Source organism: Barbatula barbatula (assembly GCF_947034865.1).
Source record: "Barbatula barbatula genome assembly, chromosome: 8".
NCBI lineage: Eukaryota > Metazoa > Chordata > Actinopteri > Cypriniformes > Nemacheilidae > Barbatula > Barbatula barbatula.
In genome coordinates, this window is record NC_136771.1 from 5,058,467 (window position 1) to 5,345,072 (window position 286,606).

Sequence of the window (286,606 nt, forward strand, 5' to 3'; positions counted from 1 at the left end):
TCATTTGGAAACAAACTCTTCATTTGTTTTTAGGTTTACATACTTTTTTATTATGTTTTTCTTCCTTATTTGGAGTTAATTTGAGTATTGTGTTGAGCATTTGTTGTCAGTTTATTGTATGTTGACTATTTATGCCATTTGATGTGTTCATATTTGCACTTCTAATAGTTAAAATGTGAGCATTTATATACAATATATCACACTATATACAAGAATGCATCATGACACCCACTCTTGTGTAGATCGGGGAATATTTAGGAATCACCAATGAACTAATTCAGAAAATTAATAAAGGAAATTATGAATCATAATACTATGAAGGAATGAATTAAAATGAAAACAATCGTTTATTTATGATATTACAACAGTAAACAATTATTTTTTCATATCGGTCAAATAAACGTGCATTACACAACAGTAAACATGTAAAAAAATCCTTGATTTACGCCTCACAGCTTAGTCATGGACGATTGTTGTGTTATCAATAATGTCAAATAAATGCATACGGTTACATAATCAACACACTTTAATTATCTGTACATAGGAACTCATTGTGACTACTCGTTTCCAGCCGGACGTTTTTCCGCCTCGCGCCACTGCTGTGTTTTCCGTTCTCTGTCCGACCGCGGGCCGTTTTCGGCGGGTTCCGTTAAAATGGCGCTTCGGTTGCCAGGAGCTCAAACCCATCGGAGAAAAGGCGACAGCGGATAAAAGCACATCTCCGACACGGGAGTGGACAAGGGCGCAATGGCGTCTCTTGATCAGAAATCACCCAACGTGCTTCTGCAGAGTCTGTGTTGTAAGATCACGGGCAAGAGTGAAGGTAATAAAACACAGCACATAACATTACATTACATTGCTGATCATCACTGACAGACAGAGGGTGAAACGTGGTTGTTTTGTGTAGTGAGGGACTGGTCGTGGGATATATTTCATTGGAAACTTACAGTTTGATGTGATGCTGCGTAATGGAGAATAAAATCTTCACTTGATGAATGAAATGTCAGAGGGCCCCTTGTTTCTGCTGGTGTACATTCATGTCAACAAGAGACTAGTGGTGTTATCGGCCCCCTTGCGACTATCTTTTGTCAGGTTTATGCATGCGTGCATTATAAAATTAGACAAATACAGAATAGACATTTCTCTTTTTACTTGCACGATAATAAGCAATGTAGACTAGAGATAGCATACCTGGAAGAATATGATCTCTACTTTCAATTTAAACAAGCAGTATTGTCTCTTATATAAAGAGATTTTACATTTAGTTCTAGATATATATCTTGCTTTAGAAATACGACTTGGTACCAGAATATTTCTAATGCTTTGAATTTATCTCTCAAAAGTTTGGACATGGCATGACATTTTATGTTTCTTCTTCTTATAAATCTTTGTGATATTTGTTTGTGAATGTTATGTAAGCTTGTGCTTAAATAAGTGAGCTTTGCTCTAATATTAAACTAACTTGCCCATGGATTCATTTATTTACAAATCAATTTTGCATCTAAAAACAACACATCATACATTAGTATTCATTCATTACATTTTACAAAGCATCTTATGAAGAATGCCCAGTGTCACCGCAGAACTGCAGGCAAAAAAATACGATTATTTGATCTGATTTTCTAGGTCACCACATAATCCCTTCACTTGCATTTGTGTTTTTTTGTTTTATAATTCTTGTATAGTTCTGTTCATTCTTGTGAATGCATCTGTTATCTGTAAATCCTCCTGCTATTTGTAAATCCTTCTGCTTTTGTTCTCAGCTGATGTGGCTCATCAGTTCCAGTACGCTGTGCGAGTCATTGGAAGTAATTATGCACCCACCATTGAACGGGATGAGTTTCTAGTGTCCGAGAAAATAAAAAAAGAATGTGAGTCATCTGAATCCCTTGTGTTATTCAAGAGCTATTGTGAATTCAGAGAGCTGTCATAGAACATGCTTTATAACACTGTGAAAACTAATCTAATCTAGTCTAATCTAATAGTGCATCGTATTGTTTCCTAGCGGCAGCGGATGAAGCATTTTTTCTTTTGTTAACAGTAATGCAAAAACAGGAACAAAAGACACTTTTTAAAGCATTAATTATTGTTAGATTTTAATAATCAAAGTATTTAATAATATAAAGTATTCCTTTTAGAGCATTTAAGGTATATGACCCTTGAGCTCCAGGAACTTTATATTCTAATATTGAAATATATATATATATATATATTTACATATATATGTATTTGGCAGACACTTTTATCCAAAGCGACTTGCGTTGTATTATACTATACATTGTATCTCTGAGTATGTTCAATCCACTGGGATCGAACCCACTACCCATTGATTTATGATTCATTCTTTTGTGTTTTAAAACGTTTTTTTGTTTGTTTGTCTTTCGTTCTAGTGTTGAAACAACGAAGAGAGGGAGATGCTGCTCTTTTCTCTGAATTGCACAGAAAGCTTCAGACTCAGGTGAGTGTCACTAATCATCCAGTTAACATATACATAACTAGATAAGATATATAAAAAGCATGTTGAAGCACAAATCAAAGATGTTAATTACTTCATTGTTTGTTGTTGAACAGGGCGTGTTGAAACACAGATGGTCCATCTTGTATCTCCTGCTCAGCCTCTGTGAGGACCCGAAGAAACCGTCCAGCCGGGTGCCTGTATGGAATTTTCACTAGCCATTTCCCAGATTAAAGAATAACCAAATAATTTTTATTTTACATTTGGAATGAAAGGAAAAGATCAGAATAGAATAGATCAGACTTCAAATCGTTGTTTATCCCTACAGGTGTGTAGTTATGGATCTCTGTTCGCTCAGGCTTTGCCTCGCGATGTCCACTCCACCCCGTTCTACTACGCCCGTCCTCAGAGTCTCCCTCTCAGTTACCCAGAGCGCTCTGCGGCGGCCCATAATTCTAGCATGGCCACCAGTGGGATCAGCAGTATGGGGGTGTTCTCCATCAACGGCCCGGGCCCGACACCTCCATCTCTGCTGACAGGGTGAGTGACAGTGGTTGGTCAATTAAATGTGTGTTAAAGATAATAGAGAGAAATGTTTTCTTTTTTCATGTGTACTTCTTTAATGATATGCCGCTGTATTTGCAGTTGACTTAATTGGACTGCTGCACATCTATTATTAATGCAGTTATCTAGCACCTGCAGCACTTAAGATATGTTAAACATGGCCATGTACTCAAAGCCTTGAATTAATTGATTGCTGGATCCATTTCACAGTAAATCTGTTGTGCCAACAACGTCATTAAAGTGTCTCGACCTCAATGTCATTTTGCCCAAAGCTCACCATTACGAGGTCATTAGTGAACTCCCACAGGTATTGATAATGGGCTTTCGTCTCAAGAACATAGCTTTAATCCTGGAAATATATACTGTATGTAGTATAATACATAACAAAAGCAAACAAACTACTTCATACTTTAACAAATCACTCATATTGATTTGATTTTTAACAAATTTGTTTGTGTTTCAGACCTGGTCCACAGGCAGTCGGTGAGTCCATGAGAGGGTCTCGTCTAGCCTGGACTGTCCCAGTCTCAGGTTCCCCCTCCGGTGCAGCTGCAGCCCCTCGGCCCCCTAGTGGACCCTCCGCCAGCCCGGCTACCAAAGCCCCAAATAGGCCGAGACGGGATGGAGACGGCAGCGGTGAGTTTCCATAGCAACAGGGTTGGACATACTGAGCTGTATCGATGGCAGAAATTAGTGATAAGAAAAAACATTTTAATCAGTCTTTACATAGTTTACACAAAACCAAAATCCTAAAAACTCTGGTTTTTAATTTCCTTGATTTACAGAACAAGGTTCAGGTCAAAACTGTATTTAAACTAAGCACCAAGTTTTTACAATAGATTTTATAACGTAGTTTATTTTGATTCGACTTTTGTTTTTCGTAGTTGTAAAGATTGTCTCGTCCTGATGAGAAGGATGTTGAATAAGCAGACATTTCACAGCCTGAAAGGGCTTTTAGATGCAGTCGCGGACGCTGCACCTTATCCTTCACTCTCGCGACAGATATACGAGTCTGACCTTTACTGCACATTCTTTAAATTCTCGTTTTTTGCACACTTTTTTGTCTCCTGGGCAGCTGAGATCGGAGAAGCCGCTCTGGTGCGAGACCTTCTTTATGTTTTCCAGGGGATTGATGGAAAGTTCATCAAGATGTCCAGCCCAGAGAACAGCTACAAAATTGATCCAAAGGTGAAGTTTTATTACCTCTGTCGGTCATTCTTTCTTTCCTCATTTTTGAACTGGTCTTTTTTTATGTTTCTTCCTGTCTTGTTATTATTAGGGCTGAACCAGGTCTTTGATTTACTGGAGCAACTTGATTAAACGTTCTTTAAATGTTATCAAATGTTCTTATCTCAAGATCAATGCAATATTGTACTATAAAGGGGGAGATGGACAAATGATACAGTAATAAAGACAGTTGAGTAGGCAACTTGATGGACACACATTCTGAATCTCTACTCTCAAATAACCTTTGAATAAAGCAGAATAGGAATCAGAAAGACACATTTTCAGATCCTAAACAATGTGCAATAATAAAATATCTATATACTTTACCAATATCATTAGACAAAATGTAAGAAATATACGCATGTCATTCATTATAAATAAATCAAGATTTTATATTTAAAATGTAACTTTTTCTTAAAATAATCACATGCTTTAGTTGGATTTTTAGATATTTTTGTGGTAAGTTTCTACCATCTGTCACTTATAAAGGCCTGGTAAGTTTTCTTTTGGTCGTAATGAATACCAAATCTCTCCATCAATAATGTCTTCATAATGCTTTGTGCAGTCTCTTTGTGACATATTAAATCAGAGTTATTGCCGTATAAAGCTTTTATATGGCTTTCCACTTCAGTTACGCACACACATCAAAATTATAGAAAGAAATGAAAACACTTTGAAGTTATTAAGAACAGAATATTCTAGTACTGCTTCTCTCATAAAATTTCTAATAATTTTTATAAGTCTGTAACGGTGAGTTCTCATTAAACAAGCGCGTGTTAAGCAAAGACCACCTGTAGTCACTGCACTAATGGCTTTATGGGAAACGTAAAAGCATTGAGTTCGCAAAGCACACCAGCTCGCAAAGCCTCATGAATCCATTTGATCTTCACGGCTCTCAGGCCTTTATTTCCTTTTTCTCTATTCCCGGATGATGTTAACTGTGAATCAGATATCATCGATCAGGTCCTTTTAAGTGACACCGTTCAAGTCCTTAAGAGCCATTTGTTTGGGAAAGGACGACGTGCCTCTTGTGGAGTGAGATGTGCTGGGTAAATAGTACATTTAGTTTCCTGGGTAACGGTTTAGACCAGTTCATTTCGGTTCTGGATGTCATACAACAGACAGCGAAATATAGATGAATAAAGATGAAAATGGGATTAAAAATAAAGTTTTCTGAAAAGGATAATTCACCTAAAAAGAACGATTTGCTAAGAATTTATTCAATGTATATATAAAGTATACAGACATTTTTTTTAATTTTCGTGTGAACTATCCCTTTTTTATTTATTTAATGCTGGTTTTCATTAAAAAAATCTCTATTGAGATTTATTCAGACGACTGATTAACTAACAGTTGTTTTACTTATCTTATAAACTGGTTGTCTGTTTTGTAATGGTTTGCTTTGAAGGAATCTTGTGACATTTACCAGTGATCACTTTATTAAATCGCTTCAATGGGCATTTGTTCAACATTTATAAAAGAGTTTTAGTGTTAAAGGGGCCAAATGCGGACTGTAAAGAGCAAAAAGTAGTAACACTTCAAGATTATCTTCAAGATGTTTCACATGATTCCAAGGACACATGTCCACTTTACACATACTTTAATTTCACGTCTGTGCATTCTTAAAGCATTTTATTTAAGCATATCATTATATACAGCCACAGAAAAAATAAAGCGAGCATTTCAAAATAATTTTCAGTTTTTTCTGAATATTCTGTTGAATGACTTTGTTGCTTCTATGGTTTGATTTTGTTGCAATTCAGCTCTGGTCTGGAATGGCCACAGTACATCTAGAAATGCTGATTAAATGAACATTTGGACTGGGCTCTACTTCATTTTTGGGTGAATCAATGCAATGATGTTCTGGAAGTGAAAATTACTAACATTCTACCAAATGTCTTTCTCTGTGTTTATCAGAGCAAAGTAATTTAAACAGGTGTGAAATGACATGAGGATGAATAAATGATGATAGTTCATTTTTGAGTGAACTATCCCTTTAAATGTATTCCTGTAGCTCCCTGCTTCTGTCTCGGTGAAAACAAATACTAATGAAAATGTATGGCATGCACGGCAAGTCACTTGGATAAATGCAAAACGGCTGATTTTGACATTGTTGTATATTATACAACAACGCTTTGAATTTGTTTTACAATATTCAACATTTAAATAAGCAATGTATGTTTTGTTTTGAAGGTTCCCCTGTGTAAGTCTCTTAGAGACACCAGTAGCAGACTGGCCGAGCTCGGCTGGCTTCATAATAAAATCAGAAAATACACAGATTCTCACAGTCTGGACCGAGCCTTTGGACTTGTGGGACAGGTGAGGAACAACCATGAACACCTCGCATCCAACCAGTAGTCCACAAATTTTAATCTGATGCATTTCAGAATAAGTTTTGATTCTCTCCATCCTTTCTTTGGTCTTAAGAGTTTTTGTGCTGCCTTGCATCAAGAGCTAAAGGAATATTACAGACTGCTGTCTGTACTTCATGCACAGGTGAGCGTGCCTCAGACACCGAGGATGTACGTATTTGATCCTCAGGGATTATTCACTGTCATTTGTGTACTGTGTATGTATGTTTAGATTCAGGTGGAGGATGATCATGGTGTAAATGACAGCATGGATAGCAGTCTGACTCTGAGGAGGCTGCTGGTGTGGACCTACGACCCCAAGGTTCGGCTAAAAACGCTGGCGGCCCTCGTGGACTACTGCCAAGGTTAGAGCTAATGCAATCTGAAACTGAATGTTAAAAAATCACATGTGAAAAGTCATTTGGCTCCTAAAAGCTTGATTTTACATGCTTTTAGATTCTTTTAAGTCCTAAATCCTGATCAGAATCCACTGGCAAAATGCTGCATTTGGCTTGATGACTTCACTGTCTCTCTCAGGTCGTAAAGGAGGGGAGTTGGCCACAGCCGTGCACGCATACGGCAAGACGGGTGACCCCCACATGAGGGCGTTGATCCAGCACATCCTCAGTCTTGTGTCCCACCCCATTCTCAACTTCCTGTATCGCTGGATATATGACGGAGAGCTGGAGGATACGTACCATGAGGTCAGCGCTCACATGCAGGCTACTGTCTTTGCAAAGTCATTCTAGGATACCCTTGTTAGGACATTTGTTGTCAAGAATGATTTAAACATCCCTACTGATGCTGTTACTCAAGAGACTACACTTAAAAACTAAATTCTGCAGTCTTTATATTTATTTCTGTGTCTATTAAACAGGCCGGTGTGGTGAATTGATCACTCCTGATAGATTTACAAATGTTGAGGAATAGTCAAGGATCTAAAATTATTAAATGCAAATAAATAAAAGCTGAATGAAAAACTACAAATTAAGCCAATTGAACTAAATGAAAAAAACTAATAAAATGACTAAAGCACATAACAAAATTGCTCAAAAGAATTCAACTGAACTCAAAATATTAATACAAATATATTTTTATTCAAATTAAAAAAATAATAATTCTGGTTACTAACAACTACACAAAATGTTTTATTGTAAAATTGGTTTGATTTTAGACGCTGAAGGTTTGATTTTGTTTGTTGAAGCCAGTCAAAATTTCAGATATCTTTTTTATATCTATTTAAAACAATGAGGGCTGTTCAACGATAAATCGCAGCCAGAATAAAGTTTGTGCCTGTGCATATTTATTTCGTATTTATAAACATACGTTACATAAAAGTAAATATGTGTGCATCTGCATATCAACCATAGCTGTTTGGTAAAATATCGGTTCGTCTGAAGAAAAAATTGCTTTGAAACCATTTCAGGACAAAAGCATAAATATCAAGAGATGTATTGAATATCATCAAAAGGCAAAAAAATTCAAGGTATAATTGAATTAGCTAAAATTGCTCCACCACACTTTCATATAATGGAGGCAGATCTCGGCACAGTGTTCTCATATAGACTCCTGTTGACTAAGCGCTGTTGCGTCTCTGAGAAATATAGCTACACTTGAGTGTGATTTAGTCTTCCAGACGCACAATGAACCACAGTCTCCTGCACACCGACACCCAGATGAGGACAAATGAGGATGTGCTAATGGACCCTTCCACTTTTTCTTTGTCTTTCTCTTCCACCACCACGCCATCCACTCTCCTTGTCCTTCTACTGCATTACCAAATAGAGTCAATGAATCTTTCTTTAGTTAGTCTGAAGTCGTTGGGCATGCAAGAGTTATCGTCCAATCGCATGGGCACCAGGCGAACGTTCCTCCTTCTATAATCGCAGGTTTTAATCTTCCGGTTGTTGAAGTGTAACAGGCTATTTCCTAGCGTAAGCATAGATGAGGGTGGAGGTGACGGAGAGAGCTAATGTAACCATTTTCAGGGCCAGAGGTTTACGAGCCTCTCGTTTAGCTTGGTGCCGTTATTCTCGCCAGTTGTCGTTTTAATAGATGCTTTTCGACTTTACCACTCCGCATTATTTCTTCTCCAGCTGTGTAATTACGGCAGAAGGTCATTTGGTGTTTTAGAGTGAAGGTTGACTAGTTAGACGAGAGGCTTTGTTTGTCTTTGTGTTTCAAAAATGTTTGTCGGATTTACAGATAACTGTGATATTAATAGCTGTGAATATAGACGTTGTGTTAATGCAACACATATGATCAAAGCAGCAACAGGATCTTCAGTATTCTTCTGCAGAACACAAAAGAAGAGATTTTGAAGAATGTGGTCAACCGAACAACATTGCACTCCATTGACATTCGTTGCATGAACACAAACATTTACATTAAGCAGATGCTTTTATCCAAAGCCACTTACAAATGAGCAAAACAATAGAAGCAATTGGAACAAAAGGACAGCAAAAGGCATAAGTGCATTTTTTGTTAGTAAAGAAATAGAAGTCAGTACTCATCGGTCAGGTGTTGACGGAAGAGATGTGTTTTCAGCTGATTCTTAAAGATCTTAAAGATTCTTAAACAGAATCTGCTGATCTTGTAGCAGCGGACAGATCATTCCACAAATGTGGAACCGATCCAGAAAAGCTATGTGAGAGAGGTTTTTTTTTACCTTTTTGGGATGGCACTACAAGACGTTGTTCGCTTGCAGAGCGCAGGTATCAGGCGGGTATCTTCTTTTGTGTTCCACAGATGGAAGAGTCATATACAGGTTTGGAACAACATTTGACAGTGATTAAATGATAAAATAAAGCCTTTTTATTTTTGGGTGAACTATCCCATTAAGAACCAAAATGGCCTCTCTCTCATCTCCCTGCACTTATATTTTAAGCGTAGTTCATTAGCCAAACCAAAACACAAAATAAACCAAATAGAAGATTAGTTTACTGATAGCATATTAATATTCCTGTATACATTTCTTTGTTCTGCTAAATACAAAGGAAGACAGATCTCATCCCCCATAGACTCCCATAGTCTTTATTCTCTCTACTATGGCAGTCAATGGGGGATGAGATCTGTTTGGTTACTGATATTCTTCCAAATATCTTCCTTTGTGTTCAGCACAACAAATACATTTGTTCAGGTTCCGAACAACCTGAGGCCGAGTAAATGATGACAGAATTTGCACTTCTGGGTGAACTATCCTTTAAAGGTGAAATTGTTTACAACAGGGCTAGTCAACTGGCGTCAAGAGGATGGGATTACTTTTCTGCTGTATGTATAAGCGTTTTTGACTTATTAATTTTACATTCATTAATTCAACCAAATATCTTCATAAATATCTTCTTGAAAAAACAATGCCACCCACATCTTGGAAGTACTGGGGGACTGTGGGTAAGTAAATTAACAGCAATTTAAAGTTTGGGTTAGCTTTAATGCATTAAGCAATATAAAACTCAATAAAAAATACATTATCGCTTTTAATTAAATATCATGAAAAGGCAAAATACTGGATGCTATATTTGTGTGCATGGTTTAATATTTGACCTATAAGTAACAACAACAAAAACAGTATAAAATGAACAAAATGCAATAAATAACAGAAGAAATTATGATACGGAAAAAAAACTTGCCCACATCCTATTTATACTTTTGGCCCTCAAAGAAAAGTAGTTGGAAGACCCCTGTCTTACAATGATAAATACACGTATCTATTAAAATTGCAGATACAACGAAGACGTTTATAGGTTTAGTAACTGAAACAGTTTGAACACCGATCAAATAATTCTTCTAACTTGTTTGTTTGAGCCACCCAATCTGCCTTTTTTGCTTAACCAATAGAGTAAGTTGGGGGAGGGATTATCTCTTTATCTAGCAAAGTGCATTAGTAGGATTTGTTATATTTCATCATAATACAGAAATTAAACAACTTGGTTATTTATAACACTCTGACTAACAAAATGTGTGATTTTAGTTCTTCGTTGCGTCAGATCCAACAGTGAAGACAGACAGACTGTGGCATGATAAATACTCTCTGAGGAAGAGTATGATGCCGTCCTTCATCACCATGGATCAGGCCAGGAAGGTATGGCTTTCATATCATTACAATAGATCAAACAATTCAACAATGACAGACCAACTGATCTCCAGAAACACTTTTTGGTTGACTATTCATGTTTATTATATGTACACATGTCAGCTTTTGTTTTGCTCATTTCTCTCATTTATGTTTTCTCATTGTTTCAGGTGCTGCTTATTGGTAAATCCATCAACTTCCTGCATCAGGTGTGCCACGACAGGACGCCGCCGGGAAAGATCATGCCCTCCTCTAAATCCAGCGACTCGCCCAAAGACGGTAAGCTCTCACGCTAATGCATTTGCTTAAAATAGGCAAGGTTTATGCTGTCTAATGCGATATTTGTGGCCGTAATGGCTGCTAATAGTTAAATAAACTGCTGAAAGTAGAGAGAGGGATTGATTTGTTGTGAGGGAAAGTGCTGTTTTTGAGCACCCGTCTCTGGTGTAGTTGTTCGTATCGACGCAGGCTGTATTTAGCGTCTTTCTAAGCGGGTTGATCAATGCTCTTAGCCTCAAATATACATCGCTGTCCTTCAGTGTCTTTCTAGAGGGCCCTTTCATTTTTGCTTTTCACTCCGACTGCTTTTTATTTACTTTTGCTTTTCCATTTGTCATTTTGCTTAACCTTACAATTGTTTTCTTGTTTCATTTTTGAAGTCAATGTGCAGCAAAAACTCTGTGTAGTTGTGCAGTCGCTCTGTTTAATTTTTTAATAATTTATATTTTTACAAACTTTATATATTATATTATATCAAATATTATATATTTTCTGCTTAAGTTTTTTTGTGTGCGTGTTGAACACCCACTGTCACTGATGTGTGTGCTTTTGTTCTGTTGTTTGTACATTATACATAAACCAGGAAACATACGGTAGCATAAAAACAAACAATAAGGTGAAATTTTATTTAAGGTGCTAAGGAAAAAGATAAAATAGTAAAATAGTAAAATATGTAAATTGAATGAAATATAGCGTCCTCCTCACTCTTTATCTATATTTTCTCTATGCTTTCTTAACAACTTTCTTTCTTTTCATTTTCTATCTTTGCTTCTTTCTTTCTGTCAATGTCTCTCTATTATTGCTGCCAAAGCATTACACATAAAACAAGTAATGACACAAAATGTACAACCTCACAATATACCTTTTTCACGTTGGTACCAGCGGAAGTTGCCATAGTAGGGTCAACTTCCATAGCGGTAAATGGGAGACTACCACCAATAAAGTTTTTATATTCTCATTTGCTCCAATGGCAAAAAACAATCTCAAAGATTGTGTTTTCACTACTTTCAACCAAAAAAAATAGAATCTGATAAAGGCAGTCAAAAGAGAGAACGATGTCCAATTCTTCGTGACTTCCATAGACACTGTGTAAAAAACACCCTTGCATTAGCGTTTAAAATTTTTTTGTAATTTGATGCAAAGGTAATGTAATACAAAGTATAGTGTTATAAACCAACATACATTTTCTTATGAAAATATAAAAAACTTTGGAGGATTTACTCTCTGATTCTCTCTCTCTCTCAGCGACAGAGTTGTTCACTGATCTTGAAGGGGCTTTTCAGAGTAAGATAGACGACGCTTATTTCGAGACCAGTAAGTATCTTTTGGACGTGTTAAATAAGAACTATCAGCTGCTGGAGCATCTTCAGGCCATGAGAAGATACTTGCTGCTCGGTCAGGGAGATTTCATCCGACACCTCATGGACCTCCTCAAGTGAGTCTGTGCCTTTTAAATGAGAGACCTTGTCTTTTTGAGCTGTCATACTGAATATCCTCTATTTTCTAACCATCAATCTCTTCTTTTCTTCAATTTCTCAGGCCAGAGTTGGTGAGGGCCGCCACTACCCTTTACCAACACAATCTAACAGGTATCCTTGAGACGGCTGTCAGGGCGACCAATGCCCAGTTTGACAGTCCAGAGATCCTGAAAAGACTCGATGTCCGGCTGCTGGAGGTACTTTGGAAGCCTTTAAAACAAACAATGATTTTTCAACAAATATTTTTATATTATATTGAGTCTTACTGAATGTGTTGTATTGTTTTGTCCAGGTGTCTCCTGGGGACACCGGTTGGGACGTCTTCAGTCTGGACTATCATGTGGATGGACCCATTGCCACGGTAAACGAAAACAGTCTTCCATCCTATAGAACTGACAGAGAAACACATACAGCAGCCGTTGCATACATCTGTCCTTTTCTGTGCCTGTTGTGAAAAGTCATAAATGAGAAACATTGTGTTTGTCATGCCTGCGTCAGGTGTTCACCCGCGAGTGTATGAGTCATAACCTGCGAGTGTTTAACTTTCTGTGGAGGGCGAAAAGAATGGAGTACATCCTCACGGACATCTGGAAGGGTCAGATGTGCAACGCCAAGCTGCTGAAGAGCATGCCGGGTAAGTGCAGTACCTTACAACAGCAGAAAGAGGAAACGGCAACATGAAAAAAATTCACTTGTACCACATAAGCAGTCATACATTTTACGTTGTGTATACTTGTATATTATAATTGACAATATGTATAAAATTAAATATATTTGTGTATTTGTCAGAGGCTTAAATCCAATGTGTTCTCAGGGTTTTTGTATCCATGCAATGTCTTCTTCCTTTTTACACTTTGTTCAAATCTTTGTAAACAATCATATGTAATGTGTGTTCATGTAGAGCTCTCCGGCGTGCTGCACCAGTGTCACGTTCTCGCCTCCGAGATGGTTCACTTCATCCATCAAATGCAGTACTACATCACTTTTGAGGTGCGCGTTTCCATCTGTCCTGCGGATATAGAGTGTGGAATAATCCGTGTTGCATAGTGAATTTGTGTTTGTACAGGTTTAGCCAAATGTCCTCACCAACATGAAATGTCATGACAGCCAGCTTGGACTATTTTTCTGTCTAATGATGTACATGTTTCCGTGAGGGTTAGGTTTAGAAAATCATAAGCCTGATCTAAAATCAGTGAAAGTCTATGAAACGAGCTTACTAATATTATCAAACAAACATGTTTGGGTGTGTGTAGGTGTTGGAATGTTCGTGGGATGAGTTGTGGAATAAGGTTCAACAGGCTCGGGATTTGGATCACATCATAGCAGCTCATGAAGTTTTCCTGGACACCATCATCTCTCGCTGCCTGCTGGACGTTAACAACAGGGTATGATTTAATTGTACTAACGTTTTCATTTATTCCTCCCCAAATTTTCATTGAAATTGATGACTTGGACCAAATGATTCAGGAAAAAACAGCCCAGCACTGTTTAAACAGCATCTTAAGGTGGAACCTCAAGAATCTGTCTCAGAAGATGCAAAAATGTATCATTTAATTTGTTAATTATTTAAAATAAAATAAAATTATTTGAATTTGTTTTCATTTATTTTGGAAAGTTTTAGTCACAGCATATCTCCCATTTGCATTATACCATAGTTTTGATGATCAATCTGCTTAAAGTTTGTCAAAAAACATATTGATCTATTTATTATAGTGTATATATATACACACACACACACACACACACACACATATTCAGCGACGAGAAAAAGTTAATAGACTATTTCAAAGGCCAATTTCTGAATTTACTTTTTATAGATGTTTGTTTGGGTAAAATTATTATAATTTTTTGTTTCATTTTGTGAAATATTTCGACCAAATTTCAAATAAAAGATTGTTTATATTTGCATTTATTAGCAGAAAATGAAAATTGTAGAAACAGGAGAATTTTATTTTTAGACCACGAAAGCTGCAAAGAAAACAAGTTCATATTCACTTTTAAACAACACAGCATTAATATTATTGTATGTATTTAGGAACAGTTCAATAATGATTTTTTATATGATAACCTTGATTTATCACAGTTTTCATTGTCTTTCACAATGCTGTTGGAAGACTTCGTCACTCCTGTGATTTGATTTTGTTGAAATTCAACAGACACTGGACTGACCAGAATACATACAAATAGTCTCCTATTTTGACTTCCGTGCAGTATACACTGTAATATACAAATATATTCCCACACATACTGTATGTAGATGTATAATCCGTCATACATCTCTTTTGTCCCCTCTGTGTCTGCAGTCTCTGTTGAATCAGTTGCGTGCGGTGTTCGATCAGATCATTGAGTTCCAGAGCGCTCAGGACACACTGTACCGCTCCGCTCTAGAAGAACTGCAGCTGCGCGTCCAGTACGAGGACAAGAAGAGACAAAGAGTGGCGATGGTGCGTACACGGGGGATAAATTGAATCCACTACATTTTTACGTATATTTGCAGCTTCCTTTTGTGCACTGCACGTATGGGAGTATTATACGTAACCGTAAAGTTCATATTATAAGATGTATTTATGGGCCTTATGCCTCTGAATTTAACTTAGTTTTCTGAACACGCAGTCAGAGGAGAAGCACACAGTGAATGTTTGTCCCCATAAACCTGTCTAAATGTCATGCTCTAAGATTTACTATCCCCTCCTTTATTTGGATCCCTGGAGAGGGTCCATTAGCGACTGTTTGGGCGCATTAGCGTGAATTCTGCTTTTACCAGTGTGGTGTTGGGTCGCTGACTGTTTGTCTCGGGTAAAGTGCTGTAAGAGATTTTCACAGTTCGTGTTTGTTTATAGCTGTGTGCGTTTGTGTTTCAGGGAGAGTGGGGCGTAACTGCAGAGCAAGAGGCGGCGGAGAACAAGCGTGTGCAGGAGTATAAGGACACCATACCAAAAATGTGCTCCCAGCTCAGATTACTTACACACTTCTACCAGGTACACGACACACCCGCGTACACACCCTCCATTTCTTACACTTGCTTTTATCCATTCAGCCAGTAAACCAATTATATTAAATGCATGTAGCCAGTTTAGTTTTAATGCTCCTACTTGGTATGTGTAAGCCGCTTAATGCCAGATGCATGTAACAGTTTCGATTCATTTTTTACATTTAATGCATTTGGAATTTTAAGATCTACATTTTATCAAGCATTTTTCCTGGAAATCGAACCCATGATCTTTGCATGACTTTTTTTGTATATGCATGTTTCTCTTTTGTAGGAAAGCTTCTCTTCTACTTGAGTATTAAATAACTATTAGATATTTTTGTGATGTAGAGTAATTACCGAAACATTCTGTTTTATGACTGCATAAGTGGGTTTTTTTTGGCTCTGGATGTAATGCAGAGATGAAAGTTTCTTATGTTTCTCTCCGGTCCTCCAGGGCATCGTGCAGGAGTTTCTACGGCTGCTAATGACCAGCTCTGATGAGAGTCTTCAGTTTCTCAGTTTCCGTCTGGACTTCAACGAACATTACAAAACCCGCGATCCGAGTCTGCGACCCTCGCTTGGAGCCACCAGAGGGCGACGAAGCTCCAACATCTGATTATTGACTCTTTTGCAGAGAACGTTAACATTGTGTGCTTGTTGTGTCAAAAGACTTCATTGATAGGGCTAATGGGAACTGTTCAACCGCTCAATTTGTTTATCGTTTATTTTATTTCCTTGTCATGGCAAAATGATTTCAGTCATACATTCAACAGCTTGTGCTGGTTTTAAAGAAAATAACAATTAGTGGGATGAGGTCACAGTTCTTTTGCGAATCATTTTCAGTTTCGTCATTAATGTGTGAATATACCTTTTTGTTTGTGTTTACGTTTGTTGATATTTAAGTTTAACCTGTTCTTTTTTGCTCTGTGTGTTCATTTTGTTTTTATACAGCCGGTGTACTACGTGTGTTTAAAAAATGAGAATCCTTCAGTCAACCAGTTCTTTGTTAATATAAATGGGATGTAATGTGTAAATTACAGTACATGCACTTAAATGAACTACGTGACCTCTGCAAGATCCTATAAACACACCTCATTTCTCTGGTCATATAAAATCAAATACCCACAATGCTGTGTGACCTGATCAGGCATCTGGTTTATACTGTGAGGACAAAAGTATTGCAACATTATAGGCAAGATTATAGATTGCAAAAGTAGCTTTTATCCCTCATCTCACGCATTCATGAAGCGTATGGAAAAATGGTACACGCTTGTTTAGAGGACGAAGAGGAAAATTGACTGAAGAATGAACGGATTGTCCTTTGATTCAATGAAAAGATAATTTTGTGACTTTATTTTGATGTCGGATGTGTAGAGGATGAAGCAGAAAATGACTTTAAAATTACTGAAGTGTTATAAAGTCTGTGCTGTAAAGCAAACATTTACAAATGCAGAATTCAACGAACAAACGTCCTGTCATTCTTTTCTGGAATAAATAAACCTTTTTTATATATTACATTGACGTCTGCACACTTTTAATTTGAAAAGCAAAGTACATAAGAGTTTCAAAATGCCTTATTAACAATGTCTTTCTCGGTTTGCTTGTACAGAATAGGTTTTTAACACTACACAAACATTTGCACCAAATGCAACCAACCATTGATATCTGCATCAAAATGTTAAACTAATATTTATAATATTTAATTATATATGTAAGATTTAAAATTTGAAACCGGAAGTGCCGCTTGACCACTGCTTAGATCTTGCGAAGTGGTCTATAGCTGCGATTTAGGATATTTCCCGCCTCAAACCTGTAAATAACCTTTTACATTTACATATACAAAAATATCAGCTCGCAAGTGAATACAAATATTATTTTATTTAATAATTGATTATTGCTAATTGTCAACCATCGGCATGTTAGCTTCGCATAGGCTACTGTTCATATTAGCCTACATGTGATTCATTTGTTAAGCTTTTGCGATCATTTTAGCCTATTTTATTTTTAACTTGCACACATGAGAATCTCCGTTGAAAAAAACCATTACAGAATATGCAATGAATTTAAATGTTTTAATGGAAAATTTTGGCTAATGTGTCTGGCGGCTTAAGGCGCCCAAACACACACTTCATAATCGGGTAATGGTTTTACTGGTAAACATCTGATGATTCATAATGGTACATGTAGGGGAAAGATATAACTTCTTCAGCAGATCTGATTTTATTAAATTTACCTCATGCGTGGTGTTCAGTTTTAAACAACTTTTACAGTGTCATTTTGGCGCTTACCAAAACGTCATCGTCATGACATCTTGTAATTCTGCTTCTCGTCCACAAGGTGTCCCTCAAGTTTCATAAACCTAGAGGATATCTGGACGTCTGTCCAGGTGCGGACTAAACAGGTAATGAGTGATGCGTCACTTCATAAATCTACAAATCTTTTCGCTGTGTCTTTCACTTGCTTTAATAGTGCTGTGATGTATTATATATTTTCGTATAAAATCCAAGAATCAAACCCAAACGTCCTTTCCTGACCTTGATAATGAAAAAAAGGAAACCCAGAGGATGTGGTTATTTGCACAGACTCTGTCCTAGTTTATAGACACAAGATCTGAATGGATATGACATATCACACGCATACAATTGCACTGACACACTGCTGCAGGCTCACGTGTGTGTGTGTGTGTGCGTGTGTGCGTGTGTGTGTGCGTGTGTGTCTGCGTGTGTATGCACTGACTGCAGAGCATGCGTGTGTGCATGTGTGTCAGTGGGTTGCTGTATCATCTCTGCTCCTTTGCTGAGGCACCTCTCGTGTCTGTCCCCCTCCCTCTCTTTCTCCTGCATCACATCTCTTGCAGCGCAGCAGCATTGGTTTGAGCAGCGAGACGGCTTCCTCTCCTCCCCCAGAATCCTCCTCTCCTGGGCAGCAGTGCGGCAGTTCTCTGCCGCTGCTGGTTCTCTGTGTCCTGCTCATCATGATCCTGTGGGTGAAGATGGGAGAAGACTCCTTGGAGGAGCTTATCAGGCGACTCGACTTCATCATACGGAAAATCGGTAGGAGGAGCTGTGAGCGCTTGTGTGTGTGCATGTGTGTGAGAGAATCGAGAGAAATGTAAGGTTACAGTAACTCGAGGTTGTTTTGACGCTTCTGTTTATCTTTGCTTTTGTAAATATTTGCTGGGACTGGTTTTGGATGGTTCTGCGTGTGAGTGATTGAAAAAAACAGGTTACATTAAATATATTTGATTGTTTTTTTTGTTTCGATTGAGTTTTATTAAGAAAGCTATATGAACAATTTATGATTTTTTTTGTTTTATTTTATGTGAATATCCCATTCCGCCTTTATTCTCAGTATTTCATCTTCATGTCTTCGCCAAGGTAACCTTAGCCATGTCTTCATCCTCTTTTTCTTTACAGTGGTTCTGATATGTTTGCCAGTGGCTAAACTCACACACACCAGCACAATGAAACAGCAAACACGCACATCTTCTCTCGGAGTTGTTGTCTTTAAAAGTATTATGTGTCTACAAGTGGGTCATCTTTTAGTGGAGATGTTTTGGCCCTCAGCGTTCTGGAGTATAAAGATACATGTTACTGTTTACGCCGTGGTGAAGTTAGTGTTTAACCTTCTTGACTGCATATTTTCCCACACACACACTTTTACCGTCAGCTGTAAAATTAGATTTTTTGTTTTCTGTCTTAATGCTATAACCAATTTTCTTTGTGAAGGGATGACCCCTGGTCTAGGCAACAACGGCCTAGACCAGGGGTTTGTTATCGCTAAAGAAGCTTATTTCTCCAGCAGTCTGTACATTATCCCTTACACAGACACCTGTGTGTGGTACGGTATCTGTGATGTTGTTGCAAAACTTTGCGGTGCACCATTGTGGCGCTAATAGGGTGGTTGCCAGGGGTGTTGCTAGGGTGTTCTGGGTAGTAACCCATCACAAAGACAAACATGCTTTCGATGTGCTATAATGGTGGAGACTTCTTGGTTTTATAGGGGTGCCTTTCCACATAGATTTACTGAAAGTTTTTTTTATATTTTTGTTTTACAGTTCATTTTACCACAGATGAACTGGGGCTGTCACACAATCCGGGTTTCACTTCACGGTAATCGTAACCTAAACGAATTTGCTGTGTCGATATTATCATGGTATCTGCCCTTGGTGAACTGAGGCTGTCGTGGGGGGATCGCCTGAGGGTTATCGCGGCCTTAACAAACCGCAGTGATGTTATCGCGATATCTGTTCCTGCTTAGCCTGTCATGGTATTCGTTTTTTACCTACCTGTTATCACGACTATAAGGATTTGTGGGAGTATTATTGCTGTGATATATTTTCGCGGCTATCGTTCTTTATCTATCACAATATTTTTCCTATCAGTCAAAGTCATCTTTAATTAGGTTTATTTTATGTACGACTTTTAGGTCGAACACATTTTTAAAGAAAATATCAAAAATGTGAGTGTAGGGATGAGAGAGAGAGTTTAAAACCATTGTGACACTTAAGGCAAAACTGAATTGTTTGTGCTGAATTATTTGCGATATTATCATGTGTAGAATAAACACTGTATTGATCATCATGGTATTTGATATCACGGTTATTGACTCTGGTATATCGTGACACAAAAATCATTTTGTAGAACTCTCAGCAGGACAAGTTGAAATGAATGTTAATGTTAAATAAACAGAACTCTTTCTGTTCTCTGTTTACAGAAAGTTAGTCAGTTTGACCTGTAAGTGGCGCACAAGTATGCCAAAGATTAGTGTCTTTGTGTGTGTGTGTGTGTGTGTGTGTGTAATTAGCAGAGCAGAAGGGGATTTGTTGTAAAACTCACCCTTCCCTCTCCTCCACTCTTCCTCTCTCCTCTGCAAGAATATGCATACGTTTGTTGCAACTGCTAGCGTGAACGCCGGGACTATTCCTCTACAAACAGAAGACACGAGATGGCTCTGCATTTAGCGTTGCGTCTGCTGTATCTCTGACACTGGAAGCCCTCTGAGACCAGAGCCGGACCGCCGTTAGCCTTCCCAGCGTTTGCTTAGATCAGATCATCCTGCCTTTGGATTTTATGGGTCTCGCTTAGTTCAGGTCAGAATCGATTCAGAATTTGTTTTGGAACGAATGCAGGTCAATCCAGACCGGTTCCGAGAGGTCGGCCCGAGCTGCGACTGGTTGGGACTGGTTTGGATGAATAAAGGGTCGGTCTTAAATGTCCCTGCACGAGTTTCTTCGGGAGGGCCAGGATGCCCCGCAGCGGATCCTGTCTCGACTGACCCAGCTTCTCTACAATCTATCAGCTACTGTCTTACAGGGGGTCCCATTCTCTCCTTTCACAAGTTTCAGCCGCAAGAGCTCGTGGAAGGACTGGAACGGTGAGAGAATGAAGATCAGCTTATGTTTTTGATATGGAGAGTTAGAATAGAGGGGGCTAGTTGGTTTTCAAGTGAAGTTTTACTGAAGAATAGATGTTGTTCATCGTTATTGTGTTGGAGAGTGCAAGTCATTTGTTTTCTAGTAACATTTATTGGCAGCAAAAAGCCATAAAAATGTATGAATGTGTCCTGCATTCGACACTCTAATATCAAAACAAACGATAATTTTTGTTTCCAGATTTTTTTTAGGCCACTGTATTTAAAGAATTTTATTTTGTGTTTCCTAACCCATGTAAAATATTTTTTTCATTTTTACAGTAGTACGGTTTATGCTTACAAAAATAAATACAATTGAATATGTTAATGTACGAATCCGCAATTGAAAATGTTTGAATATTTTGCCAGATAAAGCCAGAAACACTGATATGAAGATGTGTTTTTTTGCGAGTGTGTTAGTGAGGTTCAGAGGTGGTTTCCTCATGGGATCTCTCCCATCATTAAGATGCATGTGGATGGCCCAATGCCCAGATCACAGCGACACACATCCTCTCTCTCTCTCTCTCTCTCGCTCTCTCTCTCTCTCAAACACTTCGTGCTTAAATTTTTGCTTTCGTTGGTTCACTTAACCATCGCGTTTCAGACTTCGACTGGTGTATTTACGAAACACACATGGCATGGTTATGTCACACACACACACTGGTAACAAGTTGAAGTGCATTCGCACACAAGTGTTAGCACACAGTGAAGAGAAAAGAGAATAGACACACAGAGGATACGCACAACTTGCGACAGTATCTACAGCGGAGAGCAGATGTCTGTAGTAGGAAAATGTGAGTAAATCTCTGATGTTAAGCCTCTCTATCCCTCTCTTTCTCGCTGTGAACGGATCGGTGCTTAAATCTCTTTGAGTTTGTGTGTGTATTTGGACTTTGATGTTTGACTTGCTGTGTTTAACGAAGTCAAGCTCAGCATCACTGTCGTGTTACTCTCTCTCTCTCTTGATTCACATCAAGTTTATTTTGGCATATTCAGATTTGTGATATTTTAAGATTTTTAACTTGTCTGTGGTTTATTTTCATTCTTAACACCATAGCAGCATCTCTGGCTATATTCATGGCGAGTCTGTTCTATGCAAAAGTCGATCCAATTGGGTTTTTAGATTTTTGTTAGGGCATTACTGGTCATTTTTAAGCTGAATTTCTTTTTTCATATATAAAACAATATATTGGGAAATCTTACATTTTAATGCCACATCTTGTGCTGTGCATTTAATAGATGATACAATGAACAAAAATTGTCCTTGATTTATACAGAAAAACTCAAACTTGGAATTGGCAAATTCAGCAAATTTTATGATAAATGCTGCCTCTATTTTAAATAAAATTAATTTTGACAAATGTATTTAATGTTTTATATATTTTTTTAATTGTAGCAAAGCAGTTTTATTTACTGATATTTTGGGTTTCGTCTAATTAGTATTATTGTCTCAAATGATATTTTCAGATCCTTTATCAGACAAATTATTTTGTCCATTATAAATTAGTTTATACTGATATTGTGAAAAATGTATCTTTACGTTGCACTATAAATCATGGCCATGTTGATGTCTCCAGTCGGTTGTGTGGCTTTATTATAATGGAGTCTGGTAATGGTTAACTTCACCTGAGTGGTCACATGAGGTCAAAGTATAAATGACTGCGGCAGGGAGCTTACGAAGCTCTGCTGGATCTGTTTTTGTGTTATGTTTGCTGTGTGAAGAAAATCCTGATAGTCAGAAATGGAAATGTGCTGTTTCCTCTCCAGACCTGGGAGGAACCAAAGGGGATACATGCAGACCCCACGATCAGGTAAATGACCTTTGAGACCTCGAAATGACCCTGAAATATCATGATCTTCTGCAATTGGATTGAATCACTTTGGTTGTCAATACTAATAATTATATTAAATTGAACCAGATGATTTATTCTCCTCTGTATTTGTCTTTTCTAAACAACAAGATTAAATAGAGCGAAATGGAGATTCCGGTTGCATGAACTCAGTAATCTCACTCTTGAATTCACACAATTCCAGAGATTTATTCACTGTGCACCAGCTGAATGTTTTGTTTTGTTTTCTTGTAAATAAAACAAAATTTCAACACAGAATTGTAAAAGAGCAGCCTGTGAGCTATACCTATTCTTTTTGAACAGATGTTGGTTGTTCTAAATCTAAATACATCTGTAAATCTTCTGATAAATCTAGCGGTCCTGATATTGCCTTGTGCCGACAGATATAAGGTCTGACAGAAGACAGATGACGTTTTGTGAGTGAACTGCGAATGTGTGTGTGCTGAGCGGCTTTGTTGTGGGGCGTCACCTGCGTTAGTGATGGGCGTGACCGAAAGCAACGTCATGACAGCAACACTCACACCTGAGAGAGAGAGAGAGTAAGAGATTGTTAGTGATAAAGTCAGAGTGTAAAATGCACGAGGGAGTGAACGAGGATGTAACCGTAAACGAGAGAATGAATAAAGAAGGTGAAAACATCTGGGCATTTGGAGACGCACCTGTGCAGGGGAAGCTGTGAGTCAGGGAAGATGCTGACGGAGGAACGAGGGGATAACATCTGGCCCCTGGAGGACCGCAGAAACTTGGTGAAGATCCCTTTAGAGGAAGTAGAGAGTTTCTACAGGTTCACTGTGTCCTGCGATGAGCTCAAATGTAAGTTCCTCAATGCAAACCAGCTAGTGTTTTGTCTAGTTTGCCAGTACAATTATTTCCCTTAAATTCGTCCAGAAACTAAATTCTGTCATTGTTTATTCACCCTCATGTGGTTTAAAACCTGTACATGAATCTCCTCTGGGGAACACAAAAGAAGATATTTTGAGAAATGCCTCAGTGGTTTTGTGTCCATAAAATGGAAGTCAAATGGGGTCCGTGTTGTTTTACCAACGTTCCTTAAAAATCTTCTTTTGTGTTCTTAACGAGACAGAAAATCATTCAGGTCTGACATGAAGATGAGTAAATGATTAAAGATGTTTCATTTATGGTTGAACCGTCACTTGAAGATCTTTTTTATTCCTTTGTTTGTTTTGCCACATGGTAAGACGATCCACCCCTTGAAACAAATGTGTGTTTAAAGACACAATTTTGTAACTATGTTTTCAAAGTAACGTTGCAGTTATTTATTTGTAAGATGTCTTGCGCATTACAGAGTGCCCAATTTCAAGTGAAGCATCAGCCCAAAACTTTCAACCTAATTAAACACACCTGTCTCCATGTTCCTCCGTGGGTGTGGTCCTCCCAGCATGTGCTCCTTGCCGTTTCTTGTTGCTCGAGTGTTTTGCATACGTTTTGCAGTGTCACATCGCACCCAAAACCAAACCAGGAAAGACGCTTCCGTACCACCCATGTGTCAGTGAAACGGTAGGAGGATACGAGAACACGTCTTTATTTGCTTATGGAGTTGGTGAGGTTTGTTTGGATGTTAGGAAGATACGGTGCACTAGCTAGGGTTGATCTTAAACTGATCTCAATTGTATGCTTAGTTTATGATTCATTTATTTAGGATCAACTCTCCTGGTTATATGAAGACCGACCTTCGGTCTGTTAACAATTGTTAAACAGAATTAGCCATTTTGCCTCTGGGGTCCTGTAGCATGTTGCTGTGGAGTGCCGTTGTTTCTGGCACATGTGTGTGTGTTTACTCACACCAGTGGTGATAAGAGACTGAACCTATGGTTTCATCCCTCATGGGGGGAAAAGGATGTAAACTGACTGCCAATAAACAACATCCTTGGTAGAGAGTTGCAACTTAAAAAAAAGAATACTGACCGTATAGGAACTTGATTCTAGACTTCAGTTAACAGGCAGACATTTGATTAATCTGCCACATTGAAAGATTTGTTTATCCAAAAATGATAGTTCTTTTTTCCAGACAAAAGTTTTAAAGGGATGCTTCACCCAAAGATGAAAATTCTGTCTTCATTTACTCACCTTAAAGTTGTTCCATATCTGAATAAATGTCTTTGTTGTGATGAACACAGAAAAATATATTTGAAAGAATTCACATGACAGTCAGTGGTTGATAAAAGCACAAATGTAAGATTTTGAGTATAGTTCTGGTCATTTTTAATGCATTTTACACTTTTTTTAATGCAGTTACACTTAATACGGCCACTCCTATTATCACGGCCAAACAACTTTTCGGTGCTGATATTATCATGGTATTTATTGGATTCGTTTTTTTTATAAACGATGCTATCAGTAAAATTGAGTGAGGGTTTCATCTGTTATTTGGTCAACAAAGAGAGAGTTTGTAACCGCTGTAATACTTAAAGCAACATTTTGAATGGATGCCGAATAGGTTACGATATGTGTACAATAAACATAATATCTATAATCTTGGATTTTAATATCTTGCTTATTGTCAATACTGGTTTTCACAAGTATTGTTAATTCGGTCACAAATCAGATACTCACAACTCTTGTGAACAATTTTTTTTAAGTAACTTAAATTGAAAGATGTCAGAATATAATTGATTTGGATGCATTTTATGATACCTAGGTGCCTTTGCATTCATTCTGAAGCTCTGAAATGTTCAAAATCTAAATGTGATTCAGTCTGTAAAAAACAGTCTAAAAGGTCATTCTCAGCAATGCTTTTTTTATGCTGAGTTTAGAGTTTACTCAGGCCAATCTCTCATGATGGCAGAATTCTACTCGGATAGCAGCGTTGACATAACATAACATAACACAACTCAACATTTTATCATAGAGCATTCAGAGATTATAGCATTCGCAGTTGCGGTTTTGTGTTCATTCATTTTGAACCCTTTAAATATGATAATGTCTCGTGAATGTTTACCCTTCACTCCACATGATTGAATCCATTTTTGCAACCTAAGGAAAATCGAAAATACAGACTTCTTTTGTGAACTTTCTGCGGTTGCTTTTTAATCATATTATACTACTGGATACTACTGTTAGTATAGAACACTATCACTCTTAAACGGCATAAGATCTCTCATCCCAGTCTGAACTCCTATTATAACCTTTCACCAATTTCTCTGTTGTATTCACTGTCTGTATGTACTCAAGCCATCAGCTTGTAGTTTCTCCTCCGGGTTGTTTGCTATGAGTAAATATCTGCCCTTCAACCACACAGCATACTTAGTTCTGTAGAAACAGTCCATGCTGTAGTGTACAGTAATAGTACTCAAGCAAATCTCTATTTTTATTTTGATTGGTCATCACTTTGTCACAATGATCACTTCCGCATTTGTGTCTCTTCCTCTTGTGTTATGTGTGTGATATGTTGACAATGACCTTCCGGTTTTACAGTTCCTTTTACCATGGGCTGTGTTTGGTTTGAACAATATTAAACTTTATTGCTTTTCTCGATGGCTATTTGTTTTACTTTGTGAATTTGTGTTTGCGCCCAATATTTTCAAAGCAATATTAAACCTGCCACAGTTGAATTAAAGTGATAGTTCACCCAAAAAAGAAAATTCTGTCATCATTAACTCACCCCCAGATTGTCCCAAACTTGTATAAATGTCTTTGTTTTGCTAAACAGAAAGGAAGATATTCTGAAGAATGTCAGTAATCACACAGATCTCATCTCCCATTGACTCCTATAGAATACATTTTCCCGAAAATGGCAGTAAATGGGGGATGAGATCTGTCTGGTTACTGACATTGTTCCAAATATCTTCCTTTTGTGTTCAGAAGAACAAAGAAATGTATAATTGTTTGGAATAACTGGGTAAGAAAATGTTGACAATTTTTAAATCTGTCCTTCCTGTTTTCTTCCCACTTCTGAAAATTTCGATTTCAACATGGCGGCGCCATACATCGTCCCAGGCCTAAAATAAATATATACATACAAATAGTTCCTATGTGTATGTGTTTATATTATGTAAACGAAATGTTTTATTCTGGATGCGATCAATCGTTTAACAGCCTGACACCATAAAAGACATTAAAGTGCATTAGCATCCATTATAATAAATTGTCCACACTGGATGCAGCGCGACACGACAATCCCATTAAGAACTCGCCACCAGCATCAGGTTTTATGATCACTGAGGTCTTCATGTTTGTTAACATTGCAATATTATTGCTTTTTTAAGCTGTCAGCATGTATGGATAAGCGAGTGATGGAACAGGAGGATGAACTTGCTGCCCAGACGCTGTAGTTTAGTGTTTGGCTGCAGTGTTGATTAAATCTGGGTGATAAAGGGGGTGTGGTGAGTAAAATGTCCCCAGAGCACAGCTGACCGCTTCGGCTAACTGCCGTCCAGACATCCCCCCCACAAACACACAGAGCTGAGACGTGACAGTTTGGACTCAATGTAGGTTAATGACCGAGGATTGTCCGACTGGCATGACAGAATGTCCATAGAGAGAAAAGAGCAAGGGTTAACTACCAAACCGTTCAGTGTGTTATTCAAATGAAACCCCTCGTCTTGTGACTGACTGTTTTATTACATTTCTTCTCATCTTTGGGATTTTATATCTTTATTTTATGTTTATATTTATAATATAAATACAAACCACCCCCCCTTATTTTAGCTACAGACCGCAGGGGATGTCCATGTACCGTTGTTGTTGTTTTTGCAATAAACCAGACAATATCCTGTGGGGCTGTAGACGGGGTGCTATTCATGTCTACCTGTGTTCCTGGGACTTCATCCGCTGTTGTATTTGTCGAAAAACCACCTTTTGTCTTTCAGTCCTTATTCAACCCCGTATCCTGTACACACATTATATGATAAACACCACAACATGCTGTTTGTCAGTGCATGAAAAATCTAACACGGTGTCAACGAATGTTATCTTTTGTTTTGTTTGCTTTGCACCTTTTATTTATAATCCCTGAAGTTTGACAAAAAACATGCATGCACGTCAAAAGGCTGTTTGTGATTTGAGACGGCTGTTGCGTTTATCCTCTGAAACAGATCGCTGTTGTTTTCTCTGAGGACTGAGGGTTTGATTGGTTGGTGAATATCTTCAGATGCGCTGCGCTGCACTGACCAAACCCATGCAAATACCCACCACAGAGTTAATGATGCTGATCACATGACCCACGCTGTGTGTGTTTGTATGGTACAATATTTGACATTCTTCTCCAGAATCACTTGACTGAACATGTTGATGGGTCAGATGACCAATAGGAGGATAGCGTTTCAAAATCACACAGTAATTCTCAAGTGGTTGATATTTCATCCTCGTGCAATCATAGTCATATGGTCACACAAACTGTTTCGTTCCTCTGTATTCCTCAAAACGTCAGTTCTACCGTATATGTCTTGTGTGCATGAGGAAAGACAGAAACGTCTTTTGCATACTGATCTCAGGCCAGACCAGCCCTTCTCCTTCAACCCTTCTGCTTTTGATGCGAGTTGTGGAGTTTATCGCTGGGGCAACATTTCAAATTTTTGTCAAGTTTGCGGTTTTTAAATCATATTTAGGCCTGTTTCATTTCAATAATGTTTAGCTTTAGACAGCATCCGTATGTATTAAACAGAGATGGCGAAATTGAGACAAAATGAAATATAATGTCGCGCCGTGTTACCAACTCCTACGGGCAGCTATTTACATCATAGCGACCACAGTCCTGCCTACTTAAATGGGGGAAGGCATATATTTCTAAAATCACATTAAATAGCTTGTTTCCGATCAATTACTATACATGACATGAACTGTACCATAACCTTTGTTTACTATACATGACATCAACTGTACCATAACCTTTGTTTAAGCTTAAACTGCGCTAAAAATACCTTGCGCTAAAACTGCGCTAAAAAAACGGTCACTTTTGGTCCTTGATTCTGATTGACTGAGCGGAGTTCTAAGCCGTTATATAATTCCACGATTTACAACGGCTGGCCGCACCACATATAAAAATGTTCTTTATATTATGAAACCTTGCAACGCATATGGGGCTTATTGCTTTAGATTATAAAAATGTAGGAAAGGAGTGGTTCTTTAAAGAACATTTTGACTAAATGGTTCTTTGTGCAACTGAAAATGGTTCTTCTAGGGCATCGCTGGAAAGAAACTTCTAAGCACCTTTATTTTTAAGAGTGTAGCTGCAGCTACTGCGCATGCATACAAGCTGCCAAGTGTCTCACAAGAGCCCCGCCCCAAAGAATCGCGTGTCTAGACAATTGGCTCTTTTAACTGGAAGGCGGGACTTAATTTGATAGAGTGGCCATATTGAGCGTTGCATTCCCCGTTATTCTTTGTAATGGCAGTAGTGCATCTTGTTAATATCTATTATTTTAGACATAACTAACTAATCCCAATTTATAATCAAGCAACAACTTTAGTACAAATTTACAAAATTCACATCAAACTGAATGAGCGACTTGTGGAAAATGTAATATGTATAATTTCCAACATCACATTGGCAAAAGGAATTATAATGATTTTCAAACAGGTCTCCTAAACATGTCCCATCTGTCATTGGTCAAAACATGGATAGCTCCGTCACCACACTCATGATATTGGTTGAGCCAGTGGCCATGTTTGAATTAATTTAGGATCCTCGAATAAATAGAGCTGGGTTGTTTCTGTTTTCTAATGATATAGGATTTATGTTTATTTAATGGGTTTGTCATCATTACCAGGACAAACGGAGTTTATTACCACATCCTGTGTTGATCTTCTGATCTCCTTGTATGTTACATCATTTATACAAAGTGCTGTTGCATTAGTGCATGAATCATGAGTTTCATGTTCTGCTGAAAGAGGAAGTCTGACCCAAGTTACAGAAATGGATTTGCTTTTGAATTACTGTATGCCGGCCTCATGCATCCTGTCCAACAGGACAGCACATTTATCCCAATGAATAGACATTGAGTCTATTTTTACTCTCGTCCAGCTGAGCAGATGGTCCTGATGTGTGACCGGATTTTTGATTTCATTTATTCTCATTGTATGGACCAGTTGTGTATTATTTCTGAATAGAAAGAAGACCTGCTGATATATCAATGCAATATCGCTCTAGTAGGAGTGTGATATGTGTGGCATGACTACTCGAGTGATATTGCATGTAAACAACAGTTCAATGCAATAATAAATTATACAATGACAAAAGCAAATACCACAATTGCTAAAACCTCAAGTAAAATAAACATATAAACTAAAAAGCTAATTACAAATATTTATAAAACAAAGTAAAAATAAAATCAAAACCTATATAATAACTCTGATCAGAAATAATACTATTATTTTATTCTCGCTCACAAAATTTCAATTCAGCCTATCATCGTATTATTCTAGTTCATCTATCTGTACTCTCTCTGACTAGCTCAAAGGACCATCCTCACTGGCTTAATGTTACTAATGGGCACAGAAAGGGTTCATTGTGCATGTCTTTTCTAAAAGTGAAGCCCAGCCTCTCTTAAATAATCTCTAGTGTGTGAATGTCTCAGAGAGGGTATATATAGACAGACACAAGATCTTAGATGAGAGGGCCCGGGGATTTCCAGCAATGCGTGTCTCTAGATCTTGACCTGCATTTTAAAGTGCTCCTGTTGTGTAGTGAACTTCAGGCTATGAAAGAGCCTCGAGGTGACGATCGCATATCACACACACGTCACAGTAAAAATGTCGCTTCCCAGACAGACCGTAAACCTATCTGTGATATTATTTAAAAAATCGCGTAACGCAAGAGTTCAGATGACATGCGATGCGTCACATCAGAAAGTAAATACCGTTTTTAAAATAGCAAAGATATTTTTAGGAAACCTTTATACTGTAAAGTCGGTCTTTGGGATTTTTTTTTATTTGATATCATTATCAACATCTAATATTGATGTTTATCTCTCTCTCTCTCTCTCTCGAAGGCTTTTAAGTTCCATCAAAGTCTTTTAAGAACTGAAGACCTGCAAAATTTATTCCTGCAGACTCTCACCGTACAAACTCAAGCCACAAACAGGTGGTCCTGTGTGTGTGCGTGCAGCGTGCATGCATGTGTGTTCTTTTCCCAGACTCTTTGTGAATGCAGAATACAGGCGTATAGCTCCATTCACAGTGTTCCTATGGAATGCCTGCAGATCTCCTTGACGCTAGAAAAGTTTCTCTGTTATGAAAATGACTGTGTTTGTTTTGATGTGTGTGGCATCCCTGCAGCTTCTGGCTGAAAATTTCTTGAAAGTAGAAAAATACCAGGATAAAAATACGAAGAACTGTTGTGTTCATTATACAAAAAACTCTTACTTAGTATTTTTGTCCTGTTTTCCAGTTCAAATATCTTAAAATTCTTAAATCAAGGTGACCAAGATATTAAGTGCTATGTTCTTAAAAAAGAGAGCAACTTTAAAGCTTACCAAAACCGATTTAATTTTGATTAATTTTTTATAATTTCTACTATTTATTTCTATTATTTATTTGGTAACACTTTATTTAAAGCCTCTATGTAGAAGTCATTAAATAATATGATGCATTATAATTGCTTATAATGCGTGTTGTGATACATTTAATGTTGTTGAATTAACTTAAAGAACAACCAAACAGAAACTGCAAAGTGTTACAATGAATTGATAAGTGTTATAGTGTATCAACTGTAGTTACAATTAATTATGGGACATTACAATACATTATAAGGTGCATTAAAATGCATAAATAATACGTTAAAACTACGTTTTTAATGCATTATAAATTTGCTTTAAGTAAAATGTGAGCATTTATTTATTTTTCTTCAGAAAACAAGATGTAATGTCTTTGTTTTAAGTAAATTCATCTAATGTCCTAAATGCACTTTTCACAACATTGCTTCCCTGTGTTTACTATATAGCTGCTTTGATACAATGATAAAAATGCAAGAATTATACAGACATGATCAAATTTGTTATTACCCCTCCACAAAAAAACGAAGAATGCACAATTTTCTCTGAAATGACTTAAAACTGACAAAAGTAATTTGCATCCAGCATCCTTTATTACATATTTAATAGAAATCAGACTTTGCTTTTGATTTTTTTATTCGACATAATATTGTAAATAATAAAACAACTGAAAATGTCACGGACAAAAATGATGGCATGCAAGTATACATGATTCAATAGCTTATATAAACGATTTCATCACTTTTCAGGAGGAATGAAGCATTATTTCAATACGCTGTAAGGGTACCAACAAATTTGAGCACCTCCGTATATGATATATGGTGGGGCTAAACAAAATATGTGCCCTGGATTAACCAACAGCAAAAAAATTCATTTAAACAATATAAAATGTAAAGAAACATGACTAAAATACCAAGAGGCTTTGCCAAAGCAGTGACAATAATTTTCATCCTAGATGTTCATAGAATAATGTGGACGACTGTGTTTCTATGCTCCGCCTCTCAGTCCAACCTTGTATTTTCATTGGCTGTCTATTATTAATCCTGGAAGAGAGAATTGGTCCCGTGTCACACACTCTCTCTCTCTCCTCAAACCTGTAAGAGGCAGGACGATTAGAGAGCGTGTGTGCGTATGCAAGAGCTTATCCTCGACCCACCCCCCCGCCACACACACACACAGCTACAAAATTGCATTCCGGTGTGAGCAGCTGCCTCAGGGCTTTACCTCTCTCCAACTCTACCGTCTGTTACCTGCACACGTGTGTGTGTGTTAGCGCAGCGAGGGGTGTAACCTGATACTGGGAGACTTTGTGTGTCCGCCTGCCCGTGTGGATATGTGAAACACGCTGACGGACGGTTTAGGCTGTGTAATGCACGCCGGCTTGAGGGAGTCCTGCCGGAGGATGAAGAGACCTCCGAGATAAGTGCACCTGAGACAGGAGAGTGCCAACGGTGAGCGGGATGGAGCTCAACAGAATGTCACTGCTCTGCCACGAGATCACCAGACTGTGGCTACAACTTAAAGTGATGACAGGTAGGAGACACGTCTGGGTGGAGAGAGGCACATCTGTTGAATTGGTTCAAAAGGGATGTGTCTAAAGTGCTCTTTTATTTGATATGCACTTGGTGGATGCTTTGTCCACGTATAATTTATTAAACATGTCTGTGTACAGAAAGCTGTACATCGTTTTTTATTTATTGTTAATGCCAGCATTTGTGAAGTGCGCACAATCTCTTGCGGTTTTGTACTGCATGATGATATTGGGTGACTTGGGTCGACATTCCTTACCCAGCTTAAAGCTAAATTTGAATGAAAACACGCTCATTTTGTTTCTGTGCGAGCGTGAGAGGCATATCAGTTGCTGGGTCAACGGCTGGTAACTCTTTCATCCGTGTTCACTGGTTGACTTGGTTTGAGTCCAAGCCAAATTCTAAAACCCACTTGGACTGGCCCCAAATGTGTAGTTTTCCATTCAAGGCTTTGCTTCAGTCAACTCAATGGGGTTCAATTCGGTCTAAAGTCCAGATCAGAAAGTTGACTTCACTGGTCTTGCAAGCGGCCGCACATCAGAAAATATTTGCTCATTGAGTTTCGATTGTGGCATTTTGAACGGGAGGGTGACCTCGGGCTTTATTTGAAACACTGTCAAGATTTCAGTTTAGACTAGTGTCAATGGAGATGTCTTGACATGCTGTTGTTATGTTGGGTGCAGATGAGCGCCAGGTTTGATATTTGTTTTAGATCACTTTTGGCTGAGCGAACTGAGATCAGCGCTAATGAAGGCAATGTCAAACCGGCACAGACAGATACCTGATCTCCGTAGGGTGTATTTTTCACCGTTTGTAGGGTGGCGTCCAGGAACACGCTGTCTGTCTGTCTGTATGTGAGGTGTGACTGAATGAGAAGTGTGTCTGCGATTGTGTTTTTGTTTTCTATTTGACAGCAGGTTTAGAGAAAGTTGTTATGATGTAGCCATATTTTATATTCTCTGTATCTGGTTGTGTATGCATGGCATAGTAATGTGATAGCTCAGTTGGCAGAGCATTTGTGTTAGCAACGCAAAGTTGTGAGTTCGATTCCGAAGCAACGTACATACACATGATGAAACAAGTTTACCTTACATATACTGCCTTTTCAGATTAAAGTGCCTGCAAAATGCAAAAATGTAAATGTTTTAAAACAAAATGTGAGCCTGTGTGTGCAAAACTAGCTGTTATGATGGATGGGGTGTTGTAGGTGGTTTCTATGTAGTTACAAGTGTGTTCTGGGGGATTGTTGGGTTTTGCTGTTGTAAATGGTTTTTAGTTGGTTTCTTAGTGCCTCTAGTCAGAAATGCTAGCCGCTTATTCTCTATGATGATTATCTGACTACTACACATGGTTTGGGATACCCATCCTGTGTTTTTTTAACCTCAGACATTTATGTATCCAAGGTAAAAAAAAAAACTTTTTTATTCTTTTGAGACGAAAACAATACATACATCAAGCTCAACAGTAAAATAATTTGGTCATAGTAAATAACACACATTTTTATTAGAGATGCACAGATGAATCGGCCAATAATCGGTATTGATGGTTTAAACACAGACTCGGCTCGTTGGAATGCTTGATTCTGATTGGCCAGTCGCGACATTTGCAGGTTCGTTATTCCCAGATAACCTCTAAAAACTAATAACACACTGTAACCCGTATGCAACAAATGAAATATGTTTTTTTAAAATGACATTGTATTTACAAATGATTTAACTAAATTGTCTTTTCCTGACTTTGAACATCGCTTCTTACATTAAAACCAAACAGCTTTTCCTCACGGAAGGTCTGCAGTCGGTAAAATTAGCTAATAGTATATTACAAATTCACATTTCATGTCCAGTTTTTTTCTCATGTGCCAAGTAGCCGTGTAATAAGCGGGATAATGTACAAGAAGCCGGCTGTTATCGCAAAATAAACCCTGACTCTGTGATCAGTGTCAGTGTATCACACTAAAGGGGCCCTTACAAAACTTTTATCCTTTACATAAACACCATACAACGGTTAAAGAGATCTGTACAATAATTTTGTACGTTAATAGCAGACATTTCTTCTGTAAACCGCTCTATTTATACTATCATTGATATGTATATGTTGCAGGATGATTTCGATGCCCATCTTTATTATACTGTATAAAATAAAGGGTTTCAGTTTGACTTCACAATTTCACTTGCTGTGATTCTTTACCAACTACAGTAGCTATGTCTAAAAGAAGTCATCTTGTGATCTCGCTTCACTTTTGATCATGTAGTTGTGTAGTGTGGTCATCGTCTCATGTGGCCCACAGCTGTGGTTTAACTTGGCATCAGGACCAGAAACCTTTTACACACAAATATCACCATGGAGAGTGAAAATAGAAAATGTAAAATTATACCCGGTAATCATACTCCCATCTGTAAGCTCGCTGCATTGAAGACTGTCATTCGCAACGTAATGTTCTGGAGAGTATTTAAAGACGTCTGTGGTCTCCAACGTTTCTGTAAATTCACTTCGATGCACACGGTGATCTGATATACAACAATGACTGTTAAAGGGACTGACACTGTAATGTCAAGGACTCGTTTGTTACTGGTACTGTATTTTTCAGTACTTACAGGACGGTACTGTATTTTTCAGTACTGTCCTGTGTGTTTTTGGAGTGTTTTTACAGCTTAGCAGATCGAGATTCTGTAATGTACAGATATAAATGTTATTATGTTATTCTCTGCTAGCGCAAACACAACGGCCCATTTTGTCAGCAGTTGGTGTGATTGTATAATTGATATGATACTTCGTCCACACACACACAGAATGAGAGCATCCTCTTGACACTCAACCATGTGCACTGGTAATGAACCATTTGGGACAACACCTGTTAAGTTGTTTGTGCGTTATGAGTGTGGAAATGATGAGCGGTTTGCTGTTTTGTTTGATGATAATCAGAAATCCAACCCTTTTGCGTGCTTGTGTGTGTGTATGAGTGTATGAATGTATGTAATGGTACTGTAGTTGCCTAATAATTGTAATCTAGTGCTTCTGTTTGATCTAAATGCTGCTTTACAACTATTGCAACCTTGTTATCCAGCACACGTGCCCTGTATTTAAAGTCGTCATGAAACGGAAGTAGCGATTGTCTATTTGTTCCGTATCGTGACGCATACCCAAGTGAAACGACTTCTGAAATGAGAAAAAAATGTGGGGCGGGACTTGATTTCATCCACCGACAACTGATTGGATTGCTAAAAGTTTAAGGATTTGAACACCAGTTTGCAATCTGTCAGTCATTTCAGCCCCGCCCTCGCACCAATCCTCGTGGCCAGAAGTGAAGAGAGGTCGTTTCGAGAGGGGGAGGAGGTTAACGTTTTTGATAAAAGATTACAAGTGCAAATTAATTTTAGAAATATAATGATGTGCACGAATAAATTATTTATAATAAATACTTCCCCCACTTTGTAAAACAATTAGAAGCATCATTTTCCATTTCATGCCGCCTTAATTTTTTTTATGACTTTTTGAGTCCGAACAATAAACTGGTATGACTTTATTCGCATTGTTTTCTGTCTATATAATGAAAGCTATATGTTTTACAGACATTTCCATAAATCCTAAAACACAATGCAATACCTTGCAAAATTCTTAGTCTTCAGAGGTGTTTAAAGACATAATGAAGCATTATGTTTTTATTTCCTTAGAATGAGCTATCTACGTACACCGCAGATCCCCTTACATTGATTTCCTCATGTTGTTTCTACAGTAGCCCAAACGGACAAAATGCTCTACAGAGCGCGTTTTGTTATACGTTATCTCCTTTAGCAAGGAAACGAAAGCGTGACATCTTAGTTCTTTGTCAGCCACTGTAGTGCTTCGAAAGGGAGCGATAGAGTGACCCGTTGGTATCAATTCGCAACCTCACCGCTAAATGCCAAACTCAGGTAATCTGAAAAACATGTTAAACCATTCTACTTCAACATTCATATAATGTTAATAAAACAACTACACTGTATTCTTCGAACAATAAAGCATTTAGACATCATGACAATCACAATGAGATGTACCTTTGATTCTCATGACCAGAAAGATGTCATGCCAGTTGCTTGTGTGTGACTCACGCAATTTAATGTGTTGCTGGAATGGCCTGCACCTCGCTGGCGTGTGTTTAACCCGGGCTGGTCTCTTTGTAGTTCAGACAGGCCTGGACAAGACACAACCAAAGAGGTCTTTAACAAAAACTCCAGCGTGTGTTTAACATGAGTTGCCTGCACAGACATGAACAATACGGAGCATGTTTTCCTTGTGTGTTAATATTGTGTGCGTGTGTTCTGGTTGCTGTTATGCTTATGTTTTTAAGCACTGTACCCAACACTCCTGTAAATAAAACATTGGACACATGCTTTGAGACAAAGAAAACATGCTATCCTTGTTCTCCTGCACCAGGAAACAGACATCCAGGAGAGGTGAGATATCATGTAGGCTCACAATTGTTTAAAAATACTGTATGCATTGCAGTCTAAAACTGTGTTTTATGTCAGATTTTGTTTAAACGTATTTTAGGGGCTAGTAAGAGACAGGAAAGCATTGAATAGGGACAGATGAGTGGGACCGGCAAAGAACTCCGGTCGGGCCGCACTTACCACATGGTTATTACATAGTTATGACATGTCAGATATTTTTGTTTATTTACCAAGTTAGTTTGGAATAAGCATAAAAAATTAATTGAAAGAAAACATTTATTGCAATAAAGACAACTAAATCTTTGTAGGAATTTGTGACGACTTTATTCTAATTTCATCTATAGGGTAACTCAGTCTTACTACTGATAAAGTTATTGATAAACTTATATTTAATTAAATATGTTTAATCCTTTTTTTTCAAAAAAAAAATTTTATCTGCTGAGGTTGACAATAACATATGTTGTCGTGTTATTTTACGAAAATGTAGTGGGATTGTTTGTTGCAGAAAGTCTCAAATCGTTACATCTTAGTTGTCACAAAAATACATTCAACTTGTGGCCTTAATGCTTTTTAAAAAGCTAAACAAAAATAGTATTGTTAATGAGACGTTACTTTAGCAGTTTGTCTTCTGCAAGAGGGCATTTGCCAGCCAACATTTACAAAGACGTTTCCTGAAAGGAAGATGAATCTTGCTTTGCTGGCAACTTTCAGGCTGCAATCCAAACCGCGCGAGCTTGAATCACATTGAGGAATCCGGTCACGGCTCAACCCATCCGAGTGCCATTAAAAATGGAAAGCCCTGTAAAGAATACTTGTCTATCCGTTGAGCGGCATTAAAATGAGAGCGTTCGTCCCTCCCCCGTTCTTTCTGAATACCAGCACCCTGTTTCTCCGACGCTGGGCTGCTTTGTGAATGCACGGTTGCTGTTCTTGGCGACGGCGTGGGGCCCGGGGCACTTTCTATAGCTTTGCTATTGGTGCTTTGGTTTTGCGGATGTGTGCAAGAGTGTTTTGTATTGAACGGGGGCTCTGTGATTCAGCTTTGTTGATTAAACATCAAGAGATGCCGTGGTGAATGAAACCCTGGAAAGCTGGAGGGATCGTTTCTCACGAGCCCATCCGAGGTGACAGTGACAGGACTCAACGTGTCTCCCGTCAACGCTCTGTTATTATGTGGAATAAAGCGTTAGGGTACATGCAAATGAGAAACCACATCTGGTGATGTGTTATAATGAAATCATTCCTTTATTATGATTGTTTCGACTTATTTGATTGATAAACTAAATGCTTAGTGCATGTATGTATTATGACTGCTTTACATGCTTTCAAAGTCCTGGAGTCCGATTGGTTGATTTGGTATTCGGGCTGTGCTATACACAATAAAGAAACAAGATGTAAATAGATGTTTCACACCATATTTTGTTACAACTTTTATTGATATGTCAGTGACATACAAGGAATAGTTACACAAAAATTAGTTAATTTACTTCATTTACTCACCATCAAGTTGTCCCAACCTGTATAAATGTCTTTGTTCTGATGAACACAAAGAAAGATATTTGGAAAAAAGTTAGCAGATTTCTGTGACATCATTGACTAGCACAGTAGAAATTATAGTTTTTTTTGTTTGTTTTGTTGGTCACAAAAATCTAGGAAAAGTTTAGGAAAGCAAAAATTTCTACGGCATATTTGTCTACCATTTGAATTTTCCGTTACATTACGCAAACTGCTGTGGTCCTCCCACCCCTTTACCAAATCAGTAGCCTTCATTCATTTAAAAAGAATGCTTAACTTACCAGTACTATGCCAGTTACTGGACCCTATTTTTTGTGTCAAAACAATTGGCCTACTGACACAGCCTTGTGAAGTGCGGTTATAGTACTTACAGAGTGCCTATGAAACTTAAATCATTTGAAAAAAAGATTTTAAGTTCATTCAAAATCAGCAACGCCACTAGGTACATCGCCTTTGAAAAAAGCTTCAATGCAGCACAAAACTATCTGAGAAAGCAATGGCTGATGAGATGGCATTTCAGCCTTCAAATACCGTGCAGAGTTCCATGCGTGAGAGTGCAGGGGCCTGACCAACACACGCAATGCATACTTTTAGTAAATGTTTGAATCACTATCTTGTGTCATTATTTCATTGACAAATTACTGTATATACAGTGGGGGTTGGTTGTCTTGGCAATATGTTTTGGGTCTTTGTCATGTTAAAGGCACATCCACGATCCATCTTCAGTGATCTAGTTAAGTGGAGGAGGTTCTTGCCCAATATTGCTCAATTTACGGTATATGGGCCCGTCCCTCAGCCCCACAAATGAGGTGAAGTCATCCTGTACCCGGGCAGAGGAAAAAAGTGTAATGTTTCCATTTCTGTGTTTCTCTGTAGGGATGGTGCTCTTGAGGTCATAGTCAGCATTTCTCTCCCTCCAAAAACAGTAGTTCATTTTGGTCTCATAGCAATTTCCCCAAAGCCTTTACTGAATAATTTTGTCACTTCAGACGAGCCAGGCGGGGCTTCTTGGGCAGGAGGACCTTGCGGATGATCTGTGACACGACTAATCTGTGGTCCATATAGGTACATAACCAATCTGTGGAGCCAGAATTCCTGCTGTTTGGTAGGGGTTCAAATACTTATTTAACTGACTGAAATGCAAATCAATTTATAACCTTCATACAAGTAAATTTCCCTGATTTGTTTGGTTGATATTCGGTTTCTATAAATACAAATACATTTATACAGATTTTTAAACAACTCAAAGGGGAGTAAATGATGACAGAATTTTCATTTCTGGGTGAAGTATCCCTTTAACAGCAATAATTTCACAATTGTCCGATCAACAAAACAAATGATAAACGTCAGAAGTGAGAATTATAAGAACACAGTGTGTCTATTTGTTGGCTTAACCAGCATCCCGGTATCTGTCTCTGAGGTCACGTGTTAGCCGCTGATCTGGGACCAATGATCCTGACGACACCTTAATCTTAAACCTGAATAAGTGTGTGTTTGCTCTGGAATCAGTCCAGCAAGACCTTTACCACCAGAACGCACAACAGCTGTCTGTGTTATAAGGGTAGATATAGGATTAACAGATTTCTCTACACCTGCGCTGAGGTGTTGAAAACAGTGTTAAAACAGGTTCTTCTGATCACTGATGTCAGGGTATAGGCACACCAGAATGTGTGATTTCACATTTAAAGTTGTTTTTGTTAGTCTTGTTGAACTGTATTTAATAGTCTAGATCTAATGATTTTGAGGAATGTTTGAGCTTTATTTACGGAGCACATACAATGTCAGTGAACTCCACATAAATTAAACGTAATAACAGGGTGATAGGCCATAATGTTTTTTTTTTTAACACTGCCGTGTGTTGTTTATACATAACAAAAAAGCGTTTGTCTTTTCAAAAGTTTCATGAAGTTCATTGAGTTGGCTCCAACAATTTCGGTTTGAACGTCTTTAAACTTTGTCATGTGATTTCCGGGTAAAGGAATATAGGAAGTATGATTTTCTCTTCACACCATGTACGCAAAAGCAAGGTAATAGCTGTAGTTAAAAGAACAATCGCTAGTAAACAACCTCCAAAGATGGCGGCGCCACCCCAGCATGCAACACGCTGTGACGTTGATTGACAAGCTCTATTGGCGGACCACGGGCAAGATCTGAACTGTGTCTTTGTCCATCCGGACCGCGAGACATAGCCTAATTTTGGTTGTTTAAATTGAGTCGCGCGTCTACACATCGAAAAATCACATCACATGCACTCTCAGCAACATTTATGTAATTGATCTTTTGCCGCTATATCCTCTAATATCTTTATTTAAGATAGTGTGGGTGTGTTTTTAAATTCTGTCCTGTGAGTTCAGTATTAGCTGCCAGCTTGTTTTTTAAAAAATAAACTCAAAAATGTATTTTAGCGTTGTTACATTTTAATTGAAAGTATGTGAAATTTCAAGTAACACATTATGTGTCAATTTAACACGCTGTTATATCCTGTTGATTGTGTGTTAAATAAATTAAAGGGACAAAACAAGGTTAAAAGTAACACAAAAAGACACGTTAGGAACAGAATGTGTTGGTTTCAACACAACCGTTTTGAAGTGTTGTGTTGTTTTATCTTCCAGAGCACAGAAGAAGTTAAGTAAATAAAATCTATACAAAATATACAATTCTCAAAAACTTATTTGCACAATAGATAAAAAATATGTATTTACAAGTACAGCAATATCAATATCACCGTTCACTACCAACAGACAAAATAATACAGAATACATTTTTCATGTAACAAAACAGATTTGTTTTTGAAGAAAATGTGACTTGAATTTATTATGTGCTTATTTCATCAAGTAATTTGAGGTTGGACTGTATTATAAATAGTCACAGCTAAGGGGGGTAGCATGCTCTCGCTGCACCTACTGTAACAAGGACAAAACCATCTGTACTGTAATCCAGAAACCAAACCGGATTAACAACGTGATGTGGGATTTTGGCATCTGACTGTGTGTGTATGAAACTCTGTGATTGTGGAGATATATATCAGTACACATTTTTCTTCCATGTTCTTAGGAAATATATTGTGCTAAATACTTACTCGGTCTCTCGTGTGTGTGTGTGTCTGTGTGCAGATGAGATTATGCAGCAGGAGAGTAGTCCTCTGTGCGCTGCAGACATCAGCCCTGATCTCAGGAAACAGTTTGCCTTCCTGTCAGGTGAGTCTGCTTTACTGTCAATCCCACAATCCTTTGCCACTAAAGACCCTCACGAACCCGCTTCATAAATATTGCCTCTCCCCTCCTTACACAGTCTACCGTCTAGATGTCTGTTACGGTTTCACATTTACTCATAAATTCAGAATGTATGTTTCTTCAAGCACAAGGTCTAGTGTATGAAACAAATTATAGCCTACATTTAGCAGAGTGTATAACAATATAATGAGTTTAACGTGTTTGGGGTGCTGTGTGGCATGTGAGACGACAGTCAAACACCCAGCTGCGATTATTATTTATAAATGTCTGCTTTCACTACGTCAATGACCGATGGAACAACAGTCATTCACGTCCACAGATACGCAAGCTTGCCTACTACACAAACTCTCTCCGGTCCCCGTAAATAACCCAGTTAGGACCTGGCTCAGGTTGCCCGGGATGATGCCAGACTGGAGTAAGGCCTGTTAATTATTCAGTGTTGCCATGACGCTGCGCTTGACAGCAGTTACTGGATGATGTGCTTTACGCAGATGTTTGATTGACAGGCCGTATGTGGGTTAAATAGAGGTTAAGAGGCTTAGATGGAGGCTCAGATTTTCAACGAGGCTCTCACGCTTTCTTGTTTCAAGTCTACGAGAGAGATAATCTCTGAATATTCTCAAACCTGATTCGAAACTTGTGCATTATTCATGCAATGAAACGTTCACAACAACATTGAAGGAAGAGCACGCAAATATACTTTTTCTTTGTGCATTTGGATTACTTCGCATATTAAAATAATGCATAAGTGATTTTTTTTATAATGCTAAACAAAGTTGTGTGAACTGTTTTACTGTACAGAGATTGAGAGGTTTTGAATGTTTTTGGTCTTGGTGGATGCGGGTTCGGTTGTGCTGTTTCATTTTTAATGTGCTGTAAATAACAGTACTATATTTAAAGGCTGTGGTTATGGTCAACACGGTTCCTATAGCTGCCCGTATGATTACCATGCACTTCACTTTCTTTTAAAGGGATACATCACCCAAAAATAAAAATTCTGTGATAATTTATTCACCTTCGACTTGTTCCAAATCTGTATACATTTCTTTGTTTTGATGAACACTGAGAAAGATATTTAGAAGAATGCAATAAACCAAACATATCTCAACACCCATAGACTGCCATAGTAGATGATGACAGAATTTTCTTTTTGGGTGAAGTATCAATTTAACTGCTGCCGTTCTTAAAATACATGTGCAGAAGTTCTCATGGTAAAAATATTCATCTGGTGTCCTGCCTCAGTTAAATGAGATTTCCAGAACTAGACGCGTCCTTCTGTTTGTTTCCTCTTTATTTCCTCTTTGCCTCTTTTATGTTTGTTCCCCTTCCAGACGGCTGCAGAAGTCTCCCTCTGATGTTATCATCGTCATATACTTTAGGGTGTGTTTGTGTATCTGATGTAATCATCCAAAACCGAAGTCGCATGTGTGTAAAGTTCTTTGGAAACTCAGTTTCAGGTCATGTCCGTTTCGTTTTTTTATAAGTTTCTTTTTTCATGTTTAGGTTTTTGACATTGCATTAGATAACAACTGATATTTAAAATGATACTTCACCCAAAAATGAACGTTCTGTCTCATTTACGCACCCTCAGATTGTTCCAAACCTTTATGCATTTGTTTGTTCTGCTAAACACACAGGAAGATATCTTGAAGATTGTTAATTCTCACCCCCCATTGAGTCCCATAGTATTTATTTTCCCTACCACTGGGTGAGATCTGACATTCTTCCAAATTTCTTACTGTGTTCAGCAAAACAAAGAAATTTGTAAATGATGACAGAATTTTCATTTTTGGATGAAGTATCACTTTAATCAAGTGTCACGTGTGTTAAAAAGAGAGAATCATTTCCAAGTTAATTTATAGGTTGATAACTCCTAAAAAGTATGCATACTTATGGCTTTGTTGCCGCTTTAAAAATGTTCCTCTGTTTGATAAAGCATCCTAGCACAATGGCGTTGCCTCGACCAATGGCGTGAGCTTGAGGCGGGACAATCTGTTTGGTCGACCAATGGCAGATGATAAGAGTGTTTTTAGAAAACCTGAGATGTACAGTTGTCAGCACGATAACACACAAAATAAAACAAAACATTTGCACAGCTTGCCCCTCTTCTGTTGCTCTATTCAATTTGATTCTGTTCTTTTAATTGTTGGGTTTGTGTTTTTTAGTCTGTAAGTGTTAATATTTGCCGGGTCTCATTCTTATGGGCAAATAAGCATTTTGGTTTTGCTCTTCTTATAAAAAAATGTGACAGCTGTGTCCTTCACCTTGTGTGTGTTTGTGTGCACATGTACTGTATGTGTCGGATCTAGGTGTTAATAATATAAATTGTCCTCCTCAGCTGATCCATTCTGCTCTATTAATCAGAAAGTGTAACGGCTGAAAGCCCACCGATGATCACATGACCTCTGGCCAAAACACACACACTGCACCGAACACACTTAGATAACCAATAAAGCTTTTATTTGTCATTCTAATGCAATGGTAACATGTATATTTGTTTGGCAAAGGTTGGTGATAAGGAATGAGGTTTAGATGTTTTGTGGTTGAATTAACATTGCATCTTCTATGTTGGATTTGTCCTTGTGTAATTCAGCAAATCGAACATTCTCTGTGTGCCATGAACACGTTGAGGTGACATCAGTTTGGCAGTATATCAGTGCTGCTTATGGTTGTGGAAAATGTGCCCTCTTATTTCTGAGGGGTTTGATACAAATATATAAACATTTCATATTATATATTGTCCATTGCATTTGTAAAGAATTTAGCATGATAGTTAAAAGATGTGGCGGAATAAAACACCGTACGCTGTATGTGTAACAGGATTGCCAACAGCTGCTTGTTAAAAAAACATGCATGTGTCCAGGTGGTCGAGGACAGAATGGCAGTCCCATCATCACCTTCCCAGAGTACCCGGCGTTTGGTGAGCTAGAGGAGGAAGAGTTCCACAACGTGCTGACCTACCTTACCAGCGTTCCCAGGTGAGGAAATGGGGTGCATGGATTGTTCTCATAGATTTTTGGGAATGTCAGAGTGAAATTCGTCCAGTTATCATAAATGACTGTAAGGTTGTAAAAATGTGTATTAAAACCGAGAACTCTGAAAAATTCATCAAATGCTGGCACTGTTTGGTTACCACCAGGACTTGGTTATTTTATCTATTTTTCAATATATAAAATGACCTTCATTTAAAAATGCATTCTGTGAATCGTAGAAAAAATATACAGACACAATTGAGATTTTTCAAGATTAAAATAATAAATACTAACATTATTATAACTGTTAACGTGTAATTCTCGAACTGACCCGTAGAGGCCACTCTAACATAATCCTGTTGTAATGCAGCATCCCCTTTGCAATTCAATGAGATGAGATGACTGCATGCTGCTAGCTCATTAATATTCATTATGCAAATAAAATTAAAATGCCTAATTATTACTTGTACACGGTTAACAAGGTGATCTGGTGATCTTAATACCCCTTATTTTACATATGCAAGTTTGTGGTTCATTTGAATACACAATATTCTGTGGAAAATAGTGTTGACCTCATATCACGTTTAACACACATGTCGAAAACATTTGCATATCTCTTCTGGAATAATAATACTCTAAAAATTCACTGGTGCGTTTGCCCATTTCCTTATCTGGTGAAATCACATGTAATTTAACATGGCGTGTTAATATTTTAATGAAAGGGGGATTCTGATTCTCTCTCCCCCACTTTTCCATTATTCCCATGAGAGACAAAGAGAGAGACGGAGGTTTAGTAATTGGAAGGATGTGTGTATGCTGAAATGGATGATGGGGTTTTAATTTGGATCTGGTTTGAGTCCTCGAGTGTAAACCAGACCGGTTTAGAGGTCATTTCTGCAGCTCTGTGTGTAAAGTGCAAATGTTAGGAAACCTTTCAATTTCATCCCTATTATAAAGACAAAATGTTTACTTGCAACATATCAGTTTTTTATTACATGATGATTTATAATAATATTTACTACTTGTGATGTGTGCAGGTTTATATTAAAGTCAAATAAATTTTCTTACATTAAAAAAGGTTCAGAATAAAAACTAAGGTTGTGAAATGTTAAAGAAACATTAGTCATGTCTCAATATAAATACAAGTATCCTGGGGTTATATTTTTATCATGAAAATGCCAGGACCCTGTATAAATGATGCACCTCATTGTTCCCACAAAGCTAATACCACACGGCTATCTAAAATAAAAAACGTCAAAGAAAAAATGGCACACAACACTGTTGTCACAAAACCAGACAACACAGAACGTTTATCAAAACCGTAATAGCCAATGTGAAAATAAATCATTGAGCCAACAAGACGTCAGATCGCCCCAGTCTGTGAATGGAGGGTTATAATTACAGCCATGATTTTAATCGGGTTTATGATCTTTATTACTGGCGCACGCTCAAGGTCATCAGTCATTGTGTCGCAACAGAACTGCACCGGGGCTCCACCGTCAGATAAGACCCCCGACATCTCTCCCCTTCCTTTTCACCACCTTTTTATTGTGAGAAAATAAAAAACGCTCCAGAAAAAAACAGCTTGAGGCAGAGAGGAGACACAGGGAGGGGGCAGAGAAGAGAGAGATGTGTGAATATTTTACTGGAGAGAACCAGCAAGGGTGGGTGAAAAGAGGAGAAAGAAACGCACAATCTGTGTGTGACTGTAATGGCGCCACATTTGCTTCTTCGCTATCTGCAGTGCCAGTCTTTGGTGGGCGGAGCTTTCACGATCAATCAGCACCTATCTCCCGCCCACATTCCACAATATGTGAGGGTTCTCTGCTCTTATTGGCTGAGGGGGAGCACCTGATGGTGCTTGATTGGAGGCTTTTCTAGGGGAGGTGGATTGAAGCTGCTTTCACGGTCTGTACTCACGGTGTGGCACTCATTCAAATGGAACCATAAACAGAGAGATTGGAAGCGAAGGTACGCTGAAGGGGATATCAAATCAGGGAAACTATCTGTGGGTGCGCCGAAAAAAAGGAGTAGGGGTGGATTATAAAGGTCTGGGTTTCTATCCAATGGATTTCCAGCTGCCGTGGTAACCAGAAAGGAGCCTTCGGATACTGCTGCTGTGGAGAGCAGTCCTTCTCCATGGTGATGGACGTAACCACCAGCTCAGCATCTCTGCGCCACGTTGCCACGGTCGCGTCCTGGGCTTGTGCTCTCCAATGTATGTGTTTCCGTTTGAAGATGCATTTTAAGCTGTTGGAATGCCTTTCTGAGGATTGCATGTTCTCTTTTTCTGTGACATCTCTGAATGATGCAGATGTTTGATGGAGAACTGATGATGCGGGGGAGCTTTTGAGAGCTCGCAGTGATTCCATCTCAGTGTTTATCGTTTTTGGAGGTATGCGTGTGATACCATGATGATGATGTCTCTGATTTTCAGTCTCAGCTCGACGGGGGTCGGCTTCATCCTGGTCATTGACCGCCGGCAAGACAGATGGGCGTCAGTGAAGGGGACGCTGCTGCGGATTGCGGTAAGTCTGTGTGTGTGTTGGAGGGAAGAATGAATAAAAAAATGCTGGTTGTGCATGCACTGTAAATGTGTGTGGATTGTGATGCATAACATTGTATTCATTACAAGCAAGCAATGCAAGGTTAAATCAATTTTTGTTTCTGCAAATATTCACTGACAGCGTGTGTGTGTGTGCGTGTGCACGAGTGTGTGTTCTAAGGGTGTGTGTACCCATGTGTGTTATTAGAACAGGAGCTGACAGGCATGTGCCCTAGGCTACAATGCAAAAAATCATTTTCTTGGTCAGTGTTTCTGTCTTGGGATAAACGCATCTCTTAAACGTTATACAGTAAAGCACTTGAAAAGCAAAGTTGCATATTAAGTTAGTTTTTTTTACTGAAAATATCTTCAATAGTTTGTTTACCAGTTATGGTTGGAACATTAGCTCAATTTCTATATTAGCTTAAGTCTATATTACACAATTATGCATTGCAGAAATTTGACTTTACATTTTTTGTTTCATGCATTTTGAAAATGGTTTTAGAAGTTGTTTACAGACAAAAATGAAACTGGAGTTAGACGGCATCTAAACAAGTTCTTGCTTCTTTTAATAGAAACTCTAAATATAAACATTTTTAAATTCTGTCATACTTTATTCACTCTGAGGTTATTCCAAACCTGTATACATTTCTTTGTTCTGCTGAACAGAAAGGAAGATATTTGGAAGAATGTCAGTAACCCAACAGATCTCATCCCATGAGTGCTAATGATGATGTCCCCATGTTATCAGTGCTTCTGTACTGTAGTCATTGCTATTATGATGCCATGAATGCTAACGATGATGTCGTCAGGCTACTATAGTGTAAGCAATGTTATTATATGAAGACATCAATGGAAATAATGTTATCAGAGCTTATATGATGTCAGTTGTTATTATTATGTCATCACCCAGTAAACAAAATAAGCTTGTTCGACTTGATGCGGCGCCGTAAGAGTCGACAGACGGATGACATCAAAGAACCGCGAGATGGATTCGAAAGCATACTTAAAAAAAATGTTCAACACGTTCTTGCTGTATTTTGATGTCGGATGTTGCGTCGCTGCATCAAGTCGATGTGATGAGCACAGGTGGTATGTCGAGGCTGTGCGTGATGGTCAGTAGGGGAGAGGTTACTAGGCTAATCCGATTAACAATCTGTAATTGGGTTCAGCACTCGCATGCATTATGACAGACAGTGAGATCGATCAAATGTCCTGGTAGATGGCAGGAATAATATGCGTTTTATATATTGTTTTTTAGAGCTGTACCTGTATCTAGTGCAGATGTCGTATAGCAAGGAAACATATCGAATTGTGTTATTTTATTTATTTAATGATAAAGAATTATTTCAACTTCACTATAGGCCACTTTGGGTTCACCTGCAGAAATGTCTTTGGTGAGAAACTGGAAGTTTACACCGGGAAGATGGTTTCGTTTCTGCTATTTTATCAGTTTTAGTAGGCTTTTTGATAGCCTGTTATGTAGACGATGAGTGTGATCAAATCCAATGTTTGTTTACTTGGCTTTTTGCTTAATCCCCCCCGAAATGGCATTGATGCAACCAATAGCATATTTTGTTTTCATTTTATTTTATTGTTTTAATTGAATTTGTTTTATGGGGGTTAACAGTGTGATTGCAGTATATGAGTTATTGTAATGCGCAACATGCATTTAATATTTAATACGGTTGTCGAACAGTCTTTAGTGTAGGCGGTCACTGTGACATGGACGGTGTTAATATGAATATGTGGCCACAAAGAGTTACCATTAAAAACTTATTTCAGCTCTTCAGAACCATTAGCATTATCTGTACAGTGCTTCTCTTTACATTTTCTGTCTGTTTGTGTTTTGATGAGTGAGTGTTTTTCAGCATAGCCCACAAACCTGCTTAAGCTTGAAAAAAAAAAGAAAAAAGTTCACAGCAATTCTGTCTGTCACACACACACAAGCGTGTAAATCATTCTTTCCCCCCTCTCCGTCACACTACATATGGCTGATTGGTAATGCTTATCAGCGATGCAGCTGGTGTGCGACGGCCTGAGGAAATTTTCCAACACGTGCCTGAAATCTATACAAAACAAATACAAAGCAGATACTTATGAATTAAGGTTGCTGTGGAAAATGTCATTAGTTTCCTGAGGTTTCAACAAAGATGTTTTAGTATATTTTTATAAGAGAAAGTGGTGATGGATAGAATTGTTTGTTCATGCACAATATTAGGATGGTTAATGATATCCTTAATTAGTTTCATTTGTCCTAATGGCGTTCCATTAAATTTTATCTTGACTATCTTTAACATGCGACACAGTCCCACGTGTGCCCTCATATTATTGTTTTTGTTATTAAAGATGGCGGTATTAATTGCATGTAGATCGTACCGACTTTGTGCTTTCGCCAATGAACAAAGAAACCCTCAGAAGAAAGTCTGGCGGAGCAGGTCCCTGAACGGCCCAATCTAATTCAATTTAGGAAATTGTAATGTATGTAAATATATGCTAATTTATGCTAAGTAGACACTGTTAAACATCACCGGTGTTGCTGAATTGCACTGTCACTGTTATATATGTAATGGGTGACCAATGATCTCTCTCATGCCACACAAACAAACATAATTTCTGTTTATTTTGATGCATATTAATATCACATGATTGTTTGCCACATTTTTATTGCGCATCAATATTGCACGAATGGTCTGGTTAAGGGCTTGAAGTGCACCACAATGACACATAAATAAATTCTGAAGAGACCGTCTGCAGGCCCGCCAGCTGTGGTTGACGTTTCTGTCTGCTTTAACTGGCACTAAACATTTTATTTCTTTGTCACTTGAAATAGGGGACGGCCTTCTTTCGTCAGGGCTCTTCTGTGTCTCAGGGGAGATTGTTAAGAGACTTGTGTGTTGAAAGGCAGGAGAGTGTCCGCTCAATGACATCCACATTAACATACATTTTAGGCCTGTGGTTTAAATCACCATGAGACGGAAGTTGCGATTCACTTTTCTGTATCGGGACGTATATCCAAGTGAAACATAATCTGAAATTTAAAAAAAATGTTGGGCGGGCTTTATCTTGCCTTTCCCTTTTGTGATTGGTTTGTTGTAAGTTGGGCCTGGAGCGGAGGGCTAAAAATACCTGGCCATTGGACAGTCAGTATAGTCCTACATCTTTTTTGATGAAAGATTACAATTGCCAATTCATTTTGAAACAATAATGGTATGCACAAATAAATCATTTATAATAATCGCTGAAACTCTGTGTAAAACACTGTTTGATTTAATGGTGATTATTCATATGCTTTAAATAAGAAAGTTATTTTGAATCAGGCCGTGTTTGTTGTCATACAAGGGTATGTAAGAGAAATGCTTTGGCGTCACACCAGACACAATATGTGTGGTTGTGTTTAAGTCTCAAATGTTTGGATTTGCTATGCTATTATCCACTTTCTGGAATAAGAGGGGGTGAAGGATTTTGGCTATAAAAATACTTTGTATTATAACCGATTATATTATCTCAAATTAGTCTGTCTAAATTGTAATCTAAATATAATAATTTCACCCGTGATGCTGATCTGCACATTAAGGTGATGTTTGTGAAGGGCTCGAGGGCTGTCTGAGGTAAGAGGTCACACAGATGACCTTTCGCTTACTCCTCGACACATTTATGGCAGTACGTCTGGTTTTATAAAAAGGATTAAATGATGTGCTGCTCCATTTATCATCCAATTTAACAAACAATAAAGGTATTCCATTTCAATTGTGTTTATTGAATTAGGAAATTGTGTGGATGTGCGTTATTTGAATTCCATGTGGCGTGTGTATGTGTGATTAGTGTGTCGTTTATCTGTGTGGTGGCAGGTAATCCCGCGAGATGCCGTTTATCCACCACACACGCTACATGTCTGGTTTTCCCAGGATAGTTCTACATCTAGATATAACCCCTTTAAACACAGACAGGAACTCCATCTCACATCTTTTCCTTGCTCTCTCATGTTAATTCTGTGTTTTATCTTTGTGTAGTGTTTGTGTGTAAGCGAATCCAATGTATTGATTACAGTACGTAATGAAGTTTAACATGCTGAACACAATTTGTTTTCACCATCGACAGTACTCTAAAAATTAAACACATTTATACATTTCAGTATTATTACGCGTTTGCAGAAATGACAAGCTACTGGCATAACACTGAGCTCAAAACAACAGTTTAACATAACAGTTACTAAAAATGAGTCGTCCAAAACTTTAGAAGTGTACATTCGATTGTTTTCGTCTTTCTATGACCAATGCTATGTCACGAATAAAGTTCCAGACGTAGTCGCCCAAATTTCTAGAATTGTCTGAAAATCGTTTTTAAAATGTCAACATTTTTACAGTTGTTTATTTGCAATAAACCAATACACATAAAAAAACATTGATGCTTCATGAAAACATTACCACAAAATAAGCATCACAGAATCATACAAGAACTATAAAAGGTTTGGGCGAAACTGTGTAATGAATATGTTTATATTTGGCCCCTTTATAAGATGATGTTGGTGTAAGAGGATAGCATTGCTTATTAAATATATATTCATAGTGAGTGAGAGAGCGAGCGAGGCAGTGAGAGAGAAAGAGAGGGAGCGAACGAGTGAGGGAGAGAGAGATAGAGAAGGGGGGAAGGGTAAATTAGAACATTTTTGAGACCATTTTTATCCCAACATGGAACAACCTTTATCATATTAATCAATAATAGACGGACTTTGTTTGTGTGTTTTGAAATGCATGTCGTCCATCTACATCAAAATGATAAGTGTTGTTTCTGTTATTTCTTGAGTGAAAGAACACTGCCGGTATTTGATGGTTTAATTGTGGTCCATGGGAGAGGGACGAGGCCTCTTTTACCAACCCTTTCTAAAACAGGAGTTGTGTTGTTCAGATTTGCTTGAATGAGCTTTAATAGAGGAGTCAATATTGGGGCGGGTTTCTCTGGATTCCTACTGTGCTCACAGCCGACCCCTGTGACTCTACACTTATTGCTGGATTGTTGAGGACAACATGGCCAATCCGCACAGAGGAATAGAGGATATTGTCATGGTAATGTAAAGGCGGGGTTCAATCTGAGGTCCCTCCTTTGTCAGTAATCAAACATGAGTGTCTCTGTATTACCGATATGAATGTTCAAGCATTTTCTCATTCAACATTTGTATAAATTGCGATGATGTTTTAAAGGGTACTGAAGAAAATGTGGATGGTGCCCGTCCATGCAAAACACGCCACCGGGCATGTTGTGGGTGGATTCTATCGTGTTCTGGGTGGTTGCTTTACTGGGCCAAGTCAAAAGAGCCCACCCTTTAGTTGCTATTATAATCTGGTCTCTCTTTCTCCCTCAATGTAAGGGATTAGATCATCCTTATGTCATTCAGGTAGGCTATATGACTTCACGTCTTCAGTTGAACAAAAGCATGTAAACATGTTATCTTAAAGTATGGGACACATGCATGTGCATCCTTGCAGTTCCAATGTGTTAATACGTGTATTTTGAAGCTGATTTTATTTCAAGCTTATCTAACATTAGTGAAACTAAAACATGCACATTCAAAGGCTAAATTAAAATAACTTTCAAATCTATAAAATGTAATGAATTTAAAATAATGAGCTTTTGTTTCAAATTTATGAACATTTTTAATTCCCAAAACATTGTGTCAGGTTAAGGGTTCTGTGTGTAGATTCTAGCGACATCTAGCGGTGAGGTGGGGAATTGCAACCAACGGTCCACCTCTCTCTTTCGAAGTGCTACTGTGGCTGACAGTCATCATCAGTCACAGGACTTCAATGTCGTCTCGTTTTTGCTTCTTTGCCGAAGGAGATAACATATTTACGAAATGCGCTCCGTAGAGCAGTCCGTTTAGGTCTACTTTAAAAACAATACAGTGAATTCCCTCCAAGGGGACCCACCCTATGTAGATAGAAAAAGCCCATTGTAAGGTAATAGAAAACATAACGCTTCATTATGTAAGGTCTTTACACACCTCTGAAAGCATAGCTATGTAAGTATATTGCATTTCTGACACACTTTGAAACCAATCCATCAAATTGCCACACCAATTGGTCTCGTCGACCCATGAATCACACATCATCCTATTTGTCAAATAAAAGAAAACAAACAACGACACGGTCCAAGGATAAAAGGGGGGCGGGGTAAATAAATTACCCTCGAAACACAGAGCTGGAGGCATTTCAGCATGACAGACTGGGATTATCTCATGTTGGCAGACTCTGAGCACGTGACTGGGAATCTTGGGGCGGCACAAGTGTTTGTTACAAATTCACATTGTGATAATGTGCCATGTTTAAATCTGGTCTGTGGTCAAATTGACTGGGCATTTGGATCAATAAAAAAATAATACAGTTTATATGCAAAAAAATAGCTAAATTATGTTCACGTGTCGGATCTTAAAAATGTGATATTTCTGCAGCAAAAACTGAGTGTCAAAATCAAATCCCCTTTCCGTTGTGCTTACCGGCCGACACACAGTCAGTTACTATGAGAGACCCACGCCGACATCACCCACCCGTATTGATCCGATGTCAAATATGTTTGATATGACACACTGCCCAGTGGGAGGGATTTTAATGAAGAGACTATAAACACTTGACGAGGGGCGTGTGTGTGTGTTCATATATACATTCATACAGAGAGAGAGGGAGACCTGGGAGAGAGAAAAATGTGTGTATGCGAGACCATTGTTACCCTTTCTAGTCTCTTAAGGAGTTGTCATGGCAACAGGATGTAGATGTGTGTGGCCTGAGACGAGAAGGGAGAGGGGTGGTGGTGCCATGCAGTGGCCCACTAAACATGAATGTTATTTATTTTTATTTAGCTGTGGATGCTTTATCTCATGATGTGTGCGTCTGTGTGTCCGCAGGGCTCTTTCCCAGGCAACCTGCAGCTGGTGCTGGTACTGAGACCCACAACACTTTTCCAGCGGACGATATCAGACATTTTGTTTAAACTAAACAAGGATGAGTTTAAAATGAAGGTGCCGGTAAGTGTGAGCGCTCATGTGGTTAATGAAGAGTGTAATGAAATGAATGGAGTTTATAATGAAGCGTGTGTATGTGTGTGTTTGTGTGTAGGTGATTATGCTCAGCTCTGTGACTGAGCTCCACAGCTACATCGACCGCACACAGCTCACTCAGGAACTGGGCGGCACGCAGGAGTACTGCCACGAGAAATGGATTTCACATCGTACCGTGAGTACAGCATGTTCTGACACAGACAGACAGATTGCCGAAACAATGATTAATAATGCGGAATGTAAACAAATGCCTTTGTATTTAAAGAGACAGTTTACAGCAACTCAACAGTATGTCCCACAAATTGCATTTCAATTTAAAATATGAACCTTCTGAATACTGCACATGAAATAATATAACCTATGAGCTATTTTTATTTTTGTATATATATACAGTAGTTGACAAAAGTGTTGTCCGGGGTACACATTTGCTCTTAAAGGTGCTGTGTGTAATTTTTTGGAGGATCTATTGGCAGAAAAACATATCCTATACATAACTATGTCTTCAGAGGTGTACATAGACCTTAAATAATGAAGCGTTATGTTTTTATTCCCTTAGAATGAGCTATTTCTACCAACACAAACCGCCGGTCCACTACATGGAGTTCACTATGTTGTTTCTACAGTATCCCTAAACAAACTGCTCTACAGAGTGTGTTTCGGAAATGCGTTATCTCCTTTGGCAAAGAGGCAATAACGTGATGACATATTAGTCCTGTTTTAGCCACCGTAGGGCTTCGAAAGGGAGGGGTGAGCGGTGGACTGCGCCGTTGGTTGCAATTTGCAACCTCACCACTTGATGCCGCCAACATGTCCACATTGCTTCTTTACGTGGATTTTTAAAAGTCATATGATTTCGTTCTGGTTTATTTGCCCTATTCAAAGTAAAATCAAGCAGATTGCATTGTGGGATAGTTTTTTATACAATAGACAATCGTGCGTAAGACATTGCAAACTTGTGTTAATGTGGTTGTACGCTATTTCAAACATAAACTGAGTCCTGATCCTTAAACAATAAAACTGTGACGAAGCATCACTCCTCCATCTTCAAAACAAGCAGGAGAATGTTTGTTCAATCACTTACCTTCCTCTTTAATTTGTGCACTTGTTTTTAAGTAATCACCAATTGATTTTCTACATGTCTGTATCGATCCGTCGTCGCAGTGTTTTAAGTACCTTGAGTTTGTTTGCAGTAGATGTACAGTACGCATTTGTTAAGTGAACCCATTAGTGTGATTTGAGTTCTGTTGGTTTGACTTCAATCTAATCTGTGAGTTTTGTACCCACAGGCCATCGAAGGTTTCGCTCTGATGGTGAAGAAAACTGCACAGACTCTGCAGTCATTCGGGACAGAGCTGGCCGAGACAGAACTGCCCAATGATGTGGAGGCCACGTCTAACCTTCTGACCATCCACACCGAGAAGAAAGACGAGATGAAGGTCAGATAAGAACACTGACAACAGTAAAAATGCCTTGCGCTGTAGCACTGTGGGGGTTTTAGCATGACTGGATGAGTGTACTGTATATTTTTAGGGCTGCAACAACTAATCGATAATGAAAATAGTTGCCCACGAATTTCATTATCGATCAGTTGTTCTGTGACGTCACTTATGAAACTAAATCAAGCGTGTGTTCTTCCCTTTTATAATGACTGAAAATTTGTGAAAAACTATAAAATTACAAAAACTAAAATAGACCTACTTTAAACTAACCATGGTTAATAACACAATGCATTATAAAACATTATTACATGGCTTGTTGAAATGGTTGACTCTGATTAGCCAGTCGTGGCATTTGCAGGTTCGTAGATAACAGATAACAACCTCTCAAAACAAGTAACACACAGTAACAGGGATGCTGCAAATCATTTAGACAGGTATAGTTTAATATTACACAAAAACTATTCTAAATAAGTATTTTAACACGTCTACATATTTACAAATGATCAAACCAAATTGCCTGTGCGTGACATTTTTGTGTCGTTTCTGATTTCAAAACAGGAAGTAAATGACTTTTACTCGCGGAAGGTCAGCATTCGGTAAAAATTAGCAAATAAAATATTTCAAATTCATATTCCATGTAATTTTGTTCTCATTTGGCAAGTAGCCTTGTAATAAGCGGGATACTGTACAAAGCAGCCAGCTGTTATCGCGAAATAAGCCCCTTCAGGATGAATCACATGGCCGTGAGCTATAAAGAAACGTTAAATAGGCTTGGATAAATAATTCATGCTCATCATTCAGTGATGTCGGCCTGAGTTGCATGTTTATTTCATTGCCTGTGTGTGTGTGTGTGTGTGTGTGTGTGAATACGCAGGAGGACTTGAGGGTTGCTCTCTGTCAAGGCGGACGATTGTTGGAGAGCATCAATGAGCCTTTGGTGAAAGATCCAGGCTACACAATGAACCAGGATGAACAGGAGAACTTGTCTACTGTTCAGAGGTGTGTGGGGAGGGTTGTGACATCAGTTACTGCGGGAGAATGCAGAAAATGAGAAACCAGATGGTTATGATATAACGGTGAACCTCTGTTTAACTGAGGGGGATTTCTGTCCCGGTTAAGATCTGGTCAGGTGTGTTTTTACACGCTCAACCAGCTGGTGTGTATTACACAGCAAAACGACAGACATATGTGCGAAGCGGTGTGAGGTGACAGTAATATAATGAGGTCGTGGCCTTTGAGAAATGGAGCGTTCTGGGGTGTATGTGCTGGTCTGTGTTTAATATTCACATGCTTTTCCTGTCAGCTTTCATTATTACGTGGATAGGTTATGTATTTAAGGATGAAAGCGTGTTTTATTTGATCGTGCATATTTTATCACCTCAAATAAAAGCTTAATATATTCTGAAAATAATGTAAAAATAAGACGCAACCTGTATTACAGTACGAAAGAAAAGTTCATCCTTTGCATTTTTGAAAAGTTTCACGTACACACGATAGCGTTTTCAAAACTTTCTGCATTAACATGGATCCGGGAAAATAAATCATAATTCAATTACTATGGAGTTGAATCAGGATTCATTTAATTTTTATTTAATTAAATGACACCAAAGAACATGATTAAATGAACAGAGTTGTTTAAAAACATGAATTAATAAGTATTAGTTGAACTGATCACACGTGATCGTCGTCATGCGGTGTATCTTGCCAATCACGAATAGCTGTGTCGTCATCACAGCCTGGCGCAGCCACTCCTGATGCTCTCGTTCAGAGCCGGCGACACGAGCGATTGTGACCATTGAAGTGGGCGTGTCCAGCAACGCAACAAAGTTGAGATTTGCTCAACTTTATGCAAATGAAGAGCGATTTTCGGGGGGCGACTACCAATATGAGTTTGTTCATAAATGTTAATAGAGCAACAAAGCTAGGAACTCAAAAGACCTCGTAGCAAGAGAATAGCGACACAGTCGCTGACAGTCAAAGTTTACATGGAGACGAAAACACTGTCTTTTTCAAAAACTTGCCCTTTGAGACCCATTTTCAAACTTTGCGTTTTCTGTCCCCCCAAAACTCTGTTGTCGTGTAAATGAACAGCCAAAAAGATTTCCGTCTTCAGTTGAAAATTGTATGTTTGGGAAAAAGTTGAATGAATGTCTCTTTCTATAGGCTGCTCGGTCAGTTGGATGAGACTGAAACGGCGTTTGATGATTTTTGGGACAAACATCAAACCAAGCTGGAGCAATGTTTGCAATTGCGGCACTTTGAGCATAACTTTAGAGAGGTGAGATTTGGCTAGTTGTATCTGAGATCAAGGTTTGTGTGTGTTTATGTGTGTGCGAATGGTCATTGTCATGCAAGTGTTTTTGTGTTGTAGGTCAGAGCTCAATTAGATCTGGTCTATGACAGACTAACGGGTTTCTCAGAAGTAGGAATAAGCCCCGCCCACGCTGAACATATCCTGAAAGATCTGACCACTCATGAAGAGAGAACATGTGTGAGTACTAAACAGTTGTCATGTGAAGGGCATTCTTTTTTTTTGAAGGATCTTTATATTTCTTTATATTGTATTTTAATATTTACTATAATAAATTTAAAGTCCCCCTGTGGTGTTTTTATATGCTTTTAGATAAACCATGTGCAAATTCATCATTTTAAACCATTGCGGATGATTCTCTCCATAAAACTGCAGTTTACCAAAGACGCAGTTTGACACTGCCTCTGTTTATGGCATCGTAACCCTGTAACCAATCACGTTAACTGATTTGATCCATAGATATGTAAGACTGAGTTAAATCACCTGATAAAATGGAGATTGCTGTGCGGGTACAGTAACCAACATATTTATTCAAATGTTTGCATGTAGGCGGTGTTGGACCGGGCGCTTTCCCTGGCGTGTGATGCGGACCGGCTCATTGAAACGTCTCATTACGCCGTGGACTCCATCCTGCCCAAATGTTATGACCTGCGAGCTCTGTGTGAGGAGATCAGTGTTGTCCTGAAGGCCAAGAAAGCACATCTGCTTAAAGCCATGGAGCTTCATCAGTGTCTGGAGAAGGTAGACGCATGCACAGTTTGCTTTACAGATGGGGTCTTACTATATTCCTTTGAAACAGGAAGTTGGGGCCGGACAAGTAAATGTGTAAAGCTAATACTCGCACTCCTCTCTCCGTTGTGACAGGCTTCTAAGTGGTGTGAAGATGGCATCTACCTGCTGGCATCTCAGCCTGTGGATAAGTGTCAATCACAGGATGGGGCGGAGTCAGCTCTGCAGGAGATTGAGCGTTACTTGGATACAGCTATTCAGAACAAGCTGACCGATTTGAGTGGAATTTGGAGGGAATACGAATCAGTGCTCACACAAGATTTCAGGGTAAATATTGAATAACAAGCTTCTTTGTTAAAAAAGAATGGAGTGATCGAACATGTTCAATTTAAAGGGAAAGTTCACCCCAAAATTAAAATTCATCATATATTTACCCTCAACTTATTTCAGTGAAAACCTGTATGTGACTCATTCTTCGGTGAAGCACAAAAGAAGATATTATAAGAAATGTGACCAATGTCTCCGTGGTTTTGTGTTCATATAATAGAAGTCAATGTGGTCGGAGACCAACGTTCTTCAAAATATCTTCTTTTGTGTTCTGCAGAAGAAAGTCATACAGGTTGAGAGACACGAGAGTGAGTAAAGGATGATAGAAATTTCATTTTGGGGTGAACTATCCCTTTAAGACAATAGTGGAATAGGGAACATACACGGATATGGAGTGGCAGTGTTTTTGATTGTTTTATAGAGTATATTGAATGTATACTCCGTAATGTAAACAGGATCAGGTGGACCGAGTTTTTCAGAAGCAGACGTCCATGCAGGAGATGTTTGAAAAGAGGAGAGTCAGCTTGAAAAAGTTAGCGGCCAAACAAACGCGTCCCGTACAGCCGGTCGCCCCGCGTCCAGAGGCCATCATCAAATCCCCCCTGTCCTCTCCAGGTAAACTATTAAATCACGTTACTGATCATCACGGTTGTGAATGTCACGATTATCGACCATATTTGTTATCTTGTTATACCACTAATGTACTTTTTTCAGTGTCAATTTGAGAGCCAAGTATTACATACCAGTACATAAATATATTAGCAGTACATTACAGAGCAATTCTTTTCTGCAGTGCGGTGTCTCTGTGTCCCTCCAATGTCCCCTAACCCCCTCCAAACAGACACACACACAGTCATGGTTAGCTGCTTATGGACACACATGCGCAATAGTCGCGGCAGGCGCGTGTAGTTTTATGGTACTGCTGACATCTAGTGTTCATGATGTAGAGAACCTAACACACCTATATGTTTTTATCCAGTTCATAGGGAGAAGACAATCGAGGGTGACATCATCAATGGAAACTGCAGAAAGGTAGGCATGTCTTCAATGGAAAATGCTTCGCCGCACGTGTATATTTTATATTATAAACACACACACGCATGCGTTAAAGTGCAGTGATTGATGCTTCGTGTTGCATTTACAGGGAGACGCTAACTTGCAGAAAGACGGCAGTAGACACCCGTCTGTCTCTGATGCAGAGGAGAGCTTCGCTGTGCTCAGACGGTCAGTGAGAAGATTAATACAAATAGTCAAGTCAATTTGATTTATTTAGTGCTTATTTTTACATTGTTTCATAGCTCTGCATTAACCAGTTTCATTTCAAGCTTAATATATCGTTTTATGCTATTAATATGACTGCATGATATTTGTAGGCACGTGATGAATGAGCTGTTGGAGACAGAGAGAGCTTATGTAGAGGAACTGCTCTGTGTGCTAGAGGTGAGCTTATTTAAATAAATAATAACATGTATTTAGGCTACTTTTATGTTTACCAATAATTTAAATTATATATAACTGTTTAATCGTTTTAATATTTTTCTTATATGCATTTATGTGTTTGTTTTATACATAAAAAATGAATGTGCAATTTGTGGTTAATTTATCTGCTTTCGACGCTAAAAGAAAAACACCTACATCTTCGCCAGCCTGAGACTAAACTACATCAGATTTTCGTTGTGGGGTAAACTGTCCTTTAAACTTGATAAATCAATTGTGTTTCAGGGCTATGCAGCAGAGATGGATAACCCATCCATGGCTTATCTCATCCCAAACACGTTACTTCATAAGAAGGACGTCCTCTTCGGCAACATGCCCGAGATATACCAGTTTCACAAAAAGTGAGTTCGGCTCTTTGCACGGTCGGTCTGTGTTAGCTTTGACTTGTGCAGTAAACTACAGTTGCATCCATGCAGAAGATGCTTTGATCTGAAGTGCACAACCTTTGTCAGATGGCTCAAACTGTGTTTCTCATGTTGTAGAACGTTTCTTCGTGAGCTGGAGGCATACACGGACAACCCTGAGCTGGTGGGCCGGTGTTTCCTGGAGAGGGTGAGTGTGATGTCACTTCCTATGGTTCAATATATCATTGATATGATTGGGGACTCAAGTTGTTTTCCATGTTTCTCAGATGACGGATCTGCAGATCTATGAGAAGTACTGTCAGAACAAACCTCGCTCCGAGTCTCTTTGGAGACAGTGCTCGGACTGCGCTTTCTTTCAGGTCCTCTCACTTACAAGATGCTAAAACATTGTTAGAAGATTAAGGACACATGAGTTTTTTTTTGTAATTTAATATACGACATCATAAACTGATATTTTTGTATGGCCTTTCTTTTTTCTTTTTTTGAAATGCATAAAGGATGATATATATACGATATATATTCTACTGTATATTCTATTCTACGGTATACAAATGAGGAAACCTAAAATGCCCTTTTTAACTTGAATAGTCATATAAATTTTAACATAAAATGAAAATGTGAAAAAGATTTGTTATTATTTAAATGTACAATTGAATACAACAGTTATTATTATACGTTTATCATCATTTCGCTCTGATCTTCATAAAGAATGTGTAATGATGTTATCAGGAGTGTCAAAAGAAACTGGAACACAAGCTTGGTTTGGACTCGTACCTGCTCAAACCCGTTCAGAGAATAACCAAATATCAGCTTTTACTGAAGGTAAACTATATTCCCAATTTAAATGGTTAGTATTCGCTGGTAGAGTTGCAGTAACCTCTGCTTTGACTTGTATCAGGAACTACTGAAGTACAGTAAAGGCTGCGAGGGTGAAGACGACCTGCAGGAGGCGCTCTCCTCTATATTAGGAATCCTTAAGGCTGTCAATGACTCCATGCATCTTATCGCCATCACTGGATATGAAGTAGGCAAACTCTGGGGATTTGTAGCTAATTGAGAAAAATGTATTATGAAGATGTTTTGTGAAGTAGGTGTATCAAGGAATCTGGTTTTGACCTCTTACCTTTGTTTCCAGGGTAACCTGAGTGATCTGGGCCGTTTGATGATGCAGGGGTCGTTCAGCATGTGGACGGAACATAAGAAGGGTCACGCAAAGGTCAAAGACCTGGCACGGTTCAAGCCCATGCAGAGACACCTGTTCCTCCACCAGAAAGCTCTGCTGTTCTGTAAGAAGAGAGATGAGAATGGGGAGGGTTATGAGAAAGCACCTTCATACAGCTTCAAACACTCACTCAACGTAAGAATATACAACTTCATCATTTTCATCAACTACTCCAAGTCACTTACATACACACTTCAGTCATTTCATGGTTCAAGACACGCGTTTAAAGTTTCTTTCTTTTTCATGCTAATTTTATTGTTATTATTTTCAATAATGTAATTTATGCTAAATTAATTTGGATTTATTTATTGTCAGATACTAATTGTGCCTCAAACATTTTTACAAAGGCTTAAATTCAGATTTTTGTTTAGTTCAAGTTATTCAAACAATATTCATGTCTATATTTAGCTTAATCTTAATTTACAGAAACGATTCTTACTGTGCTGCAGATCTCTTTAGATAAAAATGTGTGATTAATGACCAATTCTAACCTAATCTATGACTCATCTATTGTCTTCACAATCTTAAATAACATTTGGTGTTATGAAAATGTAAAACTATATGGATGATTTAAAAGTGCAGTACATCTCAGGATATAAACAGTTTGTTTTTGTTCTCTGATAGATGAGTGCCGTTGGTATTACAGAAAACGCAAAAGGAGACAACAAAAAGTTTGAGATCTGGTGTAACTCACGGGAGGAGGTGTATATTGTACAGGTAAACGGGGCCTTAGAAAAATAGCCTTGCCCTCTGTACATATGATCGAATATACCTGTAACAGACCTTTTAAGTCATTTTTTGATATTTATTTACAGGCACCGACAACCGAGATCAAAACAGCATGGGTGAATGAGATCCGGAAGGTCCTGACTGGCCAGCTGAAAGCCTGCAGGGGTGAGAATATAAGGATATGTTTAACAGTTGAACCAAATCGAAACTAAAAGCACTTTCTGAATCTAAAGATTAGTGTTCAAGTTGTTTATGGGAATTCTGAACCTGAATACTTGCTTCTATAAAACCTTGCTGCAGTAAATCATTTGTCAGCATGAAGAATGCTTTAGATCTTGTTTCAAATTCAAGATGTTATCTAATGATTTTTGGTGTTTGACAGAAGCAAGCCAGCAGAAGAGTTCAGACCAGTTAACTCCCACCAGCACCACCCTCATCATGAGCCCTTTTAAGACCACCCAAAAGACCCTCAAGAAGGGAGACGAGAAGAAAGCTGATCCAACAGTAGCGGATCCCAGCACAACATCGTTACCCAAAAACAATGACAAGGTCAAAGGTCAGTCAGCTTTCCATAACTTGCGGGACAAATTACTCTTAAATGGAACTTTCACAAAAAACAGTATGGAAATCACATGATCAGATTTTTAACCAATCAAGACGTTTTCTTTCTAAAGTTTAGACGTTATGTCTGATCTCACCAACCTATAAATATAACAATCCAATGTTAATGTTTCGCTTATCCTATCCCACGATTCAGAATTCAGTTGCTCTCTTTGCTTTTCCTCCACTTGAGACCATGAATTTCTGTGATGTTCTCTGCAACCCGCTGTTATTTTTCTCTGTTACTGTTTTCCTTGTTCTAGCTAATCCTGTAATCTTTCTTTCTTTTTGGGGGAGAATAGAAGAGACTGTCACCAGTCCCAACACTGAGAGAGCTGCAGTGGCTAAAAAGCGTTTTACACTGCAGGGCTTCAGTAACCTCAAGAGCCAAAAAGGTACAGCAGTGGGAAAGACTAGAAAAACACTGTTAGCCGGGTCATACACTGTTACATTAAATAAATGTTTGAGACTCTTTGCATTAACAGTTTAACGGTCATGGGTTCAGTTACCAGGGAAGAAATTAGATCTACCAAATGCATAAATGTTTGATAATTTGAGATTTGGTTTAAATGTACTGCAGAGCTCGTATGGCCCTCTGGTGGTAAAAGTCTAACACTACCCATGGTCACTCTCTGCCCCCCAGGTATACTACAGTCTTTTACACTAGACTAGACAAGTTTGTAGATTAGAATCAGTGTAGCACAGTCGTAATGGTAGAATTGTATACTCGTCCATCCACGTTAAATGCAGAAATGCTGTGCGTTCAGAGACGATCACCATATTTGGTGTTAAAATGATATTTTAATTCAATAAGATGATATTTGTTAATTTAATACAATGAGATTAGGGCGGAGTTACGCTGCATGACATAAGAGTGATAGAAATCAAGTAACAGTATCGATGCTTGACATAGTCGCAACTGGTTAGGACAAAATCTTTGTTTTGTTCTGTTACTGTTACTTAAATAGCCTCAAATTGCGAACTGTTGTTGAAAACAACTTCCGATTGTCGCAAACATTTTACGATTTAACAGATGTGCTCTTGTAGATACTTTTAGAAGAACCAAAAATGTCCATGTAACAGTTGGGGATGTGTCCCTGTCAACCCTGTTACATTCAGCTTTTCCTTCTACTTTCCTGATTTTGTCTTTTCTTTTACTTTTCTTCCTGCTTTCTTTCTTCCTCCTCGCTTCGGCTGCCAGGATGCCCCCCTAGTCCCGACCACAAAACTAAAAGACACGAGATTAAGAGCGATCCCACGCCATTTGGCTTCAGAGGTACACCGTCCCCTCGGCATCCCCTTTCGCAAAATCAACCCCGAAACATTTACCACATTACATGGACGTCCATTTTATTTGACCTCCGTGTGTTGTTTCCCCCTTCCTGCATTTATCCATATTTTACATCAGTACTTTGAATTAAAATCCCTACTGTATGTGCTCACAAGGAAAGCCATCTAAATATAGTCTACCGTGCTAAAAGTGATCCGTGGGGGTGGTTGCCAAATCAGTGAAAGGTTTGAAATCTTATTGGCTGCCTCTCTCGCAGACACAGGTCCTCATGTAACTCTTACCCGAGTGAGGTGGCTGAGCACATCTAGTCTGTTACAGGCTAAACGGAGAGGTAACTGAATGACTGGTGTGAGAATGAACTTTAACTTTCAACTACTAAGGCGGCTTTATCGCTCTTATCACGGCAAACTTCCAAACACAGACTGACCCAGCGCTAACGTTGTGTTATTTCAGCGTCAGTGGTAGTTTACAGGATAAATACTCTATTTATTACAATTATGTCTTTTTAGTATGGGTGTATGTGTAACCGATCTCAAGCACTTACACAATTGTTTATAAGAGTGATGGATGACATCAACTCTCCTCATTTAACAGCTATAATTTGCGATAATCATGTTATAATCAATCAAAACATGTCAGTCTGTGCAAGAAAGTCCACAAGAGAAAATACAACCCTTAGGGTGGAAACACTTTAAGGGTGCTTGAATATCTGGTTTGGGTTCTGTCAGCTGGTTTGTGGTGCTAAATTCACTTTTACTGTCCTGTAACCACAGATTGATTTCTCACGAGCACTTGGTTGCGTTGATCTGAAATGATTAACTTGAATGCACGGATTCAGATCTAAGGATGTTTATGTGTCTCGCATAAACATGTTTTGTGTGTGGGGTTTTTTTTGTGTATGTATACCTTCTTCACAATCATCTTCAAATCATGGTCGTCTTATAGCGAAACAGAAATGGCTCGCTCTTCAAGCACAATTCCTGGAGCTGTTGTTCATTTCTCATTCCAAAGGAACTTAAAAAGAGACACTTGATTCCAAAAACTAGTAAGCTGCCTTTATAGACAACATAACTATGCTGCCTTCTAAAATACCTTCTTTTATTATCTATTTATCCTAAAGTCTAAAATAAGTTAGTTTTGAAAAGATAGTTGCCAATATGCACATTGTAATTGTTAACACATCAAATTTTATTTTATTTAGTTAATCTAAACTCATTTCTCTTGCATGAATTTTGAGTGAATATCAGACGTTGTAGCATGTTTGGATCTGCACTTTGTATACCTTCACTGGAAACAATAGACCATTCGGGTATTTAAACATACTTATTTAAATATACAACGATTTGGGACGTATTTCATTAATTAAAATTGTAAATGCTATTTAGGGCAGATTATATGTATTTAAAAACGTTGAACATACTTAAAAATCTGGTTGTATTGCATTTTATAATTTACAGTAAACACAACTAGATTTTTAAGATGCGCTTCATTCGAGGAACACCACCAGAGAGTTGAAGTTTCCACCTTTGTAGTGTCAGTGGTGCTTAGGGTGCATGATGTTAAGGTTGCATGTAGCGTAGACAGCAAGGCAGCTTACTAGGTTTTAAATTAAGCCAGTGTTGCGACTTCACCTTTCTTCCATCATCTTTACTGTAGGCTACGCCTCTCACCATTATCTTGTGGCGGTCTTCACCTTGTACCAAACGTTTGTTCACCTGTGCTTTTCTCCTCAAGGGTTCACCAAGGCGTCGCTGTCTATGGACGCGTCTGAGGAGAACGACGGCTACTCGAGCACAGAGGAACCCATGAACTCTGATCCCGAGGAGGAGGGAGGGAAGAAACTGGTGAGTCATCATGGCCGAACGACTGCAGTTGCACATCATTCTTTGTCGCGATCTTGTTCCAATTACGATGTCCTTGTGTAGTCTCCAGGCAGGTATGTGGTAGTTGCTGACTATGACAAAAGCGGAGCGCAGGAGCTGACGGTAAAGAGTGGAGACACAGTGCAGCTGGTGAGGGAGGGAGATGATGGACGCTGGTAAGACTCGGTGTTAATTGTAAAATTCAATAAACAAATAGCAAATTGAGTTTCTGTCAGCTGATTCCCCGCTTGTCATTCAGGTTTGTTCGTAATATGAGGACTAATAAAGAGGGCTGGGTTTCCGCTGCAAACCTGCTAACACTTATCGGAGAATCCAGATCGTCTCAATCTCTCTCCAGCTCAGGTAACAGGTCTCTCACCCTCCAAATAAAAATCAGCACCATGAATCTGTGCTTCTACATGACAACCTCTCAGAAAGGTTTTAGCTAATGTAATGTGTACGTGATTTTCCGCAGAAGGCAGTGGATCTGGACACCTCAGCACATCCTCCAGCTGCAGTGAGACCTACACGAGCTTCTCGGACATCAAGGCCTGAAGCCGGTGTCTCGACGCCGCACCCTTGTGGCAGCTCCTCACAGTGCACTTTTCTACTGAAGCTACTCAAGTCTTCGTACTGTATGTAACCTCCTTAGCTGAGGGGGGAAAACAGACATTCAGGATATTTAAGCGTCAATCCTTCTCAGCATTTACCTCTTTATAAGGGGAGATATACAGTTTTGCTATCCTTCATTTTTTTCAAAATGATGCTGTTACCTTCATTCACGTTTGCTTTTGCAAAAGAAAGTGATTGATGTAACTGATGACTCCACCCAGAGTAGCCCGCAGTTTTTCCCACTTCAACATAATGGGGTCTCTCCAAGCCCCCATCAGTTCGATCGTATCAGTGTCTTTTTGAAATGTCATTTCTTACCGTCATAAGCTCCTGTGTGATTTGCTGTAGCAGCAAGACGATGATATATTGGGTTTTTACGATAAAGATTCCTTAGGGTCATGCCTGGCTGAAATGACTGTGAAAAGTCCTGTCATTCACTGTATGTATTAATCAAAATCTGTATAGTTTAAATTATTTCCTGTAAAAGATTTGTACAGATATTAACTTTTATCTCATGTTTTTCATTAAAACAGTATATATAAATATACATATTGTATATGATGACCACTATTGTCGTGTGTCAATGAATTGTATTTTGTTGTATGTGTCACTTTGCCGGTCGTTCACACACGGTATTACGTTTTTTCTGTAACAGCATACCGACTGTATTCACATTTTGTTCATGTGTCGTCATCCTCTGTCATTAAATTGGTTAAAAATTGGTAGGACTTCATTTAAAAAAAACATGTATTTATTAACGTTCAAATGAAACTATTATTCTTTTCTGTATTTTGATTCAAGGTCACAACCCCAAATGTGTCTTTTATTCTGCAATACAAAGTCACCTTCAACTTTTACATTTTATGTGGCACATTGCTGCTTGTTAGTTTTAATTTGGCATTAACTCTGTATTAGACTTGTGTACCTGTATATGTGTAAATATGTATTTAAGAGATTGTATGAGATGAATACATTTAAAATGCTTGGGCTTAAATAAACTTCACTGAAACATTTGCTATACAATGTTTCTATGCATCTGCTGCTTTTTTGTAGATTCACCAATTCATTTATGTTTTAAAGATGAGCTTAAATATAAAATCCTGTCTATATTCAAAACGAGCCTTCATTAACATAATAATCATTTTAATAATGATATGAATTAAGCATAACATTGCATACTTTAGAAGAAGATGCGCTCACTGGCTGTTTTTAAATGACTGACAGTGACCCGTCCGTCTCTGTGGTTCAATGTCACTTCAGCTGTGACGATCTTATAGTTCACAAAAGTATATGACGTTACACTTTTGAAGCATCGTGATTCATAACCGTGAGTCATGCGCCCTTTTTTAGCCCTCGTTTATTCACAAAATAGGCAGGATCGACTTCAGCGCAGACCCATCGCCCTGTGACGTCAAAGTCCCGCGAGATCGATTCAACAGCAACGCTACCCGCTCGCTCTTGCGACACCCTTACGTCACGAACCAATCAACCTGCGCAACACCACGCGAGATCGAACGCATCCACATCCGGGTGCCGAGAAGCCTCGCCTCGACGACGGAGGAAGCGCCGACGCGCTCGCTGCCACGCTGACCCGAGATCAGTCCGAGCGTTTTCACCGTCTCAGACAAACGCGCTACGTACGTGCGGAGCGGCGATCCCGGATCGTTTTCAGACCGCGGAAAGGGAACCGAGAGTGAATTTGTCACACAAACCCATCATGTCTTCTGCAGATATGCGCGTTTAAGTCGGCCACTGTTTCACTCGCTCATACGCACGTTCCGCTGACGTTTACCGCACACACGCAAACACCGCTGGCGTGAGCAGAAAGGTTGCTCGCTAACACGCAACCGCAGCAGCAGAAGACACATTTACATCGCAGCACAGTAAGTATACAACCTTCGCTTAACATTCATGGCACCAAGACAACCGAGAAAGAAACGTTATCTGTTATCTGGAATTTAGACAAAACGTCGAACTGGCGCAAACCCTCCGTGACGCTCACAGACTAGTGCTGTGTCTTTTATTTTGGTGTCGCAAGAGAATAAGCTGTACGAACGCCCAGTTTCCCGCACGCTTAGTTAAATGTCTCGATTGCGTCTTTGTTACATTGGTCGTTGTGTTTGCTCGTTACACTGTAACCGCTCGGGCCGATCTGCGATCAGTGTCACGCTGTTATCCCGCTGATGTTTATTTTGAATTGAGCGAACAGGCCTCACAGATCACGCTGTTGCAAGGCCCGTGCGCTCAATTCAACATTTACAGCACCGCATTACACCAAAACAGCCATTACACCATTGCTCCTGTTGCCTTGTCTGAAGTTGACCTGACGTGTTTGGTTTTTTTGTGAAGGCGTTAGTCTTCCTAATATGTCAAGCTTATAAGTCGTGCCGCAAATATTGGAAAATACATGACACACGATTGCTTTATTGTTGCAGTGAGAATTAATAGGTGAAAAGCATGTGCTTTTAGAAAAAATGCCCTTTCTTGAGCTTTTCTGCCACCTGGCACCAGACTTGTTAATAATTCAATAATGTGCATATAACATAAGAATGTGATTGCTTATCAAACTGATTAAACATATTTTTTGCTACATATATTACGTTTAGCTGTGTGACACACTTAATGTTCAACCCTGTTACCGCATGATATTTTGACCCGATCACAAAAACATTAAACAGTAGCAAGTAAAGCCTTATTAAGCCGATCTTTTCGACCCTGTTATTACCAAAGTTATTATAAGGTTATTACTAATGTTTTATTCTCTTTAACTTGTGGAAATGCTCATCAAAAACCAAAACCATCAAACGTTTGGTGTTGCCCACAAGCAAATGTGATAATGTAGATTCGTTTAGGCTAAATGTGCAACTCCGTTACTTTTGATTGTAGGCCTATTGTATTTAAATTTGTTAAACGCATTACATTTTCTTGTCTCATCCGTTTATTTGTAAAAGATTTCACTTGGTTTGTCAATTTCATTTTATATTCGTTTAGTATGTTTGGAGAACAACAGTCACTGGATCGAGTTGAGTTGAATTTGGTAACAGGGTTGAAAAAAAATCCAATTTTATATGAAGTAATGTTAATTGAACAACTTTATTTATTGTACAACATTTATTTGCTCATCTTGAATTGACAACCCACATCTTCTGAAGGTTGCTGGCAGCCTATGTTATAGCATAGCTTATGTCTTGAAAGTTTTCAAATGACTCTTTAACACACATTTTCGTCAGCAGTTTAAATGTGTGAATGGATTTGTGTTTTGTCGCATTCACCATGAGAGACGCGTGTTCAAATAAACAGTGTTCTTTTGGTGTAATTCTGGTGTACTGGTTTCTCAAGTTTTTATCTTTCTCGCCCTCTCACTCACCCCTTTGTGTCAGAGTTAGTTTCACTGGAGTAGAAATTGTTTGTGTGTCCAGGGCTGATGAACAAGTCCTTCCGTTTTATTGCTATTATTCTATCATCTAGTTTCACAGCACTGTAAATGTAGAATTTCAGAAACAAGCGGAGTCTTTCTTTTTTGGCACAGTGTATGAAATGCCTTACCCTGGGATACAGAAATGCAGACGTGTTCTCTGGATGCTTTGATAGTTAAAGCTGAAGTTTGTAATTCTAGTACAACTGGTGTCACCGGATGGTTGTGCAAAATACTGACAAGGAAAGGTTTCCAGAGCACTGCCATTGGTTGAAAGGATGTCGATGGAATGCTTAAATATACAGAGGAATGTGTTGATACCGCCACACTTTGTATGCTTTTGGGAGAGACCATGTTACAAATGGCTTACAGATATGCTATTTGTCGTAGACCGTTGTGATCATATTTTTATGTACAATTAAGTGATATCAGAAGTGATTTTAATGTTGAATATTGCAATGTAAAAACATTTAAAGATGACATGAAGCATACTGGGTATGAAATAATCGTCATTGCTTTGAGGCGGTTATGGTGATGTCCTCACTGCTGATACAAATGCAACATGATGAAAGAGACCAGCTGCTGTCAGGTGGAAGGAAATTTCCTACAGGAACACTACACACACACACACACACACACACACACTTACTCATTCATTGGGTTTTTATTTCACAGGATTATTAGTCACAAGTTACACTTGGTCCTCTTATGGAAGTAGAGAATATTTCCCTCATTACACTTTGGCTTGGTTTTGGTTGCTGTAAAAAGTGATTATGACATCCCATTCTGGTTTGAATTGGTTTTGTTTTTAGAGGGCTGTTCAAAGATTAATCGCATCCAGAACAAAAGTTTGTGTTTATATAATATATATCTGTGGACTGTGCATATTTATTTTGTTTTAATGAACACATACATTTTTAGGTGTACATTTCACATATCTGACGTGAAGCGTTAAAACTAACCTGTTTTTCTTAACAATGGCCTTCTACAATGGCTCTGATGGAATATTTTAAAGGAAATTTTCTCTGTATTCAAATTTTTTGCACCCTCAGACAAATATTGTCCTATCATAACCAACCATACATCAATGGAAGCGTATCTATTCAGACGAAGACATCTCCATTTTGAAAAATGTACCAGGGTCACATATGTTATGTAAACACACACTTTTATTCTGGATACGATTAATCGTTGAATAATTATTTAATCACTTCATTGGTTTATTTTGTAACACTAAATGCTGAGAGTTTTCAAGTTAAATGTTACAAAAACGTAAATTGGTGTAAGTGACCCTGTAATAACTCGAGTTTTGGGTGTGTATCTTTTGGAGCATGTCTTTAATCCACAGTTTACAAAACAGCTAAGGCCACAATCAATGTCAGTTATTTAAGGTCAAAAGGTTTTAAGGATCACGAGAGACATCAACTCAGTAATATCCAAACTTTTAACGTTTAGTCCTTAAGCGTTTGAACTCTTTGTCCTGAAGAACATTAGAACATTTAGTTCCCTTTTGAATGCCAAAACGTCCCTTGACTTGAGAAAAACAAATCGTACATCATTATATCATAATATGTTATAAACGGGAGTTTGAATGGTATGTGTTTTTTTTTATAAAGTATGAGGGACAAAAGTTAGACTGTGTTTTCTGTGTTAGGCTTATGTTGACATGACAACTGTTGGAAATGCCATTAGCCGTGGTTGTCTGACAGGGCTGGTTTATACCATGGGTGAATCAACAACGTTGACTCGTGTCTTTGTGCTCTTTCTTCAGGTTCTGAGGTGAGAATCTACAGCCTCCATCATGCCACTCTTTGGTAAATCTCACAAGAACCCCACAGATATCGTGAAAACCCTAAAGGACAATATGTCCATTTTGGTCAAGCAAGACAAGAAGACAGAAAAGGTCAGAAACGTTGTCTTTATTTCACTGTTTTACAAAAACACATTCTACATGCAGTCTGTTTAAAGGGATTTCTTGTTCAGCTCTCGATTAACAGAACTGTGATGGACCACCACGATATTGGCCTTTCATCGTTTTTAAAAGGCTTTATTGGTTTGGATCAATGCCTCAAACAATCTCATCTCATTATAGTTTCACCATTTATTTTACAACATCAAACGCAACAGTAATGCATTACTCTTTGTTTTTACGTTTTTGTAAGTTATCTTAAAAAAGGCGCTTGCTACATGGACCACAGATGTTGTCTTGGACATTAAACATCATCACTCAACCCCTAAACTTAATCAGTTTCGGCAAAATAGCTTTATATTTCTGGTAATTAAAAAATCCATAAGCATTGTGTTTATTTGCGAAGATTATATGGATGGACAAAACACGAATATCATAAACCTTTGTTAGTCACACAACTATTTTTTTGATATTTCAAGAGCCGATTGGAAAAAATCGTGTAGTCTTTTTGTCAAGGGAACGACAAGAAACTACAACTAACTAAAATACATCATCACCGCAGCACTCTAATGACACATTAGACTAGAATTTGTTGGGAACATTTTTGACTACATTTATAAAAACAGACCACCATTAAAAAAGAGCAATTCCATGTTCATGCATTTTTTTTAATTAAGATAGCCGAACAGCAATTTTATCAAAGTAATTTTATTCCATTTTTTTTAACAATAATTCTTTTTTATAAGATAAAATTAAATGTCTAGTCTTGTTACTCAAGGTATCTTCTGAATCAGGGGTGTTTCCACCGCTTTTTTCCATTATGCAGTGTCTTTTGTTTTTTTGCATCTTGCATTTGCTTTGTCTGAACGTCATGGGCCGGCCCAGGCAAATAAGCAAACATTTGAAGGGAATCACCCACTTTTGAGTTTAAGACTAAGCACAGTGTTTGCATGGCACCCAATGCCCAGATGATGATCTGCCAAAGCCATTTTATTTCATCGGAGCCCAACCGAGGAATGATGAGTGATGAAACCTTTGTATAAGGGATCCAAAATGCTTTCGATTGCTCTTCTTCATTACGTAACAAAAAGAGTCTGTTTCAGAAACATATTCATATTTGTACTGAGAACCTAAAAATCTCAGAGACGTGGGAATATCGCTCTTCTGCCTGATCTCGGTCTCATTTTCACCAGCCTGCTAAGGCTCTTTTCAGCAGGTCGGTGCTAAAGTCGGAAGCATTTGAAGTGCTGGGAACCTGCCGATGTGTTATGTTGAGAGCAGGAGGAAAATCTATGTGCTTCATGATTCTTCCACACGTTCCAACCAAACTGTTTCAGCAGCGGATAAATGTCTAATAATGTTTTTATATTGAGTGTACGTGGGAAGGTGTCCAGAACCTGCCATATGCTGCATACACACACACACACACACACACACATATAGTATGTTTCCTGTACACATGGTTAATGCTTGGGTGTATTGAATCACCATTGTATTATATGTGGGTCTATGTTTGTCAGGCTTCAGAAGAGGTGTCCAAATGTCTGGTGGCGATGAAAGAGATCCTGTATGGCACAAACGAAAAGGAGCCGCACACAGAAACTGTGGCCCAGTTGGCCCAGGAGCTCTACAACAGCGGCCTGCTCATCTCGCTGGTGGAAAACCTGCAGGTCATCGACTTTGAGGTGAATCAAATCAGACTTGTTAAAAAACCAACTCGATTAAAATATGTAATACCTGTACTATGACTCACATGATTTGCAAAGTCTTTGCGTGAATGAAAGTATTGAAATGATAAACTTGCTTTATATGTGTGCGTTCAGGGTAAGAAGGACGTGTGTCAGATCTTCAACAACATCCTTCGCCGGCAGATCGGGACCCGCAGCCCAACGGTGGAATATTTCTGTTCTCATCAGGAAGTTCTCTTCATCTTGCTGAAAGGGTGAGAGACCACTCCTTACTATTCAGCCCTTGAACATTTCTGTTAACTTAACTATTCAACATAATTTGCATAGTATATTTATTTACATTTTTTACATTTATTTTCTCGCTTTAGTATTATTTAAGCGAATTTTTTCGACAAAATATCAAGCCACATTTACTTAAAAATCTAACCGTCAAGATTCAGTATGTGCATTGCGAAGAAATGACTCACGAGCGTAACATTTCTTCTTTGGTGCTGCGGCAGGTATGAGACGCCTCAGGTGGCATTGAATTGTGGAATCATGCTGCGCGAGTGCATCCGGCACGAGCCTCTCGCCAAAATCATCCTCCACTCCGAGCATTTCAAAGATTTCTTCAGCTATGTGGAGATGTCCACGTTTGACATCGCTTCTGACGCCTTCGCCACCTTCAAGGTGGGTTTTACCTACACATCTTTTGGAAGAAAGCACATTATGTTTAGTTGTCAAATAACTTACAAAATCAAATTGCACTCGTTTTCTTTCTCAGGACCTGCTCACAAGACACAAAGTTCTGGTGGCAGAGTTTTTAGAACAGAACTATGATGCGGTAATTCATTTTTTTTGTGAAATTTTGAAAACGTAATTCAACGGTAGAATGCTGCACAAGCTGATATTGTAAAATGTTTCCAATCTTACAGGTTTTCGATAACTACGAGAAACTGCTTCACTCTGAGAACTATGTGACCAAGAGACAGTCATTGAAGGTGCGTTTTCTTGACCGGCGAAACGAACGATCTTGGCCCCGTCCTGTCGTTCACATCATAATTGTGTTTGTCGTTGTGACAGCTGCTGGGTGAACTGCTTCTGGACAGACACAACTTCACAGTCATGACCCGGTACATCAGTAAACCAGAGAACCTGAAGCTCATGATGAACCTTCTGAGAGATAAGAGTCCAAACATTCAGTTTGAGGCTTTTCATGTCTTTAAGGTAACCCAACATTACGAGAAACTTAGTAGGGAAAGTTCAAGAAGTAATTTGTGAAATAACATGTAAGGGATAATGTACAGGCAGCCTGTTGTTATATCGCAGAAATAAGCCCCGACATTGTGATCTTGTATCACACTTAAGGGGCTTATGTAGCAATAACAGTCGGCGGCTTGTACATTATCCCGCTTATTACACGGCTACTTGCCACTAGAGAAAAAACTGGACATGAAATGTGAATTTAAAACATTGTAGCACGTTTTTACCGAATGCGACCTTGCGAGAGGAAAAGCCGTTTACTTTCATTCAAATGTCACGAACAGGAAATTTGATTTAATCATTTGTAAATATAATGTCATATATGTCATTAAAATATATATTTATATTTAAATAAATAAAAAACCTGTCAAAATGATTTGATGCATCCGGGTTACCATGTGTTTTAAGAGGTTGTTAATTTGGAATAACGAACCAGCAAATGTCGCGACTGGCCAATCAGAATCAAGCATTCAAACGAGCCGTGTAATAATGCGAAGTAACGATAATGATGTTACTTTAACGCAATATGCGTTTTTTTCACCAAAAGTAAAAGAATTGTTCCTTTTGAAACATTTGTATAAAAAGGTTGTTTTGTTTGTCGTTTTCTCAGGTGTTCGTGGCCAACCCCAACAAAACGCAGCCCATCGTAGACATTCTTTTGAAGAACCAGACGAAACTCATCGATTTCCTTAGCAACTTTCAGAAGGATCGCACAGACGACGAGCAGTTCAATGACGAGAAGACGTATCTCGTCAAACAGATACGAGACCTAAAGAAGCCAGCCTCCTAAACTTTAGCTATTGCAGTATTAGGGATCAAAACTACAAAAACACAAAAAATATATTAACAATAATAACTCTATTTAAAATCTTGAAAAATCGTCACTTCTTAGTTTCGAGGCTTACAAAAGATGGTTCCCGATCATCACTGATGTTGTCTGTTCCTTTTTACTCTCCTTTTTTTTAAACGCAATCTTTTCTGCCAGAATAGAATGTTTTAAAGTAGGAATCAGCCAGTTTCTATTACAGGAAGAACCGCCTAATGACAGCAAGACATGTTGCGGATTAGGAAGTACAGATAAACGTTCATTTTATTCTGGATCCTTACGTCGACCTCAACGGCTCCACATTTTCGCTACGCTGATGGAAGATTGCTGGAAGAGAGGGACATTTCGGAAATATTCCCCAATTATTTATGAGCTGTTGATTTTTCTCCCTGAGGACTTTTAACTGCACTAACCTTCACACTTTCATTCCTTCTGTCATCTTTCATTGCTTTCCTCGGGCATCGAAACACTACACGCCTGATCGTTTCTATTCTGTTTGGTTTTGTGTTATTATTTAGAAGGAAGATTTCATTTATCAGTATTTTAAATCATTGTTTATCAGAGCTCAAACAGGTTTGTGCGGAGGAACGGGATTGTGCTTTAAAAAAGTCTTCATGTACATTGAGTCGCCAGGTCATTGTTTGATCAGCTAGCATCACTTTTGTTTTATCTATATTATTTGATTACTTGTGTTTAAAACGAGACAGAATACTGATGATCCTCTGTTATGGTGGTTGACATATTCTAAAGAAGCTAGAAACATTGTCACTGTTTATAACTGGTGTATATTCCAACTCGTATGTAGGTCTATAAAAATATCTACACTAGTTCTCTGGTGTTACCTTAGTTCTATAGTATGTTTTACTTTAGTACCTCAGTAATGCTAAAGTATTTTAATACTGTAGTGCAGCCGTAGTACAATAGTCCTTTCTATACTATAGTAGTCATGTTACTGTAGTGTTTTTTCCAATAACTCATAATGATAAGTAGATTGTTGCATATAGCTGAAACATGAAATAAGGACACAAATGTACAAAACAGGTGCCTTTTGTTTTTTTGGAGTTATTTTACTTTTTTATTTCAGTGGAAATGTTGGAAGGGGGAGCTTAATTTCTTTGTGTTATTTCAAATATGTTCTGAAGGAGCATATTTAGCTCGGTTAAGCAATGAACCTCTTTAACTCGCTATATTTGAGTTATGATGTTGAAGAAAATTCATTAAATCCCATTGTTTCGCCTGTTCGATTGAGTGATCAGTTTGTCTTCATTTTATGGAATGAAATACACTTTAGTGGTCTGGATTCATCGCTTTTGTTTCTTTGCAAAGAACATTCTCATTGGTCATTTAACTTTTTCATTCCATTTGGAATTCCTGTGACCTGAAATAAGGAGTCTTTGTAAGAGTCATGGTTGGCGTTAGTTGCCAAACAATGTCAGATCTTTTATAGATTGCTTGGAATTGCAGTGAGAAAAAGTGTTTTATTTTAAAGCAACGATTTGAAATGTATGCATCTGAGCCAAACTTATGGAAATTTGTTAGCAGGTACAAAAAAAACCACATTTATTAATTTCAGCATTGGATTAAAATTTTTCATACTACACGTACAGTTGCAGTTTTCTTCTGAAATGCTAGTAGTACCATGTCATCAATAAAGAAAACCTGAAGCATTAGTGATTTCGTCTCTTTTTGAAAATAAATAATATATTTTGCCGTTTGCATGCAGTGTTGCATACACTGTGTCTCTTTACTTTCACTTACAAGTTCTTACACACCAACAATTAAATGAACACAAAAGTGAGTCCTTGGGTTAATGACACCTAATATTTTGAGCTATTTCACAAAATCCCTTTAATATTGACAAATAAAACCGTACGTGCTATTGCAATAAGAAAAATCTAAAATGCATCAAATTAAACACTACAATTCAAATTTAAAAATAACAGAATCAATTATATTACACTTTATAATTTGTATAAACGAAAATAAAACATCTGCACCATTTAGCATTATATATTGCAGCACATGATGTATTCATGATCCTAGTAACGCCAAGGCCATGGGTTTAAACCTATGCGCACAAATAAAATGTATAAACGTGTCGGCCAAATATGTGTAGTTTTCATTAAAAACGTTGTTCATTTCAGATGTTGATGGCGATCTGACATTTGTAGATTTTCGTAGTAATAAAGCAGCTTCGTAAAAAACACTACGATCGCAGTCGTTTATTTACATTATTGCACTGTAATGCGGCGTCTTCATCTCTTCGTTTCAAGCAGCCATCTGTAATTTAAGACATTCATTTGACATCATGAGGGCGGACAGACACAACACAAATCTACAGCAAAACTCAAATGATCAGTTGTCTAGAAACTTGTCTAAACAAACTGCACAGACTGACATGAATAGTTGCCATGTTAATGAGATGCTTTGATAATTGTAAGCAATTCAGTGTTGCCAGATCTTGCTGAAGCAATCCTCATTAAGTGAAATCAATAAACAACAACACACCTAAGGGGAACAAACACACCTAAGGGGAAAATCAAAGGCATACATTTACATTAACAGGTGTATAATGTTGAAGAAAATTATCAGTTGGAAATTAACAATAATTGGAAATTAACAATCTTTAGGTCTCGTATCTGATCCAACACACGACTATATTCACAAAAATACAGAAAAATGTGGTAAACAAAAGACTATGTACAGACGGTACATTCTATTGAATATTAATTGTGTCAAATTGAATTTAAACTACTCAACAGTTATTGATTCTTTGCAGACGTCTACCAGTTGTTACGTTTGGTCCAAATAACGTTTATACAGTCTATACTGGTGAGTATGTTGCTTAGAATGAATGCCATAATCTGTGATGTAATAAGTGTCTTACTTGACATGGGCGGAGCAGTCTGTTCTACAGAATCAGTACATTTCTGTTGCCACTGAGGAAGAAAAATATTACTGCTACATAAGAAAGCATTACCGTTGTATCAATTGAATCTGAAATTACAAATCTTGAAAAATTCAGTTAAATATCTCCTCAACGAGTAAACTGCAGTTTTACATTATGATAAATCATCACTGTTCATCCGTTTACGCAGCACTTACAATAAACTTTTGGACTCCAGAGAGGTCGTCGAACTTGAGGTAGGAGATATCGTGCTTCTCTTTTCCACTGCCCAGATCTGTGGTGTAGATCTGCTTTATTCCAGCACAGCTGATCAGAGGAATGCACTCGTCGCACGGACATTTGGTCACGAACATCATCGTGTTGTCTTCATCTTTGATCTCTGTGCTCCTGCAGGACACAGAAACAATCAAAAATTTAAACATTATTACTCGCATTATATTTATTTTGTGGGCAAAATTATAATGTTTGTAATGGTGTTAACAATCTTTGAAGAGATGTTTACATTTACTCAAATTTTGCAATTCTATTTGGAGTCGCTAGATGCAGAAACTACAATTGCATTTCTGTAATCCATAACTTTTGCCTCTCTATCGCCATCTCTGTTTGAAATATAATATTGCAGGATTTGTGTTGGACCTAAGGCTTACCCAGTGAATCAGGGCGAGGTAAGGACACAGTTTTCAAAACTCTAAATTAGTTGTTAAACACATACATAAAAATATCAACAAAAAATCTGTTAAAACTAAATTACAGCTTTAAAGGAATAGGTCTGGGTCAGGTATCCTCAGGTTTGTCCTTTGGTCTCAGGCTTCTCACCTAAATGTAAGTGCGTTCTGTTCGGCGTGAAGGATGTATCTGTACTTTCTCTTCTGTCGCTCCTCCTGGCTGTGATCCATCTGAGGGTACTCCGCGTACCCTGAACCCACTGGATAGGCGTTGTAGCCACAGCCCACTAAGTAGAGACTGCCCGTGCCATCACATTGCGACTGGAAAAAAGAAATTAAGAAATGTTTTTTAATACATAAAATCAGAATTCGAAGGTTTCCAATCCAAATTTTAAGCTCACCTGTTTCCCAGCGGCCCAAATCACAGCACCGACTCCTAATTTAGGATCCTCTAAAACAGCACAAAAAAAGTCATAAAAATACTTCCAAGTAGGCCTACTGGCGAACACTATTTTGTCCGATAAGACCTTTGTCTTATTTTTAAGGAACAGAGCAAAAATGTTTGATTCATATTGGCATAATCTGTCACATGCATATGCTTGCTTACCAAGTGTTAAAATAAACACGACTCACCTGTTCTGCAGGCCAATAAGCGGGCTTGTATGATACAGTGTCGTACGACATCCTGGGGCAGCGCTGAGGAACCCAAGACTTGGAGATCTCTTGTAAAGAACCCATATCCCCCCTGTAGAACCGGAACGCCGGCGGCCACAGAGGCTAAAATCTTGATTAGATCCTTCATGTGTTGCCTCAAGTTACTAAAATTAGGTTCCACAGAAAAGTTCTCAAGTCCCATCATTTTCAGAACAGACCTGTGCTGTTTCTCATCGTCTAAAAAGAACCTTCCCAACAAATCACTCAAATTTTTCCACCGTTCCTCCCTGAATACAGCAGCGACATCTAGAGCCGGATTGTCAGCAGCGATCTTTCCAAGGAAGTCACAGTTCTGAGATGTTTCGTCTATGAACTGCAGCATGTTGCTGCCCAGAGATTGTAGGTGGACGCAGATGTGAATCCTGCTGTTGGACTTCAGTCTTTCTGCAGCTGTGTCTTCTTGGAGACTGGAATCCGTATTGGCAGTTGATAGCAAGATCTCAGGATCACTGGGCCAGTAGGATATCCTGTTCACACCAGCTGAATCCACAAGCGATGAAATTTTATTTTCAGAGAAAATGTGTATTGTTTTTCGATACTCAAAATATTTTTTTCGAATATCAGTGAAAAGTCGCCTACGATTTTACCATTGATAAGCATCTTGAGGCAGGTTGAACACGGTTTTCTGGAGAAGTAAAGATCACATCCTTTCAGTCTGGGGCCATGTTTGACCACAGCCACCTGCCCTGCATGTAACTGTACACTGGAGCAATGTAGACCCAGAACTCTGGACTCCTGGACCACCACAAGACCTGTAGTCTGGATGCAAATATATATATATGCATGTATGCATCTTGAGACAAAACAACGGCTGTTATTTCATGATATGTCAGGGCAATTTATTTTCAGTTATGACGGCTCAAACTTTCATTTTAGTCTAGGACTAATCCAACGCCTTGTCTGTGAAACCGAGCAAAAGAGAGATAAAGGTCCTTGCATTGGTTGTTTAAAATAAACAAAATTATCCATTTAAAAAGTACACTATATTGATATGTTTCTTAAGAGAAGACGTTATGGATATAACATGTTATTAGTAAGTACCCATTCCCCTTGCTGAATCTCTTCACAGAAACCAAGTTGATCCCCAGGGAGGTTATAAGTGCTGCTATCTTCTTAAAGTTCACCCAAAAACAAATCTGTCATCATTTTCTCACCCTGTTTAAAACCTGTATGACTTTCTTTTGAAGAATTTGAAGAATGCTGTTAACTAGCAGCACCCATACACTTGAATTGGTTTTGTGTCCATACCGTAGAAGAAAAACCAACTTGCTTAAAAGTATCTTTTGTGTCTTGCGAAAGAAAGAAAGTCATACAGGTTTGAAATGACAAGAGGGTGAGTAAATGATGACAGTATTTCTGGTTTTGCATCAACAATTCCTTTAAGGCGGTTCATTAACATCTTTAATGGTGCTTCACGCGTGATCTCATGAGTGAAACAGCTTTCTAACAGTAAGGTTATAAAGTCAATAAACTTGCATTCATTTCTGAGAATAAAACATTCTTAGTTAAACCATTATTCACATTAAGCTTAAGAAACCTAATTTACAGTACAGAAAATGTCAGGGCTATTTGTTGGTGGGAAATATGTTGTTTTATTGTGAGTTTAGCCAGTGTTTTAAGAGATTGGTCCATTTAAATTAGATGGGACTTGGGTGTTGAAAACATGACCGCAGAGTGTAATGATATACATACAGCATCATCTCCTCCGTGCTCTTGTTGTTTTTTAGGGAAAAGTTCCATCCATAAACTTAACAATGTGAAGAGGTTGACTTTGGATAGTCTAGGAGCCAGACCTGAAACATAAATACGATTGTAAAAAGATGGACAATACATGACATAGAAATAGATTGAAACAGATGAGCGAGATAGAGAGAGAGCTAGAGAGAGAGAGAGAGAGAGAGAGAGAGAGAGAGAGAGAGAGATTTGCTCCTAAAGGCAATATGATTTTATCATCAGGTCTGATCAAGGACTAATGGTCAATGTCTCAAATAGAACAACTTTTCAACATCTCAACAGACGATAGCTTTGGCAACACCAACGCATTATAGTAAAAAGTTCAGGACCATAAGGAGACATTGAAAGTCTCAATATCAGTCTGACCCCGGATCAGACTCTAACCTTCTACTCTGGCGTCCGTCTGTACGCCAACATCCGTGACATCGCGCGATTCGTCGCTGTTTGGGACAGATCCGTTTCCATCAAAAGACCGACGACTTCCGGATGCTGCCATTCATTAACACTGAGCTGTCATTGCAAAACGATCCAAAACAACAGAGCGTCCGTCTCTACGCCGTCCGAAACCTATTTGCGCTGACGTCACCGCTGGGCGGGGAAACGTCTTTTAAAGGGACAGCACTGCTGAGGAGACCGAGCGCAACGCGTCATAATCGGAAATTCAGGCCCAACAAAGCAGCTCTCCGTTGACTTTCTATTGCGGGAAGCTGACTCCTTGTCATTCATGACTTATAGCAGTTTTTAAACAGCGTTCTGTTTTTTGTACTATGACAAGGTCAACAGTAAACAATCTTAAAACCCCAGAACTACATTTAAGATGTCGAGCCCCGCGTTCAAGGACACAAATGTGGAGCGCAGCGTGTCGTCGTTATTGTAACTAAAACTATGGTGGGACAAGCTGTTAGCTATTTTAGCTCATATTTGCACTCGCAAACATAACGTTACTGCATAGCTTTCTGCTGTATTGTCAACATGCAACAGCTAAGAGCTTAGCTTACAGAAATGTAATACACACTAACTGCTAATATTACCCACAACACTCAGCGAGAGGGCGGAGCTTAGTGACGCTCAACCGCGTTATAAAATAAAATAGCAGATGCTTCGCTGAATGAACAAATGTAAGTATACAGTAAACATTACATACAAATAATGAATTAATAAATACTTAAATGCAGAAGAATAGTTGTATGTTGATGTTTGCGACTGTTAATAATCACAGTGTCGTCTAGGCAACAACGGCCACGTGTATTTCATTTTAGATAACAAAAACAGTACATACTTTTAGTGCACAGTATAAGTAGGCGAATTTGGGACGCAGCATGGCTTTTACGGTTCAGCCGCTTCTAAAAACGAAGTTCTGTTAGCTTGTTTACTTTACGCTTTGTCATACAGCAGCTTTTAGAAATTGTTCTGTTTTTAAAACAGGTCAGAAACCGAAGAAGGCTTCTTCTCGCAATAGAAAGTCAGTGGAGTGTGTTGGGTTGTTCCCCGGTGTGGGCTTAAATGCGCTCTGTCTCTATCCGACTGTGGCTGTGGGCTTGGCTTGTTGATTTTGACTAAATTCTTGCTTACTTAACTATCTAAACCACCCATGATTCTAAAACTTTACAAAAAACTTGACAGCGCGATGACGTCAGACTCGAAAAACCAAGTAAATAGAAAGTAGATATTTTATATATATCGTACATGTTCATATCTACTAAAACGTGAAAGTACATCTCTGGATCAAATTGAGACATTTCGAAACTTATCTTCGAAACTTATCTTCAAAATGGGAGTCTCCTCCCATTTACTGTAGTATATCTTTGTTCTTAGTATGTCCTTTATAATATATATGATTGCTTTTCTACCCCATCTGCAAAATATCATTTCAGCTACCTGTATGTATGAAAATAAAGATCTTGAATCTGATGAGGGTGATGTATAAATTAGCAACCTAATTAACATTCTTATTTAGCCGAAGCAAGTTTACTGATAATAATGATCGATATTAAATAACAGAACATCTACATTTAGTCATTAAGCAGACGCTTTTATCCAAAGCGGCTTACAGAGAGTTCAGGGAGCAATAAGCGATATGTCATGCAGGAGCAATAATACAATAGGTGTTAATAGCAATTTACAGGTACAAATACTTACTTTACAAGTTCACAAATTAAAATCTACAAACCAGAGTTTGGTTCCAAAATGAGATAACTCAAAAAAAAATTTTTATTATGTTAACATGTTTTTATTGAGTGTTATTGTGTTAGTTAGCTGTAACAAACTTCAGTTTGATTGATTTTCTCATCTTGGAACCAAACTCATACATATGTCTATGGCCAAAACTGTATGAAGGTAAATCAGTAATAGTGTTGATTATCATAATATTATGAATTTGCCACAACAAACATCATACTTGTGTTGCTCTACCATTTCCGCATTGAGTCGTAACCAAGTCACATGTTTATTAACATATTTTTAATAACGTATTTTATTAGGTTTATGGGTTGGGTTAACAATTGTTTAACTGTGATCATTATTTTCAGGCGTACACTAAATGATAGCATTGATAAGGGCAAACTTTGTTGACCGCCGATTATATAAAGTGGGAGTAGTTGGGTCTGGATCAAACCTCGACCCCTGGATCTTGTGTTCTGGCAGTGAGGACCATCTCAAATCTTCTTTTGTTCTTTTTTCAGAAAATGAAACGAGACACTGGTCAGAATTACAAAAATTATGCAATGTTTTCAGACCTCAGATACAGCAATGGAAATAAGTTTTAGATTTAATATTTCATTAAGTAACACATATTTGTATTGCTTTAAAATTCTAATTGGGAAATGGTCTCCTCGTTTTTCTTTCTTTGTACAGTTTGTCAAGTATTAATTATAAAATTAATTTAAAAAAGTGCTACATGTATTAACACATTTTTTTAAATACACTCAAAAATACACTAAATGTACAATTTAAATATGATATCACTAACAAATAAACCATTTACTAGCATACATCCAAAAAGAATACTAAAAAAGTACTGAAGCAACATATGAGAAAAGTTTTATTTATCTTTAAGCAAACATGCTTTTTGTTACATACAAGAGAAACTGTGGCACACGCTGTGTGCAGGTTGTCTTACAAAACTAATGCAAAAACTGTACAATATGTACATGACAAATTAAATATAGCTGGTTAATATGTAACAGAAAAGCAAACTACAGGCATTTATATGATGGGATTACATTTCACACCCATCAAAACGTTGCCATCTAAGCATAGAGATCCTATATGAACAACCCCTTCAAAACAATTACAGCTTTATAAGTGCAACTACAAATAATACTCTTATGTTAGAAAACTTTAAACATTAGACTGCTTGTGTTTAATAAGTTGTACATAACTGTTCTACACGCTGTTTTAATACTCCAAAGCCAAGTCAGCTGTGTTCCTAAACCAAGCAATAGCAAACAGTCCAAAGGTTAAAACCTGCAATGCCCAGACCAACGTTAAGCAAGTAAACTTATATTTTTTATTTATTAACATAACATCAGCATATTTAATATAAAGAAAACACTATATTTGATGCACTGCATCATATCAAGAAAAATATAAATTTAATTTATAACTTACAACACCCCTCAATAAATGTAAAAGATAAAAAAATGTATGTGTTTCAGTGGTGTATGTCTAAGTAATACAAGTTATAAACTCCCTCCATACTTGTAGTGTTTTATACAAATACTACAACCATCAGCAGCGACTTCGCCTTTAGCGAAACATTTTAACTTTAACAGTAACATTCTGTTTCTATCTCTACTCACAGATCATATTAAAATGAAACCCATTGCAGGAAGGTGCCCTGATTTGTCAGAGAGATGTGGTTTTAACCCTAACCCTACTAAACCTTGTAAGGCCAATCGGTCTGTGAGTCACAAAGCGTTGCACTTTCCTCCACCATACTGTGATTAACACAAACATTGATCCATCTTAAAAGGCTATTGTAACGGACCTTGAAAGGAAATCTTTTGTAACAGTGCCCTCTGTCTGTCAAGATGGGTAACAGAAGGATTAATGCTAGGTGTCAGTTTTTGAAGGCTCCGCAGCGGCTGGCTCGGCAGATAAACTCCTTCAGCATGTTGCCGTCGACTTGCCAGAAGGCAGTTGTCTGTGTGACCTCGGTCAAGTGGTTGACACAGAATTTAAAACAGAACTCCTCTAGATCCTTCGGATGACAGAAAGCAGGAACGTGAATGAGCAAGAAAGGAAAAGCGATATCAACAATAATCAATCAATATCATCCATTAACGTCATTACAATGAATGAATATGTGATCCGAGGCAAACAATCAAAAAGATTTTGAAGGATTGGTGAAGAGTCAGTAAAACAGGTCTTTGCAATACGTTCTAGTAAGCCACGCCCCCAGGGTGGAGTCGCGTTACCTCAGCGTCATATCTGATGGCAGCAGACAGCAGGGAGAAAGCATTCTCCACCGTGATGCCTCGCTTGATGATATGCTGACATAACTTTTTCAAACGGTTTTCACAGTACGAGGTTGCCAGGTCTAGCAATCCTGTGAAAGACAGACAGATCCAATTATTTTTAACGCAAATATCCAATGTTTGTTACAGCTTCAGTATTTGGTGGACTTAAAGTGCTGAACCCACCTATGGCGTCCTCCGGAGGAAGATCCACACTGTCTGTGTAAAGGAACTCCAGGAAAGAACGGTACACTGGGTAAGAGAACTGGTCGATTTCAATCACTTCTTTCACATCTTCATTCCAATGAGACTGGAACATTGATCTGAAGTGCTCACACCTGAGATGAGGGAACGTTAAATAAAGATAAAAAATACAACTTAGCCAGAACAAGAGAGCCTTGAGACATCTAATCATGTAACGGAAATCTTTAAACCAGACGGAACTAAACTTTGTTGAACATCACCTGATTTTCAGGACAGCTTTATGGACGTGGATGTACTTTCCGTCGATGCTGAATTTAAGGTCAGCCGTCTCTGGATTGTCAAATTCTTTTTTAAGGGACTGGGCCACAGTAAGGAAGTCTTCATGCTCTGATAGAAACAAACACAGTACAGTTACATAACAACGTTTAGAACACATTGTTTTCTGATCACATGCACATTTATACATTATCTTAATCATCTAACAATGACAGATGACAACACAAAGTCACCCATGGTTAGCAGCCGCCACATCACAGAGGGCGTGGCGAAGCAGGCGAACACGTCATCCGTGCTGGTGAAGTGCGTGAGGTGTGGTAGTATGATGGGCTGTCCGCGGCACTGGCCCCACATGTACACCTGACCGCTCTGGGTCTTCGCCGCAGAGGTGTGCGTTGAATGGCAGGCGGCTATCTCTACGATCCTGGTAAAACAAGACCGAGGTGGAGCGATAACATTAGGAAGCATGAAATAAGGTCAAGATGGGGGACATGAGTAAGGATATAAGGAAGCGGTACTAAATGGGAATAAGGGGAGAAAATGTCAAAAGGATGGGGTGGGGTACAAGTCAACAAAACAACAACCAAGATCTTATAATTGGCTGTTCTCATATTTAACTATAAACCCAAACTCAAAAAAGGACAAATAACTGGACTGTTCCTACATAGGGAGCGATCAAGCAACTGCTTGCTCAGAAACTCAAAACAGGATAACTTACAGGAAACTCCCACTACACCACCAGGAAATCTCTCGCAACAATTCCAGACTAACAATGGCACAGACAAGATCTACAATGTTGTACATCTTTTGCTAAAATAAACCTTTATAGTTATGCAATTATTTATTAAGTAGAAATTGTGAGTTGGGGACCTTCAAAAATAGTTGTGTAAAATAGGGAGGTCAAAAAGTTACAAAGTTTGCGATTTTCATTCAAATGCCATAGAAAAGATTTGATCTGCTCATTCCCTCACCTTTCTTTCTCAGTCATGACTTGGACGGGGCTAAGCTGATTGCTCTTGTTGCCAGTGCCCAGTTGACCGTACGTGTTGGCACCCCATGCAAATAACAGGCCTTCATCTGTCAGTGCTAAAGTATGAGCGTAACCTGAGGCAATCTAAGACAGAGACAACAATTCACACATTAACGTGAAGAGCACACCGTGATACAATCTGGATTTCTTAGATCCATGACTTTTGGGTCATTACCATTAAAGAGATCATTCTTTCATCATTTACTCACCCTCATGTAATTTCAAACCTGCATCATTTTCATCCAGAACACAAAAGAAAATATTTTAAAGATACGAACCAAAAAGACTGGCCCCCATTGACTTCCACTGTAGGGAAACAAACCCTCCGAGACATTTCTCAAAATGTTGTCCCCCAAACTTTTTCCTGATCTTACCTGCAGTACACAGTGGCCTTGCAGTGCAGCTAAGCGACATGGTGTCAGCTGGTTCCCATTGTTGCCTAACCCCAGCTGGCCGTTTCCATTGTAACCCCAACCGTAAACCTGTAACAGGCACACATTTCACCAACATGCAACCAAGCAATCATGATAAATACAGAATGATGCCAAAAAAAAAAACACACACACACACACACTAGACGATTAGAATGATGTTGATGGTTGATTCAATCTCTTACCTCACCATTGTCCGCCACAGCCATAGAGGATGTCTGTCCACAGGCTATACTGACCATTACTTTGTTCTGGAGACAGTTGGTCACCTTGCGGGGCGTTGGCTGGTTGGCGGTGGACCCTGAACCCACCTGACCACAATTGTTGTAGCCCCATGCAAACACCTAGAATGACTCACAATTAGTAACTGGTAAAATGTCAGAATACTCAATTTGTTTTACCAAAGCTATGTTGTATAATAAACATTAAATGGCGCTGAATTTGTATTATTAGCAAACACATGGAGTGACATGCAGTGTTAGGCCAGAGCTGATCTGGCCACAGTGAGAACAAAAGCCCTCACAGCTTAGCAAACAAGGTCACATGTCCCTCGCCACAGCTAACACAGCAAGGCTAAGCGGGTAACTAAACTTGCTAAAGAGAACGAGGGGCGTTCAAACTTTAATCCTACATATTTAACCCACTGCTGGAGTGATTTTTTTTGTACATTAATAATGGTGAACACAACAAGAAGCATTTGGGTTGGATTAAACTTTAATCATTAAAGGATCAGCATGTGACAAAAAGCACATTAAAAACTCTATCCTGAAACTGAATCTCCATGAGCAGCCATTGGTTTAACTACAAGTAATTCTGAAGAAAATGCCTGTATTCATAAACAGCTTGATGCGTGTATTTTTCAGATTCCAGTAGATCAATTTGAGTTCTAGGACTGGCTTGTTTGCCATCTTCTTAATACATAAATGCAAAGGTTTATCTACATTGTAGAACCAAAATAGTTTTCATGTCTCACCTCACCCTCATGGGTCAGAGCTAAAGAGTGATGAGATCCACAGGCAATCTCAGTCACCCTCTTGTTCTGCAGGTTAGTAGACACCAGGACAGGGGAAACACCTTGATTGGTCGTCCCATTGCCCAGCTGACTGTATCCATTATGCCCCCACGCATACAACTCGCCCTCTGTAAGTAGAGGGAATAAAATAAACTGTATGAAACATTAGCGTCTCCAAATAATCCTTCACTGGGTCAGACTTCTCAGCTCAGGGTTCTGCAGAAAACAAAGAAGATATTTTGAAGAGCATTGGGTACCAAACAACATTGGACCCATCGACTACTGTTGTATAGAAAACTATTGAGACATTTATTCTTTTGCGTTTCACAGAAGAAAGAGTCATATACAGGTTTTGAACAAGGGGTTAACTATCCCATTAAGCATGAGCTCACCTTCGGTCACCAGCAGAACGTGTGGTCCGCTGCCATAGCTCAGACTGACCACCTTTTTTCCGCTGAGACAGTCTAGCTTTTTAGGGACAATGGTGCTTTGACTGTCTCCAGTGCCAAGACAATTACTGCAGTTCATACCCAAAACATGCACCTGTGCAGGAGGATGATGCATAGTACAAAAATAAGCATGAAAACTTCTACGGACAAAACACAAATACAGTAAGATGTTATAGGTAGCTTACTTCATCATCATGGGTGATGAAAACGGCCTCGTTTGCAGATGTTCCAAAGATGCATGCCTTACGTACGGAGGCGATCTCCTGCGTGTTTAACAGGGTGAAGAGAGGCCACTTACTAACATCCACCATGGCAACACTCCTTGTTATGAAGTGAGGGGCGGGGTTAAAGCCTGGGATCCAAAATGTGCTTCCAGTGCGTTTGTCTGTGCCTATAAAACACAAAGATGTAAGAAATGTTAGTTTAAGGAAAGATATTAAACATAATTTTGAGCAATTACACTACAAAACTTTTCAAATCTGATTTTAACTATGCATTTGGCAGACTTTGTTAAAGTTTCAGATAGAAACACACTAACACAAATCTGCAGACTGGCACAGAATTTCTGAGCAAGAGTCTTGTAGCGTATTTTAGCCTTTAGGGTTTCACTTTTTCTCTCGTGCACATGACAAATAACTTAAGATACTAAATAAGTTCAAACACACTTGATTTTATACCACTAACGTTACATTCACACAGCAAACTGCGTGCCACCCAGTTCAGCTTTAACATAACACAACAAGGCTCTTGTGTTTGAACGAGTAAAGAACTGCTGAATGATGATAAGCAGAAAACACACAAGCACTAAAGGCAGGCAGCATTCGCCCCCCCACCACGTTTCCCTTTAGTTGTACCTCATGTTTGCACATGATCGCTTTCAGTTTAGGAAGATAATCGGGGTTCTGTCATATCTGTGCAGCAAAATAATAAGTATAACCTAAGCGTAAACCAAAGCAAACGACTGAATGCAGTCAGGAGAGCTCGGTTAGCTTAACAGCTACAGCATCACTGCATTAGGACACAACATGAAGTTACGCAACCAAATACCAGAAGGGGTTTTCATCAAGGAAACACCTACCTGATGACTACGGGAGTTTAAAAGCACGCATCACGCATTTATATTTGTTATCCAGTATTCTCGCGGAAGCGCGTTCACGTCTGCGTGAGGAAACTGAGGCACTTGTTTCCTGATCCCTGCGGTTGCTTAGGCTGCATGAACGACTTGCCGTGTGTCCAATCACAGAACGCCCGCGCGTCCCAGATTGGCCGGCGGACGTTAGAGGCGGGGCATAGGAATTCGACTAGCGTGAACGCTGCGGCGTAAACTTGAAACCGAAAGATACGAATTCCATAAAATAAATTGCTCAATTATTACATTAAACATATAAGGACATTTTGTTTGTTTTTGCATTTACTTATTTTAACATTTTATTATCCATAGGTCAATTGCAAAACCACGGACGCGTGAGTTTAGAAACGTTGAATGAATAAAAAAACTATGGCTCTATAAATGCTCAGAAACAGCGACATCTGTTGACACTTCTGTCATTGTCATACTAATTAAAAGGTGGAGTTAAGCATTTAGAAGTCGATACACCTGTGCAAGAATGCGGGCAAACTCGATCACGGTCAGTCTTGAGCTAATAGTTTCACTTGCACCCAGCTAACCTTGGTCATTCTGCGTACGGTTCCTCACGAAGACGATATACGGACTGACAGCGTTGACATCACGTTTATTAAACCAGGATGGGAATCATTAAATCCAAACAGTTCAGTAAACTTCCTCGGGTTCTCCTAATGGGTTTGGATTCGGCCGGGAAATCTACTTTGCTCTTTCGACAGCAACAAGGTGTCGTGATGGAGACGTCGCCTACTGTGGGCTTTAATGTCGCAACGATAGAACTGGACAAGAAAACGTCCCTCACCGTATGGGACGTGGGTGGACAAAAGACCATGAGGTCCCATTGGAAGTACTACCTGGAGGAATGTAAGGTTCTCGTTTTCGTGGTGGACAGCAGTGACCGTGGCAGGATGGAGGAAGCTCAGAAAGCCCTAAAGAAGATCTTGAACGATGAGCACTTGAAAGGAGTTCCTCTGATGGTGCTGGCCAACAAAAAGGACATGGCAAACTCCATGACTATCAGAGAAGTGTCCACATTGTTGGATCTGGACAGTTACATCGATCGGGTGTGGGAGGTCCAAGCTTGTAGCGCCCTTGAGGGACTGGGACTCCAGCAAGCCTTTATTTCTATAGCTAAACTATTAAAAAAGTCATGATCTGCCAGATGAAACAAACATGATTTAAACACGTTTTTAATTTGGACAGTTTGTTTCTATGTGATTGTAAACTAAGGGCAGGAGGTTTGATCATAGTCATATTAAAACTTGGAGACAATATATTTGACTGGATGTAATGGAATGGCAGTTTTGTTTATGCTTTACATATTGTCTATTTATATCCCTTGATGTTCTTGACTTGACCATCTCTTTTATAAGTTAATATAAGCACATTATATGAATTATTTGTGTTCCCAAATAGAGCAGACTTCAATGTAGCAATGCAAACTGATGCCAAACACTGAGGCAAGCAAAAGTGATGTGATATTAGTAATGTTGTGATTGGTAATATGACTACTCACTCGACAAACAAATTGTTATTCAGACAAATGAAAACAAGGCGCTTCTTTATTGGACCTTTTATTCTTGTTTAAATATGATAAATCTTACATTAAAGAGCAGCAAAACGTTAAAACATTGATGACTGGTTTTATTTCAATCATTCTCAACGGATAAGGAAACCGATACTAGAGAGGTTTAAAAAGCTACTCTTACAGACGGTATTCATGTTGATTGTGATACGGCGGGAATGTACAATGTACAAAAAAGTAAGAGGCTATGAATCAAATGTTCAGTGTGTGTTTCCATTGTTTAAAATTTGTCTTTACCAACGGTTATGCAAACCCACGCCTTAGTCTTTTGCTTACGCAATAAATGCGTAATACATTAACTACAGCCTAATCTGTTTAACTCTGAACAGCTTAATATAACTGCAATAATGATAAGGTGTTTTTTTATATTTGAGTATCTATTTTTGTTTGGATACTGATGGAGTCCTTTTTAAATCCGCTAAAGCCCTCCATGACTGCCAGAGAAGGAGTGCAGGCACCACCACCCAGATCCCGTTGAAGAACACCAAGTAGACCCACATGTACAGCCAGTTGTTGGTGTTCAGGTTGGGGCTTCCGATTAACCAGTCTGGACAGAAGGTCATCCAGCCCCCATACAACTCGCACACACATAGAGTGATCTGAATGAAGTGCCTGGTTCAGAAAGTAAGTTTACACAAGTGCACATGTCAAAGTTGAAGGTTGTGAAACTTTTCTAATGGTTGGTTAATAGATTTGATTGAAAAATAATAGTTTTTTTCAAATACCCCGAATCTGTTTTCAATTTTACCTGTAGTGTTTGTCTTTGATGATGGCGTAGATCAGAAGCAGGGCCAAAGAGCCATCCAAAACCACCGTCAGAAGCTCTAGAGATACTATCGTTGGGTCCGAGTACAACCAGCGTTCATCCGCCTTGCCATATTCTTTCCCTGTTAAGTATTTAAACCCCAACATTACATACATGAGACAATTCGGGCTCAAAGTGTCCAGGATTAATCGCTCAACAACTCCACCATAACTTCCATCATAAAGCTGATAATGGTATGGCCTGGGATATGACGCTTGACTTTAACGATAACTGGTGCAATGTCCCATCATGCTCCAAGAATGAATAGGCATACGCACAAATACGATTTTGGGGTTACAGAGTCAAACTAATATGATTAATAATGAATTAACCTAATAACCTTTTTTTAGAAAAGTGAAACAGTGTGTGATGGTACAGTTTTAAACATTTAAGATATTTAAAAACAATGAAAAAAAATCGAAAAGGACGATAAGAATATAAAAAAAAATAATAATAAAAATAGGGACACCATACTAACAAACGCCACAAGGTGTCGTCCTAATACAGTGTAATAGTGGCCCACTCATACAAAAAATAATAAAAATGAAAGCCAACTATAACGTTAATATATTAGTAATTGCATTAACATGCGATAATGTTATGTCTATAAAAGCTGCGCGAGTGCTTCAAACGGATTTTGATTGGCTGTCAACCTTCTATCATCTTCTAGCAGGGAAAGTCGCCATAAAACGGACTATTACACTGATATATAGCTCGTATGCATCGTTAGAGTTGTATATACTGTACGTACAAAACAAAATAAATCAAACTTCTTACTCACACAACTCCGCAAACACGTTGTCAGAAGTTGCCACATTTCCCACCAGTGACATGTACACGAAGGGTCCCTCCTACACGATAATAAGCGAGCATGCTGTTGTTAGCAAGATAGCATGCCACCAAAATATATTTTAGAGGATATTTGCACTTACCAGAGTAAAATGAACTATTGCGTCGTAAAACAGCCACACGAGGACCCATCTATCAGCAGCCGAACATTTGTTCCCCCACTTTTGCGCAAACACGTATCCGACGGCAAACTGGCCCACACACGCGAGGAGAGAATACACAGTGACTTTATTGAAAAGTGCCGGTTCACCGGATCCTGCCATTATTATATACTTTTATAACTCGCAATGCAATGTATAGCTGTAGTGAGTGACAGCTGCAGGCTCCGCCCATCGTTCTAACAGCAGAACTCTGCGACCATAGGCTCGCGCTGCGCTCTCTCCACTTTCGACAGTCCGCGTCACAGACTGCGAGAACATTTTAGCGCCAAAACTTGCGAAATTCTGTTTAAAAGAATTCAGAGAACTTGTAGTTAAACCACAAATGTACACTATTCCATAGTTAAGTCATGATATATGTAGTAAAACCATGGAAATATGAATGTAAACTAAACAAAGTATGTTGCTATATTATAAACAAACACAGACCGGAAGTTAGCTTCAGGCCAGGTGCATGCGTCCGATGAAACTTATGAAAGTTTAAAATATATAATATATATTAAGTATAAAAATATAAAAAGCGTTTTAAGGTTTCATTTTTGTAACTTATGTTAAGGTGAGTGGTTACCTATTAAAATTGACAAAGTATGCAAAACATTCCAATTGTAATTAAGTTTAAGGTTACTAAAGAAAATGTCCCCAAATATAAATAAACATCACATCTGTAAACACTGGCATTATGTCCCCATGGGCATCCGCGTGGATGCACTGATGTGAATAGCATTGCATTTATTTTAGCAATAAATAAATCATTACACATTTCAAGGCACCACAAAAAAAACGTTTCTGAGACAGAGGAGGAACTCAGAATAGAAAGAGACGAGTTAGATGGCCAGACGAAGGAAGAGGAGTAAAGGGTAACAGACAAAAGAGAACAGACACAAGCGTATCAGAAGGTCAAACATAAGAGTGCAATAAAAGGATGGCTAACAGCAAGTTTATTTTGGTTAGGTTCATCAATACATAAAGCACGTCCTGAGGGAGTGATGAGTGAGAGATGTGAGGCCATTGAAAGGTGAGGAGGGAGATTGTATAGGTAGAGAATCGTGGGTAATTGCGATCCATATGAAAAGAATGTGAATGGAGCAGAATGTAAGGGATCAATTACAAGTCAGCCAGCAGACTAGAGGAGAATTTAAGTGCGTCTCATCGTAATGTCCAGAGATAGGCAGACGTAACACCCAAGAGACCCCGTATTGTAAGCAGCTCCAATGCAACGTGGCAGGTATTATGAACCTTTTTTAAGTTGCTTTGAAATGAAAAACAAAAGGCACAATGACTTTCAACTCATTCTTTATCTTTAATATGCACAAGAGTTGAAAAAAAATACTGATGAGCCACCTTAAAGAGAAATTCAGTTCTAAAATTTATAAAAACATACAAACAATTAGAGGCCAAAATGCGATCTGTCGCTGTCTTTTTCTTTTAAACATACACATTTTTTTTCTTCGGCAAGTAAAAATCTTGCAACAAGCGATAAGCTTGTATCAATTTATGCGATACAAGACAAAACATCTTTAAAGTGGCTCGTTTTCTAGTTGACTAGATAAGTTCAAACCTGTTTTTTTCTCTTTTTGTTCGACAATAAACGGCTAATTTATAAGGGCTGCCTTTAGCTTCCTTACTTTCTTTTCAGCAGTCTGCGGCCCTAGCACAACTGCTTAAGTCCAAATGCGATTTTTTCCCGTACATCCCTTTACAAGTTAATGCACAGGAAAAAAAGAACCAACAAAAACATTGTCCAGTCACAACAGTAAGAAAGCCCATTTTCCAAATAATGGCAATCATATGCCATCACAAAACTAAAGTTAAAACAAAAAAATAATAATTACCCCTATTGGCTGTAAATCACAAAGTTATTATTGTTCTGTAGCGTCCCAACAGTGTCTAGAGGACCTAAGTGTGGTAGCTTTTCATTATATACCTACACAAGAAATATACTTTTATTTTTAGTTGGTACAATTAAGTTTTGTAGCAAATGAAATGAGATTAAAATCCAACAAAAAAGGAACCGCAATGTCGTGGTTCTCCATTTCCCATTGCTTGTATAGTCAAAATGAAGCGAACGTCGCTCTCCACATACATTAAGCAATAAAACGGGAAAACCCAAAAATGTGCGAGAGACTGAAAAACTGCAAAAGCGGAAGCTCCACCGATCGAAACGAAAAAAAGAATTCACAATCCAATCACTGTTGCAGTTTCCCACTGTTTTAACTACTGAGTGCTGAAATGTACTGATTTAGTGAAAATATCTTCCAACTGGATCAAAATTGTGGGTTATCCCGATGAACTTATTACTACAGTTACAGACAGGAAGTCGAGAAGATGAATCCAGAATATGGAGCGCTGCCAGAGCACCCTTCATGAGAAGAAATGTTAGATTATCTCTAAGAACTCCGAAAGGTTGGGGCGCCCCTTTAAAAGTCCTGGCCAAATTGACGAATTCTTCCACTGAATGACAAACATACATGTTCCTCCCGAAATGTCTGATATTCCAAATCGCAAACCAAAAAGATCAGCGCAACGAATGTCCACAACACTTTTGCTGCAGAACTCTGTAAATAAAGGTGCTCGACTGTCTCGGATGAGATTCAAAGTTTGTGATGCGACGTCTTTGTTATCTTCAGTGTTTCGTAAATAGTCATCCACAACTTCAGGATTTTGTGATGAAAAGCAAGAATCGGTGGCTGTAATTGAAGTCCTTTATGCACACCACATACTTAGAGAGACATCCCCTTCCCCCATTTCAATAATTTTCCATGGAATAACCCACTATGGGCTAGTTCATAGACCTCGGATAAATAGGGGAGGGGGGACAGAATGGCTTAACACAGAAGCTGGACATATTGAGCTGGGTGTCGGTCTGAAACTACGAACACCAGAACACAACGTGTCAAGAGGAAGGAATCTCCTGGAAAACAAAAGAAAAATCCCTGCCTTTAAATTTCAAGATGATCTCTTTTTTTCATCTTCCTTGGCTGATATGATGGCTGGTACGACGACAGAAGTTCCTATTACTTTTCATGCTCACCTATGTGTGCGAGTGAGTGAAAAAAAGAGCAAAATATTTTTATTCATTTTTTTGGCATCTGCAGTTCAATGAACAAGGCTTGTTCTTAGTTTCGAGGTTGTTGAGATCCATTCATTGTCGAGTGGCATTTCAGACAGGAACTCGGATCCTTCAGTGCGTTTTATCTTCTGTGTAAATGTATTTCGGAGCGTGGTGATTTATTGGTTTTTCTGGTTAGTGAGTGGTTGGTTGATGATGGGTCAGTAAGTGACAGGGGGTTGAGGAGCAGCTGGGAAACCCACCATGTTCTCGAGCTCAACGTTCTGGAGGACTAGAACTTGAACTCCTTGGTTTGCAGGTTGGAGGCTGGATCGAAGTTAAACGTGCCTCCCTGGGTGGGTTCCGGAATCAGGCTGGGGTCCTCATCAATCTAGAGGCAGACAAAATAAAGTTGACGAACCAATCTCCCCATTCACGTAAAAAAGCAATTTCAAAGGTTTCAAACTCACATCATCTCCCGAAAAGTACTGATCAATGATTTCAAATGCGAGTTTATAGATGTCCTCATTCTCGTGCTGCTGTAGGTTCTCGATTTTTTCCAATCCTAAAAAAACAAAACAAAACAAAAGTAAGATTATTGTAGTAACAAAACCAATAGGTGCTTTGAATTTTGAACAGGACTACTAACGTACCTCCACACTCTTCAATGATCTCTGCAATCGTGCTGGCTTCCTCCCCAGCCATAATGAGGATGTTTTTCAGTCCATCGAGAACCACCTGAACCACCTGAGAGTCTTTCACCGACAGCAGGTTGCAGAAAGGTGGGATCACGTTTTGTTGCACCAAGTACTCCACCTTTTAATCGCAGCATGATAACCAATGAGGGGGAAGGAACAGACCCAAAAACAGGACATTTATTTCTAACGTTGCATACCTGATCCTTCCTTCCACTTATTGTCAAGTTACTGATGGCCCATGCAGCCTCCTTCTGTGTTCCAAAATCCCCCTGTTGGAAAAACAAAAAAATATCAGACTTATTCAGAGATCTTAACAATAAATTTATATCAGTTATTTCATTCACAAGCTTTACCTGCGGTGCACTACAGCTTCGAAAAGATGAGCATGTGTATCGCATTTACCTTGGCAAGCTGGTGAATGATCATGGGTATGAGACCAGCATCTATTACTGCCTGCACCTGCTGCTGGTTTCCTGCGGTTATATTGGACAGGAACCACACTGCCTCCTACAGGGAAGAGCAGACACATCACAGATGTACCCTACACATGATCCATCTGGCTTAATTTGGGCCTGGGGAGCTTGTTAACGTTCATTCTCACACAAGATATTTAAAGGGATGCGCATCTCTGTCTCACCTTGTTGATCTTCTCTTTGGGGTGCGTGAGCAGGTTCTGAAAGTGAGAGAGGACGTCACAGTTGAGCACCACCTGAGTCTGCTCATCCGTCCCTGTGACGATGTTGCCAACCGCTCTCAGCGCTGCAGTCTGAACAGATGACACACAAATTTGTGTCACAGCGCGCCTTGACAAAACTGATTAAAAACGGATTCATCTACACATTGCGTATAATTGTGTCCTGTATGCATCTAAAACCACATAAGTGTATTTCTGCAAGCCATTTACCTGAACTTTGACCTCTTGGTGGCTGAGCAGCGGGACGAGGAAGGGGACGACACCCGAGTCTATAACCATCTGAATCTGCTCGTTTCCTCCGTCCGTCAGATATGACAGAGCCCACACTGTGTCTACCAGAATCTAGAAAGACAGCATGAATTAAAGACGGAGAAGGGGGTGGCGGTTTAAATTTCATACTCTGAGAGTTCCCATTTTAAGAAGCACATTTTATCATAGGTGTGCTTGAGATCTAAATGCTGTTATAACGGCAACGTTTTCTTAATTTTTCAAACAAAACAAGTTACAGATTGCAAAATTAGATGTACTACGCAATCTACTTACATTTATATCTGTATGATATATGAGTACACAAAGGGCAGGAAGAATCTATGAGAGAAAGAGACATACACACAGACTTTAGCAAAACATTTGATTCAGTTCAACGAGAAACATTAACCACATGTACATGAAATTTGCTGAATATTTATAAGACCCGCCATAAAACAGTTGTTCAAACGTTCCAAACACACACACCATGTAATCGTGTGCGCAATATGTTCCTTTCAGCTCAAATCTACACCAGATCACAGACATGAACAGAGCCAAAAACAAGCAAAACAGAAAATATTGGCATTCGTATTCCACAGTATCATATCAGAACCTGACAAGGCAGATGCAAAATAAAGATATTTAAAGCGATAGTTCACCCAAAAAGAAAAATTCGGTCATTTACTCACCCTCAGATTGTTCCAAAACCTGTATACATTTTGTTCTGTTGAACACAACAAAATATATGGAAGGATGTCAGTAAGCAAACAGATGCCGCCACATCCGAAAGCCAGAGGGCACTCTCGTGCAGAAACTCCAAGTATGGGAGAAAGAAGAACTATTTACACGCATAATCCTTGTCTTGTTTCGTCCTTGTGTCCTCCAGAGGTATCATCCTCTAAAGGATGCAGTATAAGGATGATTCTCAACTTCGAATTAAACGAGACTTACTACGTAGGACATACTGGCGAAAGGAAACAGGAAGTACCACGTTGCTATGAAGAGTGTCCTACCTGCTTTTATAAAACGATGACGAAGCAGACTTCAAAAAAGACCTCCGTAAAACGCAGCCTTCCGAAAAGAGACACAGCCATAGTTCCAGGAAATGCCAACGGTCATATTCTACCACTGTTCTTCAAACCTTTTCAGGTTTTTTCATGATTATTAAGTATATTTATAATGATGATGTTTGATTAATGTTGGTTTTTCAAATGCACGTTATAAACTATTCAATCTCATAGTGATTTTAGATCAACATGGCATGGTTCACAGAAGAGCTGTGCCTGTGCACAAAACCAATTTCAGAATCGACCTAGACAGATATAATTAGTGTGAATCGAGATATACAGTCAGGTCCATAAATATTGGGACATTGACACAATTCTAATCTTTTTGGCTCTATACACCACCACAATGGATTTGAAATTAAACGAACAAGATGTGCTTTAACTGAAGACTTTTAGCTTTAATTTGAGGGTATTTACATCCAAATCAGGTGAACGGTGTAGGAATTACAACAGTTTGTGTAAGTGCCTCCCACTTTTTAAGGGACCAAAAGTAATGGGACAGATTAACAATCATAAATCAAACTTTCACTTTTGAATACTTTGTTGCAAATCCTTTGCAGTCAAATACAGCCTGAAGTCTGGAACACATAGACATCACCAGACACTGGGTTTCATCCCTGGTGATGCTCTGTCAGGCCTCTACTGCAACTGTCTTCAGTTCCTGCTTGTTCATGGAGCATTTTCCCTTCAGTTTTGTCTTCAACAAGTGAAATGCCTGCTCAATCGGATTCAGGTCAGGTGATTGACTTAGCCATTGCGTAACATTCCACTTATTTCCCTTAAAAAACTCTTTGGTTGCTTTCGCAGTATGCTTCGGGTCATTGTCCATCTGCACTGTGAAGCGCCATCCAATGAGTTCTGAAGCATTTGGCAGAATATGAGCAGATAATATTGCCCGAAAAACTTCAGAATTCATCCTGCTGCTTTTGTCAACAGTCACATCATCAATAAATACAAGAGAACCAGTTCCATTGGCAGCCATACATGCCCACGCCATGACACTACCACCACAATGCTTCACTGATGAGGTGGTATGCTTTGGATCATGAGCAGTTCCTTTCCTTCTCCCTACTTTTCTCTTCCCATCACTCTGGTACAAGTTGATCTTGGTCTCATCGGTCCATAGGATGTTGTTCCAGAACTGTGAAGACTTTTTTAGATGTTGTTTGGCAAACTCTAATCTGGCCTTCCTGTTTTTGAGGCTCATCAATGGTTTACATCTTGTGGTAAACCCTCTGTATATACCCTGGTGAAGCCTTCTCTTGTTGACTTTGACACACATACACCAACCTCCTGGAGAGTGTTCTTGATCTGGCCAACTGTTATGAAGGGTGTTTTCTTCACCAGGGAAATAATTCTTCGGTCATCCACCACAGTTGTTTTCCGTGGTCTTCCGGGTCTTCTGGTGTTGCTGAGCTCACCGGTGAGTTCTTTCTTTTTAAGGATGTTCCAAACAGTTGATTTGGCCACACCTAAAGCTTTTGCTATCTCTCTGATAGTTTGTTTTGTTTTTTCAGCCTAATGATGGCTTGCTTCACTGATAGTGACAGCTCTTTAGATGTCATATTGAGAGTTGACAGCAACAGTTTCCAAATGCAAATAGCACACATGAAAAGAACTCTGGACCTTTTATCTGCTCCTTGTAAATGGGAGAATGAGGGAATAACACACACTTGCCCATGGAACAGCTAAGCAGACAATTGTCCCATTTCTTTTGGTCCCTTAAAAAGTGGGAGGCACATATACAAACTGTTGTAATTCCTACACCGTTCACCTGATTTGGATGTAAATACCCTCAAATTAAAGCTGCAGTTAAAGCACATCTTGTTCGTTTAATTTCAAATCCATTGTGGTGGTGTATAGAGCCAAAAAGATTAGAATTGTGTCGATGTCCCAATATTTATGGACCTGACTGTATATCGTCACAGCCCTACTCACCCCCCATTGACTCCCATGGTATTTATTTTCCCTACTATGGCCGTAAATGGGGGATGAGAGCTGTTTGGTTACTGACATTCTTTCAAATTTCTTTCTTTGTATTCAACAGAACAAAATGTATACAGCTTTGGAACAACCTGAGGGTGAGTAAATGATTACAGAATTTTCATTTTTGAGTGAACTATCACTTTAATAACACTTCAGTACACTGAGGAAAAATAAGTTGATATGCAATATTCGATCTTGGTTTTTATTTTGATATTTCCTCAGAAAGGGTTTATTATTCGGTTATAATTTTTGAACATTAATATTAACAGCCACAATATTAGCTTAATATTTACCATGTTTTTTATCCATCAATTTAAGGCACAGATAGACATTTGTTATCAACTGCACCTACAAACTCACAATCTGCCTCTCACCTCTTGTACTGTTTCCATGGGTGGAGGCGGGTCTTTGTTTCGGCACAGGTTGACAATGACCCAGGTAACGTTTCTCAAGAAGGTTATGGGGATGGAGGGATTAATAAATGACAAAAGGGGTTTGACCACGCCAAGAGAGATGACGTAATCTCGACACTGAGGCCCATCACCTGCACGAGACCCATAACACACAAACATATGTGTTTTGGTCTGAAAAACGGTAACGGTCTCATAGATATTAAACATTTTAACATTTCAATTTGACTTTGATCGGGAAATCAAATGTAACTTTTAGAAGTGATAAAAGAAAACGTTACCGATGATGTTGCCCAGTGCCCACACGGCCTGCTCGCACACATTTTGATGGGGAGAGTGAAGGAGTCTCAAAAACAACGGGACAGCATCTACGCCGTTAAAAGGAGAAACGAAGCAATTTAAGTATGCGTAGAACTGCCAAATATACAACCAGCAGAAGCCGATGACATCTAAAACAGACGACTTACTGGATTTGACCACTGCTTGTGTCTGCGCAGATGTCCCTGATGCAATGTTGGTCAAAGCCCAGGCAGCTTCGAACTGCAATGAAGGACTGACAGCGACAGAAAGATAAAAACGTGAGATCAGACGATATGCGAGCGATGTAAACAACAGTCCGTTCAGAGCCTTTGTAGACTCAAAATTAACTTCTGAACTCTAAACACAACAGCTTACAGGATTCTTGTAGACAAAACAAATGTGAATTTTTTACATTTTGTTTACGATAACCATTCTCGACTCATTTCAAGTCCAACGTGACCAAAATTCTGACTCGTGGATTAGTAAGCGACTGATGTGATGCAATGGGTGCCCACACCTTTAAAACAAATAATATTCATGACTAATTCAGCTATTTGAGATATTACCAGATAAATATATTGTTCTGGGAATTTTTTTTTTGGAGCCATATATATATATATATCAATCAATGTAGTTTCTGCAGTGGCTCTTTTGCAAAAATGAATCAACTAAAACTAGAAAAATGGCTCTTTGGTTAAAAAAGGTTCCCGATCCCAGGTAATACAGTATATATGTCGAGAGGAAGAGTGCGAAGGTTATACTTCCTCCACCAACCCTTTCTGCCTCAATCTCCTAATTCACTTCGATTTAAGATGACTTCATTAACGGCGACGCAATTTGCAGTTTACGATAATTAAGTGAGCTCCATTTAATTCAGCTATAAACACTTCACTTTCTCCCTCAGTGAAGTATGTAAGCACTCACTTGTCATCCCTCTCCAGGCATTTGACTAAGATCGGAAGGATTCCACATTTTATCAAGTCGTCTATGGGGGGATTTCTATCACTCGAGAGCAATTTTCTGCAACAGAAGAAAAAAACAATACATCACTCCAGGAAGTCAGACACACAAGTAAGCGGAGAACAAACCAGCTGCGCATCTCAAAGATAAAATGTCACTTTACCTGGCTGCCTGCACAGCACTGAGCTGCACCACTGCGTTGTCACTGGTGGCGTTCTGAAGAGAAAGAGGAAAGACTGAGAACAATGGGAGGAAGGGATCGATCACATTAACGTGCACATTGTGAAAAGAACGCTGTCAACACAACCTTCTAACATAAATGCACATTAACACTTTACCTGTAAGATGGCATCTAGCGTTACATTTTGCTAAAGAGAAATGGAGAGACAAGAAAGGTTTAAAAACAATCAAAGGAAACATGAAGCATATGGAGATCCAAATAAACAATCAATCAGATGAAAGCCTCTTACCCCTTTGAAGTCAGAATCAACATCCGAGTCTTCCAGACTCTCTTCCTGTGGAACGTTTCGTTTCTTCAGGAGATGTTCGTCTCTTTTGTTCTGTAAAAAATGTTTACAATTAGGTTCTATCATAATAATCATGAGATAAGATTATATAAAATAGGCTATGGTTTGTTTGTTTGTGTGTGTGTGTGTATATATATATAGGTTTCTTACGTGAATCTCAAGTTATTGCAGTTTGAGTTTAACTTTCATGTGTACGTTTAAAATGTCCCAGCAGTTGCCTTGTATTGAGTTTTAAGTTTCCATGGGAAAACATCAAGCACATCACCTGAATGTTGCACGTTTCTGCTGACTGCGCAGGACATATTCCAGTTTTCATGAAAAACATTTTTATTGGCAGACACAAAACTTTGTAAACTAAGTTTATGCATTTTATAGTCTGTACTGTAATTCATTTTTTTCATGTAAAACATTTTTGTAATACAAGTACAATATATACAAATAAACCACCTAAATCCATGTATTTTCTGTTTTTAAAGGAATAGTTTACCCAACCATTGGGAAAATTCTGTCATCCTCTACTCACTCGACTCTTTATTTAACCATTTGAATCTGGTATTTTCTGATCTTTTTTAGTAATACCCAGTGTTTCCCCTACCGTTACCTTAGGGGGGCGCCCCGCCCTCCCTGAAGGTCATGTTAATTTTTTTTGTCAATATAGCATATCGAAAGAGAAGTGCATTTAGGGTTCCCTTTCCTCCAAATCATGTCTATACCTTGTTCTTTTATTGAACAAATTAAATAGCATTATGGTATTTATCTTATTTACACGGCAGCATTTAATTTCTGTCTCTACATTTCGAGTTCCGCCCCGATGCTCACATACAGACACATGCGCGCACATACACAGGTAAGCAGCACACTCCCACCAGCAGACAGAGAGCACGTGTAGGAAAATACGTCGCTCTCCTGCGCCGAGTCTAAATAAATACAGAAAAGACTCTGCCCCTGACAAGCAACAACAGTCCAGTCCAGTCACCACCGGATGACAGGTTTTCACCCAGCTTGACTTCGTTCCATTCGCACCATGAGACAGAAGGAACCATTCAAACCATCCGCCTATTTTTGTACTTTCAATTGAGCAGCGCGTGCCATCTACATAACTAAGATGTACACATCACGTGCACCCAGGGACATTTATGTTGATTATATTTAGCAGATATCTTCAAATATCTTGATCTTGCACCAAAGAGGGGGAGTAAATGATAACAGAATTCATTTTTGCGTTAAGTATCTCTTTAAAGAAAACATTTTTACAATGCGTTTAAGCCGTTTTAGCATGATAAAACCGTATCAGGCGACCATGCGTTTTGGAGTAAAAACATAGTTTGAGAAGCTTTTTGTGAATATAAAAAGCAGTCGGCTTGCACTGTGCTTCTCCTCTGTGCCGTGAAAGCCGATCTGAATATCCATACCGTCACTTTTCAAGTTCTGTATCAGCCATTACTAAATATTTATTTTATTTCTTGTTTGCGTGCAGATGCTTTAAAAGGTTTAATGGTATTAACCTAAATATCTTCAACATTTATCTTTCAAAATATCTTCTTTTGTGTTCTGCAGAAGAAAGTCAATCATACAGGTTTGAAATGACATAAGGGCGAAAATGATGACCATTTTTACTTTTGGGTGAACTATCCCTTTAACCAGAATACTGACCCTTTAAAAACCTCACGTAGCTGTCTTGATCTTGAACATTTCATAAAAAACTTGCAGAATAGCATACAAAAACATGCTCAGTTAACTTAGCCAAAGAAAATTCCAAGCGTAAAAAATGAAGTGAGGGTAAGCAGTATGTGACCCAAATGTTAGTACGATCAGGAATGCAAAGCGTCTCATGCACCCACACACACACTTAGAAACACTGTGTCTGATTCCTCTGGCCTAACCACCTAATATGGACAGGACATGCTGTGTCACCCAATCCAGCACAGAACGGACAAACAACATCCAGGCTCCTGCTCCACATCAAATCTGGCCCGGCAGATTAAACAACAGAAGCAGATTTCATCCCGCTCAGGCTACGAAAAACAAAGCACGCTGCTTTCCATTTGTCCTGATTGTCTGGGATTCTGTAGTAGCTGCGGGCAGCTTTGTTTCTGGTGAGGATGTGCTGCTTTATCAAGCTGCCATTTGTAACAGGCTTTATAACAGATACTGAGAGCCACAAATATGTTAAGATATGTGGTGAGGGAAACCCCTCGTGACAAACCTTGGGTTGGGGTACAGCCCGTCAGGGGCCCAGTGACTACTGATGCCGTGACCCAAATACTGCAAGCACAGACCAGATCTCCAACAGAAACGGCTCACAATCTTTTTTACAATGCACTGGACAAGCCGTGTATACACATCTAATAATATAAAATCGTGAGAGGGAAATCCTTTATCCGCACAAGCTTGCGTGCCATCTTTCACCACCTGCTTAAGTCGACAGTAATGCAGGGAGAGACTCCAGAGAGCGCTGTGCTTAGGCCATATTTAAGCTACAGATGCTCCTCCATTTCCTGCAGCGATGTGCCCACACAATCTCATCATCTCTCTTTCACACAACATTTTACTGCACATGCTTAAATGGACATTAAGAGTCTGATCAAAAGGTGGGTCAGAATGGAAATGGGAAAAGTATTGACTTGGAAATCGTAATTCTTTAGGTACTTTTGAAGAAATATTTTTAACAGAAAAATTTGTTGTCAATATATGAATCAGAGATGGCATAAATGCAATAATGAGTTGTTTTTTTAAAAGGATAGTACACCCAAATATGAAAATTCTGTCATCGTTTTACCCACCCTCGTCATTTCTAATCTGTACAACCTTGTTTTGCAGAACACAAAAGAAGACTTTTTTTATCGGGGACCCCATTGTTTGGTTACCAAAATTATACAAAACATTTTTTGTGTGTTCCGCAGAAAAAGGTCACACAGACTTTTACAAATAAATACATTTTTATACCACTTGCTATAATACCCGTAAGTTAACATGAATTTCTAAATTGAGAAATTAACTTTCCCTGATATATGAGATCACTACTGTAGGAGAACTATAAGAGTTTCAGAACTCAAAACTTTATTATTAGTAAACAGTTTATGATATGACATTTAAGTGTGACAAAAGACCAGCTGTGCAAACATACACTGATTTATGTCTCAAGAATAACGACTCCGAGTGATTCGCAACACAGAATCTACACCAGACGAGACATTGCAACGCAATAGAAAATGTATCTTGTCCGTGTTATTTAGAGCAATACGCAACAAGCTGCAATGGATTATAAATTAGAAAGTCTTGAACCTGTTGTTTTAAATGAAATGTGTCTAGTATGGACATGGTATAAGTAACTAGTCAAAAACTAAATTCCTGATCAGAAATGATCTGGGAATCAATTTAGAAGCCACAGACAGGGTTTGTGCAGGAAACCTTGCTCATATTTTAGGAATGTAAAACATGAAATGTGAAGAAGTGCATCCTCAAGTGTGCTCTATTGCTGGTCTTTGCCAATCACATGCATTGCATCACAATGGATGTCCTGAAGTTCACTTTCGCTTTAAAACCAAAAGCTAATTCATCAAAAAAAAGACTACACATGAAGGGAATTCACTGACACTTACCTTTCTCAGTTCTACCGTCACTTCATTACGATGTCTTCGCATCGTCTGAAAAAACAAGAGAAATTGTTTCGTTAGCCTTTAGTATAACTGAGAGCACAATTTTACAATGTGGAAAACAGAAGAAATTGCAAAATTATGAAAAAAAGAGATTATTCAGAGTGATATCTACAGATTGACATCTAAAGAATTATGTTATTAATTTATGTAATGACTAATAATATTGAATATCAATATACAGAGCACACATTATATGTATATATCTATATACAGAGCACACACTCATTACATTTTCCCGTCCTCTTTTGATTGACAGAATATATTGGCCCTGATCATCGCCTGTTTTTAATCCATCAACCGATAGCCGTGGGTGTGAAATACAGATTATTGGCAGATATTTCAGTGCATCTCTGATGATAAATATAGAAAACAATAAATGGCACTATGATAAATGACTGCATGTTCATATTCTTTAATGCAATGCACAATGACAGAATTGAAATGGTCCAAGTTTGCAATCATACTATATAATTTTTTTCCATATTCTTCACGGGGATGAGCTTTCAGTGGTACCAACTGAAAAATTATTGTAAAATGATTGAATTAATGGCAAATACATCAAATTGAAACCTATTTAAGAAATGGATGGGCATCAGAAATACTTACTTCATATATTCTTCAAATACATCAGTACTTTATGAAGACAATAAATAACATTTTAAAGTGATTGCTATGTGGTATTTATTTATATTGAGGTATCATTGATGTCAATTTGTGCAGGATGAGTTGGGTGCTCAAGTTTAATAGTTTATGCCAATGGCGACACTTAACAACGAACAGGCTGTAACAGTGCGACTAAAAATGTGACACTGATGGCAAATAAGGCCTGACCACTCCAACAGAACAGAGAGGCAACCAAGCATGGTAACCATGGTGACATTTCATCCCAGCTGCCACTCATTCCTGCAAGGATTTCATTCAGACAACCACATTTTCCAGTTTTTCTAGCAGACATCTTCCACCTAACACCTAACGGAACATACATTTGCTCCAGACGATACAACTTGTTCAACAGAACACAGTACATGGTCCAACTATCTGCTTCATAATTTAAAGGTGGGAACTTAAAGGGGTCATATGACACGGCTAAAACTAATATTATCGTTTGTTTTAGATGCGCGGTATCGTGAATACACTTTTCATTACATGTTTTTAATTTCTTTTTATTATTAAGCGAGGCGTGCTATGATTGGCCAGTTAACCAGTGCGTAGTGATTGGTCAGATACTGCAAGCGTGTGACGGAAAAATGTAACGCCTCTTACCATATTTGGAACCTCAGGTTCCAAAGCAATTGTAGTGACAGGTACGCCCACCTTACTTGCGTATACGTTTGGTCGGTCTAAGTCAAATCATACCAATGGGCAACTTATAACACATTAAAGACACTCAAGAAGAAAAGGCCCATAAAAAAAACCGCAGCCAGCGATGTGGTGGGGACGGTGGGACAGATCAGATTTGATCTTGTGACTGGGCATCCCAGTTCATGTTACAGCAAACCCAGAGTGTGCCTTATGCAATGCAAAGGCCATGGAGGGGTGGCAAAAGAGAGTATGATCAAGTAAAGCAAAGAGACAAAATTAGACAAACATTTATTTCTTTAAACATCTGACTGCACTACACTGTTTATTTAGGCCAAATTGTTCCAACTTGATGCTATGAAGCACATGCGTTAATCTTGTAATATCAATTGTAAAAAACAAACAAAATCTGTATGAATTCTTGTAATATCAATTGTAAAAAACAAACAAAATCTGTATGAATTCCTGTATTCACAAAAAAATGATCTGTGCTTGTTAGCAAGACATGTGAAATAAATACTTAAGATAACGTACGAGTCACAGCAGACTGACGGGAGGACGAAGCTGAGAGGAAGAACTTCAGTTGACATGACAGCTTGGCACTCTTAAGATCAACATAATGACACAGTGTGTGTGCATGTGCTTGTCTTGTTGCCAGCATGGTCTTACTTCTGTTAGGTCTTTGACGTGCTAATAAATAGGTTGACCACAAAGCTACGGACGTCCAATAGCATCAGGCTTGATGGCTCAGACCAATCTATATAATAAGCAACGACTTCATTTTTAAAGACAAACTATATGCAAAGAGTTCCTGGTGCTTAAAGCGGCCCTGCAGCTATGTTTTATGCATTCTGACTTATTCACAATGTTAAACGAGTTAGACATATGACGTAGTATTTCTGTGCATGATACACTCTCCCGGTGTTCGTACAGGTTTCTCAAAGTTTTTTTCGAACATGAAAAATCGTTACGCCCATGCATCAACCAAGGAGAGCGGGAGAAGGAGCATGCGCACAACTCACTTTCACTTGAGTGCAGGAGAGAACTACGTTCACAAAGTTCAGCTGTGTTTGTATGTTTACTGCATTTGGGTGATGAATGTTATATAAACGGGGGATAGAACGCTGGATTTGGAGATCGTTTGAAACTAATAGAGAGAGCGGCGTTCCCTGCCCTAAACGTGAACACAGTAAGTGAAACTGCATGCGCTTTGTTAGCAATGCGTGCACACATTCTTTAGTTTTAATCCGGTGAAACGCACGTACTAAGACATTTTTTATCAAAGCATCTGCAAAATATGTAAACGTAAAACTAAAAAGATACTTGGACGAAAACATCTGGTATGAGCCACAGCAGGATGTCGACTGAGCAGAGGGAACTTGATGCAATCCAATCGCAAATCTCTTTCGAATTCCACATGCAAATATTTGAATATCTTGAACTCTTTTGACCCAATCGGTGACGACAGGGTGAAAGAATCAAGAGTATGCCATGTTGTTCGAAGCCATTAACATAATCCTCACATTAAAACATCTGTCACTATCCTTCACAACCTAGCTAAAATGATAAAATAGGAACAGAATCCAACAGCTAAAGAGAAGAAGTTTCCATGAGTCCCCAGTTCATGACATCAAATACAACCACGCCACACGGGTCAGCTGAGCCACCACGCTCAAGCCCTTTGCCCTCAGGAGCACAACATGGGAAATCCGAATCTGCTTTGCAAATTCTCAGAATAGCTGTAGAATGGCGACGGCTTTGCTGGCTGCATCCAAAGCCATGTGTGTCTGAAGGCTGAGTCACACCAGCACCCTGCAGTCTCACTCACTTCACACCATTAATCTTGAGGTAGGCCTTGGGGGTTACGCCGACGAGCCCACATCAGATGATGATAATGATGTCTGGTAGCAATGGGGTTCATTAGAAATGTGATTTTAGCATCCTTGAGTGTGTACATCTAGATGAAGGCATGGAGCTCATTACGGCTGTCCGGTGTGTTGGATATACAGACAGCTACATGTGTCAGGCTGATGTCTGCTTGTATTTGGTTACAGATGTTGTGGTATGATTATATAATCCATCTCCTTACGCCACAACCTTGCTTGGTATTTTTAGGTCGCCTTGACGCAGACTACAGCGGGACTTTTCATTCGGGTTCATCAGAATTGAGTCACAGAATAAGGCTTTGGAAACTATGGTATGGCAGGACGTGTTAAAGCAGCCGAGGTTTTAAATCGACATCTTATCAACTTGGTTACAACACTACAATCAAGTATGATCTCTAAACGGGTTCACTGAAATCAGATATACCAGGCTGTGTTATACTGGAGCAACTAGTCAAGCGATAGACTGGTCAGATGTTTTGGTATCTATGACTGGTCGGTCACCAGTTCAATTTTAGGCAGCTTCCTTACGCCTGTGTTAATACACCTGTCTCAGTCGCATATTTTTAACTTCACGCGTTGTTTTCTTATACTACTTAATGAATGTACAGCTAGTTCACCTTACATGCATAAAATGTACAACTGTACTTGAAAAGAAATGCATTCAAACTAACTTGTTAAACGAGAGACGGTGAATTTGTCGCCTGCTAACCTGTTAGCATACATGCTAGCACGATACATGTACATGTTCCTGACGTAAATTACACTGATAAGAAACCGACGATCAACCGTACCGAGCATACACACAAAGCACTTTTTACATTACATTATTAAATAACGTGTTACATTAGCACAAGGCCTCCACGAGCTGTTGAAAAATGAAGGGAAATGGTGTTGAAGAGGCCCGTGTAGGCCGCGCCCGCTCCGCATAATGCTGCCGCTGCTAGGTTCACTAGCACCCGCTTCGATCCGACCCAACAAACCCGTTAAAACCGCACAGACACGGGAGCGAACCCGTAAAGCAAAAACAGAAAGTCTAAAGTCTTCCACGGACTCACCTCCACATCTCGACCCTTGTTTTTGAAGCTCTTAATGCGATGGTTTTCCAAGCCGGCGTTTTCGGCCATGGCTGTGTATGTGTGTGCGTCTGTAGTCCCGACCGACGTACGGAGCTCCGCTCTGGGAGGAGGGTGTGGGGGCACTAGACGGTCTGTGCACCATAGAACCGGGGCGGAAGGGAGCAGACGAGACGGGATAAGAAAGGGAGGAGCTACACAATTCGAACGCTGTATGGTTTCTGTAATAAAAATAATTTTAATTAAAGTTATTTTGTTGATAACGAAGTTATTATCATTATTTTTTGTTTAAGTTAATCAACATTAGGGTACTTTTTGCGATTTAAGGCGGTAGTTTCTGCATTAAAGATGAAAGGCTTTCACACTGGAGTATCTTAAAGCTGGCTGTGTGTTTTTCAGTGGATCTGTTCATTTTCATCAACGTCCGTAAAGATTGCGCAAGTTTGCTGGGCTAAGGCGCATGCGTACGCCAAGAACGTACGGAAGATACGTCACCACGCTGTATTCCGTGGACAAACACAAATGTTGCACAACAACACGCATTTGTTAAATGAAAGCAAATTCAATAGATAAAGCACGGACACATTTATACACACGAAAAATCTGAATATTTATTACCTAAAGAAAAAAGCACGAAAGAGCTGTCAGATTGGGACATACAAAAATATAAATTAATGTTATTAGAACCGTTTCGTTTCGGTTGATGTATTAAAAACGACTTAACAATAAAATTCAACAATCGTAATTCTCCATAAAATCACATTTCTCTACACTTGTTTAAAAAATATTAAACAACATTTACAGTTCTTATCCTGTCGTAGGTCTCATTTTCATAAAATATGCTAGTCACACTGAATGCTGTGCACACTTTTGTCTCGACCTTAAATAAAACATATATCAAAAGTGAATACATAAAAAAAACACAAATGTATGTTTTGTAGTTTACAATGGACAAACACTTTGATGAATATGATGGTGGTAAGCATGGCAGGTAAACTTTGTTGCACTGAACATATTAACATCATCAGACAGACTAATAAAATGAAGAGCTTTGAACCTGAAGTGCACTGCCGATATCACGCATAGAGTTCTCCAAGAAAACAAAAGATGACTTCTTTATTAAGCGAGCTGTGGTTAGCATCAGTTGTACACCAGTCATACCTCAACGTGCTGCACTTTTCAGAATTCTGAACTAAACAACAGTTAGATGTCAGTTTAAAACATAGCACTTCAGGTCCCGGCCATATCTTGAGTGGATATACAGCACAGCATGAACTTTAGAAAATCTGTTGCTCGAAAAGAATCTTCTGAAAGCCTTGTGGAGAAGTATGGTAGAAGTCACTGAACTGACAATCCAATATCGCACTATCATCCACTGTGAGGGAGAAGACAAAGACACATTTTTTGCAAATCCTGTAAAATATTGCATCGCCTAATATTGGCGTAAAATGTATAAATATCTTATGTCTATAAACTGCATATTAAAAAAAGCATCAGCCCTCTTATGATACATAAACAAAACCTAAATGATTTTGTCATTTCTCATACTTTGTTTCCATGGCAACAAAGATGGTGATAATATCATTTAATTATTGTTCCTGTGCTCTTGTTCTTGTTGTTACCACTTACCATAAACAACAGGATAAACAGTTCCTCTAATGCCAGATGCTGGGCAGTTCATATTCTTCCCATTCAGGTACAAATTCATTTCCACGTGGTCATAGGTAACACCCTATGCATACACAAACGTTGTTTAGATTACACACAGAAATTGTTTCTTAAAGAAATACAAATTTTTAAATAGTAATGCTCTTGTTAATTATAATAAAAATGTGAATTATCATAAAAATAATAAAAAGACATTGTTAATTTGACATTGAAAGGTTGCCTTGAGACTTACCACAATGTCTCCTTCCTGTGGTAAGCTGTTAGCAGGTAATCGGTTCTTTTCCTCATTGTTGTAGTACACAGTGCCATCTTGCCTTAGCACAAGGCTGTTTGCATCTCTCCCCATGGGGACCTGGCTTAAATTAGCTTTCCGAGTAGCAACTCCAAGGCCCCAGACACCTGAGAAGGGCAAAGTTCACAAGTCACACCTAATCATATTGACTAATAAAGGATAAAGTACTGTAAGAGATTGCGTACATCCGCCTCTTACCTGTGGACTGGATCTTAAACTCAAAGTAGCTCTTGTTTTGATGGAGAGGGGCATTTGCAACGCAGCCACCAGTTCCACATATGCGTTTTCCACTCTTTACAATCACAACATCAGTACCTGAAAAATATTAGACAAAAACCAAGGAATTATCCCTAGTCTCAAAGCTGTATACTTACTATCCTACTGGCTTACGCAAACATTATTCTTCTATACAGTGTTGGGTAGAATGGAGTGTTAAGTAAATAATTACTTTCATAAAGTGACAAGTCAGAAAACCTTATTACTAAATATATCAGATATGTCAAAGCTTACCCATGCAATGAGTGTCCAGCTGGACCGTGGGCATTTCCTTTAGTGTTACGTGGCCACTGTTGCCGTCACCGCAACAGCCAAAACACCACGACAACAAAGACGCCATAATGGTCTTCCTCTGACAACGATGATCTTAACCTTCAATTTAGTCGTGGATGTAGTTAAAATAGGTTATTATTTGAACTGCAAATCAACGGAGGTCATGTTTATTCCTCTTAGGACGTTAGGGAAGCGGATATGACGTAGATATAGCAGAATTCCGTGGGTCGATTCCTTCTAGAATTTTCAAGAAAGCTCAACAGCGACCTCTAGTGTGCAACTGTCAGGGCAAATTTACAGCAATGGAACAAGTAACCAGAATAATATGAAGTTAATAATCAAGTAACGTTGGCTTTGTTGTTGGTGTAAGAACGCGTGTTTGCACTATTTGTCAACGGACATATCATACACGTAAGTAGAATAAGGTTCGGCAATGGTTAGACTTTATGACGTCAAATGATCGACGTTTTTGTGAAAGTATGCAGTGTGTGCAAGTGAGGACGCAAATCTGAGATGAGATCCGAATTGACGTGACCTCAAAAGCTTTAAACCGGCCCTGTGTCACTGAAGTTTTGCATAGCAACAACCTCAGCAGTAGAAAGTCAGGGAGCCTCTGCAACTGACCACCTGCTTACAAAAACGAAAATATAACGCCACTTGTATTGTCTTGGAAACCAGAAAAAATGTAAACATTTGCACCGTTCGCGTGTGTCACTCTCAGCGATGCCTGGCGTCTTTATTAACTTCTGTTTTGTTGTTTTTCTGAAGTTCGACGGTGATGAAATCTGCACAGCAACAAGCGCCATGATTGCCTTTGCGGAGCGCCCTAGTAACTGGCGCGCGCGGTTTCTGCCCAATAAAAGAGCGCGTGATGAGTTCGCGGTTATGCGGTGGAACTGCTTCACCGAACATCCCTACTTTTACGGGCTATTGCATTATTGTTGGAAAATATATACGTGTCCGTTGGGATGAATAGTAAGCCGATGTCAAGCTAAATGGAGCAAAAGAAGGTAAAGTGGGCAGAATATTTCATCACGGTCGACCTCTTAATCCGTTTCTGCTTTAGATTTGCACTAGTTTCAAAACTGTGATAATGAGAAACGTTGAAACGCAGTAGCAGCGGGAGTTGACTATAACTTCGAATAACGGAAAGTAAGTTTAAGGTCCAGGTGACGGCATAGAAAATGTGGCGGTGTCATATTGTGAAATATAGTCCGTTCAAAGGAGGTTTGACAAAGAGCGCTGAACGTGAGCACGCTGCTGTGCGTGTGTTTCATATTTTGAAAGATAACAAAACCGTTATTTTCAGAGCTGTCCAATCACATGTCGAAACCTGCGCTGCGCGTGGCTCGGCTGTCACGCTCCACTCAGGAAGGGATCTCGCTTCCGCCTTCACCTGCCAACAATAGCGAAGTTATTCAGCCCGTTGTGCGCACTGTGAAATTTCGCTCCGTGAATCCCTCGGCGTACCCCGCCGTACAGTACAGTTCAGCTTCAGGAAAAAGCGGCCCGAGAAACAGTGACGTAGAGCGTATGAAAGTGACGTAGTTTCTGTCATGTTTTCTCTCATTTTGATTGCGTTGTAGTTTGACAACAGATATAACGCGTCTGCCATGTACAGTATGTTTTTCGACAGTCCCACGATGTTTCACGTGCTTTAAAAGTAAACGGACTTGTCTGTTAAAACAGTCGCGCTTTGATGAATCAAGCAGATGTAAAAAAAACATATTCGATAATCCCATTTCGCCATTACAAGATAAACCGCTTACATTAACTATAGCATAACCAAATGACGCGAAATAAAAGGATGCTAAAGATCTTTATAAGTAAGATATGTTATAATATAAGTGGTTTTACGAAATTTGAGTTCATCCGCGCACAGCTCCACTTCAATAACGGGTTCACCACCTTGTACAGATTTTCGTTTAATCAAATTAACCCCGTGTTTACTTTTACAAACAAATTAGCTGTTTGGTTCTGGTTCCTGCCGTTGAGGAACACTTAAAATAACGTTCGTGCCCCGCCCATCTGACAGCAAAAATATTCTGCAATTGTTGTAAAGCCGTATTACGTTCAATTAATATGAACAAACGTATATCTGCATACCAACCGATTTTTACAGTATGAACAAATGTGATGATTATGTTTTGTTGGAGGAATTTACAACCAAATTGTCAAAATAAAGAGAACAAGTCAACAGTGCACTTTAGGAAGCTTCACGCGCAGCAAATCATTGACAGTGACGTTTTTTAATTGTTGGGAACCTGAAGAGACAAAGTTTATTGTTACTTTGCGTAAAGCGGATTTCAGCCACAGCCATGTTCTTTCTTTAGCAGGAACGACAACAACCAGCAGTCTGATGTCTTCCAGGATAATCAGGATATCTTTATAATATAATATCACACACCATTTCTACTAAATGAGAATTGGGGATACGAATCTTTTTTTTCATCTGAACGACCCAAAAGAAGAAATGCCGTCAAGCGCCATATGAGAGCTTTAATTAAGTTTAACCATTACGTTTTCATGCGCATTCAAAGTTCTGAGGCCAAACCAAAAAAACGTTTTAAATGTGGACTATATATTTATCAATTTCGTGACACAAATTGAAGTGCAGTATCGTCAAATCTTTTCTTCGCATCTACACTGAACGAAAACCGTCTGTAAATGTTGTTGGCCTGATGATGGGCACGATTTTGAAGGATGCTTTGCGTAGTTTGGTATGGGGAGAAAATAAAGTGTGGTCGTATTAACGAAAACGGCGTTTAAATATAGACTACTGACGACTCTAACAGATGACTCGATTTTTTTTTAAACAAACCCTTTATAACTTGATACGTTTCGATGTGCTTCGGTCAGCAGAACCTTCGCCTACACCTGAACTTGAAAGCAGAGGAAGGGGAGAAGTGAAAACCTCGGAACCATGTAAGCTCTCCCAGAAGATGGCGATGCTGCTTTATTCAACATGCAACGTGTGTGTGTCATCGGTGTCAAAGTAATCATACCCAACATTGGAAAATAAAATATTTTGCATTTTTACCACGTGCTTCATGAAGTGTTTAACTGCTCTTTATAAAATATAATTTGTTTGCTAGATTGTCTATTTTTGTATTTCTTGATAAACGAATTGTATTAGAACGTTAATTACAGAATCCGCGCCTCTGTACAATGAATCACGCTCGATACAGTTTCTCTTATTGTAATGTTTTTAATTATATTTTTCTTATAACATTTTTCATGCACATTAAATTCAACAATTTCACAAGTACTACTAAAACGCAAACAAATATTTTACAGAGGGACCAGGATTAAAGTATATTAGAATTGTATATGGTTTTGTATAAAAATTATTTATAACAGGTTTAAAAAAAATCATGAACAAAACACACACATATACATACTCATTCGTTAGTCTTGCTCTTTCATGGAGAGATAAGGGACCCCCGTGGACGGTAAACGGCCCGCCTAACTCCAGCAGCACGGTCAATACTGGAGGATTCGCTAGTGCTTTGACTCCAGTATTTACGTGCTGCTACAGCCAGGCAGCCACACGGCCAAGTTCAGGAGACTTGCAGTCACGCGTAGTCTCTCTGCTGTTGTTTTTGTCTACTTTCCCCTTCCTCCAAGCCTCTCTCAGCCGTTTGATCTGAAGTGCGCGTCCGTCCTGTCGTTCTTGCCGCAGCACAGTACGGCCTGCACCCCCGTTATAACTCACAAACCATTCTGTGCTGCTACAGTACCGGCAGGCCCCGCGCAGAACGCGCGCACACGCACACACGGGAGGCGCGCGTTCACACGGCCGCACATAAACCTGACAACACACAAGATAAAGAAAGAACGTCAGTATGCTTTGATGGTGTATTTCAACGATGCCACAATGACACTGAGAATAAACACAAAGGTATTAGTGATTTAAGACAACATCATGGTGTTATTCTGATATAAAAATGATACATTCTCTTTGTATGTTGTTTCTTCTGTATATTGCAAGTGAAACAGGGCAGTACTCTTAGTTTGTATGAAATAGATTATTTTCCATGAATTTTAGGGTTTATAGGGATTTTAGCTTTTATAGACTCGAAAAGCTGACCCTCTCTAAAAAGGTGTCATTTGCCATGATGTTTGATATGTTGATTGTTTGTAATGCTCAACTTATTTAGCCTTTAAAGATATCACACAAAAACGTTTTTTAAAATGAAAAAATTTTATATTTTTGTTTCATACACTTATCATCTAATCATAAGTTCAAATGATTTACGTTTACATTTATGCATTTGGCAGACACCAGAGTGACTTACATTGCATTGTAGTATACGTTGTATATTTAAACTTTATTTTTTAACAGCACTTCTCTGTTTTATAATGATTGTTGGCTTTTTGTGTTAATTTCTAGGTGCATACTGAGCCATAGTGATGAAAAGTTACCTGTTCTAGGTTATAGGTAAGAAGCAAATGATATTCACAACATTCATCGCTCTGATTAATTTCTCCTTGCTAGGTAAGTGGACATTTTCATCAAAAAGTTATTTGGCATGATTTGATGACAATTTGATCGACTGTTATAAAACTGTGAATTTAAACAGTTGTTATATAGATACTAATTTCAGTTGATAAACTACTTTGCTGCTTCAAAAACTATTCGATATATGACCTGCAAGTTCATTTGGGTCATTATAATTAGTCATGACATCCATTTTCGAAAAGAGTTTTGAGTAAGTTCAACAAGTTTCATTTTGTGTTCAAAACTTTTCAAAATGACTTGTGCAGAGTGTGTAAGCAATAATTAGCAAAACCCAAAGTGCAAAACAAGTAGGATAACAATAACAACTCTATAATTTGAGGCATGACTAACTCAGAATATTTATCATGCACTACCCTCCCCCACACACACAGGTTTCTGTTATATTCACTATACACTAGTATGCTTTTGTTATAGGTGAGCCAATAAACTTGGTGTAACACAAGCAAGAGGACAGGGGAGCATCTGCTGTCTAAACGGGTAAAATTACAGGTTATGAAAGAGCCCCATGGACTTCTGGGAAAAAAGTGTTCTCTGACAAAACCAGAAACCACTCAAATTATATTATTTACTTTTGTCATTTGCTGTCTGTGTCTTTCATTTTATTGTTTTTCTCTTTATTGGACTTTTTACAAGGATATAGAGAATATTGTGTTAGTTTTTGTAAACATTAATATTTTTTATTATGGATTAAAAAAAAGTTAAATTGAATTGATGTAATTAGCTTGACCTTCTCCTTAAATAAACTAAAATACATTCATAATGCAAATTTTAGCTCTTGTGCTGTTCAATGTATGATTACAGGTATACTTACAGAAGTATACTCTCTATATAGTATTCAGTGTATTTTTTACTAGACAGGTGTGATTATATTGTGGTTGTATTATTAGACATTTTTGAAGTAAATGTAGTATATAATGGTTTGAAGGTAAATTCTTGTTCTTATTTCAAAGTTTGTGGCTACATGTGTGTTTGTGAGTGTGTTAAAGAGGATACATGCAACAAGTTTTATCTGAACTGTGTGTAAATTATGAAGGGATAATTTAGTTTTTTGTGGCAATTAAATAAATATATTCTTAGAAGTAAAAAACACAAAGCATATAAGTACTATCATTTAAAATACTCAAGACATGAATAAAAACTTTAAGAGTCCACTTTAAATAAACCCTAAGCTAGCTTTATTGGAAAGGGTCAAAGTACACATAAATTAAAGAAATGTAAAAAAAGATCATTAATTAATTCTGCCCAACTAATGAGCAACATCAAACCATGGAAATTAATTTTTATATCAACAAACAATTTTCCCCCAATTAAACTGTTTGTTTTTAAGATGGTTGCTTAACATGTGGTAATAATACTAATAGGCTTTCCTATATACACATGTAAAAAAGTAATAAATACTGTATGTACTAAATTACACCACTAAACATTTTAAAAGAAATAGGTGCAATATGTCTTATACCTAGATAAACTATACAACAAGTACTTGATTCATAAACAAAATTGTTGACTAAAATGACACACCCTGATGGGTTTACTCAATCAATGGCTTTTTACGAGGCTGCAGCGAGATGTGTTGTTCCCTGTAACTTTTTATGCCAGAAGTTAACAGAGAAACATTCACTTCCTACCACAGAAAGGGGAAGCTGCTCCCATAATTTAACTTACTTTTACAAGCGTTGCAAGCAAAGGGAACACAGCAGCACACGGGTGTATGTGAAGCTACCAAATGTGACAAAATAAAACAATAATTTTATAATTTATGTTAATAAATGTTAATGTTAATCCGTACACCACTGAAAGGTTTAGGTAGAGTGCCTCAGTAAATATTTGTTGCTTACTGGTGCTTACAGGCAGTGTAAAATATAGCTATTACAATTCAAACTTGAATTGAAATAGATGCATTTTTTTACCAAAAGTTTTAATGTATGGAACCCGAACCTTTAAGATGTAACCATAACAATAAAAAAAATTGAGGAATGTCACTATTATGGACTATTTAGATTACAATTTATAGTCATGTAATACATCAATATAAAATACAAGTTTACCAAATTATTATTTGGTTGTACTTAAATACACAAATGGCAATTTGGTACATATACACGTGTGTGTGTGTGTGTATATATATATATATGTGTGTGTGTGTGTGTGTGTGTGTGTGTGTGTGTATGTATGTATGTATGTATGTGTGTGTGTGTGTGTGTGTGTGTGTGCATATTTTATGTATCTGAGTATGTATACACAAATAAGTTAATAGCCCACATTAAGTAAGCCTACCTTATGTTGCATTTGTACATGTCGCAAACACACACACACACACACACACACACACACACACCAGGTACTTTCAAATGTAGAAAAAAGATTCATTGGCCTAATACCTCGACAACAGCGCCCTTCCCAATAACAAGTGCTTTTGCCTTGGTAACGTCAGATAGGGGACAGCCCCTGGCAGCACACGTAGTACTAAGAGGAGCTCACAATGAAGAGCTCTGCTGTTTGCCATCTGAGAGCTTGGCCGGTTCTGTGTTCCTCTTAGCAGAAAGCTTTGTAGCTGACACCTCAGATGCAGACTTTCATTTCTGCGTTTCACATCTAAATTGTCATTTACAAAGGACACACGCAGACAAACACCCGCGAAGAATCGAGACTCCGTCACATTTAGCTGGGCAAACAAACAGGCGCAGCAAACAGAGGCCAGAGTTAGGCCCGAAACATCATGTTTCACAATGATTGGTTTACTAACAAGTTGTGAAATCTCAAGCCCACGACTCTGAAATGTCATTGACCTTTAAGTATCGTGACAATAAAACGGGCAAGTAGATCTTTTTAATTTTCCTTCAAGCTGGTATAAACCTTAGTCAACTCGTGTGAATCTTGGAGGCCCCTGTGAAGAGGCAGTTGAAATGAGCTTATACAAAGGGGAAAGAAACAGCGTGACAGAAACCTCAAACTCATTTTTGCCATTGCACGTACTTCAAAGAGTCAATCTACAATATTTACCAGCGTGTTTAGAGCAAAGAAAACAACAATATAACAGTCAGTTCGAGCAGTGTAGCCCTGTTACATTATCTGCAAAAAAATATATAAAATCTCCATTTGAAGACAATGTGTCACTTAAAAACAAGCACAGCCCAACGATGCAAACCAACGCATTACACAATGTGAAACGCCACGAATACTTATCAAAAACAACACGGAAAATATCATCAGATGAGACGAGAAACAGAGATTCATTTATGGGCCACACAAAAACCACACATTTTTTTTGTAGAGCTTGCTGTTGTCAGAACAAGTTGTGTCGTATTATTATATCATGGCTAAACTCAATTCATTCAACTTTGAGCAATTGACAAAAAAATAAACACAATGTAGCTCTTAAAAAGCTGTTCTTCGCCTTCTCATGTATGAGGGACATCCAAATTAAGAGACATGGTCCGACCAATCATAGGATCTGCTCCTACAGAGTTTTTCATAAAGTGTGCGATGGGTCTGAGTCAAATGCAATATTACATAAGCATTAACATGAGGCAGAAACAAGCATTAAAAGCTTTGTACATATCACAGGGACCAAAAGGATCAGTGGACTTTACTGTATGTGACATGCACTACTGCCATCAAATACATCAGGGTTTCCATTTGGTCCAGAGCCAAGAGGTTATGAATTTCAAAGTGCGCCATATTATAGAGAACATGCAGTTTATTTTTGACTCATACCCATCATAACGAACCAGTAAGAGTCATTATGAACTATCATGATTGTGAATAATATGTCATGGTCACAGGGACACGACGAGACAGAACAAGCTAACACTGGCAAGGATCAAAGGTTATCAGGGCAAGATTGGGCGAATTTGTTGTTTGTAACAAATTGGTTGCAACTGGGTTAAAACGTGGACCTTGAGACGGCAGATAATTTTTTGTGTGTGTTCAAAAATACACTGTTAATAATATATAACAAATCTTCCTCCTAATAAAAAATTACTTTGAGGCCTGACTCTGAGTGATAATATCACAAATTTTTGGCCTTAAGGAAATGTGAAATGAGTCCAGTGCTGAAACAATAAAGAATACAAATAAAAGATGAAAAGGTACTGTTGAAATTTTGCGGGGTGTCATTTTTTGAGCCCTTTTTGACATATTCTATAATTTATACCTGCTTTATATTACGTATATGACACATTTTGTTTAATTGTTTCTTATAAACATCTAATATTTCATAGAATGCACATGCCTTTCCTACTTTTACATACATCAGTAAACGTCTTCTGTTCACAGCAGGCTGGATGGTATCAAACAATGCCCTATAACCTTTAGCCCACCCCGAGGACAAACTCATATAAAATGACCAATGTGCATTTATTATAAAGACTACTTAGGGATCACCCAATGAACACAATTACACATTGTTACAAACACACAAACATTTTGTTTACATCGACTACAATTACCAGTGTGACCTTGAAATATCTCTGGAAACCCTGAAAAATCTTTGGTTTGTTTTTATTAATTAAAAAATTATTTTGTTTCATTCATTTTTGTTTGTTTGTTTGGGATACGAATGAGGAGCCTGAGTGAATTCATACAGGCCCAACATTCAGTTGTGAAAGAAAAGTAGTTCTTGTTGTGACTGGAAAATTGTAACTGAGGCAGGCCGCATGGCAGTATCGGTTTTATTCCTAAAATATTATTATTATTGGCTATGACACTTTATCACAGGATTACGGTATTTATATTTTTAAAGTATGTTTAACCATGACACCCTATGTCATATGTGTATTTTCTCTAAATTGATGTTGGGTGAATGTGTGTGTAGACAACTTTTATCAATTTTACAATAAATCATTTTAACATTTAATAATTCTTGCGGGCAATTATTTAATGAAGTGTAGATACTGACAAATATAAGAATTTCCATAAAATCTCTTTACCTTGCAAAAATATCCAGTTTGGTGACTTAGCTCTTACAGTTGTGTGACTGGAATGCCAGACCTAAACTAAAACAATATCTATGACAGACATGAAATGAAATTCTGTCGTCATTTACTCACTCTCAAGTTGTTCCACGCCCGTATAAATGCCTTTGTTCTGATGAACACAAAGAAAGATATTTAGAAAAATATTAGCAACTGTCATTTCTGGGACATCATTGACTACCATAGTACGCAAATTTATTGCATCCGTGTTTTTCGGTTGAACACAAAATGAGATATTTAGAAAAATGTAGGAAAGCAAACAGTTCTAGGGCACCTTTGACTGCCATTTGCATTATTCCTATGGTTGTCAATGATGTCCCAGAAATGTCGGTAGCTAAAATCTTTCCATATATCTTTCTTTGTGTTCAACAAAAATACATTTATACAGATTTGAAACAACTGCCGGCAATATTACACTTTCCATTAACTTTTTAGCTCTTTGGTGTAGAGTGGTTTAAAACACATATAAAAACAACTCATGGAAAATTGCGTAGCAAAGTTTACTATGGGAGCAGGAGAATAACAACATGTCTGTGTTATTTTTAGGATCCTTTTCTTTTCTACTCTAGGCTATATTTGTAGTCTTTACAATTGTATATATGGCGAGGTTATATCCAGAATCACCAATACTATAAACCACGCGGCTGAAGCATATTCAGGTGCATTTGAATCTCCAGGTGAGACACACCCTCGATGTGACATCCAATAGTACAGGAACACACACCTCAGCAATTCTGCAACTGACATGAGTGTGTTGCCAACAGGCCACAATTACAATTCCTCCTCTAAGGTTGTTTGGCTTATATTTTCCTCAAAGTCCTGGAGAGAAATTGCATTAAAAGTTGCTTCTTGTTCTAAAAACGAACAAAAAAAAATCGACCTATCCTACTGTAAACGGAAGAAAGTAAAATAATAAAAAATATAGTAGGTCACCGGAATAAACAAGTAAGTTATTTTGCGCTTGTATATTGCATCCAATATGCACCACGAGGAGAAACAGCCTCGCAACCATAACCGCTGAACTCACACTCACATTTTCAGGGAAAGCAAGAATCTTTCTTTCTCTCGCAGACAAAACGCGTCCTCTGCACCCTCAACTCCCCAGGCTATGCAAGTAAACACAGAATAGCCCAGTTTTCGCTAATGCCCATTTCGAAAACAACGACACTGAAAGTTTTATGACATCCACGTAGCATACGATATACGCACATCCACGTGTAAACAAATTAACTTTACGTTGTGACGTCTCAGTCGAGCGTGTTACATTGTGTCACCAACGGGTCACAATGTAACGAAAAAGTCACGTTGACCGAATAACTATTTCATTACAACGTCAGTCTTTCGCGGCTGTACGTATAAAATGGCGCAAAGTATATTCCTTATAAACAATCTGCCTCAAGACAGTGACACAACGATGTTGTTTTCTTTAGAAAATACACACAAAATTGCCTTTAAAGTCCTCTTCGTGTGAATAAAATTGAGTTTTAGATATCTTACCGTTTCCTATGGTTTACTTTATAATCTGAGGTAAGAGGCATCAAAGTCTCAGAATGAACTGCGTGTATCTGCGCCAGCAGCCTGTCCGTTACTCCCGCTCAAAAAGATACACGAAAAACACCAAAACGACACATTCTTCACCAGCACTGTGCTGAAACACCATCCCAAGACCCTGCGGCATTTTTCTGAATTTTTCCTTATTTTTCCAAGCATCGAGCGCTATTTTTACGTATTATTTTTTAAAAATCAGCCGTTTTCCATATACGCAGCTGAAAACGATAGCCCCCTTTTCTCCTCCGGCTCCGTGGTCGCTTCCTTTTCAGTCACTTCCCGCTCGTCGGTACCAGATCTCGGGTCATATGGTCCTCTGATGTGCTCTGTTCGTGTCGTTACCCGCGTTTAGATAAAAGTATTTTAATTTAGAGCCGGAGCGTCGCGCGCCGTGTCCGTGCGCGCGCTCGGTGTTGATGTTATCGCGCCTCTCAGTCGAAAATGGCGCCGAAACTGACTCCTCTCATTCAAATCGGTAAGAGCCGCCCACAGCTCGCGTGTGCATGCCGGGAACGTGGACTTGCGGAACGGTTTTAAATGTAGAAGACAGACATTTTACTGAAGGAAACATTTTTCCGCCGCTGTCAAAACAACACGAAACGATCTTATATTCTGTCAGCGAACGTGAGGATATTTAGAGGAGAAGAAACCCGCGCGCATCTGCCTTGCGCAGAAAAGCACACAGAACGGGACAGAGAAAAGCAACACGAGCTGAAATCTCGAAAAATGAAAAAGTAGCCCTTGGCTATCTAATGCCGGACATTGAGTCTATTACATTTACTTCCTCCCTGTCAGTTCCCTTTCGAGAATCGCATGCAAGTTGTTCTTTTTTGTATACGCTCTATGCAAACTAATAGTTCAAATATTTAAATAAATAAAATATTCCAGGGAGATGTGACCTGTTTTTTGCTTAGCATATGATTTGTGACATATTTGAATGCCCAAATCTTGACGCTGTCCACAGATATCCACACACAAATTCTTTGTCTGTGTAAGTGACAACACATAGGCCATCCCATGTTAAAGCGTGAAGCGGTGGTCATTATCAGTGATAAGCAGTGACATCAGGGTTATTCTAAGTTGATTGACTATAAATTATCTACATGGCACCTTGACCCCAACAGTTTTGTCACCTACTTAAGCAGCGTTAGCATTTTTTTAATAATGCACGTGTTGTTTTGCCACAACAGATGGCAAAACAATACCATGGACCAAGGAATGAAAGGCATTAAAACGACAGAACTGTGAATTACACTACAATGTGATAGTGGTCAATGTGATTATAGAGCTCTTGTAGAGCTATTTTGTTAATACACCATGAACTGCATTTATATGCATCTATGGCCAATAAAGAAGCACAGAGCATTTGGACGCATATCTAAATATGTCAACATGCACACTTTCCAAGTCCTATTTAAAAATGTATAGGGTCATTTGTATTGGCAACTGACAATAACAGTGCAACTATATTGACAGTAGGATTGGCTTTTACAATGCACTCCTGTTCACATGAGAATCATACCGACAACAAATTTAAGTCCATGGTTCGGGGGCCATCTCAGAACTCATACATCCAGCTTTATAACCGTTTACTTAAGTTTTAAATTAAAGATTCTGGAATATGTCATGCCTCTTCTCGTGGTGGAAATAAGAGTTTGACAGTGAAAGGTTATAACTTAAGAATATGTCCACGCACACTCTTCATTTATGACATGAGACACATTTCTCTCCAAACAACCTTAAACACACATACACAACTAGTATGCAATTAGTCATCAGTGTCTTTTATATATATATATATTAAAAACGAAAAAGAGCCCTTGTTAAAAATGTGCTGAGTCAGCAAATTTAGATCTACTACATTTGTTGGTTAATTGAAGGTAGATATTTTCTTCAGTCTTTCTGTATGTCAGTGCAAGCTTTAACTGTATAATCATTACAAAAGCAATGCATTACAAAAACAATGGCACTCAAAATCTGCTAAGTGACACCTTTATACATTATAGGCCTATACGTGATAACCTTAAAGAAAAAGTCAAATAAAAAAGAACAATACACAAATAAAGAATCATACTTTCCTTTTAACTCATGTTGCTAGTCCTAAAATCTGAGTAATTAGCGGCATACAAGAAAGGCCAAGTGTGTCTGCTGTGCGCCCAACACACGCGTGCACCCTCCACTTGTCAAACATGTTTTTTGTGAGGGTGTGAAAATAGGGGCAGTTGTAAGGGGTGAACTTGAGAGTGTGTATTTATGAAAGGGTTTTGTTCTCTCATTCAAGGGTCTCGGACCCCGCCAAACCCACCCCAAAGCCGTCTGAAGCAGCTGCACCCCTGTGATCTCTTTAGTGTGAGGGAGGGGGCCGGAGCATGTGAGGGTACAACCCCCCCTTTTACAGAGGCCAGAGCCTACACACTTAAGTAACAACATCCATCAAAAGCCAATAGATGCCTGCAAGTCAAGTCTGAGAACACGACAGCAACCTTCGACCCCTGTTAAGTGGGCCGGCCTAACAAGACCCAGCCACACACTCTTTTTGTTTGGTTTAACCACATTTAATCGTAAATTTTTTTACTAAAGTTGTAATTTCGTTCTAAAGGGTTTGTAAATAAAAAGCAAGTAAAACAGATAATACACTATTCCTTATTAGTACCTGTCACAAATATGTGAAGGGACTTTGAAAATGAGCATTTGGCTACACATTCATACAGTATACTTCCGACACAAACTATAAACGCACTTTGAGCTTTAATTGTACAATTGTCCACATTCTGTTTTGACTTAATACGGGAATGGAGAACACACTCTACACATGCCTATCGTTCATGCATACGATTTTTAGAAATAAAAACGAATGCAATCATTTTACAAGCCTTTTCATGGTTCTCGAAAACCCCATCCGACAGTGGTACACACACAATCTATTACAATGGGCTTTTATGAAAAGTCCCAAAACTACACATTTACACCCTACCCTGAATTCTGGACTCGCGCGCGTGTTCATTGCACGAAGCCGTTTGGGCTGCACGGACGTTTTCAGACATTTGAACAGTTTGATCGCTATTTCGAGCCTTTCACGAACTATGTATACACCCGTCAGCAAACGAACTGCCAACATTACACCGCTTGGTAACGATCTTGCAGCGATTGTTTGATACAAAGACACGGCAGAACGAGCGGCGGCACGAACTCAAATCCAACCGGAAGTCCCGCCCCCCAGCAGTTTTAACTTCGATGATGTAACCCCTGTCCAAATTTAGAATGTTGTTGATGCCTCAGAAGTTTCTCCTCTGGCTGAGAGCGCTGTCCGTCACTCGACGTCACGGCCACCCTGTTATTATTGTAAACAGTCTACCCGTTCTTCTACTGTCGTCCTGCACCTCACGAAATTCTCCCCCGGTCCTTTGTTCGCAAAGTAAACGGATCGGCATTAAAAGCGATGACACGGGCATCGTTAGCTCGCCGAAATCAAACGCGCCCGTTAATACTCAGCGGCGAGAACGAGCAACATGTGAGAATTTATTGAATTTGAGACGCGTATAATTTCGGAGCGGCGCAATGGAAGCGGAACGCATCTTTGCTTCTGTGTAGTTGAATTTCGCGAAAACCGGCTTGTCTTGCCCTAACGCGTTTTTATTGTGTGGTTAATGGTGAATGTATAAGCGAATGAACCGCCCTTTTATACGCTATCCCGCGTTTGAAATTCCAAGCGATCCATCTAGGAAAAGTACAATTGACATTAGGTGACCACTACTTCAGTTTGCCCCGGTAGGGCGAATCCATCGCCTTTTGTTGAAAGCCATCACGAAACACAAACAAACGTTCATTCAAAAAAAACTAGCGCCCTTCTTTACGGACATTATAACTGTGCGCGTCTTGTTTACCGCCTCCGCTCGCACGCATTCAGGGATTTTAGATAAACTCGATAATGAATCATAAACAACACGGCAACTTTCGCCGTCAAATCGTTGCACAGCCGATACGAGAGAAAGAGAAAAACACCGCGTACGGGAACCGAACAACAAAGCTCTCGGTCCGTCGTATTTCCTCCTTTGAATCAGGAGAGAGCGAGCGGAGAGATTGAATAGGCAAATGAAATACTACGGGTGTTATTGATACTCACTTCGGTGCTGGAATTACCGGGGAAAGTGCAAATCCGTTTGAACGTTTAAATCGAGCCTGAGAAGCCGCGGGAAAGATATTCCGGTAGAATGCCGGACTTACATCAGCGCGTGTCACCGAAGCCCTTCTTTCTCTCTCTATTATTGCAATTACGCCAAGCTTCAAGGAAGTTGTCCTTTTGTTCCAGCATTTATACATTGCGTCAATGTTGCGAAAAGAGGAGGCGGAGCGGTGGCACTTGGAGTAAGAGAGAGAGAGGGAGCGAGAGAGAGGGAGAGAGAGAGAGAGAGAGAGAGAGAGAGAGAGAGAGAGAGAGAGAGAGAGAAAGGCGAGCGGCACACGACCTCATGTACACAAAACCCAGACCCTCCACCCTACAACAAAATCGACGGGATCAGAACGGATCACGTGCTGCCCCCTCACCGTAGGCTACTGCTTGACTCGTCCGGAGCCAGATACGCGCTCGCTTGGCTGCGAACTGCGAAGTGTCGGGCAAGTCTTCGTCAAAGCGCTACGTCTCCTCAGAGCGGCTTATAGAGACAGCAAACCCGGCTACCTTCATTATGTGTGTATATGTGTATTTATATGTTTAATGCAAATTTAACCACGCTATTCGTGCTTTGGCAACGTAAAACTTATTGAACGAGAATGTTGATCCGGCTCTGTAAAGTTCAGGTGGAATGCTTTCATCTCGTCACGGTCTGTTTACAAAGACATTAAAACATAGTTTAGTTCTGTGATATCAGATTGACGCTATAGATAACATCGATACAGAAGCTCTCGGTGAATTTAATTACTTTATAGAATGCATGCGAGACGTATTGAATGTGCCGGACCATTGCCCCAGTTACAGCAGAGTTGCATCACAGCTTGTCGCTTCTTTGCTTCACTCCGAGGGCAATAAAGAGTCTGATGTGCACACTAGATGACCAGGTGTTGTTTGTGATTTAACTCGACAAAGGCCTGTTTAGGAGTGAACTGAGAGATTGTATGAATTGCATATTTAGTATGTTTTTTTTAATAAATTCTAAACTCTTCGTCAGTATTTTTATTTTTTCTAAACAAAATACAAAGGGGTCGTGTAGTGGCTCCGTATCCAGGCCTGTTTAGTTGAGTTGATCTTGTCACTAAACTTACTGCCTCAATGTATTTTTTTTAGAATAATAAAACTAATTGTTACAATTAAAGAGGCAAGCATGTCAATATTTGTTTACAATGGTACCCACACCTATCAGATCATGCACTTACAAATGCGCTGTTTTGTAACCCAAAGGTCAACTTGACCATCATGAGATTAACAAATGTTTGTAAAGTTTGTGTAACATTTTAGATCACAATGGCAAAGTGTTACATTTAACATATAATCATATATTAATAATAACAATTCGTAATTCAAAGGAGCTTCACAAAGTGCGAATGCTTCTAAAGAACTACATATTAAGTCACTTGTAGCTTTTTATGTCTTATTCATTTATATATAGTACAAAGTACAATTTAAAACAAAGTGAAAGCTCGGATTATGCAATGCGTAATATATTTTAAATTAAGTGCTTAACTGAACGCAGTCTGTTCCTATTAAATAGGCCCATGAGCAACAGTTTATCCGAGGAACAAAAAAACTTCATAGATGCATATTTGCACGATTTTGAGAATTGAAGTGAAGACATGCGGACACTGGATCGAATTGACCTCGACTTATTAGAAAAGGCAATTGACCAAAGCAAAGCATATTTGCACAGAATACACTGATGTATTTGCCTTACAACAAAATAATGTGAATAATATAATATATTTTAATTTAAATAAAACTTAACAAAAAAAACTCAATATCTAAAAACTGCATACAACAACATACATACTGTTATTTATAGGAACATGTATATTTCATGGTTTTCTAGACTCACAGTGTATTTGTAAATGTGCATTATTTTTCTCCACCTTTTGAAATAAGTCAATTGTTTCTCTCATTTTAAATAAGTGAATGGGAGGGGGTAACCTGATGAAAACTGAGACTCGCAGCCCACCACAGAAAAGCGCATTAATGTAAAGGATTCATTTAAGACAAGCTTTAAATTATGGAACAAGAGATTAAAACGATTAATAAAAACTTCAGGAAAACAACGGGGCATGTTTTGATAGGAAATTTGCGCATGCAAATAAAAAATAAAATATCCTCTGCTAATAAAATATTTTATCTCGTCATAAAACCCCTGATATGAATTCGTTTTTGCGCAACAATGACGTTAAAATGGGTTGTGTGTGTCTTTTGTTTTTCAGTTCTTTGACAAATTCTTACTTTCACAAAAAAATAACCACTTTATAACCTTTTAAACAGTCAGGGGGGTTCAGACAGTGAAAACAATAACACGCTTTACAGTTTAATGTTTGGAACAAACTTGTAGTGCTTTATCAGGAATCTATTAAAAAAATTAATACGATCATTCTGATGTAATCGGACTTCTACGATTAATAAGGATTGAGATGCGTCCGCTAAAATAAGGTAATATCATTATTGCAGGTACAAGAAATTATATTAATGAATGCGATGAATACGACGTCTCTCTGCGCCATTGCGTGGATTAATAAAAAAAGTGTTACGTTTGAACGTAAGACAGACATTAAACGGCACGTTGAGTTTTGCACGTTTGATCTGAGCGGAATCTAAATCATTTTTTATAATCGTTTGCACGGGATTCCTACTTTATTTCAGCGACTTTTTAACAGTCCATAACAGAAGGCTTATTTATAAAAGAAAAAAGACTACATATTGGAAATTAGTTTTAATTTACTTATTACGTTTTGGGTTGTAAGTGTGATGATTTGTGAAGGTTTGCGTTATATTCGTTATGATTGCTTTTATTTTTAAGCCAATTTAATATTTGATTCATTAAATAACTTCTGTCGTTTAAGAATCAGCCTTAGTCTATATGTTTTTATGCTCGAAAGATCATCAGATCGAATTGCCAGCTCTGAAATTAAAAGTGTAAAAACATTTGCGTGTCATGCGATAAACGAAACGATTTAAACCACGATAAATAATTCAAACGTCAGGTTTGCACATTTGCCCTTTTGTGGAAACATATTTGTGTCGTTGGTCCAAAGTTGAAAGGACCAAACTATATTTGCAGCACCAGGAACCTAGAGTCTAAACTATTGTTCTTAAAGTACAGGACTGAAAGTGATTATCTAATCTGTACATTTTTGCACCAACACTTAAAGTATGGCACACCTGTCACAGCAGAGCATTTCAAAGACGTGGGGCTGTACTGTACCTCAACCACAGATTGTCTATCTATATCCTCATACCCATCAGTCATCCTGACTGTCTCCCCCTTAGCATCCAGCAAAATGGTTGTCTGCACCTGGGTGTGACCATTTTCAAGAAAGTCTGGGCAAACTGATCCAGGATCAGATTCCCCCTGACTTTAATGATAGCGTCCCAAGCCTATTTATAAAGAGTTGCTGCCCTCTTCGATTACATACCCCTCTGCCTCCTCTCCCAGATCCCCCGCTGTATCCAGGCTCTCTGGACTGCTTCGAACCAAACAAGAAAATGGCAAGAGGGGAATTCAGAAGGGTGTGTGAGTCCAGTGAATACTACACCCTGAAATATGTTCTGACTCAAATGCGCATCACTTTTATTTTTACACGCTAATGCAAAGTTCAAGAACAAAGTGAAAAATGTTCAGTAACTTCAGATCCAGAACAAGGTCCTATATTACCTGTCTTTGTCTGGCAAATGCTATTGTGTGAGACTTCTGGATCTGAAATACACAGTTAGCGAGATGGACAACAGCGAACAGGGCACAACATCTGGAAAAATAGAATAAAAGTAAAGAGAAAAATGAAAATTTAATTAAATCTTTTGGCATATTTATACTCTCATCTCTGTAGTGTGTTCTGGTTACTTTTTAGTTTGAATCAAAGTCTGCTTAATCATTCACTTTCTTTAATTTTGTGCACAAAAATAAGTTTGTCTGCTGTAAAATGCATTTAGAAGCCAAGCTGCAGAGTTACATCAAAAGAAACGTGTCGGTGGCAAACTGGTAGGTTGCGTGCCAACACATAGTGCATTAGTGCTTTTAGGTGACTCAAGGTCCTCTCTCATCTCATAATGTTTCTTGTCCTCTCCTTTCTTATCAAATTAGGCTGTGAAGGCCAAAACATAACTTAAAAAAATAGAAAGTTATGAAGAAAGTTGAAGAACGTGAGATAGAAAGAACATGCCGTCAACAAGTCCGAAGGCAACCACAAAAAAATCTCACAATGATATGATTTAATTCACCACCTGTGCTAGATATGATTTCCTACATCAGCATCCTTGTTGCTCCTAAATCAGAACACATAGCGACCAATCAGATTTCAGCACTTTGGTTTAGTGCTGGGTTTAGACTTGATCCCGGCTGGTTGTAGTTGATTCAGTCACATATCCTAAATTACATGCCCTGCATTTTGATTTACGAGCTTTGCTATAAACGGGTCGAAGTGGGAACACTTGGAGTTGTGTGTACTGGTCGAACTCACAACGGTTCATTTCAAAACACGCATACGCACACACAGTCTGTAACCTCCCCGCTCAGCTGCTGTCTGACTGCATGACACAGCTTCCAAGCCAATGAGAGCGAATACCAGAGACTTAGACACATATTCCATCTCTCACCTCCACTCAAGTCTCTCCCCGATAAGACCCACAGACTTTCACACACCTGTTCTGCCAGCGCATGAGTTTGTTTGTTTGTCACGATCGACGGACGGTTTGTGCAGGTATGTTTGTTTGTAGTGTCAGAAGGAGTACAAGGGCCGAAAGGAGGTTTGGGTATGTGTGTGTGTCCGTTGCGGGTCGGGGCATGCTATCCTGGCATCCGAACCATTTGCACTTGCTGAGGACGCCTGCCAGCCACACCACGCCACGCTTTACCCGGTGGACATTTTATAACCTCATCATGATGAAATGCTCGGCTGGCAGAGCTCAAGTCGAGCTCATAGATGGCTGTAGAAAATGAAACATGAATTATATATGAATTCGGAGACTCTCTGGACATGCAGGGTCTAACTTAGAATAGCACATACATTTAATATATGATCATATGAATTATGAAGAAAAAGGGGTCGAACTTAAATAAGTAGTAACTGACCTAATATGCATTTTTAAATCCGCTCTTTAGTTGCTCAGCAAATTGTGAGCTTTGCTTGAAATGGAAAACAGCTTGATGTTCAGTCTAAGACTTGACATATCATATGTTGATGCAGAATCAAGCGCATGTCTTGTGACGAATAAACAATTCTTTTTTAGTATTCAACGGAAATAAGGAAGTCTACACATCTGGGATGACACGAGGGTGAGTAAATTATGAGAATTTTCATGTTTCAGAGAACTTCTAGGTTGTTGTCGTTGCACATGCATAAGAGCTCCCACGTTTATGACTGGGTGTGTTTGTGTTAAAGTGTGTAAGCTTGTGTGCTTTCAATAGAGAGGTGTGTGTGTGTTGGAGTGAGGGAGGATCACACTAGCAGATGGCCGCAGGGTGAGATGATGATCCTTCCATAAGGTCACTGATGCTGTTCTGTTAGCGCAGTCATTCAGTTTAGACTGAATCACCCTCCATCAGCCTGCAGCCCACACATGAGAGAGAGAAAGAGAGCTTATTATAGTGGGTTTGATGATATTCTGTTACCTGCTTGTTACATTCATAGTATATGAGTAAGGTCAACAGGTCAAAGTTTAGGCATACTGTATATTCTTTAACCTGTTTCTCTATGTCACTTGCCTCTATAGAGTATTTCAGTGTTCTGTATGTGTACATATACTGCTGTACAAATGGATTTTAGACACAATGAATCCTAACAAAATAGACCGCTTTGTTGTAGTACGATACAAAGTGTTTTTCTTTTTTATGTATTAGGCGTAGGATATATTTATGTTCTCTACTGTTATTATTTTGGTTCTACTGCTTGTATTCTTACATTAACTACAGATATATTGTATTTTGAAATAAAATGATTATTGTCATTTTAAGGTTAAATACCTTTACATTAGGATGTTGTTACTGGTATGATTACCAACCTGATCTCACAGGAATTGGTAACTGTACGAGATTGTTCAAAAACTTACGATTATTAGAGAAAAGCAATACTGAAGCCCACCCCTAATCCGACCCCTGAACCTACATCACTGGCGCAAAAAGCAAATCATACTAAAATATAATACGATCGCACAAATTTACTTCAATTAGCCACCTCGTGAATAGATACGCAGTCTTGTGAGACTGGGTTGGTTTTAGTAGCAGAACTGTGCTGTTCTTACACGGTCACGGTTCTTACACTACATATAATCTGCAATATTGGTACCAAAATGTACCTCTGAGATACGAAAGTGCCCTGCCCCGTGACCATTTGTGACCATTTATTCTGACAGTGGACTGATCTGACAGAAGTTTTGATTTACATCTGTTTTTCAGGAATATTGGTTTCAAGCAGATCCAGGGTCAGTGAGTACAACTCCAAAATCACTATACTGATGCTAACAGCAGCCCACAGCACAGCCATGTGGAGGACAGTGGATACAATCAGTGAGACCACCGCAGACAAACTCTGTCTGTCTGCCTGCCTGTCTATCTCATGTCTGGGACTCGTAGATATCAACATGTACACGGATGTTAGAGAGCATGAGAGAGATTGTGCATGCATACGTGAGATTCAAACCCATGGGATAAGACAAGCCAAACATGGACCAGAGATTTTAAATTTTGGAGAAAAGAGAGTGTAATAGGCAAATAGAAAGAGAGAGAAAGGGTGGGCATGTGAGGTGTGAATGATGCCCTGTGTCTGAAAGTGGGAGGGGGTGATCAGGGACTCTCTCTCTCTCTCTCTCTCTCTCTCTCTCTCTCTCTCTCTCTCTGGCCTTCACACTGAAAGGCTCCGCTTTGTGTTGGGTGGACACAGGCGTAAATGTGCCTTTGTACTCGCCCGCACTTCACATACACACTCTTCTGCTGGTCCAGATCGCACAGTTCCAGCACATCAAAACACGAGAGGACAGACAGCGTAAACCAGTAGATATGCTAATTCACAAGACTGGTGCTTGTTGAAATGGTGTGAAGCAAAAAGAGAGAAGAGCCCCGACTGTGGAAATGATTCAGACATTCACTTGTGTTGTGTACTGTATATCAAACTTCACGATGTAGACTAACAACTCTCGTGACTTGTGATGTTTGGGTGAAACAAGTATAAATGCACTGACATGCAGAAACGGTGGACATGGGATCTGTGACATGGATCCATTTCTGCGTACATGCATTTTTGAAGGCTCTTCGTCCAAAAGCATGACACCCGTGAGTCACGATCAATAATGAGTCATGATCGACCATGAATTTCTCTTTTCATTTCTGCTTCCAAGAATGGCCAAACAATGTTTATGAATGTACTGTAAGTGCTTTTATACTACATTACATGAAAATAGCCCAATTTATTAGCAGTACATTTTTTATGCACGTTCACATATAAAAACAATTACACACAATGATTTTAACACTTTATATTTGTATATTTACTTAATTTACAATTTGATTTGACTGTAAATACATTCTCACCTTCATAGTAATATTTGACCTTTTTGCTAGACACACACAGTGTTTATTCTATTCATGTGTGTGTAGATTGTAAATGTTTTGATAGATTGTTTGTGCACATGCACATCTCTCTCTTTTTTCTCATTCTCTATCATTATATGTGCAGAACAGACCCGGAAATTTTGAATCTAAATTATAGGGTATGCCAGTCGGGTCCTGCCCCCTTTACGAGGAACGTAGAGCATTTCAAGGCAAAAATAATACAAAATGTCACGCCAGATCATTCCCTCATCCAATCAAAGTGCACGTCTTCACAATTATGATGGAAACAAAGAAAACATTCCACCTCAATGCCTTTTTGTCATAATACATACCCTTATAATATTTATTTTGTATTGAAGTTAGGTGGCACAGTCCCATAAAATATAGAAGAAAGAGTTCTTGGTGACACTATTTCTATAGAGACCATTGTCATGGCAGGTTGCTGTGGACGTGCCCTTGATAATCTGGTTCTGCAGGTGCATTTCTGATGAACAAGTTTAACGTGATCCCTTTGCTCACATTGTAAAAACATGTTTCTATTCATGAGCGGGGAATTATAGAGAAAGAGACAAAAATAATCTGTATTTAGTAATAATTATTTTCGATGTTGAAACACTGTCTACTTCTATACCAGCTTAATACACAATAAACCATTTGTAGGATGATGTCATTGAAGTTCACAAAGAAGATTTCTCTATGGTAGTTTTTTAGCATCCTGACCAACGGGGTGAGATATGAGACGCGAGAGGCGAATATTTATTTTTGTAAAACATTTTATGTTGGCTTTTGAAATATTTTGACTATCGCGTTCGGTAATGAGACAGAGTAAAACGACTGATGGTTGTTCAGACCTCAGGTCGGGTGGCAGAAGGGCAGCTCTTCTCTTTGTCCAGAGAGATCTAAGCAAGATGAAGGATTGCGGTTTACCAGGGGGTCGGGCCGGTTTTCGCACACAGACCATACACGTTGACTCATGTTGTTGACTGAACAAACATTCCCTGTTGATAAAACTCTGCGTAGAATAAGACTCAATGACCTCATGAGAACCAACACAAATATATACGCTATGTGTAGAGGTGCCCTGAAAGGGAGTCCTGTTGTCGTGTTTATTTTTCTTCTATTAGGTGCTTCTCTTGTTGCTAAAGTTTGAAACAAAAAGATGATTGGAAAGCAAAATAATTTTACATAAACTGCTCAGTCATATTAGAGATTTTCATAAAGATGGAGTGCAACCACTCAGAACACCCTTAGCAACCATTCAGAGCACCCTAGCAACCACTCAGAGCACCCTCTCAGTCAAACAGCAACACCCTGATAACATATTCCTCAGAATATCAAATCTAGGCGTTGATATGGTTTTTAAAGCGCAGCGTGAAAAAGTAATTGATGATCATCACCATGAATTTTCATTGACAAAGAAAGGCTTTGTACAAGAACTTCTGTGCTTCACAAACCGCTGAGTGCTAAACCACATGTTGCATAAAAGGGAGTAGTAAATGGAGTGTGTGTATACATGTATGTGTGTGCGGACTGACGGAGGGGAATCAGGGACGCACAATTCACCATGTGTATCGATCGTGCTGCAGCCAGAACTCATCTACAAGCACAAACCCTGGGGCTCTTCACGATACATACAGACAGACAGACAGACAGACAGACAGAGAGACAGGGAGACAAAGACAGTGTTCTGTGGGGGGGCTGTTTATGGTGGGGGATTGTGGGAACAAAAGAGTTTTTACTCCTGCTCCTGAAAGAGAGTGTAAAGAGAGAGAGAGAGAGAGACTGAGCGAGCGAGCGAAAGAGAGAGACTGCCGGCTTTCCTGGCTCTGCTCCAGAGGATGATGTCATGGAGTATGACTTCACCGTGCAGTGTCATCACTGCCCCTCCCGTCCCTCCTTCACTGCATCTCTCTCTCTCTCTCTCATTCTAGACACCTTAAGAGAGAAGGTGCTGCTTTTCTCATCCACGCTAGAATGAGACTAAGAGAGAGAAAAAGTGAAACGAAAACAATAGAAGACAACAGTAAGGTAATGAGACACATGAGAAGAAAGAAGGAGCTGACACTGAGCTAAAGTAAGAGATGGAGAACTACAGCACGAGACAGAGAGATAAATAGATGGAGAGATAGTGATGGAGTGGGGGTGGGTTACTTTAATTACATTTCTCAGTACCACTCTTCTGCCATACGGAATAAGAATCAACACACACACAAAATACACAGCAAGATACTGGGAGGGGTGGGACAAACCATTTCCTCAGTTTTGTACGAATAGATAACAATAAACACACACACAGAGATACATGTCATGGTATAAAAGAAAAATTAAACCCTTAGAACCTTTCGCACCTTCTAAAACTTTTCTCCAAAATATTAGGGAAATAATATAAGAATATATTATAATATAGTAATTTTATGCAATATATAATTAATTTTATTAATAATAATAAAGAAATTGGAGCTAAATAGTGTAAAAGCTGTGTGTTTTTCGCAGTACATATTTTGGTTTTCCACACAAGAAAGTCACACGGGTGTGAAACCTCATGAGCGTGAGTAAATCACGACGGGGTTTGGGGTTTTTTTTTTTCAATGGGTGAACCATCCGTTTAAGTAACTTAATAAAACAACACATTTCTAGTGTCTTCTCTGTCCTCCTCTGTGTGACGCAGAGACACTGTGGACAATGACTGATCCCATGGCAGAAACCACAGGGTTGGCTTAAAATCATTCTGCGATAAGTCTTGTGTTCTTTTTTCACGTGCCTAAGGTGAGGATTCAAATAAACAGAGCTGATCCCAGACCAGCGCAAAAAAGGCCTGCTTGACCCAGTCCATTGAGATGGCACTAACTCTCTCCAGATTGGGCCGAGCAGGGGAGCTTGAGATTTTGGACTGATGGGGGGAAAGGGAATAGAGAGAGAGAGAGGTACAGAGAGCGGAAGATAGCGAGATGTATCGGTGCCAGGACTCCTGATTCTACAGCATCTGTCACCCTGACTCACAAGAACCAATAGAAAATATGTTTTCAAACATGAATGTAGATGAAAGCAAAGACGCAGTTGTACATAAAGTCTATTCTGGTTTGCATTGAGTGCATAACATACTGTATATACGGACTTTTTTACATAATTTAATCATTTGCATTCACTTGCAAACAACGTTTGTTTTAATAATTGACTGATTATCATTATTAGTATTTTATTAAAAATTTGGGAGAATTACTTTTGTAGTTCACACAATGAAACCAAAATGATCATTTTACCTTAACACCTTACACAATTCGGAAAAACTTGAAATAATTTTGAAATGCGGCTATATGTGTGTTTATGGCATTTGGGGTTTTGGTTATTGCACAGAATAAAAATAATATATTGAACACAGTTTTGCTTTTGTGGTTGTATGGGGTAACCTACCATTAAACAGACCAATTGGGTCTTTAAGCTATTTAAACATCAATTCATCAAATAAAAAAAAAAACGGTTAATCCAAAAGTATTTTAATCTACAAAATAAAAAAATCTATATTTAGTTAATACATTGAATACATTTATAAAGTTGGCACTTGTCAACTTTCCTCGAGAAAAACGAGTCCCGTTGTTTGTGAAAAACAACTTTACCTTAAAAGATTCAGCCATAGTAGAATCTTGCATAAACGCTAATGTGATTTTATTATGTTCACCTGTACCTAACAGCTATTGCAAAAACATAATATTACAACAGCACAAGATTTACAAAAATATCATAATTTAAGAATGTTCTAAGGCAACAAACACAAACATTGTCAGAGAGAAAAAAATACGTAGACTCGAAACTTTATGAGATTCTGTCCGTGTTGTTTTAAATTTGACAAGAAAGTAACATCAGAATGCTAATGTAATTTATGGGTCAAATTATGTTCATTTTATGTTAATACATAACAATGAGCGTTTTTGGTGTTATATTAAACAGTGCAAATATGGTGAGTTTGATTCCAAGAGAACACACATACTGACACAATGTACACTTTAAATGAACCGTAAGACGCTATAAAAGTGTCTGCCAAATGTGTAAATGTAATGAATATATTCACACGTTATAGTTTATTTCGCTCTCTAGTACAGTTTGCCAGTTTCTAAATTTGAATAAATCCCCCTCGACACACTTCACAATAGTCAAAACAACCCATGAAGCCAAAATGAATCATTTTATAATCATTCAGCTAATTTGAACTCAGTCAGAATTATTTCTGGCCTCTATGACTTTTGTATTTTTTAAGCACTGTTATTTGAAACTAAAAAACTCTCTCTCTTTCGATACACTCTCTTTTCTGCACATGGTTCTAATGAACCACTCCGCAGGCCTGTTAGTGATTAGAATGGCCCAATGTGTAAAACCTCAATATCTAAAAGGCTCCAATTGCACGGACCATTAACAACATGCTAATTACACCGAATTCCTGCAGGGAAAAGAGGAGAGAGAAAGGAAGAGAAGTCAAGAGGAGGAAAAGTGAGAGAGGAGAACGCGTCCGGGCTGCTTTAAAGTTTAGCAACACATGCTAGTAAACTCATGCGTCTATCATTAATATGTGCTGCTCCAAAAACATTTAGACTCTTCAGGGTAGAAATGGCTGACCGCAAATACGGTCGAGGCTTTGAAGAGTGCCGGGGAAATTCCGGCGTGAGACATTTGTGGAAATAACCTTCAGTTATAGATGGACTCTAAGTTTACTTGTGGAAGACGAAAGAAGATATTTTGAGAAATGTCTCAGTGGTTTTGTGCCCATACAATGGAAGTCAATGGAGGCTTAGTGTTGTTTGGTTACCAACATTCTTCAAAATATCTTTGTTTTTGTCTTCTGCAGAAAAAGAGAAAGTCGTGAAGGTTTGAAACGACCTGATGAAACTGATTTAAAATTTTGATTTAAAATCTTATAGTTTTTTGACATTTAGAAATTCAGAAAACATAGGGACCGTCTGCAAGTCCCTAAAACATCACCTAAAGTGGTCAATCACCCTGTTCACACTGAAGCTAACTAAATGCCCTGGTGTAAGTGTTTCTTCTTGTTAACAAGTCGTGATAAGCAAAGATAAGATAAGCGAAGAGCAAAACGCTTGATAAACAAGCGCTAGTGTTAGGACTGAAGGCCTAAAAAAACGATGCAACGCGCTCTCTCTCTCCATGATGGAACAAAGATGATCATTCTTCGCTATGCTAAAATCTCGGTGACGGCGTTCCCCAACAGAGCTCATCTAGTTTGCGAGTGCCTTTAGACGGAGGCCCGACTTTGACCTTTGACCTCTCCATTCACTGTCAGGCCAGCGAACCTTGTGTCAACCAAACACAAAGCATTTTCTTGTCACTTAGCGGCACAATAGCGCTTAAAGGGAGGCCCATGTCCGTCAGATGAACTGGATTGATTTATTCGTCTGCCGAACAGAGCTCAACTTCAACAGCTTTCAGCCTCATTGATGCAGTTAATGCATATCGTGTACGTTCGACGAAAGCCTGACACTGGCCAGCTTGAACCCGAGTCTAACTTGGGTCAGGGGAGTTGCTGAAAAGCCCAGCAGGCATGACCTCACTCTGAAGAGAGCGTGCTCGCGTGAAAGGAAAGACTAAAAGTGATTCCTACCAGATCCCGGAGGGTTGTGAAAAAAACAGCTCGATATGATTCGGCCTCACTCTTGGTTAGCGTGGGCCTCTTGCCTCCAACTTGTATAGGAGATGGTTCTCAAGCCGGGGCCCACAAGATGTCTAAAAAAACATTAGATTTTGATAACAGTTATATACATATTCACAACTTCGATTATTTCATTCACACGTACAAGTTCTGGTAGAGTTGGAACTTACAGCACATAGTTTGATTGTAAAATTTCTGGACAATGTGTTAAAGGGGCCATGCATTCTGTCTTCTCGTGCTTAACATGGTTAACTTGTCAAAAAACTAGTTGGACGCATTACTTTGTATTTCTGTGCTCGATTCACTCCCTCAGCGCTCATATAGGTTTCGGAAAGTTTTTTTCAAACATGATAATCCGTTTAGAAACAACTTTTCTTAGTCCCTTATTGGGAAACCGACGAGCGAGGAAGACCCGCTAACATCAAGATAACATCAAGCAGCCATTTTGACAGCCATTTTTAAACGTACATGAAGAGGAAGCTCTGAAATATTTAAAATAATACTCTAACATTAGGTTTAGGTAGAAAAATTCAACTAGATCTCACAGGTTTCGTAAATATTTTACCAGGTGGCTACTTCGCATGGATTCGTACCATGTGAATCGTACAAAAACGTAACACCACCAACGTCACGGGCGTGATGCAAACCGTGAGAATTAGATTGTAGTCACCTCGTAAAATAGTTGAAGATTGAGATTATGTTGGAAATATTATAAGAATAGTAAAAAAATAAACAGGAACACTAAACTAAATAATCCAACTAAGACAACACTTGACAAAGACTAAGACTGACTAGACTACTATGATCAAATGTTTCCAGTATATGAAAAGAAGCAATGTCTTCAACAAGGCATAGAACACACAACAAACTGGCACCAGACAGAAGACACAAGAACATTATAAAGGGAACCAAATCAGAAAGGGAACAGCTGTGGGGCATGAAAAAATTATCAAACAAAAACGAGGAGGGCGGGGCACTCACATGCGGACTCCGAGCAGTCTAACCAACGCAATGTGCTCGACAAAACCTAAACACATAGACAAAATGGACAAAACAAGCAGGTGATCAGACCCGGGACCTGACAGTACCCCCCCCAAGGGCGCCATCCGGCGTTCTAGTATGGGGCTCACCTCATCATTGGTAGAAGTCCGCGATCAGAGACTGGACCAAGGCTGTCATGAGACAGTACCCAACTTCTCTTCTCTGCGCCATAACCCTCCCAGTCCACCAAGTCCCAGGTACTTTTCCAAAACTATTGTTTGATTCTTGATACAATTTGAGCTTTCAGGGCTTAAAGTTCCAGATAATTTAGTGATCTCTGTCTGTTTATCTTGCAGTTACAGCTGGGCTGTGATCACAATTAGATTCAGAATTGGGAACCAAATAAAAAACACTCCGTGCTGACGACGTGCGCATTGACCTTCAGCTTGAACTTTGCTGAATCAAACCAACTGCAGCCAAACTGAGTGTTTTTCTCTCCTCCTGCATTTAGTCAGCATTGGCAGCGCTCTCTCTCTCTGAGAAGGAGTTAATTAGAGAACAGTTGTGAGTTGCGTTCACACAGGCCAGCCCAACGGGCATCTGCTAAATGACAGGGCTCCATTTGCACACTCTTTTAAAACCCAGCGCCGTGGCTTTAACCCCCCCGAACTTACACCAATTAAGACAACTTCTGCCCCACCCTCCATTGCTCTCCCTCGATCGTTGTTTACTTTACTGTCTCTGAGATCACGTTTCGGCTTCGGTTGTTGTGAGACTTTATTGACATGGAGATCTAGGTAGTTTAAGCAGATTTAAGCAGTGTTTTCATCCTTTTTATGAATCTGATATGTAAAGTTTGAATACAGATTCAACAAACATAATCTCTGATTCAAACCTGCTCACTGTTGTAAAATCTTTATTTAAAAAAACCAAACTGTATTTTGAACATTCCCTTCAAAGAAAAGAGACGAGCGGCACGCTCCCCAAAAACATTTTTGTGACAAACATCTCCTTCTGTCTTTTTCTCCCCTTCACGACAGCCAGCACACCCATCTGGAGCCCCAAGGGTTTCTGGGATGGAAGGCGTCCAGGAGGAGAGACTGTGGGTGGAAAACTGGGCCTCGAAAATTAGTGGTGATTACAATCGTGAGCGTTGCTTGTTTGTTTGCGTTTGAATCTACTATGGTTTACAGAGGAAGAAGTGAAGTGTGCTGAATGAGAGACAGAAAGAGGCAGAGTAAAGAGAGCGATGTATCCATGAGTGAGAGTTTTTAGGATTCTTTTGACTTATAGTCCTTTATATTTCTAGAACCGAAACGACACAGAAGTTATTAACACTTAAGCCCAAATTTCATTATTGTGTACATAGGTCATATTTACACTACCATTTAAGTTTAAGGGCGCGTGACTCATGTGTGGTTTGTAGGATTTTAAAGGGATAGTTCACCCAAATTTTTTAATTGTGTCATTATTTATTAACTCATGTCATTCAAAACCTGTATATGACCAAATATATTTATGCACTGCCTTTACAATGAATGGCGAGGAATGCAACTCTCGATATGGCCGCTCTTGCGAAGAAAATCTGAAAATGTCGTTGCTACCATGGCCGCCGAGTGGCACGACTTTCGTAAACTAACGTTGATATGACACAAAAGACAATATTTTGAGAAAATAATACTTTATTAATACTATATTTTATAAAGTATACAAAGCCTACATAAGTACCATCGATAGGTTATTATATGTGTATATTATATGTAAGAGGGATTGCACGAAAATTGGATGTCTCAGATGACCTGGATTCACCCCTGTTACTTGTGTGTTAAACTCTCATAATTCATATCAGAGACCTTGACCTATACTCCCGAAAAGGCAACACGTGAAAGGATTTCACAGGGCCTTCTGCACATCCTAAATCCACAAATGAGCGAGTCATGTTCGCTCAATCCAGCGAACTCCCCCTATGCACGGAAAAACTGGATGAGTCATGCGAGGGATTCCCTTTCCCTCTCTGCCAAATATGGGCAGGAAGAATAGAGTGTTTTAAGGAAGGAATGCTGATCAGGCCCCTCGGCGAGGAGGTGTGCTAATGCGCCCGTAACGCCACAGCCCAAGGGTCTGCGGCACTCTTCACACAGCGCGTCCAGGAAACCTTCAGGACAATTTGAGAAAGAATGACTAGTATTTTAGACCGATCATCTGTGAAGTATTTCGGCCAATCAGAACCACATGGTCAAACTGTAATGCGGGCCTGCTCTTAAAATATCACGCCGCTTTCCGGTAAAGCTTGCTCGTTTTCAGCATTTTTAGAGCCAGAGCAATCAATTAATGTTCAGCTGGAGTGGATAATTACAGCGTCTGCGCTTAAATATAGAACGTATTTATATAAAGACATAAACAGCACAGCAAAACACGTCAGAAGTCATTTAGCAGATGCGTTCATCTGAAGTGACTTACAGTACACAAATTATAGGGACAATTTGGGTTAAGAGCTCATTTAGTTAGAACCTACAACCTTTCCTTAACCAGCCTGAACACTACATCACTGACAAAATGTGTCCTGGCAGCTCCTTTATATAAAATATTAGACATTAATACCAAACATTTTCTTGTAAAAGGCGTCGAAGGTCAAATATGTCATCATAAAAATTCGTTTTATGTATTAATTGAACATTTTTGGCCATTAGACTCCAGCCACTGATAACCCAGCAGAGGACAAGCGGGTTCAGAAAATGGATGGACGGATATTTACTACCTGATCATTCACTGTACACTTCAAAAGAATTATTTGATGTGGGCAAACCTTTGGAATGATGTGGATCTTTGTATGATAAAACTTCTTTAAGAACTCCAGAGCATCCCATACACTTCACACACTTTTTCTTATAAATACCTATAGCTGTATAAACACTTTTTAATGGCCCACCCATTTGTAGTATCTCACACAGAATTTCATATGCTTGAGTAGGTTGAGTATTCTTTTCTTTGTGAAAGTTGTTAAGCAGCATGAGACCTGAATGATCGCTCATTTTCATTATATGTAAAAATAGTAGCATCGGCATTTTTAAAACCTGTATTCAGCAAAATAAAAAAGTACATGAGTGTGTGTAAATGACAACAACATTTTCATTTTTTAGCGAACTATCCCTTTAAGTGTTGGTGTTTCTTTGTGACTGGTTTAAACCCGTGCACGCACATGTGTCTGTTGTTTCACGTCTACACTGGCTTTCCACCACCACTAACTCTAATTACTGTTTTTCTACATCTCTCTTGTCTACTGTCGCTGCTCTCTCTCTCTTCCCACTGCAATTATAAGTGCTAGCAAACAGACCCAAATGCCCCACAGGAGATGCCTAGAGAAAAATTAGAGAGCATGGAAACCGATGTTGTCATTAGATAGCGATATCAATGCAAATCCTTTCAACAGTGTTGAATGTTTCTAAAAAAGATGTAAAAAATGCAAAAGATCGGGTAACACACGCAGTTTCTGCCAATCTCATGTTAGTCTTGAGTACCTATACAATAGTATTGCATACGTCGTATCTTCGATGAGTATTTAGTTTGATCAAATTAATAAGAGAGAGACACAGCTGTACGATTATTTCCGGGAAAAGACGAGCTGCTGGAGTGCGCCATCTATCAGTTTCAAACGATCTCCAAATCCAGCGTTACATCCACCGTTTAAATAACATCCATCACTGAAATGGCGTGAACAAACAAACACACCTCAACTTCTCTCACTATCGCAACGAGCTGCAGCTGCAGGCCCACAGCGCAGCCAGTCTTGACGCAGTGTGGCCGATCTTGATAAGCGGATCTTCCTATCGCTCGTTGGTTGACACGTGGGGGGCTATTCTGGGAGAGTTGCTCAATAAATGGAATAGTATCCCTGTTACGAAACAGGGATCCAGACTTATAAAAAACTTTCAGAAACAAATTGGAATGCTGGGGGATTGATAAAGCACAGAAATAATACGTCATACGTCCAACTGGTTTTTTAACAAGTTGACCATTTTAAGCATGAGAAACCAGCACGTTTAACAGTGTAAAAAAGTCAGAATGCATGAAATAGCATGTTACCCCATCTTTAACAATCTCGAACTATGTAAACACAAGCTAAATGTAGATAAAATCTTGTTCTTAATTGTGAAAAAAGGGTTTGTATGAAAAGTTTAATAATTAAACAAAGCTTTAATGAAAAATATATAAAATATCAACGTCAGACATTGCATAATGCTTACAAAAGAAAATTAATCAAACGATTTCAATTTTAACGTACATTAACTTATGATCTGTAGAATCTTGAGGAAAATGTGGTGCTTGCTCATGCAAAACTCGCCGATGACAAGGTGTTCTGGGTGGTTGCCAGGATGTTGCAATGCGGTTGCTAAGGTAATCCGAGTAATTACTTTACACATTATTGTGTGGTCGCTTACTGGCGCGAGTTGAAAGAGCCCACCCAAGACTCTCCCTAAATATGGCTCCTTCCTTGAAAGCCTAAGCAATTTGTTTCATCTATTTTATCGTCTACCAGACAAAAATCATACGTCCGCTTAGAAAAGTAATAGCATCCTTCTTCTCAACACGCCACATGATTATCATTCATGTTTGTAGAACAAATATTGCGGGATGAGTTGCGTGCCAGAATTGAATACTAACCCTATAAGCACAACATTCACTTTTTTTTCAAAGCAAATTGACAGATCCTATTATCCAAAGTTACTCACAATGCATTAAAAGTATACACCTTATCAGTTTGTGCAGTTCTTGGGAATCAAACCCATGACTTTGGTCTTGTTAGCAGTACGCTCGCTCTACCAGATGAGGAACAAAGTTTGTAGTGGTTTTACAAAAGTTCTGAGATATTAAATTTTTTACATTCGCTATTACCACTCAAGAACTGAAGAAGGAACGAAATCTATCTCCCATCATACACATCTGAATCAATGCCAGACGAGCGTTCTGCCTTGAGATAAGAATAGAAAAGCTGCATCTGGATCTCACGTTGCTTGGCAGGCATCTGTAGAGGATAATGGGACTGCGGTCTTGCTTTCCCAAAAGTTGGGAAAAGCCCCTTTCTTTTCCAAGAGCTTTCCCTGTGGGCTGTGGGGCGGGACAAGACCCCTGCCCGCCACAATATTGGACCCATCACATTACAGACTGTCACGTCTCTCTCCCTTCCTGGGAGCGATCAATGGAAACGTTGAAAACAATTTATCACTAAAATACGCAGACGACTCAGTTATGCTACTGTTATGTCTCGTCCTGTGAGGTCTCGGCCAGCGCTTGTGACTAACCGTCTAAATTCTCAGCACAGAAACACAAGCACCTTAAAGCCTCCTGTATCTCTCTCCCACTTCCACGACGTGAAAAACATTTCCTCAATAACATTCCGCTGAGGTCATCACAGACAATGTGACCCAATGGGCACCGGCCCTTGGCGAAACTATCCCGAGAATTTCCAGACCGGCGCTTGAGACATTCTTTCCCGTCAGTCCTACACAAAGGTTCCCACCTCACCTTCGCAGGGCGACGTGATGTCATCGAGAACTTGCGCAAGGGACGTTTCACTGACATTATGGTTTCCAGACATGGGTTTACATAAAGATGCGTGTGTGAGTCTAGGAATAGATTCAAATAAGATGAGGCATGTCGATCTCTCTCTCTCACATACTTTTTCATACAAAGAGTTATCATTGTAACTATATGTTGAATCAAAAATGATATAGTACGTCACGTATTATGATAAACCTGGTGTTTACTAATATGGTCAGAAATGAAAGTGACAGTTCACTCAAAAATAAAATTCTGTCATAATTTATTCAACCTCGTGTCACTCCAAACCTTTATGACTTTCTTTCTACTGCAGAACACAAAAGAAGATAATTTGAAGAATGTTGGTAACCAAGCAACATTCACCCCATTGACTTCTACTGTATGGACACAAAACCAATGCAAGTCAATGGGAACCCAAAGGTTTTCGGTAACCAACATTTTTCAAAATATATTATTTTGTGGTCTGCAGAAGAAAGTCATGCAGGCTTAAAATGACAAGAGGGCATGTAAATAATGACAGAATTTTGATTTTGATGGTAAATAATTCCTTTAAGTGGCCCATTAAAATATTACTATCCATTAGATACCGGGTTCGTAAAAAACAAATTAAAACCACAATTATAGAAACCAATTCTCATTCCAAAAAAAGTGTCAATTATGTCGTAGTATAAAATGTTGTAAGCGCTCACCTAGATCCTCACACACGCTCCTGTTCCCTCTTCTCGATGAGCGGGCCATGACATCACCCCTGGAATCGGCTCCATTGTGATAAAATTGATTGTCTCCACGTCTTGCTCTTAATCCATTGAATGAGCCACTCAGGGGGATTGAAAAGACACGTCTAAATCATTATGATTCATACGGGGTACTGACACATCTGTGGCCTCCTTACACCACACAAGAAGTGTAACACGGGAAACCTCTGCCCAGCCCTGCCAAACCTCATCTCACAACGGACCTCCACTCAATTTGGGTTAATGGGTGAAATATCTGCTCTATATAAAGTAATAGTTAGGCATATAGTATATAACGAAAATTAAACATGTACATGATCATTGGATGCATGTCTATATTAGACACAAGATCGGACTAACAACAGATGTTAAAATGTGTCATCATGATCATTTGTACCCAACATTCCTGTCCTCATCCATGGGCAGTTGCGAGACACAACAGCAACACAGGAGACTGTTAAAATGCCCCCTGTGGTGCCGGCTGGGGGAGGATGATGTCATCATCACACACACCTATGAATGCAACACCACATGTTTTGAACACACATGCACACAGTGTGAGGCGTTTGTTAAACGCAAGCGTACACATTCTGCGACCAGTGTTTGTGTGTAGGCTTGTTTTTCCTCCTTGCCTTTTTTGTCTCTCGGTTTATACACTAGACTAAACACACAATGCGTCTCGCTCCCAAAGGGATCGTTGCGGGACCCGGAGCTGGTTTAGATCCGTGAGACTCTCAAGTGTTGCTGGGAAAACAAGAGAAGAGAAAAATGTGAGCGTTTGGAGAGATTTTAAAATATACGCAACTGTTATCTTAGAGACACATATTTAAACCGAAGAACATTTGTCAGCTTTTATTAGGAAGATAAGCTTTGTGCTTAGAAAACTTTCTACTTTTATAATCTCACATGAAGATGTGATTTTTATATTTTACAAAATGCCAATTTTTATATAACTGTTTGGTCTAAGCAAAGAGAATCTTCCTTTCATCATCATCTAATAGTTTGCTACAAAACTCCATCGATAAACAGGCAATAAAGGGGCGGTACACCAAACAATTAACATGAATCATATACTCACTCTCATGTCATTTCAAACCTGCATGACTTTCTTTCTTTGTGTGGAACACAAAAGAAGTCGAGAAGAACACTGGATGGATGGTGACCACAGCCTATCAAGCTACACACTGAACAAAAACAATGCTTAAAAAGAGTCGATATGACATATTGACTGTTTTCTGAAACCATGATAACTGAAATTAAAGATATGTGTTAAAATGCTTACCTTGAAAATCTTGTCCACTGTGGTCACCGTTCATGCTATGAAAAACATCAGGTCAGTTTTTGTTATAAGAAAACAAAAGAAAAAGTCAAACAGATTTTGAAAAATGTTAAAAAGGAATGGACCTTTGCTTTTTATAATAGTTTCAGGTAAACAACAGTTTCCACAAATACAAATAAAACCATATGTAAATTGATAAAGAGAATGACAACTTAAAACACATCCAGTGGACTTTGTACATATTGTGATAAACAATAGTTAAGACTAAACTTTTGTAGCCTATCTTGCCTATGCAAAACGCAACACACTCACACACACTGGTGTTTTAAATATATTACCTTGGGTTAATGTGTGTATGTGTGTGTGTTCTCGACTGCTTAAGTCAGCATACATTAGAGGAAAAGACTCAGAATAAGCACAGTGACATCACTGTATGTGGCTTGGGCCCAAGAAACATCTCAATGGTCTTGTGTGTTTGGTTTTTGCGTGCAAGACGAACTTCACCTGTGTGTGTGTGTGTGTGTGCACGCACAAGACGGGAATTCAAGACAGATAACTTGACAATAAATCAAACTGGTCAGCAAAACCTATAGTGCTGATGAAAGGATACATTTTTTTAGTTTATTGCCCTTTCTGCTTTGTTTGATTTACGTCTTTCGTACTGTGAGTCTCATCACTAAAGCTGAAATTTACTTCAGAAACCCCAAAGTTCTCGGAAAATTATTGTGGGCGAAAGATCGTACAGTTACAGTGACAGTTAACTGTTCGCAACCTGTTTGTCACCCCTGATTAATTGTTTATCATGAGTTTTTTAAATACTCTATTAAGTCTTTCCATTTTATATGCTTTGATGCATTTTACAAATAAACATTTCTTTTATAAAGACACATTTTTTTAGTAACTGTAAACTTTTTGTTCTTCCATTTCCTTGTTTTATTTTCTTTCACTTTTATAACCACTACCAATAAATATTTATAAATATAAAACAAATACTTTATAATTTATATTTAATATTTTAATAAGAAAAAGTATAAATATACATATATACAAAAAAATTATATTCAATAAGGAAATATACAGTAGGGTTGGGCTGGATTTTATCCATTTGGGAATTAACTGGATAGTGAAAACGTTACAGACCAAAATGGAGGGTATGGATAAAACAATGTTATATTGCATATTTCAGCCCTCATAAATCCTTATTATTAGTCCCCCTTTATGTTTGTAACTGGGTCTTATATATCTAACCAATAAAAGTATTATTCAAGTGCTTGACAACTTTGAAAACACAATATATAATCATACAAAAAAGTACAGTCTTTTTTCCATTTGCTTAAGAGCATTGAATTTGGACATACAAGGTTTGGGATGCAATAAATAACGGCCAGACTAAAGAACATAAAACAGCATCATGTCATACAGCATCACCCACTGTAATGAAAGCTATGGAGTACTTCAACTGAACATGGACCCCGATCCCTTGCTTTCTTCATCCATCACCGGGCCTCATACGAACAGAAGTCTCTGGGGGACGAGCTAGTCCATCTAACGGAGTCATTCTCTACTGACCTCCGCCATCTCTGTAAAACATACAGCCATCTGTAAAAACCATCCTGACAAAATATTTACTGCAAATGACAAACGAGCGAAAAGGGGGGAAGAGCAGAACGCGCCTTGCGGCCGGGTCGAGGAACGTCTGAACACAGTTAACCGCCATTAACTGCCCTTGATTAATCTGAAATGGAGATTCAGTTGAAGTCTGTGAATTGAGATTGATTAACAGGGAGATGAGTGGTTTGATGAACCTTAAAGCGATAGTTCACCAAAAATATGAAAGTTTTGTCATCATTACGTGTGTCATTCTAAACATGCATGACCTTTCTTCAGCAGAACATAAAAGAAGACATTTTGAAGAACGTTGGTAACCGAACAGCAGTGACCCCCATTGACTTCCATCGTATGGACACAAACCACAAAGACATTTCTCAAAATATCTTCTTTCCTGTTACACATATACAGGTTATAAACAACGTGAGGGTGAATTGAAATGACTGAAAAGATCTAATTTGTTCTTTTTCTGTCGTATTGCGCAGACCTCCCACGTCAAGTTCACATGCAAATTGCTCACCCGACCTAAAACCTGCTTAATTTTTCCAGGTTGAGCACGGGCCACATCCTTTACTATTCACTAGATTAATATGACAAGTAGCCAGAAAACCTGACAAGCCAAAAATTGTAAGAAATCAGAAAAAAGAACACAGCGGCACTGAAGAAAGGCTGACAGGATGTGATGTGATCTGAATGAGGTAATGGCGAGAGAGGTAGTGAGTTTTTACGACTCTGGCTCGTGCCGCCAGCTGCCACTATCAGAATCTAATGAGAACGAATGTGATTTCAGTCCTGAGATGTCCAGCAGCCCCGTCCCTGCCACCGCTGATTTCGCCAGGAGGAGCGTGCATGTGTGTTTGGGAGCGAGGTTGAGCAAATGACGGCCAGTAAATCAAATCATCGCGATTTCCCCCAAGAGAAAACCACAACTGGCTTCCAATGCATTTTTTTCAAGATGTAGAAGACGTCACCCTCCGTCGACTGTCCCCTTGACGAGACGGGTGTAATGAAAGGAGAGGCGACTGGATCGTGGGGCTAACAGATGTACGTACGGATACAGTGGCCCGAGGGTTCGTAATAAATGATTTGCGCCGGGTAGCGAGAGCGAAAAGTCTGCCAGACTTCACCCGTTCGCAACGTGTGCCAAAGTCACCCAATGATGATGATGTCATAGGGGGTGATGTAATCCTAGAATTCCAGACTTGCACTCCTGCCGGTTTTTCAAAATAAAAAATGAGAAATGCTGAGAATGGGAAAAGCTCAGATATATCTCAAAATTAGATTAGCTCCGCCACAAAAATTATACATCTTGATTTTGTATTACTTGAAGCTGTTAATGAAAATATGACGTTCTATAACATATTTATTAAAGAAGAAAAAACTAAAACCGTCTGGATAAAAGCCTCTGCTTAAATGCATAATTGTTATATAAATATATTAAAATAATAATATTCAAGAAGAAAAATAAAAGCATCTGGATAAAAGCCACTGCCAAAAAGAATTTAAAATAAAAAGATTTGGACAAAGCATCTGACAAAATGCACACATGTTAAGTGGCAAAAGAAAATGTGTTAAATAAAAAATGACAAATGTAACATGGTTATGTGTTATTTTATTGATATTATTGATACACAAAATGTCATTTTGCAACATTCTTAAATTACAAACTAGTACAGGTTTTGCATAAATCTGTTAAAACGGGACGCATCACATACCCCCAAGTCGAGGTGATTCTATAGTAAAACATTTCACGAAAGATGTTATTCATAAAGCAGATTTTGTTTGCAAAAAAGTATTTAATAAGATTTCTGACACACCTGTATGCAACTGTAATCAATATAAACACTGTATTCTCAAATATCCATCCTTCTTAAAGCCACTGAAAAGAAAACAAAGCTGACTCCTAACGTGTAAATGCTGGTGTGTTTTTCTGCATGCGTATGGAAAGCCCTCGCTCACCTCTGTCCTGAGGGTAACCCTCCCACTCACCCACCTCAGTAAGCATGACCCTAATTCAAACCATGTGCCTGCAAATTGAAAACACGGATTCGAAATGGAGTATTTGCTTTTTCACTGACTAATGTCTCCCATGAGACACCTCCAGCCGGTCCAATTGTGTCAAAAAGAGAGACAGGGTGCAACGTTGAGCGTGCATACGTCTTCAATTAAAGGCTCGCACAGGACCAGCAGACACATGGAGACGTAGAAACCCATCCAAGGTTTCTGACGTGACGGCTTCGTTTGAAGAGGAGATACCTGAACTCTGGAGCGTATTTAAACTGTTAGATAAATTATATTCTAGCATTTGTTGGTGTGTGAAAGAGGCGGAGAGCGAGGTAAACTACAACTACTGAACCCGAGGAAAATAATCCAAAAAGAGGATTGCTGTAACCTGAATTGCTTGAAGTGGTAAGAGGTGGAAAAATTAATTGAGGTTGTAAAACTTTGTTTTGTCCGGTTTCTCAGAAATATATGAAAATTGTTGTCATTTACATGCAGGCATTTAGCAGATGCTTTTATCGAAAATGAAAAAAAATAAGTGATACAACCCAGATTACACAGGTACGTCTGTTAAAAGACATCTTCTATATATCTGTATAACATCTGTCAGGAGACATCTCAGAGACGTACTGCAGATGAGCAACAATCAAAGATTCGTCTTGCAAATGTAAATGCAGACATCAAATAATTCTCCTAGATGTATGTGTGCTATCAGGAAATGTGAACAATGTGAGAAGTGCTGTACAAAGTTTGAACAATTGCTAGAGAAAATACCAGAGGAAACGGTTTTTGTTTGCTTGTTTCTGAGTTAGGAGAGATCTGAACATGATATCAGAAGGCTCAGATTAGCCAAGACACCAAAATCCAAGAATTTAATGCAAACTCTTATCAAAAATCTTTCAATCAAAACGATATGCTATCCTTAATATCTTTATATTCTATATATTCCTAAAACATCTCAGCATTTTTCTCATTTATGTCTTAAACTTAATTGAGAACTCAATTGTGTCAGAAAAAGTCTAACAAAAACAAAATATGTGATCAAATTATATCATAAGTCTCCGCTACAACATCTCACATATGAATTCCCCAAACAAACCGACGCAGTACGTTCTTTCATTACATCCTTGGAAACATTTCAAACCCATCGCAGGTGTGAGCTCAAATTTAGTCTGTGGTTTAAAACAAGAGTTTACAGTCTTCGCCTCGACTGTGGTCAGGTTAGTCAGACAGTGATTCATCTTAAAACCAAAATAAGCTTTCTTGACATCTAAACCGCAGTTCTTAGACTCAATCGAATGCAAAACCAGAGAAATAAAGAAACTCTGTGAAGGTTAATTGACTTACGAGAATGTGATTGAGGGCTCGACTTGATACCCCAAAGGTGATGGCAACCACAAGATGACCTCAACATTCCATTACATCATAATCTCATCCGGAGAAAGGGATTCTTCCCTGCGCGTGACTCATGCAGACAATGAAACTCAAACCGTGCGAATATAACTATCAGTCATTTCTATCATTCAAATGTTTTCGTGCAGGGTCTGTACCTTTTGTTAATGGAAATATGAAAGCATTCATGCACACCCACATACAAAAAAAGTTTTGAACCGGTTTCGTCCTAATACTAACTGGATTAAAAATGGAATATCCATTCAAAATGCTGTTAAACCCAATATCAGAAACGGGCCTTTATTCAAGTTGAGAATGCATGCGCATCTTCACATTTTATTGTTGTTTATACAATCTTACTGTCGCCACAAACCTCTCATTAAAACGCTCAAAGAACTTTTTTCATGACCTTCATAGAGTCCGAGCACAAAGAGGCCACGAGCTTCCTGTTTTCTCGTAAAGACAGACTTGCTCATCACCAAAGAATCATAGATCAATCGGATAAGAAATAAGCAGAGACGAATATTATACAAACTTAAAATACATAATTTCTGTTGAAACAGCCTGATGTCAAAAATAACCTTTATACGTTTGAGAGGAATTTAATGGAGTTTGTCTCGGATGTTTTTCCGAAAAGTGCAAATGAGACAAATGTTAAAATACACGAAGACTCTGGATTTGGGGTCAATTTGAGGAGAGATGTTTGAGTTTCTATTGAAGTCTTAAATTATATTGACTTTTGATGGCAGACTTGACAAATCTGAGCTCAGTGACATCTTGTGAGATCTCTTCTTATCACATATTCGTGCATCTTTTTGAAATTTAAATGCGGTAAATATCCTGAAGATTAAAGACTGAAAACTTGTTGTTACTAATATACATCAAAATAAATGCATATACATCCGTTTCTAAAACACAACAAAGTAAACTGCGCCAAACCCCTCAAAATGACCAAACACGAGTCATGAAATTTCTCGTGACTTCATCCGACCACATTTCTTCTCAGATGCGGGCCGTGATGGTGAGAGGTCCCACCACACCCCGCGAAGTCTATTTTTAAGATTCTCCAAACTAAAAATAACCCCATTAATTCTGTTTCTTTAGCAAAAGGGAGCATATGGAAGGCTGAGCGTGGGCACTGGGTTCGATAAGATCACTCAAGGATGCGTCACCCTCCCTCTGATTGGATAATGAATCATACATTGAAGCGTGTGGGAAACCCCCGTAGTGAAACACAGTGGAGGTTCTATTCAGCGTGAGACTGAATCCCAGAGATAGCCGTCTGGGGGACGGGGCCCTCACATACACACACGCAGAGTCAGGAGTGCCGGAGAGTGAGGGGTCATCACCCACCACCCACTCACACAGGGTGAGGTTTTACACACATGTGCACACACTCAGGGCTTCCGGTCATAACCTCCCATGAGTCCTCCGCTGGCTTTGCATCAGAGGAGAGTGAAACAGAGAAAAAAGAAAGAGTGGAATTAAATGAAATGTTAAGAAAATAATGTAACCCCGCAAGAAAAATGGGCCCGAAACCATCTGTTCACCATGTACACGCTCGCTGTCTGCGTGAGAAGATCAAGTTAATGACGGCAGGAAGTAGATGAGAGGAAGGCGATATTAAAATAGAGACCGGGGCAAATTGTCACAAGACAATATTACATCAGTTTACATCAGTAACAAAACTGTTCGTCAAAAGTAATTTTTTGTAGCGCTAGTTTTACAAGGTGTAAATGAACAACTTGTTTAGAACTGTCGTGGATTATAATTTTCAACTAGCAGTAATCTAGGCAGTATGTTAAATGATCTAAAATGAACTGAAAGTAATAAAGTAAGACAACCAACTGCTTGTTTTTCTGTGCAAACACATATAGTGACAAACACAAAAGAAACGCAAACAAGACGAACACAATCAAGTTCAAAACAGGAACGATACAGCGAACACATAAAACGAATTTGGAGACAGACAGCGTGGGTGGAAGAGAGACAGACGGTGATAGACCCCAACAGAGCCCGGCTTTCTCGTCTGATCTTCTGCTCACACAACACTCATCCATTTACTCATCTGTCTCGGTCTGGTCTCGCCGTGTCCCAGGAAGTGACATAATACCTCAGCCATCCATCCCACTACATTCTGTTTGCAGTTGCCACAACGTCTTCTCACAGGCCTGTCAGTGAGCTCACAATGGCTCAACCCAGACCCCCATAAGTCTGAAATCTGACTTGAGATCTGCAAATGACGTGAATGCTGAGCAAACAAAAAATGTGTCTGAGAGACAAATACTGTAATAAAACACACCCCTTTGACCAGCTTTAAGAAAGCATTATATATATATATTTATGTGTGTGTGTGTGGTGTTTAGGGAAGAAAATGACTAGTTCATTGTACCATTAACTAGTTTCAGAAGTACTTTGGGACTTTGCGGTTCTTATTGTCAGGCCTACTTCTGTCATCAAAGGGTTTGTGGTTTACACCTTGCGAAAAGGTATTAAATACATAGGTTATAAGAGGTAAAGAATTCCCCCTGAAGATATTAACCACAATTTAGAGATTCATAATAATATTGGGTGGCAAAACATGCTTTAGCTTACATTAACTAACCATGAGCTATATAGTTAAGGTCAATACAAGTGTTCATGTTAGTTCACTGTGCGAATGTTCACTAATGTGAACAGTTAAAGCTTTTCATTTAAATAAATTATTAGTAAATGCACAAATGAGAATAAAATAAGATTACTTCATTACGTAGAAGTGATGTTTATCGTTAGATTATGTTAGCTAATGCATTAGGCTAATAATGTGAACAAATACATCCTTGTTGTCAAGTGTTACATATCTGTATCATTATGTCAAATAATTAGAAAAGTTTGAGTTAATCGGAAAGGTTCACGTTGGTCAACATGACAGGGAAATTAGACAATTACTGACAGGATTTAAACCGATTTAACTCGATTTCAATCGGACACCACACTTCCTCTTGGATGGTTAACTAAGAACACATATAAAACAACATACATTCATTGCGTACAAGTGGGGAAATCTTTCACACTTAATAAGTCACTTTAATGCAGTGAAACAGATGGCCTATGAAGCCTATAAACGCCGTACTGAATGTTTTTGTATCCGTCACGTTTTGTGTAAAAATGTGTGCAGCGCGCCCTCTAGTGATCTGACGTGATGCTGCGTAAGCAGGCTTCAAAATAATAGTCATTTGTAAACAAAGAGACAACACAATATTAAATCCTAAATGTTGTTACTACTAGATGTAATGGTTCCTTCAAATATTTTTTACGAGATTAGTTTAAATTCAAATCGTTTAGTCAGAAGTAGTTTTTTTGGGGTGAACTTCCCCTTTAGGCCCAACCGTTCTTAACTCCATAAAAATATCCTCACCTGGGGGATGTAGTTGATAGGTATGCGAAAATTCTGTGAGAAACATTATTGTTAAACAATAAAATAAATATTTACTGTAATTATTCAATTCCCTAAAGCGCAATAAGTGATATCAGTATGATACGCTGGTTTTGTGCACCATCTAGCGACAGGAGATGGTAATGTTATAAATACTGCAGTCGACAACCACCAGTTTAACTATGGTATTTGTAGTAAAATCACAGTAAACATACATTTTGCTTGGTTTAACATGCAACCATGATAATTGTAGTACGGTTTTCCCCATTTATGTTTATATAGTAAAAGTGAGGAAGAGTGCTTTTTTAGCATTTACAATTTGTATAACCGCAGATAACAACAAGAAATGTGATTAAACTGTGGTTTTCGTAAACCAATCACTTTACCACCAAAATGGTATATGGATTTGAGAATTATCAAACAAAGAATAAAATGATGTACCACCAAGAATGATTGTATTAGTAATAAGGTGACATAATACTTCAGCAGAAAACTGGATTTCAAACACACCCATCCTCCAACCAATTCACTTGACTTCACGTCCAGCTGTTCCTCTGTTTACCATCAGATGACAATGCCTGCCACACCAAACACATCCCTGAGGTGTGACATTACACAGGCATCCCACCCGGCGAGTTAGGCAGATTCAGCACAACCAGACTCGTTTGACCTCTATTGTCACGTTGTGAGCCACGCTGGCTTGATTCAGGAGAGCTCCTGTAGTCTCATTACTAACAACAAATAGGAAAAACACCTCATAATCTAAACATAATATTTTCGCTTTTGTTCAGTATGGTCTTCCGTTCGTGGTCTTTGATGTAACGCACCAAAGGCAGTTCCTTAGAATTCAACGGCACGAAACACCACATAGATTTCTTCAGATATCCGGGAAGGAGTTGGATAGTTCTCTCAGCCTGTGTCTGGTCACGGTCGAGGACAGGCTGTTCTCATCTCGCACACTTGCGAGAAGATTGCTGACGATGAGCCGAAGACAATCTCGAAGTTCCTTCAAGTCTCTATCCGAGCACGAACCATCTTCGCTGAGAGCCATCCTCAAGCAGATGTTCTTTAGGTCAACACTGTCCTTCAAGAGACGGAAAGAGAGATGAGATAGAATCTGCCAGCACGTAAACACACCCCTTATGATGATGTGCATTTCATGACAAACTTTGTATTTAGATCATTTAAACATTGACTGATACCGTAAGGACCCATTGTTCTGTTAATAACAATTGTTATTACTACAATAAATTATACTAGGTGAATTTCCAAGAGAGATTGTAGAGTACAGATAAAAATAAGCCAGACTTTTAACTTGTGGTTTATGTAACATAATAGAAAAACAAATTGAAACACACTGCAGATGTTTACCTAAAAATGCTGTAGTAGCCTAAACTTTAATATACACAGCATAGTGTGTTTGAACTTTAATCGTTTTATACGTTCATTATAGTTAATACTACAAAACAATATTGTTGTATCATTTTACCTTGCTCCTGAGCAAACTTCTTTCGTGCCGAGAAGGACATTTGATCAATTCTTCTTCCATAGAAACCAGCCGCGTCAGTATATCGACGAGTCGCGTGAAACGGCTCTCTCGCGCTCTCTCCGCGATAGTCCTCAACCTGAGGACAGGTGTCACTCCAGACTGACCCGCACCACCTCCATCGCAGCTCCGGGTGTTCTTGTGTTTGCGCAGCTCGTGGAGGATATTCAAGGCATCGATCTGATGCGACAAAACGCAGCGTCCCATGTCGGCCACGACGGTCCCAAATAACGCAGGTCAGGTGTCAGGCTCGCGTTCACGCGCTCTGGTGTTCTTGAACGGCGTCACGACTCGTTTAGGTTTTTGCTGGCAGGGACAGTTTCTTCGGAGACTTCCCCCTTATGCATGTCTTGCTTACACATGCAAATGTGACCTGATACCGTTCACTGGAGGGGTGACAAACGACTGGGGGTGGGGAAGGTATAAACCCTTAGGATAACAAACCATGCGCAAATGCGTTACTGTTGTGGAATAACACAAATACCACAGTATAACTAACACCGTGTAGCGAGACCCTAGTAAAAACTAGTCGAACTGGTTACTGTAGGAACCCGGGGTTAAATGTGGGGTTATGCGTCTGATCTGACTCACTTTGTTTGGTTCGCTCGATAAGCAGCTGAATCGAAAGATGCGCATGACCGGATGCGTGTTAAAATCACACTCATCTTAAACACGCAGCGTGTCGCAACGTAAAGCCTCAAGTTTCGAGCGAAACAATAAGGGTCTCCTCCCCGCTGATCAAAACGATGGAAGACAACACAGAATACGAATGGATGAATGGAAAGACATTTTGGTCTCTGTGGGTGTCTACTGGTTGGGGTCTATTGGTGGATGTTATGCTAAGAGAGCACCATTAAAAGCAAAGCCCACCCAAAAATGAAAATAGTGTAATTTACTCATTCTCAGGTTGTTTCAAATCTGTTCAAGTTTCTGTGTGCTGTCGAACATAAAGGAATATTGAAGCATGTGGGAAACCAGACAGTTCTGAGGCGTTGAAAATGTATATAGGTTTAAAGCAACTTAAAGTAAATGGTATAATTGTTTTTTTTTGGTGAGATATTCTTTAAATCCTATTGGAACAGCTACACCCAAACACACAACACAAAGCACCGTTGTACTAGTCTTACAGCTGATTTTTCACCATGTGGTAATGCAATGAAACCTTTTTTTCCAGGGATCCTTTGAGAAAACTAACTATGGTTTTATAATAGTAAAAGTGTGCCTTATTTTGAGTCATTGACAGATGTTATGGCACAGTTTGACTAAAAATAACGATTATGGTATTATGAGACATTAGAAGATTTGTTGGTACTCTGGTTCTACTAGTACTAAAACTATTTACTTTGAGTTTATTTACTAGACCGTATACGTGTGCCAAAGACTTAACAGGGTTTAACCAATCACAAGTGTATTTCTGCTCCTTTAAAGTAGTGACAATTTTATCTTTTACAACTAAACGTACACGATGCCTTCTGGGATACTTTTTAACAGCAATAAATGAGGCATGCAGTTCAATCTTTACTTTTTTCCTCACATCTTGCACTCTAAAATACAATATATATATATCATTTTTAAAACACAACTAAATTCAAACCACCAAAAAGTAAAGAACACAAAAAACTTGTTTTCACTGTTGAGGTTTACTTTTTGTGCAAGGTTCATTCACATTAAAACCAACTGCAAATGACTACATTATCAAAAAAAAATGCTCAGAGAGCATATATTGGGTATTATTAAGAATTATTCAATGCCTTTCTAAGTATATTCACGAAGCTCAAAACACAGATTTCTACTCTTCCTGACTTTCACACAATGAAATGAAGCAACTCCAGTTCCAATAACATAGTGAATGCTTTAATTGATCTAAAAGATTATAGAAAAAAGTTGTGAGATTTGAACGGACTAAATTTCAAGGGCCACGTGGCCTTCATTCACATACCCCTAAAATATGTTAAACTGAGAAGACCACGTGTAACAAACTCAGTATGGGAAGCCTCCTTATTATTAAACATCAGTCCCAAATTTCATGGACCAGGGTTGGTAACGAAAATGTCACACTTAATCTGTTCTGGGGTCAGTCGAGTTTTTTTAATATGCAGTAGCAATGGTGGGAAACCCATCCCAGCTCAGCAAACATCATTCGTTATGGACAAAACATACAAAAGCAATTCCCTAGCTTTCTAAATTGATGCATAACCTTCAAAAAAGGTCAAAATAAAAATGACACAGACATTTAAATATCCCCACATTCCTATTGAACTGGGCAAGGTAAAAACTAAACCTGGCAGGGCAATATTTTAGTCTTATTAACTTTGGGCTCCCTAAATGCCATCCTCACATCTTTTATCCCTTATCTCACACACGTACACGCACACGTCTGGTTTATTATCTCTGTGGGGACAGTCCATAGGCATAATGATTTGTATTCTGTACAAACTGTATATTTCATTCCCCAACCCCTACACGCAAAGATCATAGAAAACTTTTTTTGCATTTTTAGATTTTCAAAAAATATCGTTCTGTACGATTAATACGTTTTTTGCCGATTGGGACCTGAATTTTGGTCCCCATGACACACACACAAAGGGACAGCTCACACAAAATAAAAAATTGTGTCTTTATGTACTCCCCCTTGAGGTTTTCCAAATCTGTATACATCTCTTTGTTGAACAATGGTCGACAAAAGTGCCACAAAACTGTTTGTTTTCATACATTCTTCGAAATATCTTTTGTGTTCAACAGAACAAAGAAATATGTACAAATTTGCAACAAACTGAGGGTGAATTAAAACCGAATTTTCATTTTTGGAGGATCCGTTCCTTTAAGCAGATCTGTGAATGATATAGGTCACATAAACGCTTGACAGAGCAGCAATATATGTGAACTACACTTATGATAAATTATTTGTGAATGAACATAACCCGACTGAGCGAATTAAATAAGCACACGGGACTGTTTCGAGGTGAAGGGCTCTCGCAATAGAAGCTGCATCTTACTTGTCTCTTAAAGGGACCGTACAACCAAAAATAAAATCCGAGTCATCATTTATTCCCCATCATGCCATTCAAAACCTGTATGTGACTCTTTCTTCTGCAAAAAAATATTTTAAGAAATATCTCAGTAGTTGTGTGTCTATACAATGGAAGTCAAACGGGACCAATGTTTGATTATCCACGGCCTTCAATATATCCTCTTTTGTGTTCCGCAGAAGAAAGAAAGTCATACAGGTTTGGTATGATTTGGATGGACCACTGTTATAAAACAATAAGGAATCTTTAAAAAACAATGTACAACAGCAGACACAATTCGAGAAAGAATGACATTTGGAAGCCATTAAAGTGTTGATGGGTTTGTATTCGACAGATCATTATGTGCCCACAACAGGATTTACGGTGCCAGCCATGATACTTACATACATCCAAAGCAACATTTGAAGTTTGTTCAATGTTATTAGGAAACGAGTTGTCAAAAACCTTATGAAGTCCAGAAGAAACTTCTAGTTTTTATTTCAAACTCAAGTCAATAGTGTTAAACACTAAACATCCTTTTACAATCTTTGCTTTTATTTCCTCCTCGGTCATTCGGCTACGTTCACAATAGCGCGACTCTTTAGCCCTAGATTTTACAGCGGATGGATATCATGGTCAGTGAACTGTCGGCAAACAAAACCGTGGCCAACATTAAACCAGAGAGATGTTCCACGTGAAGGGAGTACGTACACCTAAAACATTTTCCACTTTATTCAATATACCTACTAACACAATGATGGCATGAAGGTTAAGACACCATTGTGAAAAAGGTTTCAAAAGGGGAAAAAAGGTGTAGATGACACATTAAAAGACATGGTATGTGACACAAACCCTGCTCAATCCATTTTAACATATTGCTGTACCAATGACCTTAGCAGCAAGAGATCCGTGAAAGATCTCCTTTCCTGTGAAATGAAACTCGGATTGAAATAAAAAAGAAAACATCAGTCTCTGAATGGTGTGGCTATGGCTGAAAAAGCATTTGTGAAATGGCTAGCGGGAGGAAGGTATTTTACGTGCAGAGATATGGCGTAGCAAATTATTAATAACAGAAAAGAAAGACGAGACTACGTAACTGCGTGTTCCACAGTGAAAGGGGCGGGGCTAAAGAGAAGGTGATCTATGTCACTCATAAATCTTTTCTTTCGACGTCCTTGGAGACGAGCGTGTCGCCATCAGCAACGGGCGAACGTTTCGTTTTCCCTCATAAATTTACAAATTAGTTCATAAAAACGATCAATTTGTTTACACATTAGTATATTAAGTTAGATCTATAGTTATATATCTATATCACCCCAATTCTGAAAGATTATTATTTTTTCAATTTGTTGTAAAAAGAGGGATAACTGCACACTGGGCATCTCGAAGCCTGAGGATGGACTGCAGGGTAAACGGTACATGGTGGCCACGCGGTGTCGTCGCTTTCAGTTTTCTTTCTTGGCCTCTATGTTGCCGTAGCTGGAGCCCGTTTTCTTGACTTCAGTTACCCCGATGAGCCGACGGACTGCTACAGAAGCTGTGGAGAGAAACAAAGTCAAAGACGAAAATTACGAGCAATAATGCATAAAATCAATGCAATGAACTCCCGGACAGAAAAAATTTTGGTGCTATTGAATGTGACTACAACGGATATTTGCAAAAGATGTAATCACTTATCTGACAACTGCAAATTAAGCAAAAACTATTTTTTTTATTTTGGTTTTTCCAAGTGCACTTTTCGTAGTGAAGTTTGCTACTTTTCATACGTTTTGATAAATTTCAAATCACTTTTCAAGTGATTTGACGGCGAAAAACTGAGGTGGCATTTAAATTGTGGGAGAGGCCTTTCACATAACAGCAATCATTTGATTGGACGATCATCTCTATAGTGCATGATGAGTCATCATCCTTGCCGACTGATTTATACACATGACAATATGTATAAATAAGGGATTTTACATGTAAAAGAAATACTTTTGCATGTGTAAACCCATAATAAAAAGAATCCTTCTAGGAGGATTGAATGCATTCCCTTGGATACAAACCCACAATCTTCACACTGCTAAAATCACGTGATAACAAAACGTACCGACAATGAGGAAAATCATGAAGCCGATGATGAGGAGGGGTGAGCCGCTGACAAAGACGTCCCAGGCGAAGTTAATAAGTGGAGAAAGCAGAAGCGTCGCCCAGAATAGAAAGTTCAGCACTGTCCAAACTCGACGTTTGGATTTAATGGTGGGTCCCGGGTAACATCCCTCCTTTTCATAATTTTCTTGTAATTTATCCTTTAAAATACAGATGTGGAATTAATTATAGCTCACATGAATCTCCAAGTTAACATTTTTATAAAGTGTTTCACACCTTCTCTTGGTAGAGCTTGTGTAACCATTCAGCACACTCCTTTTCATCATCTGGAATCTCCTCCACGGGAAAGCGTCTGCGGATGTAAGTGGATGGGTGTCAACGCAGAACACTACACATACACACCACTAGAGGGCTCTATACTCTAACTATATACAGTAGACCACCTAACTAGGGCTTAACTAAATTCAGATCCTCTTAGTTACAGCTCTAATCCTTACAAATCACAAGAAATATTCAAAATCTGGGTTGGTGTTACGACTCACCACCATCGGATACCTATGCTCATACAGTACGCATTTAACAAATACCGTGAACCTTTACTGAGGTCAACTCAAATCGCGACTCACCTGACGCTCAAGTCTGCTTTATATTTCTTTCCATTGAGAATGCCCAGCAGGGTCGGGTTCTGTTTGTCCTTGAAGTTCAGTGTAACATCATACACGGCTTTCACTGTTAAAACACAAAAGGCATTGGTTCATGGGAACAAATATGCCGTGGCACACAGAGTTTGCATTAGATGGCAATACTACAGTACATATTTATGTACAGTACCCCCCACCAAAAATATGAATAAGCAAATGTTCGAGCTACTAAAACTCTATATTGTACTTATGTTTCTTAAATTATTATTTAAAACCTGTGCATGTTGTTATTAGGCACTAAAAGAGGGTAAAAAAAGCAGGATGGTGAAGGACAGTGACGTCCTTTTAAAGCTCCATTAATGACCGTAACGCAAATGTACCGCCGAACATATTTGGGGTAAAATGTCCCATTTGGAAATACGTCTTTATTTAAATAATCCGTGCACATTCTTTGTCATGTGACCGTACATCTTTTTAGAAAAGGCTCTTTATATACAGCTGCCTGCAACTGAAAGAGACAAGAGAAAAGATTTAGGATGACTAACTGGTTTGCATGAGGTGCATTTTTCAGATTTTGGTGTGAAAATTCCAGATTACCATGCCAACAGATGCTGTACCATTTCTTCCCATTTCAGTTACAAGCAGACATTTTGAAATGTCAAGGGTTTAGTTTTCAACAAACAAACAAACAAACAAACATAGTTTTCAAAAACAGTACAGATTACAGCTTGTAAGGGAGAGAAAGGTAATACAATAAAAAACATATCAAACTGGAGTGTATGGCAAATTCTACATTAACTTGCATACCAAAATAACACATTTTCAAGTGTCCTCAAATGGTTTTTGGCTCATTTAAACATGCAATGAGTCTCTCCTCACAGCTCTATTTCTAGGTGATAGACAGAAACATCTCAGAGATGCTTAATGTGTTGGGCATTTCTTATGTGATAAAAAAAGTGAAAACGTGCGACTTTCAGAAAATATGTTATTCTGCAGATGACTGCACCTCGCAGATCAAATACCGGTCTAGATTGTGTTTCCAGAAACCTTCGTACCGCTACATCGTTCTTAAGAATATTTAGCTGACACACTTAAAGTATAATTTAAGAATGATGTACTGTTAAGGTTTCGCAGGGAAACGCAGCCCTGTTTGTTTATCGGTCTGGGTAGAGGTTATTAATATAACTATTTACATTTTAATTGATTTAACTAAAAATGATTTTATTTTAATATTGTATTGTATAATAAACAATTTGTTGCATGTTCATTTATTTAAATAAACAATTTGTTGAATGGGTCATGTAATTTGTCGCATTTAAGTTTAGCCAAGTAACGGGTCTTCTACTGCTAACCCAAAATAATACTAGCTAGACACACTTTGACTTGCCAGCTAATGTTATTTACTTATGTCTTTTGCTGGTTTTCAGAAATAACCTGCCGGGACTCATTTTTTGCGTATGTGTATCAGAAATTAAGCTTGGGCCACAAAAGCGTGCATGCATTGAAACAGTCGATACAAGAACATTATAGTCAGACATTAGAAGCTGGTCAGGATAAAGATTGTGTGACAAATGAAACCCTACAAATTTGTATACTTTTCTAATATTTACGTTAATACTTTTTAGGTTAATATTCACACAGGAATACCTAAAGATCCTAATAATTCTAGTTTGAAGGGTTAGTATTTAATCTACCGCGTTTATTTATAAGAGCAGTAATTTATGTGTGTTCACGTGTACCGCAATGCCTCTTTCAGCCACATCCCTGGGAAACATTGCTTTAAGTAAACATACAGGGGATCATTGTTTATTTCAGCATGTAACTGTAGACGGTGTCTGTATTTGTCTAACCTGTTCCCTTCAGGCAATGCAGTGTCGTTGTGAATCCTTTGGTGCGGGGCAGCAGGTGATATTTCAGTTTGGGGAGGCCTTTCGCCTCGGCCACCTGCATGCTTATCTGATGTTTCTTTTCTGTAAACCGGGTTCCTTCGCAGTACAACAGGAACTGCAGAGCACACAAACACGCGCTTGTCACTCCGATCAGTGTTAAAGAGAGTAATCTCCTCACTTTGTAATCTCGTTGCCAACGGAAAGTTATAATCGGACCACGTCACGCGTGACCTCACTGCTGCTGTTGGGTTTCTGCCTCACGATACTAACCGATATCCACAAAAAACTTACCCACATGTATTCTGGGTAATCTTTGAGACGGTTTAGCCCACTGAAGACGGTGTCCCTGTCCTCCTCCCACCTCCTCTTACAGAAGACGATTTCCAGGAAGTACCACGTCCAGCCAATCAGAGGCACTTTCAGCAGTTCATGTTTAGCCAGAACCTTAGAGCTCTGGATGAGGAGAGAGAAAGAGAAAAACGCAAATGAGGAACGCAGGGACAAAATGACAAATCCAAAACGACAAATTTGTCACTCATAACTCACCCCCAGCACGCCGTATCTCTCACATATGGTCCATCCACACAAGAAGTCGATCTCAAAGTTGTGGTTTAGGATGATGATCACATGCTCCTTACCGAACTTATCAACCGTGGCCTGATCGGTGTACAGCGTACACTCGGTGCCAGACCACCACTCCAGCAACATCACCAACTCTGTGTGTTTCGGAAAGAGAAAATTGGCATTGAGGTCACGGGTTCAAATCCCAGAAAACACACATACTGATAAACCGTATAACATGAATGAATTGAAGTAGCTTTGGGTTAAAGTGTCGGTCAAACTGCAACTATACGAATATTTTATAAAGACGCATTACTTTCAAAACATTGCTTATTATAAATATGATGATAATATGCGAATGTTCCACGTGTTTAAACAACTTACGGCTCCATAGCGAGTAGGAGAGTCTGGTGTTGATCTTGCGGTAAAGTTGTTTGTTGAAGGGCCACAGCACGCAGGTGCACAGCTGTGTGAAGTTAATGATGAGGCCGCTCACCACAAACACAAATCCGATCAAGAGCTGCAGGATGAACAGGCTCTTTATCCACGCTAACACACCCATGTTTGAGAACCTGTACTACACACTCACTCACACACTCCCACACACACCCTCACTGCTGAAACAGAAGACACACGGTGGATCCCGCATTAAATTCAAATACTGTGATGTTGATTAAATGAAACTTCACAAAAAGTCACTTTTGACCAATCAAATAGGACTGCTGTAGGGCAGCAACTGAAGGACTTTAATACTTTGAAACGTAAACATAAGTTTAAGATCAATGCAAATAGAGTGACTGGCAAGTGAATGTTAGTGCATGTGGAAAATGATCAACGATCAGAAAGAATGTATATCGTGTGTTGGTTATATGATTGTTAGCTTTCAAATATAAATCAATATTTTTTATTTATATATTTTATTACAATCCTATATATATATAAAGCATTACTGTATCATGCATGCATGCCGACTGCATAAAAGGTTTTTTGATGATTTTGATGATAAGAAATATAAATATTTATGAATCTAAATGTATCCATGCAAATATTTCCTAAATATATACATCTATATGCACGTGTATGACTTCATAAATACAAAAAAACTATGCACGGTACACAGACATATATTATGTAAACACAAACTTTTACTCTGGAAGCGATTGATCGTGAATAATCATTTAACAGCCTTAGACATTCTTTATACTAAAAGATAGAAATTCCCTAATGCCGTGTTCACACCAAATGCGAATTAAGCGATGAGTCAATAAACAAAACGCAAAAAAGATGTGAAGTTGAAAAATAAAGAGCGAGGAACGGGATTGTTCGCGTTCTGTTTATACATGGTATTAAGATGTGGTTTGGTCGATCGTTCTATCAAATGGACTTAATAAGTGCACGCAATTTACAAATGAACGCGACCAGGGCAGATAAACATAGCGATTATGACAGCCATGGGACACGCTGAAAACTGTAAGTCTGTGTTTGAAATCGGAAATGATGAGAAAACTTTCTGCTGGCATGGTATGTTTTACGTCATTAAACCAAAATTTTAAGTCTTCGGCCAAAGTTAAAATCCTGACTTGTTGTTTCCTCTCGTTTACGCATTATGTCCGTTGACGGTCTTTTGTGGCTGTTTAAACGCATCCGACCACAAGAGCGTGCGTCTACTTTCCTGTCAGGCTTTCTAGTGTTCTATAAAATTGAAAAAGACTAAAACATAAATATAACTAAAAACGCAGTTATGAGCACCAGGCTGTGTATTTGTTTTCCAATTAAATATGACCATTTGACTTACAGCAGTGTCGGCCAACAAACAAACAAAACGCATGCCTATTGCAGTTTGAGAAGGTGCTTAAAAGTTGAGCAATGCATTATTACTATGATTACTACTATGCTATCTTGTACCCTGCAATAAACACTTATGCAATCTTTCTCTATCAAGGGCACTGATTTTTTAGAGACATGTCTTCAATAAATGTTCAATTTAAGCAATATTCTATATCACTTCTTATTACTTAACTGTTTGGTTTTATATAATGAATGTGGAAAAAAGAAAATCGTCCAAACACACCGGCCGGCCTGATTTCTAAATATTGGCCAGAGAATCGCTAGTGTAAACACAGCATAACTTTCTTTAAATGTACCAAAAAATGTTGTTTCAGAAATGCTGTTGCAGTAAATATCACACTTAGCCGCAGGTTTGAATATCGCTGCAGAATTATACAGCAGCTTGTTTGATATCGCTCGTGTTGTACGAGTATTTGCATGAATGGACGACCTCAGAAATCTCTTACAAACCAATGCCGTTGCATGTTGTTAAATTAGTTTGACTGTGAAATATCATGTATATCATTCATCCACGTTTAACTCACCACAGTGGGTTCTTCTCTATAACCCTCTTTTACACGGCCCCTCACTTAGCACCACCGACCTGAAACAAAGAAGAACATTTCAAATCATTAAAGGGACACTCCATTAAAGAGCAACTCCTACTACAGCCCAATTCTGCATCTTATCCACACAAGTTTAGATCTCCTGCACCACATCCAGAGATACAAAAAACAAACAAACGGTAAAGTAGGTTATAGTTCGTGACCACAGATCCTTCAGGCGAAACAAATTCCCCTCGCGCGCATCATACAGTAGTGCTCTACAAAGTCGCACACCCTCTCACCCAGTTGGAGAAACTCCAGTTACCTCCTCCAATTACACTCTGACATGCGTTTGTGCAACTTCTTCCCCCTGCAGCTTTGACTTCAGGCCTTCAAAACCTTCAACCTAATAAACAAAAACATTTTTGTTTTCGACAAATGTGTGAACAAATAATCATTTGGCGCTTAACAAGATAAAACCCATCCAAAAGTGAAACCCAGCTCTGTACAGTAAAGCGGTTTCTCTGACCCTAGATCCGATACGCAAGATGAAGTTGCCAAACTACTTGCAGCTGCCCATGTCATAACCTTCAGATGACCGGTCTCTTAGTCTGTGTCTGCTGTAGTATTACATCTCGGCTTCAGACCAACAGCTAGCGGTATATATAATGTGCAAACTGTTGTGTCACATACGTTTGTTTGGCTGGCCAATATTTTCAACCTCTTATCTTTTAACAGTAACACCACGTCTACACCAGATGCGGTGCGAAAATTCCAATAGTACAAGCCGTGTGTCGTCCAAGACATGGTGTACGGGTCTAGAACCACCTCAAATCATCATGATAGATGATCAAATCTAGTTATTACCATATTTAAATGCTCTACTTTAAATTGACAATGTAGCATAACTGTAAAGCTGAATATGTGCCGTCATTTCCGTCAAACCACGTTTCATGACTAAAGACCAAAGTTTAATCCTGCATAACTCTAGTTTTCGATTAACAAAACCTCATATCACCCACGACAAACAAAACCAAGAACACTAACCTCGGATGAGTTTCCACTCTTGTAAGGACACGGTCGCGTGTAAAATATTGGGAAAGAAAGAGACACAAAAAGATAGAGAGAAAGAAAGGGTGGGAAAGGAACGAGATGAACTCTGTCCCAACCAATGCAAGAACGAAAATAAACTTTGAAATCGTACCAAACTAAAGCACGTGTGGTTGGATAGAGACACTCCAGACAGAAATGGGTTGAAAGAAGAGCAATACTCAAGATGAAGTAAGAGGCAGAAAGCACAAAATGCAGAAATGGGACATAACTGTGTGTGCGTGTGTGTATTTGGAGGGTGTATACTTAATATCACCTGATCAAGGTATGACAAGAAACAGACGCAGATGTGAACTAATACACCAATACAAAGTCTTCCCAACCACTGCCAACTGAGACCATTAGGTCTCCAGACATGATCGTGCTCTTGATCAGCTCTGAACACTGGGTAGGACAAGGGTTACGTCCTTATCTCAGTAAAACCCCTTAATTCATTTCTCTTTGTTTCTTAACTTTAACTTCTTTCATTTCTTCCATGAAAGTAATTTATTAACAATTCATTAAAGTGAATAGCGACTGGTTGCAGCAAATGGGGTGTCACAATATACCGCAATAAAAAAAACATGATTATCCATATTATGTTAATTCACACATACTAGGGATGAAACATCAAAATCTCACTGTCAGATAATACCTCCGTATAAAGACCACGGTGCAATGTTTATTGCGATATTTCGAATGACAAATGATGACTTGAAAACTTGACATAACCATCCTCTTTTCTTTAACTCATTCCTCTAAGCAACAGTTATGTTTAGAGGATATAGCGTGAGATTAAATGAGTTGGAAATTATTTTTGTTAAATAAATTAATTGCACCAGATGGACCTTGCCAAAGGCTACATCTATAATTTTATTTTACATTCTCTATGCCCGCAAGACCTACAGTTTCATACAGCCATTTGAGCGCAAGAATATCGAGACAAACTTGCAATTGCGATAACACGATATCGATAATATTGTTACATCCCTAACGCATACCGTTAACTATTCAGCGCTATTCATTTAAAAATTTAGTCACAACGACACGCAAAACACTAGGGCTGTAGTCAACCAAAGAAATGCTTAGTCGACCAAAGTCCTGTCCTGCGCAGCGATCAGTCGACTAAAAAAAAAAAAAAAAAAAAAAAAAAAAAAGACGCGATGTTTTGCATTTTGATTGAACATTTATTAAACAATCGTCATAGAACATTTATAAAACAACAACGAAAAGACATCAATAATACATACAACTATAATAATAATACAATTCTTTGAAAATTAAGTGATTTTTTTTAAATAGCCGAAATTAAAGTATTTAAAGTTGGGGATGAAACATAGGCTAAAAAAAATAGGCAACTGGTCGACCAATGAGAATGTCAGTCGACCAAGACGGCATCGACCGATTAGTCGACTAAACGACTAAAGTTGACAGCCCTACAAAACACTCTTGCCCTTCATTTTTAAAGATATCACGATGGTATCATTGCCATTAAGACTTTGGCCATGATAAACGTGTAGCAAAAACACTATAATCCCCAATTCCAAAACTATAAGAATTATAAAAGTGGATCATTCAATTTATTTCAAGTCAAGTGTAGTCATGAGTTTGTTGTGACTATGTAAAATCCCAAGGTCATGGGTTCGATCCCAGAGGATTGCACATACTTAGATACAATGAATAGTATAATGCATTGTAAGTCTCTTTGGATAAAAGCGTCTGCCAAATGTAAATTGTATAAACTGTATGAAGACAACTACAGGCTAACTAACACAACAACATTGTTTATTCAAAGCGCACATGTTCCTTATTTTAGTTGCTTGATCCCATTAAATTCGAAAACATTTTGATTGGCTGTCAATGTTTTATCGAAAATCTGAAATGATTTTCAAATTTCTATCATTACAGTTATCGTCCTTGGCCTCTGAATCAATACAGAATACAGCAAAGTGGACCATTTTATAAATTAGAACTTCTTTCTCATTCGGCGTTAGTAACATGACAACTACATAGGGTCAGAATAGATAGATGGGATTAGAGAAGGAGGGATAAACCGGTTTATGTGGAAACAGCTGTGTGGCCTGCATCCCGAGCCATCCTGGAGCTTTCTTCAAATACAGGACAAAACAGACATTTTACCTCTTTGAAGACCTAAAACCTTACAGAACTTAAAAGAAAACTCAAAACAATGGACCCTTAAGTAAAACAGACTCACACTTCGGCTCTATATTGTTAATAAGCACAGCCTTCAGTCAAAAGGTTAATGTTTCGGATCAAAGTACTCTGAATAGCTTTCACGACCTTGACAAAGCATATCTACTCACAAAAGACAAAGTGACATTATGTGACCCCATTACAGGTGACCAGTGTCATCCACTAAACTACACGGGGAGCGAGAAACTACAGGCTAACAGACATAGGAAAAGTTCTTAAGTGAGAGAAACTTTAATCCAATACGTCCAATCCTATAACCCCTTATAAAGCAGCAAGTGGTCAGATCAGTCCACAAAACCATTAGAACCATTAGCTGGACTCACCAATAGGCGTAGTAGGCCACCGCCATGACCACTAACGCTCCACAGAGCCCTGTGAAGATCATCACAGCCCCCTGGTTCAGCATCTTTGCTCCTGGCAGTCGTCCTTGAAAGCTATTACAAAACTTCCTTTCAAAGACAGTCGAGCGACTTCCGTTTCAACAAGGACTTTTGTTTCAACAAGGTTGGAGACAAACAAACGCACTGCGATAAATGCTCTTGAGCTTAGTCCAGAAATCCTTTTGAAGCGTTGAATGAGGTTCCTGAATATTTTCAAGATGAAGAACTAGGTTGCTACAACCCCATGCTAATGCTAATCCTGTCGTCACATAACGCTGCTGATCCAAGCACGAGCAAAACTAGACCGCAGGAGCTGAAACCAAAGTGCTAAAACTTCAAGACGTTGTATTGGCTGCACAAACAGTTCCAGTTGGCAACACTTATGTAGACGCTACAGTCTCGCACCATGAAGTTGACATACTACTAGCCCTCAGATAAGCCAGCAAGAGACGTTCTCAGCATCCCGTGTTCCCCACCTCTTCAGTAATCTCATCTGAATTAGATTACTGATAAGCATCACCCTGGATAAGTCACAATGCATTTACATCAACCTCAAGCAAGACTGGGACAGACAGAAGTGAGCTTATTAACAAAGGACGACAGTGACCTGCTCTAGCCAATAGGGGGAGTCTTGTTGGTCAAGCCAACAGTTGGGCAGGTACGAGTAGTCTTTGTGGGTGTTTCGACACACCAGGTAACATCTCTGTGTATCCAAGATCGACTAGACCCTGGGTCCAGTTCTCATGAGGTGAAGAAGATAATCGGGCACATTGTGGTTGGGAGCCTTGACTGCACAATTTCATTAGCGGCTGAAAAACACAATGTGCCACAGGGGTTCACGCAACAAAATGGCTTTAGACCGCTTTTATTTATCGAGCTTCCATCCTTGCTCGTGTTCACTTATTTCCTCTGTCTGCTTTCATTTCGATATCAGTCCAGAATAAGCATGTTGTTTGAATTTATAAATATTGTGTTACACTGAGTGACAATACTTCAACCAAATATTGACCTTTTACTCTCCAAGAATTGTGTATAAATCACTTTTGTAAATTTCTTCATAACATCTTTGACCCACTGCACAGACGACCCTCGTGTATATGCATGAAACATGGATTCCACAGTTCTTTACATTTCAGAAAGGTCTTCACATGTTATGAACAATGAACAATGAAAAAAAGGGACTCTTTCTTTGGCCAAGGCCAGCCCAATAGGCCATATGACTGACAAGTAAAGCAACGAATCACGTTTCGTCTTGAGCCGCGTTAATGTTTAGAGGCGTGGAAATGTCCCTGCAGTAACAGACCGGTGTAAATTCACAAACGTGTCAAAAGTTAACAGCAACATAATGACTACGATTTCTTTTTTTCTGAACCTTGCATACTCTTAAGAGGTAAGCGTTTAGTGGTGATCTGATGAAAACTTTGAACATGTGTCTCCAACGGATCGTGAGGCTGAGACTAGGTCCTAGTTAATATCAGTGCTCATCGGCCCATGCGTTTACATTACATTTACATTTAGCAGACGCTTTTATCCAAAGCGACTTACACATGAGATAAACAAGTGGAACGCAATTGGAACGACATAAGGACAACAAGTTCAATAAAACTGGTCTCATATAGCCATGCAAAGGGAACCTTTATGATGCGATGATATACAAAGACCAGAAAGGTAAAACAGTTGTGCAATGAACCCTTGAATAATAAATAAAGGCCTTGCTTATCCAGGATCCCACTGCATTAATGTTTGTAAAAATGCACTGTAAGAAAGGAAGCATGACCTAGGGTCAAAGTTATCTTTAAAGCCCAATGTCCTCTGCAGAAGGGTGTATCCTGTTTAGAGGGCATATGAGGCAAAGTCTCGAAAACAGATAAGATTTATAGCATAATCATTCATTTTATGAGACATATTTGCTCAAAGGAGTTTACTGTACTGTAACTGAGGTCAACATGACTTATCCGTCTCTTAAATATCGAATCATTTCTTTTAATTCCTCAAATAATTTGACAAATTACAATTCAAATCCAATACACATCAAAATGATAAATCATGCAAACATTGATGACGCAAAAAATAAAAGATGTCAGTGCGTTGCTATTAGGGCCTGCAATATTTTACATTTTTTAAATTGCTATTATCATTGAACAAAAGTGTAACATTTTGATATTTATCACTTTACAACTTTTGAATCGACTGACAGCGACAGATGTGGCTCCTAATGTCTGCCCCAAAATATAATTTCCTACACATCTCAAATCCTTTAAACGCAGCCCTAGATTACCCATAAAAAAAAGAAATCACGTGGCTCACGAATCAAAGCCATTATGATGCAGGTCATAAAGCTCTTCAAAAAGAGAGAAACAAAAGAGGACGACCATTTCCTGTCCGAAAGGAAACAAAAATGTGAAGCGGATCAGACGTCAACATCTGACCCACGTTGTCATCATGCAAAATAAAAGTTGCCCAACAACATCATGACCACACAGATACGGCTGCCGTTATCTACCTGAGGTACAGAGTGATAGATCAGATTAAAGGTGAAGCTGGAAAGAAACAAATAGCATAAGGTAAATCACCTTTATGAAAACACGTGCTATTCGTTTTTTGTTTAAAAAACTAACTACATATCTTTGATATGGTCAAAGAACATGTTCAATTTAATCTCAATAAAAATAAATGCATTGTTTTTGTAAACACTAACATAGGATCCATACAGCCCCTTTAACATCTCACAAGGGTTCAACGGCTTGAAAAAAAAGATGACCTTTATGAAAACACGTGCTATCCATCATTTTTTTTGTTTAAAAAACTAACTACATATCTTTGATATGGTCTAAAAACATGTTTGATTAAATATCCATCAAAATAAATGCATTGTTTTTGTAAACACTAACATAGGATCCATACAGCCCCTTTAACATCCCTAAAGTGATTAAAAGGCTTGAAAAAAAGATGACCTTTATGAAAACACGTGCTATCCATCTTTTTTCGTTTACAAAACAAACTACAAATCTTTGAAATGGTCAAAGAACACGTTTGATTAAATCTCCATCAAAATAAATGCATTGTTTTTGTAAACACTAACATAGGATCCATACAGCCCCTTTAACATCCATTAAATGGCTTGAAAAAAAGATGACTAGCTTGTAAGACTAGTTCTAAGCACTTTAATTCAACTGTACTCAAAGCTGGTCAAAACGAACATCGAAATTCAGTCACCTACTGTGTCAATTTATTTGGTTGCGTTTCAACCACTGCTGCAACGCATTGAAGGGAGAGATCCAGCCACGCAGCCACAACCCACAGACGAACGCATTAGTGTTGCTAAACACTTACGATGCTTTGCCTTAAATGAGATTACAAAACATGTCAAGCAAGTAGGGTGTTGACGGCATGACAAACAGCCGTGGACAATTTATAATGTAGGAAAGTGAACCAATAGATGCGCGAAACCGGCCAAGAGTCTCGCGAGAAATGATTCATTTCAATGACACGTGCTTAAAACACGCTTTCTTATTTTACAGGCTGTAATTATATTAATAACTGAATCCGTTTGACATGAATTACAGACGTAATTATGTTATTACAAATGCGTCATAACTACCAAAAATGCGATCCGTCTTAACTCTAGCGCGTTAAATGCCGAGAGTCGCTCAGCGTAGCAAACGCGCAGCGAAGATCCGTCTGAACTTTAGTAACCCCAGTAATCGCACGATAATGACGTGTACGCAGGTCGTGCGTGACACACGGCAACCGATTCATAAACAACCCGTGTCTCCACTATAAATCTACCCGATGCGAATCATCATTCAGCGATCTAATGCAGATAAACGCGTGATACGACGAGCGCTCCCTCAGTAGACAAACACTGGTTACTACTAGTAGCACGCTAAACTACGACAGTGAAGTGTTTTAAACATGTCGTTCCCATAAAGCGGCCACTGCAGCACAAGCGCTTGCACGCGAGCGCGCACGCGTCTGACGCCAAAATGCGTCGAGATACGGACGCAAAAGCAAGAAAATACAGCAACGTGCGCACGCCTGACTGTCAATGTCAACAACGCCGGTGTCAGCGCGCTTATTAACCGGGTCCGACGTAAAGTCATCGCTCATTTACGATACCTGTTTTAATGTCATCGGTGGAGGATCCGTGCGCTTCGGTTGAACGCGATGACACTGGAGCGGTCTCAGATAACGCGACCGGAGACGGACGTCGGATCGCTCAGATGATCGCTACTCTTTGTTACCGCAGGTCGCCATCCACACATGCACAACACGCAGACATCACACGCAGCCATGGACTTCCTGTCCGATCGCGTCCTCTCTACGACTGGAAACATTGGCGCTTTGTGGTTCCTCCTCTGCTGTAAGACCCGGACCTGATCAATAATTCAGTCTTGATCTGAAGTTGATATTTTAATTATTAAACATTTTGATTAGGAAATTAAATATTTGATCTTTATAATGTTCTAAATGGTTCCTGTGTGGCATGTCATGACACTAAAGTACTGACTTGTCAAAAATGTTATAGTTTTAAAATCAACATTTAATTGTTTCATCTCTTTTTGACTTCATATTGTAATGTTTCACAATAATCACAAGGGTTAGGGTGAGCACCATCCACACACAAACATACAACGTGCTTAATATAATAGATTGTTTTCTTTATTGCATTATAACATACATACATTATAAATGATTTGTACACTACAATCTTTATTGTTTGTTACACATTATAAAATATTCCCAATATGAAACCAAAACACTGAAAACTTTACGAAACATAAATTTTTCATCATCTTTTCTGACCCCATTCACGAAGGAAACCATTAGCAAATGAAAGTTTTTTTTTTTATATTACCAACCATGTGAACGAGGGGGGAACTCAAATGAATTGCGGAGCGTTAACGTGTCACTAGAACAGACGTATTTACAGAGGAATAGAACGTTGCATCTAATTGTTGCCATGGCAACATGTCACTCTGCCCATTATGATGTCATTGAAATTCACATTTGGGGCTATCTGCCCTTCCGTGAGGAGGACGGGTGTGACCTCGTGTACTCTCGACAGAATCTTCTATAAAGAGAATAGAGTACATTACAGCAAGCACAGTGATGTGAACTCTCATTTTATTCAAGATTGATGATTTCACATGAGAGACAAAGACAAAAGTAATCATGTCAGATTGAATACATTTCTAGTCATAGTTTTTTGTTTTACTCGTATTAAAACGATCAAACACCGTTCTTGTATCTCAATCTGTGCTACATAAAACAAGAACAAACTTAAACGGTTTAAGAATCGGAGCCAAGTCACAACTAGTATGAATATTTGTTTCTGAGCACTACTAAGACTGATATTCCATCTAAATGTGCTTTGTAAATATAGTAAGGCAGGATCGTTTCCAAGCCTTGCAATGGAAGGCAGCTAAAACTTTGAATATCAACTCAAGGAGCTACCAGGAATGAAGTTATAGAGGATCTAAAATACTAAACGTCTACATGGCGGTTTGTTCTTGGGGGAAGTTATAGAAGGTGGGTGGGTTTTTGCCCCCTGACGATATAAGCTCCCATCCACTAGACGGAGCTCATCATCATTTGGTCATCGTTGATCCACAGTCTTACAACAGACAACACATAATTTTCACAGACCAATATACATTTTACATACATTATGTATACAGAACAAACATAAATGTTGTAGGTCACCCCAAAATTTCTTACTTCCCTCAGGGAATGCACTAGACATCACTGTGATAACAGTCAAAATATTTGGCTGCCCACTACGAGAGCGAGATGCATCTTTGAATTCTGCTTTAAAGCAACGCTTATCTTACTAAGACAGTGATGTCATAATCAACTGTGTACCAGCTCATTGTCCACGTTCACAAAGACTAACTCTTGGCTTTCCTTATTTTATATACCCACTGCACCCTCATATTCCTTTAAATAACACAAATACTCTCACTCACTATAGAACTGTCCTTTGTAGTTCACACATATACTGCGCACACACACCAACAATGTACAATACATGTAAGAAGTTAGATAACAGCTCAAAAACTAATGAAAAACAGAAGCATGTGCCCCTCGGAGCAATGCCGACCCCTGATTAGTCCTGCACATGGCCATTTTTTTATTTTTTGCTGAAGAAAGAAAATGAAGGTCTTGTGGTTAGATTACTTCCAAGAGAGTGAATCTGAACGTGAATCCAAAAAAACTTAATGTGGGCCAGAAGAATGAGTAAAATTTGAATGTGAATCAGAATGAGTGAAATTGAATATGTTTCAGAATGAGTGAATGTGAATCAGAACGAGTGAACCTGCATGTGAATCACACTGAGTGAATCTGAATGTGAATCAAAATAAGTGAATCTTGATCATGATGAATAAACCTGAATCTTAACGAATGTGGTTCAGAACAAGTAAACCTAAATTTGAATCAAAATAAGTGAGTTTTAATGAAAAGAATGAACCCTAATGTAAATCTGAACGAGCGAACCTGTGTGCGAATAAGAATGTGAATCGCATGAGGGAATCTGAATGTGGTTCAGAATGAGTAAAACCAAATGTGAATCAAAATAAGTCAATCTTAATCAGTATGAATAAAAACTGTATGTGGTTCAGAATGATTGAATCTAAATGTGAATCAGAACAAGTAAACCTAAATTTGAATCAAAATAAGGGAGTTTTAATGAAAAGAATGAACCCGAATGTAAATCTGAACGAGTGAACCTGCGTGCGAATAATAATGTGAATCACATGAGGGAACCTGAATGTGGTTCCTAATGAGTAAATACAAATGTGAATCAAAATAAGTGACTCTTAATCATAATGAATAAAAACTGTATGTGGTTCAGAATGAGTGAATCTAAATGTGAATCAGAACGAGTGAACCTGAGTGTGAATCAAAATAAGTGAATCTTGATCATGATGAATAAACCTGAATCTTAACGAATGTGGTTCAGAATGAGTGAATCTAAATGTGAATCAGAACAAGAAAAGCTAAATTTGAATAAAAATAAGTGAGTTTTAATGAAAAGAATGAACCCGAATGTAAATCTGAACGAGCGAACCTGTGTGCGAATAAGAATGTGAATCACGTGAGGGAGTCTGAATGTGGTTCAGAATGAGTAAATCCAAATGTGAATCAAAATGAATAAACCTGAATGTGAAGCAAAAAGAGTGACTCTTAATCAGTTTGAGTAAAAACTGTATGTGGTTCACAATGAGTGAACCTGAATGTGAATCAAAATAAATGAATCTGAATGTGAATCAAAAGAAGTGAGTTATAATCACAATGAATGGACCTAATTGTGAATCAGAATGTTACAGTTATGTGGCGAAGATGTGATATAATGGTTATAAATTGTTGACTGTTGATGTATTATTTTGCTTTTATGTTGATAAAAAAATAAATGAACAAATCAGAGAATGAACAGATGGATTAAAGTAACATGGCTGTGCTGGAGGATCAGTGGTGTGTAAAACAGTGATCCACTAAACAAGAGATAAACAATTATTAGTTAATCTACAAAAGTGCTGTTTGTAATGTAAACTAGATCACACATAAACATACAACAGAACATAAGCCGGTGCCTGAATCTCCTTACAGACTGAATAAAGGAGAACAAGTCTGACAAGATGTATAACTCATTTGCCTTTTATTTTCTTTCACAGCACTGTAACCATGAAGCATCCGGCACAGGTTACACAGAGCTACTTCTGCCAAGGCATTTTAAAATGTTCATCCGAAGCCAACTTCATACAAATCTTTTCCTTTACGATATGAAAATACTGTCAAATAAAAGTTTAAAACTACTTTTAAAGTTTCTTCTGCCTGTACAAACAAGTAGATTATCGATGCAAATACAATCAATTGAAAGGAAATGTGATGACATTATTAGTTACATTGATGAATGCAAATGACATGAGAAATGACGTAGCGCATTAATAAATGCTCAATGTAAAATGAAAACAAAGGAAGGAGATTGAAATCATAAACGTGAGCAAGGCCAAAAGTATTACAGTACATCATCTTATTACTAAAAACAAAGTCACAAAATACAGCAGCACATTTTAAAAACAAAACTCATTTCAGTGAAAAAAAATAAAATCACGAGAACACATAAAACACAGATTTTAGACTCTTTCACACTAGTTAGACTTTGGGTCTGTATTACACTTAATGACTTATTTTTGTGTTTGGCCACAAAAATCTTTTCACGGTTGGTGTAATAATTATGGGTAAGAAATGTCCAGGTCATATTTAACCCCAACAACGATGGAAAATTTATACATATGACAAAGAAAACAAATCTTATTTTAATTCTGTATTTTGCAATGCAAAATTATTTTAATTTCTTCTAATCGCATCTTTTTCTTATTATTGTGACGTTGTGCTATACATTAAATTCAGAACAACAACTACTACACCATAATACATACTTTCAACCGTACTCTAAAAATACACTTTACTATTTAAATATCATTATTGATGTTTCACTTTACAGATTTTTTACACAATAATTATCAACAATTCTTTAAACGTGTCCATTTCAGTTAACAGACGCTATTATAATCTAATAAAATTTGTATTAGATATTTTCACAAATATTTCCTTAATATTTTGAAGTGAAATAAGACCCAGACATTGCTTTACAAATCTAGTTTCTCCCACGCATACAGTGTCAAACCCACATCTATGTCATTTTGTTGAATTGGTCCTCACTACGTCAATGGCAGTTTAGGTACATAACTGACCTGGTCAGGAAATGTCACGAGTCTGGGCTTAATGTGCAGGACGAACGGAGTTCTTCAGGAGCTTTGAGAGAAAGAGAGGAAGAGAGAGAGAGAAAAAAGGTGAAGAAACACGATAAATCTCTCTCTGCGAGCCACGGCCCACTCCCTCGCGTTCGGTTGGCTGTACCCTGCTGAATCTCTCGAAATGGATCTGTTGTACTCTGGCTGTGATTCTAAGGCAATGTCACATTACATATCAAATTGTACAACATCTATACATTGTGCAGTTGTGAGCGGAGGATGATGTTTGGATGAGATGTGCTGTTCGGCAGCTCTATAGAACGGTGGCCTCCATCACTATGGCTGGATCTTCTATGTCCGCTTTGCTCTGGACCATGCGTAACTCTAGCTGGGCCGGGCTGGGTCTTCTACCGGGACCTGCCATCTCTGACAGCACAGGAACGAGAGGCAAAGAAAAGCATGTCAATAAAACAAGCATTATTTTGAATGATCATTGACCCCCATTGAATGGCCACAAAACCACTGAGACATTTCTCAAAATATCTTCTCTTGTGTTCCACAGAAGAAAGAATCATATAGACTGATTTTATTTGAAATATATCATTTTTGGGTGAACTATCCCGTAATAACTGATATTTTGGCATCATGCTCAATTCGCAACCAACAGATAATGTTTTACCGTGAGCACAGGAGATAGTCCTCTGAATGACGTGGTGCATAACTGAGAAAGTCTTCTCACATGCCGTCTGAGAACAAGAAAAAAAAAAGAGACACGTTATATAATGTCGTTCAGCATGTGCTTTTTGAAATGCATATAACGCTATGACATCATAATGATGCAACATGCCACACCTTCAGGTCTGTTGGGTAATGGTGGGTCCAGGCCAGCAGCATAGCGGCAAACAGGTCGCCGGTACCCACAAACACAGCGTCCACTTTTGGCACTTCTATTCGGATCCGCTGGGTCGTCTTCGTGCCGTCTGGCATCACTGCAGGAACATATACAGGAAGGCAATGATTTGCTTTCTGCACAACACTGCACGCATCTCTGTGATTTGGTTAGCAGTACCAGCTGTAAAAATTAAATATTTTAATTCATTCGCTTTCAAGTAAGCACTTATAATTAAGTATGATCTTATCTGTCAGTGATACAGTGGGTAAAATAAATATTGAACACGTCACCATTTTTCTCAGTAAATATATTTCTCAAGGTGCTGCTGACGTGAAATTTTCACCAGATGTCATTAACATCCCAAATAATCCATACATACAAACAAGTTCACAAATTAACTTTTGTGTAAAAGAATAGCATGACACAGCTTTATTCTCTTTCTCTGAAACCTGTTGAGAGTTTCCTTGGCTGTGTATTTGGGATCATTGTATTGCTGAAATGTCCCCCCTCGTTTCTTCATCATCATTCTGGTAGATGGCAGCAGATGTACATTCGTCCATTCATCCTTCCTTCAATTATTCAAAGTTTGCAGGTGCCTTCTGCTGAAAAACAGCCCCACGCCAAGATGTTTCCACCTCCAAACTTCATTGTTGGTATGGTGTTTTTGGGGTGATGTGCAGTGCCATTTGACCTCCAAACATGGTGTGTATTATCGCATCCAGAGTTCAATTTTGGTCTCATCTGACCGGACTATATTCTCCTTGTATCTCATAGGCTTGTCTAAATGTTGTGCAGAAAACTATAAACTTTCTAACATGTTTTTTCTTCAGCAATGGAGTCTTGCGTGGTGAGCGTGCACAGAGGCCACTGCGGTTGAGTGCGCAACTTATCGTTTCTTTGAAACAATTGTACCTGTTGAGTCCAGGTCTTTCTGAAGTTCTCCACAAGTGGTCATTGGCTCTTGGACCTCTCTTCTAATTATTCTTTTTACTCCTCTGTCAGAAATCTTGCAAGGAGCATCTGGTCGTGGTTGGTTTATGGGGAAATAATGTTCTTTCCACTTCCGGATTATGGGCCCAACAGTGCTCACTGGAACATTCAGAAGTTAACAAATCCTTCTAAAAGCAATGCCATCTATGTTTCGCAACAATAAGGTTCGAAGGACTTGAGAGAGCTCTTTGCTTTTACCCATTATGAGATGACACCGTGGTAATGAGACACCCTTTTATATGCCATCAATTGGGGCTGAACCAGCTGATGTTTAATTCCATTAACAAGGGCAGGATTGCTTTCTAATCACTGATAGATTTCAGCTGGTGTCATGGCTTTCCATGCCTTTTTGCATCTCCTGTTCTTAATGTGTTCAATACTTTTCCCTGTCTCATTCCATTTTATTATACATCATTTAATTCTATGTATGTATTGTTTATAGGCATTGTAACCGAAATCTGGTGAAAATGCAACAGCACCTTGAGAAATATATTTACTGAGAAAAATGGTGACGTGTTCAATACTTATTTTACCCACTGTATCTTCTGCCATTCAGCGATTTTACGGTTTCCCGTTTGTCGAGTTGTTGTTAATTCATGACGCAGCAATTCTGGGACACACTTACAAATGCGCTTACTGCCAAAAGACACCAGGAATCTGTCTCCGAGACGAGGGGGAAGATCTGAGCTGGTGATGACCACAGTGTCTGGACCCATCTTATGCAGCAGATCCATCACCTGAACACATAAAAACATTCCCGAGATATTTGTCTCTTTTGTCTTTTATTGCCTAAATGTTTGCATTCATTACGTACTTGTAAGTACATTTTAATATTTTATGTATTTCCTCTATTCAGCTTAACTTTTTTCTTACAGGAAACCAGTACCCAAAGTATTACTGATGGCAAAAATGATGCAAGCAAAAGCAAATCCCCTACCTGTCTGCTGAATGTTATTTATTGTGCATGTGCTTAAACTCACCTCCACAGCATCTTTCTCTGTACTAATATTCTTCCCTGTCAACAGCCTGAAATTAGGAAATTGAAAAAAGTTGATGAGTTGACCATCTGTCTGATGTGCACATAAGTAAAGATGCAGTAGTAATGTAATCGCTGGCCACCAGATGCCACTAAACAACCACTTTTCCTTCAGCAATCAGACACGCAAAGGTTTTGGCTTTTTCAGAAAGGATATCTGCCGAGCAAAGGATTTTACTCACTCTGCTTCAAACTGGTTCGGTGTAATGATATCAGCCACCGGCACAACTTTATTCCTGTACACTGGATGCAGATTCTCAGGGACATACTGCAAAGAGCAACACAAAACCGTACTATTATCAAATAAAGCACATCCTATTTCGAATGTAGGAGCTTTATGAAATGTGCAAGAAATGAAAAACAAGACAAGTACAAAGTGAACAGAAAAGCTTACCATTGAACCGTGGTCACCTAAGACAGGGTCACAAACTGAGAAACAGAACAAAAAGTTCAACATGTTTATTGGTGTTTAATGTGCGGTGTTATTCATTGTGTTAAAAAATTTGAACAGACATTTAATATAAATACAACACACTTCAATTAAATTGAACCATTATTCATTTTAGTAATGTTGCATTTTTGTAAAGATTTACAGAAAATACATTTAAAAAATAAGTCAAGAGAAACAAATCCACAGAAATAAGAAAATGACAAAATACCGGAAGAAGAAATTACATGGTATTATCACAAAATGTTCACAAGATGAACGTAAGAGTCACAAATTATAAAACCTATTAGTAAATGTAATAAGATCACTATTGAAGTAAGGTGAAGTCACAGCAACGGTGCAATGGCTTTAGTATATATTATACATTTTACATTGCATATATATACAGTGTGTTTTTGTGTATGTGTATTATATACATTTATGTATGTATGTATGTATGTATGCGTTAAAATATGTGTGTGTTTGTGTGTGTATAGAGAATATTTTGTTTTTACATGTACTTAAAATACAGTGATATATACTGCAAGTATGTTACATGTTACCACAGAGAGAGAAACTCACCGTATACAAGGTTAGGATTGGCTCTTTTCAGCTCCTGTATAATATCAACCACCATCTCCAGAAATGACGTATCTCTAGTGTAACCTACAGCAATTAGAGAGAAGAACAGCTCACATCAACATTTATTTCCTAACAATAACTTATTTCTTGATATTTAACAAGATCTTTCAATATGGCTCGTATACGAAGAATTACAAAGATTCAAGGTTGTTTCCAGGTTTTAAGTTCACGGCTCCAAGTACAGTCAAATTCGAAGTAACTATTCAAAAATAGTAATGACTTTGTCATTGGTACCACATTTTTATGTCTTATTTTTTATAATAACCTTAACATTACCAATATTTTTCCCTTAACAGCGTAAATATAAAGACATAAGAATGAAAACAATTTAGTATTTTAAGTGCCGTATCCGTGGACCTTTCAAGAAATTACACCTTTTCCTAATCCACAAAGGTCAGATAAATAATTCCTTTCATTTAAATTCAGCATCACTATAATAATCAAATGTATATTCACACCATTGTACACTGAAGCTACGGCATGAAAGCTCACAATGGAATCACGTCAAGACATTTACACTAAAACAGATGGCCCTGGTTGCATGTTGGGCTAAATTAAATGTCAGTGAAATCCGTCCACAGCAGTGACATTTAAAACTACACCCTACCATATGAATGAAAACACTTTCCTTCACGAGTTAGAATTCAAGTAAAATCACAGCGATGGAAAGCTCAACACACCAAAAAAACACCATGAAAATAAAACCAAAAGATGCAGCACATCTTTTTTTTGCAGAAGGGGTAAAACCGTGCAATGTCATGGATGATGGTTTGTACCTCAGGTAGATAAATCCTACACATTGTCTTTACATTTCTGACACATCTGACCTTCGACGCCTTAACAAAGTCACATGGTGTCACAGGCAAAAAAAACTAAAACGCACTGCGACAAACACAAGGAAGGTTTGATCAAATGAAAGATCTGACAATATGAACCAAAGCAGAGAAAAAAGTTCACTTTGATTAATTCTTCTTGAAGTTTTAATTTCTAAATGGCCGAATACTTTTCGTGACCTCTGTATAGGATACGCAAGCGTCTTTTTTTAAGCGATAGCTGAATGAGGACATGAAGTCAGTTGCAGGGGAGAGGTTGTGTCTGGAGAGCAATGTGAAATCTGGATGGCATGGCTTTCGTTCTCCCATTTTCTCCTTTTCCCTTCATCCATTCTGTTCTCTCTTGTTCTCAAGGTGACGATGAAGGAGAGTTTGTGCACTAGAGACTTCTCGCCTGCTAACACACTCAATGGAGCACAGCATCTCTGTCGGCAGGCCAGACCTGCGACTCTATGGCCACGTGTCCTCTACGTTCCCCCGTTGCTGATTAGGAGTGTCGGGAGAAAAAGAGAGACTTTTCTCCTCCGTCCCTGACTCAGTGTCATTCAACACAAACCTACTAAACATTTCCAGAACTGCATGTGCAAAAATCACTGCCACAATAATGAATAATACACACAATCCATGTTACAAGTCTACTCCCGTGTCTCTATTTTGGATTCCTGAGATCCCTTGCCCCGTGTGCATATACCCCATTGTGATTATAATATTAAATTGACATACTGTATAATTTGTCATACATTATTTGTTTTATTTATTAATCAATTCACAGCTGTGATCATTTAATTTAATCACTTGCAAATTGTCACTTGCGATAAGATCACTACACTTAACACTTTTAAACACTTCTTTATGTAAAGAAAAGTTCTGTAGACCAAAACAATTACTATAAAGTGACAGTAAAGTCCTAAGCACTCAGGCCCTGTCCACACGAACATTGGTATTTTCATCTCCGCAGTTTTTCTATGCGATTTGGCCGTTCGTTTGGCCAGTACCCGGTCACTGAAACCAAACTTTATGGTAAACCCTGGCCAGGGTGAAGATTTTTTTTAAACTCCGGTTTCAGTGTTGTCGTCTATACGGTAAAAGGAGATTTGGCATATGACGTTGGAATGCGTGCCGCTATCTCCTTTGTTTGATGTCAGATTCCTGGCTTCTGATTGGCCAACACGGTTTTATGCTGAACATTACATCGCCATCTGTTGGTTTGGCATGCTTTTGACAGTGCTTTATGGCGTGTTTGGGATGCAGTTGTTTTGTTATAAACTCCGTTTGTAGAAATACCAGTGTACATGTGGACTAGGCCTCAAACTAAAGATATGAGACTGCTGTTGCCTGCCTCTAGATGATATGACAAATAGTCACAAGAAACACAAGAAGCATTTGAGGTAACCGACATGTCAACATATGGTGCATAAAGTTATGATTTAAAAAATTGTGACAGCTCTATAGACACAAGTTAATTTCCGGTGTTTGGTGCTCACCTGTGAGTACGTAGTCATAGTGGTTAACATTGTTGAGTTTGATCCCCTCATACAAGACGTGAAGCTCGTCCGCTGTCAACACCTGCCCCTTCCAGTGAGCGTAACCTAGATAATGACAGGTCAAAGGTCAAAAGCACTCAATCACATACGCAAAGTGAACACCGATGGCAATGAAGCTGTAACATTCTGAAACTCGTACACACACGTCTGCCTCTGTCTATTCTGGCATACATATAAACGCTGGGTTGTGGACCAAACCCCCGCTGGTCGTCAGAGGGCACTGCTGTGGCGTCACAATTCAGGTGAGTGAGTCACCCAGCTGGTCACATGGTTTGTTTCTTGTTGCTTAGAAACAGGACAGAGGAAAGCCTGAGGCGATGGATGAAAAAGACGCATCGGCGTGTGTGTGCATTTTGTGATAAGACCGGTGTCTGTCGTCATCGTTTTCTGCTGTCGCAATTCTGCGACGCCTCTCTGCTGGAAAGCACGCACGAATCTGCTAACCTCTAATCCATATCATTTCGCCCACACGCATCATGCAGATATTTCACACCGAATCACGATCGCAATTCAGAAAGGCTGCAAATGCATGCGCCATTTCTTCCCGCGAGGATTTGTAAGCATAGTGGAACATCAATGGACAAAGCGCCACAACCTGAGAGTAAACTTCCAATCCAAATAATAAAGACAAAGAGACATGCTCCAGTTTGGACATCACTGTTACAACATCAGCTTGTTGTAAAACGGATAAGCAGAATGTACTTGAGTTCATTACAAAGATGCTGAACAACCAAAAAGTGCTGAATAAACACACATGAGAAAAAAACATGAAAACAGCTGGCGTGTTTTTAACAAAGACTTCATTCTAAATATAGCAAAGGAAGAAAAGAACCAGAATGTCTCATAAAGGAATAGTTGACACAGAAATGAAAATTCCTTCTGAATTTTACACCCTCATGGGATCCCTTAAGTTGAACAATGTTTTTATCAAAGTAAATCTTGAAGAGTAAATATTACAATGTCCTTAAAATGACTTTTCATGCAGTGTGATATTGAATGTAAGTGAATGTAAGCAGTCTGCCAAGTTGTAAAGCCGAAAGTGAACGAATAACAAAGTTATTGGTTTAGGAAAAAAGGAGACGACTCCAATTCACGCAAATTCATGACAGTTGTCTGTCTATACCACGGCCGTCGACCATAAAGCCCATTTAAAAAAATAATACATCAGACATTTAGACACGAAGAAGCACAGACAAAAAACACCAAAGTGACACTTAAGCTCACCTCTCTAGTTTGTTAGAGGGATAATTGTCATCATAAACTCTCCCTAGTGTTCCAAAGCTATATACATTTTGTTTTTGTACAAAAAAATATATTTTGAAGAATGTAGTAAACCAATCAGTTCTGGGGCACCATTGACTACCATTGTAGTTTGTCTTTGTACCAGTCAATTGTGCCCAGAACTGTTTGGTTAGAAAACAAAATCTAAATATTTACATTTACACAGATGCTTTTATCCAAAGCGACTTACATTGTTTTCTAAGTATGATTCTAAGAAATATCTTTCTTTGTGCTCACCATAATAAGAAAATGTATACAGGTTTGGAACGACTGGGTGAGTAAATATTGCCAGAATATACATTTTTGGGTGAACTATTCCTATACCTTCCTTTACCCACCCTCAGGTTGTTCCAAACCTGTATACACTTCTTTGTTCTGCACAAAGGAAGGTATTTGGAAAGTAACCGTCAGTAACCAAACCGATCTCATCCACCCATTAACTCCCGAAGTATTTATTTTCCCTACTATGGCAATAAATGTGGGATGAAATCGGTTTGGCTACTGACATTCTTTCAAATATCTTCCTTCGTGTTCATCAGAACTTAGAATTTATACAGGTTTGGAAAAACCCGAGGGTGAGTAAATGATGTCAGAATTTGTATATGTGTGAACTTTTCCTTTAAAGTTGTCTTGTTTTAAGCAATTACAGAGTTCAATTTTGCAAATTAAGATTGCAAGAAATCTGTTATGTATTAGACCCTAGAAAAACTTCAAGGTATTCAGCGTGTTGCCGTGTTTTGAATGGTCTGCGTTATCCTTCGAGACATCCAATAAATTAACCTTCCTTGTAAATTAACCAGAAAACGATTTGAATTTACTCGCAATTAAAGTTTGTTTACTGCTGAGCCCAGTAAACTCCACATGCTGATGTAAAACCAGGACTAAAAAACATTATTAACAGAGAGGTTATGGTGCTGAATCAGAAGGGAAAAATGAAACAAAGGGCTATTCTTTTTACTTTTCAATATAAACATCTGGCGGTCAACAACACACCAAAGCATAAAACGTGTATAAAAGTTTTAACAATTTCGTCATTGGTCCTGCCATTCTCTACCATCTTTCATCATTTATTGATCCTCATATCAATCAAGCCATATACAGTCTATTACTCTTTCTTCTGTGAAACATGTCTCAGTGGTTTTGCGTCCATAAGATGGAAGTCAATAGGTGTCAATGTTGTTTCATTACTAACATTCATCAAAATATCTTTTGTTTTTCGAAGCAAGAAAGTCATACAGGTTTAAAGTGACATGGGGGATGGGGTAAATGAATGAATTTTAATTTTGGAGTGAACTGTCCCTTTAAACACCTACACGAAATCCACAAAACCTGATAAAAATCTCTCTACCCTTCTCAATAGAGAGGCACTCACACTCCATTAGCTATGCTGACAGTGGCTCTTTCAGGAATATAAAGTCAGCCGATTGCGTATGAGTCCTGCTTCCACTATAGCCTTAAACGTTTCTATGAAAACAAACTCTAGTGGCTGAAGACGTTATGGGCCTGAGGAGATGAGAGCAACGGAGCGATGCGGGAGGCCAGTCACAGGGCAACATCCAAGAGAAGGTTGTGCCACGCGTTGCTAAGACCACTGATCCGAGACATGTTTAGGTTATTCTACCTACATGTGGTAGAAAATTTAATGCGTCTGAAAGAGGCCGGTCCAAAATCAGTGTCGAGCACACATTGTGTTTACCCAGACTTCATCTTCCTTCATTCACATGTGAACTGTTTCACACTCCCCTCTGCTATTGGTCGATGAAACAGATAGCCCTGAATGCCACAAACCTCTTGTTTGGTCAGGAAGGATTATCAGAGACAGATGTTGTGATAACGTCAAGAGCCACAATGCTACAGTTTCAAAGAAGTTAACCAAGGAATGGGTTAGATTATACATATTGAAATTGAAGCAGTTTGTCAGTATTACATACATGCAAAAAGCCCTTCAAGCAATGAAGCTTTTCTTCTTTTCTTTGAAAGATTGACACAAGCAATAGGAATGATGTCATAAGGTAGAAATGATACGGCGTCAAGACATCACAACATACTCCAGTAGCCCATCAATGTATATTACATAATAAAAAAAACAAATGCTTCCTCAACAACTTAAGATTGATACACGATTCACTTTTAGAATCTGAACAGTTTTTCAAAGTCAAACACATAGGCCTAGGTACTTAAACCTAAAAATACTTTCACAGCAGATCTGTTTGCAAATGCAGTACAGCCTACCTGTGTGGTTAGAAAATTGAACAGAGTTGATAGAGTCCACCTCAAAGCCCAAGACCTGCAGAGACAAAAAAACATATTTACAAAAGCGTTTCATTTAGGAAGTAATACAAACACAATGGATTTTGACTACAAACGGCATAACTGGGGTTTGCGCCAAAAAGTCTTGAGCTGGTTGACCTTATTCAACCCATGTTGTGATTTTTTCCCTCTAATTATGGACAAAATTCTCCATGTGTGAAATATATTGCATTAAGAAATGCAATCAATCCACGTGACGATTCATAACATAATACATTTTCACCTAGAGCCATATTGATCAGAAAAAATATGAATAACATTCACTGTCAATCACGTCCAAGCAAGGTGTTTTAAAATCACAGAATAAGAGTCACGTGTCTGTTTGGAAAACAACAATATGTGCCTGGTGAGTTTTCACATATTAAAATCACACTTATGACGTCACATTGATCAGAACGAAAAACAACGTAAATATTCAAAATATAATCAATGTGTACTAAAATAGAATAATAGTCCTATTTAGTCAGAGAAACAAGTTCTAGTTTAAATAATGTGCGATTACATATTAACAACACATCAAAATAACGTATCACATTAGCAGTATATTAAAATAATGTATGTGTATGTCATTACACGTGCAGCTTTTCGAAACCAGGGCTCATCTCGCTAATAATGTGACGATTCCCCATTCAAACTCGCTGACTCAAAGTTTACACGACGACCAAATGAATACAACGTCGCGTCACAACGGCACGACGAGAAGGGAATGCGCGATTGAGGTGCTGTTAGAGCCGTTCAACTAAATCAAATGCCACGATTTGGCAGGAATTGAATCCCCCTGCCGTGACGTCAGCCTGAGACGTAAGACAGCTCGAGCACGCAGAAGAAGGAAGACAGTCGCTTTCTGATAGCATGACAGCTGGAGCCATTCAAAAACTAATGAGCCCGATTTAATCGTTCGGAAGCATCGCGGTCGCTCATGCCAGACGAACTTTCGGAAATCGACATTCAGTGATTCATTTCAGGAGATGATGATGAACGGCGCTGTCATTTCGACAGTCGCCGTGTCGCAAGACGGTTGTGCCGATTTAAACAGCTGCTCAGCCCCCCGTGTCGTGACAATACGAGCTGTCTAGATATACACGCGTTACTTCTTCGTGATATAAGTTTCTGCGTGGCAATCGACCCTCTTTATTCGTACGACCCCCGGAGAACCTGTCAGCACAATGCAACGAGCGTGCAGGCAGTTCTGGGGTAACGGCAAACGTATGTTCGCCTAGACTCAAAATAAGGTCGTTCATATGCATAGTAGTAGACGTAACTGCATAAACTGCACGCATGTTACAAAGCAGCAAACGACAGAAACCGACCACGTGACCTTTACACATCAGCATGCTGTCATGCTCCTTTAACACCAATTTTCAAGAGCATTTGCCACTAACCTGTAAGGGAAAGGATGCGGATTTATTTCCCACGTATCCTCTCACGACATGACTCTGAATCGACAGCACTCTGCACTCCATGTCGCGCGCAGTCAAAGTTGTTTAAACGCTCCAGAATGTCACGCTATTAAGGGGCTTCTAGAGGCTGCGCGAGGAGCAGCGGCAATCCGGAGGGGTGCTTTTCTTCTCGTTTTTAAATTCCGAATTTGGACCCGCGACGGCAGTTCAGCAGCCAGACAGAGAAATGAAGGACATCCACACTGGAAACGTTCATTGGTGAGCGCAACCACTCAGGCGTCCTGAGGGGGCACCTAAATTTACTGACATCACGACGACGGTCGGACCGCAGCGCGTGCGGTCGCTTTTTGGGAACCGCGGGCTATACAGTTACACATTTCAGATAGAAAAGACGGATCTGAAAAATAAAATAAATCCGAGATAAACAAACAATATGTATATGCGAAGAACTAGATTGTTTGCGTATGGGACATTGGATGTGTGGGCATCTGTAATGTTAGGTATTGAGGTTGAAAGGTAACGTCAGACGGTGTTTTTCTTTATTTGATTATAGCTATGTTTAAACTCTATTTAGTTTGTATATCCCGTAGGAAATTACGTTTTATAAAACGACAAAAAATCGAAAGCCAACAGATGGGTCTGTAGGAAGCGGGGTCCTTCAACAGACAGACGCGCTCTAAAAACCTCCAATCAGAACCGCGGTCGGCGGTGACGTCAGGCCATGCATGGGTGATGTTTGACGTCATCGGTGTCGGTAACCTGTCATGTCTATACCGCCTCTCTCAATAGAGGCAATGATCACTGTTGAAAAACTTTATCTCAGTTTATGGACAAATCTTTATTTCGTTTCTGTGTTCCGCTTGGGTAAATTAAAATTATAATAGAATAAATACATAAAAAGTACATTATAATAGCCTACTCATTATATAATTTACCTTCTTAAAACCACCTTGTTCTATATTCATAGGTAGCCTGTGCCAAATGGCTTATGTTCCTTTCGTCCGGCTGAAATATTCTGACTCACACCGCAGCCTCCGGTTATTATTCAACTATTTTTGGAAAAGTGGCTTCAGGGAGATTTCATTTTCAATGCCGTGTTGCCGACCTGAGGTCAGAGTAGTTTGTCTGGCTCTGTATGTCCAAAAGCACAAAGCAACTACGATATCAACAGTCAAACCTCCTGAAAGAAAACATATTCTAGACTAAGTTTATTTGTTATTCTACACCAACCACATAATCACACTCACATCCAGATATTACTAGCCTAATTTAAGTAGTCTACTTGAATATAATAATTAAATAATATGTAATATTAATAGGCAAGGCTGGACCGATAGGCTCATAGTTACTAGAAAATGGTGTATTTTTATCCCAAAGCATTAAGAGAAAATTGGTCTGTGCGTTCATGGGAAAACATGTCTTGTCATTACGTGTTTTACATGTATTTTTACCAGATTTATCCAAAACGACTTTTATAACTAGTAGACATGCGCATGGTTTAGTTTATTTCTAAAGTGTTTGTTGATGAAAACATACATTTACTTTAATGTTACATCCTCTGGCCTCCGTATGTTTTCTTCAGTCAATTTCTACACTGCTGCTGAGTCAAACGCATTTGAGATTATTCAGTAGTCGTGACCGCGCGCAAGAGGGAGGGGACCGGATTATAACCGATGAAAAATCGGTACCGTTATCTCACAAGTGTGAACCATCGCTGTCACGGAGCCCACTTCAGCCGTGATAATTGAGAAGGCGCTGACTCATGAAGAGCTCCCCGAACAAATGATGCGCCGCCAGCCGGCCCTATAGTGACGCCTGCCGGTTTAAATGTGTCATTACATGTTGCACGCACAGGTTTGTTTTGGTATCTTCTTAGGGTTATGGCATAGATTTATTGTTTTATACTTACTATTGTTTCACTACCACATGCAAAAACCTTTTTGGATTTTTAAATAATAATACCCAAATGTAGGTGGTCTCAGGTTTTACTATTGCATGGACATATAGGGGTTTCATGATTTATGGGAATTGTCCTTACCCATAATGACTTATATTGAATATAATGTACAATTTGTCCCTTATCCATCACCCTACCCCAAAACACAAAACTCCCTTAAGCAAAGAAAATATATTTTCCTAATCATTTATATGTAGATATGTTGCATAATAAATAAGGAATAGATGCTTTTCAAATAAAAATTAAGCACTTGATTGAAATATATAGACATATGTTATTTAATATGTTGTATTTTGTTTTCCAGTATATTTAAATAGTTTTGCTTCTTAAGGGCTTAAATAAATGAGCTGTTTTTCGGTCCTCACAACGTACAGGGTTAACCAAGAACACCTACACACAGAAAGAGAGCAAGCACAAGACACGACACCAGATACAACATGATGGAAACTAAAAGAAGGTCAAAACACACAGCTTCCTGGTAACAGGCCGATGTAATGACACTCTGTTTAACACATTTTGTCTGTGGTGTCTACTGTATAACAACGTCTGAACAAAACCAACGGCTATTATATTATGGCTCGAGTCAAAAGTTCAATTGCACATCCAGCAGTTTGTTGGTTTCAAAGACGAATCTTGAAATAATAGTTTTTTGCGTTTTGTCAATGCACTTGTTCCTATGCCCTTGAACACAATAATGGTATAGAATAGGGTAAATGTAGATCTCCAATGCGGTGTGCCATTGCCGAACAGCCCGAAGACTGGTGACCTTTTCATGCATGCCGAGTTCCTCGGTGACCCCTGATGTGTAACAAGAGCTCAGAAGCTGAGACAGTCCAGCATTACCCGATCCACACGACAAAATGCTGCCGCACACCTGCTCAGGTGTCAGTTTGTGCTGGAGAGCAGGTGTGGCATTAGAACAGAAACAAGATCACTCCGAAGAACAGTTCACTTGCTCTCCATAGCCAAGCATCAACCGTTGGAATATACCGGATCCATAAACGTCAAAGCGTTTGGTCTAATTTATCCAGGATGGAGAGAAGATGAGAGCAGAGTTATGGCTTCCTCTCAGACAGCAGGAGAGACAGAGCAGACAGCTTCAGAGGGAGGTGAAACGGTAAGGAAGCATGAAACCATACGTCATGCCAGACTCCGAGTGTTTGTACGGATGAGATTGTGTTGCTCTTAAACTCCATCAAAAGAATACTTTGACAATGTTGATCTGGTTTTATGTCACTCTATCCATCACAAAGGACCCAGCAGTGGACAGAGCCGAGTCCGATGTCCTCGAAGTGGTCTCCGTTACAGACGAGGATCTTCCTGTCGTCGGGACCCCCACCACTTTCAACGTGAGTTCTTTCAGCAGTCAACGCAGCCGTTCCATTCACTTCTACGACCCGGAGACGCAGGACCCTCACGTGCCCGTCGAGTTGCCCGCCGAAACGCCCGCCCCACTGCCTGTGTATAAGACATATAACATACAGATTCCACCAAGCCCAGGTGTGCCCGTCATCAAGGTCCAACCCTTCCTTACTGGTAAGATGACTTCTCTGTTGTCACTAATTTAACAATCAATTCAATACATGGTAAACAATTGTCTTATTAAACCAGTTTGACAAACTACCATCTGACATTGCAGCACTTGTGATTACACTTAACACATAGGGTTGTAACAATATATCAAAAATGGGTTGAGCTCCCAACATATGACCTGTGTCAAATTGTAGGCCTGTCACGGTATCCGGTTTTCAGATCGAGGTTATCATGGCCTAAAGATTTCCCGGTAGCAGTATGATCATGATGTTTTTTGAGGAGTTCAATTCATCTTTGGTTTTGTTTATTTTGTGTTATATCATCATGTGTTGTACAATATTGTTAATCGTGGTATTTAATATCAAGGTCATGTCGATACCAGTACACAGTATTGTCACACCAATATAAATTGTTTTAATGGTCTTTTCTTACTTTCTTAATGTCTTGTTAAGTTTTCAATGACAGCTTATATTAAATCTTCAATAAAACCTTGAAGAAATGGTTTCAGCGGCAACAACATAAACATTATGTGGCCCAAAGGTAACTTCCGGTAGACCTCTGTAAAGAATTAATAACTGTTGAGTAGTTTTAATTCAATTCATTACAATTAATAATACAATAAAATATTAATATAAATTAATATTAATATCAATTAAACATTAAATAAATGTTTACATTATAACCAAACACAGACCGGAAAGTTAACTTCGGGCCAGACGTTTGTCCCCGATGATCCGTCTATATAGTACATTTTTTAAAAGTAGTTTTTTATGTTGTTTCGAGACTATTTAATCTTAAAATTTCAACTTAATCTTTTAATATTTAGATCTATTTTAGTAAGCCAGTATTGTGTATTATATTACACCCCTTTAAACAAATAGTACTGCTGTTTTACAGTTTACAAGGGCCATAATAACAATTTCCCCCCAAAAAATCATACAAACATCCTATGATGACACGTTGCTTCAAAGAATAAAAACCCCCATTTCATTACGTCGCTGATTTTCACTGACAACACCTTGTTTCATTGTTTAAGAAGAACAAAGTGCAAAACCCAGTGACAAACATAAAGGATGACTGATCAAAATAATTTATGGCAAAAAAAAACTCACGAAATATGTAGACACCAGGTTGCGGAAGGACAGCAGCGGTATGTCAAAACGACGTGGTGGTACTATAATACTTTCTCCCATTGATTTTTCATAAGTCAAAGCGACCACATTGAAATTGTTTTGTAAGTTGTACAGACAGCGTGCTGTTGTGTACATGTTATCAGATTGTACGAGTCTCAAGACACCCGTAGCCTGTGCTTACTGAACGCAGGAGCTTACACAGAGCGATGAGGACAACAGCTTGAAGTGTTAACTGTGATCTAATCACTCTACACCACTGACCTTTCAGCAGTCTCATCTCATTCTCTCTCTCTCTCTCTCTCTCTCTCTCTCTCTCTCAGGAGGGGAACTGTCAGGCTTTAAATCTCTGTGTTGGCCATACGTGTCTCGCAGGTTGCTGGCGCTGCTCATTACCTTGGCTTTGTTGATAGTGCTGACTCTGATTCTAGGAATCGGTTTGGGAGGTCAGAGTGTGTGTGTGTGTGTTTGTGTGTAAAGTTGTGTTACCGTCATCCTTAGTTAATGAAACTGTTCTTGAGCAGTGATCACTGTAAATGTTTAATGACCTCCACCCTGTTGCCTGAGCAGGACTGGTTACCCTGATGGCTGTTTTGATAGCTCACCCTGTTGTTCCAGACCTGTATACATGTCTGTGTTTGATTGCACACAAAGAAAGATATTTGGAAAAATGTTAGCAACTGAGATTTCTGGGGCACCATTGACTTACATAGTAGAAAGTAAATGAATGTTTTTTGGTTCTGTTAAACGCAAAAGAAGATATTTTGAAGAATTAAGGAGGCTGATTCTCACGAAATCTTAGTTTCAAGATGTGAAACATGATTTTTTTAACACATTACGTTTATATTCATTTAAAACAATGTGTGCATGTTTAAACGGCTTATTTCAAAACTTTCACTGACAGTTTAACACAATAAAAAAAAACTTACAAAAAAGGCATTACAGTAACCATTTAACACTGTCAATCTTATACAATCTGTACAAGTTTCTCACAATATACTGTTTTAATATGAAGGAATTTTCCGTATTTTACATTTCGCACTACATTAAATGGAATTTTAGCATTAACGGAAATGTCAGTAAAATAAAAGAAAATGTACTGGCAGTTTTTTCTGCCAGTAATTTATCAGTTTTTTTAAGGGATTTATTTACAGTGTAGCATGTTTTGATAAAAACAAGCAAAGCCATGATGCCTTAGCAAGTTTTTTATCAATCATACATAATAAGACATTATTGAATTATAATTTAATAGAATATCATAGATGTAAAATTTATTTAAATGTAGAAAAAATTGTGCACAGAGCATAGCAAGATAATATTAAATTTTTAACAAAAAAAAAAATAAAGTAATTTGTTCACTTGTGAGCCATTCAAAGGGTACTAGGTAGATGTGTTTCTTCACAGTAAATCAAACTTCATGTAAATCTTTATGTGTGTTTACGGTCTTTAAAAGATGTTACAGAGGATGAGAATATCAGTCCTGGACACTTCTCTTCTCCACTATTCCTTCATTTTTATTATACGTGAATATTCTGTCAATAATCTTTTTGCCATTTTTGTAATTTGAGAACATCTAGTAGAACATCTAATAGTTTTTTTTCTGAATATTTTAATCGAACCCTGTTTCAAATGGAACATATAATGCACTCAAGACACGTTACAGTTATGAGTATTTCAGCAGAAAAATCAATAAAATACATAAATAATTCATTTCTATGTCAAAATTATGTTTTGTCCAAGGTAGAGAATACTATTATCTTAATTATGATCATTTTTTGTGTTAACGGAGTGTATGTTTTATAACTCAACTCTTTACTGGCATGACATGATGTTTCAGTGGTTTCGTGAGAATCGTTTTGACGGCCAGAAAACTCAGATGCTAACATTCTTCCAAATACGTTTCCAGATCCGGAACTACATGAGGTCATTTTCGGGTCGAGCATCCATTTAACAGTGTGTGTGACGTTTTGCAGTGGGTCTGCGGAATTGTTCGGGAAAGTTTCGCTGTGCGGTGCGGTGTATCAGCAGGATGGCTGTGTGTGACGGGGTGGACGACTGTAGGGATGGCGAAGATGAGCTCAACTGTGGTGGGTGGAATCTATCAGTTTGTTCGGGTCTATATGAAAAAAATCAACATATATAAACAGTTTTTTTGTCCCGTTTGATTTCACCGAATAAATTTTCTTTTTCTCTGTTCTCAGTGCGTGTAAGTGGCAGGAGCTCTGTGCTGCAGGTGTACAGCAGGGGCTTATGGAGGACTGTTTGTTTTGAGGGCTGGGATTCGAATCTGGGTTCTTCTGCCTGCAGACAACTGGGATACAACAGGTACCACAACACTGTTGGTGTGAGGCAGATACATTCTGTTTTAAAGGTCCAGTTGAACGAGCAGTTTCTCATGTTAATCTTGAGTAGGCCTACCTATGTAGCATTACATTCTCCGTATATTCAGAAACCTATTCGAACTTTTTGGGGGAATGTATCGAGTGCAGAAATACTACGTAATACGACCAACCAAGTTAATGCATGAAACAACGTGAAATCAGAAAATCAGCATCACCTCCTATCTCTGCTATTTAAAGAATTGTCGCTCACCAGACCAAAGCAAGGATTTCCCTATTCGAGGACAGAAATATGTTGAGACCGTCTGTGTGTATGTGTGCTGTGCACAGTGTGGGAGTCTATGAATAATAAAGTCTTTGTTCCCACTGGCCTCATTACCTGCATAGTTAATCCAATTAAAACCAGTCTGCCATTAAATGAAAGGAAGAAAAATACTCAAATTGTTTCCTCACAAGTAGGTCGAGATGTTGGATTGAGACATCTGCAGCCTTTTTCCTATTAGTTCATTTTAGGGCTGCGTTTGTTTCTAAGGATCGCTATTTGTTTGACATCACTGTTTGCCTTTACTGTTACACATATCTGGAAGATATTTCCCTTTTAAATGGACAGTCCACACAAAAATGAAAATGATTTCATCATTTATTTAACCTGTATGACCTTCTTATGCAGGACACAAAAGAATGTATTTTGAAGAATGCCGGTAACCAAACAATCCTGACCCCCATTGACATGCATTGTATGGACACAAGACCACCGAAACATTTCTCAAAATATCTTCTTTTGTGTTACACTGAGGAAAGAGTCACATACATGCTACCGTTTGACTTAGTGGTTCTCAACAGGGGGGCCGTGGCCCAAAGATGACCAATAATATAAAATGAAGACGTAAAAAATAACACATTTCTTATAATGTTTAATAGCTAATGCATATTTTGTTCTCTCTCTCTCTCTTGCTTAATCTGTAGTTACGTAAACTCTAACTCCATTCCCATCACCTCCATTGAAGATATATTCCAGAAAAACCTAGTGGCTCTTAATATTAGCAACACATCCTTTCCAGAAACCTTTAAGATCCACAACTCTTCCTACCTCAGGTAAACATAAAGACATTAAGTATTGCACCAAATTATATTTTTACTGAGTTGACACAAACCGAGTAACTGACGCCTTTAAAAGTTTATCTCTGTCTTTACAGAAAGACTCGATGCAGTTCTGGCAAAGTTGCTTTTCTTAAATGTATAGGTGAGCAGTTATGACTAGTTGGTTAATGAAAACTATTGGAACCATAGATTCAGAAAATGTACAAATGTCGTTTTCTTTGTTGTTGTGCAGACTGCGGGACCAGGCCAGCGGTCAGGAGTCGTATTGTAGGGGGCAATGTTTCGAGCCCAGGTCAGGTACCATGGCAGGTCAGCTTATATTACCAGAACCTGCATATCTGTGGAGGGTCAGTCATTAGTGACCGGTGGATAGTCACAGCTGCTCACTGCGTCTACGGGTGAGTACAACACTTATGTTTTATGATCATGTGATGCTGACGATAATTTCTATTACATTTTTAAGTTATTGTTGCATTTTTTGATTTTGTGCTGCATTGTTCCACACACCTTCAGTTGTGTGATTTAACCAGAAAACCAGTTCATATTCACTTTTAACGATAAAAGTATTCAGGAAAAGTTTTTTTTCTCTCTCGAATTTTTATCACAGCTTTCATGTGTGTCGTCATGGTGTCAGTCTTTCACATTGCTGTTGGATGACTTTGTCGCTCCATAGGTTTGATTTGGGTGAAATTCAGCAGACACTGGACTGAAATGGCCACACTTTAAATAAAAAAAGAAATGCGTGGCTGTAAGTCTTCACAAACAATTATTCTTTGTCTGTAGTTTTTCTCAGCCGGTGTTATGGACAGTGCATGGTGGGATATCAGTTCATCCAATGAGTGGATCTGGAGCCGTCTCTGTGGAGAAAATTATCTACCATGCCAACTACAAGCGAGAAGGACTCCGTTACGATATCGCGCTTATAAAGCTAAAGCAACTTCTGACTTTTAACGGTAAGAGAGTTTGCATCTTGGCACTAAACCATTTCTGAAAGGAGATTCCTAAATAAGAACAAATCAAGAAAAACAGATATATAATCTCGATTTTTCTATCCTCAGATCAGCTGGCTCCCATCTGTTTGCCCACTCACGGCGAGAGCTTTGAGACGGGACAGATGTGTCTGATCTCAGGCTGGGGAGCCACAACGGATGGGGGTAAGTGTGCAGTGTGCTACCATCAGATGTAAAGGGCTAGTGCACAAAAACAAAGATTCTGTCATCATTAACTTACCCTCACGTTGTTCCAAACCCGCACTACTTTCATATGAAGAATGTATTATTTTTCATCTTCTATGGAATGAAAGTAAATGGCGACAGTACGTCTCCAAAATCATCTGTATCTTTTGTTTCTAACTGATGACTCCATAATGTTTTGGAATGACACGAGGGTGAAGGGAAACTATTTAAAGATGTGCACGGCACATTTAAATCTAAGGTACGTATGAAGTTGACTGTTCTGAATCCGTGTATATGTTATAGGAGAGAGCAGTACCTCCCTTCAGAGTGCTCAGGTGCCCTTACTCTCCAGCAGACAGTGCCGCAGGCCGGGTGTCACCTCATGGAACATCTACGCAGGATTCCTGAAGGGTGGCGCTGGAATATGTCAGGTGCCACATTTGCTACAGTAGACTCTATTAAAACATGTAAACCTGAATGTATTTGTACCTCGGTTTACACTCGGTTTGAATGTGTTTGAAGGGGGACAACGGAGGGCCGCTGGCTTGCCGCGGGTCAGTGTGGACGCTGGTGGGGGCAGCCAGCTTGGCTCAGAGCTGTGGACAGAAAAACAAACCGGGCATTTACACAAGCATTACTAAAAGTCTCACGTGGATACATCAACAAATGGAGGTAAAAGCAGATCAATCTAAGGAATTCAGTGAGGTTAAAATACGAAATAATGTAAATGACCCACTGTTGATGGAAGTGAGACCACAAGACTGTACGTTTGAAATGTTTTTGTATGTTCTTTGCGATGTCTGGAGCACACGCACGTGCTTTGTTCCAGACTTTTCCGGCCCAAAGCTCACACGCTATCACAGGACTGAGGCCAATGAGTAACAGCACACCCTGTGCTTATGAATTAATGAACACATTCACCTCAGTCGCCAGAGATCTGGGAGCGGCATTCGATAGGATTTCAGCCCAAATGTTTGTTTTTTCCTGACGGAAAATGCGTTTATCCACGTATTCCGTTCTGAAGGGCGCACCCCATGCCATAATCCCTTTGAAGGGTTTGAATCGCCATAATGATAGTTCGAAGAGACGTTGTAGGGGCATGAGACGTACTTCTGTGTCATCTTGTAGCAAAGAGGAAAAATCTGCACAATGAATCATGGGAGCTTTTTGAGGGTTGAAACGGTTTTTGGAACTGCGGAGATCTCTGGTGGTGGTTATGATGTACTGCATCACACCTTTTCCCTCAGTTTTGTATTGTAGGCTGTTACCACCTCAGCAAACCGTAACATGCAAAGTGATTGACAGCTAGTGATCCGATGTCACCCATGCAATTTTACTTCTTTGCTTTGGTTTTGTTAGAAAGAAGAGGATCGATGAGGTTCTGAACATCTGGCATGACTCGGCACCCGAACGCGGCCTTAACATTATCTAAAAAACGTCAATGGACAGAGACAGTGGGAAACTAGATTCAAGAACTGAAATGCATAGTGTAAGCTTGTTATTTGGGTGGAAACCACCTCTGATTTTCATACTGAATGTCAAAATGTTCTAAAACAATGTTATAATTATGATGTTACGATTTTAACACTTTCATATTTATTGCACATATTTTATTTTATCACACACCAATCGCGTGTTCTGTATAAGTTTTGCATTTAAGGCCAAACAATATACACACAACGATTAGATAACGTTGAAAGCATCACATGTCACAGCATGATTCTTGAGGCTATATTCATGCTTCAGATTTGATTTGTATACAATTCAAAGAAAGTAAATTGTTAACCGACGTTACAAAAGTATCACAAAAGAGTAATACAATGTGAAAGATAATCCTAATTAAACTTGGTCGAAAAACTTTTGTTTACGCTTTCTATCATCTACATTACAATTTCACCCTCAAGAAAAAAAATGTGTTTGTGCACGGCTCTGAATCAACGAAGGTTACACAAAAACAACCTCTGATGTCAAGAGACTGACCGGCAATTTCAATAAAAGGAAAACACGACACATTCTTCAGGTACAGTGTTCTTTATTACAAAACAAAGTGTCTGAAAGGCAAATCTGTGTTTTTGTCTATACGTGTGAAAGAAGCGTTTATAGAAGCAAATAGAAAAATGCTCAAGGCCCACGGTGCAGCGTTTTAGACCCCCCCATGCTAAGCTATGGGACTTGACGTTCTGTTTTGTGTTAGTCATATGACTGATGCCATCACAAGACTATGTTGCTGGGAATGAAAAGCCGCTCAGAACAGATGCCCTAAAGCACATACGGAATATGCTAAAGAACTATAAATCAGAATATACATACATTTCTTGAATCATCCTCATGCCATTTCAAACCTATATGACTTTATCTGCAAAACACAAAATAAGATATTTTGAAGAACGCCGGTAAACAAGCAATACCTGGTCTTACTGACTTTTAATGAAAACAAAAACACCAAAACATTCTCAAAATGTCTTCTTTTGTGTTTTCACAGAAGAATCACATACCGGAACGACATGAGGATGAACAAATTGTTATTTTTAGGTGAACTATCCCTTTAAGGCAAAACATGGCCAAATTCTGTATTGGTGTTGAAAACCCGATATGCTATAAGATATTACCACAAAGATTTTAATTCAAACTGCTCCAAATCTCACATGGTTCACATTTTGTGTATTCTGAGCATAGGGCATTTTCCCCCCAAAAAACGCAACGCTTCTTTACAATAATAAAACAACACTCATGCAACCAATCTTAAGATATTGAGAAAATCAGTACATGGCTAGTTTTCTTACAATGAAAAAACTTTCTGGCCACGAGAACTCAGAAAAATCATTTATGATGACATCAGCAAGTCCCTTTGTATGTAAATACGTCAATGTGCGTAAATACAAAATCTCGGCGACTTTCTTAACTGCTGCTTTTTTTTCATGATCAAAAAACAATGACCTCAACAAAGCGTTGAGTTGAGTTTCTCACACAACAATTACAGGCATTGTCATAAATATTATTACAACCTGGCAACTCTTTCATATTTTAGACACGTTTCCTTCTGGATAGCAACAATGAAGTGACATCGCTGGTCAGTTCGGTAAGATGTTTTGAACACACATGTGGCATTAGAAATGTAAAAACGTAAGGCTTCCGAGTCTTTGCCTTCAGTGGATAACTTTACGAAATCTCCTTCGTTGTACTAAGTAGTTCCCACACTCCGAAACCCTGGAAAACAGGGCGACCGCATTAAAAGTGTCATTTTCATACATAAATACTCCTTACAAAACAAAGCAGAGCAAACAAAACGAAAAAATTGGCACCGATCATTTTTGACACTGTGCTATAAAAATAGTTCCTTCTTTTCTTGGTGCCTGGTAATGAGAGCAAACACAGGCATGCAAGAGACGACATCTCATCATCAAAGAATCCAAGAGGATGTTTTCTTTTTAACTTTGTTAAAAACACTTACAATATCGTACAAAAAGTGCACTCGGCTAACTGCGTGGCAGTTCCTGCGGTGAAAACGATGCGCGTGCGTACTGTGCTTGTGCTCTTTCGTTGTTTGTACTTCTGTGTGCAGCTTAAAGCCTTTGCTCTGTACTCCAAACAAGCTGTTTGACAACTTGAGGATGCGTGGCGGAACCTTCAACACGTCGGCTAAACTGTATTTATGTAAATCTCTCTCTCCCTTCCTTTCACACTAGTGCTTTGATATTCTTTAAAATGTCTCTCTCTACTTTTTTTATCACCGTATTTGTGCATATGTGTGTTAATCCTTCAGTCCTACTACAGCGAGTCGCTGGTCTCCAGGCCCAGCCTGGTCATGTCGTTGTGAGACGGATCATTGTCTTCGTCTTCGTCGTCATCTTCCTCTTCCTCATCATCGTCCTCGCTGTGTCCTCCCATCATGACCTGCTGCATGGCCAGCGTGGCGCCATCCGACGAAAGCGTCTGCAGCCCATCCTCTCCCATGCCGACTGTTACTGTGGTACCTGAGAATGAAAATCAAAGCTTATTTTGATCAAACAGGCAAAACTTGCCTTTAAATAATGTCTTTTTCATAATTATGCATAATTCATATGAAACCTCACACGGGATTATCACATAGTTTTACTTATAATTAGGGTTGGGTAAGGTGATCAGACACCTCCGTCTACCCCAGACAGTCGGCTTCCTGAGGTGTGTCCAGGTGTCCAAACAGTTCACAAAAAGTATTTTATGTTTATGGTGCTTTTATCAGCCGTACCATCTTCCATGGTAACTTGTTGCTGGGAGACAGAGGAGGCGAGGGAGTTGGGCCAGAAACGCTGAAGCGGGCGTGTCTGGGGCGCCTTCTTTTTGCTTTTAGGTGTGTCTGAGGAGCTCGCATCCAACATGGGCTGCAGGATCCGTCTCCGTGCATTGATAAACCTAAAAAAAATCAGAAGTTGTTTGGGCGTACACGCTGACCAATCGGAGTACCAGGATGAGTCTTTTCTACATAATTGTGAAAACTCACCAGTTGTTAACTTGAAGCAGGGTCAGGTTGGTCTGCAAGGCGATCTGTTTCTTCTCATCTTCGGTAGGATAAGGATGCTGAAAGGAAATCACATAAGAACTTAAAAATACACTTTAAAGATGTCACTCGTCTGTTCTTTTCTAAAAATCCTCGGGTGTAGTTTCTCAGTTTCATTAGAAAAGTGGGTCTCTGTGGGCAGACCATCTAAACAGATTCCTGATGGAAAATCTTCCAAGGTGATCTTTCAGCTCTCTATGGAGGGGCGGTCATATAAGAGGACGTTTGGCATGGTTTAGCTAAACAAATGTCCCAAACTCATGAAAATCTATGACATCAAAAGACTTAGTAGAAATAGTTTTGGTTTGTAAAATACGTCTGGGTTTAGTGTTGCATCGCTCTTGATGATGACAGATATTTTTGACCTGGCATTACAGTATAGTATAGTGACGTGCAGTTGTGAATCTGACTTACGCCAATGTGCTGGAAGAGCCAAGATCTCATGACGTTGGTGGCGTGTTTGGGCAGAATGCCTCTCTTGGCCTTAGACGAGCTGTCGTCCTGACTGAAAAAACTCAGATCCTGGTTTAACTGCAGCTGAAGCTAAAGGCAAAGAAATACACCTGTCAACAATGAGTGTGTACATGTTTGGCTATATGAGCCAAATCTGTTAAAGTGACACATTTTTTGTCCTTTTAAATATAGTGAAAATGTCCATTTCATGAAACGAAATGAAGAGGCAGGCCAGAGGATTAAAACACCCTTGTCCTGGTATGAAAACAACGGAAGTCTATTAGATGTTCTGAAAGATTAAATCATATAGAAATCATTTAATAAAGTGCAAGTGTTTAGCTTTGCTAAAGCCAGTCAGACTGTAAAACCTAGATTTTGATTTTATTTCATTCAATACATGGAATAACATCTAAAAAGGTCGGTGGCTGGGAAGTGCGCAAACCCAAACGGCCGAAAACAAATTAGTAATTCACAAATACACTGCACATGTGTCCTAAATTCTGACAGCAAACAATGTAGAAAAAAACGAACAATGAAGATAAATCTCTCTTATGCTCATTGATATATTGTAATTGTAGTTGTAATATAAATCAAAACATTTCACTCAAATGACGCTAAACTTTTAAATAGTGACGTACATCATGTACCGTCGCAGATGATTCTATTATGTGCACTTTATAGTGTGCAGCTCTCCACACCCCTAAGATTTGCCTTTAATGCAACCGCTTATTCCCAAAATAAGAGCCTTCATCCCATTAGAGACCTGAAAGCGGGCGTGATGACAGAGTCGTCTCTCACCTGTGAGTTCTGTATGTGTATTGTTCCAGGTGACAGAGTCTGCGTGACCACGTGCCCCTGCGGTGTAACAACCGTCACAGGCTGATATACTGTGCCACCTGGAAAACGAGGACAAATGCAGTCTATATATGTACAAATGTGTGATACAGGAACAAACGTCATAATGTAAATAAAACCCCCACCTGTTACCACCTGTGTGGGGTTTACAGTAGTAACCGTAACGTTGCCCTGCTGTAGAGCAGACGCCGGTACGACGATACCTTGAGAACTCATGGCTCCAGAGAAGCATGGGGGCTGAGAGGGGATTTCGAGTAAACACACGAGAGTTATTTATTCAGTAAAGACATTGTGCGAAGATAAAGGACAGTTCTATTCATGTACCTGTGTATGTGTTGGGGAGTAAGGGCTTCCGGGATCTCCGCTGAGCAGAGTCTCGCTGTTCATCTTGGTTTTGAGACAGGCGATGTAGCGGCTGCAGAAATCTTTACACAGGTCGTTCACCTTTTCCAGCTCCAGCAGGTGAATCCGTAACACCTGGATGGCCTTCACCATCTGACGATGGACAGAGGGGTCAAAGTCGGCTTAGAAATCTGAATGCTCAGAAACTGAACTAATTGATCCATTAGTATGACTTATCATGTAAGAATTTGATAAATTAATATGTGTACATTTGGGGTCTTAAGATATATTTTGGTATAAAAAGCTATTAAAAATCAACAAAAAATGTAAGAGAGAGCTATGACCATTTCTTTTTTTACGATGCAAAGGCTTTTTAATCCTATGGGTTTAGCTGCCATCATGTGACATGCATCGACATGTTTCAATATTCTTTTGTGATTTTACAACTTTAAGAAGTTATCCATTTCAGCTTCCTGAATTTTAATGTTAAAATGTAGTTACATTTTTCAGTGACAGAGCCATTCAAATGTTATTTATTCCTTAATTTATTATATATTTTTTGTCATTAGTATTTAAATGTCATTATTATTTTCTATAGTTTTACCTGAAGAAGGTTCAATTAAACCTTAAAGGTATACTCCACCCCAAAATTAAAATTCTATCATGAATTACTCACCCTCTGGTTGTTCCAGACGTATATAAATGTCTTTGTACGGTTGAACACATAGAGAGATATTTTAATGTTAGCAACTAACAGTTCTGAAGCACCATTGACTGCCATAACTGTCAAAACTTATACTGTCGATATACTGTATACAACACAAATGCTTTGGAAATAAATACATTTATTTATATTAAAATAAAATATTTTAGAGAAAAGTCTAAAATAGGCTTTTTTAAATTTTTGTTATTTAAAATACTGCAAATATTTATGTGTATTAATACTTGTGATTCAAAAACTTAATCATTCTAATGACAAACTCTAAGCTGATGCACAGTCACACGTGTCTCTTTAGTATTTGACTGACTACAAACGTCAAGTCTACGGTTTTTATATTTTAAAGTGTCCTTTTGAAGTACAACAGTTCTTACCAGACTGTCCAAATCGGGGTCCTCGCTGAAGAAAGCCTTGCCTTCTTTCTCCTGGTTTCGTACAAAGTTCTCGATGTCCACGTCGAAACTGGCCGAGGTCACGCAGTCTGAGCTCTGAGTGGACTGCTCGCATTTTTCAAAAAGCAGCGCCAACAGAGGAAACAGTGGGTGTCTGCGGTCAACAAACACACATTATGTTCACATGTCGGCTATTTTAATCACAGATGCTTTCATACATATATTCATTGTTGCTTTAAATCACATCGGGAGCTGTGAAAACAACTTGAGTAAGAGACAAAAAAAGAAAAGGAGAAATATAAAATATTTGCAAAGAAAGACCTGGTTTTACCTATAAATTGATGTCTTGTAGACCTCCATAGGAGTTTGTGGCTCAGACTGAGCCGAGCTGCTCTCCTCCTGTCCCTTCTCGTCCTCCCCTTCCTCCAGCTGCTCTTCTGCCTGTTCTCCTGCTTGCATCTGCATCAGAGGAGTGAAGATGTTGAAGTCAGTCTGTCTGAGCCGGTTGAGGTATTTAAAAAGCTGTCTCGGGGCTCTAACGCCCGCGTGCGGGCCGCACGCAGACACAGCTCTTCTTTCACAGCGGAGACCTCAGGGTGAAGGAGACCCCTGGACATGAGGTTTCAAAACCTCACTTTCACAAAGCTCCTCTTTTAAACCTCATACAACTTTATCCACGTCTGTCATACTTAAAAAGGCGTCACAGATTTAATAAGTGGACGATTTCTACATTAGTTTTAGGGAATGAGGGATATTACAATAAATCAAAATAATAAGCCTTATTACCCACACTACTGTTGGGATCCCGCGGTTTCTTTTTCTTTTTACTTGATAGCTAGACAGGCTCACATGATTGAATGCATGTGATGACTGCAACAATAGCGTTGATTGAATTGGGGAAAATGATAAAAATATTTTACGACGGCCAGAAAACCTCGAGTTAGTCTTGAGTCTCTCGCTATCTCTCCATCCAATGCCGCAGATGTCAGAGTTCCACGAATTCTCAAGAAATCCAACAGAGAATTCAAGACGTATGACATTGATTTTACTGGAATATGGTGATGTTTATCGCTTGATTTACAGTTAAGGGGCTTAACAATAAAAATTGACTCCTTATTTACTCGCCCTTATGTCATCCCAACACATTTCTTATTTCAGATGAAGGCTGAGATTTTTGTATCAAGAGTTCAGGATGATGTCATCACAACAATAAAAATAAAAGGAAAACACTTGGGATGTAACAATATTATCGTTATTGCGATAGCAAAATTCAATTCAGTTTTATTAGTATAGCGCTTTTCACAATGTTTCATTGTTGCAAAGCAGCTTTACAGGAAGAAAGACAAAAATCAACAAAAGTTAGTATTAAATTGTCTCAATATTATCATGGTCACATGAGTGTATGAAATGATATGTCTTACGGGCCTAACATTGAGAATGTTAGAAAAAACCTTTGGTAAGGTTATTTTGTGAAAGGGATTTTTAGGTAATTTGACCCATATCATACTGTAACTCATACCTATAAGCAACAGAAAAGATGATGCTTATGGCTTTAAACATTGCAAGAAATATCGTACCGTGGACTTGAGTGAGATTTTGATATTGTTACATCACTAGAAAACACATAATGCAACAGTGCCTCACGAACAGTATAAGGAGGCACGGGCACTTTGACAACACAAACCTGTTCAGCCTCCTGGTAATCCTCCATGGACACTGATTGAGATGTCATCATAGATACTGTTGCCGTGGACAACGTTTGGGCATTCTATAAAGCTGAACTTCAGCACCTCTAAACTGACATGGACAGAACAAAAGTGACATGCCAGAAATGCAAAACATCACAAAATTGTCAAATCAGACAATGAGTTATCTTTGAACTGAATTCATAATTGCATAAATGGTCTAAGAAAGACAAAATTACACTTTTATTTGACGTATTTGATACAGTAAGGAGGCAATATAAAGACGTATAGGTGCCATTTCTCTCATTATAAAAATTGGCCGATAATCACAGATACTTGGCATTTACACAAAAGGGATTTTCCATGCGTCATTTATTAAATGAATTGAATTAACATTTAATTATTATTAAACTGGATTATGTACACACTGCCCTCGAAAATATTCATTTTTTTGTCTCACTACAGTAACCATAGTTTATCTATAATACTTGTGATATACGAACAAAAAACATGTTTTTTCACTTCATAATCGCTACCCATCCTGCTTAAGTTAATGAATGCATTGCGTTTTCTTCATGCACACACTTAAAACATTGCTTATAAATTGTTGTTTATTGTTTACAAAGATGCATAAAGTGATTTTGGATTGTTGTTTGGCATTTGATTGGTTCGGGTCGAACTTGCATGTGGAATCGCATAAACAACTCTTCTCTCATCTCTGCAGTCAGTTTGCATTATAAATAGTAACGTCGCAAAATATCACCGCACGGTTTGCGTCGCAACACCTATTAACGAGTGTTTCACAGAATTGCGAAATATTTTAGCGATCTGCTGAACAATGTTCCGCTTTGGACTGTCAGCTTGTTGCTTTCTATTCGAATACGGTCACAAATGTATCAGACTGTATAACGTTACACGATTACTGTAGGCGCCATGTTTGTACTAAGCCTGTAGCATAAACGACTGCCAATGTGTCCGTATCAATATAACGCGTCCGTTCGTAGCGTTATATACATCTGGCACTGCATTAATATGCACTGCAAACAGTACTGCGTCGTAATGGAAAACATCTGCCGCCACCCCGAAGCAAAAGCGTACTCGCCGACTAACAAAAATATCGAGCCTGTCCCTTTAAATATAATAAAAGCCTGCCCATTATCGCCCATCAATCAATCTAAGGGACATCGGGCTATCCCTCCCCACCGGCGCGCGCGCGGCCGCCATTCGCGCTCCTACAAAAGATCATTAAAAACAGAGCTGGGCCTCGACCGTCTGTCGAGCCAGAAAATCTGCCCCGAAACCGCCGACCAAAGCTCTCGTTTCAGCCTAAAAACGTCCAGACCGCGCGTCTCCCGCCGAGCGTCGATCTTTCGCGCCGAGTGCGGTTAAGCGCGTGGCCCGGATCGCCTGATTGATAGCGAGTCGGAAAAGAAGATTTTGAGTGACAGCTTACCTCAGTGCCAATCTTCGTCACAATGACAAGCGGCTGCAGCAATCGGGACCCGCAGTTCTTCCATGTCGTCACAGCGTAACGGCACGCAGGCAACTTTGATCATGAATATTCATGAGGTGGGAGGAGACATTACGGTATAGGGGAAAAAGTGCTCGCCCCCTGGAGAGATTTTACGGGGGCTGTGATCTTGTTTAGTGGTCACGAGGTTATATAAATGAAGTGATGTACGTGATCATATCGTTAAGGCGCAGGAAACGTTATTTGTCGTATTTTAGTCACTGCACAAATAAGTTAGAACATATCAGAATGCCAGAATTGTAAAAAGAAATTCAGTTTGAGACGTCTTCATCCTATTTGGTCTCTAAAAAGATTAAAAATGATATATTATTTTGAGCATCTTCTAAACTCAAAACGTATCATCAAAGCATTGATCAATGTTGGTTAATATATATAGATATATAATACAACCACCTCTGGTTAAATTGTGGGAATTTGGTTAAGTCTCCGCCCCCTATATAGAGTCTGTGAAGTTTGGCCAGCTCCTCGTTGAACACTTTTTCATCTACAAGACCACCGGATGATCTGTAGGCAATGTCGACAGGGCCTATTTAAAAATATGTGAAAATAAATCTGACAAATTACAATGTTTTAATATGATTAAGTATTGGTTTTCACAGGCCTACTTGCTCTTTGCTGAACATTCCCGGTTCTTATAGAGAAAGAACCTTTGTATTGGATCTAGTCGTGCTACAGGCAAGTAAGAGCAAGACAGGATTTTAGAAATTCCAATGAGTCATATAAATATTTTGTATAGTTGTATGAAAAATGTATGTGTGTGTGTGTGTTACGTCTGACCTATAGGCTTACTTACAGGCAACTCTTCAACTGTATCTGTCCGCAACTTTTCTTCTAAATCCTCAGTATGCACTACAGCCATCAGATTAATGGGGCTTGGCGCAGTACCATGAACCTCTCCATCTTCAACCCCAACTATCTTTTCAGTATCATTTCCAAAAGGTGATGAACTTCAATTTGCTTTAGAACGGCAGCTGTACTATAGGTTTGCACTTTTTCTGTCCTAGCATCTAATTCTGGGATAGCAACTGTCTCATAAGATGAAACAACATCTGTTTTTTGAGGAAGAACATGAGCAACCACAGATTCACATGCTCCAGTCATCGAAGCTGATTTTTTGGGTGCGTCTTTGGCAACTGCTTCTTGATCTGAAACGTCCCGAGCAGGTACTTTTTCCACAAGAGTAGAAGCTGGAAAGGGAAGCAGTATGAACATTTTTTTTATGGAATCAATAGCATTATATCGGTTTTGGTATAGCAGGTTCAGTTGAAAATTCAGCTTCAGGGTTTTGTTCTCGGTTTTATGCTGAAGTATTTTGGCCATATCAGCAATTGTTTGGGGTTTTGCCTTCTCCAGGGTACCGATAATTTATCGTGCATCCCTATAAGAAATATTACACTAGAAAGATGTAAAGTGTGGATTATGTGTGAAACTTGTGCACAATTCATTTGGGTGTGCACTCATGAACTTACTTATGCTTGTATATCTCACAGGCTTCTTGACATTAATAGCTTTGGTACTGAGTGGCGCCCCTGGAAGAATTTCCGTCTGATTCCGAGAACCCCCAAAGTGAAGAAACTGATTTCAAGAAACATGTTGCAATACAAATTCATAGTGTTCAATCGAAGTATTTTATTTAAATCATTTTTACATTATAATGAAGTGATTTGAGACATGGATATGGTCTAAACCACAAGGGGTCCCTTTGATGTGTTTTATATATTTTAAATACGTGTTACATTTCCTATTGTGTTATAAGGAAGAGTTGCTGTGGACCGTACATCTGTAAAACCTTAAAACTCTCCGGAAAGACTCCTGCTCCATCGAATTTATCTCTTTTATTCTGAAATGTACGATTTCAGTGAGAAACACTCGCTTACAATCTCACAAACAACGAAATTCAGCGCTTAACGCAACACGAGTTTCAGTGTTTACCGTTTTTCGACTGCGTTTGTTTACGCGCTCGTCTTGAATGACGTCAGGTCGCTCACCGGCGTTATCGTGAATGTTAAAAGTGGATTATAGTAGCTTTTATTAAACGGCACAGGAGCGCGCACAGGCGAACAAAGCAGGATTACAATACAGCGATAAAAAATGTCACGGAAATATTCAAGTCGTTCATATTTCGTGAAGCACGGAGGAGTTGCGTAATCGACCTCTTTGTTCCGACACGCCCCCGTGTTACATGCGGCAAAGTAACGCGCACGGCCGTGCGCGTTCGCGTGTCAGTATATTGTGAAAATTACGTACGACCGTAAGATCTTTGACAAATGAAAGTATAGATTTTTATACAGAAAATCAGAAGATAAAATAACGCATTCTAATATATGTTTATTTATAAAGGCTATTTGATACACATTTGTATAAGTACATAAATATATATTATATATATGGTATATTAACATGTATCAATTTCTAAAGTGTGATAACTGTACAAATGTATATTATTAGGCTATTATATTATTAATACTATTATTTTAATATATTGATAAAATAAAATATTTGTTCCATTACAAATATCCCATTTTAAATTACAACTAGGATTATATGTTTGTAACTGTATTATTTGAAATTATTTTATTTTAATTATTTAAATATTAAATACATAGAAAACATTTTTGTTTCTAAAACATTTTAATAACGAGCATAAACTATGGTATACTATTATTCATAGTAAAGCTTTAATGAGGAATACCGCCAGCAAAAACAATGCTATTCTCCTACAACAACAAATCAGTATAATATTTACACCATACATACCTTGGTCCAATTGAGTTTTATTTGCAACAGTAAGACAACACACTGCTTCTACATTGATAACAATAAGCTGTCATCAACATATATACTTCTCAAGTTGTAATATATTATACTCCATTCAAAGATTTAAACATAGACACATATATTACTGTTGAATCGATGGGAGTCTGCGCATTAAAAAATAATGAAGGTGGGGCAAATCTCCTAGTTTGAAATGTACAGTGTGCATGAGAAGAGATGGGGAAAAGGGAAGGGAGGTTAGGAGAGAAAAAGTTAACTGACAAGCGACCATGACCTCTTGCATTGTCCGAAATATTCTTCAGGAGGTTTGGAAAAGTGACCCAGCAAACAGCATTCAAAGCACTCAGAAATACACTCACATATACAGGCACACACAGAAAAAAACAAGAAGTGAAGTAACTTGCTGGATCCACCAAAGCTGGAATCACCCCGGTATCTCACTAGCACAGCAGTGGAATATTAATGTGTGTATTGGATTCCTGAATAGAAACACACAAATTCAACGATACAGACCCCCGGCTAATGTCTAAATCCACACAGCATCTTTCTCAGGCTCAGTAGTGCGATAATTGGGGTGCAAACATACAAAAACACATTAATATGTCAAAACAATGGACCCTTTAACGTATTTGGAGACAGTAATGGCTGCATATAGATTAAACATCCCTTTTCCACTCTGATTCATTTAAGATTGTTGAACAGATGTTAAAATGGCTTTGCAAACCTGTAACTTCTTCTGCTGTTCTTCACAAACAAGCAAATAAAATAAGCAAACAACAGGCAAATTATTAACTGAGATTTCTCATGTTTACAAACATGATGACAGTGTTTATCACTAATGCATAACGACAGAACAAGAATGAAAAAACAAACAAACACCAATGAATAGCAAACCGTGAACTCATTAGTAACGCAGTATAAAACTTAGCCAAAGCATAAAGTTTACTTCGTGATGTAACAAAATAAAACAAATGGGGGCGAATTTAAGAATATCTTGCGAAAATGATATATTTGATGAAATATTGCTCAAATTCAATGGATACAAGTTTATTCTTAGGCCCCTTTTGGTCATTTTTAGGAGTGTTATATAGGAAAAAACCTGTACTGGTCCCTCGAGAGAAAACCCCTTTTCATAATTCTAAAAGCCTCTCAGATGCGCTCCATTCTCTACAAAATAAATAAAATTCACATCAAAAAAGAAACATAAAATAGTGAAAAACACATGCAATCATTTTCCTCCTTACATCTCACAAATATTAAAATAACAATCGCAGTTTGTAGCCGGATCCCTTCTAAGACATGCACAATCAAAACTCGATATGCAACTTAATAAAATGTATTAACGATATGTTTCAGTAAAACCGATGAAAACAAAAAAAGAATTGGTCATGAAATTAGAAATTCATGGTTTTAGTTTTTAGTGTTGACTAAATTATGGAAAAAATTGTGCTAGTAAGACTTAAATAAGGATGAATCTCACAAAAAACAATCCAAGTATCATATAATAAAATATGACTTTTTTAAATTCAAATTTATGCGTATTTTCTGCCGTAATTGTAGTATAAATGGACAGTTTAGATTTTTTTGTAATTCATTCTCAATGATAATCAAATTCTCACTACTGTAAAATAAAAAATTTAAATTATTTACTTTTTGCAGTAAACCTTTTGTAAGATTCACCCATAAAACGAATGATAATGGAATGGCACTTGGAATCACTAGAATGATTCTGTGCACTTAATAAAAGCTGTGGCAAATTGAACTCCCGTTTCTGACTCCGTTATGACCACGTTCGATTCATTTAAGACTTACAGCATCCTGAGACAGACATCCTTCACATCATTATAGACTGAAATATTTCCTCTACAGCACATCCTTCATTTACACTCGCACACTAGACTTGTACCAAAGACGATAAAAATCTGATCCGGATCACAGACTGTTGCAAACTTCCGCAGACGTTCACATGAAAAACACACATTCACGCTCTGGGGTTCACGATGCTGGGCGGAATGGGATTGTCACGTTAGGCTGGTGGGCTTTCACCACAGAGGAGCAGCGAATATGGGATTTGGAGGTCAAAAGGTCAAGTCGAACGACGGGGGTCAGGGTTCGTCGAATAGCTGAAGGTCCAGTCGGACCACGATCTCGCCCGTGGGGACTTCGTGTAATAGCAGACGCTTGGTGATAGGGCCTTTGGAGCCCTGGTCCTTCTTGATGTCGGCCAGCCGAATCTCCGTTCTGCCCAAGAAGTCTACCAGGAGAAAGAACCGAGTTGTGATTTTGTCTTGCAAAACTTAAAATAATAACAAATGTAACTTTTCCGCAGGGCTTATGTATGCAAATGTTTTCTAGTAAGAGTATGTTATTGTAGTGATGTATCTAAGTATACATGGCTTTTGAAAGTATGCACTAGTATACAAACCGTCCGGGGAGAACTGATCCCTTTCGAACACAGTGACACACAGCACGTCCTGCTCCAAGTCTTTGATGAAGAACTGGCAGTTTGAGTTCCATTTGGGGTTCAGAGTGTCCTGCAGTGTCTTTGTGACGTGGCACTGGGAGCCCATGGTCACCTCACAGTACGGGTTACTCTTACCTGCACACACAAACATACATACACAATGGAATACAGCCGTGGAAAAAATGAAGAGACCATATTCGTGCAATCAGCATTTATAGATGTATCGTGGTCATATCAATCCAGTGTCTGTTGAATTTCAACAAAATCAAACCTCAGGAGGGATAAAGTCATCCAACAGCAATGTGAATGACTGACATCATGATAAGACACATGAAAACTGTGATAAAAAACATCACATAAAAAATACTTCCATAAATACATGCACAAATATTACTGTTGTATTGCTTAAAAGTGAATATGAACTATGACATGGCATTTGAGGTCTGAAAAAATACAGAGCATTTTTCTGTTATTCTGACTGGTTTCTCCAATTTTTTGCTACATTTTGTTATTGCAAATAGAAACGATTTTATTTTAAATTTGTAGTTCGTAGTTCACAGAATGAAACAAAAATGATAATTTTACCTAAAAACATACCTCTAAATAGTAAATTAAGAAAAACTTGACATGGTCATGGTGATATTGTTGTTTCCAAGATGCTTACAGCCCAGTAAAATGAGGCTAAATGTATTAACATAATATTGTGTTCTGGTCCACCAACTAGATTACACGAGAAACATCTTACAGTACTGAAAAGTACACTACTAAAAAGCTTGACATAGTCCAGGCGCATTGTGCTTTCTTTCTGCGTTTTGGGCTAAAACGAAGCTTGAAAACGTTGAAAGACGGTGTAGTGTTTTCGAACAATCCAACACCCCTTTGTTTCTGGAGGCGAGATTTCTGCGATGACGAATGAGCGTTATTGCAAGCGCATAGCTGTGTCCTTGTTTTTTCTAAAGGAAAGAGACAAGCTAAAGCATTCATGCTGCTCAAATGTAAAAAGAATTTTGACATAGTGTCCATTCACACGGAGTAAAAACCGCCTTTGTGGCAGAGACTATTTACACTAGCTCCGTCCCACAAATATGGAATAGAGAAAGTGTAAGATTGACGCCATTTGTAACAGCGACTCGAGTGGCTTAAAGTGTAAAGTCTGTATAGCGTGGCATTGGGAAACCTTCTTTAACCTTTTTTTACTGTACAGATCATAAAGGCAATTTGTTCTCAATAAAATTTATTTAAGAATTAAAATTCATTATTATAAACTTTAGGTTTAGGGTAAGGTTAGGCTTTAATATCTCAATAAGTTGCCATCATTTACATTTTTTATAAATGTAATGATTTTCTGTCTGTTATAACAATGTTTAATGCACAACAATACTGAGGTTATCTGCAACTATAAGTAAAAAGCAACTACTTTGTCTACTTAATCCAAAGAAAATAGACCCTACAGCTATTTTTGGTTAGTGTAAATAGTATATTGCTAAGAAATGCTGCTATTTTCACTTAGTGTAAATAGCCACTGCCTTTTTTTAAATGTAGACCTTATCTGACCTCACCTCAGCTAAATAAAATGACGCGTTATTTCCCACAGACCGGGTGGCGCTACATAACACACCCACCTATTACATAATGGCCATGGACCAATGGTGGCTCGAGGGTGTTTACCGGCCAACACAAACTTTCCCGGAGAGTTCTGTTTGGTTTGCTGCGGTGAACTAGTGAAACGAATTGTCATTTGGACCAGATTGTGTTCAAAATCAGGTCACAGATGGTCGTTTTTCGATTTCGAATGTAGTAAGCTGAGCCCTTAACAGTACTAATTTTTATATACTGCCATTTAGGTATCTTATTTTTCAGTTTATCATTTTTGTGCCTCAAACCTTTTTTGTTTTTTTGCGAAGGCAATATTTAAAATGTTCTATTTTTTCAAATAATATTTAGGCTGATATTTGATTTGATTTAAATTAACAGAAATGTATAATAGTTTAAGTAAACTATAATAGCGTGTCACGTTTTGCCTTCCTGGAGTTACTCCTGCCTTTTTTTTACATACCTGCATAGTGTTTTATTTACCAATGTTGGTCAATTGTGTTATTTCCACATACCATTTGAGCGACAGGGCTTTAACTCGATGCCTTCAACAATGTTCACCATCAGCCGTCCAATCCCTGTGGCCCTCTGTGACCTCACTGCAAACATCATAATAACACAGACACAGTGTTAAGCAAGTGGACATTTATAGCTTTATTAACACAGTAAGGTGTGTGTAAGATTTGTGAGACAGACCCAGGTAGGCTTTCTCCCTTTTCTTCTTCTCCGTTTCGATGAAGAGCTCAGAGGCAGCTTTGATCTTCTGCACCCATGCGGTCCTGCAGAAAAAAGTGTGATGAGAGATTGCCACGTGTGCACTTTTGGTCAATTTTCATCATTTCATAGTTTCATATTTTAATTTAAAACTTTGGACAGTAGGGTATATTGTGGATGTGTGTACAGTATAAATACCGTTCATTTATGCTCTCAGCACGTATAGTGTAGACTCTGTCGATGTGAGATATGTGGAATATAGGTTCATCTCCCGAAGGATCGGTAGGGAGCTTCACCAACACCTCGTTCAGAAAGATGGGCTGCAGGGGTCAACATTACAGATCAATGACAGACAGTCAAAAGAGCTCAAATGAAGCAAGATCCGTAAGGACGCCTCACCGTTTTGTACATGCGATACTGCAGGTGGGACTTGGCACTGAAGACCTTGTCGTTACCGGACGAGCCCAGAGGTTTGATGATCTGCGTGAGGAGCAGGAAGTCGTTAAACAGGAAGCCGTAAAGCTCCTTGTTGCTCTTGGCTTTGTACAGTTTGCCACTGTGCAGGAACTTTCGAGGTCCCAGGCAGTTTGTAACAGAGTTGAACACAAGTTGCTGTGCAGAGAGAGGAAAACAGAGTTTGTTGCAAAACTGTTTTACTTCAGACCCTGTGCACGCGCCAAGATTGTTGTCGTCATACCTCCGACAGTCCCTCACACTGCACGTGCGCCTGGATCCACTCCAGCCGGTCCGAGTTTTCTTTCTCACGCACGCCTTCGTTGACCTGCGAGCACAGCTCCTCGGCCTTCTCCAGCGCTAGACGCAGGTGACTGTGGTCCGGATGGCTCTCTGGAGTATTCTCTATAATCTGCGTGAGGGCAGGGAGGCTTTGTGAGACGAAGGTTCTGCGTTTGATCTAATGATCAGCGAGTAGTCGGATGACGAACATGTACGTACGTTTTTGATGATGAGGGGGTAGCGGGTGACTCTCTGCATGGGTTTGAGGAGGAAACTGGACAGGGGCATTCCCTTACAGCGAGGGTCCATCGCCAACCTCTGTAAAATATGCAATTCATAAATCTCTGTAGTATGTCTATAAAAAAAACAACTCAAAAAAGTTTATATTTTGCTCAGTAAAGCAAGTATTTGTGCCTAGGGTAAACAATTCAATGAAACTTTGAATAATCAGAAAAATAAATGTAAAGTCGGCACACCAGATATAAAGAAAATTCTGATGCCACATTACATGTTTTGTGGAAATCTATAAATTAAAAAATATATTTTTCTGATATGATTTGTTTCGATCAACAGATGATGTGCATGCTATTGTTGTATGTTTTTTATATATTTTTTACTATATTGTTGTTATCATTATTGAAGAAATATCACCATTCAACTTTTCATATATTATTTTACATTGTTTTTTTATATTATTATTTAAATATTTAATATTTTGTGATGACCACAGTTTTTCTGGGTTGCTCGCGGACAACATGAATATATTGTTTAGGAAATAAAAGAATCTTCGACTTCAGTTCCACTATACTCCAACATCTGTAACGTTTTCTTTTTGCTTATCTAACAAAAAGTTCCTGAGCATCTTTCTTCAGATGACATTGCAATTGTGTCTGTAGCTCAAAGGTTAGAGAACAACAAATATTTGATCATGGTCATTTCATTTTCACATAAGCTTGCGTGGACAGGAATAACAAGAACAGTACAGTAGAACATTTCATCAAAGAAAAGTCTCACCTTGACAAAGTCTTTGAATTCGGGCACCTCGTCCGTTTTCTGTTGGATGAGGGTGGCGCCATTGAGCTGGCAGCTGCAGAAGCGGATGTACGGCTGCATGTGAGGAAGCTGAGCTGTCAGGATGTCACCAATCATCTTCACCGGCATTCGCTCACCTGACATCTTCTTCCTCACCCGCAACGCCCTGGAGACAGCAGAGCGGCATTACAGGAAATGTAATGACAGGGTGTTACATCCCATTTATTTCTATAGTCATCTTTATAATCGAGCTATGAAGTGTGAATGTAAATGACCTGACATGCTTCATTACTTTAATACTCTGACGTACTGCATTCTTATAAAATGGCTTTGGAGCAATTTCCATTACAGGGAAAAGGAGGATTAGAGGCAGGGGTTAGTTCACTGTCAGAGGACAGGGTTACATTATTAACCAGAAGGTGGCGTACTTGAGTAGTTTAATGTTGCACATGATCAGTTCTTTCCAGTTGACGAAGATCATGGCCACCTCTTTCTCCGTCAACAGTTCGGACTCCAGCAGAGGCTTCTGAAATATCTTTAAAAAAAAAATCACTTAAATATTCCTTCAGATAGAATACATTAAATGTCGTACATGATTAAAACTTTAGTGACGTCACCTCACCGGTTTCAACTAATTTATCTGGCGTGACTTTACTGAACATTCTCTAGACACCCATCACTAATGTTCGCCAAGTTAAATGAATGTTTCTCCTGCTTTTTTTTACCTCAGTGACCAGTTGGAGGTCATTGACATAGTTCTCCTCTGTAACAATAAGTTCATGTATGTAGCCCTGCCTCTTCCTTTCCACCGGGGTCAGCATGTCGAGGAGGTGCAGGTCCGCACACCCTGCGGAATGCACAGACAATCCAAATTCACATGCTTACGGTAATAATTCAAAGACTACATTAGTATGTTAATGCAGGTGTAAATGAAGTAAATCGAAACAAGCACAAAATTACTCACTTTAGAACATTTGCAAGATAAAAACGACGAATAAGTATTTAACTTTTCAATTTCCTACTTAAAATGCACAGGGATGTTCCAAAGGCAAATATAATAAAACCTGAGAGGGTCATCGGGAGTTGTATAGCACAAATAATAAAGTCATATTTGGACAAAATATATTTGTATTGACAATGATATGAATAACCATGATTATCAATATTGTGTTTATACTACACATTATACTATTGTCAATTTATCTGGACTTAGTTGGTTTTGTACGCGTTTAACATTTTGCCTTCAGAGTGTGATTCATTGGACAAAAAACAAGATTTGTTTTTATAGATATTGCAATAATATCGTCATCGTAAGTGGCCATAATAATTTTCTGATCTAGTGGTACATCAAATTGTTCATAAGTTTTGAACCACAGTGTGATACAGTAGGAGAAACTAGCACGGATATCTGTTGCCATTATAAAAATAAATATCCATCAACAGTGCCACAACTAACCAATCAGAAGCAAGTACTCTAGACATCCTTGTAATAAAGCAAATTGTATTCTTTCTTTATTAGTACTCATTTCTCACCATCAAAACGCATGCACATTGTTCCAGATTGAGAAGTTTGATCAACACGTGACTGAAAATAACCCAACAAGTCTGCAGTTGCCAAGGAGTTCTTTAATGGTTACACATCATTTTTTCTTATAAAGATGGTATGACACTTCTTTAAAGCTAGGAATTATTATATATAGTCGAGTTTGTAACTGTACATTCATTTTATGTTTGATAAAATGCTTTGATAACCACATACAATGGTAAAGGTTTCGGACATGGTTGCGAGAGATTCAAAACAGATGCATTATACAGCATTGCAGATGTCGGACGGTAAGGAAGCGTTTGTGCTTCTGTAGTCTGAGGATGGTTATTGTTTCGTTAAAACAAAAGAAACCCAATAGACTGATCAGAAATACGATTGACAGTCCGTTCAGCCAATAATAAAGCAGCAATGCTCTCATGCGGTGGAACCAATAACGAATCATAACAGAAATGGATGTATACAATACTATTTTGAGGCAAAAAAACGAAATAAAATCAGAGCTCACGTGTTAACTTGTCGGTCAAATATTGTAGGAGCCTAAATTAAAACCAAGCCTTTTCTAAACAAACCATTGGATGATCTAATGGCCGTAATGCTTTGTTCAGGGCTTTCATGCTCCGTACCAGTTTCAAGTTAAAAATTGTCCAGTCTTTCTTGTTGCACTTGTAAACGTCTATTTATTTATAAGCATTTGTGATTAGGATGCTATTAAGATTCTATTCAGCTCTTAATGCTGTTCAGTTCAATAGATTACGTCGAAGAGTGACAAAACCCAACTTAAAGATTAAATTTCATGGTATTTGGACGTCCATACATACTAGAGTGGCTGGCTATTCTTTTTTTACATTATTATGCATAACAACTTTTTGATCAATATAAAAATAGTGAGTTGTTATATAAGGAACAACTTGAAATATAGTGTTCTTCAAATAAACATCAACATTTCAAAAATAACTGCCGTTCAATCAACACAAGGACAGTAAACGAGATTAAAGAATACAAAAGCATTCATTCATCGACATGGGAAATACAATTACAGAAATTAATGTTTAATGCTCACAAATGTACCATTCTCCTCAAGTGGCAGTTGTGCAGTTTTTTTTTGGTTTGCAACACCAATTCTCAACCCCGTCACACAGACATTATGAAGCAAACATTGAAAACTTAACATAACAAAAACAAAACACAACACAAGAGACTGCCAAACTATTCGTCCACTGTTTTGGTATGAACATGTAACAAACAATGACACAGAGGCATGTGATTGGACAGGATGAACAGAGGTGTTCATCCCATCCGTCAAATTGACTGACAGCACCTGTATGTTCTGGAAGGGAGGGGTGGGGGTGTTATGGATGACACACGATATTATTCTACATGAGGTCCACAAACATGGATTCGATTTCTTTAAAACTGACAGTTCATCCACAAATGAAAATTCGGTCGTGTTTTTCATTTTTGGGTAAACCACTCCTTTCAAGAAATCCCTTAATTTCAGACATAATCTGGCATTCAAAATGAAAAACTATGACATTCAACATACATTTTGATATTGGAATTGGTCCGACATCGCGGTCTCAATTCCACACATTAATGAGTTTGCCATGACCAAACCACGAACAAGTTATGACACGTTTGTTTCTGCACCCCGGTTACGTCATGACTCATGAATAGTGGGTCATTCTGTAGTGCTATGGTCCAATGAGGAATCGAGGGGCTGGGGCCTGAAGAAGCGGTAAGCATTGGTCAGATGGAGCGTTGGAACTTAACACTGAATGGAAGCGTTCCGATTGGTCGGATTTGTACCTACGGAGGCGGGGCTTTGGGACTAGATCATGGAAAGCCACAAAAGGACCCACTATCCAGCATTTTCATGTGATTAGTGCATTGAATTCATTATACAAATTCAGTGTCAATGATTAATTTCATGAATTTGTAAACAGAAAAGGAAAGCAATCCTTCAAATGTTAGGCATTCTTGTTTATTTAATTGCTTTAATGCGAAGGAGGCCGGCTGGCAATTTTTGGCGAGCGTCTACGGTTCGGAATATTGAGGTTAACGACTGCTCTCTGTAGCATTCGTCTCTTCTGGCCACAAAGCCAGCTGGGGGCAGTCACATGATCAATGTTCCATCTCCCATCATCCCGCTGGGCACAGTTTAAGGGATAGTGGGTCGCTTTGAGGACTTTCAAGGCTGAGTGGGATATGGGCAACATAACAGTCCTAGAAAGAGGAAAACACAGCACATAAGCAAATAAAAGGAAAAAAAAGAAAAAGGAAACACAATGTGCAAAAATCTTTACGAGCTAGGAGAACTAAATGGACTCTGCAAGACACTTTTCACAGGACGCCACAATGACAAGGACACTAGCATGCAGGCAAAGAGAAAGAGATGAGGTCGTTCTACGTAATGCTCTACGACATGGAGGTGACAGGTTGCTTGGTGACAGGAAGGGGAGGGGCTTCAGTGTGGCAGAGGATAAGGACTGGTCTGTAACTTCACCACACCATGAGGTACGTCTAACAAAACGTTTACTAAAGCTAACTTTGAGAAGGTCCTCAAAGATCATTACGAAAATATTATATGTCCATTTAACTGGATGATATTTGCGATGCTTCAAGCAAAATGCTTTATTTGGAGGACGCTCGCATCGGGGGAAACTGAAATTCTGAATTTACCACTGGGCTAGATGGACGTTTAGCCTTAGCGCATGTTTAACAGAGTGAGGGAAAGAGTCTGGACTCACATTGTTGGCTGGGGTCGGTGTCGGTGGTCAGCTTGACGTAGTTTGATGGGAAAAGGCCGACAGAACCGTTCAGCTCCCCTTTCCACCAATCGGGATCCTCTCTGCTCAACACGTTGATGATTTGGCCCTTGTTGAAAGGCAGCTCGTCATCGTTCTGAGCTATGTAGTCATACATGCCGATGACTTGGCACACTATGGTATGAAAACACGAATGAAAAATAAGTGTAGCAACAGCAAGCTCCAATGCAAACTTTTGCAAATCATTTCACTTTAAAAGACACAAAGGCAAGAGTGCACTAAAGTTTCTCGGACTTGTACCTGCATTGGGTGTTGGCAGCTTGGGTGGGATGGGCTCTGTGGGGGTCTTACTGGTGCTGGGGCTCAATAATTTAACATAATTAGCTGGAAACCAGCCAATCTGACGCTTTTTTCCTCTTGCCTACCGAAAAAAAGGGCAGTAGGTTTAAACAACATTTACACAGACAATTTCAGCTTTGTCTAAATTAGAAAAATATAAATATAAAGATTATGTCTTCAAAAGCATTAAAATACAACACTATCATATTATTCACTCAGATTTCAATAAAGTAGAATGACCAAAAACAGCCAAACAGATGCTGTTTCTATACCAGATTATTTAAAATATTATACACCCGCATCAAGTGTATTATACCACCCAACATCGAGGCTACACTTATCGCCTTCCGACACAGAGCAGTACGCCACGCGGTTATTCCCCGAGATGGCCCTGAGCCTTGGTTCCTACTCTGAATCCTACAAACATTTGCACGAAACTAGCATTTCCCCATTAGTCAACGATGTTATTTAACAACCGGGTGTAAATGGACCTCCCACCATTCGCCTACACAATTATTAAATTCAGGATAACTTTAGCACATGACCTCTTTGGACATGAAAAGATGATACACAATTGAAGACCTTGGAAATGGTTTTTAAGACTTTTTAATACTTTTAAGTGCCTTAAGACCCCATGGACACCCTGTTTTGTACGTGGCTGGGGTAACATTAAACAAAGCAGACCTGAAGTTCTCCTTCCCACCATCCTCCAGGGTTTTTCTTGCGAATGAGAATGAGCTGTCCGGGTGCCAGAGTCAGCTGCTCCGACCCTGTGGCCGTGTAAGGTGCGATGACCTGAGCAATCTCTGAAGGCACAAGTGAAACAGTTATGAGAAAATACCAAGGTGCGAGCACTGGATTGATCTCTCATTCAAATATCTAAAAAAATCCTCTTATCTTTGTTTGAGGACTGTCAGTCAAATTTCTGATTTTTTTTAGATACAACCATGAAGATCTGTTGTTGTGGATTTATTTGAGAATTCCAAATGTGGAAAACTATTCTCACCTGGTTTCTTCCCTAAACTTCCTGTTTTCCCAGCAGATCCCAAACCCTAGGCAGAAAAAAAGAGTGCTGCTGATACTAAATTCAACAGTTCATTTGACTAAATAAACATTTCAAACTGCTTTGTTGACTAACTTCTTTTACATGTTTTAATGAAAACTGTAAATGCTGAAAACATTCAAATCACTATTACGCAATGCAGTTCTGATTTCCATAATTTCAGATTAGTTTCATTATTTTTCCACAGTTGGGCAAAACTAAAAAAATTAAAGCTGCAAGCAGCATTTACCGGGTTTCGAATTTTAAGGCAGTCAAAAGCAGTCATGCATTCATGAACAGTTTAGGGGGTTCACACCTCAACACCCATGAAGGATCAAAGTCCAACACACACACACAGAAAAATGACAGGTATCAACTCATACAAACTATGCATGGTTACAGAAACATGCACATATACTACAAGAATGTTATATTTCTGACTGTCAAATCATTTGGACAATTTGTTAATGAGTATCCGATTTTCATTGTTGTTGGCTTTCAAATTGAAGCGAAGGTGCTTTCAAACTCAAGAAGTCTGAAGTTTCTGAGCCGAGACGTTTATTTTCAAAGCGTATCAGAACCTGTAGATGTATGTCACGTGATACACAATTGTTTAAGCACTCCAAAAACGTTATTTCGCCCCTAGTGGCCGAATGAGTTCATATTTCTTACAGACCTTCAGGACCATGAGTCGAACAAGCCCAGCGAGTGTCGTTTTGATCGGCCCCCGTTAACCCTGTGTAATGAGTGCTCAAAATTCATTGGCCGATAGCGGCCACGTTTTTTGAGAAACACCAAAGTCCTTTTATACAGTCATGGTGCATGACACAAAGACACACCATACCAAATAATAAGTCGATCGGGCAAACGGTTGCGTAGTTATAGCCCTTTTTAACACTGAGTCTTTTTTATTGTGACCCCGGACTAAGGGTCTACATATACGGTCTAAGCCCCGTGAAGATAGTTCAAACGGTTCACGAGTTATGGTCATTTTAGTGAAATAGGCTACTTCCGGTTTTGATGTTTTGATGCCCCCTAGCAACCCTTAATCGAAACTTCAACTTTTTTTTCAATGAATATTTACATTCACACTCCACAGAATTCATCAGCGTTGGTTAGATTTTTTTCCATAAAATGCAAATTAGCGGAAAAATTTGCATACCGGAAATTTAATCGGAGATAGACATTTTTTAAGTTTGGAGCCAAGGATTCAAATGACACCAAACACTTTGTTGTGCGACATCCGGTTTACGAGCATTGAGCCCACACGCATTGGCCATCGCTATAGCGCCACCTATGGGCCGATTTGGCTGGTTCACGGTTTCTGAGTAACCTGCACAGATACAACCAACTGACAAAGTCTCGAGTTTCTACGACTTACGGTTTGGGCTGGGCGACGCGTTTTAAGGCAGAAAAATTATAATAATAAGAATAAAAATCACTACAAAAACAATAGGTTTTCACTACGCCCTTACCTCAGACTCTTTAGGTTTGACGTAATTGGAGGGAAAGACTCCTGTCCTCCCGCCCACAGTGCCGGTCCACCAATCCCCTTCTTTCTTTGTGACTGTGATGACATCCCCCTGCTGGAAGGTCAGGTCACCCTGCTCACTGCTTTCATATGTATACATGGCCACATACTCTGTGTCAACACACACAATGACAGACAGACTTATAATGTGATTCAAATATTTATTGTGATTTAGAAAAATCACATCAGCATGTGTCATTGCCCGTTTATGATGTGGCGGGTATACCCACCTTCTCCGAGATCTGTGGGTTTGTTCGGAGAGGGACTGGGTCTCTTAACACTAGGAGGGCTGTCAGAGGAGCCAGACTCAATACTGAAACAAAACAACAGCAATTACATGCATATAAAACACATTCCTTACGAGCCTGCCCAAAATTGGAAGAACAATTTTAACAGAGGATCAGTTTAGCTTTTAGTGTGATCATGCCTCTGCTAGGGCTGAACGATTAATCGAAATCGCAATCGCGATGTGAGACATTGCAAATCGCAAGAAGCTGCAATGTGGCCGCGAAGTGATAAATATGAAACGCAGCAGGTATGTGCAGGTATATTGGCCGCCTCAGGTTTTCGCCTCCAGCTAATGCAGAGAGAAAACAAGTATTCGGCACAAAAGGGGTCTATACCATCACAGAAACACACCTCATAGATTTCCGCACAGGCCCGGCGATGAGTTTGACGTATGATTTGGGGAACCATCCTCTCTGCCCCTGTACCTCCCCGAACCACCACATGTCCTGCTGCTCCAGCACAGTGATCACGTCGTTCTTGTTGAAGTTCAGGTGATTGTCTTTCTTAGCTCTCCATGGGTACAGAGCCTGTGCCTGCAGACCCTCCACCTTCTCACCCTGAGAGGTCAGGAAAGGAAATCAATCAATCACAAGCCAACCAATTAAAACTGCTAGTTTAAAAACGAATCATTTTGAAAAAAGTATTTTGTTCATTTTTTTTTACTAAAATCGGAGAGCATATCACACACATACCTGTCCGAGCACAGGTGAAGGTGAGGAGCCCGACAGCGTGGCAGGAGTGAAAGCCGAGCGCTGTCTCATCTGACCACCACTGGGCACAGAGAGAGATGGCTGAGTGGGCTGGGTCGGCCATGTGTCCCACCCGTCACTATCCTGCTTCTCTACAGAGGAGTTAGACGGCCACCTGAACAAATTTCAATGACCCATTTAAGTTACAAAAGAAATAAATTTAAGAATAAGAATGCAGATTTATGGGAAACAGGTCAATTTACGTAGTGCTGAAATCTGCCCAGTTGCTGGATGTTGAGGAAGAGGAGGAGGCGGGGCCTCCTGAAGGGGCTGTGGCTGAAGATGGCGGGGCTATCGATGCAGACTCCGTGGGAATTTGCTGTACGGGCGCAACTGTGGTCGACGAAGAAGTGGATGACATATGGGTGCCTAATTTAGGCGGGGTGCTAGATGCAGTGCTGGCCCTCAGACTGAGAGGAACTTCAGATTCTGGGATCTTCTCAGCATAATTGGCAGGAAACCAGCCAGTCTTCCCTTTAACCTCTCCTCCTAACCATCCAGGTTCGCCCATCTGAGACTCATCCACCTGAGACCCAAAAGTAAGAGCGGTTGAGAGACGTACAAAAAGTCAGCAAACTGAAAGATCTCTGATGCGACTAATGAACAAACCCAGCCAACCACAATATGTTCACGTGAGGTACAAACATACAAACACATGAATTAAAGGTGTCATGAACTGGCATTTTTTATTATTTTATACTGTTGTCTGAGGTCAACTTATGACATTCACGTGGTTTTTACATTCAAAAACATAAAAATCAATAAGTAATAGGTTATTTTCTACCCTGGTTTTGAGGCCAGCTCAAGAAACGCTCGGTTTTTATGGGCGGGCCGCATTGAATACTTGGAAGTAAACGCTTACTGCTATGATTGGATAACAGTTCCAAAAGACTGCTGTGTGCCATGCCATTGCATTTCTGTGTGCTTAGTTGGAGCCTTTCCGTTAACTTGGTTAGACACGTAGGTTACACATAATCAGGATGTATAAAGCGATCTCTAACAAAGCAATAGTGACGCATCGTACATATATTTTTATTCGCATAAGATTCCAGTTTAATCCAATATTGACGGAACAGCATTGCTTTTTGACCCCAGTCTCTCTGCAAATCCAACATCGACATGTGCCTTGTTAAGAAAGGAATCCACGGTGAAATGAAGCAAACAAACGCTTAATGTTTTACCCACGTAAGCTGGAATGTCTTAAAAAATAAACTTCAACCCTGCATTCCTAATAAAAGAAGTCCTCGCTATTGCACATATGACACATAGCTAGCCGCTCTCGAGAGCTCTTCGCTAAAGTGCCGGGGTTGCCAGATTTCACAGAAAATATATGTTGCTATGGTTACCAGTTTGTCAATCATCACAAATGCGGGAGTGTGTGCTACGTGTACATGCTTTAAGTCATTCGCAAACCAGTGGGCGGGGCTAGAGAAGTAGTTGTTGATATTGTTTTGTGGAGGCGGTGTTCAACCTGGCTTTCGATGGGCCTGGTGTCAATAACGGTTGTCATTTCAGTAACAAGGCCGACTTCAGTTCTGACAGGATGTTCGTTTGAATACAACGAGCTTTCATATAACAAAAGCTCAGGTTAAAATTTGATTTTAATTCATGACACCTTAAAAATGCATGTATCACTGTATGTAATGCCAGAATGAAAGACTTGCTTTGTTGACCAAATACAGGAAGTGGAATAAATGGAGATGGTAAAGAACCCCAGACATCAATGAGCTTCCAGCAGGCCGATGCCAGAAAAGAATCAACAACAGAAACAAACATGCAGCCACATAGTAGTTGTCGATAAAGGTATTCATAAAATGAGAAAAAAATAAAACCTTCTCTGTTGAATTTGTTAAGTTTGATGTGATGCTGAAGCAAAAACTTATCATTTCTACCAACATACCGCTCAGACTAACAACACAGAGGACTGCTGAGACAATCTAGAAACAAACACTGCCACTCAAACCAAAAGTGTTTTAATGTTTAACTCCAAGGCATCTAGTAGATACATTATTTCATATAAATACTCAAAGCGTCTAACTGGGGATGTGGCAGAGTGTGTTTACAACAGAAACCAGATCGAGTGCTGAGAGGACGGATGAGGGGCAGAAGACTTACCCACTCCCCCTTCACCTTCAGGCAGAGTGAGCACAGGGAGGGACAGAGGCAGGGTCAAAGGTCAGTAAGTGTGTGCTCAGGGGCACACCAAGACATACACACACCAAATCCCACACACAGACACACACTTGAGGACTGAGAGCAATCCTTGTGTTACTCTACAAAATATTACTAATAAAAAATGTATTTCTCATTGACTCTCCAATAACAAACATCGGTCTTACCATCACTATATCTCCTGGATGAATGGTGATCTCATCGTGACTGCGAGCTTCAAAGGGGTACAGCGCTCTGTAGTAGACCACCTTTACCATGTCCTGGTTAAAACCAGACACCGGGAGCTTTTCTACAATGTACAAACGTGGATTTATGCAAGAGTCAGCTTAATCTGATCTGGTTCAACATCTGCAAATCATTTATCTCATCTTACCAGCCACAGACCAGGGCGACGGGCCTTGCTGTAGTTTTCCCGGATGCGGCTGCTGTGTGAAAAGCTTGGAGAGGTTCTCTTGAATGTTGGCTCTGCTGTGGTTCTCCTCTATGCTGACTCGCCTCATCCAGGACTGGGGCGCAGGTGGAGTGGGAGCTTTTCCCAAACCATCATCCCGCCACGCCGGGGACATGCCCTCATCCGGCACCGACAATCTGGAGGAGAGAGAGAGAATGTGAAAATGTGAGGAGCTGAAGTTTACTACTACGGTTTATTAGTATCATAAAGATACACAAAGTACCTAGACTCTTGTAATTCTGCAGACTTCCTGTCTTGTGGAGGCTGGGGATGGATGTCCACCTCCAGATTCTTTTGTTTCTGCCTCTGCTGTTTGTTGTGGATTTCTCTCAGTTCCTGCAATGCATGATGGGATATAGGAGGACAGGTAAGGGGAGTATGGGGGCAATGGAGCTTGTTGTGCTAGCACTCTCTCTCTCTCACACTGACTGGACACGTTCGCATCAATTGAGAAAAAAGACTGTTTGCATGACTGACAAAAAAGAGATTAAAGGCCCGTTTACACCAATGACAATAACTATGAAGTCATCATTTTAAATGTAAGAGAATCCACAACACACCTATAGCGATAGAGAGGAACAATTCTGTTGGGATCACTTTCAGAGTGATTTCTTTGGGCCGATAAGCGATAAAACATTGACAGCCAATCAAAAAGGTTGCACACATTTAAAATGTAAATGGTGATGTGGATTATCATTTCTTGGTGTGAACTGGCCTTTAGTATTGCTTATATGTGACCATCTTGTTCAAATATCTGTAGTTAACTCCGATGGTCACTTAACTCATTTCGAAGGGGGCTGCGGCAATAACAAAACAAGCAGACCGTCTCAGATGACCAATGGAACGACTGCTGCTTATGTGATGTCATATAAATCCACCAATAAGCAAGATGTTTGAGCAAGCTGAACGTATGTCAGATAAATAAAATATTTAAGTGCAACATTAAAAAAAAAATCACTCCAAGCTGTTTGGTAACAGATGCAGACTCTAGAAATAGAGAGTTAGCCATTTAAAACACACACACACACACACACACACACACACACACACACACACTCAAGCAGAGTCAGTGTTTAGATTTCATGAACCAGACAAGCATTTTTTTAAAAGAATGATCTTCTTTGAACTTAACTTAAGTTATAAAACACAGATTCTAACACCGGGCACGACGCAACAAAGCAAAATAAACAGCGTGTTCTTAATGTGTCAGTTGTGTTGCGTAATAAAAAATTATAATGGGTTTGAATGGGTTCTATAGTCTTCTTTTGTCGTATTGTGTCCGGTGTAGACACTGTGTAACGCGTTTCAGGTTAAAATCCAACAAGATGATTGTTTGTAAACCTTTACAAGTTTTTACAAACACTTTATTAAATATTAAAATATTCACAGTTCTGGGGACCATTCATTCTCCCTGCAGTAATAAATAAATACAAATATAAAAATAAGAAATCACTGTAAGCCCGACCTTAAAAGAAAGGGATTTAGAATGTACATAGGTATGTTTTTTAAAAAGATGATGTCCGGGTTCATGTTTGGGAAAGTCAAGCTCCATTGCTTTCAATTGTGTCACATGGCTCGGGAAGAAAAGCAGCACAATCAACTTGATGTATTAATTACACTGATCTAAGACCAGCTCTTCATTCTCAGATGCCAAACTTAACCATAACCCTGTACATCAGACACTGTAAAAGACAAAACCGGATCGCTCCTGTTATTATTTAACATTTCGAGGTGACATGCTGTTTTTCATGTTTCCAGTGTAGACACAGTCACTTAAGCTCTTTTTACACAGAGATCCTGGAAAATACATAGTAAACGTTTCCAGGAATTTGTCCCCGGGATCGTTTGATTTTGTTCATTCACACTGCCAGTGATTTTCTGGAATCTGTGCGTGCGTTCACACACATCCTGTGAAGATCCCGTAAAGACACATGATGAAATATACAGCAATGAAATGTTATGTGCATTTATTTTGTTGTGAAAAAAAGGGTTGATCACAGTGAAAGATATTTCCTTAGGGTGTTTTTAGGTGGCTAAATATTGCAATTTGTTATTATAACTGCCTTCCTTTATTTAATGCCAAATAGGCCTAAATGTTCTTTCTTTTTTGGTTTTTATTCTGTAGCATATATTATTACCTTTTGCAAATGACAAAGACGTCAATTTTAAAACAAGCTTAATTTTTTACTATATTATTTATAATTTTTATTGTAAATGCAGAACAAGGAAGAAGAATAACGTGGAGGAATGAGGCACAAGAATGCAAGGTAGGCTATAGCCCAACGAGCTTAAGCTAAATATAAAAGGTAATATGAAAACAAATAAAAGCAAATTGTTCAGGCTTGTTCGGTGCAAATTTACACAGCATATTGAAAAGATATGACGGAATGCTGAGAAGTAAAAATTGGCCAACATAGCCTAACTGCAATACAAAAGGCACGGTATAATGATTTTTCAGTAATATGATGAACAAAAATGTTTTAAAAAATAAGTTAATTGTTTTTTAGCATTTCAATTTTGTAACCAATAAATATTAAGTTTACGCATATCGAATGAAAAACCTGTTAATAAAGCACATTGCACACAATGCTATATAAACCATAAACAAACACTTAGATCGGTATATGATCATCATGTTTATATTGTTTACAATGCTTTGTTGAGAAAAACAAGCAAATAAACGTTCGGGTGAAAGTTTAGAGTTAGTCTGTTAACAGTGTCTGCACAGAAACTCGTGGGCTTCTCGGCAGTGCAGCACGGACACGGCAGGTGTACACAGCCATGTTTTAAAGGTTACATTTACATTTATCCAAATCGAGTTACATTGCAATGTATTATACATTTGTTTCTGACTATGTGCAATCCCCTGGGATTGAACCCATGATCTTGGCGTTGCTAGCGCCATTCTCTAACCACTGAGCCACAGGAAAGCGTTGGTTTTTACACTACATCAAGGTTGGTAAGCGATCAAGTCTATTGAACCGCTGTGTATTTTCGTGTTTATAGTTTTGATAAAAGTAATTTTAAGTTTAAAGCGCGTTTAGAAGCAGACAACGCTATACTCGCATCTGACCTTAAGTTCGGTGATAAGGACTCTTGCATTCATTAGCTTAAGACGACTAGGCCTATTTTTAGTTTCCAATTTTCTAACTAACAAAATTTATTTTTGTTTTCATAGCCAAATTAATTTCAATTTATTATAGATGTGTCATCACTTCACGGTGCCTTCATTGTTTCTTCCTTTTGTTCACACAGGGTGCTTTCCGGGACTGATCCCGTTAATGTTTCCTTTCCGGAATCGCTTTTCGGATCAATGCATGGGGTTTATGAAACGGCCAAACCAGACTCAGATCAGTGTAAAAACAAGGAGTGGCCAGCAACCGATAGGAGAAGGTATAGAATAAGTACAGCGCTGCCATTGACCGCTGACCTTATCGCACCTACTACACGGCATGGTGTAGGGTAAGTTCAGAGGTCACGGGGGAGAGGGAGGGATGACCTGAAAGTAGAAGTGTATATGCTTCAAACAGGCCAGCAGTGCTGCGAGACAGTCCAACAGCACCTCGTCCACAGAGCTCCCTGACTGCAAGAAACACAAAGTGACCCAAACGGTGAGGGTCAAAGGTCACACCACCACCCATCATCAGAATCAGCATCATTGTTTGCACTCTGTCCTGATGCATATTCGAGCCTCTTAAAGTTCTTAATCATCATTTCAAGTACAGAGTGAAGCAGACAGCATTTGAACCAAGCAGAGCAGCGAAGCCATCAGGCTCAAAACAACCCAGTAAGTACTGAAGGTTAATGGTTTAGTAAAGGGAAACCAGACACAAGACGAGACACAACTGTAGGAGGACTACTCCAACTTTCCCTCATAAAAGGCAGCAGAGAGCACAGTGCAGTAAGTAGGGGGTTTTAGTATTGTTGGGGCAACCGTTCATTTTCTTGTCGTCTACCTTTCGTCCCCTCTGCTCTTCAAATAGTAGCTCCGACTGCAGGTTCTCCATCCTGGCAGCGTGGGTCTGATAGAACAGTCCCAAGGACTGTGCCACCACGAATGTTGAAGCAGGGCGTGTAAGGATAAGCGGTGAACATAAAGGGCCAGCCAAGCCGTATAAACACGGAGGATGGGGCGGGAAAGGGTCGTCATGATAAGGAAGACGAGGTACAGAGTGAGCAACAGTGAGAGATGTGTAGCTGCTGATGTTAACTGAATTGCAGGGTCCAAACTTTTTGCCAACTAGTGGTGGGTGAGCTGGGATTAGGTAATAGGGTACATTTAGGTTCGCTTTGACATTAACATCTCTAAAAAAAAAAAACACATTTTGTTCCTCATATTTTTGTTTAGATTGCTTAGTGGGATTATAAAAGGATACAGATTTATTTACTTAAACAAATGTATTTATTTTGGACCATATTGGAAGACCAATATTCTCTTACAAAAAAGCAGCACGCTCACTTTCAATGAATCTAGCAATTTGTCATTCATTGACATGAAACAAGAAATGCTACTAAAAAAGAACAAAAATGTCAATCTAATAAAGGTAAAATAATAAAATGATCTAGGTAAAACTCTTAACCCTTGGTAGCTTCTGTACCTTTAGCTGTGTGTTGAAGGCGTCTATTTCAAGAAGTTTGGAGCGAGTCTCCTTCTCCACAGCATCCAGTTGTTCTTTTAGCTGTTGTTTGGCCGACTCCTTCATTTCAATCGCTCTCTGAAGACCGGACAAAGAGTCTCCTACACAGTAATAAAGATAAAAACATGACTATAGATCATTCATGAGCTCAAATCATACATTTACATTCAAACATTTGGCAGTTGCTTTTATCCACTTACACAAAAAGTGGATAAAATGTCCAGCTGTACGTTTTCTAAATATGCGTATTCCCTGGGATCGAACCCATGACCTTTGCATTGCTTAAGCAATGTTCTACCGATCAATGCCAAACAATTCAGGACTAGAATGAAAAACTGTTTCACTTTTCACTCTTTTATACTTACGTATATTAACAAAAACTTTTAGAAGCCTGTTAGCTATTAGCATGTTTTATAAATGAGTTATAAATGTTTCATGTGTGTGCGTTGAGTGTGTGGCCTGAATTTCTATCGGTTTGTTGGGCTGATAATCAACTTTAATGTCTGTGATTTATGCCAGTGAGGCTGTAACAATGATACAACACAGAAGCCCAGATGGTCCTGCCCTGGGGTCTGTCTATACAGTCCTGCATAAAAAAAGCAATGCAGATCTTTAGAGCAATGATGAGGAAAGTGTTCTTACTGTGAAGACTGTTCTGCTGAACCTGCTTAAGCTGGTCATTCAGACACTGTTTATCAGGAATCAATCTGCTCAACCACTGCTGAGACTCCTGGGAGACAGAGAGAGAGAAACCCTTTATATCGAAATTATTTACACAGCACAACCCTTTCACGCAGATATCAATCTCTTGGTATAATGCGTGTTAAAATCTTGTTTTACATTTCCCAACATCAACAACGCACGCACGCATGCACAAAACTGACGTCATAACTGCATAAAAGGGTTCAATAAATAGATAGCTGTCACTGAAAGACACAAACCTGCAGTTGCTGTTGCAGGCTGGTGATCTCTGCGATGCGTAGCTCTCGTGTCTTATTGGTGCTCTCGATCTCATGTCTCTGAGACGAAAGGCGGAAACGGATGTCTTGCAGTTTACCCTCCAGCTGTGACTTTTTATCATTCTACAAAAACAGGAGAGATGTCACAATTGTGTCAGTTTAGATTAGCAGTACTATTTCTTTTCATTTTACACTCCCAAAGCATGACCCAACTTCTGTATAAACTTTTACGTATAAGTAAAAATTCTATAAATGTCAAGCCAATGAGAAAGACGAGGTGTGAAGAGCATGTACCAAAGCCTCCAGCTCAAACTCCAGCGTTTTCTTGCGGGCTTTGAGAAGGACGATGTTCTCCTGCTCTCTGTTTCTCTGTGTAAGCAGCTCTTGTCTGCGTGTTCTCTCCCACTCCAACTGCCGCTGACGCTCCAACTCCCGCTTAGCAGCCTTTAAACACAGGAAGTGTTTACAAGCAGAAATGTGCACTTTGTATTTTTATTACTGTAATTTTCCAGTTTGAAAAGATATAAAGTGTATATACGTTTTTCTCCTTACCTCCCTTCTCTCGATCTCCTTGCGTCTCTCCTCCTCTCTCTGCCTCTCCAGCTCCCTCTGTCTCTCCAGCTGTTTGTCCAGTTCCTGCTGCCTGCGTCGCTCCTGTTCCAGTCGTTCCCGCTCTTTCCTATCCTGCTCCTCTTTCTCCAGCGCAGCTAGCCTCTCCCTCTCTTTCCTTTGCTGCTCAAGCAGAGCCTGCCGACGCTTCTCCAGCTCCAGGTTTCCACGCTCAAAGTTCTCGCGTTTCTTATCCTCGAAAGTGACTGCGGGGACATGAGTTTAAGACACACAACACTTACATGTCGCTGTTGCCAATATCAACCCTTATGATCTCCTCCTCATGAGACCGAAAATATTTGAGCATATGAATTTCTTTAATGCAAATATTCAGGATTTGCCTGGTAGTTTTTTCTCCGACTCTTTCTCCTCCTCCTCCGGCTCTTCTTGGGACCGTGGGTCCGCCAAGTGTATGCTGGTCACAGACACTCCACTACCAGAACGCATTCGCCTACACCATGAAAGAAAAACATCTTACAGCAAACGCGTGGAAAATTCTCGATACACTAGTCAATTCATTGTTGCCCCGTTATTTGAAGAAATGCACTACAATATGCTTGCGGATGCATAGTTATATGTCTCACCTAAATGTTGGTGGTATGAGGTCCGGCGGCAGCAAAGGAGGGAGGGGCAGACCGGACATAGCCATGTCAATCAAGTGCATGGCCAGAATAAACTCCTCTGCTGTCAATTTTCCATCTTGGTCTATATCTGACAGGTTCCTACAGAAAGAGAGAAAGGCAGGGCATGTTAGGAAGTCAAAGATAATAGAAGAATAGCTTGTTTAAAACTCAAAACTCTCATGTTTACTAATGCACTGATCTCAAGGTTTTGTAAGGGTTTTAAATGTGAAAATAGAAAAATGATGTTGGATCAGCACCATATGGTGGCCAGCTGGGTCTGCGGTAGACTGGATTGCATTAGAATAGTTCTGGCCTGTGGACCTGTGGAGGAAAAGACAGATAGAAACCAGAAGAGAATGAGGTTTGAAGAAGTTGAATCAGCAACCTTTGTTTTCTCTAAGGACTATAGAATAACCACTGTCAGATATCACGAGTACTCTGACCTTTAACCATCTACATACTGTATACTTCCTTTTAACTAACAGGTTTATATATTCTAATGAACGTTGTAATGCTACACCACACAATGAAAGTGACTGCAGGTGGGTGACAGTTTACCAGGTTACTCAAAGAGGTTCTTATGTAGCTATGCTGATATTATGGTCCCCAGACATGGCTAGCTGTCTCTAACAGGCTTACATTTTCTGCAAGGACACGTGTTTTGTGTCTTTTGAAGATGCACTGCTTCATGAGTATAGACGGTTCGTGTGATGGACGCCATACCTGTGAGATAACCGCTCATCATTTTGTCCTGGCTGTTGAACAGCTGGCGGTACTTGAGCCGAGAAGAATGAGACACAGCCCAGTCAGCGGGCGGTGGAGCTGCCGGAGCACTAGAGAGAGAGAGAATATGTGTGCATTCATTTCTCTCAAGTATCTGTGAATGTTGCAGGAATCAAGCGTTTACCTGGGTGCCTCCACAGATTGGACCTTCTGAAGCTTGATGCTGGAACGGTTGAACGAAGGGGTTTTGTTGAGTGCGGCAGCTGAGAGACGCAATAAAACACCCGTAAACTGTTGTGTTAAATAATAGCAGTTCAAATGGTCTAAAGTACAAGCATGTGTTTGGTCTACCTGAATGACTAAATCCACTTATGGGTTGTATCATAGCAGGTGCGCCGTTGGCCAGAGATGGCACCTGTGGGGTCACTGATTGTACCAGAGGAGGGGACATGCCCACCCCTGGCACTCCTGGGGGTAGGGGAGGTAGGGGCATGGGTGGCACTGGTGGTAGGCCAGGCATGGCACCCATATTGGGCATCCCTGCAGTGAGCAGTGAGAGAAATAAATATGATAACCACTCAGTCTTAAAATAAGTACCTTATATCCTAATTATTGTGTCCCACCATGTTATAATTAAAAAGCTGAAAATGCCAGAAGGAATGCTAACTAATGCAATGCATGTAAATGTTTGGTCCGAAAAAGCTGATTAATGTGTTTTGAGACATTCAGTCAAGACATCCGTATGTGAGGGTGCTCACCAAATGGGGGCTGTGGAGGTATGGAGAGGGCCTGCTGCTTCATGGAGGGAGGCAGGGAAGGAGGAAGGGGGTGACCCTGTAGCTTTAGTTTGATCAGCTTCATGGCGATAGAAAATTCATGCATGTCCATCCTCCCATCGTTGTTCATGTCGGCTAGAGCCCTGTGGAACAGAGCTCACAACTTGAGAGACATTTCTCCCATTTGACACATCCAATGATAGACCGAACAACGCGTTATTCATTTATTATTCTCCAACTGGCTATACAATCATTCACAATTACTTCCTGTACATAGCCAAGAGGAGTACTCTGCAGAATAAATTACTGAGCAGCAGAAAACACTGGATTATGAAAGCAATCTGGATTATATAGTGGAGTAGATTATAAAGCAATTGTGTACCATATCTGGGCCAAGATGGGAGCAGGTAAACCCGACTGCAGAAAGAAATTCCTAGCCTGGTCACCTAAGGAGAGAGAAGATAAATGCATGCATGCACATAAAATCTCACAGAACAGAACATCTTATAATACAACATAACAGAGTTTGTGTCCCAACCTGATCTCAAAAATAAAGGTGAGTTCAAACCGATTCACTTTATATTCCTGTTAGGCACCGAGTTATGTAACTCTTAAAAGTTATATTGTCAATTTTAACTGAGCTGTAAACAAACACGCAGGGTTTATTGACCGCACTTGAGTGACATAGAAACAGACGTGCTCAGTCTGCCAGTTACAGCTTGTATAACTAAGATAAGATGAGTCAGTCTACTCGCGCTGTGTTATCTAACCCAATAAACAGACTTCCTGCTCCTACGACAGCTGTTTCGGACATATACGCAACAAACCGCTGACGTTTTGAGACAATAAGGAATAAAATACATTACATATACAGCACAGAGAGGAAGGTTTGGTTCAGACTACTCAGACTGAATGCAGCTCAAGAGACAAAATAAGACATGTCTGTCTGTGTTTGGGTCTCTGCTCTGTTAAAACAGACTTCCTAAGACTCTCGCTGACCTTTTGACCTCTTTTTTATTAAAAAACATGTATCTTCATTGACACACATAAATCTCCACAGTGTGCTTGTGCCGGTGTTCGGTAATACGGTACACCACGGTAGTAAAAATCCCTGTGGAAAAAGAATTTTCCCTTATTTTTTTCCTTTGACTGGATAAAATTACAATGCATATGCGTTTATGCTGTGGCGTCATACGCACGCACACTTTGATGTAAACTCCCTTACGTTGAGAAGAATGGAGTCACGCCACTTCTCATATTTACGTTTTTCTGAATACTACATAAAAACAAGTTGCTGAACTAAAATGTAAAAATTGCATGGATTATTGCCATTGCATTCCTGATAGTTGAAGTGTTAGCTTGGTCCACAAGCTTTGTTACAGTTTGCGTCTTGTAATTTAACAAATAAAATACAGTATTCCGCTAATAGCAAGTTATGTAGTTAATAATGGCAGTGTGGCAGTAATAATGGCAGTTCAAGTTGCAGATGGAACTCAACACTATCAACTATATTAGCTATCTACTGCTTGCTATCCGGGAAAGAAAAATGTGTATTAGCACTATTGTTGTACTGACAATGACAGGTAATTATTTATAGTGACGTGTCAGTAAAATGTCCATTTAAATATCAAGGCATGAATGTTACATTAGTATTCGAGTATAGTGGGCATCTTTAGCTTGATCATCACCATTACATTCGTCCCTCGTTTACTAAAATCTAGTATGGAAGATATATTTATCATATTTCAATAAACACCTGCCAAATTATTTGTAAACTTTACTTTCCATTTCTTTCTTATTATTGGTTGATATTTGAAAAAATGATGATACTTGTTGTTGACACTGAAGTTTGGTTATATTATGTACCTATTTTTGTAATTCATTTAATCACCGTCATAATACCGACTACCCGGCACAAGCCTACTCCACAGAGCCACAAACAGATCTCCCTCTCTACGCCTGCCTTACCGCGCCTGTTCACAGCTCGAGCCATCCTTGAGTTAACACAAAGAAGTTCTTTGAGATGCACTGGTCAACAGGAAATCCTCAAGTACCGTCTCTTCAGTCCAGCTGGAACATGCTGGAATAAGTGCTCATATCGTTTGATTTGCTAGTTACCGGTTTATTTGACATGCTTTTACGAGCAGTACTTACAGAAAATATGTTTTAGCTTTTCATAGAATTATGTTGCATTGTTCATTCTTATTATAATAATTATTCTGTATTTGAAATACATTTGATTCCTTAAGTTTCGTTCTGTGTTTTCTTGTTTAATGATGCTTTTTCTGAAATCAAACCCCTAACATTACTTTGCTGTGTCAATGCTTCTCACTTGTAAAAGCTGAGTAATGACTTTCACTGCGCAGCAAATAACACCCATCTGGAATTTTAGAGTGTTGAAATATTTCGTAGGGAATAGAAAGCTACAAACTAGTCAAAGTGCTTAACTAAAGAAACACATATGTCAAAGTACTGACGATAGAGGGTATGCATTGACGTCATTTTCACGCCCCCCTTGAGCGCCAGGACATGTGAGTGAGTGGTAAAACACGCAGCAAAATGGCTGAGGAGAATAGGAGAAACAAAGAAACCGGGCCTAAAAAACGCAATTATTTGCTGAAATAACAAGCAGCTGGCCTCGACGCGATCCTTACAACTTCCCTATGACTTACAAAAGAATCAGGTGTTCCAGGACAGTCATTTGGCTGAATATTTTCCCCTTCACAGGGGCACGTGCTGGGATGCTCACGTGGTAAAGTGACGACACGTCCTTACCCTCTATATGACAAAGTATTGTCCTCTTCTAAACATGCTACTGTGTGTGGAAATCAGCATACCCCACCCTGATTTATCATCTACTAAGTCACTGTGAGTGATTCTGAACATTGCATCACACAGTGCCTTTCCAATTTTTTTCTATTTACTAAAACGTTCTCTACCTGCTTAAAGAGAATCAGAATTTGAACTCTGAATAATCTGCATTGTGCAAACATTTACATGAGCATTAGATGTTTGCTTTTCTGACGGAATGTAAACGCAGGACTTCTTTACTGTGGATCAGAGGCAAAGCTGAAATGTATTTGTTATGGCGGAGATGAGAGCCAGTCGGACATGCGGTTTTAATTAGCTCTAAGTGCTTTATCATAGATCAGTGTGCTTCGATATCCACTCATCACGAACAAAAAACAGGAAGTGGTATGCTTCTTAGACTATCATTAGGACCATTATTAGCATGAGGGTGTTTGAAAAATAGGATAATGGGAAGGAAAAGCTCCTCTTTCAGTTTTGATGTTACCCAAATAGTGATGCTCATATTGATCGTTTCAACGTTAACAGAAATGATTTTTTTACAGATTAATACAATCAGTTAAACGGTTTATTTATTGCTGCGTGGTTACATAAAAATACGCTATATCCTATTTGTTAACTCAGGGCGTGTGTCGACGCTACAGACATATTTTGCAGAGTAAGCAAAAATGAAGTGAGCAAAAAGAAGCACTATATGGGTCCACTTCGACAGAAAAGGCGATCAAGTGACTTGCAAAATGTGCCATGCGGAATTAAAATACAGCAGAAGTACAAGTACAATGCAATATCACTGGAGAAGTGAACATTCCCAAGCATCGTCTCCATGTGACGAAAAACAAACTTTGCCCTCCATCTAATCAAAGAGAAGTTGCGAAGCCCGGCGAGATAACACAGAGAATCTGTTCAATGGTGGTAAGATATGTTGCCCATCAGTGTTGTCTGAAATTTGTCCATTTCTTCTGTATGCTCATGCTGCTGTTTACATGTTGAAAAAAGCCCTGAAAAAACCACCGCAGCTGTTGTTTACGCGGCTGAAAACGGAGGCACTTGTGAGCTGAACGTTCTTCCCCAAATTGAGCATTTTTCAACTATAGGTGGCAGATCGTGTGGGAAAAACATGCGCCATTGATGAGCATAGAAAACATGTCAGATGATGAAGCTATTTGAAAGTGAAAAAACACTTCGGGCACAGGCGGAAATGCGCTGGTGGACACACCCCTTTATTATCCAATTAATTATTATAATTTAACGGTTAAGGTTCAGATAATCTTTGTAGTTTTCGGTCAGGAAATGAATTGAAATGAGCACCCTATACCCAATGTTTCTGTATTAACACTAACACGACATGACGACGACACAGATTTGACAATTTGTTTGTGACGTCACCAGCACAAGTCTGTCAAAATCCTCTGGGAAACACTGTCTTGTTAACTCCTGTTGTCTGACGTTGACAGTTGCACAGAATTCAGACAAATGTTGTTGGCGTATCAAGAATCCGCCTAAAGCATTCTTCACTTAATACGGTACCTTTCTGAAAGCAAGAAAACAAACCAAGTGTATTTACCTGTGATGAAGCCAGCAGGTGTTGGGGTCAAACTGAGGAACTGTTGATCATGTTTGGCTCTTTCGTCCACAGATATTACCCATGTATCTGACCCCCCTTAAGTGAAAGAGAAAAATATGAGACAGAGACAGGCATCAACGCAATATTTCAACATTTGTTTAATTGTCGACATTGTTTTTGTTTGTCAGGACAGACCACATTTACAAAGCTTTGAAGCACACAGTCAAACATTCGTTTTAAAAAATGAACAACATTTGCTGCAAATTGAGCTCATTTAAATGTGGCACCAATGTAATGTCATCTTTAGTAGTAGAGACATTTTAGCCCATAGCGATACACAGCAAGCCTGTACATAATTTTTTGATGATGATATAACAAAATGTGCTTCTCTTTTCATTTATTTCAAAACCACTCAAAATTGTTAGTCTGTAATACAAAAGCAATCGTTTATTTATTTACATGTCTCTATCACATTTTACCAAATCCAGCATATATTTTATAAAACTGTGTTCGGCTATCAATGCGAAACACTATGTGATTTCTTTACAGTCATTGAACAAAAATACTTAGTAAAGTCAAAATTTGAGAAATTAAAATACGTATGGCTCTAATAGAAGCACAAAATATCAGCACACCGGCTTAACCTAAAACCCAACCCTGTGTTTGTATGACAGTGCAGACGCAACAAGACATGAAAATTAACTTCAGTACCCATGTGCTACGTGACAGCTGGAGTCTTTACGAGAGCACAGATGTCATAACTCCTTCACATAATAAAAAAACACGTCTTTTTTTTATCGGCAAAGCATATCGGCGTAATTTTTAATATAATATCGTGCATCCCCGTATAGTAGCTGCCTAGCATAGATTGTAAAGACGCTTCTTTGAAGCTTTATGAGTTACTTTCACACGTTGCTCAAAACAACTATCTATCACATTTGTAACATTATTGATTGTTGTGTAAATATGCTGCATAAAAAGACAATACAAATGCCCACATAAAAGCTTGAAAACCAAAGTTCTGTGATGGCGTCTCTATTTTATCCACAGATTCAGATAATGACCGAATCAAACTCATTCTCCGTCTCTCACACAAACACGACGATCCATACACATCCACCCACCCTCCACCACACAAATGTATGAGTCAGGCCATGTAGCAGCTCTCACCTCCGAAGGGCGTGGGAAACTGAGCCATGGTTCAGTCCGTCAGCTGCCGTCCTGCCGCAAACACCTGCAAAACAGCACAAAGATACCATGAGCTTTTATTCTTGCACTAATTGACTGACTCACTCGCTCCATAACCTCACAGAAACAACATATAAAAACAACGTTGATTTGTTTATGTGTAAGCCCTTTCCTGATACACAAAATCAGCCGACAAATTCCAACTGTCTTTTACCCAAACCAACCTGAGTTGAATAAGGGACATGGTCAACATGGGCCAGTAGTTGATTAGAAAGGTTAAAGGGATAGTTCACCCAAAAAAGGGATCGTTTTCCAAATTTCTTCCTTTGTGTTTATACAGGGTTGGAACAACCCGAGAGTGAGAAAATGATTTCCGAATTTTCAATTTTGGATGAACTGTCCCTTTAATTAACTTTTGGTTTAGCTATAATTATTCTTGTTATGGTGATTTACAAGGAATTTTTAAAGTGTAAATATAACAATGTCCTTAAAATGACATCTCATGCAGTGTGCAATGTTGCAGTGTGTGAATGTAAGCATGTCTGCCAAGTTGTAAAGTCGAAAGTGAACGAATAAAGCTTGGGAAAAAAGGTTTATTTCAGTTCCGGGTCAGATTTGCGTCATTCAGTGTTATGCCCGCTTATGCGATACTGTACACGGTAGACCAATCACAGCACACTAGACTAGACCATCTGACCATCAGATTAGAGTGGGCTGACAAAAGGAGGGAATTACACTGATGGAAAGTCGAACAAATCAATTAACTTTTTTGTCAGTATCAGTAATACAGTTATTTTGGGAGAAAATGTGAATAATTGCATTGCAGGTTGATTTAAGGTATGCCCCATAAAATTGTTGCTTGTGCTTCTAACATTTTCAGTAAGGGGCTACAGTGCTCCTGGTAAAAACAAGTTAGTCTGGAGTCCTGGGTTGTGAGTAATGCTACCATTCAAGCTTAGCTTTTTCCTGCATAGCAAAATTGTAGGCGGCCACCTCCGTCAAATTTTGAAACTGCAGTTGCACCCATTACGCCTCATGATAGGCGCGGTTTCGTTTCCAGCACAGTGAGGTGCTGAAAAGTTCCAGCTCAAGAGTTTTATATATTTAGCCTATGTCAGGAACACTGCATCATCCATAATATAAATATGGAAACAAAACAGCTGACCCAACTTTATTTAGTGGACCAAACCTAAAAAGGTTAAAAAAGCAGAAGGCTGAAAATGAGAGAGAAGGCCTCATACTGGGACCAGTTATATCCCCCAGCTGTGTAAAGAAAACACACACAGAGTGTCCAGCAAAGACTCAGGGGCACCTTACCCAAAGTATTTTTATCAGAGCTGACTGTTCTCCCTCTCTCCTCCTCCCCTTTTCTTACCTTGCTGCATAATGTAATCCACTGCTCTCTCAGAGGGGTCCGATCACGACACAAACTTCAAGACTTCTACTATAAAAAGCTGACATAGACAAACGTGTCCCTGCACTGTGAAACGTTTGATGTAGATATCCACAGAAGAGGAAGTTAAACTTGAACACTAACACTATTACTCAACCTCTGCTAGAATCTTATACTGATGTGGAAATCCTGATGTTCACACTAGAGGTCTTCACAGGTCCAAAAATGTGAACCCGAAGTGATTGTGCTACACAGACCTGACCCGGACCCGTCCAATATTTTATAAGTTGGACCCGAACCCGTTAAGACCCGAGATATGCCATAAATGTACTACCCAGACACGATGCGGACCCGCCTATTATTTGAAAGTTAAAGTCACGTTGTCACTGCTTGAGCTCTGGTTGCCATTTCTGTGCTGAGTACTGACTGAGCTTGCTCGTGGATTTTTTTGCACCTAATTTTAGCAGTTGAACATAAGTTACAAAACACAAACGGTACTGAATTTTACAATGAGACACTTACTCAATGTATGCAATGAGTTTAAATATAAACTGCAATTATACACTAAAATACACTAATTTTAAATCGGGCCTAAGAAGCCTTTAGTGATGATTCTTGAACCGTCATGCATTTAGTGAAAAGGTTTTGCTGACGATGTATTTACCTTTTCAAGATGAGAGTTCTTGCGTCACCGGTGTATCTTTCATATTTTACTTTGTGAGCAGTGGTGTAATGTCGCTTTAAACTGAATCTTTTCCTAATCGATTTCGTTTTCCAAGCGCACCAAACACATGGGTGCCCCCTTAAACTTGGTTAAAGAAAACATGTTTTGCCTGGAAAACATGGTTTTCACTGTCAATAGTTCTTTTCTTTGCCCTCTCCTGGTTGGAGAATTAACATCCTAAAATGAAAGCAGTCATTTTCTTTTTCAGCGATCATCCTGAAACGGTCCAGTTGCCCACCCCTGCATGTAGACTGATGCAGAAACGGGTTTCATTTTGTGCTTTGACATTTTAAATGGTTTCATGACATTTACATTTATGCATTTGGCAGACGCTTTTATCTAAAGCGACTTACATTGCATTGGATTATACATACGTTTCTGACTATGTGCAATCCCTGGGATCAAACCCATGACCTTGAGCCACAGGAATACGCAGAGTCTGAAGTTTAACACCTGCTAAGGGAATAATAGCATATATGTTTAAGAAAAATTATGTAAACTACACTGTTAACACATGTCATATATATATATATACGCAGGTGTGTCAAAAAGTTCACTTTATACCCCGAGAACATGTGCAGTTGCTATATGAAGTATTTATTTGAACACAAATTATAGTACATACTGAAGTGTTTAAGCATGCTGTTATTAGCCATATACACTCGCCTCCAAAAAGAAAATAACAGCACATAGTATTTCAATTTTATTCTGGCATTTGCTGAAATCGGTTTCGTTTGAAGGTCATTGGCTCCGGGGCGTGTTTGTGCTGTCTGAGTTTTTAATCCGAAGCAGTGGGGTATTTCTCAAGATGGAGAACTAAACCCACCACAGAGAGCTTGACTCAATAGTGAAAACATCCAGCTTCCCTGATTAAACTGGTGACTCACTCTCTCTCTTTCTCACTGTCAGTGTCAAACGCTTCTAGTAACACTGTCACACAGTAAAACTGGCTCTTGTCATGTCCGTACAAATGACAGTGTGTGTGTGTGTTCTGTCTTTGAGCCTCTGACCTACTTTCCCCCCGTCACCCGTTTTCTGATCCTAATGAGGCTTTTCATAAGGACAATGCTCTCAAACACAGAAGTCCTGAACGAAAGCCTAGGAAGGGTAAACGTTCTACAAAGTGCAATAGAAACACAAATAAACCAATGTTTTTGAAGGACTCGCATGTCTCTGTCAAGTCTGGCTTATACACTTGCTCATGACCAGTCTCACTGATCAGGATTGACACTCACTCCACTAAATGAGAACACACCCCACTGTGGGGATGTCATAGGACTGGAATGCTGTCACTAGGTGAGACAAATCTGGGTGAAGAGTTCAAGGTCTGGATTCATTTTATCTAGACCTGATTTACGTATACATGAGAAGTGCAAGAATCATTATTACTGTTGCACATACTGAAAAATAACTCGCTTATTGTTTAAAAGGTAAAGAGACTGTTTAAACCCTGAATACACCAGACCATTAGTACCAACAGAATAGATTCATGTCATTTTGTATGAAAAAGTAGATACTTTATTGTATATAGTGTAGGCAAACAAAAGGGCTCTTCTTAATAGGTTCTTATGATGATTATACTGTGTATTATGGACACTTTTCATCTTATTCACAACGCAATGTAAATTAACTGCACATAAACTTAACAAAAGCTTTCGCCTGTCGTTCATTCTTGTTGTGAACGGATTCGAAATGATTCAGTGCTGTCTTAAGCAAGCAACAGATAAATGGCGTATTCTAAACTCAGTTTAGTTTTAAACGGCTAAAAATATCCGTCACTGCAAACAGCAAATTGTAGTAATGCAAGTTGTGTCTGTTAACTTGTCAATGAAGAGCTCGCTGAGCTCTGTGACCGAACAGTAAGAAACATCAGTCAAACAGCTGCAGAGCTCCGGACTCTCCCCTTCTCACACACCTTCACTGGTTGGCTCGCGATCTACTCGTCTTTTCACATGAGATATAGCAACTAGGAAAAAAAAAAATTGGCTTGTCACACATTCGCGAGTGCTCGCTCCGTCTCAAAAAACATTTAGTCGCAGTCTGGAGGCCTGTGGTATGGTACCAAATCACTCAGCCCTGCAGGTTTTTCTGTCATCCACTGAAAAAGGAGTCATTCACAACAACAGCTGCCTTACCTGCTAAATTACTCGTAATAAATTGTTTTTCAATTGGTATATAAAAACATCAATTCTCATTATAATAAACATCTGAAATGCCCCTGCAGGTAATCCATAATCCATTCAATAAATCAATCAATAACCTCTACAGACTCACAAAAGCAGCATTACACTACTTTCAGAAAAACTTTTCGATTATCTGAGACTAGGGGTGTCAAGACTTTTTTAAAGAAATCCTCAAATATGAAATATATAGGGGGGGAAGTTTTTTATTCACCTTAAAAACACAAAATGCCAAAAATGTAGGCATTATAAAATAATCTTGTACTTTATGAAACAAATTATGAAAACTTCTATTTGAATGAATTGCTGTATATTATGCAGTAATAAACAATATTTAAACACTGCAAACACTGTCTTCATAACAGGTTCAGCTTTAAGTAAAGAGCTGTGGTTGTTTTCTTGATATGCTTTTTGCATAGTGCTTGAGTTAGCGGAGGTGGGGATCATATCACGCTGTCAATCCTCCTTCCTCCACTGACTGAACCGTGACAACCACACCACCGTGGTGGTAAAGTGCCTTGACGGCGGTGAACTGGTATTGCAGGTCACTGTGACAAATATAAGTGTAATCAAATGACAGTTGCAATAAGAATTGGTATTTGTTGCCTTTCAGTTGTGGATTGTTTTATTTAAAAGATTTTACATTAACAGAAATAATTGGCATGTGTTTCCGAAGGTCGTTAGAGCGCGTGCCTGCACAGCAAAACCCAGGTTATTCTGCGGGTTCTGCAATGGATCTTGTTGTGAAGTGAAATGAACAGATACATAAAATCAACCCCATCAACATCAATACTCTGATGGGTTACTAGAAAGCAGAAGAACTAAGAGCACACACACATCAACACTGGCACCACCGCAGAGCCAGGGACTTCCTTCAACAGTGAGACAATCAGAAAACTGGGAGATTGCAAGATTTCTAAACGGATGGGATGCAGTGTTCAGATGCTTATGGTTCCACCGATACCCCGGACAGCTACAGTCACCACTCTTCAAATAACACACAAGCTCTATCCCACACATACTTCAATGGAGTCCAGACACATGCAGAGGAGTTTGGCTTAAAACGAAACGCAAGCATCCATCATTGGTGATAAGAAATACTTCACACCGAAGGACCTTCACAATGTTTTGTAAACAGATCTTCGCTGCTAAGCTAGTCCCAACCGTTCCACTATATTGTTCGAGTAAAAATCAAGCACAAAATCTGTCCTTGAATCATTTGTTCAGTTCCACCCAAAAGCATTTACGAAAGGTCATAAACAGAAGTGCTTTCTGTGCAGCTGAGGTAAGCAGAACGACAGCTCAGCTTTAATAGTCAGAATGGATAGCTGAGCTTCAAAGGCCTCTGATAGGTTTCATCAGGGGGGGAATATGAGCCTGATACAGAGAATCTCCCATTAGACTCAATATGACAGTTTCCGGGAGAGAGCTTGATACTCGGTCCATGTATCATCTGATCATTTGATTATTCCGTTCAATATAACAAACCGAAAAAGAAAAAAACTGTAGATATTTTGTTTTTCCATATTTCTGTATGCACAAAAATAAAAAACGTGCAATGTATAGCCGCTTATTGGGATCGAGTGCATGCAAACTTCCGAAGCTCGAAATAAATGCATTTGCATATGCTTCGTTTGTACTTTTAACTCCCAAAAAAGAGTCACACTGAGAGAGGAGGACATGACGGTGGAAAATATTTCAAAAATATAATATTAAACCATGCCTAACGTTCATATATCGCTGTTCTATCACAGATACATAAAACCCTGATGATCCATATTATGACAACAACACACTCAAAGCCCAACAGCAAATCAATCACAGCAGATTAGACCAACATCAACAAAGAACAAGTAAAGGCATCTATAAACACAGACATGCCAATTAAAGGCAAATTCAAGGTATTCTGGCCAGATGCACACAGAAGTAACAGAAATTATTAAGGCCCACCGGAGACGAGAACTGGGGGGGGTGAGAGACTGGCGGCCCCCCTCGCTTCCTGTTAACATAATTATGTAGACAAAAAGACGCTTCTGAGCCAATGATCGTACAAAGAGAAACACATTTCAGAGAGAGCAGCGAAAGGGTAACGTTGATATCAGCGGCGGGCAATAAAAGAGACCAGACTGAGCTGTGCACAGTGGTCTGTGGAACTCTTTTATCTTGCATCCTAGTCTAAATCTCAGCTGTACACCTATGGGGGATGGGGGATAAAGAGAGAATCCATGCATGGAGGCAGAGAGACTTGAGATTGCAGACAATTCTTTGCACACATTTTCCGCCATCTCTTTTGTATTTGGCGCTTGTTTGTACGGTGTCTCTGAATTGTCAAAACGCCTCTCAAAAGGATTGCTAAGGACTGGGTTTGATTTTCTGTAAGACGTACGAAAATATCGGAGGTATGCGATTGACACACCGCAAGTCATATTTATTTTTTAACATGCGTAAACTTCGGACGCAAATTTCGGACTCGATGTGCAATGGCCTCAAAAGGCGTCACAACAAGCTTCCCTTTATCATGGAGGTCTCACACTCCCGTATTTAGATCAGTGGGGGTTATCTTAACATGTATGAGTTTTGTAACCCTTAATTCATTCTTAAACGTCTACGTGTGGTGCCTCAATCGTGAATATCTCATTTTAGTCTTGGAAACTTTGATGCAAAAAACTCACAAATACTACTAAAAAAAAAATGCACAAACGTAACTAAATTTACAGACGAGTCCAGTTTGATGTGACGGTTTTAGGGTGTTTCTTAAGATGCCTAAGCAATTGTCAAAACAGGTTTTCCACTTTACTTCTGTGATCAGGGAGTTCCTCCGTATTCCAGGGACTGGCAAGGTTCATGAGCATACTAACTCAAGCCAAAAGGCTCCTGATGCATTGCTCATATCATATACAGACCCAGAATCTCCAAGCGTTTCTGTCTAAAACACAATAGCCCCAATGTAAATGTATTACGGATGCATAGCGATAAAAAGTGTACATTTATCGGCCGATATTGGTACACGTTCCCTTAACCCAGGTTCTACCCTAAATCACCTTCCCCATACATTTTCACGGTTTCACGATAACCTCGGTTTTGCCGATGCACACATTTGTTCATATGTAAAGACGAAACATGCTCGCACGTGTGCATGTGCTCACATGTGCGGTGATGACGATAGGCTGCAGCGGTCAGGCTGTGATGACCCATCGGGGTCTCTTCATCCACCCCCTCGGTCTCACAGCAACACTAACACGTTGGCTAACTCACCGTTACTATACCCGATAGCAAGTATTACCACAGCACACTCAACGTCAACCGTATCCGTGAGTTTCACCACAGTCCACATTACCACGGTATTAAAGGCGCTGTCACTGGTAATGCACCAGCAGCCGTTAGCCGGTGTGCTAACTAAACCACTAAATCAGAACAGGGCTTCAGCTGCAATCTTTGGGTGGAGAATGAGCTTACAGAGGCCTCCCTTCACGAGAAATGTGAGAGTAACGAGAGTATTTTTACCGTTCATAACCTGAAAGTGACCGTTGGAAAACCGTTCAATGCAGCGAGCGAATTTACCACAGGATCCGCGCGCTGAAATTCCACAGATTATTCGCTCGCTCGCTCGCGCAGCGGCCGCAGTCACTGTCAAAAAAAGGACAATCGGCCCGAGACACACAAACACTCTTACCTCATCGTTCACTTTCCATCATGTTTCATTCCCTCTGCGGCGGAAAAAACTACAGCAACATGGGGTGAGAGGCGGCGGTCTCTTGTATTTTGTAACGCGCGAGATAAATTCCAGGGTTATTTCTTTGCTCCTCGCTCCCTCCGTTCAGCTCCGCTTGTGGTGTGAGACGCAAGGGAGAAAAATGAAACGTGCGGACGTCACGCAGGCGTGCGCATCGACGTGGGTACCAAGGACAGGGGGCGCAATGCGGCCCAAGTTACGCACTTTGCCGCACGTAGTGGACCGCGTTCGCTTGATACCGTGACAAAATAACTGCAATATTCCAACCTTCATATTGTATTAAATGTCGATCGGTCCGATGTTTGAATGCAGTAGCACAATGTGAATGATGTGTTGAAGGTTGGTTGCGATAAGCGCTAGTTCCGCTAGGGGCGCTAAGCGGCTCAGAAAGCTTGAAGCTGTGGTGTTCTGTGGCCTGTATCGCGAAGCCGGTTTGGGATATTACCCAGGTGAGTTCGCGTTTAGTTTGAGCGTACTCCGAGTTTTCGGGCGTGGGTCGGTTTTGAGCGGGCCATGGTAACTACACGGCTAACCTGCTCCGGGAAAGCTTTTATTTTTGGTTAGAGATCTGACGTGTATCTGACGCAGTGAACCCACTCCCCGTGTATCTCTTGCTCCGAATTGTAAAGTGAATAGATGTTAGAGAGAAAATCTTTTGCTGCTAAATGTTTATGTGTTTTGTATATTTACATTCCAAATTCCAAAACGCACTCATATAATTATCATATGACTTGGTAATTTTTATGAATTAATTTACATTTAATATATATTCGTATAAAAACAAACTTTAATCTATAAAGCATTTTAAAGCAATGAAGCATCCATATTATCTTTGGATCTTTTTTGTGAAAATATATAAATGATTTCAATTCAGTTGATTCTGCCTTCTCAAACTTTCATTCCTTCCTTGTGTTTATTCCTGCCTCGTAAATGTGTTTCAATTCATGACATTCTTTCATTGTGATCTTTTCATCTTTAACAGAAAAGTAAAATATTTTCATAGTCAATGCCCACTGTATAATATTTTCCTAATATTGTATTCTGTATTTATTCACTGTATATCCTGCACTTGCTAATAGCAATTCTGGTTAGACCTAAACTACATTTCGTTACACTGTACTTGTATATGTGTAACTGTAATGACAATAAAGTTGAATCTGATCTAATTAAAAAAAGAGAACTGCGCAGATTCTCGCGAGAAGTCAATCAAACTGATGACGCTTTCCGATTTCCGTGACATTCCACACAAACTCGGGATCAAACCTTAGTTGACAAGAGGACTTTTACAGCTAAACCTGATCTAAACCAGGTTGGGTTTGTCAACTCAAACTTACTCTCTAACTCCGTGTTTGTTCACCTTGCTTCGTGATGTATTTAAACACCAGTAAATGTAGTTATTTATAAAGTAGTGTATTTATTGAAATAAAGTGCAGTGCTTGGTTTTGGAATCGTAGAGAATACCAACATATTAGTTAATGGTGCATAAAACGCTCTTTTAAAGTCTACGGGGCGGATCGGTCTGTGCAACGCTGCTTCAAGTTGAGCGCCTACAAACTTTCGTTTCCTTTCTATGTTGTTTCTTTCTGTGCACGTCACGGTGAACAGGTCACGTGGAGGAAATGAACAAAACACTACCGCAGTCGGCTACATGTCAGTGGCTTGAATTATAATTCTGAATGAAAATAATAACACGTAACATTGAATCCAGTTGCGCTTTAAACGGAAGCACGTGATGTTGGATTTTTGAAGAAGTGGGTCTGTGTGAGTTGCTGCTGCATGATGTATATAAAGTTTCGCTTATAAATCGTGGCATTTTTCCTTTCTTTTGTATTTTTCACATTGCTTATTATAACCTTTTATTATGGCTATTGTTTCATCTGATTTCATAACTGTCAGGATTGCCATGAAGGGACTTTACTGCAAACCAGGAGATCAGGGTGATGTTAAGTTTCTCTTACAAGAGACGGTAAGAGTGATGGTACATTTTCTTGCATGCTTGGGCATATCCATATATGCCCCACGAGATGTGAAACGAGCATGTATCCTAAAGGGCATTTACCTGTTTCAACTTATGTGATCTCTTTAATTTATGCAACAGAATGTTCCCGATAACATTGGAAACCATGAGGTCAAAGTTCAAGTGAAGAGCTGCGCACTTAGTCCAGTTGATTTTAAGGTAATGCCATTTTTCATTATGTATAACAAATATGTCTGATATTCTTGAATGGTTCGCGTGTGAACATGTTCAAATTAATATGAATAAATCAACTATTAATAAAAACTATAATCTATTAAATCAGCTATTTGAGGACCTGAAGCTTGGGAAGGAACATATCTCAGTAGGAAGAGAGATTGCAGGCGTTGTTCTTCAAGGTTTGCACAATCTGTTATGCATTTAAAATCATTTTCTAGACAAATGACTTGACATCTGGGATATTTTTGTCAGTTGGACCAAAGGTAACATTTTTCCAGCCAGAAGATGAGGTTGCAGGTAAGTGCTTTATTTGACTTCCTTTTCTGTTTTTGTGTGTTTGATAAAATAAACATTTGCATATTGTTTTTTAGGAATTCTCCCCTTGGATGCTGAGCTATCTGGCCTGTGTTCGGTCGTAATTTTTGATGAATTTAATTTGGGTATGATTAAATTTTTTACATAAGGGCCTATTCATTATTATACTATTTTGGACTTTTCGCAAATAGGAAAAAAAAAATATGGCATACATTCATAAAAATATATATTTTCATTTTATTTCATTGCATTTTTAACACTTGTTGTAGTTCAATAAAAGTTGTAGCAGTCCAAGTAATCTCAAATTAAAGGGATCATTTACCCAAAAATAACAATTCTGTCATTATTTACTCAACCATAGGTTGTTCCAGAACTGTATAAATGTCTTAATTCTGATGAACACAAAGGAAGATATTTGGAAGAATGTTAGTAACCAGACAGACCCCCCATTTACTGCCATAAATGGGGGAAAATGGCAGTCAATGGGGGATAACATGTGTTTGGTAACTGACATTCTTCCAAATATCTTCCTTTCTGTTTAGCAGAACAAAGAAATATATAAAGGTTTGGAACAACTTGGAGTAAATGATGACAGAATTTTCATTTTTGGTTGCAGAATCCTTTTAAGATATCACTCAGCGTACCATATTTGTGTAAAGTGCATGTGGGTGTATTTTATTATCAGTTCAGAAGCCGGAGAAAGTGAGCTGGTTTGAAGCTGCGGCGGTAATGAAAGACGGTCTCAGGGCCTACACAGCTCTCCACACGCTGGCTCGGATGGCTGCCGGTCAGACTCTTCTAGTGCTAGATGGGGCGAGTGTAAGTATTTCTTCGAACCATTAACTGATAATCATTAATAACTCAGTTGTGTTGATGTTTTGAAAGTTCGTGGTGTTCCATTTGAATATTTTCATGGACCTCCTACATTACGTTCATGCAGCCGTTTGGGGTTCTGGCCATTCAGCTCGCTCACTATCATGGCGTGAAAGTCCTGGCTACAGCTTTGTCTCCAGAAGACCAGAAGTTGTTGGAGGAGCTCAGGCCGAGTGTGGGTGAGCTTTCTTCTGATTTATTGTTGAGAGGAATGCAGTGTCTGTTCTGGATAAGGTTCAAGTCAGGATTTGTACACAGAGGAACCGTGGTCTAAAAGTCCCTGGAGAGTTAAGCAACAGATTTCTCTTGTAATCCTCAAGAGAGGATTCTCTGGCATTTTACTTTGCTGTCATTACTATTAAGCATGGAGGTTGAGTCGACTTAATGTACAGAAAATGATTGTTCGCCGCAGTGATCTATAGCAACATTGTTATATTTTAAGTTGGTTATGCTCACAAATGCAAGATTAAATCCTTGTCTTTCTCCTTTTAGTTCTACACTTTTAAGTTTCACCTTTTTTCTCTTAAGACGTTGCATTGTCTTAAAGGGACAGTTCACTTTAGAATTAGAATTCATCCACAAGATATTTTTTTTTACATAATTTCAAACTTGTTTACTTTCTTACGCCAAAAATAAAACACACAAGACATCCATTGAAAATCCTTTCAGATTTAAAGGACAAGGTTATCCTCCGTTGCCGTTGGTGTGGACATTAATATAGTTAATGTTATATTTCCTGATGTGAATGGGTCTTTTTAACAAGTATTTTCTGATATACTGTCGCTGAGTCTCTTTAATCTGGTCTTTTAATTCTATCCAGAGTAACTTTGTTATGTGTCTTTCTTCATCTTGTTTCTTCCTTTTATCGCTTGCTTCCTGTCATCTCTCAAGGTGTACAAGAGTCACTTTTAGGTGAGCTTTGTCAGAAGTCGTTCAGGTGGGGTATATACAGAAAATTTGCGCTGTCAACTCGGCATACAAAAGTTTGAATTTTCAGAGCGTTTGTGAGAAGTTAAGAAGTATTTAACTGATGGTATTAAACTGCATTTCTAATAAGTATCATGCAAGTAATGCCAAGGCCTATTCATGTTTATACAAGTACGTCATACAAAGGTCTGATAATGTGTTTTAATGTTTCACATTGTTTCTTCAGCTCGAGTCATCAAAGTGTGGGACTCGAAGGAGGACTTGGTGGACTCGTGTCTTGAGGAGACGGGAGGTCTTGGAGTGGACATCATCATTGACTCCGGAGGTTTGTCATCGCTTTGGAAGATCTTGTGCGAGTATTGGGATGGGCGGCACTGCTCTTTGGTGTCTGTAATTCTGAAGATTTTTTGTGACAGTGAGACTTTTTGAGGAGGATCCAGAAACACAGTTGCATCTACCGCACAAACATGATCTCATTACCCTTCTCTCGGTCGGAGGTCACTGGGTCACCACGGAACAAAATTTACAGGTTAGTGGCGCCGTCAGTCTGTATAGGATTTGCAGAATATATTATTTACATCTCAAGATGAAAGTTATTTAAAAATATAACGTCTTGTTTTTAAGCTGGACCCTCCGGACAGCCACATTCTGTTTATGAAGGCAGTGTCTCTCTCATTCCTCAATGATGAGGTGTGGACTGCTTCTCGTGCCAAGCAGGGCAGATATCTTCGTATCTTTTACATTTAACATGGAATTCACAGAATTCAGTGCGTTTTGCTCAGTTTACCACTCTTGAAGTGTACTAAACGATTAGTGCTTATTTTTCTACAGCTAGTTTGGTTCAGGTCAAGTCAGCTTTATTTATATAGCGCTTTTTACAATTTTCATTGTTACAAAGCAGCTGTACAAGAAAACATTGACTAGAAGCAAAACATATAAGGTTATGCAAGTCAAAACACAGGTCAAATATCAGACAGACTATAAATTCCTTTATGCAGTGTTAATTAAATAAAACTATAAAATTCTAGGTTCATATTTAAATTTTTTTGCTGATTTTACTCAAATCAACATACATGTATTCTAGCCATACATTTGTTAATGCATGCTTTCAGGAGACATTTAACTCAAAGCTTTTCTCTGGCGTCACTATATATCGCAATGAGGTCAATAGGTTTCTCATATGGCTGCTTTTTGAAAGCTTGCTATGTTTGGGACCTGAGGGATTTTTACCCAGTGTCTTCCGGCTATTGGAAGGACCTTATTAACAACGTACAAGATCTGTTCCTTCCTGTCTATAATTGGGTTATCTGCCTTGAGTCTGCTCGCTCTCAGATATCTTGAAAGATGTGGTGGAGAAGCTCTCTGCGGGGACCTTAAGGTATGAAAGCAGAATAAGACAGAAAGACTGATTCTGTTTGTAGGAGAATTAATGTGAAATCAGCTCGGTCGTACGAATGGTGTGGGTTTTGACTGCTGTCTCTGTTTAGGCCGCAGTTGGAGGACCCGGTGCCTTTATATGAAGCAACTGTCTCCATGGAAATGGTTCAGAAAAAGCAAGCCCGGAAAAGAATAGTGGTCAAGCTTTGAAGAACACTCCAAAAACATTTCCATTTTTATGTGAATTAGTCACTATTGATGTTGTTAATCTCATATACAAAAATCTGTTTTAAAACAAACTGTCATTCGACTTCTGTTGCACAATTTAACAATGTATTGTTGATATTTAAAATGCATTAAATCCCAAAAAACGAATTCAAGTTTTTTTCCAATAAATTACTAAAACATGATTTTTTTAAAAAAAAAGCTTTCATAAACATTACATTTAATTATTTACATCAGTGTGTGTAGAGAAACTTGTTTCTGGCATAGATGTGATTTTCTCTTCTCATTCCCAATGGATTATTGGAGTGCCGTGTTCACACTGCCCTATACTGTTACCACAGCGACTATTGTCTCTGGAGGTTTTCTAGAAGCACTTGTGTGTGTTCCAAAATCCTTTGCTGCTCTCGTCTCAGGCTCTCCACCACACACAGTTGCTCAAGGCGAGAATGGTCTGTACAATGTTGGAGATGAGATAGCTGTCCAAATGAAAATACTTGGGTTATAATGAGTTTCATATCTTTAAATAACGAAATAAGATTAAATTGATTTTCATTAGATTTACCCTCTCTAGAGCTTTGACATTGTCTTCAGTGAGGTTATGGCAAAGCTTCAGGGCAGAGTTAATGCACCACTGTTCTTGAGTCCGGCTCACTGACGCCCCCAAGAGGACATTTTTCCAACAAGCACTGCAAAGATGTCAACATTAACATTTGTGAGAAAAATAAATCAAGAAGCAGGACACGTATGCATGCAAAAGTATCACAACACCAGAAAGACTTCATGTGCTTTGCATTATCAGTCTGTGTGTTGTCAAACTAGAAATTGTCATTTCTCACTATTGCTCAGGTTTCAGAGACAGTAGTCTAAATGCAGTCATCAGTCTCCAAGAAGGACAATCCATACTAAAGGTCAAGTTGCTGTTGAAGAGAAACAGTACACAGGGTTTATTTATTTAACCTTTTTGTTACTGTGTTCTACATACAACTGAGTGTTGCAATATATAAGAACAACTCAAGCTCAGTGGTAAGAGCGTGGTGTTAACAACGCCAAGGTCATGGGTTCGATCCCAGTGGATTGCAGATACTTAGCAAAAAATGTATAGGATAATGCAATGTAAGTTCACTTTGGATAAATGTGTCTCCCAAATGCATAAATGTAAATATCTATGTAACTTACTTTAAAAAATCGTTGTCCTTTAGATACAGTAATTTCTGTGATAGCTGTTTATCATTTTTATCTAGGCACAATTGTAGATCTTCTGGGAAAAAAACGCACAGATTGTTGATGTGACATTTTGAGCAGTAAAAGCATATTCAAATATTAAAAGTGTGAACTCTTTAATACTGCTTAAATAGCATCTTAGCGTGGAAGCTGGTCAATAAAATGGCAAAAGTACATTTTTACAAATTCTAGTGTATTTGAATGATGTTTTTATTTACTTTTTTATTCCCATAGTTAAATGTTTATGTTATTCCATATTATTCTAGAAATTTGTGAGAAATAAAATTGATGTCCATATACATTTCAAGCTGAAATCACATTATTTGTCAATTGTATCATCAAGTTGCATGCTCCTTACCTAAATCAACATATACTACACTGTGAGGATTGCCAGGAGCAACAAAACCATATTCCAAAAGTAGTTTATGGTTGTCATGAGGGCCATAGTTGATAAATGCTTGCTGGAACTTTTTACACCCGTGAACACTTTTAATCTCATAGCAGCGAGTTTCCTTGTTAAAGCCAGCTTTAACCTGTAAACAAAGTATAATGTATTTACTCACGAATACCTTGTTTACATTATACTCACTAAGAAATATATAACAGCAAATTCTACATGTTCTTACCTGAACATTCGGACAGTGGTTCAGCAGATCAAGGTACGGAGCGAGAGCGTAGACATCCTTCTCCCGGGACAGATAGTTACTTTGATCATGCTCCATATACACTGTCCGCGTGTTAACGCTGCACCAGGCCCACCGCAGTGCATCCTGGGTAAACAGCTTCTCTGGCGGCTGGCTGAAAAGTGGCTGAAGGGAACGAAAGAACGCGAGTGAAGACGAATAGAGGTCCTCAAACTGTTCTTTCTGCTCCATGGCTTTGTTCCGGAGACTCCCAGGTAGGAGGTGAATGATGTCATCGGGTAAGTACACAGGGCATGTGTAAGACTTTGGAAGGACATCGATGTATGGACCCCACTCTGTGGTTTCTCCACGATGCCTCTCAGCAACGAGAAAGCAACAAAGAGCCGCGAGAGGCGATATCGGAGGCTGATATCTTAAGACAGAGAGAAAGAAATCTCAGTTAATATAATGCACAAAAAACATGTTTCCTTTGTGACATCATAAGACAACTTAATAAAATCCCTGAAAATGTTTTTAGAAAGAGATCTTACTACTAAAGCAGATGTAAGAACGAACCTTTTTATGAATTCCCCCATGTAACTCCTGAGAACTGTGACGGTAGTCAGCAAGCAGTTCTCGGGTAAAGAAATGACCGTGCCATTAGCCTTCAACGCAGAAAGCAGATTTATTATACATCACAGGAATATCTAGGTTTACAGGGGCATTACAGGTATTTTGGTACACACATTCGTTTGTGTACCTACATGCATTTACCTCGATAGGGTGAGTAGCCATAAGCCCCCTTCCAGTATCTGCTCAGAAAGTAACTAACATAGTTATATATCCACGTGCACTAGGAGTGAAATTGACCGTTTAATATCTACATTAGACTCTTACCATTGAAATCGACAGGGATGAGGTGCTGAGAAGTGAAACCTCCTTCATTCAGCCATTTCCTCAAACCAACAAACTGAGCTTCGTGAGACAGAGTAACTAAGAGAGCAAAACAAAAACGTATAAAAGCTTCCTTAATATGATGCACACTTTAACAGCACACAAAGCAGTATAGACGGGTACCTTTTGAGACACCCTCGTGCTTTTTCCGTCGTCTTTTCCTTGCTCGCCTGCCAGCACGAGACCCGGTTTTATTCATCCTAAACAGTGGACACAGCAGCAGTCGAAACTCATATCGAACGTAACGTCATCATAAATCGACGTTAGATAAACACAAAATAAACATACACGTGGTCAGATACACGAAGCGCCGCCTCAAAACCAACCTGTGACGTCATTGTATCTAAGCCAATTGGGATACGTTTGAGAACGCTTACGTTTTCCCCATGAGCGCCTTGGCCCAAGCACATCCGTTTGTCACAGAATCAGAAACTTGAAAAAACTAAAAACGTTTTGATGCTTTTTCAAATTTTTGTAATTGAATGCCCTTTTTGTATTTTTTATTTCTTCGTATATATTTTGTATTCTCATTTAATTGGTATGTCGTTATTCATCTTTATATTGTATAATTACGGTGCTTTTGTCGCTTATATTCATCTCTAATAAATAAAAAAACACCCGTTTGTATCTGGAGCGCCGCCATAATGGAGCGGGCAAATTGGCTCTATAAATACAGAGGTGAACGAGTCAGCAGCGGTTTTTCAAGCACGATTCAAGGACACCAATTCTGACCAAAAGAAGAAAAAGACAGAACGGTATAGTAAAAAAATGGTTGAGCAATGTCAACGTTGCGCGTTTTATTCAGAAAAACCCCGTTCACTTGTACGCGATGGTAGTGAAGCCTTGCCTTTTCCAATATGGCGTCGTCGTTGACATACGATTCAGCGGTCAAAGCGGCGTCGGTGTATGTTTATGTACCCGCCCTTCTACGTTCGCTGTATGTTCAAGTTGGTGCGTGTGTTTTTTTTTTAATTATTTTTTTTTTTATTAACAACAAGAAAAAATCTTTACATACATTCGTGCATACAGTGAAATACAACATATAATTATATAAATATAACATAAAATGTACACTAGGGGGTTAATGTTCAAGTTGGTGCGTGTGTTATGTATATCGAGCAGCGAATGTTTTATGTAAACGCGCCTTCTGCGCCTGCGCATTGCGAGCTACGTAGAAATACTGCACGCGTTTCGGAGATCTGCTTAGTGTTCGATAGGTATGTTAACTTTGACACTTTTTATGAAAATACTTATTATATAATATAGACAGAGGATTGGGTTTCTTTTCATTGCAGACGCAATGAGTAACAGCAAAGTAGCCCTAGTAACTGGTGCAAACAAAGGCATCGGGTTCGCTATCGTCCGGGCACTTTGTAAACAATACGCCGGGGACGTATATCTGACAGCCCGTGATGTGGAACGAGGAACCGCCGCGGTGGAGAGTCTGAAGAAAGAGGGACTGTCACCCTTCTTCCATCAGATGGACATCGATGACCCAAAAAGCGTTGTCTCCGCACGCGACTTTTTTAAGGAGAAGTACGGGGGCGTGGACGTGCTCATCAACAACGCCGGAATTGCCTTCAAAAGTAGTCAATTGCATTCGTATATACTCTATAACATGCTGTCGTAGTACCATTACACAAACATTAATAATATAATTAATTTCTACATGACAGACGCAGATACAACACCCTTTGGGACCCAGGCAGATGTGACATTAAAGACCAATTTCTTTGCTACAAGAGATATGTGCAATGTCTTCTTGCCCATTATTAAATCTGGAGGTAAGTCATATGCAACAGTTTTGTTGCAGAACCTGTCGGTCTTGTTCGTGCCTTTCAAATACTTCCGTACATCTTCACAGGTCGGGTTGTGAACGTCTCCAGCATGATGAGCTCTATGGCTTTGGGCCGCTGTAGTCCAGAACTCCAGGCCCGTTTTCGTAGCGACGACATCACAGAGGAAGAACTGGTCGGGTTGATGGAGGGATTCGTCAGTGAGGCTCAGGCAGGGACCCACGCAGAACGAGGCTGGCCCAGCACTGCGTATGGCATTTCCAAAACCGGCCTCACCACCTTGACTAGAATCATGGCACGAAATCTGAGCAAAGAGAGGCCTGGAGATGAGATCCTGTGCAATGCCTGCTGTCCAGGATGGGTCAAAACTGACATGGCTGGACCAAATGCACCAAAGTCACCAGATGAGGGCGCTGTCACACCAGTGTATTTGGCACTGCTGGCTGCGGGGGCCAAGGAGCCCCATGGGCAGTTTGTGTCAGAGCTGAAAGTTCAGACCTGGTGAGAAGTTCAGGAGAGGGAGCTGTGTGTTTGTGTGTGAAAGTCCCTGGGCCAGATACAAGTTTTATGGCAGATTCAGACAGTCTAGTTGTGAAACGTTTAATCCAAGACCTCAGGTACTCCCGAAAATGATTTAAAGTACTGTGGATTTTCATATTATTCTGACTTTAATGTCTTTAAGATAAACATTGAACAAACCAAAAACTATACGTGGAAAAAAATATATTTAGCCTGCAGGTTTGTACAAAAAAATCTTCAATTACTCAAGGACTTGAAACATAATGAGATTGTTGAAATTGTAAGTGTGCCTTATTAAAGGGAACTCATCATTTACATACTCCAGTGTCATTCCAAACCTGTATCACTTTCTTCTCTCTAAAACACAAATAAAAAAATATACCACCAACAACAATATTGCATACTGTATGTATGAAGCACTTTACAAAATCTTCACATTGCTCCTTTAAGTTGAACTTTGAATTAAATAATTTTCTTACCTCATTTTTGTTGTTGTGAACAATTGATCTTGTTTCAAGAATGTATAGACATTTGTACATGAAAAACCAGACAAAAGTAAATTAATTTGCAATGCAAATGCAGCACAGATGAGCTACAGATGCAAAATTATTCTACATTTGTTCAGGCGGAGAAATGCTTCTGAGGTAAAAAAAATACATTTTGAGCACCTTTGCATTATGGCACTTATTATGAGCTAATGGTAATATATCAACACCGATTCTCTCATTATGAGCTTTATATGTTCATTATTAAGTATTTATATTTTGAATGTTTCAATTGAATGCACAAATGTAGCACGGCTTACGTTGACATAGCATTACAGTTGCTAGGTGACACAAAATGTTATTCATCTGTTGAGGAGTGTGAATTAATACAGTCTAATAATGCCTAATGCATGCTTGAACTGCAAAGCATGTAAAGTGATTAGATCCAATTAAAGGGTCTGTTTGTGATATTTAAGAGGATCCATTGACAGAAATGCAATATAATATACATAACTATGTCTTCAGAGGTGTATAAAGACCTAAAGTCATGATGAAGCGTTATGTTTTTGTTAACTTAGAAATAGCTATTTCTATCTAAATACATCGGGGGTCCCCTTGCATGGAAATTGACATTGATCTCCACTAGATCCCCCTAACATCTTCACATTGCTTCTTTAAAGCTGCAGTCAGTAACTTTTTTCAAGTCACCTTGAAATCAAAATTGACAATTTTGTTTTTATGTTTATGTTGGTATTGTAGTGTTCATTATGAATGATATATTTATGTTGATCTTATAATAATGATTTACAATTTAAGTCATCAGGTACTATTATGATGTCATTAGACGGAAAGTAATCTGCAATTTTATATTTGAAACAGAGATGGCGACAGGCGCTTAAGTTACAAATTGCAGTTTTAAAGGGGATTCGCCGGAAATATGTTTTTCTTTGTCTTTGGTGGTTTATAAGTTACCCATTTCAACTTATTGATTAAACATTATGAAGTTCCGCTTTCTGTATTTATGGAACAAAACATCGAGTTTCTACCGCAGAAACTCAAGCAGAGGTTCTTCCAACCCCATACCAACAGTTCTCGTCTCTGGCAGACTGCAGTCCTGCTTTCAAAGATGAGAGAAAGACTCAATCAGACACACTTGGAAGCAAAGCTGAGAGCGGCATGATGGAAGGATTTGAGTCGCATCAGCAGCCCACAGCTCCAGAAGACATGCGTGAGGCAGATGCATGTGGACAGGAGAGGAATACAGCTCGGATGCTGAGAAGATGATTGCATCATCTCTGACAAATGAGAAGAGAGGGGTGTTGCAAGAGGAGGAGGAATGGGCCGAGGATGAGCTGGTGGAACTTGATGCAGACGGCTGTTGAGAGGAACTGGAGGTGCTTAGAGAGCAAAGAGCCACCCTAGAGGACGAAAAGAACCCGCTCCAGGGTAAAGAAGAAAAAATAACTTACCCACAAATAAAAAAACGGTCTAGTGGCTAGTGTCTAAAAATAAAACGACGTATTTATATTTAATTTAATTTATGTTAATATTAATTTATATTATTATTTCATATCAAACTCGACTTCAAATAAATAAGTAAAGATTCTCACAATTTAAACATTAAAATGCCTGTTTTCATTTAACCATCAATGGCGATTTTTCTACTCGAGCTGACACGAGAAGAAAAAGGCATGAGAAAAGTGACCAAAATCCATGACCAAATTTGGCAAATTCATGCAGAACGGTCAGTACTGAGTATATCTAAACCGAAATCTCCATGTAGATCACCCGATCCCGACCGACTGTCCCAGTTGATATCAGGGCTTGAAGCGATTTACCTTCTATCTGACGGGTAGGATGAATTTCACACAATACCTGTCAACGTTATAAATGGATGACTCTTAGGAACTCTACGTGGCCGTCTTATTCCAACCGGGCTCATTAAATGAGAGCTCCAAAATATTACAGCGAACTTGCCAGGGCATATCAAGCATCAGATGTAATCTCTTTTGTTTATGGAATGGCTGTGTCTTTGCCGGGCATTGCTTTCATTTAAGAGTTCTGGCCTGAGATTGAAATGTACGTCAAGGGCACATTGTGAACCTTTACCTTGAAAGCAATTCTTTGATACCTAGCCGATATGTTTGTTGCTGCCCTCAGAATAAAGGCATGTTTGAAAATCCAAAGGGCAGGCAAATATTTTATCAAGCCTGAATAAGAGATATGCCAACGCGGTGTTTGCTGTGCCTGTGTGTATTATTCAGTTCCTGCACGATCCCATTAAGTGTTTTGGAGATCTCATCTTAAACAATGCGTCGTTTCTTGGAGTTCCTCAAAATCGTGATTCTTCTGGCTGTGGCGGCCATGGCGGCTCCCGCTAGTCAAGGAGAAGATGTTGACCCTGAAGATCCAGAGGTCCAGGCCTGTGCCACGTTTGCTGTCGAGTCTTTTAATCGCTTCTACCACGATCCACATGTGTACCAGATCACCAAAATCAAGAGTGTCAGGATACTGGTAAGCCGTGTAAACATTGTAGTACAAGTTCATAAAATAAATAAACACTTTAACAAATTTTAGTTTGTTAGTCAAAAAACATTTTTGAGCTTAAAAAGGTATTAAAATTGTATTCTTAACATGACAAGGTTCTCAAAATCAGTTTCTTGGGTTCTGGGTTCTTTAAAGCACTGTCACAAAAATAGGTTTGTGGAACCAGAAAGAGCCTAGTTCTACAGGATCGGGCTACACTATCAAAAACCAAGATCAATTTTGTTTATATGGTTCCATAAGAATGCACAAAATGTTCTTCCGATTACAAAAAAGGTTAAGAAAGACATTTTTCTTTCTAGAGCCTTTGACTTTAAAGGTTCTTTGAAGAAGCAAAAATGGTTCTTCCATGACACCAAACTCAATTCTTAAATTCTTTAAAGTAAATGTTATGTTTCATCACACTGTTGCTCTGTCATCATTTACCCTGTTGTCATTTTAAATCTGTTCTTTCTTTTGCAAAACACAAAAGAAGATATTGTTAAAATTGGTAACCAAAAACCGTTGGTCCCCATTGACTTCTATGTATGGACACAAACCAACGCAAGTCAGTGGGAACCAAGAGTGTTCTGTTACCAACATTTTCCAAAATATCTTCTTTTGTGTTTTGAAGAGAGTAGAAAAAGTCATTCAGTTTCGAAATGACAAGAGGGCGTGTACAAAATGACTTGAACTTTCATTCTGAAGGTGAACTATTCCTTTAAGTTTGATCTGTATCATTCTGAAATTCTAGAAAGTTCTCGCTCTGCTTCTCTCTCATGCAGAATGTTGGTGGAGGTCAATATGAAATCGACCTAGAGGTGAAAAAGACACAGAACCTAAAGGAAAACCGATTCAACCCCAAACCTAAAGACCCAACTAACAAAGAGGGTCCTGAGGTCGGTCCTTTGTCTCTTATTATAATGTGTTCATTTCCATGTTTTTTTTATTTCATACATTCGTGTACCTAACTATGAGTATTAAATGTTGATTTATTGCACATGCGGAGGCAATTCCAGGTCTCTGAATAGATTTAAATGCAGTCACATTAATAGAGTTATTTAAAGATTGCGGCTTATAAAACAGCACTAACTTTCATCTCTAGTTAAAGGTCCAGTGTGTAATTTTTGGGATGATCTATTGATAGAAATGCAATATTATGTACATAGCTATGGTTTCAGAGGTGTATAAAGAGCGTAGATCTCCATATTGCTCCTTTAAATTCAGAGAGTATTGAACTGATGTCATATTTTTTTGGAAAGAAGCAGCTCAGGCTCAAGAAGGATTAAGTACATCAAACTAGTGAGCTACTGTAGTTTAGAACCTGAAAAGGCCTCAGGAGTATCTCAAGGCACTTTAAAAAATATATGAATGTCATTTAATAAGATATCAAACTCTCTTCTTGGACCTTAATGGGATGATTTCTCGCCAACTGGTCCCACAGGGATTGTTAGTGGATAATATAAGTTTCCCTCAGGTTTACACGGGTGTAATTCATCACATTAACCAGACATTCTTGGAAATAAATATTAAGTCTCAGTCTTCATTTCAAACACTGTGATTTTGGCTTCTTTTGAAAGTGCATTTCTCAAAACTATTTGTAGAACAGATCCCCCGAAAGTAAGTCAGTGAACACGTCAGTGAACACGTCAGTGACGTCAGAATGACACATCCAACTGCCTCAACCATGTTTCATCTCTTTCCCGAAAACATATTCATGAGGTTAAAATCGAATGTAATTTCGTTTAATGAGATTTTGGGCATTCAGGCCACAATTCAATAAGGTTCAATCAAGCACAGCCTTCATATAGATAGAAGGTAAATTGGTCCCTGAGGATGATTGCATTGAATCTGTGCCAATAGGCAGTTTTGCTTTTGTTAGTTAAAATAGTGACTCAAATATTCACATATCAACAACGGTTGCAGTCCGCAGCGACCATGAATGCTCTGCAGATGTCTGAGAGGTTTTCCTTTTTGCAGATTTGGGGTTTATCGTCCATTTATTTGGAATGCTTTAACTGAATCAGTTATAATAAATAAAAAAGAAACAATTGTCATTGTAAACTATTTGTTTTTATGATAAATACCGTAAAGCACATTGAACTGCATTAATTTGATTGGAAAAATGCTATTTAAATATATATATATATACAATTTGCTAGCTTACTACAATAAGTACCCGCTCATATTAGTTGGGCAAACCTCGTATTATATTATAGCTGTTTTTGTAACCTCCAAGGACATTTTTTGTACCCGATTTTTCATTACTGACCCATTTCTGACTACGATTTTTGTGTTTTTTTAAACAGGTGATGCAGTGTCACTTCAGTGTTCTGTCAAGTAAATGGAGAAACCAGAGGACATTACTGAGAAGTAGCTGCCATTAATGATTTTTCACATACGGAGCTTCACCGCAATACTTCACGCCTTTCGTTTTAATGCTGAAAACTATTTTAACAGTTGCATTCGTGTGAAGGCATAAAAATAATAAAATAACCAAACCACAAAATTTGTCGTCTTTTAATGACTTGCTTTAAAATGTTATCATGTTAATATGTTGGTTGACATTTACATCTTATGTAAATAATAAATACATCTGTATGCCTCTGAAAAAGTCTGAGTGATGCCATGGACGGATTAATGAAAGCTATTTGTACAACCTAAATGCATTTCTGCATAATGTCCACCAGGGGTCACTCAAGCTTTAGGAGAAATCAATCACAACCTTCTCAAATACACAGTTTTGCAACTAATTATGCATACAATTAAATTAATAAAATTGTACATAAATAATTGATCTATTTTGTACTGAACGGTAAGGATCAGGATACACATTGATCTTTTTGTGTGAGACAACATGCCCCGATTGTGAATGTAAGTAGCTTATAGTTACTAAAAAAAGTCCCAGTCTCTCATATCTGATACGGTAAGTCAAGATAACCGAAACCCAAAACCTCTTTTGTACAGAAAAGCTGTGCCAGTGAAGTCTGAGATCTCATTCTTCAGGAATCCACCATAATGGATGAATAAATGTTGATGGTACAAGTTGCTCTTTGAAGCAAGATTTGCCATTTCTATTAAATGAAGGTCAAGCTGGTCTTTTATCAGCAATAATGACTCATTACACCATCTCTTCTGAAGGATACAATGAGATGAAAAGATAATAACAGACTGTCAGCTTTGAAATATCTAATATCTTGAGGTCACGTTACCTTCTTAAACCTGTTTTGAGGATGGAGAGAATGGGTGCAGACAATTGTGTCGAAACAAATAAAAAACAATGTAATAATAATAATTGTTGTTGTTTTATTACTATTATTATTAATAATAACAATAATATCAAACATAATAATAAGAAGAACAACAATTACAATAATAATGACAATAATAATAAATTATATTATTATTACTTTTATTATTATTATATTATCTTTTGTTTCTTTAGCAGAACACTTAAGACAACATGGGACCCCGTTTACTTCTATTGTGCGGACACAAAAGCTGGCTTTTCTGTTTTACTAAATAAATAGTCATATACAAGTTTTGAAGACAATCTTTTTGCCTTGTGTCTCACTGAAGCGGCACGCGTCACCCACTTCAAGGTTCCAGTGATAGGATTGCTCTCAGGAACGCCCGTCATGGCGTTGTGGACACGGTGTCCTAGCACGAAACATCATGTCATCATGCTGAGCAGAGGAACGCTGGCTGATACGTCTGTCCTCCCATGTGTGTTAAATCCCAGAGCTATCCAGTGTCCGTTTCTCCTTCCTGCGGAGTTCGGCTGATGGCGCGTGAGCAATCGTCCCGGCTGCCGTAGATTTCTGTCCCTTGGACAGGGTCCAAATGTGCTGTGGCCTGTAATTCAGTGGAATGTGATTGGATACAATTGTCCTGATTGTCTGAATGAAAGCAAAAGACCGCCTCACTTTGCTCTAATTTTGTAGATACAGTACTGTGAATCTGATTTATCCTGTTACACTAAAACTGGAGAAGTAAATAGCGGAGATAAAGATTCACTGGGGAGAAACATTTGGCTGTTATCTTTTTCTTAAATGGGTTCTCGTATCTGTAAAAAATAGAATGTAATGAGATCTATATAACATTTCTAATTACAGTCATATTCCCCAAACAGTTGTAACAATGTATTTTTTGGGTTATTTTTTTATTATATTCTCTCTAGTTTCTGTTTATAAGTGACCTGTGTGTAGCAGAATTCCAATTTACTTGTTGTTTTATTGCCCTTTACAAAGCGGACGAACCTCTGAGCGATCCACCAATGGTTATCAATGCCATTTTAATGGAGACAATACTAATACAGAGAAAGGATCAGTGTTTGTTGTGATCTTTATCCATACAGAATAACTGTGTCAGAATCACAAATGCATTTGCATTTCATAAACAACATTGATTAGTTATGTTTACAGCAGCTGAGATTGTCGAATCGTAAACACGGCCGTTACAAACCTCGCAGCCAAGTTGTCTTTTAATAGCCTCTTCTTTTATGATAATCTACAGTGTATTTTTTCCCTCACAACAGGCTATAAATCTAACATAATTTATTGATACTAGGATTATTATTATAGCGGTGCTATAATATACACCCACACGGGAGAAGGTTCTCACATTTACAGCTATGTACAATGTACGAAAACACGTACAATGTGATGCTACATGCAAAGGAAAGTAAATGCACGATAGAGACCCTCCCCCCGGGCTACGAATAGTTCGGCTCAATCACAGGCAGCTCAATTCTCAATGGAAGCCAGTTCCTGTGACTCCACCCCCTCCACACCAGCAAGCAGCCATCCAAATATTAACTCTTTACACACAACCAACAGGGTTGGAGTCTGCCTTATTGACCAGTCAACCAACAAACGTACATGCTAAAACAATACAAACTATAATGGTTTTGTTAGAAACACATTTATGAATCAGCTGTTTACCATTAAAACCAGTACAAAATGTGTGTTTGGGGTTAAATTCCTGTTCGATTAAATTTGGATCGTGCTTTGATGGTTCCCAGTCGCCGAATAACATCCCACCGACAGAACCCACATTACCAGTAAACACCTACAGAAAGCATAAGTGTATATTTTAACCAATTGACATTATAACCATTAAACCAGAGAATTTCTATGTATAAGTCATCACGAAATCAAAACAAACCATTTGCATTTTTCTAGAAATATTGCAGTGTTTATAAGGAATTATTTTAACTATTCAACTATTCAAAAAGTCCTGCCATATTTTTTTTTCTCAGTCCAGAAGCCAAGCAAACATCACAATAGTGATGTAAGCAACTAACGCTTACATTTTGACATTACATTTCCGAATGAATTAGATAAATAAATGATGTGTTAAAGTGACTGTTTACTTGCCGCTATCACCGGTAAATTCTTCAGACAGCTTACACGAAAGACATATAAATACTAGGCCACGCATTGGCTGCTTCGGTCAGCCGCTGCAATAAGTCAACGGCGCCGCCATATTGGTCGTGGCAAGAGTAGCATGTAAACAAAGGCAAATAAATGGGGGAGCTGGGGTTTTTCTGCATTAAAAGGACAATAACGTTTACAGTACATTTCTTAACACATGTCAATGGTTTAGGATATACGTGCAGCGCAAATACTTCACTAGATACTAAGATTGACTGTAGTCCTGCAGCTGCAGCTCGTTACTCTTGCGATAGTGAGAGAAGTTGAGGTGTGTTTGTTTATTCACGGCATTTCAGTGATGGATGTTGTATAAACGGTGGATATAACGCTGGATTTGCAGGTCATTGAAAATGATAGATTTAGCGGTCCCAGCGCTAAAGATGCCGGACATGAAGCACACGCTGTAAGTAATATGTCTGTGTTTGGTTGGTAATCGGCACATACGTGCATAATGTAAACAACACAAACTTATAGTGAATCAACAGTTATGGAGGGATAATGCAATGATGTGTTGTGTGCTTGTGATTTAGTTCCCCCCCAATATAATGAGATTGGCAGAAACTCCACGTTCAACCGGACCTTTAACATGGCAGCCACTATGTAGAAATCAAAACTTTTCATATGACTTATCACATGACCAGTCTCCTGTGTCCAGCACTTTAACCAGAAATGCTGAAATGTATGTTTCTTTATGCATATCACTTTTATAAGGAGGAAAAATTGCCAAATTTTACTTAAATGCACTGTGAATCTTTAGAAAAAAGAATTAGTTTTGAAGCATCTGTGTTTTTGTTGTTGTCTACCTTTTCTTTTAGGAACTTTGTTGCAGTTTCTTGTTAAACTGGGAAGGCGGCTACTGGCCTCTTGTTGCCCATCTGCTTACAATTGCATCTGATTGACACATCTGTCTATTTCCCAGCCATTACCCCTCCTTTCCCTGTCTTATTTTCCTTCCCTCAGTATTTTGCGTCCTCCAGCATGTCTTTCTCAGTTTCTGGATTTTACCCTCGTTCAGCGATTTTGGAAACGTTGTCGGAACAAGACGAGAACTTCCAAAAGTGATTTGAACGGCCCATAACTCTTCAAACCTCACTCTGAGGTCATTTCGAGGATTTATTGTTTCTTAATCCTCCACCTCCCCCCACCTCGCATCACCCCTTCCTCGATCTCTCCCTACTTTCACGGCCCCTGACCCCCCACCCTTTTCCACAGTTTCTCGCCCCGCTGCTATAGAGACAGATGAGACAGCGAACGCCACCCCCCAACCCAACCCCCCCATTCCCTTCTCACTTTTCTCGTCCCCCTCTGGCGTGTGTGTTTTCGCTCCCCGAGAGCTACACGAGTAACAGAGATGGATAGAGAGAGCAAAAGGGAGAAGGAGCCCCCCCTACCGTGTACCAACAGTAGCCGATACCGTAGATCTTGTTTTAGGGACCAACCTCACTATATTCCTAAACACAATTTTCGCCTTGACTTTTGATGCAAGACATTACGTTCAATAACAAGTAGCTCAGCAAACCCAACACTTCAGCAGCTTGAGCGTCTCTTAAATAAAGTTCATTGACTGGTCTGAGAGGCTTTAAAACACACACCGAGCGGAAAAAAAGAGATGTTAACACACGAGGAAGGGGGATGGCTGCCTTGTTTGTAGCTTGTCAGCAATTGCCTGAGACAAGCTTCCCCTGCATGTGTGAAAGCTGCTCGGCTTGAATGCCCGGACCATACCAAGTGCCCCCAAACCGGAGGGGGGGACGGTGGCGAGAAAAAGGTTTCAGACCGGAGACAATGGGCCCCTGAAGTGTTCCCCCCAAGTTGCTTTGATGTTGTCCTGGTGTCTAGATGCTGAAGGGGACCGGTTACTGCGGGGACGAGCAGCCCTTTGTGTGGATGTGTGTGCACTTTTAGGCCCCGGCACGGACAAAAGGGAGGGTACAAAAGCCTGGAGAGAAAGAAGAGAGGAAACAAATGATGAAAACCCAGATGATCTTCAACGTGTTTTTGTGCACGTGAGAGAAGCGCGTGGAAAGGAGACACTCGGACGCGCGAGCTTCTAGAGTGAGTGAGAAGAAAAGGGAGGGGGGGGTGAGTAAACGATGTCTTTCTCTTCAGCACCACATTACTCTGTTTTCTTTACCTAACTGTGTTACTATCACCTTCTCTTTTGTTTGTGGGGGGCTGGCGTTGAAAACCAGGAGAACGGAGAGTTGAGGATGAAGTTCTGATGTGATGTTATTATTGATGTTATTATTGGGGTTATTTCTGGCCGGTGTGAACGTGAGGGTTGGTTAAAAGCGGTGCTGTCGAGGACCAGCTGTGTGTCCGTTATACTTAGTCCTTGAAACGGTATTTGTGAGAGAGATGGTGCGAGAGGGGGTGAGAGGGGAGTCGATAGTTTGGAATGTGTCATTGGATAGCGTGGAAATTACTTGCTCTCAGTGATAGAACAATTGATCTCATATCTTCTCTCTTTTCCTTTCCTCTCCTGATTCTTGTGCGTGCACAATGCGAAGCAACAAGAGCTTTTCTCTCGCCATTTGTCAAAAATGTCACTCTCGGCAACGACTGTGCGATGATTTGAGCGCTGCGTGTGTGTGTTTTTGGGGGGCGGTTCTATTCAGCCTGGGGGGTTTCTCAGTCTGTGCCCACCATGGCGGTAGGAGAGCGCTTTTACACTACCAGCTGTTCCAAAAACCTGCAGTGATTTTCTCTTTCTGTCCGCCTTTCTCACACCAAAGGTTATCCAATCATCTCCGGCGTGACACACAGGCAATCTCTCTGTCTCTTTTCAGTGTGTACAAACCGGTCACTAGCTGACATCGAGACAAAATTTGGGAAGATGGGCAGAAGCAATTTTAAACAAGGAGAGCTATTGTTCTGTGTGCGTTGAATCCTAATGCATCATGACAAGCTGAAAGAGAGTTATGAGTATTACTTTTCAGTGATTGTACTTGTATTCTATAGGCTGTATATATATATGTAGATTATTCAAAGAGATGTAAGTGTATTTTCAAGCATTTGTTGTCTGTAGTTGATGACAGTAAGGACAGTTTCATACACACACAGTAATGCCCAAAAGTGATGTTTCACTTTGGACAATTGCCATCTTTGCTCTTTATTTAAATATATATTTTTAAATTTATACATTACAAATTGTGTATGCATGTTGCATTTTTGTGTTTGAAGCTTTGAAAAGAATTTAAGGAGACTTGGCGAAAAAAGTTTTCAATGACATTTATCAAAACAAAATATTACCACAAGAGAGGATCAACAAATTAATAATAATAATAAATATGTTATTAGTATTAAAAACAATAATAATATAACAAATATCTGACTCTGGATTCAGATTAGATCCCGCTGTCGAAGCCACTGTAAGATGCAGCTCTCTCTGCACATTGTATATTAATGTGCTAAGGTTAATACTTTAAACTATTTATCGAACCGAGTCTTTCATATTTAATGTGCTGCTTAGGTGAAGTTATACACTTCAGAGTGGGTTACAGTGATTTTACCATGGTTAATGGGGTTTTAAGTAATTACACCACCTATTGTTTACTCATGCTAAACTCACTGTGGTGAACGGCCTCTTGTGGCCTATTGCTTTAGTTGAGGACTGCACAGAATCCTTTATTTTGCCAAATGGACTTCAAAATGCATTGCATAAATAACCAAGGTTTCATAAATGACGAAACGCTGAATAAATCGCATTAAAACAATTTCTATACATTTTCATTGAAAAACATAGTGGTTATGTGGCCCGTGAGTTTAATAACAATTACACATAAACCGTAAATGGAATTTAAAATGTCCCCCGTGTTTTATAAGAGATAGTAAATTAATCCCCTAGCACGATTTCACAAGGCGACCTGTGTTTATTTTTGTTTGTTTGTTTGGTGCTTGATTTAAGCCTGGTTGTAAGGCAAAAGCTAGTGATCGAGTTCATGAGAAAGGTCAGGAGGAGCACAGGGCCAAATCTCCTTCACACCTCAGCCTATGATGACAAGTAAGGGAGGTAAATGTAAGGTCAACTACGAGGGTTGGTGACCATGAATTTACCAGATGAACACGGGCTCCTAAACAATGAATATTTAAAATACATATAAAATCAAAACTCAAGTTTCATTTGGCTTTGAGTATGAATATGTTAGCATTCAGGATATCTATAAACTAGTTTACAGAAACAGGAAGATATATTTTTAGACAGAGAGAGATATTTGGAAGAATGCTTGTAACCAAACAGTTCTTGGCCACCATTGAGTACCATAGTAGGAAACGTTACTTTAGCATTTCTTTGTTCTGTAGAACACAAAAGAAGATATTTTGATGAATGTAGGAATGCAAACCGTTTCTAGGGCACTTCTGACTATCGTTGTCATTTTGACAATTTGTCATTGTCAGAACTGCTTGGTTACAAGCGTTCTTCCAAATATCTTTTTCTGTGCTCAACACAGGGTGAGCAAATGATGACAGAATTTGCAGTAGTTAAAGAACTGTCCCTTTAAAGCGAAATTTGAAATGGGTGCTGAATAATTTACAATGTTATCAAATGAGTTGTATTAACAAGATATTGATTTTCATGATTAATGCCAATTGCCCACCCATCTACTCACACACACACAGTACAAATCCATCGATATCTTTCATGTGTGTCTCCTGGACTCCACTGCTGAGTCCTTCAGAGAGCTAAGATCCATACACTCACGTTAACAATAAATACCATGAGGGTGCCAAATGAAAAAGAGACAAGGGGAAGCAGATTGGAAGGGCTTGGACTGAAAAATGGAGAGAATGAGAGGCCTTGGAGATGTGCTGTTGAAGGAGGAGAAGAAGAAATGGAGGAGGGGTGGGGATTTGATAGGTGGGTTGGAGGGATGTGCCTCCAGAGAGAGGCAGCAAAGGAAATAAATGGATTTATTTTTCACAGTTGTCAAATATCCAATGCATAAATTACGGCTGTGTTAAGGGTACGGCTAATAACTCACAGCAAACATAAAACACAGTTAGTTAGATGACAGTTTGGTTAATTCTGAGATTCCAGACTGTGGTCATAATTGTTTCATTATTTCATCGGAGACGAGACGCCTTTTGGTCAGCAGGGATTTTTTGGAGCCATAGAGGAGAAAGAGAGCAAAAGACGGATTTGGAAATCTCTCTTCAAAAGCATCCCTCTTTTGAATGCTCTCGCCATCCGACGTCTTCTCCTCACTAATATCTTTTTGAATAGGTGGAAATGTGTGCGCCAGCCCCGTGCGCCTAGCCGGCGAGATGATTGCAAATTCATTTAGAGGTGCCTATCACACAAAGATGCAGGGATGGTGGGGGTGGGGGAGAAATGATGCCTTGGGTTTTTTTTAAAGCACATTTGTATTCATGTCATGGAGGAGAAGAGCGAACAGAAAAAGAGAAGGCGGCTACCTTGGCGTGACAGACATTAGGAGGAGGCTAGCCAGATAAGCATGACAGGCACTAGGTGAATGCCAAACGTCTGCTTCGGCTCGAGCGCGGATGTCACGAAGGACGGCTCGCTGATGTAAAGTGTGGCAAACCTGGTCGGAACATCGTATGGGAATTCTGACGTCAATAATTCAAACGCAGAACGGACTGCTAGCTGCGGCGTTCGATTTGCCTTTACATTTTATAACTGACAAAGACACTTGGTGGTACATAAAACATAAACAGTTTGCTAATGCAGTACCATGAGAATCCACTCTACAATGCTCTCGAGAACTTTACCTAGACCGGTGGTATGATGCATAGGCTAAAGATGTCGTAGAAATGCATTATGGGGGATTTAAGAGCGCTCTGGTATTTGTGTCTGCTCAGTGTGAGAAATGGCAATGGAGATGTCATTTACTGTGGTTTGGAAGCCTTGGTTACAACATCCTCATACTTCAAACCAGTATTCTGCCTCTATCGCCGCATCTCTCCCCCACCCACCCCCAGTGTCCTGTAAATCACAGCTTCTGCTCCGCTCCACTAGTGACACAGGACATGCTCACACACTCCAGCAGCCGATTACATCAGGAAACACACACACACACACTTAGACTGGACTACTGACATGTAGAGAAGAGAGCATCTCTCTGTCTGTCTCTCTACCTGTCTTTCTCATTTTCACCGTCTCCTCATATCTCTTTTTTTGTCTCACTCTTTGCCTATTTTAATCTCTTTTTTCCCCCTGACTCACTCTCATTGTACATCCATCCCACTTTCACTCTCATTCTTCATCATTTATTTACTCTGTCTCACTCTCATTATGTATCTCTGTGTAGTTGACTCCATGCCTCACCCTTATTGATCCTCAAAGCCTGTCTTAGTCTCCTTCGAAATTTGTTATTTCTCACCTGTCTCACAGTAATTATGTCACTCCATCTCAGTCCCTGTCACAATTTTCCTCCTTGCCTGTCTCACTCTCATCGTGTCCCTATAATTTACTCTACAAATTTTACTCTTATCTGCCTGTCTTCCTCTCCTTCCTCTACTTTTGTTGCTTTCCTGTCTCGCTCCCATTGTGTCTAAATGTTTAAGTGTCGCTCACTCTCATTGTCTTTCCTTCCCTGTCTCACACTCAATATATCTATATTTTGCTCCCTGTCTCACTCTCCTTGTCCTTCATTTTCTCTCTCTCTGTATATCTCAAATTTTAACCATCTCACAGTCACTCCATCTCACTCCCTGTCTCTCTTTTCCTCCTTTCCTGTCTCACTCTCACTGTCTCCCTACATATTCACTCTAATTTGCCTACCTGCCTGTCTTACTCTCCTTCCTCTTTTCTTCTTTTGATGCTTTCCTGTCTCACTCTCATTATGTCTAAATTTGTAAGTGTCTGTCTCACTCACTCTAATTGCCTTTCCTTCCCTGTCTCACTCTCAATTTTACTCCTTGCCTCACTCTTATTTTATATTCATGGCTGTTTTACTCGCCTTCCTCACTCTTATTATGCTCTCGCTCTCCTACCACCTATTTTACTTATTACATGTCTCACTCTGATTCCTCCACTTTTATTTCCTCCTTGTCTCACTCTCATCATCCTTTATTCCCCGTCTCACTCTTATAATGTCTCCGTGTATTTTACTCCCTGTCCCACTCGCATTCTCCTTAATTTCCTGTTTTATGTCTGAATTTTTAACAGTCTTTTTATCTAACTCCCTGTCACTCTATTGCTTTTCACTCTCCTTCTAACTTTTTATGTCGGCTCTGTCTTACTTGCATTGCCATTTACTCCCTGTCTCACTCTCATTATGTCTCATTATCATACTCTCTGTCTTATTTTCCATCCCTGCCTGTCTTACTTTCCTCCCTCCACTTTTATTTCTTCTTACTCTCATTGTCCTTCCTTCCCTGTCTCACTCTCATTATGTATCAATATTCTGTATCTCACTCTTATTGTCTTTCCTTCTGTCTCACTCTCACTCTCTCTCTCTACTTTACTCATATTCTCACTCTTATTTCCCCTCGCAGCATGTCTCACCTTCTTTTCTCCTTTTTTATTTTCCTCCCTGTCTCACTTTCATTCACGCTTTGTTTTCCTCCCTGTCTCACCCTTAATCTCCCTGCCTGGCTGTCTCACCGTACCGCTCACTTTCTATTTCCCGCACCGTTTTACAGCTCTTTTCCATCCCTGTCTCGCTGTCTCTGCCGCCCTCACTGGGCTTATCATTGATGCGTTTAGCAGCACCGCTCAGCAAGAGACGCAGGCCATCGATTGGCTGCGTAATCGACATGGATTTTTGCCTAAAGTGGTGAAAAATATGCCGTGGCTATAGCCAAGCAATTTCTCCAGGCTTCTCCAGCCAGGAAGGAAAAAGACCCCAGCAGTTCTATAATTGATATGGAGATCAATTTTCTAGCTCTGGACTGTACTGCTTTTCACTGACCGACTCAGTCAACCGTGCGGCTTGTGTCATGATGGGAGGCAGATGAAATGGTGGGAAGAGGATGTGTAGACACTGTGTGCATGTGAAATTGTGGCTGATTCTAATATGACGTGTGTCTTCGTGATTTGAATGAGATGCCTGTTCTCAAATGTGTAGGTTTGTCCCCTCGCGCTTACTATAATAGTATATGATATACATATTACTGGGTGGGCATTATGTCACCTAATTAATATTCATAAGCCAGTAGGTTTATAATGCCCCTCCCCCTATACACGTAGACTATTGTTAGAGAGGCATTTATGAAAAGGAATTCAATAATCGTGCCCACTGATAGCATTGTTTATTTGCACATCCTGCCTGCTTTTTTGCATCTAATTTACTAAAATTATGCAAATCATGTAATGTAATCAATGAAAACATGCCCACCGAATGTATTTCTACTTATTTTGAATACAAATTGGAATTTTGCCCGTGCTAGAGAATGCAATGATCCTGCATACTGTACTGGTATGTTGCAGTGTCACTTCAGCACTATCATCCAAACAAGCAAATGCTTTATGTATTCATAGTTGTTCATACCTCTACCCTCTTTCTTTCCTCTCCTCTCTGTAATTCCCTCTCTCCATGCGTATCCTTAATAACTCCGCCATCTGTCTCAGAGACTGTAGAAGTCATTCAGGTCCAGTTTCAGGAGAAACAAGCCTTGTCCTGACTGTTTGCCGCTCGCCCATTAAAACCAGAGGCCCTCCGTTACATGCCAGACATGCTGCACCGGCTGCCATATTGGCTCAGGTCACTGCCAATCCACCTGGAGCCATTTTGGCTCCGGTCACTCTATTTAGACTAGAATATCCAAACATAAGCAATCAAATACAAAGGTCT

General features: G+C 39.0%; 19 protein-coding genes and 1 long non-coding RNA gene across 72 annotated transcripts; 9 read left to right on the plus strand and 11 right to left on the minus strand.

The window, feature by feature from the left end:
- The first annotated feature begins 538 nt into the window (after nt 1–538).
- Nucleotides 539–16,913, plus strand: tubgcp3 (tubulin gamma complex component 3). The gene is made up of 22 exons (XM_079462526.1): nt 539–823; nt 1,764–1,871; nt 2,391–2,458; nt 2,572–2,655; nt 2,784–2,995; nt 3,483–3,655; nt 4,095–4,207; nt 6,440–6,565; nt 6,674–6,742; nt 6,830–6,962; nt 7,135–7,301; nt 10,568–10,678; nt 10,840–10,948; nt 12,194–12,383; nt 12,488–12,623; nt 12,719–12,787; nt 12,925–13,060; nt 13,328–13,416; nt 13,680–13,811; nt 14,730–14,870; nt 15,288–15,404; nt 15,852–16,913. The coding sequence occupies exons 1-22, from the start codon at nt 748–750 to the stop codon at nt 16,011–16,013; spliced, it is 2,721 nt and encodes a 906-aa protein (XP_079318652.1). The 5' UTR covers nt 539–747; the 3' UTR covers nt 16,014–16,913.
- Nucleotides 16,914–17,734: 821 nt separating this feature from the next.
- On the plus strand, nt 17,735–19,984 carry LOC306897874. The gene is made up of 3 exons (XR_013787058.1): nt 17,735–17,798; nt 18,255–18,450; nt 18,814–19,984. It is a non-coding gene; the product is annotated as an uncharacterized lncRNA (long non-coding RNA).
- A 223-nt stretch (nt 19,985–20,207) lies between these two features.
- Nucleotides 20,208–68,402, plus strand: mcf2la (mcf.2 cell line derived transforming sequence-like a; the record flags this gene model as incomplete). 22 transcript variants are annotated; one of them, XM_079462973.1, is made up of 32 exons in its annotated part: nt 20,211–20,773; nt 41,697–41,780; nt 44,680–44,794; nt 47,226–47,316; nt 54,232–54,351; nt 54,443–54,559; nt 55,671–55,820; nt 56,698–56,822; nt 57,987–58,101; nt 58,195–58,314; nt 58,684–58,875; nt 58,999–59,190; nt 59,646–59,805; nt 60,170–60,222; nt 60,335–60,414; nt 60,564–60,630; nt 60,913–61,028; nt 61,170–61,239; nt 61,319–61,411; nt 61,782–61,874; nt 61,951–62,076; nt 62,188–62,409; nt 62,899–62,991; nt 63,090–63,168; nt 63,389–63,559; nt 63,906–63,998; nt 64,184–64,246; nt 64,805–64,879; nt 66,629–66,738; nt 66,820–66,932; nt 67,016–67,119; nt 67,232–68,402. In XM_079462973.1, 32 exons carry the CDS (start codon nt 20,611–20,613, stop codon nt 67,309–67,311), a joined length of 3,645 nt encoding a protein of 1,214 aa, XP_079319099.1. In that variant the 3' UTR covers nt 67,312–68,402. The 22 variants fall into 22 exon arrangements, with proteins under 22 accessions (XP_079319103.1, XP_079319099.1, XP_079319106.1 ...); XM_079462962.1 differs by having other exon boundaries at nt 20,611–20,773; nt 63,386–63,559; XM_079462978.1 differs by lacking the exon at nt 20,211–20,773 and adding an exon at nt 32,279–32,642 and having other exon boundaries at nt 63,386–63,559.
- Nucleotides 68,403–68,918: 516 nt separating this feature from the next.
- Nucleotides 68,919–78,118, plus strand: cab39l (calcium binding protein 39-like). Its single transcript, XM_079463023.1, has 9 exons — nt 68,919–69,251; nt 72,555–72,686; nt 74,213–74,377; nt 74,516–74,634; nt 74,881–75,049; nt 75,144–75,203; nt 75,295–75,360; nt 75,443–75,586; nt 76,233–78,118. The coding sequence occupies exons 2-9, from the start codon at nt 72,585–72,587 to the stop codon at nt 76,410–76,412; spliced, it is 1,005 nt and encodes a 334-aa protein (XP_079319149.1). The 5' UTR covers nt 68,919–69,251; nt 72,555–72,584; the 3' UTR covers nt 76,413–78,118.
- cdadc1 (cytidine and dCMP deaminase domain containing 1) lies at nt 77,906–83,525 on the minus strand. 3 transcript variants are annotated; one of them, XM_079463021.1, is made up of 9 exons: nt 82,854–83,525; nt 82,428–82,528; nt 81,323–81,494; nt 80,655–81,215; nt 80,423–80,472; nt 80,173–80,342; nt 79,554–79,743; nt 79,336–79,387; nt 77,906–78,728 (listed from the first exon to the last, which is right to left on the minus strand). In XM_079463021.1, exons 1-9 carry the CDS (start codon nt 82,963–82,965, stop codon nt 78,655–78,657), a joined length of 1,482 nt encoding a protein of 493 aa, XP_079319147.1. In that variant the 5' UTR covers nt 82,966–83,525; the 3' UTR covers nt 77,906–78,654. The 3 variants fall into 3 exon arrangements, with proteins under 3 accessions (XP_079319147.1, XP_079319148.1, XP_079319146.1); XM_079463022.1 differs by having other exon boundaries at nt 77,986–78,975; nt 82,854–83,096; XM_079463020.1 differs by having other exon boundaries at nt 78,163–79,387; nt 82,854–83,096.
- Nucleotides 83,526–85,484: 1,959 nt separating this feature from the next.
- On the minus strand, nt 85,485–91,563 carry rcbtb1 (regulator of chromosome condensation (RCC1) and BTB (POZ) domain containing protein 1). The gene is made up of 12 exons (XM_079463019.1): nt 91,407–91,563; nt 90,514–90,719; nt 90,272–90,422; nt 89,841–90,007; nt 89,053–89,211; nt 88,811–88,918; nt 88,378–88,520; nt 87,640–87,830; nt 87,391–87,517; nt 87,113–87,264; nt 86,888–87,018; nt 85,485–86,670 (listed from the first exon to the last, which is right to left on the minus strand). Exons 2-12 carry the CDS (start codon nt 90,637–90,639, stop codon nt 86,530–86,532), a joined length of 1,596 nt encoding a protein of 531 aa, XP_079319145.1. The 5' UTR covers nt 90,640–90,719; nt 91,407–91,563; the 3' UTR covers nt 85,485–86,529.
- Nucleotides 91,564–91,869: 306 nt separating this feature from the next.
- arl11 (ADP-ribosylation factor-like 11) lies at nt 91,870–93,023 on the plus strand. The gene has a single exon (XM_079463025.1). It carries the CDS (start codon nt 92,075–92,077, stop codon nt 92,603–92,605), a length of 531 nt encoding a protein of 176 aa, XP_079319151.1. The 5' UTR covers nt 91,870–92,074; the 3' UTR covers nt 92,606–93,023.
- ebpl (EBP like) lies at nt 92,997–95,092 on the minus strand. Its single transcript, XM_079463024.1, has 4 exons — nt 94,774–95,092; nt 94,623–94,692; nt 93,785–93,923; nt 92,997–93,648 (listed from the first exon to the last, which is right to left on the minus strand). Exons 1-4 carry the CDS (start codon nt 94,951–94,953, stop codon nt 93,414–93,416), a joined length of 624 nt encoding a protein of 207 aa, XP_079319150.1. The 5' UTR covers nt 94,954–95,092; the 3' UTR covers nt 92,997–93,413.
- Nucleotides 95,093–95,527: 435 nt separating this feature from the next.
- Nucleotides 95,528–113,133, minus strand: kpna3 (karyopherin alpha 3 (importin alpha 4)). 2 transcript variants are annotated; one of them, XM_079463279.1, is made up of 17 exons: nt 112,688–113,133; nt 108,391–108,435; nt 104,732–104,821; nt 104,600–104,629; nt 104,425–104,477; nt 104,226–104,321; nt 103,469–103,554; nt 103,283–103,369; nt 102,966–103,135; nt 99,833–99,877; nt 99,500–99,631; nt 99,233–99,361; nt 98,998–99,102; nt 98,793–98,864; nt 98,551–98,713; nt 98,368–98,462; nt 95,528–98,288 (listed from the first exon to the last, which is right to left on the minus strand). In XM_079463279.1, exons 1-17 carry the CDS (start codon nt 112,754–112,756, stop codon nt 98,190–98,192), a joined length of 1,566 nt encoding a protein of 521 aa, XP_079319405.1. In that variant the 5' UTR covers nt 112,757–113,133; the 3' UTR covers nt 95,528–98,189. The 2 variants fall into 2 exon arrangements, with proteins under 2 accessions (XP_079319405.1, XP_079319404.1); XM_079463278.1 differs by having other exon boundaries at nt 103,283–103,374; nt 103,468–103,554; nt 112,688–112,830.
- Nucleotides 113,134–113,174: 41 nt separating this feature from the next.
- spryd7a (SPRY domain containing 7a) lies at nt 113,175–116,710 on the minus strand. The gene is made up of 5 exons (XM_079463158.1): nt 115,176–116,710; nt 114,864–114,980; nt 114,606–114,772; nt 114,335–114,437; nt 113,175–114,080 (listed from the first exon to the last, which is right to left on the minus strand). The coding sequence occupies exons 1-5, from the start codon at nt 115,279–115,281 to the stop codon at nt 113,983–113,985; spliced, it is 591 nt and encodes a 196-aa protein (XP_079319284.1). The 5' UTR covers nt 115,282–116,710; the 3' UTR covers nt 113,175–113,982.
- A 44,069-nt stretch (nt 116,711–160,779) lies between these two features.
- dleu7 (deleted in lymphocytic leukemia 7) lies at nt 160,780–162,803 on the minus strand. Its single transcript, XM_079461580.1, has 2 exons — nt 162,107–162,803; nt 160,780–161,701 (listed from the first exon to the last, which is right to left on the minus strand). The coding sequence occupies exons 1-2, from the start codon at nt 162,368–162,370 to the stop codon at nt 161,495–161,497; spliced, it is 471 nt and encodes a 156-aa protein (XP_079317706.1). The 5' UTR covers nt 162,371–162,803; the 3' UTR covers nt 160,780–161,494.
- A 981-nt stretch (nt 162,804–163,784) lies between these two features.
- agpat3 (1-acylglycerol-3-phosphate O-acyltransferase 3) lies at nt 163,785–180,765 on the minus strand. 14 transcript variants are annotated; one of them, XM_079462798.1, is made up of 11 exons: nt 180,007–180,476; nt 179,626–179,748; nt 172,723–172,781; nt 170,735–170,964; nt 170,336–170,505; nt 170,081–170,242; nt 169,751–169,904; nt 167,886–167,988; nt 167,536–167,611; nt 167,261–167,459; nt 163,785–166,708 (listed from the first exon to the last, which is right to left on the minus strand). In XM_079462798.1, the coding sequence occupies exons 4-11, from the start codon at nt 170,910–170,912 to the stop codon at nt 166,617–166,619; spliced, it is 1,134 nt and encodes a 377-aa protein (XP_079318924.1). In that variant the 5' UTR covers nt 170,913–170,964; nt 172,723–172,781; nt 179,626–179,748; nt 180,007–180,476; the 3' UTR covers nt 163,785–166,616. The 14 variants fall into 14 exon arrangements, with proteins under 14 accessions (XP_079318924.1, XP_079318928.1, XP_079318935.1 ...); XM_079462802.1 differs by having other exon boundaries at nt 170,735–170,967; nt 180,007–180,382; XM_079462809.1 differs by lacking the exons at nt 179,626–179,748; nt 180,007–180,476 and adding an exon at nt 180,525–180,765.
- Nucleotides 180,766–184,043: 3,278 nt separating this feature from the next.
- On the minus strand, nt 184,044–196,841 carry pdxkb (pyridoxal (pyridoxine, vitamin B6) kinase b). The gene is made up of 11 exons (XM_079462811.1): nt 196,502–196,841; nt 195,042–195,096; nt 191,469–191,573; nt 189,092–189,175; nt 188,477–188,511; nt 188,265–188,350; nt 188,027–188,072; nt 187,672–187,783; nt 186,017–186,153; nt 185,844–185,910; nt 184,044–185,590 (listed from the first exon to the last, which is right to left on the minus strand). Exons 1-11 carry the CDS (start codon nt 196,580–196,582, stop codon nt 185,478–185,480), a joined length of 921 nt encoding a protein of 306 aa, XP_079318937.1. The 5' UTR covers nt 196,583–196,841; the 3' UTR covers nt 184,044–185,477.
- A 969-nt stretch (nt 196,842–197,810) lies between these two features.
- Nucleotides 197,811–207,763, plus strand: tmprss3b (transmembrane serine protease 3b). Its single transcript, XM_079462812.1, has 13 exons — nt 197,811–199,593; nt 199,730–200,012; nt 201,463–201,585; nt 203,113–203,226; nt 203,341–203,464; nt 204,445–204,573; nt 204,675–204,721; nt 204,812–204,977; nt 205,363–205,532; nt 205,638–205,733; nt 206,058–206,185; nt 206,277–206,426; nt 207,114–207,763. Exons 1-13 carry the CDS (start codon nt 199,534–199,536, stop codon nt 207,129–207,131), a joined length of 1,608 nt encoding a protein of 535 aa, XP_079318938.1. The 5' UTR covers nt 197,811–199,533; the 3' UTR covers nt 207,132–207,763.
- An 8-nt stretch (nt 207,764–207,771) lies between these two features.
- pknox1.2 (pbx/knotted 1 homeobox 1.2) lies at nt 207,772–216,269 on the minus strand. 3 transcript variants are annotated; one of them, XM_079462815.1, is made up of 11 exons: nt 216,190–216,269; nt 214,736–214,848; nt 213,383–213,510; nt 213,034–213,205; nt 211,924–212,094; nt 211,725–211,836; nt 211,543–211,640; nt 210,706–210,834; nt 210,235–210,311; nt 209,983–210,146; nt 207,772–209,728 (listed from the first exon to the last, which is right to left on the minus strand). In XM_079462815.1, exons 2-11 carry the CDS (start codon nt 214,784–214,786, stop codon nt 209,523–209,525), a joined length of 1,308 nt encoding a protein of 435 aa, XP_079318941.1. In that variant the 5' UTR covers nt 214,787–214,848; nt 216,190–216,269; the 3' UTR covers nt 207,772–209,522. The 3 variants fall into 3 exon arrangements, with proteins under 3 accessions (XP_079318941.1, XP_079318940.1, XP_079318942.1); XM_079462814.1 differs by having other exon boundaries at nt 211,543–211,836; nt 216,190–216,250; XM_079462816.1 differs by lacking the exon at nt 216,190–216,269 and having other exon boundaries at nt 214,736–216,179.
- A 2,655-nt stretch (nt 216,270–218,924) lies between these two features.
- On the minus strand, nt 218,925–258,490 carry itsn1 (intersectin 1 (SH3 domain protein)). Of its 2 annotated transcripts, XM_079462164.1 has the most exons (40): nt 258,321–258,490; nt 250,333–250,396; nt 249,163–249,258; nt 245,173–245,236; nt 244,773–244,933; nt 244,366–244,554; nt 244,199–244,277; nt 244,015–244,124; nt 243,549–243,612; nt 243,253–243,390; nt 243,010–243,119; nt 242,612–242,874; nt 242,354–242,503; nt 242,042–242,182; nt 241,743–241,830; nt 241,062–241,201; nt 240,420–240,506; nt 236,687–236,799; nt 236,386–236,600; nt 236,180–236,301; nt 234,044–234,366; nt 233,784–233,955; nt 233,443–233,648; nt 233,034–233,116; nt 232,748–232,914; nt 231,237–231,282; nt 230,915–231,036; nt 230,192–230,312; nt 229,874–230,065; nt 226,306–226,427; nt 226,009–226,115; nt 225,563–225,746; nt 224,768–224,866; nt 224,511–224,678; nt 224,213–224,425; nt 224,012–224,133; nt 223,796–223,878; nt 223,615–223,698; nt 221,468–221,641; nt 218,925–221,296 (listed from the first exon to the last, which is right to left on the minus strand). In XM_079462164.1, exons 2-40 carry the CDS (start codon nt 250,358–250,360, stop codon nt 221,148–221,150), a joined length of 5,295 nt encoding a protein of 1,764 aa, XP_079318290.1. In that variant the 5' UTR covers nt 250,361–250,396; nt 258,321–258,490; the 3' UTR covers nt 218,925–221,147. The 2 variants fall into 2 exon arrangements, with proteins under 2 accessions (XP_079318290.1, XP_079318291.1); XM_079462165.1 differs by lacking the exon at nt 240,420–240,506.
- A 41-nt stretch (nt 258,491–258,531) lies between these two features.
- cryzl1 (crystallin, zeta (quinone reductase)-like 1) lies at nt 258,532–264,678 on the plus strand. 10 transcript variants are annotated; one of them, XM_079462187.1, is made up of 14 exons: nt 258,789–258,829; nt 260,277–260,346; nt 260,479–260,556; nt 260,681–260,753; nt 260,827–260,871; nt 260,946–261,014; nt 261,575–261,708; nt 261,830–261,941; nt 262,654–262,674; nt 262,916–263,014; nt 263,106–263,218; nt 263,314–263,419; nt 264,022–264,067; nt 264,177–264,431. In XM_079462187.1, the coding sequence occupies exons 2-14, from the start codon at nt 260,284–260,286 to the stop codon at nt 264,274–264,276; spliced, it is 1,059 nt and encodes a 352-aa protein (XP_079318313.1). In that variant the 5' UTR covers nt 258,789–258,829; nt 260,277–260,283; the 3' UTR covers nt 264,277–264,431. The 10 variants fall into 10 exon arrangements, with proteins under 10 accessions (XP_079318310.1, XP_079318313.1, XP_079318318.1 ...); XM_079462191.1 differs by lacking the exons at nt 258,789–258,829; nt 262,654–262,674 and adding exons at nt 259,622–259,689; nt 259,986–260,141 and having other exon boundaries at nt 264,177–264,678; XM_079462190.1 differs by lacking the exons at nt 258,789–258,829; nt 262,654–262,674 and adding exons at nt 259,622–259,689; nt 259,986–260,131 and having other exon boundaries at nt 264,177–264,678.
- On the minus strand, nt 263,528–267,502 carry setd4 (SET domain containing 4). 3 transcript variants are annotated; one of them, XM_079462180.1, is made up of 11 exons: nt 267,378–267,502; nt 267,213–267,289; nt 267,033–267,128; nt 266,910–266,947; nt 266,712–266,800; nt 266,139–266,568; nt 265,871–266,045; nt 265,468–265,546; nt 265,128–265,208; nt 264,854–264,977; nt 263,533–264,767 (listed from the first exon to the last, which is right to left on the minus strand). In XM_079462180.1, the coding sequence occupies exons 1-11, from the start codon at nt 267,497–267,499 to the stop codon at nt 264,636–264,638; spliced, it is 1,443 nt and encodes a 480-aa protein (XP_079318306.1). In that variant the 5' UTR covers nt 267,500–267,502; the 3' UTR covers nt 263,533–264,635. The 3 variants fall into 3 exon arrangements, with proteins under 3 accessions (XP_079318308.1, XP_079318306.1, XP_079318307.1); XM_079462181.1 differs by having other exon boundaries at nt 264,065–264,767; nt 265,468–265,549; nt 267,378–267,480; XM_079462182.1 differs by lacking the exons at nt 266,910–266,947; nt 267,378–267,502 and having other exon boundaries at nt 263,528–264,767; nt 265,468–265,549; nt 267,213–267,358.
- Nucleotides 267,503–267,705: 203 nt separating this feature from the next.
- On the plus strand, nt 267,706–269,933 carry cbr1 (carbonyl reductase 1). 2 transcript variants are annotated; one of them, XM_079462194.1, is made up of 5 exons: nt 267,706–268,040; nt 268,183–268,306; nt 268,385–268,675; nt 268,766–268,873; nt 268,954–269,933. In XM_079462194.1, the coding sequence occupies exons 3-5, from the start codon at nt 268,390–268,392 to the stop codon at nt 269,388–269,390; spliced, it is 831 nt and encodes a 276-aa protein (XP_079318320.1). In that variant the 5' UTR covers nt 267,706–268,040; nt 268,183–268,306; nt 268,385–268,389; the 3' UTR covers nt 269,391–269,933. The 2 variants fall into 2 exon arrangements, with proteins under 2 accessions (XP_079318320.1, XP_079318319.1); XM_079462193.1 differs by lacking the exon at nt 267,706–268,040 and having other exon boundaries at nt 268,174–268,306; nt 268,954–269,896.
- Nucleotides 269,934–271,253: 1,320 nt separating this feature from the next.
- LOC306897080 (cystatin-like) lies at nt 271,254–274,921 on the plus strand. Its single transcript, XM_079461560.1, has 4 exons — nt 271,254–271,335; nt 271,560–272,403; nt 273,198–273,311; nt 274,722–274,921. The coding sequence occupies exons 2-4, from the start codon at nt 272,200–272,202 to the stop codon at nt 274,797–274,799; spliced, it is 396 nt and encodes a 131-aa protein (XP_079317686.1). The 5' UTR covers nt 271,254–271,335; nt 271,560–272,199; the 3' UTR covers nt 274,800–274,921.
- Nucleotides 274,922–286,606: the final 11,685 nt, after the last annotated feature.

What these genes read in the sequence shown, in the direction of transcription:
- cryzl1 (XM_079462183.1), top strand. An exon ending in CATCATCATTGACTCCGGAG is followed by an intron (nt 263,015 to 263,105) that starts GTTTGTCATCGC and finishes TTTTTGTGACAG; the next exon opens with TGAGACTTTTTGAGGAGGAT. An exon ending in CCACGGAACAAAATTTACAG is followed by an intron (nt 263,219 to 263,313) that starts GTTAGTGGCGCC and finishes CTTGTTTTTAAG; the next exon opens with CTGGACCCTCCGGACAGCCA.
- spryd7a (XM_079463158.1), bottom strand. Translation starts at nt 115,281, where the DNA reads ATGGCGTCTTTGTTGTCGTGGTGTTTTGGCTGTTGCGGTGACGGCAAC. An exon ending in GCTGGACACTCATTGCATGG is followed by an intron (nt 114,981 to 115,175) that starts GTAAGCTTTGAC and finishes AATATTTTTCAG; the next exon opens with GTACTGATGTTGTGATTGTA. An exon ending in CACAGGAAGGAGACATTGTG is followed by an intron (nt 114,438 to 114,605) that starts GTAAGTCTCAAG and finishes GTGTATGCATAG; the next exon opens with GGTGTTACCTATGACCACGT.
- itsn1 (XM_079462164.1), bottom strand. Translation starts at nt 250,360, where the DNA reads ATGGCTCAGTTTCCCACGCCCTTCGGAG. An exon ending in CACCGACCCCAGCCAACAAT is followed by an intron (nt 226,428 to 229,873) that starts GTGAGTCCAGAC and finishes TGCATTCCGCAG; the next exon opens with GGTGTGCGGACCTGCACCTC. An exon ending in AAGGGAGAAAGCCTACCTGG is followed by an intron (nt 223,699 to 223,795) that starts GTCTGTCTCACA and finishes TGATGTTTGCAG; the next exon opens with TGAGGTCACAGAGGGCCACA.
- LOC306897080 (XM_079461560.1), top strand. Translation starts at nt 272,200, where the DNA reads ATGCGTCGTTTCTTGGAGTTCCTCAAAATCGTGATTCTTCTGGCTGTG. An exon ending in TCAAGAGTGTCAGGATACTG is followed by an intron (nt 272,404 to 273,197) that starts GTAAGCCGTGTA and finishes TCTCTCATGCAG; the next exon opens with AATGTTGGTGGAGGTCAATA. An exon ending in CTAACAAAGAGGGTCCTGAG is followed by an intron (nt 273,312 to 274,721) that starts GTCGGTCCTTTG and finishes TTTTTTAAACAG; the next exon opens with GTGATGCAGTGTCACTTCAG.
- rcbtb1 (XM_079463019.1), bottom strand. Translation starts at nt 90,639, where the DNA reads ATGGTGGATGTTAGTAAGTGGCCTCTCTTCACCCTGTTAAACACGCAG. An exon ending in CTGTGGCGGACAATGGTGAG is followed by an intron (nt 88,919 to 89,052) that starts GTAAGAGATTGA and finishes TGCCTGTTACAG; the next exon opens with GTTTACGGTTGGGGTTACAA. An exon ending in AAGGCCACTGTGTACTGCAG is followed by an intron (nt 88,521 to 88,810) that starts GTAAGATCAGGA and finishes TCTCTGTCTTAG; the next exon opens with ATTGCCTCAGGTTACGCTCA.
- tmprss3b (XM_079462812.1), top strand. Translation starts at nt 199,534, where the DNA reads ATGGCTTCCTCTCAGACAGCAGGAGAGACAGAGCAGACAGCTTCAGAG. An exon ending in CTTCAGAGGGAGGTGAAACG is followed by an intron (nt 199,594 to 199,729) that starts GTAAGGAAGCAT and finishes TCCATCACAAAG; the next exon opens with GACCCAGCAGTGGACAGAGC. An exon ending in CGAAGATGAGCTCAACTGTG is followed by an intron (nt 203,227 to 203,340) that starts GTGGGTGGAATC and finishes CTCTGTTCTCAG; the next exon opens with TGCGTGTAAGTGGCAGGAGC.
- kpna3 (XM_079463278.1), bottom strand. Translation starts at nt 112,756, where the DNA reads ATGGCCGAAAACGCCGGCTTGGAAAACCATCGCATTAAGAGCTTCAAA. An exon ending in ACAAGGGTCGAGATGTGGAG is followed by an intron (nt 108,436 to 112,687) that starts GTGAGTCCGTGG and finishes TTGTTTTTTCAG; the next exon opens with ACGATGCGAAGACATCGTAA. An exon ending in GATCATTGAAGAGTGTGGAG is followed by an intron (nt 98,463 to 98,550) that starts GTACGTTAGTAG and finishes TTGTTTTTTTAG; the next exon opens with GATTGGAAAAAATCGAGAAC.
- agpat3 (XM_079462809.1), bottom strand. Translation starts at nt 170,912, where the DNA reads ATGGGTGTGTTAGCGTGGATAAAGAGCCTGTTCATCCTGCAGCTCTTG. An exon ending in ATTACCCAGAATACATGTGG is followed by an intron (nt 169,905 to 170,080) that starts GTAAGTTTTTTG and finishes TGTGCTCTGCAG; the next exon opens with TTCCTGTTGTACTGCGAAGG. An exon ending in AAAGCAGACTTGAGCGTCAG is followed by an intron (nt 167,612 to 167,885) that starts GTGAGTCGCGAT and finishes TTACATCCGCAG; the next exon opens with ACGCTTTCCCGTGGAGGAGA.
- cab39l (XM_079463023.1), top strand. Translation starts at nt 72,585, where the DNA reads ATGCCACTCTTTGGTAAATCTCACAAGAACCCCACAGATATCGTGAAA. An exon ending in TGCAGGTCATCGACTTTGAG is followed by an intron (nt 74,378 to 74,515) that starts GTGAATCAAATC and finishes GTGTGCGTTCAG; the next exon opens with GGTAAGAAGGACGTGTGTCA. An exon ending in CCAAGAGACAGTCATTGAAG is followed by an intron (nt 75,361 to 75,442) that starts GTGCGTTTTCTT and finishes TCGTTGTGACAG; the next exon opens with CTGCTGGGTGAACTGCTTCT.
- arl11 (XM_079463025.1), top strand. Translation starts at nt 92,075, where the DNA reads ATGGGAATCATTAAATCCAAACAGTTCAGTAAACTTCCTCGGGTTCTC.
- dleu7 (XM_079461580.1), bottom strand. Translation starts at nt 162,370, where the DNA reads ATGGGACGCTGCGTTTTGTCGCATCAGATCGATGCCTTGAATATCCTC. An exon ending in GAAGTTTGCTCAGGAGCAAG is followed by an intron (nt 161,702 to 162,106) that starts GTAAAATGATAC and finishes CGTCTCTTGAAG; the next exon opens with GACAGTGTTGACCTAAAGAA.
- tubgcp3 (XM_079462526.1), top strand. Translation starts at nt 748, where the DNA reads ATGGCGTCTCTTGATCAGAAATCACCCAACGTGCTTCTGCAGAGTCTG. An exon ending in TGTCTGTACTTCATGCACAG is followed by an intron (nt 6,743 to 6,829) that starts GTGAGCGTGCCT and finishes ATGTATGTTTAG; the next exon opens with ATTCAGGTGGAGGATGATCA. An exon ending in TGGATGGACCCATTGCCACG is followed by an intron (nt 12,788 to 12,924) that starts GTAAACGAAAAC and finishes TGCCTGCGTCAG; the next exon opens with GTGTTCACCCGCGAGTGTAT.
- cbr1 (XM_079462194.1), top strand. Translation starts at nt 268,390, where the DNA reads ATGAGTAACAGCAAAGTAGCCCTAGTAACTGGTGCAAACAAAGGCATC. An exon ending in CGCCGGAATTGCCTTCAAAA is followed by an intron (nt 268,676 to 268,765) that starts GTAGTCAATTGC and finishes TCTACATGACAG; the next exon opens with ACGCAGATACAACACCCTTT. An exon ending in GCCCATTATTAAATCTGGAG is followed by an intron (nt 268,874 to 268,953) that starts GTAAGTCATATG and finishes ACATCTTCACAG; the next exon opens with GTCGGGTTGTGAACGTCTCC.
- ebpl (XM_079463024.1), bottom strand. Translation starts at nt 94,953, where the DNA reads ATGGCAGGATCCGGTGAACCGGCACTTTTCAATAAAGTCACTGTGTAT. An exon ending in CAATAGTTCATTTTACTCTG is followed by an intron (nt 94,693 to 94,773) that starts GTAAGTGCAAAT and finishes ATTATCGTGTAG; the next exon opens with GAGGGACCCTTCGTGTACAT. An exon ending in CAACGTGTTTGCGGAGTTGT is followed by an intron (nt 93,924 to 94,622) that starts GTGAGTAAGAAG and finishes AATACTTAACAG; the next exon opens with GGAAAGAATATGGCAAGGCG.
- pdxkb (XM_079462811.1), bottom strand. Translation starts at nt 196,582, where the DNA reads ATGGAGTGCAGAGTGCTGTCGATTCAGAGTCATGTCGTGAGAGGATAC. An exon ending in CCGCATCCTTTCCCTTACAG is followed by an intron (nt 195,097 to 196,501) that starts GTTAGTGGCAAA and finishes TTGTCTCTGCAG; the next exon opens with GTCTTGGGCTTTGAGGTGGA. An exon ending in GACTATCTCCTGTGCTCACG is followed by an intron (nt 185,591 to 185,843) that starts GTAAAACATTAT and finishes CTGTGCTGTCAG; the next exon opens with AGATGGCAGGTCCCGGTAGA.
- setd4 (XM_079462180.1), bottom strand. Translation starts at nt 267,499, where the DNA reads ATGTGCTTGGGCCAAGGCGCTCATGGGGAAAACGTAAGCGTTCTCAAA. An exon ending in CTTCGTGTATCTGACCACGT is followed by an intron (nt 267,290 to 267,377) that starts GTATGTTTATTT and finishes TCCACTGTTTAG; the next exon opens with GATGAATAAAACCGGGTCTC. An exon ending in ACCACTGTCCGAATGTTCAG is followed by an intron (nt 266,046 to 266,138) that starts GTAAGAACATGT and finishes CTTTGTTTACAG; the next exon opens with GTTAAAGCTGGCTTTAACAA.
- pknox1.2 (XM_079462814.1), bottom strand. Translation starts at nt 214,786, where the DNA reads ATGATGACATCTCAATCAGTGTCCATGGAGGATTACCAGGAGGCTGAA. An exon ending in TACAAGACATCAATTTATAG is followed by an intron (nt 213,206 to 213,382) that starts GTAAAACCAGGT and finishes TGTTGACCGCAG; the next exon opens with ACACCCACTGTTTCCTCTGT. An exon ending in ACAAGTTACCATGGAAGATG is followed by an intron (nt 209,729 to 209,982) that starts GTACGGCTGATA and finishes TTTCATTCTCAG; the next exon opens with GTACCACAGTAACAGTCGGC.
- cdadc1 (XM_079463020.1), bottom strand. Translation starts at nt 82,965, where the DNA reads ATGGCAGCATCCGGAAGTCGTCGGTCTTTTGATGGAAACGGATCTGTC. An exon ending in CCTCAAGATGCTTATCAATG is followed by an intron (nt 81,216 to 81,322) that starts GTAAAATCGTAG and finishes TTGTGGATTCAG; the next exon opens with CTGGTGTGAACAGGATATCC. An exon ending in CTGGAGTCCAAAAGTTTATT is followed by an intron (nt 79,388 to 79,553) that starts GTAAGTGCTGCG and finishes TTTCTTCCTCAG; the next exon opens with TGGCAACAGAAATGTACTGA.